The sequence below is a fragment of the Acipenser ruthenus genome, chromosome 10 (genome assembly GCF_902713425.1).
Source record: "Acipenser ruthenus chromosome 10, fAciRut3.2 maternal haplotype, whole genome shotgun sequence".
In the NCBI taxonomy this organism is placed as follows: domain Eukaryota; kingdom Metazoa; phylum Chordata; class Actinopteri; order Acipenseriformes; family Acipenseridae; genus Acipenser; species Acipenser ruthenus.
The window spans coordinates 11259845-11481118 of NC_081198.1; the positions used below are offsets into that span (position 1 = coordinate 11259845).

At 38.5% G+C, this 221274-nt stretch overlaps 6 protein-coding genes and 1 long non-coding RNA gene across 17 annotated transcripts; 4 read left to right on the forward strand and 3 right to left on the reverse strand.

Moving 5' to 3' along the window:
• Nucleotides 1-1169: 1169 nt before the first annotated feature.
• LOC117413155 (prostaglandin G/H synthase 2) lies at nt 1170-6791 on the reverse strand. Of its 2 annotated transcripts, none has more exons than XM_034021940.3 (10): nt 6643-6791; nt 5952-6068; nt 5689-5832; nt 5282-5425; nt 4717-4898; nt 4291-4374; nt 3676-3922; nt 3279-3565; nt 2905-3052; nt 1170-2303 (listed from the first exon to the last, which is right to left on the reverse strand). In XM_034021940.3, the coding sequence occupies exons 1-10, from the start codon at nt 6719-6721 to the stop codon at nt 1891-1893; spliced, it is 1845 nt and encodes a 614-aa protein (XP_033877831.2). In that variant the 5' UTR covers nt 6722-6791; the 3' UTR covers nt 1170-1890. The 2 variants fall into 2 exon arrangements, with proteins under 2 accessions (XP_033877831.2, XP_058887718.1); XM_059031735.1 differs by lacking the exon at nt 6643-6791 and adding an exon at nt 6386-6396.
• Nucleotides 6792-11547: 4756 nt separating this feature from the next.
• LOC117410163 (cytosolic phospholipase A2-like) lies at nt 11548-40933 on the forward strand. 4 transcript variants are annotated; one of them, XM_034016615.3, is made up of 19 exons: nt 11548-11656; nt 17183-17342; nt 20544-20582; nt 23765-23846; nt 25112-25260; nt 26020-26139; nt 26496-26533; nt 26930-27074; nt 27862-27998; nt 28845-29067; nt 30131-30245; nt 31997-32134; nt 32383-32475; nt 34582-34647; nt 35264-35503; nt 36804-36988; nt 37220-37409; nt 38279-38436; nt 38570-40933. In XM_034016615.3, the coding sequence occupies exons 2-19, from the start codon at nt 17310-17312 to the stop codon at nt 38699-38701; spliced, it is 2283 nt and encodes a 760-aa protein (XP_033872506.1). In that variant the 5' UTR covers nt 11548-11656; nt 17183-17309; the 3' UTR covers nt 38702-40933. The 4 variants fall into 4 exon arrangements, with proteins under 4 accessions (XP_033872506.1, XP_033872514.1, XP_033872522.1 ...); XM_034016623.3 differs by having other exon boundaries at nt 35267-35503; XM_034016631.3 differs by lacking the exon at nt 20544-20582.
• Nucleotides 40934-44648: 3715 nt separating this feature from the next.
• LOC117403270 (uncharacterized) lies at nt 44649-50194 on the forward strand. Its single transcript, XR_004544542.2, has 6 exons — nt 44649-44883; nt 45639-45798; nt 47753-47804; nt 48141-48207; nt 48442-48581; nt 48956-50194. It is a non-coding gene; the product is annotated as an uncharacterized LOC117403270 (long non-coding RNA).
• Nucleotides 50195-50864: 670 nt separating this feature from the next.
• Nucleotides 50865-54946, forward strand: LOC117401034 (actin-related protein 2/3 complex subunit 5-A). Its single transcript, XM_034001430.3, has 4 exons — nt 50865-51202; nt 52769-52841; nt 53081-53257; nt 53521-54946. The coding sequence occupies exons 1-4, from the start codon at nt 51063-51065 to the stop codon at nt 53581-53583; spliced, it is 453 nt and encodes a 150-aa protein (XP_033857321.1). The 5' UTR covers nt 50865-51062; the 3' UTR covers nt 53584-54946.
• Nucleotides 54942-147244, reverse strand: LOC117409579 (hemicentin-1). 2 transcript variants are annotated; one of them, XM_034015844.3, is made up of 107 exons: nt 146720-147244; nt 129080-129150; nt 127998-128156; nt 127754-127876; nt 124087-124258; nt 123415-123521; nt 117498-117618; nt 116853-117116; nt 115544-115688; nt 115142-115263; nt 111912-112187; nt 108194-108335; nt 107215-107342; nt 106712-106825; nt 106291-106449; nt 105946-106140; nt 105581-105676; nt 104070-104197; nt 103633-103777; nt 102654-102766; nt 100834-100993; nt 100555-100738; nt 99817-99944; nt 97515-97787; nt 96976-97071; nt 96544-96738; nt 96270-96400; nt 95946-96093; nt 95633-95759; nt 94928-95082; nt 94507-94785; nt 93574-93855; nt 92867-92975; nt 92504-92673; nt 91977-92131; nt 91765-91888; nt 91432-91533; nt 91105-91281; nt 90842-90993; nt 90615-90738; nt 89882-90057; nt 89505-89601; nt 86629-86751; nt 86313-86474; nt 85378-85659; nt 84987-85154; nt 83797-83910; nt 83573-83659; nt 83162-83353; nt 82871-83044; nt 82647-82760; nt 82373-82518; nt 81973-82123; nt 81430-81630; nt 81224-81337; nt 80599-80786; nt 80395-80491; nt 78702-78863; nt 78246-78359; nt 77734-77936; nt 77527-77608; nt 75865-75996; nt 75470-75619; nt 75150-75309; nt 74912-75036; nt 74513-74696; nt 74210-74307; nt 73824-74102; nt 73363-73559; nt 73099-73180; nt 72778-72914; nt 72371-72512; nt 71937-72081; nt 71643-71770; nt 71331-71487; nt 71027-71148; nt 70678-70842; nt 70386-70493; nt 70068-70205; nt 69828-69962; nt 69278-69547; nt 68890-69080; nt 68562-68775; nt 68336-68470; nt 68039-68229; nt 67816-67897; nt 67461-67730; nt 67106-67276; nt 66794-66964; nt 66479-66649; nt 65930-66100; nt 65231-65401; nt 64761-64931; nt 64240-64389; nt 63980-64117; nt 63611-63732; nt 63291-63528; nt 62888-62950; nt 62400-62519; nt 61987-62121; nt 61614-61727; nt 61341-61466; nt 60745-60873; nt 59095-59442; nt 58336-58455; nt 58032-58158; nt 54942-57715 (listed from the first exon to the last, which is right to left on the reverse strand). In XM_034015844.3, the coding sequence occupies exons 1-107, from the start codon at nt 146979-146981 to the stop codon at nt 57349-57351; spliced, it is 16920 nt and encodes a 5639-aa protein (XP_033871735.3). In that variant the 5' UTR covers nt 146982-147244; the 3' UTR covers nt 54942-57348. The 2 variants fall into 2 exon arrangements, with proteins under 2 accessions (XP_033871735.3, XP_058887719.1); XM_059031736.1 differs by lacking the exon at nt 59095-59442 and having other exon boundaries at nt 146720-147243.
• A 28989-nt stretch (nt 147245-176233) lies between these two features.
• On the forward strand, nt 176234-192188 carry LOC117409335 (influenza virus NS1A-binding protein homolog A). 4 transcript variants are annotated; one of them, XM_034015231.3, is made up of 15 exons: nt 176234-176371; nt 184132-184396; nt 184512-184642; nt 184840-185009; nt 185441-185516; nt 185798-185971; nt 186196-186321; nt 187984-188088; nt 188678-188804; nt 188911-189135; nt 189373-189494; nt 189769-189895; nt 190050-190181; nt 190622-190795; nt 191112-192188. In XM_034015231.3, the coding sequence occupies exons 3-15, from the start codon at nt 184532-184534 to the stop codon at nt 191366-191368; spliced, it is 1926 nt and encodes a 641-aa protein (XP_033871122.1). In that variant the 5' UTR covers nt 176234-176371; nt 184132-184396; nt 184512-184531; the 3' UTR covers nt 191369-192188. The 4 variants fall into 4 exon arrangements, with proteins under 4 accessions (XP_033871122.1, XP_033871152.1, XP_033871112.1 ...); XM_034015261.3 differs by having other exon boundaries at nt 176316-176335; XM_034015221.3 differs by lacking the exon at nt 176234-176371 and adding an exon at nt 177452-177686.
• A 3239-nt stretch (nt 192189-195427) lies between these two features.
• On the reverse strand, nt 195428-216742 carry swt1 (SWT1 RNA endoribonuclease homolog). Of its 3 annotated transcripts, none has more exons than XM_059031748.1 (18): nt 216620-216742; nt 215964-216060; nt 215718-215791; nt 214262-215276; nt 213771-213830; nt 212879-213008; nt 212205-212306; nt 211806-211994; nt 210172-210265; nt 209599-209747; nt 208880-209055; nt 208210-208348; nt 207550-207695; nt 207099-207295; nt 206713-206796; nt 201271-201337; nt 200672-200739; nt 195428-197522 (listed from the first exon to the last, which is right to left on the reverse strand). In XM_059031748.1, the coding sequence occupies exons 2-18, from the start codon at nt 216042-216044 to the stop codon at nt 197417-197419; spliced, it is 2877 nt and encodes a 958-aa protein (XP_058887731.1). In that variant the 5' UTR covers nt 216045-216060; nt 216620-216742; the 3' UTR covers nt 195428-197416. The 3 variants fall into 3 exon arrangements, with proteins under 3 accessions (XP_058887731.1, XP_034780283.2, XP_033872232.3); XM_034924392.2 differs by having other exon boundaries at nt 206713-206856; XM_034016341.3 differs by lacking the exon at nt 216620-216742 and adding an exon at nt 216316-216423 and having other exon boundaries at nt 206713-206856.
• Between the last annotated feature and the right edge of the window lie 4532 nt (nt 216743-221274).

Here is a 221274-nt window from a genome sequence, read left to right on the forward strand (position 1 = left end):
ATGTTTTTCTGTTTTATTTGTGTAAATAAACGTGTAAATAAAACTAATTATAAATAGAAAGAAGTTAAAATGTGATCATTGTTGTTGTTATTATTATTATTATTATTATTATTATTATTATTATTATTATTATTATTATTATGAACAGAACTCCTAATTATGCCAGATTTTTTCCCTTCTACAAATCAGATATCGGGAACTGTGTAACAATATTTGCAAGTTGCGTTTGCTGAACTGCAATGTTCCATTACTCTTAAGTTGTATCAAATGAAAGCCTTTATTTGAGAGAAAATGACCACTGAAAACACAACTTGGGAACTGAAATGTAACACACCGTTAACTGTTAACATTCCGTGGCGTTGCAGTTTAAAATTAACCCTCTAATGCTTCAGCATCAGTACCAACCCGTTTTTTTTTTATTTCTAATATTAGACTATAATGCCAACACAACATTATGTTTAAAACGGTTCATAATAGTACATAGTTTTGTCGACTTTAATGCCGCTCCACTACATCTCGTGGCATTAACTGACAAATTGATCATTAACTACCAGGAATGGACCGATTAACACTTATTTACTCGCCTATACTACCTATAAATAAAAAAAATGAAATCGATAAGGAGAATCTTCCTCACAATATTCTACACCGGCTCTGCTATCACTTTCTTTGCCATTTTTCAAAGTTTTTTTTGCCAGCGAACAAGTTAGTCACATGACTTTTTACATCACTTTCATTGGCTGATTAATTCTATGACACAATGTTCCGTCTACATAATCAACAGTCCTTTGTTACAGTTGCTTGCAACAAAGTAGCCTGAAACGTGTAGCTTGTACGTCTCTATCTGCAAAGAAAGTAGCCCTTAAAGCAAACGTGAAATTAGAATCTTGAAATTTGCTTTAAATGGCAACACAAATTTAAAGCAGCCTAAGGGATACAGACCAAAATATAACTTTTTTTTTTTTTTTTTTTTTTTTAAATGTATTCATACACACATACTTAAAAATATTAGTTTGGTTTAAAATAGCATTAATAGCCTCTGCAGCGGTCATTACCTGCACATAATTGACCTTGTCTTTCTTTAAGTACCCCTGCCTTTGGTACCTGGTTGGTAATGAGTGCTGTCAGACATCATTTCTTAAATACAATATTTATATTGAATTTATAAGTTAAAAAAATAAAATCATTTTTTATTATCCAGCATAAAGTACAAGACCATTAAAATCAAATTGATTAATCCAAAGAAATACCAAGCAAATATATATTTAAGAAAGTTTCTCAAATGTGTATATACTGAATTTGCATGTTCCTGAGAATGCAAATTATACATGATTCCATGTATTTTGCTGATTGTATAGTCAGATCATTATAGAGTGCACCACCTTTAAGTATTTAAAGGTGGGCAGAAAATTCAGGGTTGATTTTTCATTTAACAGTGCCATTGCTTTAACAGGCCTCTTTTTCTAGAACGATCACATACAGTGTACATATGCCACAGATTATGCCCCCCATTTGACTAGCAAGAATATGCAATGACATGTAACATCAATCCAGGTTATGTGCTCATCAGAAAGGAAAGGAACTAACCAGCTTGGAGGTTTTCACTAAAAATTAAGTAGTACAACTTGTAATAAATTACGTAAAAAAATAGAAATATTTATATGTACATTGTAGAAAATTTATAAATACCAAAAAAAAAAAAACACATTTGAAATGTAAAAGTGAGCAATTAGAAACATTTTAAAATACATTTACATAAATAGTATTAGAACATTTCAATAAATAAATAAATACAAATTTAAAAAGACACAGTATTCCAATAAATACTACATATTGATTTGATTTGAAATTACAAATAAAATAAATAAATAAATAAATAGCAGTATTTTCTTAAAGTTCAGAAGTCCGTTCTTTCAGTAGCAGAGTGGGGTTAACGTCACTTTTCCCTGAGTGAGCAGTGCTTGCATTGATGGTTGCAGAGCCTGTCTGATCCGGTTCAGGCACATGAAATGACGCCACTGGGCAAGGCCCTTTGACATTGTGGCAGACTAGTTTCTGCAGGGAGGCGTCCTTCACAATCTCAAAGCCCACTTTCCCACCAAAGGTGCTTGGCTTCCAATATTGCGGGGAACATATAGGATTGCCCATAAGGCCCTTGAGGGAAAAGGGGGCACCCATTTCCACCATGGTCTCCCCAAAGATGGCACCAGGTCTAGGCTTCTCCACGAGTAAACCGGGGTACAACTCCATCGCGTCAATATCTCCATATAGCTCCTGCAGTTCAGCTGCCATTTCTTTCTCGCCTGCAACACAAATACATTTGAAATGCACTTCATTAATCTGCTAGTGTTCTGTAATAATCCTGTAATGTACATATTTTAGTGGCACTGCAGTACACATCTCATCGTATGCAGGACAAAACCTCATATTGGGACTTTAAGCTACAGACTATACTGTACACTCTTATCTAGTCTTGGAGAAAACCAATTAAAGCAGTCAACAGGTATTGTAACCATGCTGACTAATATTATAAATACAATAATTATAGGAGAGAGTTTGGTCGGAACATGTTTTTCCAGATCCTTCTAGCCACAACCATGGAATAATTAAATATCTACACTTTAAAGTACAGTAATTACAGCAAAGCACCTACTTCTTAAATTCATTACATTTCACTTATTGACACAGAAGGCCGCATGAAAATCCCATTTACACGCCTTACTTCAAAAAGGTAGAAAACATTCAGCTTCAGAAAACGATTGCATAACCTATACCCTGTCACACCCATAATTAATTATAGAACCATGTCGTCAAGCCCACTGTTATTTTTAAACAAGCACCACTAAAGGTTCAAAATGATCGAGTTTACTTCCAAAGAAGCAATGTAAATATAGCAGTTCTTACCAGTGAGTTCCTCGAATGAGCGGTAAGGCTTCATGGTGAATTGTTTCCTGTACTCATTCATGGACCGGTACTTCATCTGTCTGCTCTGTTCGATGGAAGCCAGTGCTACCTTCAAGAGAGCTGGGGGCAGATTTCTGCCACCGGCGACCTGCAACGAGGGGTGATGGACAGTAAGCTACCTGGCTAGACAAAACATCCTCAAAATGCAGTACCAAGATTACCATTACAGGGATATTGTATTAGATATCATTAAAAGTTTACTCCAGAACAATATTAAAATTTCTGCCATCTGTTTACTTCAATATGGTCATTTGAATGAGTTACTGCAGTGTGGAGAATGCCCAAGCATGGGTTAAATGACAGAAGACTCTTACCCTGCCAGCAATTTGCTTGGTGAAAGACTCAGCCAGGTTGCTGATGCCATGCTCCTTCACCAGAGAGTTGTTGAAGAGGAACTGTTGGTAGCTGTACTCCTTATCTTGGATGAGGAAGGAATCAGGCATGAGAGGGTGCCAGTGGTAGAGGGTGTTGAACTCGGCTGCAATCCGATTCTGGTACTGGAATTGCTTGTTAAACAGCAGCTCAGGGTCGAACTTCAGCTTGAAGTGGTACCCGCTCAGATGCTGAACATAATCTTCAATCACGATTTTGATGGTCTCACCTATTAAAAGAAAGAAAATGTTTTTAGCAATTTATCTTGTGGTGAGATATGCAATAGTTATTTCATGTCTCCGACATTACTTTTGGAAAGTCCAGACAAGGCTAACTCACCAATCATGATAAGTCTGGTGGTTTGAAAGAGCTGTTCATCCTCCCACTCGGGGTGCTCCTGTTTCAAGATGTCACAGACGCGGTTGTGTTCTCTCAGCCAGATGGTGCCATACATCATAAGCCCAGGGACCAGGCCGAAGGCTTCATGACCTACAGCAAACCTGTGCTCCTCTGGAACATGGGGAGGGTAGTGCATGTCCACTTGAGCCTCCTTTACTGTGGGGGGGTACATCTCCCCATCAATCATCTGCAAGCATAACACACACCTTCATCAGCATAAAATAGACAACAATTTACTCTTATTTTGGCCTTTTTTATGATATTACAAATGCACAATGCAGTATTTCTGTTATTTGAAATTACTGGACACCTTTCCTTATTTAGAAATCAACAGAAATACTTTATTTCTTTCCTTGTAAGTATGTTATGGAAAGTCACACTCCAACTGCTCTTAACCTCTTAACTAATGAGTCTGAGATCAAAAGGACCATATCTTAAAGGCCTTTGATGTGCCTTTGTTAAATAATTACATTTTCATTCCGACCATGGGCTGCTATTGACTTACTGTGATATCAGTAAGTCAATATGTGCTTCAAGTGATAAAGTAATGCCTACCTGGTATTTCATTTTTCCATCTTTCTGGAGCCTGAGTTTGTGCTGCCTGTCAAGGGTCTGTCCATATATATGGGTTAAGTCAACCTAAAACACAGGGAACAGGCCTGTCAGTACACTTGTGATACGGTGCAGAGCGGCATTGTGAGATAGTGGGTTCCTTTCAGGACAAGACTGATCCAGGACAAAATGTAATTACAACTTGTCATTAAGTACTAGGATTACTCATACTTTTTTCAGGAAAACAGTAAGTGCTCTTAATACTTTTTGTATCCATCTAGCCTTGGGAAACGTTATTCTAATTAAGCAGACATGGAGTGCTTTATTTAAATATGAATGCATTTCATAACACTGTAACATTAGTTTATATATTTTAAAGATATCTATTCTATCAAGGTGCTTTCTTTCAGCTTCTAGATGTATACTTACACCATGTCCAGTTGCGCTTGTGAAGGCAGGGCCCTTTTTTTGATCTGTCTTGAAAAACTGATGGGTGAAGTGCTGAGCAAAGAACGCAAACATCAAGCTGGAACCTTGAGGATCCGGGATGAATCTTTTTCTCAGCAAGAATTTTTCCACAATTAATTTTGCATCGGGAAGTGTTTTCTTTCCTTTTAAATAAAAAGAAGGACACCATTAGGTTATGCTTTTCATCATGCATATATATTAAAAAGTTCCTGAATAAATCTAGGTAAATACTTAATAGCCATCATGTTTCAGAAGTAGTACACTGATGAGTGAATCACAGTACAACATGCAGATACTGAACGTGGGGTTTAAAATTCAGAATAAACTTGATCTGATGCACTTAGTCCTGTTCATCCTCAGTCTGTTGAAGCGTGTATATGCTTCAGTGAGTTAGTCATGGATCGGACTACCTACACGTGCACGTCCATTAAGATTTTTCTGTGTTACTTCAATGAGAGATTTTGCAGCGGCTGAGGACTGTTAATTTGACACTTAAGAAATCCATGGCGTTCTGCCAATAGCTCACCTGCCACTCCCATAGGTGTTGGGCATCCCTCCGGCACGGGAGGAAGGCTCCTGGTGTAGTAGGAGAGATTAGAAAAGGCTTCCCAGCTTTTGTATCCATAATCAAGATTATAGGTAGGAGGACTATCAATCAAGTGAGACCGGGCTGCAATAAATACAATAAATCACAATATTATTACATATTATTAGCACCAAGTACTGCAATTTCACAGCATATGCTCTATTATTAAGTTTAGACATGCTGTTAGTAATTAATATGGATATTCACAAAATAACATGTTAAGAAAATGATATCATCCAATTAAATTGAACATTCTTACAATAGAATCTTTCAGAATAATCACTTGTGGGAAAGTTATGTTCATATAGCTTGGTTTAAATGTCCTGTTTAAAATGTATTTTACTTACATGTTAATACATAACTCATTATAAAATCCCTTAGAAATGAAATGTTGTTAATAATGTTCCAAAACCCCTTGAAGTGTGTAAGAAAATAGTGCACTGCATTTGGGCTGGGCTTGATGGCTGCCTTTATCCTTGTAAAGAATTCAGCTGCAAGAAAAAAAAGAACAAAATTCAGTTTAACAGAAATCATAGACCAGATTGTAATTAAACAAAGTGCATTTAACAGGTCTAAGTGTTCATAAGCAAATTCTACTTTATATACTTACGGGTTGTACAGTTTTCTCCATAAAATCCAGTGCCTGTGCAATCACATTCGTACTGGCCAAACCCCCTTGTCATACACACTGCTCTGTTCTGACATGGTTGAGAGCAGCATGGGTTTGCTGTAATAGTAAAATGCAGTACGATGTTAGTTTGGCTTCACAGATCGGCAATTTTATATATATATATATATATATATATATATATATATATATATATATATATATATATATATATATATATATATATATATATATTCATTCAGGCTTAACGTTTACACATAGCCTACAAAAAACCGAAACTTTCAATAAACGGTCACGTTCACAACCAACCAACTACCATAATGAAAATCTATAATTGTTCACATTTGTAGACTAGTTCACGTATAGTACGTGCAGGAATAACTAGGAATACACGCATCCGTAATAAAATGTCTTACCTGCATCAGTGGCGATTATATATATATATATATATATATATATATATATATATATATATATATATATATATATATTCATTCAGGCTTAACGTTTACACATAGCCTACAAAAAACCGAAACTTTCAATAAACGGTCACGTTCACAACCAACCAACTACCATAATGAAAATCTATAATTGTTCACATTTGTAGACTAGTTCACGTATAGTACGTGCAGGAATAACTAGGAATACACGCATCCGTAATAAAATGTCTTACCTGCATCAGTGGCGATTGCTGCGGCAATAAGTAAAACAACTGATACGATTATGTTCATTCCAGTGCCTTGTAAGAACATGTATTCCAAGTATGAACCTTTATTAGACGGAGTGTATCAACGCTAACCTCGTAAAGTAAAATTGAACATTCATTGAACAGCAAACCATTTATAAGACTGGGCAAAGGGAGGCGTGACCGCGGAGTCTCGGAAGTGAGTAACAGATTAACCACTCTAAACACTTGAACTAGTAGGTTACTCAAGAGCAAAATTATAACGTGTAATTAACTGTGTAAATACTTGTAGTTAGTGTAACAGTATTTGGAATTGTATTCAACAATTCAAAATGCTAATCTAGAAAAATACACGATATCATTAAAAAGAGTTTAATTTAAATAATAAAGATAATAGGGTAATAAAAAATATAGTATACATCAGCAACGTATGACTGGAGAATAAATTAATTAATTAACAAATAAATCCATAAATACATTTTACCTACAGTTTAAGTTTAAGCTATATAAAATAAATTACAAATACAGGTGTTACAAACAAACAGCAATAGTGGCCTTCGGGATCAAGCATGTTTATTGTTATTATTATTATTATTATTATTATTATTATTTATTTCTTAGCAGACGCCCTTATCCAGGGCGACTTACAATTGTTACAAGATATCACATTATACATTATTTCACATTATTTTACATACAATTACCCATTTATACAGTTGGGTTTTTACTGGAGCAATCTAGGTAAAGTACCTTGCTCAAGGGTACAACAGCAGTGTCCCCCACTGGGGATTGAACCCACAACCCTCCGGTCAAGAGTCCAGAGCCCTAACCACTACTCCACACTGCTGCCTATATTATTAGTGTGTCAATAATAATAATAATAATAATAATAATAATAATAATAATAATAATAATAATAATAATAATAATAATAATAATAATAATAATAATAATAATAATAATAATAATAATAATAATAATAATAATAATAATAATAATAATAACAGGAGTAAATAACATTTGTTGTTATGTCCATACATTTTTTTTTTCTGCTTGGAATTTAAATCTTGGTTCTGATCGCCCTGGATAAGGGCGTCTGCTAAGAAATAAATAAAGTACTCAATCTCACACAGACCCTAAGGCAATGAACCTCATTAGGCCTATTGCGAATGATTGATTTAAAGGTTTACAAAAACAAAATAAATAATAATAAAAAAAACAAACAAAAAAAACGAATCAATCGTTCAACTTGAAATAACAATCTAACAATACAATGGGAGGCAGCCTCACCCATCTTAAGTACGCACTGCCGTCGACATAATTGAGCTCCCAATCAAGATGTTTTGTGAATAGATAAGAATGAGGAAGAGTACAATAGAGTTCACGGTGTATGTAAAGTAGCCTATTTAAAACGTTCTTCAACGTAAAGAAGCACTATTGCCACTGTTTCTTGTATATATGTAACCCAAGGCGGAGGTATAGACCTGCTTATGGGTTCAGGTGTTCAGGTGTATAATTTTTTTTTTAGAAAATCCTTACCTAAGTACTGTCCTACTTCCTGAAAAGTAAAGATTCTTATGTAATTTGGATAAATAAGTGTAAAAGTTCTCATTGATATACTGTAGCTGTTATCCCCTGCTATATTATTATTATTATTATTATTATTATTATTATTATTATTATTATTATTATTATTATTATTATTATTATTTTATTACAGCTATTATTTCGGATTAAAAAAATAATTTAATTACGAAAGTATTATAGGAGGGAATCAATGGGACATCGAGGAGTGATTCAGTACCATCTAGTGGGGACATTTATGCCTTTAAAAAAAGTTACAGCATGCACATATTTGGTATAGGGTGCTAGCAGACCCATATTTTAATGTACATTAGGTTTTTTTTTATAAACAAACATAATACCAAAGAAATTGAGTATGCTATATTATGTCACAAATACATATTATCACCATACACTGTCATATCCATAAAATAACTTTATTCTGCCATTGCTATAACACAACCGGATCATAAATAGAAAGCTCTACCGTTCTATTATCTAGAATTCGTGTTTTGTAAATGATTTTGAAAGTAAATGATTTGTATAGTTTCGTTTGCATTGTGGATTGTATAGTTCTTTACGGAGGTATCCAATTGTGATGTAACTTATCAAGTCACACTATGCTAACAATTTTGTGAAAACCTTGCATGGATACAGTTAAAAATAAAAATTAAACAAAAAAATAGTTTCCTCTTTTCATCTTTGTGAAGTGTCCAGCTGTTTTAATCTGTACTGATAATAACATTATTATTAGAGTCCAGCAGGACAGCTTTTATGATTGATTTTAACATCCTTCCAGGACATTTCATACTCAGAGTGTGTGTTGAGGTCACTCTGTCAGTAAGGTGGATCTGTTAACCAAATGCAATAACCAAAGATGCGTGGAAATGTATGTCTGGCTTTTGAGGTTTTTAGTCATACTGAATTTGAATTGACATTAATTGCTGTGTAATTTCCATTATTGCATTAGTGTAAATTATACAGCTGCATTGTAACCATTGTGTGTCATCATATGTCTTCATTGGACTGGTTTAAAATGGTTTAAAATAAATTTTTAAAAAAGTGGTTCTCGTTGAACCAGTTATTAAGTCTTTGGAACAGTAACAGACTAACGTTAACACCAAATAAACATTCATGATTAAAAACAACCATTTACTATAACACTTCTGAAAAGGTTTGAAATTCTTCATCTACAGCCGTTACCAAAAGTTTAGCATCACCTAGAATTTTAAGATTGAGGCCTAATTTCAAATGTCAATTTATTTTTCATTTTTTGTCAGTTTTTTGTTAAGTATATGGAAAACTAAAAACGGTATCTAATTCGATATATGAACGTAATTTAGCTTCAGAAAGTCAAGTTTCATTTGACTTTCTGAAGCTAAATTAGTTAAGGCTATATGGTGATACAAAACGTATGGCCACAGCTGGCTATATAGAGGATTTTATACCCTGAAACAAAATGAACTGTGTTCCACTATATGTTCTCCCCAGTGCAATCGCATTAAAACATTAACACCGTGGAAATTGTATAGAGTCTTATCAGGGTTTATGAAAATTCTGATGAAATGTAGTATTATCTGGCCCCTTTGACTTGCAATGTTTTTCCATTGTGTGGGAGTCTCGCAGCAATGAAACAATCTATATCTCTGTAAAATAATCTCATATCAGCCCCAAATTTCACACAAATTGAACACACACAGGTATTTTGTTTCCAAACATATGGTTCAAGTCTTAAACAACACCTCTGTTACTTTACATGCGTATAGTCAGGCAGATAATATACAGCGTTTATCAAGATGTCATTGCTTATCACATTTTCATCGTGAAGAGCACATAAAAAAGGATATTCTGCACTGAATTTGTGAATTGGAAGCATTCAGTCTTTCATGCAAACCCTAAGACAGAGAGCCTACGTTTCATGCAAAGTCTTTCATGCAAACCCTAAGACCCTACGTTTACTGTAGATAATATATATTTAGAGGCTAACAGACTAATTATAATAATGAATAACATAACAATTACTGAATTAATCCTTCTACTTGAGGAGATATATTTGTGTAGAAAGCAGCGTTATTTTGGTTTATCTGAAGTGTGATGTGTTGTCTTTAATGTTAATGTATATACTGTAGTAACGTTTATAGTGTTTTGCTGCAGCACCTTATTTATCTTCACAGTCGTTGTATACGGTAATGTATACAGAAATCCGACATTATACAATCCAAATACAGTGCAAAAGCCACAAAGACAGATTCACTAACAATGTACTTCAGCACAAAGTTTGCACAAAACTATTTGTAAAATGAAAAAAGAGATTGTTGATAAACATTACCTATACTGTTTTTTTTTTCCTTTAGAAAATAAAACTGCTTTTAAGTTGCGTACAATGCGTAACACTACTAATGTGTACTTTTACATTGTATCACAACATTAACGTTTTAAAAATTTGCTAGAAACGGAGCAACACTGTGGTTAACCAATTGTAAGATTTATATAATTGATCCTAAAGCACCCCCTGCTGGAAAGTCAACTTTCAATTTGGGTACTTCATGGCTAGTTCATATACAGGAAAAGCTGCCTTGCCCATTTTCTTCACTGGAGGGACTAAGGGGCGGGTGATATATTGTAATTGGAGCAATAACACTGTTCAGTGGGTCTAGACCGGACTCTCAATTGAACATATTAGAAAAACAAATGTTCAGTTGTTAACATTAGAAGCGATATTTGGAGTTACCCCTGCACTTGTGCAATAGATTATTATTATTATTATTATTATTATTATTATTATTATTATTATTATTATTATTGTTGTTGTTGTTGTTGTTGTTGTTGTTGTTATATATATATATGCATGCTTATCTTTTTGTGGACAACAACATATTTATTATTTAGTGATTTAGGATATGATTGGAGTGACTGGAATACGTTTTAATGGCTTGCTCATTAAAACGTATTCCAGTCCCTATCGATTGGTCTGTTAGAGAACAGAGTCATATAACTTTATAAACAATTTTATTGGATATTTACAGAACCAGCATTTACCTTGCCAACGTAAATGTGTATGTGTGTGTGCGTGTAGGTTTATTGCTAAATACTAGTCGTTTTAATTAGAACTTAAGAAACATTAATTAATCATAAGTAATCACCTTTTCTAACATTGCTGTCTACATGCAAAACATGCCCCTAAAAAATGAATTTGCGGTAAACCTGGTCTGGGATTTTATATACCTGCTGGGTTCCCAATTACGGTAATCTGGTCACTGGCTAATTTTTTGGGGGGGAACTGCTGCTTTAAGAGGGCGGCCTCTTTGACAGTCTACACCTCCTACTTGTGCGAAAAAAAAAATCGAGCAGAACTCGACTGAAGTTTCTGTTTCTAAACTCGTTTTGTGTGGATCGCATCTGACCTATTCTGGATTGATGGATTGATACGTTATTCAAGGTACAGTCACGTTGTTGTTTTTTTTTAACGGTAAGGGGATAGAGGTACAGAAGATATCATAGTCACTGCAAGACTGCAAGGGTGGCGAAATACACTTTCTAATTGTGAAAACGTTTCTGTCGCGTTGGGAAAAAAACGACCTCATCAGTGGAGAGAGAGAGAGAGAGAGAGAGAGAGAGAGAGAGAGAGAGAGAGAGAGAGAGAGAGAGAGAGAGAGAGAGAGAGAGAGAGAGAGGGGGGGGGACTGTTATACAACGAGGTATTAATGTAATACATTTGCAGTGCAGCAAAGCTAATGTTGAATTAATTTCAGGCACAGTGAGAGGAGTATCTGGAACTACAATTATTTAACATTCAATAAAAAATAATCATAATAATACAAAAAAACTTTGAAAGTTAGTTGAAGATAAATAATCATACATAATATATATATATAATATAATCATGACTGCAATGAAAAGCCACACCTGAGCCGATTTTCATATTTATATTGAAAACTGATTAAGTTGAGATAAAAGTGTATCTACTGTATTATGATGACCCTGATCAAACAAATTCTATTATTTAATAATAATAATAATAATAATAATACTAATAATAATAATAATAATAATAATAATAATAATAATAATAATAAGGAATTAATGAATTGTTATTATAATGCATACCCATGAGGGAAGGTTTATGCTTCGTTTTTCAATATGCAACCACTACTAATATATTATTAATAATTTGAGGTACACTCTTAATATTTTCAATGTTATGGAATCTGTGACCTCAAATATTGACCTAATGCGTTGAAATATTGGCTTGATAACTAAGGGCATGACAACTAATAGCCTTAAGCGAACCAGTAACGGAATTTGTGCATGTGAAATTCAAGGATTTTTTTGCTTATTATTATTATTATTATTATTATTATTATTATTATTATTATTATTATTATTATTTGGTTATTTGGCGAATTACAGGTGTAACAAGGCAATACAAGGTTACAGTGCAAAAACAATATTTAAATACAGTGTAGTTTACAGTAAGTGCAAATACTTCTAGAATACAATATGAGATAGCTAATAATTAAGACAATTTGTATCTACGATGACATTATTATTATTATTATTATTATTATTATTATTATTATTATTATTATTATTATTATTATTATTTATGAATTTGCCAGACATCTTTTACAAACGTGACTTACAGGTGGTACAGGGCAATACAAGGTTACAATGCAAAAAAAATATTTAAATACAGCGTAGTTTACAGTAAGTGCAAATTCTACTAGAATACAATATGAGATAACAACTTATGAGCAAGACAATTTGCATCTACGATGACATGATAGTAGTGCAGTCGCGCAAGGATAGTGCATCAGCTGAGCGTCCAGTAACATGGTAATTTCCCATGGCCTGCGGTTTCGTACATTTTTGCGCTTGGCGATCCAGGACTGCACGTAGGTGTGTCCAGCCCAAGTTGCTGTTGTCAGTGTAGACCATCCCACGCCAGGACACTATGGCTGGAGAGGCTTCTGACATGTCCTACAGCAGAGATACTTGCACTGGCATGGAATTACTTTATCAATTAAACAGCAGTCCCATTATTAATCTTGTAAACTTGTACAGCAGCTCAAATGTGTTCATATCTGTAGAATTCTGAAAGGGTCTATAAGTTTTCCTTAAAAAAACACAATTGTTGTTCTTTTAAATGTTGTGGTGGATGACGGTGCAGTGTCACTGCATGCTAGAGTCTTTCGTATCAGGGATGTGTTTATATTACAGAAGGTGTTTGTAAGGTCTTAAATCAGGGCAGGGCTGCTGCTGGCATTGAGATGCAGTTAATCCTGAGCTGGCACTGCAGTTCAGGATTCCTGGTAAACAATGTATAATAATACATGTCAGGTTTACTGGTCACTTTTGAGCTGGCCTCTCCTCTTGTGTTGAACACATTAACCCCTACATTTACAGTGGTGATAATCACACAAGAGTTTTCACAATTGCTCACTGGGGGTTTCTGAAGCTGTATCCAGCCTTTTTGTTGAAACATCAGCAATTCAATATGAATTTGCTATTAGCTACTGAAATGTAATTACAGCTGCTTAATTCGTTCTTTAAGGGGTAAATTAATACTGCTACCTGTACACAAATATTCTCTCTGTCAACCCACAGTGGAGAACTAATCAGAACTAATCAGTACTTTTGGCATGTGTGTACAGTAAAAATAGCTAGAAAAGTAGGGAAGTCTTACCAAAGTTGCATCACTTATTGCACAATGGCTGAAATAACCCATTCACAGATAAAACTCTCTGGACAGGAGATGTTCGCCCTAAGAACATCCTTTGAATCTGCCCTCAAAACCCAAAATAACAACTGTTGCCAGAAACCTCAGGGCAAAGTAGACTACCCTGAAGAACTTTTGCATTAGGCATGCTTAAAAGAATAGCTTACATGTTTTTGAAAATTCACTGTTGCAGCTTCTATGACTGGTCATATCTCATAACCCACTTGAGCTGCCAACTCCATATATTTTTAATGTTATGGGAACTCATTAGGTAAAATCTACCAGTACCCTTAACTTTGACCTTATACCACATTGTAGTTGTGTGATTCTTTGGCTTAGCTCTTTGCAATGTTGGCTTACTGTATGGTACATGTCTTTATTCTATTATTCTCATGTCGAATTCATGGGTATCATACAAGAAAAAAAAAAACTCTCTTGCGTCAATAATTTCCCAAAGCTTTCACTGATGCACATGTAATTACACACTTGTTCCATCAGTAGTTACCATGTAATAACATGAACAGGTAGTCACCCAGTTATTACCATACTCTAACCACCAAAGAGGCCGAGTAAAATGATCTTGATAAAGAGCTGACCCGATTGGTTGATCAGATGGTTTCCCATTTGAAAGGCTACATCAGTGCATTTTGGCTTTCTTTGGAGCTAGTCATTTGGATTGGAATAATACACATCAGACTCAAATCAGAAGGAATTGTTAGTTGTTGGTCTGGTTTAGCAATACTCTTAATCACTGTGTGCAGTTCTTTTGGCATCACAGCAACTTTAGTTGACAAATAGGCTTATGTGTCATCATAGAGATTCACCTAAATTAGTTAGGCAACATATGTCATTGGTCAGTCTGTTTATGAAATTTATAGAAATTTCCCTGATCGATGATTCACATATTTTCAGTTTTTGGCAATTTTGCTTATAAAAATAAAGAAAAAAAATCACCTTTTGCCCTTTAGACAATTTGTCATGATCTGCTGATCTGTGAGTTGATTACTTTATAAGGTGAAATATGACACCATTTAAAACAATGCTATTTTTTAATGTGGGGGTAGGTGGTATAACATGGTGCTGGATAAGTCATAGTAATTGAAATATACACCAGGTTTCCTCAGGTTGGTGTGGTTGTGCAGAGGCCAATTTGGGGTCAAAGGAAGAGTCTGCAGTAAAGAGAGAGTCAGAGTATCCACATTATATAACATTTTGAAATGCGGGAACTTCCTCACACAGAAGAATTAATTGTGAATGAAAAGTAACTGTGGAGTAACAGAGCAATTCATTTTTTTAGCCACTACATTATGTTTAAACCTTCTGCTTCCTGGTGGTGTGCATATTTAAGTTGTTTGCAGGAAGTACTGTACTGTATACTTCAAGCATATCACTTCTGGAGGCCTTGTTGGGAATCTGGCTCAGGTCACAAACAAAATGAGTTAACACTCAGTGGATATAAGTCATAATGATTAAAACAATCTGTCAATCTCTGTTGAGAGAGGCCTAAGACCAGGACGTCATACCGCATAGGGTATAATTGGGACATAACTTAATAATTGCCAAATGTATTATTAAATGGCATATTTAAGAAACTGTGCACACATAATTCTACCTACAGACACATATATACTAAAAAAGTTGTAAAACTTAAGAAAAAAAGTCTCATTCAAAATGACTGTACTACAGTATATGTGTTTAACAGTGCAAATATTAAAGGGTTTTATTCTCAGAAATGTTGTACAATCTTAGATCTCATCTAGTGATATACGGCTACTGAATCCCCCTGCATTGCTGTGTGGTTGATACTTTTGCCGCTGTTTTAACGCCTAGTGAGTCAAAGCATTCTGGGTCCCGTTTATCATGAACTGCCTACTAATTATTAGTATTTATTTCTCAGCAGACGCCCTTATCCAGGGCGACTTACAGTTGTTACAAGATATCACTTTATTTTTACATACAATTACATTATTTTTTGACACATTATTTTTTACATACAATTACCCATTTATACAGTTGGGTTTTTTACTGGAGCAATCTAGGTAAAGTACTTTGCTCAAGGGTACAACAGCAGTGTCCCCCACCTGGGATTGAACCCACGACCCTCCGGTCAAGAGTCCAGAGCCCTAACTACTTCTCCACACTGCTGGAATGCATTATATTTGTATAAGACATTAATCAGAAAGTGGCATGTGTCTTAATGTATATTTATTAAACATTTCCCCTTGCTTTTATTTACACAGTGAATTTCAAACCAGGAAACTCATTGACAGAAGGGTCCTTGGTGTGTAAACCACTATGTCAAATTAGAAACAAGCTTATTTTGATGACCAGAGTTGCATGTGGCTATCGAGTTAGCATTGGTGCCCAGGCAGATGCAGAGTACAGCATCAGGTTATTAGTTCCTACACACATCAATGAGAACACAGGTGGAACTGTCAGTGAGAAACAGCCACAAAAAAGGGGGTTGTGGTGCGTAAGACTCAAAGAGAGACCTCATTTAAAAGGGGTTTGTGGTGAGTGAGACTCTCAAAGAGAGACCTCATTGAAAAGGGGTTTAGTGGGGCAGACGCATGCACTTTAGTTGTGAAGCATTAGACAGTGAAAAACACACAAAATAGTTGGTGAAATGCCAGATTGTGGTTCTGCCTATACATCCTTCTTACTGTATAAATGTCTTGAATGTTTAGCCTGTAAATCAATTTGCATGCTAGGTTTTTTTTTTCATGAGTCATCTCCACCATCCATTTCATCGGTTTTAGCTATGTCCATCAAATTGAATAGATCAATTGAATAGACCTGATTATATTATTTGTTAAGTAGGTCTTTTTATAATGAAATATTAGACTGTTATAGTTTTCTCTTTGATATGAATGGTTTGCATGTCACATTTGCAGCATTGCCATGCATGCTTATCTGGTGTTTGTAGTGATAAGTTTCCGGCTATGCTTCTATATATAGAGAAACATTCAAATGAATTGTTAGAAACAAAGTTGAGGTACAAAGCTACTGGAAAATGAATCCAGAAAAGATGAGAAACAACTGAAGTGAAATTATTTGATTCTTGGAGTTTTAAAATCTATGTAATTCTTACTTAGAGTAAGTAAAATGTTGATGTTTTATGGATGTGTTTTTAATTGGTATGGATTAAGTGGCATTGCTGCATTAACATGTTTAAAAGAAAGGGCACAATATTGCATCTCAGAAGATTTGATCAGTTTTTTATGTTAAATGTTTGACATTTTTCAGGGTCAGTAAATGCAGTCCTTCACCGTCAGAGAATTTGTGTGTGCCTGAAGACAGGTCTGAAAGCGGGCTCATTAATCTTCACCCTGTAGCACCGGAATATTTTCTCAACGCCTCAAACTGAACGACAATGTCTTCTAAAGATCCCTACCAGTACATAATAGTAAGTATAAACCTTCACACCATCAAAATCCATCACGGGGGACAGGTTTTTGAAGGCTGATAGCAAACTGCCATATGTGTTTCTCCTTGCCAATGATGTGTACTGTTGCACCAAGGTCTAATGCAAACTTGAGTTTGGGTGTAAGCTTACAGCACTGGTCAGCTCTTTTTTTTTAATACTTTCAACCATGTTCTGTGCAAATCTCTTCTACTAACAACTACACTTAATATTTAAACTTAAGTTTTCACAAGGTGCATGTCAGCTGAGAAAAGCATGCCCTGAGGGACACAGATAGCCAGGAGTAGCACATGTGCATATTTTTTAAAACCTTTTTTCACAGAATGTGCAATGTATCTAATTTTTATTTTTTTTCCTTACCCATAGCATTCTAAGGTCATCAGTAATCTCTTGTAAAGGGAGAACTTTTGCAATAATAGTAAACATTTAAGTAGTATTCAGTATTATTAGCATTTCAGAAATGGAGATTTTTAAAGTGGTTTCTAACATGATTTTCAGCTTTAACATCACAAATTAACATTGATAATGAATTAAAGCAAAAACAGGTTCATAAATAACAGTTAGGGCACTATGAAATCTGTTTAATTATTATTTTCTGATTTCAGTTTTTACCATTTAAAAAAAATGTAATTAGGTTGATTTAAATTAACTTATGTACATTGCAGGCGCAGCGAACAACACAAAAGTGTAAATCTAGTACAGGCTTCTATTTTTTCCATTTGGTTTCAGTTCGTGTGCATTGGAGTAAGAGTCATTTTTATTGAATTGTATTGACAAAAATAGTATTGATAGCTTTAAAAACAGGTTGTATAAGTAAAAAAAAACACATACTTTATTTTTTTTCTTTTTCCACTCCAACAAAACTAATTATTGTATTTTGTTTCTCTGTATTAGGCATTACAGTAAATAAATAAATAAATAAATAAATACCTACAACAGGGAACTAACTGACTTAATTGCAACTTTAGTTAGTTTTTAATTTCTAAGCCTTTTAGCTGAGGATTTTCCAGTTGTAAAAGTCCTTTTTGACATTCTGAAAGGCTGTTACTGTATTAGTGAGGTAACTTTACTTACATTGGATAAGGGCGTCTGCTAAGAAATAAATAATAATAATAATAATAATTGGGAAAAAAAAACACACAGTACATTGCACCTCGTCTTAAGCCCTTACGGAACAAACATATATTTTTAATATATGGTAGAAAAGTATGATCCTTATATTTTTCATATATAGAAATTTGACCCTTTTTTATATATTTAAAATATGGAATATATTTAAAATATATTTTAGTCTGTAATCCATATATTTATTTTATATGGATTGCAGACAACTGAAATATATGGTGCACCATATATTTTCAACATATAAAATACATAACTATATAAAATATGTTTTTTTCCATAAGGGAGTTACCATAGCAACAACCAGCAATGTCTTTTTTTTATTTTTTAGCTGAGACTCCCTGCCCTATACTCTAGTATGCGTGACAATTAAAGTTTCATATTTCCCCTTCAAATATGTAAACTGCCAAATGAAATGATGTGTTCATATTAGCAATTTCATTTTTTGGTTATGGCTTCCCTTCAGATTTTATTTTGAGTTTTTCAGTATAATCTAGCGTGGCAAATGGAGTCTTAATCAGCCCATTCACAAAACAAGCACCAAAATAAAACAGTAACAACATATAGTGTGGTTCTTACCACTGATGCGATGCAAAATGAAACAAAGCAATTTCAATCCTCAGACCTACATTAACTACCAGGGTTGCCAGATTTCTGACAGAAAAATAGTGACCTCGTTCTTCAAAACAAGACCAAACAAGACCATAACAAGTGCAACCCTTGTTAGGGTATGAGCGTTTATGCAAATTCCAACCCACAACTCTCAAATTCCAACCACGATTCTCAAAAAAACAAGCCCAATCCCGCTTATTATAAGCGGACTTGGCAACTCTGTTAACTGCACATGATACAACTGATTACAGCAGCGCTTTAGAAGGGGGCAGGAGGATGTGGTTCTCTCCTCCAATTAAAACCTGTGCTCAGATCACCCGATCTACTAGTGGAAGTACCATGTTTCAGACAGACAGGAGTTCGTCATCGGAGGCAAAGCCTCCTCTGGTAAAAAGACCAAAAAAACAAACCTCTGGTCTCCTCCAATTAAAACCCGTGTTCAGATCACACCACCTGCCACTGCTAACAATCACTACGTTTACATGGTATGAAGTGATCGGATTTCTCTGTAGTCGGGTTCCACGGAATCGGATTTCGCAATCGGAATACAGATTCAATTTGTTACCTGATAGGGGTTAAATGCTACCGATGACGTTTTTAGAACCTGCAGAGGCAGAGCCACCAGTCAAGCCACCACAGATAAGCCTCCGAGGCTGCAGCTATTCTCCTCTCTTTATTTCACAACTTGTTTCCAGTCAGGATGCAGAGCGATTGCACATTTTTCCTGATGTGCATTTCAACAGTTATGATGTTGATGCACTTAAACATTAATACGAACCCTTGGAATGCTCCTGCTTTTCCGTTGTCAGTGTTTAGCTCTACAGCAAGACAGACAGGGCCATACTGACGATTACACACCAATTTTGTCACATACATCTGTTGCTTTCAGTGAGCCCAATCCTACTGTATGGGTCAAAGAAAGAGGTGACTAGCCGTGTCGTCTTTGGGAGCTTGAAATAAGTGAAGCCCTGTCTGGGCATATTTTGATAAAAAGGAAGACTGCAGACTGTGCTCTGCAGAGCTTAGTTACAGTGGCAGTGCGGGAACAAAGCATAAAGTATCCTCTACATACCGTGTCTGCATCTACTATTAGTGTTGGGTTTTATAAAAAGCTACTTGTTTAAAAGTAAGTAATAGCTCTTTTTCAAAATGTTTTCATTTTTATTTTATTTTAACGTTTAAACTATATATTAAATTAAAGGGAATCTAGCACCCTCTACTTGACACTTACTTTAAACAGCAACAACACCTTCCCTAGTAGGCAGGTAATGGCCATTGCATGAGCACTAACACAAGTATCACTTTCCTTTTCAATTGAAAGTCTCAGTGCTCTTGGGTTAACCATCTCTGCCTTTATACTCTTTTATGTTATGTAAGCACAAATTATGCATCAATTATCCTGGCAAATGTATTGAATTTCAAAATAAAATGTTTAATTTAACCCTACAGAAACACCAAACACCAGCAGGAGATGACAGAATGATACAGGTACTCAATCACATGTGCTTTAGGATTATAAAACACTGAAACCATTTGGGATTTATTATCAATGAAAGAAGGCAGTTTGCACATGTATACTTGTATGTACGAATTCACAGAATAGTGAACGACTTTACCTGCAGTATTCAGAAAAGACCACAGTAATTGTTATAATGACTAGAAATGTTTATGAATTTGTTTTCATAGTGTTGCCATTATTCTACCTGGTTGAAAATGGTTAAAACAGCAGTTTTATACAGAAAAGCAGACTACATGTGGATAAATTAACGTTGTCTTATAAAGTAATTACGTTTTTTTCTAATGCCTTAATTTCACACTTAATAACACTAAATCCTACTGTATAATCAGTTCTTAAAGTAATCAGTAAATATAGGTGGGTTATTCCTTATTCATAAACTAAAGTGAAGGGGGGCCCATTTTATGTGTATATACACAGAGACTATTGATTTAAGCTGCTAGGTGCTTATATTTGACTTTGTGATAGTGATAAATATTATGTTTACTGTACATTGGGTGCCAGGTGGAGCAGGGGGTGCGTCTAGTTTATGTCTGAATTACAAGGCAGTCATTTTGTATGTAATTCTGTTCTCTAAAAGCATGTTTGGTTTGAGATATTTTTACACACTATAAACATTTTGTCTATGGCTTCCACTATCTATAAATCAAAACAAAATACTTCTAATCCCAAATAAATAAGCAAGTAGAGTTATCAGGCATATTTATTTATTTTCGGGGGGTGGGGGGGGGGTGGGATTGCTATTTGGTTGCTATCATCAGTCCTGATGGGAGTCTATCCTTGTTTTTATGGATAGAATAGGCACCAAACTGATTACTATTTGTGGGAGTTTTAGGGATATAATTAAGATCTATAATAGAGTGCATTGTTGTCTTTTTAGATAATCATTCTTAACTATAATTATATATATTCTGTGTTGGGGAAAACTTTCTCTGAACTTGAATATCCAATATCAAGACTGATGAAATGTAATGCTTGGTGACATTGAATTACTTACAGTCAGTAACTTGAACTGGTGGTTGTGTTTATTTATAGTATGCAAATAATCATTAAATCAATTATGAATTGTGTATTTTAATCTGTGTGTATTAAACAAAACAAACAAACACTTGGGTAACTCTAACTTATAGGCAGTTGTATTTTTGTACATGTGTAACAGGGTAGAGGCTGGGCACTGATCAGTAACCACACACACTGCAAGCAAGCTTCTTAGCCCCTGCACAAAAGAGCCAGGCTTGCACAAATAATTACAGTTAATCTCAACTCACTAACAGGGGTCAAAATCCTTAGTGACAGTGTGTCATACATGCACAGCTCCAAGATCTTAATGAAGGTGCTCTGAGGTGGCTCTGACTGTGATGGGTGCAGGTTAAGTAGAATTTCCTTGTTGCCGTTGTTAAGGTATAGTGAAAAATTCGAAGTGCCCATGGCGCTTGTCAGTACCCACTCAACACTTCGGCCTTTGTGCAAATGACACTGTGTTGTATTTATCTTCTTATAGATGTCCAGATGCATCCCCAGCAGTGTAGAGAAAAGGTTAATGTATTTTATTATTGTTATTATTATTATTTGTTTATTTAGCAGACGCCCTTATACAAGGCGACTTACAGAGACTAGGGTGTGTGAACTATACATCAGCTGCAGAGTCACTTACAGCAACATCTCACCCGAAAGACAGAGCACAAGGAGGTTAAGTGACTTGCTCAGGGTCACACAATGAGTCAGTGAGTGAGCTGGGATTTAAACCGGGGACCTCCTGGTTCCAAGCCCTTTTTTTGGAGGGCAGAGCTGTCAGTATGTACACAGCTGCCATAAGTTTTGTGTCTGGTATGAAGCCTGCATTCTTTCAAGTTACCGATAAAAGGGGTTCCAGCATTCTTCTGCATGGGAATTTACAAAACAATAAATACAATGTCAACCTAAATTACAGCTACAAACAACTCACCAGTAAGAGGATGTAATTGTTACAAGACCGAAGGAATCCAATGATGTGTAATCACTTAGAAGAAGCTTTAAAAAGACAAATCTCATAGAGCCAAAGAAAGTTGCATTTGTTTTCGTATTATAAATATAAACTTTGTTTCTTACTATGGTCAGTTATCCAGGGTGAACACAGTTTGTTACTTTGAATGCACCCGTTAAAATCAGGGCATCATTTTATTTTCGAGTTTCATTAACTCTGTGAATTTGCTTTCTTGATTATAAAAATGTCCAACCTTTTAACCTGTGCCTAAAGAGTAAGTGGTTGGAGCAAATGAACTGCAAATTATTTACAGTGATAGTAAATGCAATAGAAAATGCATTTTACGTAGTACAACAGAGCGCTTGATTAAGAGACAGTGAAAGTGTTGACCTCTGCTTTCACAGTAATTTATCTGTGTAAAGTGGAAAATATAGAAAATTGTGAAAGATAATAATATAGACTATTTACTGAAATATAAAGAGGAAGTGTCTGCAAAAGGAAGTGACACATTTGGTCTGCTGTGTATCAGCCTGTGGTCCAAAAACTTGAAAATTAAGCATGTTTATTGGCAGACCAGATTATCTAAACTTGTCTGAACTGGATAGGAGTTTGAAAGGAAGGGAATGGTTCATATCTCTTCCCATCTTCTATATTTTTGTAGATCCTCAATTTAACTTCTCATCTGAACAATCAACATTGCTGTGTCCACCATCAGTTGGTACCAGTGGTTTAACAGTGTCAAGGGAGTTATAGTACAGGTTTATTAAAAACATGTTGTATTGGTTCAGGCATTTTTTAAATTCCATATTGAGCTCTGCCTCAGGGGTATCAAAACAACTAAAAAAATATGTGTGTGTGTGTGTGTGTGAATGTGTGTGTGTGTGCGTGCATGCGTGTGTGCGTGCGTGTGTATGTGTTTACTTAAAAATGTCCAGGTGAACTACAGATGTTTTGCTCTCATGATAGGTTTAATAGTCCACTGTCAAGCAATGACCTGAATAGGAACAGTATTTGTCAAGCACTATCCACTAGATTCAGTCTTGTCAGCCATAATTCTTTTCAATAGCTTTAATGAAATAAACATCTCTGATTCCCTAGAGGTCCTGTATGCTCTGGGGAGCCCAAGTGAATCTGTTACTTTTTAGGCTTTTCAGATATAAGTACTCTTTATTCTTGTTTTTTTTTTTTCAGGTGGAACACCAGTATTCTCATAAGTTCAAAGTGACTGTGTTACGAGCTGAACATGTCACTAAGGGAGCTATTGGTGACTTGCGTAAGTATTTAACTTGCATATCAGCTTTATCTGAGCAGCTCCTTGTGGTGTCAGGTACTGGTTGTTGGCACATGTTGCACTCCCACCATTATTCTGTCCATTAATCTTTCGGCCTGATTGTTTTCCTGCCCCTGCTCTGGCCCTCGTCTTATCCTTGCTTCACACAAATGGGCTCTGTATTAGGCCAGGAGAACCTGACTTCACTTCTGATCCATCTCAGGGGTTGAATTTGAGGATTCTGAGTTGTGTCTTAAAGGCACAGAACCTTAGCACAAATACATATAAGATTATGCTGGGCATTAATGCTGTAAATCTAGATTTCAGTATCAAACACATAGCATTACACCCTAATAGTGAATACTGTCTAAAATCCAAGTTAAATTGTGATTAGTCAAGCCTGTGTCATGGTCTGAAATAATGGAATGCATTGCAATACATACTGTAGCAACAGACAATACAAATAAAAACACACCTCACATAGATTTGACGGATATCTTGTGGACTGGCTGGTTGCTGATGCTAAGTGTGGTGGATTTAGTTTGAATATGTGCCTTCCTTATTATTCACAAAGTAAAGATGCTTTTTTTTCTTTCACGTTGAGTACAAATTCTTCCTTCATGATCATGATGTTGTTATTGACTTTCCCTGGATTTTATCAGCAGTGATTCAGTCATTTTGTATTATCCTGTCACTTTCTATTACAAGACTACACATATACCCAAAGACTTCTCATTGAAGAACATTAGTCGAACTCAATAACCTAGTTTCTTTTTATTACAACTATATCTTAAACATTACAGATAGTGTCTACATTTAGTATAAATATATGACTGACACAAGCTAACACTTGCAAATCTTGGCAGCTTCACCTGATGACAGCACAATCAGGTGATGTATCTGAACATCAGACTCGAGCCTGTCAGATAAATAAGCTATGAGTCCCTCAAAGGAGCAGATTCCATTGTGTTGCACTAAGAGCTGGTGTGAAGGATTAATCATTTTAATCGTAACTTTTCTGCTCTTGGGGTGCCTCCCTTTCAAATTGAAGTACCTAATCGACTCTTCAAATAATTTTCTTTTTTAAAAGCACAAGCAGTTTATTATGTAATTGAAAATTGCTTTTTAATGGCTTACGCTCGTCATAGAGATATGTGGAAAATTTAAATGAAATTAGAAATAAATAAAAAGAGTCCAAACAGTTTAGTAATGTCTGGCCTGATCGTTGTGAAAGTGATGTGCACTCTCTTTTTTCCCTTTCCCTCCAGTTGATACTCCTGACCCCTACATTGAGCTATTCATCTCCTCGGCTCCAGAAAGCAGGAGGAGGACAAGGCACATTAACAATGATGTCAATCCCAAGTGGAATGAGTCATATGAGTTCATACTGGATCCCAACCAGGAAAATATACTCGAGGTAAATCGGCATTAGTCAAGCCTGTATCAGGGTCTAAAATAATAGAATGCATATCAGTACATAGTAACATATGAAGAAAAAAAAAATGAATGTGTTTTTCCAGCTCCAGGTGTCACATTGTTGTGGTGTAAAGTGGTACTTTTTATGTGAGCTGAAGATGAAGACTTAAACCAGCCTTACCTTTTTTTAGCCATGGATTTAATATCAGAGTTGCATGTACTGTATAATACAAGAAAAAAAGCATGTGTAATGAGAATCTTGGTCCGGGTAGCGGGAGAGGGTCCATCACACTTGAGAGTGGGGTCCTTGAAGATAGTAGGCTGGCTAGAGAGCTAGACAGGGCGGTTAGTGGATGAATAACATCAGCTGGAGGCACAACTGCAGCAGCTTTGTTACTTATATTTGAGCGTAAAGGGTAAAGCAGATTCCTGTTTGAATAATACAGTATATTCTATCAGTGGTTAATTCACACATTGGAAAAGGCTCTCACTTCTCATGTCTTCTGTTACACCCCTAAGGGTTTAAGCGCTCTGTCTTCTGCTCATGCTCACTGCCAGACTGCATACAGTCATTCAAAAGGGCGGCACTGAAATACATAAACACTCATATAGAGGCCACATCCTGCTACCGCAGAATCACTGCACATGGTGAAAAAGAAGTTAAGCCTGAGAGATAAACATACTTTATGAATACAACCTAAAAGGGTCCTCTCCATACAGTTACACTCCCAGCTACAGTCTGTTGCCTGCCTCCTTCTAGATCACTCTAATGGATGCTAACTATGTTATGGATGAGACTCTGGGCAGCACAACGTTTCCCATCTCCTGCGAAACAATCCGAATTGGGCAAACAAAGGAGGTGCCATTCCTTATCGGCAAAGTAAGACTGGATTCATAGTGTAAATAAACATGAAAATATAAGGTAATTTGGGCAAATGATGTTTAAATTTGGGTACATTTTTCACTTTAATTTTGCAGTTCACCGTACTCTTCCCATTTATTGCACATTCCTCATGTTTTACCATATATATTTGTGCCTTAACATTCATGTATGTTCTTTACCATGCTTTCACTAGGAATAACAGCAGCTGTAACAGACCTAATCAAGTGGGCTCTATTGTTGAAATGACCAAGATCCCTGTCCACTCTGAATTCAGCAATCCTTTTTTGTATTTGACACACATTCTTGGTCATGACCAAGCAATTGCAATTAAAGATTACCTCTTTTTTTAACAGGTTACTAAAGTGTTTCTAGAGATGACCCTTGAGGTGTGGTATGTATCACACTCCACTATTTAACAATTATGCTTTGTTCATTTCATAGTTCAGTATATGACCTCCTGTGAGTTACGATGGAAGACTTTATCCATGACCTTCAACACTGATACCTAACATTTGAATAAAAACACACACACGCACAAATGGCTTATCAGCATTAACATGCACTGACATCATTAGACAGAACTCTCTTTCCCGTCTCTGTTTTCTCATTGTATTGCTGCAAGGCATAGGTAGATTACTATTTTAATTAATTTCACAGTGATTGACATCACCAGTTTGAGTTGCATTTAGACATCCGGATACAAACTCAAAAGCCCAACATTATCACTCCAGAAAGCACAGCACAGTTCCTGCCTTCACATTGACATTGCCATGCTCTCTGCTCCCAGCTCGTCCACGGACCTGCGCTTCAGCATGGCGCTGTGCGACAAAGAGAAGATGTTCCGGCAGAAGCGCAAGGAGCGAGTGATGTTGGGAATCAAGAACCTCCTGAGAATGGAGAAGGGTCGCTGTCTTCCATCATCACATCGGGATGTGAGTTAATAGGTTAATCCAGATCTGCTGCCTACTTCATCAGGCATGCACTGTACAGTGTGCAACTTATCTCATACACACTTTCATGTGAAACTGAGCTGAACAATGCATTATGAATCAGGGGCTTACATTCAAAGGGTGCCCCATTCATACAGCAGCTCTAACCACAAGGAAACTCTGTCATTACTCCCTAACAAACCCAGTTGCATTTGACTGGTTTTATAGTAGTATTTTTTGTCTTACTCATTTTGCCAAATATAGTTGCTATAAACAAAGACAAAATCAGCTCCCAAAACTGCTGTGCCTAAACCCTGTTTAATGCAGGGAACTGGCATGTAACGTGACAGCCTTCTCTCGGCGAACTCAAATTCAATTAATTAGCTCTCTAGATCCCCCTTGTTTGAAATTAATTTAGATCAAGGGAGGAATACTGTACAGTTCTCCACAGCTTAATCACACTGTACTGCTACCTGGTAGACTCGGAAGGACTGTGGTTCCACCACCGGCTAGAGTTATATGTAGATCTCATTCTAAAATAAGAAACAATTGACACGTTGTCCTGAAGTTACTGTGAGGGAACCCGGGTATAGTAGAAAATTGGGTGGTTATTCACATAGTTTAGAGACCCTGATTAGTACTGATCTTGGACTAAACAATGTTAATTTAGGTAAGGTAATTAAAGATTAGAGCAGAAGTCGTGCTTGGAAATTGAAGCATCTCCCTTGATGGGGTTGATGGTAACACCATGTAGTCATTCCAAGTGAAACTATGTGTTGTATGTGTGAAGGTGCCGGTGGTTGCTGTACTGGGTTCTGGAGGTGGATTTCGAGCCATGGTGGGGTTCTCTGGGGTGATGAAGGCTCTCTATGAATCTGGAGTTCTGGACTGTGTTACATATGTTGCGGGGCTCTCAGGATCCACATGGTAAGTGCTACTGGAATCTCCTTGAACTGACAATGGGGAGGTGAAACGCCTTATAAATATTCATATCAAACTATTGATGTGTTACAGAAAAGCATCTTTGTTTGTAATAAATGTTTTTTAAAGTTGAAGTTAAAATGTTATAGAATACTCTGCCAAATTTACAAGAAGCGCATTACGTTACCTTTGCTGTGTCCTGTGTTGTCCGTATCGCAGCATTATATTTTTAAACATGTTAATGTCTCTTTTGAAACAGATACATTTCTCAACATTAACTTGGAAGCGTACGCCAGCTAATGCACTATTCCACTACAATGCCTCTGTAGAACCGCGACCCTGTAAAGGAGTGAGCGGTTAATGATAATGGATGGATGGATGGATGCCTCTGTAGATATAACTGTTGTAATCCTAACTTGTTGCATGCTAGTTCATATTGTATTCTAGTAGTATTACTGAACTTATTGTAAACCACACTATATTTAAATATTAATCTTACATTGTAACCCTGCACTGCCCTTTAGCACCTGTAAGTCACCTTAGGTAAAGGCATCTGCCAAATAAATAAATAATGATAATCACGCTCACTCGTTTCCATCATACGGCACTCATTTCAATCAGAACACCAGCATTGTTGCAGGAGTGAGCGTGAACTGGATGTTTTAGAAGACAAATTTTCTTTTCTCCTGGTGAAAGTTGAAATAAATAAATTCCCTAATTTACCAATGGTGCGTGAATAAAAGTATATATATAAAAAACATGGACAACATGGGATACAGCACAGGTAAAGTAATGTGTTTCTTGTAAACACCTGAGGGGGTTCTGTAGCACTTAAACTTTTATTTGCTTTAGGTACATGTCAACGCTGTATTCTCACCCGGACTTCCCGACGAAAGGGCCACAAGAGATCAACCAGGAGCTGATGAAAAGCGTCAGCAGCAACCCGCTTTTCCTGCTCCGGCCGCAGAACATCAAACGCTACATCGAGGCTCTGTGGAAGAAGAAGGCCTGTGGACAGCCAGTCACCTTCACTGACATCTTCGGCATGCTCATTGGGGAGACCCTCATCCACGATGTAAGAGCAGCCTTCTTTAAAGTGTAATTGATTAAGTTGGAATTGCTGAGGTCTTTTGATTATAATACTCTTCATATGTGTAAAATGGGTTTAATTTGGGGGAGACACACAAATATACATAGCTTTTGTTTTAACTGTGGCTTTGATACACATCAAATTCTGGAAATGGTATATTCAGATTCACTTCTCTTTCTTTTTTTATATAAGGGTATCCTGCAAGATAATTCCTAGAAATATGCAAATGAACCTTGGCTTTTTACAGCTGCCTGGGTGACTGTATTCATATGGACTGGCTAGTTTGCATTGCACATTGTTGTATTGATATTGACTCTGGCCAGCACTCGAATGCTATGGTACACAGGCACAGCTTTGTTTAGTGCACCTTCATGCTGCTTCCCTATTCAAATCCAAGTCTGTGTGTTCACGACAGGGAGGGGTTGCTGCAGGAAGCATTGACTTTAAAAACTTCAAAGGCAAAACTACTCCCTCCACTACTAACTCTTTGACCCTGGCCTTAAACTTGTGATGTATTGTTAATACCAGACTCTGTTTAAGCAGAATTATAGACTGTAACAAGAGTAACACAAATTGTGGGAAAATTTTCTGTTCACGCACTAACCAAATACTGTAACAGATGTGTTTAATTTTATTGGATTTTTTTAAATTATTCTTGGCTTTCTTGGTGTAGGGCTGTTATAAACTAAAAACTATTTGCTTTACATTAGAACACAAAAACATACAAAATATGAGACCAATATGTGGGACCCTGAAATATTGAACGTTCAGTATTTTGAACCTCCATACCAGAGGGCTCTCAGTGGCTTGGTGGACAATTTCAAATGAAAAATGTTCTGAACAAAAGGACAAAAAAGGGCATATTTATATCCTATCAAAATATCATAACATCCTATATCACACACTATAACCCAAGTATACATATATAATGTACAAGCTGTATGTAACATGCAGGTGCATTTCATGCCGTTATCTGAAACGTACAGACATTCAACTGGGATCTCATCCTCTTCTGGCTTTTTAACTGAATGCTCACCTTGTCTTTCAGAGAATGAACTTCAAAATGAGCCACATGCAGGACAAGATCAATGAAGGACAGAGTCCCCTGCCATTATTCACCTGTCTGCATGTCAAGCCTGATGTCTCAGAGCTCATGTTTGCAGGTAATCCGAAATATTTTCTCTTTTAGATTATTATTTTTTTTTTTAAATTGAGCAAGCTGACGTTGAATGTAGTACAATTATATACTGTATAAACCAATTATGATGATATACTGTACTGCATTAACCAGCCATAGGTTCAGTTTCCAGGTTCACTATTCAACTTGTAGAGCTATTTATGGACCCCCTTCTATGTATTTTCTCAGCTCAGTTGTCCCTGTTATGTAAACACTGTTTCTTCTCCTGAATGAATTCTTATCCATGTACAGATGCAAAGTAGGGATTTTAATAAATAAGCATTGCGCTTGGTTACTATTTGTTCCCGCAGGCTCAAAGTATTTCCCTTATCATGATCTAGCATTTGCTATTTATATGTACATTTGCTTAATTTTGCATTAATAAAACAGAAAGCATGCAGATATGCAAATTGCAAAGAGGGATATTTTTAGGCACAAGTAAGGCATTTTTATGATAGGCAGTGTTCATTTAAAATACACAGTCCAGTGTTGGGTTACTAATCTAATGAGTAAGTTATGATCCAGTCTTGATTTGAACCCTTGCCCCTCAGCAGGCACCTCCATTTTGTTGGTCAATCCTTGCACCTCTTTATACTGGTTTCTTGTTTGCTCTGTTGCTCTTGAAATACAACATTTCAACAATGACTTCTAGTTGATCATGTCAGTGAAAATGGACAAGAGTCATAGGTTCAGTGCAAACACCTCAGCTACTGTACCTATGATCTGTGATGGATTAAAACTGATATGCTTATAGAGACAGAGGCTTGAAATAGTTTTTGAATTACAACCTTGTATGAAACTTACTCTGCCATATATGGTGCTTGGGACACAGAAACAAAAAGGTTATACTGGTGTGTTCAGCTTCTAAAATCTATAAAACCAAACTGCCCATACTGTATGTAGTGATCCTTTGTTCAAAGCACATTTTTAGATAAAAACAAAACTGAAATAGAGATTTGAGTTACCAGGTTCATAATGAATATGAATAATTAACATATATTTGATTTTAATACATTATTTAGATACTGTACTTGAATATGTATTCATAAATGTAATACACATTATAAATCCAAACTGGAATTCAGGCTTTGGGCTCTATAGATACATGGTTTTAGTTGTGTTGTGGTTAACCAGGGCTGTTTTAGGAATGAGGAAGACTTAAAAGGATCTGCTGACTTTCTCTTAGGCTGGGCTGCATCATCTTCGATTGGGAATTTCAGGGTACCGGTTTGAATCTAGTTGGGGTGAAACCTGCCTTACTCTTTAAGGTGGTAATGCAATGTACATGTAGTGTTTTAAGTTAGTATCGCTTCATAGCAGTACCGCCTTAAATTACCTTTCTGGCCAGTACACCTTCTCCTGGGCTCTTTGATGTCTGCAAACATGTGTAAATGCCAGTATGTCTATCTACACACCCATACACCACACACAAGTCTGTTACCCTCCTGATTAAATCTATTACCTTGAATCTGCAAAACTGAAACATCCATATCATGTCGCACGTAAGCAATAATCTTTTTTATTTTAAAATCTGAAATAAAGTAACAGCTTTCTGTCAGCATGGTAATGGGCTATTTCTTTAGTGTTTCTGTCATTGCTTGTCTTTTCTCTTTCCAAGACCTCTTGGAAATGAATGCTGTGAACACATACAGTACAGGTTCAATAAATACATTAATCTAAATTCAGTTGAAAGTCTATGCTGGTCTTTATTGTTTTTACCCTTATCCCGATTCACAGATTGGGTAGAGTTCAGCCCCTATGAGATTGGAATGGCTAAGTATGGGACATTCATGCCTCCTGATATGTTTGGAAGCAAATTCTTCATGGGAACGGTGGTGACAAAATACGAGGAGAACCCCCTGCACTTCCTTATGGGTAAGCAGCATTGCCAGGGGCACTCATGACTGACAGAGGATGAGGTTAAACTGTTTGGAACATGAGTAAATTACAGGTTTAAATGATTTACAATGCAGTATTTTGTACACAGACAGTGTACTTTGATCACTGAGGTAAGGTTAGACTGAGGCAGTATCAGATAACTCTGAGTCAGCTATGGCAAAGCCTTGTTTGTGTATTATATTGTTGCCCTTGTCAAATGTTGTTGGTGGTTTTCTCCATTGCAGGTATATGGGGCAGCGCTTTCTCCATTCTCTTCAACAGAGTGCTGGGTGTCTCTAGCTCAGACAACTCAGGATCCACCATGGAGGAGGAGCTTGGTAAGAACACCGCCTCTGCCTGAGTGCGCTAACCCACGCTTTCCAGTGCGTTAAACATTCTGATTTGTCAAGCTGTACTGGAAAAAATGACTTAAGAGACTTTACACAACATTTTAGTTTAAAAGAATTACGATCATAATTCAATTTTATTTATATAGCGCCTTTCATACCACAGTATCTCAAAGTGCTCTACATGTCGGTTAAAACAGAAAGAATTCTGCAATATCAACGCGTAGTAAAAATGGCAAAGTAACAATAAATAATAATACAGTAGTCCGTCGCGTATTGGACTGCGGTGGGACCAGAGTAAGGGTGGATATGTAAAAAGTTGGACACATGAATCCTGTTTTAAATAACATTATACACAGCTGTAACAATTACTATATTCACACAATTATTGTTTTGAGATTCAGCTTCTAATAGGGAGCTCCCCTAAATCCCTTGGTTAGAAAGATACAGGGTAACTCTGCAAGTAGGGTCCGTTTGCTCAAACAGTATAAAAAAAAATCCTTGAAAAGTATAAAACAGAAATAGAAGTTACAATAGAAATTAAATGCGCAGTACTTGCATTACTGTGTTGGAGAAAAGTATTGAATACGGTTTTGTTTAAATGTTTGCATTTTAGCTGCCATTGCTATCAAAGTTACCAAATGAAGAGAGTATTAAGACCCAACTGAGTTAGAGATTACTGGTTGGATGAGTGATTTCTGTTGTGCTGTAAAGAGAAGAAAAGAAACTACAATGAGGAAATGACCCCAAAATAGCCTCACCCTCTTCTTCTTCTTCTGTCCTTTTTTTATTTCTTCCTTTTCCTTCCTTAATGTTTTCCTTGTCAGTTTAAAATGTGTTAACAATCGCTTCCAGCAAAAGCAGTATGACTTCTTCAGCTGCTTCCCTTGGCATGAAAAATGTTGCCCAGAATGATTCACTCAATACTACAATTAGTCAGTTTAATACTAATACATCAAAATGAGCTTGCAATACGTAAAAGGCACTTGATGCATAATTATCAACTTGAGGGATGGCAGAGTGTGCAGTCCTCTTTCTTCTGGCCCAATAAATAAACACTATACAAGCCATTTCATACCCAGCCTGTGGTTACATCATTCTTTAACAATTCCTTCTTTTGTAACAGTTTTCCAGTATTATTATTATTATGTACGGTATTTCTTAGCAGACACTATTATCCAGGGCGACTTACAATTATTACAAGATACCACATTATTTTTTACATACAATTACATTATTTTATTTATTTTTTTTACTTACAATTACCCATTTATACAGTTTTTTTTTTTTTTTACTGGAGCAATCTAGGTAAAGTACCTTACCCAAGGGTATAGCAGCAGTTTCCCCCATCTGGGATTGAACCCACGACCTTCCAGTCAAGAGTCTAGAGCCCTAACCACTACTCCACACTGCTGTCCGGTATAGCTTGATGTCCTCACAATTCATGTTATAAATTGTCTCCATTACAGCTGTGGTATCCTCTTGGACCATCTAATAACAATTCATGTATTTGACACACACACACCCTGCTAATAAGATATATCACTACAAGAAATGACAACACACAAACATCCTCCATATATCATACCCAAAAAAGGAATGTCTTATCAATAACTTCCACAAGCTTGCCTTTACATTGAGAACTTACATAATTTGAATAGAAGGAAAAGAAAGTACACAGACAAAGAATAGCTACATATAAAATGGGAAAATATGACATCTTTAACAGTCGTCTCAGTGCACAGTAGAACCAGGGGACTTGATTTCAGCTGTTCTTTCAAAAAACTAGAAATAGAACATCCCCCTCCAGCAAAAATAGCTCTCAAAGTTTTTTTTTTAATGGTTAGTGCAGTTCAATTGAGTTTGAATTGAAATAAACTTGAGCACAAGAGATTCCGTATATCAGAAAATCTGAAAACCGTGTTCAGTTTTTGGCTTCACCTTTTTAAACAAATTGTCATTTTCTGTCTGCCAGATACTGTTTATATTACTGTGTTTTTTTTTTATCCAGATAAAGTTTTGTTTTGAAGTGGATTTTGTGTTAAAAACTGCAGTTTTGTGTGTGTGTGTGTGTGTGTGTGTGTGTGTGTTTTACAGAAAATATTAAGCCTCAGCACATCGTGGGAGATGACGGTCTGGATGGTGACGAAGAACCTCGCAAAGGTACGAGATTCATTTCACAGTGTCTAATTACGAAAAAAAAAGACAGCTGTCCCATTAATAGAGAGCTATCTTCTTTAAATCAAATAATGAGTGCTGCCAGTAAGGCTGTGTTAAACAATGCTGGTTGCATCCCCGTGTTCTCATTTAACTGGTACCATCTCCCCATCAGGAATGAATAGCAGTATCCAGATTGAAAACCTTCAAATCATATAACATTAAGTTTGTTTTGAAACCACTGAGAATCCTGAGACTCGTTCTCCATGATCATTAAACCCACAAGGACATTTTTTTGAATTTTTGAATGACTTTAGTTAACGGAAGAAGTTTGTGGAGGTGGTTCTCTTTGTTGTTTTTCACTCCTCACCCTACATGCTTTACATTAAATGATAAATCTCAATAACAAGGGTACCCTGTTTTTTTGTCATTCTTTGGTATTTTATTCTGTGTTTTGCAAGGGGATGAACACAGTCTTTCAAAAAAAATATTTTCTATTAACAGCAGGATTTTAGCAGAAGTTAATTCCACAAGGCTATGTTTTTTTAGATTAGTTCCATTGTCTGTCTTGCCAGAACTAATACAGCAAAATGACTCATTGCCTGTCTGCTGACTGTTTCAGCAGGAACAGAGAACCTGGAGGTGGAGGAGGAGTACCAGAAAAACGCACAGGCCAGCTGGGTTCAGCGCATGTTCACTGCCATGATCAGCGACTCCACTCTCTTCAACACTCGTGAGGGGAGGGCTGGCAAAGTGCACAACTTCATGCTGGGCCTCAACCTCAACACCGCCCTCCCCTACTCCCCCTTCAGAGACCTCATGTACCAGAACTCTGTGGAAGAGGAGGAATCCGTGGTAACAGGTAGGTAACTACTATATCAGCTTCAAAATTACTTTAGAACCAGCCTGTAATTGAACCTTTTCCTGCCTAAATAGAATGATCATATACAGGCATGAATATGACCACTTTGTGTTTTAGCGCATTTAGTTTGGCAACCTTAAATCAGAAATTAAAACCCAATATATCCACAGAAAGGTCTTCCGTAGCTGTTTCCAATGGTATAAAGTATTTTGTTATGGAATGTTTTTAAATGTTTTTCATATAAGCCGTGGCTCCACAACATTTATAATAATAAATAATATTTTTAAAAACTGCCAATTTCATCCCCTTTCTAAGTTACATATAGAAATCTTAGGACATTGCGAAATTGTATGAGGATTTCAAATAAAAAAATCTAGATTTCAAACATCTTCCATCATTGAGGAGCTACACAATTTTGTCCGAGCCATGGTCTGCATGACAAAATGGCCCTATTTACAGGCACTGTCGGCTGTTTTATGGAAGTAGTCCAGACTAAGCAAAATAACACAAAGCACATTGCCAAATTGTATGTAAAACCTTTTAATCTTAAAATATATGAACAAATACAAGTAATAAATGCAGTTGTTTTTATTAAATTATTCAATAATTTAGCATTATGGAGAGAAAAATCATAGTTATATACAAATATAATATAACCACACATAGCAAATCTTTTTTTTTTTTAAAGTCTGTAGTAAAATGAACTATAAAAACAACAAAAAGTATATAGAAAAACAAACACTATAAGTGGTGACTAAGAGAAGAGAAAGTTATAGAATTCAATATAACCACAAACAGCAAATCAACAATAACAACAACAAAAAAAGTCTATAGAAAAACAAACTATATGGTGGTCATAAAGCAGTAATCGTACAGATAATGGGGTGATGCAATAAACCAGTGCAAGCAAACAAACAAATACATACATAAATAAAAGTAATGTAGTGTGATGTACGTACTGTCAAGTACAAGCCTTCTGTCGATCTTGTCCTCTTTAACTTCAAAATACATGCTGGTAGACACGTTTCCTGTGTATGCGATTTTGAAGTGTATCATCAAAACTGGCATGTAGGGATACTTTTTTTTTGTTCTTAGTGCCTAGTCTTATTCAATGACAAAGCTCAGAAATATTGATTTGATTGACCCACAGTTTATCATTGCCGGGAGACAAGCTCCGAAATTAGAGTGGTCCAGCAGATAGGGGTTAAACAAATACATTTTGGTCATCCAGAAATATTCTGAAAACAAAAATAGATACCAAGCTGACGAATTCTTTGTGTTTGGACTGGTTGATCCTCAGATCCAGATGAGTTTGACCGGATCTACGAGCCACTGGATGTAAAAAGTAAGAAGATCCACGTGGTGGACAGCGGACTGACCTTTAACCTGCCGTACCCCCTGATCCTGCGACCCCAGCGAGGGGTCGATCTCATTATCTCCTTCGACTTCTCTGCTCGGCCCAGTGACTCCAGCCCGCCCTTCAAGGTGAGACGCTGACTCAAGAAGGAGGTGCTCATTCCACATACTTGGACGAATAGCATAGTAGTGAACCCTTCCTCCTATCCTCCTTTATTATTATTGAAAATATAAGATAAATATATTTAGGACATTATTTAGAATTTTTTTTTTTCAATATTAGGGGTTATTATTATTATAGTTGCTGTTAGTGTTCACTCTGAGCTTGTTTGACAGACAGACATTTGGTTTCCTCTCTAGGAGATTTTGCTGGCAGAAAAATGGGCCAAAATGAACAAACTGCCCTTCCCCAAGATCGACCCCAAAGTGTTTGACAGAGAAGGCCTGAAAGAATGCTACGTGTTCAAGCCCAAGAAAGGCTACAAAAACTGCCCGACAGTCATCCACTTTGTGCTAGCCAACATCAATTTCAGAAACTTTAAGGCTCCAGGTAGGTGAATGGTGACAAAGTGAAATGTGTGTGCTTTATTTTCACCAAACAATGGTGGACCATAGATTAAAATCTGTATTGGTGCTACATTTTCAGTGCACTTTAGGAACAGATAATCATGTTTCCACCAGGCAGTTCCCCTAATACAGCAATGGACAGATGCAGTATGGGTGAACTACCTGTATTCTGTTTGTGGTAGTCCCAAAATGAGTATTTCCTCTGACATTTTTGTAGTTGTCCCAATAACATTTTCCTTCTTGTTCTTCTTTAACAAGCTGAATGATGTCCTTGGGTATTATTTTATTTTATCAAGGCCTGTAATATTTACCCTTTAGTATCTTGGCCACAATCTGTCGTCGGCGTCTCCCACCTTTGAAAGCAGATGTGTATGTTCACTCTGACATTCCAAACTAGCTGCAGTAAAGTTTATTGCTTATTTTATTGGTCACAAATACATTGCTCCTGTTTTGTGTGGTGTACTGACACTCATTTTCAAACTATCTTAAAAATAACCATAAATTTAATACATGCCACACAAATGTCTGACATCAGTATGAACTTTTCTGAAATAACAACAGTTCTGCACTAAACTAATAAACACAAAATCTGCTCATTTAAGCCAGTCCTACGCACTTCCAAATAATAGACGTGTTCTCAGTGTGTCTCTTTTTTAATTACATTAATCTTTTCACCTTATTTCCAATGCTTATGTTAATCCTCCATTCTTCATTCAAATAGTATCTTAATAACGATAAGAACTAACTTACAAAATGTATTTTGAAGACAGAAATGTAATATTTTGGGTGATATCCCTGACCCATATTACTGACTTACAGCTCTGTATCCATCTGTGTATTGTTCAATTACAGGCGTTCCAAGAGAAACCCAGAAAGAGAAGGAATATGGTGAGTTTGATATCTTTGATGACCCTGAGTCGCCGTACTCCACCTTCAACTTCCGGTACTCCAACCAAGCGTTCAAACAGCTGCACGATCTGATGGAGTTCAACACGCTCAACAACATTGACGTGAGTCCACTGCTTTCTCTGCTCTTCTGATGTGTGCTGACATATCATAGCTAATAGATCAACTCACATACAGCTAAGAACCGTGGAAAAAACGTGCTGCCATCTAATGAAATATTATGCTTGTTAATTGCAGGTGATAAAAGAAGCTATCATTGATAGTATTAAATTCAGGAAGGAGAATCCATCCCGCTGCTCTGTGTCTCTCAACGATATTGAAGCCAGAAAGTATTTCAATAAAGATCCCCACAGCAAACTCCACACCTAACAAAGCCACTTCCATCGAGGAGGACTGTACCAGCTGTGATTGTCATTGCACCCCATCAGCATGTTATCAGACACATCTAAAACATGTGTTATAGAACCTGATTGTTAGCAGAAGAAGTGTCTAAAATACTTAAGTAGAGACGGATAATCTGTGGTTTGGTTGATCATGGTAACAAGCCTTCTTAAAACTGCTGGATTCATTCTGTGCAAGTCAATTGGCTGGTTCCGCAGACCCCGATTAGCACTAATCTTGGACTACCTAATGTTACCCTACTGCAGGTAAAGCGGTCTGTGAAGCCAGCTGATTTTAAGCATGGTACACGTAGTAGTAACTATATATGTAAACCCAAATCGGGCTGAACTGTGCATGGTCATTTGCATTACTAAACAGTTGAAGTTGTGATGTTATGACAGAAGTGCATAGATATATATTTTCTCTAGCTGAAATTTGGTGTGCTGGAATATAAATGTTTTGGTTTTTTTTTCCCAGTGTGTGTTTTATAAAGGCAGACCATTTTATTTTATTTTTTTCTAGGGAGAAAACATATGCAATAAAACAATCACAGTTATAACTAACTTATAAATAAGAAAAAGAAGAAAAAAGCAACAGTGCATTACAAAGAGACTGGACGGTTTATTTATGAATAGATTTGTAGATGGATTGCAGGACTGGACCTAAAAACAATTGTGATGTTACAACAAGCTACAAAACCTTCCTGGAAATGAAATGTATCTGAATTTCATATTCATCATCCCATGCAAAAAATAAAAATGAAATAACTGTTATTACATTCCTATTGGGATCATATGATTTGGACTTTATCTGCATTTACTACTAGTCTGTTTGTATTATTTTAACCCTGTGTAGTTTATGTGTACAACATGGTCATTTGCAAATGAGAGTTTGTATGTTCTAATCTGAAGTATGGTAGTGGTAAGTGTCAGATTATTTCACGATTTGTGATATTTTGTACTTGATGCTTGGTTGTTATAGTAATCCGTAGTTCATGATCTTATCTGTTAGTCTTACTGCCATGTCAGGGCATGCATTTTTGTTGCATGTCTTAACTTAAACAGGCCTATTATTTCATGCTTCGATGAAGATTCTCTCCAACAAGCACTTGAGATTGTTGGATTGGTTTGAATTTGAGTTTCTCATCTTCAATTTAGTTTTGACTAGCACAAAGTGGCCATGATATACCAGCTCGGGTAAATGTGGCATGAATTCGCACAGTACTCAGCATTTTAGGGTTAACATTAGGATAATTGTTTCTGGTGTGAACAGCATGTTTTTATATTCTTTCTTCCAGCATTTGTAGATAGTGTTTCTGGCTGTTTTTCTCCAAATGTGAACTTGAAGGTTTGGGTTCCTCTACTTTTTTCTGGATAAAGTGAATTTTTGCATCATAACACAGGTCCAGTAAAGTCTTTTAGTTTCCTACAAAGGATGAGGCTGAGGCTTATCAGAATGAGGGAGAATGCCCTGCATTATTGCTACCTACACTAAACTGTACCTGTCTTTAGAATGACTGAAACAAAACCGTGCTGCATTGAGACCACAGAGTGAGTTGAGACCACCAAATTTGCATTCTACAAATTCAAAATGTTGCTGTTTAGAGACACTGCCAGCCGCTTTGTTTTATTTTTAACTTTTAAAATGTGTGGGTGAAAAACAATCAGCCAGGAGTGCTCTGAGCATGGTCAGCTGTTTTGAAGTATAGTTGGGGTCCTCCTTAGTCTTTTCAAGTGGTTGAAAGGGTATCCTATCCAACTGTCTATGTCAGACAAAAGGCAGTATATGTCAGTAGTCTGAATCCCCTGTGGATCTTTATTTTACAGTCATCTTTCTTTTGAACAATGAAGACTGAATCTATATTTAAGTATAATTACTATAACCAGCAGAACAGATGTTCATGCCTTGTTAAATGTCATATAATTTCTCTTTGTTTTGGGCAACTGGCAAATACATTTTTTTTATTATATGTGTTTTATAAACTCTATCACTAAACCAAAATCAAAGTCCCAGTCCCAGTTCTTTTTTTGTATTTATAAACTATTAAGAATTGTTAATATACTATGACTGCCTTATTTATTGTTAAGTTAATATGACCAAGGCTTCATTTTTATTTATGTATGGAACAGTAATTCAATTGTTTATCCACTTTGTATTCATATGTAAAACATTTTTGCGTTGTTTTTATAATCTGTTCAATAAACAGCATTTTAAACCTCACAGATCGTGTCAGCCTTTCAAGCTCCCAGTAGAGTGGTCATTATCTGATGGGAGATCTACCAGAATTTAGAATCTTGAAACTCCCTTTAAACAGTGATATACATTTCCAGCTGTCCAGTCCAAATTAAAACCTAAGCACATTTTCTGCAATGCTCAATATTTATATAGTATTGTACAGCGTTGTGTGCCCTTCTCCTATGTAGCTTGGACACATCTAGGAATGGAAGCCTGTGACGGAGTGTCCCGCCCCTATTTATTATTATTTGTATTTTTGTTTGCGGCGCGGATAAAAGCGCCACGTCTTTTATTATTATATTTAAAAACCCAGTGAGGATGCATGGCTGATCAGATACTGAATTATTTAACTAGCTGACAGTCACGCATCCTTACCAAACGCGTGCAGACTCTGGCCAAGGGGTAATAAGATAATTAACAACTAGTTTAATCCCTCGGCCAGAGTATATAAACCTGCAGCTCTCTGCACTCAGGGAAGTGTAGAGAGGAGAGTACGGGAGAGCATGAGAGCATGAGAGCATGAGAGCATATAAAATTACAATTGCTATATTTAAAAAAACATACTTGTTTATATTTGTTTGGCCAGCGCGCCTTTTGTTTTGTGTTTTGTTTAAATCTTTTGTTTCTGTTTATTTACTTAATAAATCTACGCTGAGTGCAATAGCATTCAGCTTCACCCGCCCATCCACTGTTTTGGTTTGAGTTACTTCCTGGTCCGTGACGTCATCAACCTCACCACTGCGAGCCAGACTGTCACAAAGCCCCATACATTTCAGTGGTTTTTAAGCTACTTTTATTTGTTTTCCAAAGCTTGGGGTTTGGCTCATTCAACGACAGTCAAGTTTAACCCATTATTTTTAAACACTTCTACTAGGATTTCTAGTTCAATCTCCTTCGCCTCCAACAGGAAAATGTGCATATTATTATTATTATTTATTTCTTAGCAGACGCCCTTATCCAGGGCAACTTACAATCGTAAGCAAATACATTTCAAGTGTTACAGTACAAGTAATACAATAAGAGCAAGAATACAATAACTTTTGTTTAAGCAAGGTACAAGTGTGACAAACCACAATTCAATAATACAGCAGATAATAGTGATAGTTACATCAGGATATGATTAAATAGTGATAGTTACATCAGGATGTGATTAAATACAAAGTACTACAGGTTAAACACGTGGCAGATTACAGTATTCTGAAGTACAGGATTAAATGCAGTAAAAGGGGGGCAGATAAGAGCAAAATAAAGCACATTTACATGAAGGGTGATAGTGTCCCAGGATACAAACAGAGGAGTTCTACAGGTGCTCTTTGAAGAGGTGAGTCTTAAGGAGGCGCCGGAATGTGGTCAGGGACTGGGCATATTCAAAGAAGTGTCAGCCCTGACTTGTGTGGTATTCATAGTGGTGTGTTAGATGTTTATACAAAGTCAATCTTTTTATCATCATTGAGTATACACTGCTGATTAAAAGGGTATTCAAAAAGAAACATTGAAAAGGTTATTCAAACATCAAAATCTCAGACTTGGTTAAAACGAACCGAATTGCAAAGCCAAGGGATACAGTACAGTTCAGGTAGTTAACTTACAATTGATAACAATATTGCCAGTTCTTGATTTATGATTTATTAAAAACAACCACAACTAAATGAAACCAGTCACAACATGAAAACCATGGGTTTAGTGTTGTGTATAATTAATTCACGAGACAGGAGCCAAGCCTGCGTAAAGGGATACTAGAATAAAGACAAAGTGTTTGTGACTTTGGCAACAGAATAGGGGTTTCCCCTTGACTACTCGGAGAACCGCCCTTGCTGAGGTGAGGCTGAACCGATTGACCTCCAAGGCCGAGAAGCGAGGAACTTCCCCCAAGGGGAAACTAAGGAAGGATAGAGGATGAATCAAGGTCTCCCTGGCTTACTGAGACGTCTAATCGAGAGAGGTCAGACTCGACTGACGCTCCGAGGCCGCATGGAGAGCCTCGTGGTCTATGCAGGCAGAACAAAAGCGATGGAAAAGAGAATAAAGAAATAAACACATAAAGAGGGCCAGAGGTCCCCCCCCCCCCCCCCAAGCTGTAAGAGCCACCTTCGATAAGTTGAGTCCATGACTAGCTCGAAAGTTGGGGGAAAGCTTTCCTCTCCAAAGGGGGAGAATGATTTAAGTAGGAGAATGGAAAACGAAATTTAGTTCAAGTTTTTAGGCCTGGAGGTCCCTCTGACCAGCGGGAACCTTCCTCTTGGAGGGCGAGGTGATGTTGTCAGCCTCTAAGGTCGGGAAGTGAGCTTCACTTGTCCCCAGAAGGGACCGTTACAGAGGTGACACAGCAAAGTGGAGGAGGAAGGGAGGATGGAGGAAACTGAAAAGCAAGACAAGAATTAGAAAGCTGGCTACAGTCTAAATAGGGTGACTGACAGGTATTTTAGCGGGATGACACAAGGGAGGAGCCCCAGTTCCAGCCCCCCCGAAATACACAAAGGTTCTACTACAAAGTTTTACTTTGAACTTAATACAGTAAATTATACAAAAAATCAAACAATGTCTTAAGTGCCTCACATTTCACTTTCTTTTAATACATTTGTGTCAAAAAGAAGCACACATGCACACAAACTGAAATGTACCGATCAAGCAAATCCATACTGCAGTAGGAGGAATTAGCAAAGGGAGATATTTTTCAGTAGCAGAAGTTAAATTTGAACACTGAAGCAGAAAAAGAGCCACAGAATGTGTACCAAAGCCTTACCGGAAAAGGATATACAGTATTTCACAATACCATGCAAATACTATATTTTCTGGCTGTCTTCAGGAAAAATTCTACAATGCCCATAGAAAACATTAACATACATATTATTAATCATTTCCTTTTGCAACACAAATACAGGTCAGTCTTCTGTAAAGTCGTTTCTGTCTAATACCACTTTGTTTATCAGTGAATGGCATAAATTGGTAATTCTGAGTGTTTTTTTTTTTCATCTGCTAAATGTACATAACTTTCAGCTATTTACATAACAACTACGCTCCCATATACAGTTTTACCACAGTAAATGTGCTTGTACTATGATGTTACTGTGTTTCTCTATGTTTACCTGTGGTTTATAGGATGTTTTAACTATAATCACAGTACCACTTGCCGGCCTGTGCCCTTCCATGCTTTTGCTATGCTAATCTTTCTTTTCTGTACTTTGTTTTTTTCTGTGTTACTCCAGCTCCCTCTTGTGATCTCAATTAATAATCAAACAGTATGCTATCTGTAAAGTGGGTCCTATTTGATTGCAGCATACAGTGCTGGACATGTTATATTCCATCAAAAACCAGTACAAAAAAAAAACTTAAAAAAAAAAAAATAGAGACAGATGTAAATATTTTACCACTTATAGAATGTGTATATTCAGATAATTCATTTTATAATGGTAGTGTAGTTTGGATTATAGGAACCACTTGGTTCAGATGAGTGAATATGGACTGCTAATTGTATACAGGCTAGTTAAAAAGGATTACATACCATTGCCTTAACACACACACACACACACACACACACACACACACACACACACACACACACACACACACACACGCACACACAAGCACATGCACCATATATTTTGGAATGTCAACAGTTTATGGACTCATGGGTGCAGTTGGGAGTGCCATTAAGTCACCCACCTACATCCTGTTTTTCTGGGCTCGAGTAGTTCTGAGGTTGTGTAACATAATATGCGTTTAGTCTACAGAAAGTTCTAGAATAAATGGGGTTTAATTTATTAGAAACATAACCTGTAACATACCATAAACCAACAGAACTCAATCTATCTTTTTAGTGTAGTATTAGTATTTCATGTTCACCATATAAATCATCTGAATCTAGAAAAATAACACAACCGAATAAGAGAAAGGAAGATGGTGTTCTCATGCAAATTTGGTAGCTGGAAACATCAGTAAGTATTGACAACAATACATGTGTTTTCACTCGTGAAAAACTGCTCTTTGATTCATTTGTAGAAATTATTTCTGTGGTAATATCACATACTTTTATTACAGCTATGGCCACAAGCTTTGCATCACCCTTTATGTAGAATTTAAAGATCTAAATTATATTCATATAGTTTTTTTTTGTTAAATTATGTCTCAATCCTAAAATTCTAGGTGATGCAAAACTTTTGGCCATAGCTGTAGTAGTGAAATAACCTGCTTCCGTAACTTTAAACTGTTATTAAAGTTACTACAGGCTTTCACAAATAATGCAATACCCAAATAGCCAAAGAGAGAATCACTACCAAGAACCTGTGGATCTTTGTCGTCATGGTAATGTGTTGCGGGGGTTGTCACAAGGAAACTGTAGGTATGTATGGCTATAAGCCAGATTTATATACTATGAAATAAATATAAATATGAAATATGCAAGCCTGTGCGTCATTGTTGATTATCTAGTCCCCTTATTGATTACATATTGAATGTTTTTTTTTTTTGGCTCAGTAGGGGCAAAATGAGCTAAAATTCACATTACTTATTGTGAGAGGGAGGCAGGAAACTGGTGCGCCCCTGCATCCTAGTCAGAATGGCAGATTGTATACACAGCACTGAGATATGCAAGGCCACTATTGGCTAGAAACACAACTCTGCTGTATAGTCTACAGTAATACTGATTGTAGAGGAGAATTACTGTAATTTACGTCAGAGTACTTGCTTTCAGATCCAGTGGATATGAGCTATCGGCTGACAGAAAGCTCATGCCTGATGAATCCTGAGCAGTGAAGCCTTTGACCTGGAGTGTATGAGGCTAACTGGCAGTTATTGGCGACTCCACATTGTCACAACAGGGTTTATTACACTGAGATGCAACCCAGAATAATGTGAGTGTGTGTCTCTGTGTGTATGTATGCTCGATGCTGTAAGAGAAATTTCTGGAAGATTCCAGCTGCTTCACTTTCACAATATAGCCAGCTTGCGCAATTTTACACTTTATCTGGACGGTTAAATCGCTCTCTCATGACCTCTGCAATTCTTAGGCCTAAAGAAGTGGTAGAGATTGGATGTAGGTCAATACATTTTTAAAAAAACAAAACATATGCAATTGGATTTTGGGAATATCTCCAGAAGAATGCTGGAAATTGGTGTTTTGCCCTCTCCCACATTTCTAATCAGGCAGAGCATTGGGTAGCTGGGGCCACAATGTACTGTAAAATATTATCTGAAGATAAGGTTGGGTACAATTGTCTGTATATTGACATTAAAATCTTACAGCCTTGAAGTTGATTATGACCAAATGAGAAATAATTTTTAGGCTGACACAGTAGACTAAGCAGGAAAGACAGTATCGGTATACAACACAGTGCATTGTAACAAGCAAACTATTGTTACTAGGAAATGTACCTCAGCCTTGGTTTGCATAGAAGAATACAAAATAGAACTACAGACTATGAAATATAAAGTTACTTGTTCTTTGTAAATATTCACTGTGACACTGGTTCTATTTATATAGCTCATAATTGTGTACACACCCAGCTGGTCTTGTTCTAAGTTCAGTCTCTATTCTGTCACATCTGACATAGTGTTTGTTTAAAGTTGGAACTGAGGCCATAACACATCTGGATTTTAATCTGAAAATGTATTTTGAAAATATGCATGCCTATCCCACATTTGGGAGGGATGTTACCTCAGAGATAGGAAAGTTTAAACAGTGACGTCAAACAGCAAATCCACATTCAACTGTAGGTGGCAATGTGCCACCCACACTACTACAAATGTAATCAAAAGCCAAGTCCGTTACGCATAATGTTTGCAAAACATTGGTCATTTTGATAAGGTAGAATTCAGTTTAAACAAGTGATGCTATGACAAAGCAGTTTTAAATGAACATAAAAGTATATAGCAGAATAGACTGCTCCTATCATTAGGGTGGATTCTGAGATTAAGAGTCATCTGATCTATCTGCCCTTTAGATAAAAAAAAAGCATACCAGTGTTTCATTTCAGATAAGCACAGTCCAACACTGAGGAAACAAAGCCATCAACTAGTTGGCCCATGTTGCAGTGTTTTTGCTTAATCTCTTGACAACATGAAAGAGGTACAGTGATAAAGCCGTGATGATGGAAAATGATTGCTTACTTGTTTTCTTGTAGTGCAGAATGCCTTGAAGGATGTTGTTGTCTTAACACAAGACAATACAGTATAATATAGGTTAAAGGTTAGATTATGAAATTGTGCAATGCCCAAACCTTGTAGTGTTACATTAAGTTTATCTATTACAGTAAACTTCCTCTTCCAAAGACCTGCTCATGGCCATTAGGACCACTCTGTGGCAGGTTTTCAATTTACCATTATCTTCTATAAGCGACATGCACAATCCCTAATTCAGTCAGTCCTTCCTTTCAGGTTACAGTACCTTCTTTCTTTCCAGTCCCAGTTTCAAACAAACCAGTACATCGCACACTTGACCTTACAATCTCAGCAAAGTCCATCTACCAAAGTGTCCACAAAGAACAGGTAGCTTAGTTGAAAACAAGTAATGTTTGTTATTAGGCACTTGCTGCTTCTTTAGCCAAGACACCCAACTGAAATGAGGAAAAATGCATTCTGAGGCCATTGACCATCCCCCAGACTTCTTATTGGTCACAGAAGGGATATTGAGGAAACTCTGGTAGTTTTTCTGGTGGGAAAAAATATTAAAATGTAATCAAATACATTTCAGCAGAATTTGTGTAATAAAGGATATCTTTCAAAAACAGTCCTAAACAAAGGCTTTTTGTAATGTGTTTTAGAGCTGAAAAACATTTAATGTGTCTTTTTTTTAACCCTGTTCTACAGAACTTATTAAATGTTCAGACACAGGCAGACATTTTAAGGAACAGAGCTTCACGTGAGTATAAACAAATTATTATTGGATTTAATTGTTTGGCACCAGTACTGAGTACTTTTGCATCTGATGGAGCAGTTTCCTTCTAGCAGAACAAGAGGAGTAACTGAAAAATAGATACAGAATGTATATTGAGCATCCTCTAAATGTGTATTTCATTCCTTATCCAAGACTATCTATTTCCAAGTTCACAATGTAATCAGTTTTACTTGCTCTTTTGCACTTTACTTTTGCTATAGACTGTTGAAAGGGTCTTTATGGATTTGACTCAATCTCAAGAGGCTTTATCAAGGTGTTCCCTCTTCAGTAAGATTCAGCTCTCATATCCTTTGTGTTAAGTTTGCAGTGTCCAGCTGGCTGTGCAACAGAGAACTATTCAGTGTGGGGTTCAGACAGCTACACAGAGGTAATAAAATGTCAGGAACTATAAAGAGCTACTGTACACATTTGACACTTCAGCAGTATGGTATGCTGGCAGCAATCTGTGAAAACTTTCAGTGTTTTGTAAAAAACATAAATGCAGTCTGATAGTGTTGATTTAATGGTGAAAAAAAAAAAAGATTTTTGTCTGCGGCACAAAATCCTTGTATTTGCACCAGTACACTAAGCATGTCTCTTTACAAAGTGTCTCCTTTCTTAGGATTCCTCTGTTTGTGCAGCTGCCATCCACGTAGGTACAATCCCTCGTTCTGGTGGATCTGTGACTGTGGAAAAAAGAGCCAGCCAGGGCAGCTATACAGGAACAACAAGAAATGGAGTGACGATCCAAAGGTACAACTGGTACGCAACCTCTTATGTTTTCATGTCAGCCTGTAAGTTCACAATAATATTTTCACATATTCTCTGTTCCCCTTTGTAAAGCCAAAATGAACATGTGATGTTGTTTGTGTGTGTGTGTGTATGTGTACAGGAATGAGTCTGAAAGGAGTACAATGTTAGAATGGAGAAAGAGGATTTAAGTTTCCTATTGTAGAAGTCTAACAGGGGTCCAAGGGAATACATACTGCCGCAGCATGTAACCCCCAAAAGAGAAGCACATTCATTTAGTTTTGTAACGAGAGGAAGCACATTCATTTGAAAGCTTGTTTAGATCATTCATTAGTGTCGTGTTTATGTTCGCTAATTAGGTCTTCATATTTTTATGTGATTTATAGAGACCATTTCTTGCTCCCACCAAGCCCGAGCATTTGCTGAAAACCGATTTAAGTAAGTATTGCAACTCTCCTGCAATGCAACAGCAGTATGGTAAATTGGTAGGATTGTTACAGTCCACAGGCCTCAGATACAGTCATTTCAGTTTTTGTTGTACTTTTTTTCTCACTAGTAGAAAAGAGCCTCAAGCTAGCTCTTGCTCAGCATTTTTTGCACTCATTGACAGGGGCCTGTCTGTACAGGACTCTTCAGACAAAACACTCTGTATGCAGGCTGACTCGAGCTTCACAGATCCCATAATCTGCCTGTTAAAAGGCTTTGACAAGTATTGGAGTTTTTAAGGCTCTGCTTATTAAAATGTTATGTATCTGTTAATATTGAGTCAGCAACAGCTCTTGCAGTACTTCAGTTTATTCAGTTGTGTTCAAACTTCCTTCTCTTTTGGAAAAAGAAGCTGTATCTGCTGTGTTATTCAACCCGGCTTAAAAAAATACCAATTAATAAGTACAAAAGAGGACAACGTTTTCTATAAAAGACAGGAAAACATCTCCAAAATTGGATTTTTTTCTGGCAAGGCAAAACAGCCTCACTGGCTGAGATTACATTCCTTGATTTATGCTGGCACCTGCTGGAAAAAAATATAATTACACAGTATTACCATTTATACATGTGAAGCTCAATAGGTTGAGTTCTACCAAAAATATGTCTTTCTTTGTCCAGCACTAAAAGCATGTGCCTGAAGTGTGAAGAAAATGCATTTGAAATGAAAGTGTTGACTGCACTATGAAATGGGGAGCACTTAAACGAACAGCATCATTTAAACAGGGTGCAATAGTACATCTATTACCTGTTTCATACCCTATTATGTGAGTTTTTAGATGACTTAACATATTATAGTCACAACTGTGGACTCAAAAACGTTGCAAAAAAGTGAATGACTTACCTTCAAATATTACTGTGCATTTATCTTTATGAACAGAGTAGTTTCTTTTTAAATATAGTAATGTGGGTATATTTGGCAGTTACGGAACTGTATTATAAGGAAGCATGTTTGTGGATTATACTTTATTTTGTATGCTTCTTCACTTGTGTTTTTCACAAACTGTGCATCGCAGAGCAGCTCTGTGTGGGGAACAGATGTCTACACTGATGTAACAATTCAACCTTTGAACTCATAGAACAATAAGGATGAGATGGTGGTAAAGAGACATGTGCACAAAATAAATAAAGAATGGTAGTATTTTAAAAGGGTTTAACATATTGCTACAATATGTTTTGAAAGCTATTAAAGAATATAGCACACAGCTAAGACAGATGGTTACATTTACCAGTCATCTCTATGCTATCGGGTAGAGAGGTCCCGGAGGGCAATACATTCCAAATGAAGTACTTGCAAAATACAGACTAGAGCAGACATGAATTGTGAATACTTGAAGTATCAGTTTAAAGTGCACACTCAAAGACAGGCAACTCTGTTGATATCAGCTGCCCTAAAAGGTGTAGAAGTGTTTGTGATGCCAACACTGCCAGGAGTGTTCATGGCATTTCTATCACTCCATTACAAAGGACTCTTCTATCTGCCGCGCCGCCATTCATGGCCATCTGGCAGCTCTGGGAAATGCCAGAGGGGCCTGTGCGTTGGTGGGCCGGTGATCAAGACAAGACAATATATATATATATTTGTTTTGCTTTTGCTAATGTGTACGTGTGGATTAATCAAATAGAAAATACTTCAAATGACTTACTACGTTAAGAACTCACCTAACTGGAAAGTCGCTCTCTTTGGGGATGTGAATAAATAAATAAATACATATTTTATTTTATTTTTATTTTTTTAAGTTAAAGAAATTGGATATACCGGTAGGTGTAGCTGTTCTTTCCGTCACAAGCGGTGATGTAATACTACATGCAGCCAGCAAAAGGCACTGCACTCCAACTCATCATTGAAAGGAGGCGTTTCTCTCTGTGAGTTTGCGGAAATGATTACAGGCTGAGAGAGGAAGGAAGCGAGGCAACCGGGCGGATTCTTGCATACAGACATTCTGGCTCATTGAAAAATTATATATTTCTTTCCTTTTGGAATTTAAAATAAAAGATAAAGCAGCCAAGATGTCGAAGAACGTGTCCTCTGACCGCTTCAGGAAGGTGGATGTAGATGAGTACGACGAGAACAAGTTTGTGGACGAGGAAGAGGGAGGAGAAAACCAACAGGGTCCGGATGAAGGGGAAGTTGATTCATTAATCAGACAATATCCTTAAAACCTCGGTGCATTTCATTATTTTCATCATTTCAGCATGGTTTTCTATATTGATATATACATTAATAATACTTGACTTCAATTCGCTGTTAAACCTGCAGAGTCTAGAACGTAAATGCAGAATTGCATTTAGGGTGTGGTGCACTGCAAGTCAAACTCATGTGCAGTCGTCAGTTGTACATAATATTATTGCCAATTGACAGGAATGACCGGTTGCTTAGTGCAATTTTGAATGCTTGTAAAAATAGTAAGGGGTGAGTAGTAAACACTATTGTGTTACGCAAATGGAAAATAATAATATAACTGCATATATAACGGTGTTAAAAGAGAACACGTGTGTTCAGCGCCATAGCATTTCTAAAAGTGCATGGTTTTACTGTGTGGTACGTTTACTGTAAAACCTGAAACCAGTGATGTTTTTTGGTAGCATCTTTCGTTGGTTAGTAACTCAGCATTGACAAGTGCTCACCTGAGGTTTGTCAGATCTGCTATTATGTGCATATTCCTCATTTTAGGGTGGGGATAATGCTTGCAAAAATCATTCCAAAGGTGTATGTCTCGGTAACACGAGCCCACTGGGTGATTTACTACATTTTATTAACTTCTGCTTAAATTAGTGAGATATTAACCAGGCTCTTACCTGTTGTTTATTGTAGCGCAATGTGAAATTATATACACAAAGCATTAGAGCTAGGTGAACTTGAGCCCAGGGATTTCCTAGGACAAATGTTACATTATGGTTTGAGGTTTCAGGGGCAGCTATAGATGGATAAGATTTAAATGAGCACTTCCCATTGTTATTTGTGTACTCTTAAATGTTAATTTACCAGTGTGTGTTAAATCCTTTGTCAGCCGTTTCTGAATTGCTAGTCAATTCAATTAAAAATATTAACCAGCTGGCTGCCCTGTGCTTACTAACAATAGAAAAGAGTTGCTTTTGATATTTAGGCACTATGAAGACTGCTGTGATTGGTTATCATTAGTGCACTCTGGGATCTCAGATCAGCCCTGACTTGCTTGGTATGTTGCACACTGGAGTAATTGCAGGCATCCCTTCCCCAACACCATGTTATTGACATGTGCACCTAAAGCTGTTTTTCGTGTGGCGAGTTAATATCAGTAGATTTGTAGGTGGCTACACCACTCACACTAAGTTCAAAACAGATGGTCCAGCTCTGGAGACAAGTGACGTTGCTTCACCATTGGAAGTTCAATTAAATGTTAATTCCTTATATGTCGATAATGTAGTGGTTTCACTCTCAGAGAAGTTCCTGTTTGTGTGCACTTAAATATCGCAGTGCATAGTTTCGACAGAATATAGCTACCCTGTCAGAATAACCAAAGTTAAACATAAGTTTAATTAGTTTTACAAGGAAGTGGTAGACCTGGCACCAGCAAATAACTAATAATAAAAAGCAACTGCAGATGTTAATGGGTCACTATCTTTTGTCCCCCTGTTGAATAATAGAAACATTAGATCAAGTGAGTGAACCGAATTCGTGCTGTTTAAGTTTAAGTTTGTTTAAGTTCTGTATGCTCCTTAACATCGCTGTGCACAGGAAACGTGATGGGTGCTCTCCAGGCAGTCCTGAAAAATCCACCAATGAACACAAAGAACCAAGCACTGAAGGTGAGACATGGTTTTAATATGGCATACAGTGCATTGTATGTCCAATGTTGTGCTTAAGGCTTCTAAATTGAATACATACAGGCCCAGCTGTTGCTGTTGGACATGGAGAGGGTGTGATAGTGTGTGCTAGATGTACAGTGTATATATCTATCTTTTATGATTGTTAACTACCTACTGTAGCCCCCAGTGCAATGCCTTAGTGTTCAGTAAATCAGCCTGACTCCTTGTGTCTTGTGCAGGACCGGGCGGAGGGTCTTGTTCTGAAGGTCCTGAGCTCCTTTAAAAGCGCTGATATTGAGAAGGCTGTGCAGTCCCTGGACAAGAATGGCGTGGATCTCCTCATGAAGTACATCTACAAGGGGTTTGAGCAGCCCACAGAAAACAGCAGCGCAGTCTTACTGCAGTGGCATGAAAAGGTCAGTGAGTGTGTCTTTTTTTTTGTTTGTATTTTTTTCAATTTCCAAAGTCTGCAATTTGTCATTAGGCTCTTCTGATTGGATTACATACAGTTTGCTGACAGTATGGAACAATTTAAAAAATATATAAATCATTGGAGGGATCACAGACTGGATTCCACACTTTGTACTTAGAATCTAATTCTTTCTAAAACTGGGTGGATGAGCTAGTAAGAAATAAAAAAAAATTGAATTATTTTCATACTTCATTTTTTTTGTTCCAGGCTTTATCTGCTGGTGGCGTAGGATCCATTGTTCGAGTCTTAACTGCCAGAAAAACAGTTTAACACATTCCTGGAACTGCTCTGCATAGAGAGGGATTTGCTGGTACAAAAACTAAGAGTCATTCAAAGGGTCCTGTGCAGGACTCCATTCTTCCTGTGAACCCTTCTTTATCTCAGCTTGCTTTTATATCTTTTGTATTCTTTTTTCTTAAAACAAATTTGTTATCAAGACCATGGTGCAATGTTACAGTTAAATTTGTACTCTGTAGCGACTTTGTATCACAAGCATTTCAATTGGACTTTTTTTCTTTCTTTTTTTTTTTTTTTTTTTTTAAGTGAAAATGTATAAAAAAGACTGAGTTACAGTATATTGTGTATTTCACTTTTTTTATCCAGTAACCAATTTGTGGCTAAAAACATGGCAAGCCCCCAAATATGCCAGTGCAGTTTGCTGCAGTGTCCATTTGCTCAATGCCAATCTTTTACTTTACCATAGTTCTAACTAGAAGCAAGGAGAGTGGAGTTCAGTCATTTCCTCATTTCTTTTCTTTTTTTTTTTTTAAGGCTACAAAAGCAGGCGTGCGGCTCGTTGTGCATTAATTACCAGAATCCTCTCAGCAGGGTGTCTATATGCAACTGCTCTGCAAACAAGTAAATCACTGGCATGTTAAAAAGTATATATAAACTACACAATGTAGCCTGGTTAATCAAAGCTCTTATCAAGCATTCTATTTGCTCAGTGATTTTCAGTATTACTTCTTCAGATTAGCCAGATCTAGATGTTTTTGTGCCATATTTTGGACCAAAATATCAGTTTATTTGGACCATAATTCTTTCTTTTTTTTCGCTTTTGATTACATCATGTTTTATAATTAAATTGCCTCAACTAGAACAATTAAATACGCAGTGCAATAAAAGCTTGGTAAGTGTGATTGGAAAAATAATTCATACTGTAAGGGACACAGACTGAACTCTTTCCTAAATAAGTGTAATGGGGAAAGTGTTGATGATTTGGTACTGTTGTCAGTATGACTTCATCAGAATTGATAGGTAATTTAGTTGTAGCCAATGCACTTACCATAAATAAGGAAGCACAAAAATACAGACCAGACCTTGATGTACAGTACTACCTGTGTTGTGCGAGGTGTTCATGTAATGATTATAATTTGTTGGGCCCAAAAAAATGATGACCATAAAATAAATATTTTTTGCTACTTTGTGTTATGGGAAAATGTAATTCTAAATCGGCAGTGATAGAAATAAGCATTTACTAATGTTACTTAGTTAATTTGTAATTGGTTTGAGCAAATATACCTAACTGGTTTACAGACTGCCTTATCAAAATGGTCCTTTTTTATGTATGTGCTTTTGTAATGCGATACAGAAAAAAAAGCTTAAGCAAATAAGAATAAAACAATTAGTGTTGGGGGTTTAGTCCTTTATTGTGAATGCATTGAAACTGAGAATGTGACCATAATGACACATGCATCATACAGTATATAAAGTTCGTTCTTTTTTCAGATGTTTGGTTTCCACGGGTGAACTGCATTTCCTGTTGAGACAAGTTGTTTTGAAGTAGAGATATGCAAAGCTTGCTAAGTTTTACATTTGTACTGTTTGATCAAAAAGTAATTATTAATTAAAACACAGCACATGGTAATTTTGCACTAAAGGAAGCATTAAATTATGTATTTCTTTCATATCAAATTTAAATAACTTTGTCCTAGATATGTACAGTATGGAATCCTATTTAGGAACTGAATGTGTTTGCTTTTGTTATATTAGAATTGTAAATATATTGTGTATCTGTAAGCCAGATACAGCGACATCGGTAAAGATCTGCAAATAAGCAATCAAAATCAAAATACTCACCATCCAAACAGCCAATGTTTTAATATTTTAACAAACAACTGTTTATTCTTTCAGGTGGTATGGATAGATTGCTGATAAATAACAGACATAAATGAATAACTGAGAAAGTAAAAGGCAGATGTAAGGGGATATGGGGAAGTGCTAATGACCAATAAACCAATAAATAAAAAATCTAATTTTGGTTGTAATTTCCATTAAAAGGAGTAAAAATGTTACAAAACTTCTTGCATCTCTGTTCTGCTGCAAGATAACAAACAATGTCCCGGGAGCGAATATCTTTATTTATTTATTTTTTATCTCTGATGTTACACATCTCTTGGTTTCCCAGAAAGAACCTTTGGATATTGCGTAGAAAATTAATAAAAAAGAACAAAAAGCATATATACAAATCATAAAAATAGAATACATCTAGGTAATTGAGCTCAAAGCTTGTAAAATACAATCAAATCAGGGTTCTCCCCAGGCCTTTTCAGCTGGTGGGTCGCCTGGCTGAAAAAACCTGATCTGCCCGTCTTGCAGATGCTACTGTGCCTTTAACAATAAGTATTGATTGCGCTTCTAGCAAACTAGATCACTTGCGCGTTGCTGGGTGAAAAAAAACCAAAAAACATTGGGACCACATGACAGCTGTGTTACGTTGTGACACAACATTTAACTAATCAGAGAGTTAAAGGGGCGGGTTTTCTGTATTAAGCACTTTGAGAGGCTAAAACGTTAGACTGCTAAAAAACATAACCGATTATTTTCAAAGCAAAAATAGTGACAATGAATGAAGGGTTTTCAAAATAAACCGGCGATCGGCGCAATCCACCGCCTAATACTAGATTTGTGCGGGCTACTTTGTTAAAAAAAACATTAAGATTATTTTAGTATTAGTACATATTATTGTACTGTAAGGTGATATATAGTAGATAACAGCTATACATATTCACCAAAAAAATATACAAATGCTTAAGTGCTGGATTATTACACTCCTGTTTTATGCAATTATGATGATGACCAAACATGTGCGAGTACTGTTGTGTAAAATAAATGGTTAAAATGAACAGTTGCATTAAAAAAATGTAGAACAGCGAAAAACAAAAATTGACGTGCATTAACAAAATGCCCTGAAAACTTAACGTAAAGAAAACAATTTAAATGAAGCAATAAGCTAAAAAGGAAGTGAAAAAGTTTGGTTTTTTTTGTTTTTTGTTAACTCCAATAAACCTACGTTATCTTTCCCCAGTCAAATCATACAGTGCCTAAATAAGCACAGTCATTTACCATAATAAAAAACAGTAATGAAAAAGAAAAACTAGAACATAAAAAAGCGCAACCAGATATAGTCAACGAAAGACAACACATTAAAATTATTTGTCGTATTATATATTTAAGGTAAAAGGCAAGTTTATTTTTCTGTTTAAAGTGCTCCCGGCTATAATGTTCTGCCACCTGTCTACAGAATTCCTGGGGAGAACCCTGCAAAAGGTACACAAAATGGTAGTTGTGGATTGTAATAATCATGCATGCACCTAAAAGCAGTGCGGTCCCTGTTTAGCTGGGGCATACATTCAACACAAACACTGCTCTCAAAGAAGGCAAGTTCCCACTTAGAAAATACACAGGACCTGGGGAGTTCAAATGTTTATTTATCTCACCACAAGGGGTTGTTAAATGTCCATTTGCAGACACTGCAACTGGATTTATGTGATGATTTCTATAAAATCCACAATGATGGAACCAAGAAAGTGCTGCAACATTTACTGGATTTATGTGGTTGCACTAAGGTATGTGTTTCAGAAAGTTATTCGCTGCAGGGGCCTCATACAGGCAATTTTGTGAATGCATCAACTTAATACTCCCTAATTGGATTTCCCAGTTGGCGAAGGCTTGCAAGTGGCAATTGTTTGTTTTAGTGGTAGAGAATCCCGCTTGCTGTGGCAGTTAACATTGTCATGGCACCTCTGAAGTGCTCTAGTACGGATATGCAGACACTGCAATATACACAATAAAAGTGGTCTGGTACTCGATGCCTCCGTCCACGCTGTAAGACGAGGCTCGTACTTTCATTCTGTATGTGTGCGGCTCACGTAGTGGACGGATGGTAAATACAACACCCTTGAGGTTCTCTTCTCGGATGGCGAAGGGAATGGTGAGGTCCTCATCCACCACGAGGAAGGTGGTGCGGGGGTGCACAATGCCATCCTGCGTGTAGGCGACCAATCTGATGAGGTCCTGGTTAGCGGCGATTCCGAATGGAAGGGAGACAAGTTTGTACTCCAGGGCGTAGGGGCTGAGGGCACATTCCAGGTCGTTGGGTGGACAGTTCTTGAGGCAGAACCTACAAAAGAAAGTGTTCCTGGTTAATGGACTATTGTAAATCACACAGCAAAGATGTACTGCTAGTATTACCACCTGCAGATGACTATGCTTAAGAATTAGAGACCATTCTAGATACTGGCTTATTAAAATCATATTATTCTTTGAAGCAGCAGGCCATTTACAGCAACTCAGGCTGTGGCTGGTCTCGATCAACCCCAGGTATCTGCAGTTAGTGATGCTACATCTACAGTAGATTGAGGCATGATGAGGCACCAATAAACTGTTGATGAGGCAACTGTTTATTGGTGGTCTAAAGAAAAGTATTGGTGACTTACCCTGTGGCTGGGTCGCGCTGGTAGTTTGGTGGACACGGTGTGTCTATGCACTGATAACTGCCTCTCATATTGAAGCACATTCGGTTGGCTCCACACTGAATGTTCTGCTCAAGGCATTCATCAATATCTAGGGACAATTAAAAACAAGCCGCACTGTTGTAGTAAAGATTGCAAAAACAAAACAAAGGCACTTAAAAACCCAGATACATCATAATTCTTAAACCTGCATTATGTATGTGGGGTTTATTAGATGCTGTTTTTCATTATAACAAATGAAGCATCAAGAGAATGGTACAGTGCTCACCTTGGCATGTCTTTCCATTAGCCATGAGGCGATACCCTGCTGGACACAGGCACTTGTAACTCCCTTGGATGTTCATGCATTCATGCTGACAAGCGTCTTTGGTTTCACATTCATTGATATCTAGACAAGAAGTCAAGAAACCAAATGATTAGAAAGATCATGTTCACTGCGGTATACAGCACTGTCGCAAGGCCTCTTATCTAAAGCTCCACAATAGAAGCATGCACACCCTGTCTGGTACACAATGCTTTGCTTTGGTCTGTTCGCTGAGTGGTAATCTGAAATAAGACCACTTTTTTTTGCAAGATGATTTCCATGTATTCGTTTGCTCAGATTGGAGGTTAGGCTTGTATTACTATCTTTGCAGACCCCTTGACAGATCCTTCACCAGTACATTGTACAACATGCAAACTAGCAGGGGATCAAGCTATATCCTAACAAGGAGGCAGTTTCAAAATAGAGATTTACTGAAATTGTTCGGTTTACCATAACTATCTATTTACTGTTACTATTACATATTACTCCCTGTTGCAGTTGGATTGAAGTCATCATGTTCCAGAAGTTGGTGGGTTAATTGATTCAAGTCGGTATAATTATCCTACCATCTGGTCCAGCAGAGGCTATAAAATTCAAGGTGTGTATTAACGCTGGGGAGTTGGGTTGTGACCCTGGCCAATCTTAGTATGCTGTATGGAAAAAATATCAAGCCCACATTGCTTCATAAAGATATATAACTTCCTTCTCCTGGCTGATAATTACCTATGCATCGGCCAGCCCTTGCCTGAAAGCCTTCCGGGCAAGTCTCTCTAGTGTTCCTGTGTGATCTGGAGAAAGGTGCTCTAACGTTGCTATATCCAGAATTGGTATTATATGTCTGGGAAGCCAGGTTGTGATACTGCCGCTGGTAGTGGTTTCCAACAGGAGAGAACTGGGCTTGCCTATAGCCATCAGAATAGCTGCCATAGTTGGGCAACTTCTCCAGTCCGGCACAAGACTTCCCATCACCTAGTAATTGTCGCCCAGGAGGACAAAGGCACTTGAAGCTGCCAGGGGTGTTGAGGCACTGGTAGGCGCATGGTGTGGGCACCCTTTCACATTCATTAATATCTGCCCAAGCGACAAGTCCCAGCACACATGAAACGTTGCAAGGATTGGGGAGGGGGCGGGGGGAGACAAAACAAAGGAAGGTTCAGTCAGTGGAACACAGAGCAGAACCACCAACAGAGATGCACCCAAGTCGAGTATTTCAAGTCTAAGTCCAGGCTTGGGGATATTTTATATTTCATAATCGTCAATAGAATTGGACTTTAATTGTATTGACCAGTCTGGAATTAGAAATGAATCTGGAATGCCAGGCCTGAATGTATCTCTGCCTACCAACAACTGTGTAGACAAATCCAGTGCCAGAAAAATGCTTGAGAAAGATGCTACAGCATTAGAACACAAAAAAGGAATCCTTGGTAAAGGATTTTTAAAACAGAAGCCAGGAAATCTGATGATGGCAATTAAGCCTGGGAAAAGTTTCCCTGTCATTTTTTTTACTAAGGGGCTAGAGCCAAATTAAGTCCATGTAAAGGGAATATATGCTGTAAAATAAGACAAACTGAAGTTCATCAGAAAATGTAATGAGCAAATAGCATAGCGAGAAGGCCTTGGCATTGGTATAATGATTTTTATAATGAGGATTTATTACAAAGATCCAGATACTGTACTGTAAAAGGGAAATGTCTGTGTTGCATCTGCTAGAAAACTTGTGTAGGCAAAAAATCCTGAAAATCATACAATCCTCTGCAGGAACCTCTAGGCACTGAATTTTGTTGATGAGAAACAAAGTTACTGAAAGACAGAAAAAGAAATGCAGAAGATCTGGGAAGAGTTCTGGGAAATGTCGCTATGGAGGTCAGTTAGTTTCATGGAGCCTGTGGTTGCGTGTCTCAGAGTTCATTATCTTCTCTGCTTTTCTTTTGATATTATAACTTCTAGTAATACATTCTGAATTGCATCTGTTTAGCAAAAAAAAAAAAAAAAGGGTATAAGAAAGCAAGGTGTGATGAAAGGCAGTTCCATAGTTTCTTATTGCTGATCTGCTTGGTACTCATTCACCAAAAACTGTAACTTGTTAAGGATAATATACAGGTTAATTAACTTTATCCTGCAGCTTGTTGCAAGATCTTTGCTGCCAAATGCTGCTGAGGAAATACATTGGTTATGCATTGCAACATCAGACCTTAACAGTATATCTGAACATGCCCTGCTTAGAAGAACTAATCAGATAGCTTAGGAATTCTCCTCCACTGCAAAACCCTGGGATGGTCATTTGAAGTTAAATGCAATGAGACAATCAGGCACTTGCCAATAAAAAATGGAGCAGGGAAGCAGAAAGAAGCTGTGGTGATGCTGAGTACATACCGAGGCAGGGTCTGCCCACTCCCTGGGAGCGGTACCCGTGCGGGCAGGTGCAATGGTAGCTGCTGCGGGTGTTCTCACAGATCTGGTTATACCGACACTGGTGTGTGCCGTCTCTGCACTCGTCAATATCTGGAAGAAAAAGCAAAGTCAGACATTTAAAAAACTGAGATCTTATTTAGAATTACAAAACCAATATGTGGATATTGGAAAGTAAACATCTGATTTACCTTGCCATTGTTTTCTATGTCAGTTTCAGCAATAATTAAATCCATCAAAAACACATCCAGAAACAAACCAAAGCACTGAACATAGCAAATCAGACAGTTTCTATATAAGTCTAGATACAATATAGTTATTGATTGAGCTACAGTTATCTGGTATCCTGCTATTTCTATAGCCTGAATGCTAACACAGATTTTTTACTGAACTTATTGTTCTTGTAGCCAAGTTGTGTTAAGTAATTGTTAACTTGTGACACATTTGTGTCCTTTATTAAGATGTGCCTACAGCTTCTACAAGTTGTGCTCTGACAAAGGTCTTACAACCAAAACGTTTCTATTAGCCATAGTTATAATGTTTAGTCTAGTTACACTTACCAACACAGGAGCCGTTACCAGCTTTAGTCATGCCGCTGGGGCACAGGTCAATGCACTTGTATCCTCCTCGCGTGTTCTTACACTGCTGATCAGAACGGCACACGCTCTGTCTACATTCATTGATATCTGAGAGGGAAATGAGTAAACCAACCTCAGTAATAATAATAATAATAATAATAGTGAAATCTCGGTTATACGCTGACCTCTCCCCGAAACCTTTTTTAAGCAGCTAGCCTGGTATGCTGGCCGTCTGGCGGGTGTTCTGCTACCTACCGACACACCACCTGCTACTGAGCTGGAACCCTGGGTTGCAGGCGCAGCGGAAGCTGCCGATGCTGTTGAGACACCGCTGGTTGCACGGGTTGAGTTCCTGGCATTCGTTGATGTCTGAAAATTTTAATGGTTCATATATAAGCTTAAGTAAAAGAAATGAATGGAAATGACCCTGTATTACAATACAATACAATACAAATGTATTTTTATATAGCGCTCTTCACATATATATATATAGATATATATACATATATAGTCCAGTTACAACCAATTATAAAAATTTAGACTTAATGGTAACCGGAATAGAGTTCCACAACCAAGGCGAAAAACAGCAAAAAGCTCGACTCCAGCTGATTGAGTTAGTAACAGTCACCTTGGCAGATGATTCCGTCGGGCGTCCTGCGGAAACCCCGCCCACATTGCACCACGCAGCGGTAGGAGCCAATGGTGTTCTCACAGTCCTGGCCTGCGTGGCAGGTGTGCCCTCCAAGCCCGCACTCGTCAATATCTGCAGCCAAACACAGAGTACTGTCAATGCGTGCAATGCACTGATATACAAACCGTGTTTAAAACTGGTGGCAAGAACAGCAACAGGTTGTAGCATTCGGCTGGAGGGTATGACCACAGGACATTTGAATTACAATTAGTTCAAACAGTTTGCCGTTCTGCATGTTGAGTCAATATCATATTTTTATAGCAAGCCTTTGCAATTCAATCATACTTGTAGTCACTAGACTGGAGGTACTTGGGTATTGATTGATTGTGGCATTTTTCTTAGTGTCCTACCTTGACATGTCCTCCCATCGGCCGATATAGTGAGTCCACGGGGGCAGGAGCAGTAGTATGTTCCAATGGCATTGTGGCAGGTGTGGGAGCAGGGGTTACGGGCAGTGCATTCGTCCTCGTCTGTTTCAGGAGAACCGCAACAGAAACACTGAAGTTAGACCGCCATTTATAGTAATTCCAACATAAATAACTGAACAGAAAATCACTGTCGCTTAATTAAAGCGCTCAGAAAGAATCAATGCACTTTGCATTTTGTCCAACAATTTAGCTACCCAGGATGTTGAATTAAACACAGATATCAAACCCATTACAGAGTACATGCACATGCTTGTAAAACAAGTTCAACAGCCCCCTATTTTCTGATCTTATATATCAAATAAGGACAATAAAACTGCTTGCGCCCATTATATTGTGTTAAATATTATAAGGTCAATCAGATAAATCATTAAAACATCTTGTATGAAGCAAATACACTACAGTACAATTACCTGCACAGTAGGGTCCGGCAGAGTCTAATCGGAAACCATTTGGACACTGGTTACTTCGGTCACCTGCAAACACAAAGATGACACTTTTACTAACGTCTGCCAATAGGGATTCTTAGTGGTTATAAGGAGCTACTAATAATACATTGAAGAAAAGGACAAAACACATACTGCGACCTAAGCAAACCTTTTTATGATGTAACTGTCAAGTTATGATTTAGTGCTCCGTAACCATACATTTGCAATGTCCAGGTAAATCCAAAACCTAAACAACCCAAAAATTCTTCTCTGGTAATTTTTAATAAGGGACATGATGTATATAGTGCCAGTTTAAGTCTAGATTTTCAAAACTTAAGCTACCAAACTTTAAAAAAAAATCAGTCTGTAAGTGGAAACGGATTAGAACCTTTGGCGATGGTGGCATGAATCTTGTACTCTAGAGTCTCCTCCAGGGGGTGGTACTGTGCAGTGATTGAGGAGGCGTGGAGAGTCTCCACCAGGAAGGGCATGCGTCCGCGGGAGGTCTCGTACGTGATGGTATGATTCCAGGAGTAAGGCACGCTCACTTTATCAATGCTAAACATCCGCGTGGAGTATGCATACAGCTGGCCAGCACCTGTGTGGATATAGTCTTCTGTGTAGTCCTGAAAAAACAAACAAGCTTTGTTCTTTCTTCAGCAAGACGGTGATTCCATTTGATTGTAAAACAATTGCAAATAGCTGTACCTTGACACTGATCTCAGCAGAGGAAGGGAGCTGTAAGATATACCCGTTCACAACGATGTCCAGTAACAAAGCACCGTCTGAGTCCAGCCCACGTGCTATATGAGTCATTCTCAAGATCTCTCCTGAAGCACAAAAGTAAGAAGTCTGCTTAGCAAACCCCTTTTCATTTAGCATTCTCTTGTAATGATACTGCCATTAATAGTCACTGCAGTTGCATAAGCCCTCCATATCATTGTGTGATTACAGGAAACAATATACTGTAGCTCTTTTCCAGCTTTTTTTTTCAAATGCTATTAAGGAAATATAAGTTTTAACATATGCATGTTTATAAATTGTCAGTATATATCTTTCAGCCAAGATTTTACAAACCGGTTGCAAACTCCACTTGTGTCTCTCGTCGGAAGACTCCCCCTGTTAAGCTGAACCCATTCACTGCCTCCCCAATCTCCTTGGCTGTGGTCCAGTAGATTGGGTTCAGGATCGAGATGAGTTTTCTCATTGCAGGACCTGTGGTAGGAGAAAATTGGGATTAAAGATATTTCTAATGGCTCTGTTATCAAACTATCCTACATGCACCCTCCATCTGGATCTTTTTTGGTTTGCTATGGAAGAGAATCCATTGCACCTACCAAGGCTTCTGGGCACATTGGTGATGGTTGCCTGTATAATCCTGGCACCTGATTCCTCACTGTCGGTGACTGTGGCGTTCAGGATTGCAATTCCGAACTCAATGTCGTTGATGTTTCCTATAACACTTCCCCTTGCTTGCTGGGGTCCACCTGGATCAAAGGACGGTTTTAGTTAGAGATCTTGTGTATCTTGTATGCCATAAAAAATATCAGGGTATGATTTGCATGATCAACTTAGCGTATTTTTTCCAATACATTTTTTCCCACAAATCACTTTTGGAGATGAAGTATAGACACTAAATGCTCGAAGAACAGTTTTATAAAAATCACATAATTGGTTTCCAAAATATAACCTTCAATAGATCACATTATCATGCCAGAACTGTGAAGAAGCAGGTCTCTATGGATGAAAAGCCATAGTTTGTCCATGTTTAACTATGTTTTATTCCCATGATATAGCCTTACCTTAGTATGCACAGTATGTATTTCCACTATCTCCTATCTCCAGTTAGGTGACTTACCTGGGCATGCCTGAATGTTACACCTGGACACCTGGGAAGTGTCTCCCGGGCAGGACCGACCCTCATTGGTTGGCGGTGGATTGTTGCACAAGCGAATCCGAGTCCGTTCACCTGCACCACAGGAAACCGTGCACTCACTCCAGTCCTGCCAGGGACCCCAGTTACCATGCACTGTAGACCAAAACACGATAGAAGAAGGAAATCCAAAAATGTTCAAGTACAGCTAACAGGGGATTCTAATCTTGTCAGAATTTAGGAGCTACAAAGGGTTATCATTTGGACTGGGGAGCTCCTAGTGAGACCACTGCTGTAGAAAGGTGAAGAACATTTATCCTCAATGTTTGAGTAAGGAATTTGTTTAAATACATGTAAATAAATGGACAATTCCAACACCATTTTGCTAATTGGCTTTCAGAAAAACAAACTCAACATGGCAATGAAATATCTGGATGAGGCACTGTTAGGCTCACCTGGACAGGTGTCTGTGTTGCACCTCTGGATCTGTGTGTCAGCTCCAGCACAGGCTCGACCCCCATTGGCTGGTCGGGGATTGTCACATGTTCTATACCTGCGCATCTGACCTCCATTACACGTCCGGCTACAACTCCCCCAGCTGCTCCAGGGGCCCCAGTTACCATGGACTGGAAAGAAGACGTCATCACAAACATTAGGCTTTGCAGAATATACATGAGTTCAAACAGATTGTATATACAGTAAAACCTGTCCAGTCCAGCCCCTCTGCAAACCAGCATTCTGTGTAATTCAGCATCGTTTTTGAGTTCTGAGCAAATCCCTGTTGAAAATATTCTGGCATCCGGCAAGATTTGTAAAATGTGTTTGCCTAAAATCAATGTTAATCTCACTATAAACCTTGAATAACATGTTATACCTGCACACTACTTTTACTGTATGTATTGTAATTGTTTTTCAAAGTATAGCTTGCTTAAATTAGCTTGCCATTTATATTTCTTTATGTACAGTATAAGATTTTGCAATACCTCTGTAATCCAGCAAACTGTATAATCCGGCACAATTTTCCAGTCCCAAGTGATGCCGGATTAGACAGGTTTTACTGTAACAGCAGTTAGAGATGGAGGATTACACAAATTTTACTGTAACAGCAGTTAGAGATGGAGGATTACACAGGTTTGAGACTGGGCTGTACTCACAGGGACAGGGTTCGCTGTTACAGAAGTCGATGTGGACATCGTTGCCTTCACACTGGCGCCCCCCGTACTGTGGTAAGGGGCTGGCGCACGCTCGGGTTCTCTGACGTGTCCCTCCACCGCACGACACGCTGCAGGCTGCCCAGCTCACCCACGATGTCCACTTCCCGTCCACTAAGGAATGAGGACACAAACACTGTGTCTTAATATATTGAGGTACTTATTTTTCACTTGAAAATAATTGCATTAATTCAATTTAGCAGCTCACACTGCTTGCTCACTGGTTCATCCTCGAAAAACAACCTGTTTTTGTGAAATGCTTTAAATACGGCTTTGTGGAAGATATTCATGGAGACATTCACCAACTTCTATTCAAAACAGTCTTAACAAAACAAATATTTTTTAATATTTGGTGTTTTCTGTCTTTGGGGTTTAGAATGGACAACTACATTTTAAAAAGCATCTTCAGCTGCAGTAGGTGTTGTGGGACACAGTAATGTTACTTCTAAATTGCTGTGCTCTCCATGCTGGCTTGTGTTTGAAGCTCTTTACCTGGGCAGTGTCTCTCCTTGCACACTTGGGTCTGTGTGTCCTGTCCCTCGCAGTGCGGCCCGTCAAAAGAGGGTGGGGGATTGTTGCACAGCCTCAGTCGGGTCTGTGTGCCTTTGCCACAAGTTTCGCTGCATGGACCCCAAGGCAACCAGGCACCCCAATTACCAGCAACTGGACAAAAGAAAACAGAGGTGTTAGTTAGTGTGAATTATTACATTGAACATTGATAGTTAGTGTTATACCTACTCACACAGCCACTCATATCTTGGCCTGTATGCAGTACATTTTTAAACAACCAGAATGAATTACTCTTACCAGGACAGGGTCTGATGTTGCACATAATGGACTCCACGGCCTTCCCCTCACAGGGTCTGCCCCCATGCTGCGCGGGGGGGTTACTACAAGAGCGAATCCTGGTTCTGTTTCCCTGGCCACAGGTACGTGAGCACTCTTCCCAGGACCCCCAGTCCGACCAACTCCCATCCACTGCAGGACATACACAAACAAGCCAGCCATGTGAGACACAGTAGGATAACCTAATAGTTATGGGCTCTATGTAAATCATTGCATTATAGATTTAGTTTTTACTACAGAGATATCCCTCTCCTTCTTTAGTCCAGTACTGACCTGGGCAGGGCTTGCTCTGACAGCTGCGTGTCTCCATGTCGGCCCCGAGGCAGTGCTGGCCTCCGTTGGCTGGGAGAGGGTTATTACACTGTCGGAGCCTCTTCTGAACTCCCTGCCCACAGGTCACACTGCACGGGGCCCACTCCAGCCACTCAGAAAACCCACCATGCACTGCAACACAGGAACAGGCAAAACTGTCAATGATAGGACATTCTCTTGTGGACCTGTAATCAGATTGATAATGACATACATATACAGACATGTATTTTTTCCATTACACAAACTAATCCACTACCATGGTACCATGTAAATGGTTATATTCAATTTTAGTGAAATGTGTTCTGCAAGTACACACCCTGCACTGTCACGGGTACTCTTACAAGCACAGAGCCCAAGAGGTTCCTGGCCACACACTCATACTCCGAAGTGTCCTCTTTCTGAGCTCCGGTCAGGCGCAGTGAGTTGTTGGACAGAATAGTGATCCGGTCATCTCCCAAGAGGGGGCGCCCCTGACGGGACCACTCGATGGTGGGAGGGGGCTCCCCGTCCGCTTGGCAGTTCAGCACAACCGTAGTGCCAGCATCTACCACCGTCTCCACAGGCTCCACCGTGACGGTCGGGGAACCTGGAGAACAGAGACCATCAAACGCTACTAAACCTTTCCAAGGAGAATGTTAATTACACTTTCTTCTTACGGAATGTTATCTTACTTTGTAAGGTTAGTGTGACACTGCGTTCAACCATCCCAGCATCGTTGGTGGCGATACACATGTAGCTGCCACCATCTTCATTCTAAAAATACAAACATGTATCAGTAAAACCTCATAAAACACAGATGACAGCCACTGGCAATGCTACTACAAGTAACACAATCTTAGAGCAGGGAGAGTGGATAAAAAGGAAAGGAAAGCAGTGATCTGTATGTGTAAGTACCACAGTGCCGTAGATAGCGAGGGAGCCGTTGTCAAGCTGGCGGATGCGGTTGCTGATCTGAATGTTGACTCCTTTCTTACTCCACAGTATAGTAGGAGGAGGGTCTCCTCGGACCTCACAGTTCAGGATAGCGTTCCCTCCCAGCGGCTCAATCCGGTTTGAATGGAAATCTCCATCGATGATCGGAGGCTCTGATGCGGTGACAGCAATAGACTTGTTAATACTTTAAGATAGGCCTATATCAGCCATGGCTTCAAAGAAGTCCTTGAGGTAATAAGCAAAGGGAATTCAGCTTACCTTTGACATACACAAAGCCTATTGACTTGATGGAGCCCACGCTGTTTTCCGCTATGCAAGCATAAGTTCCTGAGTCATCCTTGCTCACCCTCTCAATAACAAGTTCGCTGTGACCATTCACATTGTCGAATTGTGCTGAGAAGGTATGAGATACAGTGTGCTGATAAGCTTTTAATCTTTGTAAAGCTGTGGTGTAATGTATAGATGTGGTGCAATGTATGCATACCTGGTACAATGTTGTTGTTGAAGGCCCATGTGATCCGGGGGGTGGGCACGCCGACAGCCCCACAGGAAAGCATCAGACGCTCCCCCTTGTTTAGGGAAGCATCCCCCAGCAGCTCAGTGAAGGCAGGGTGAACATGCACCGTCAGGCTCATTGTCTTGCTGTCTTGACCCACAACATTGCTTGCAATGCAAGTGAAACTTCCTGTGTCATCAGGCTGCCGGAAAAAGAGACAACAGTTTAAACAACTCCTATCAGGGTATCCTGCCCTAGTGAGGGCGCAGTCATGTGCATAATCCTCTGTATGTAGTCCTTCCTTTCTGTGACTTACTTGAGCATTATCTACGAGGAGCTCCCCTGACTGCATGACAGTGTATTTTCCTAATGTATCAGACAAGGGCACTCCTTCCTTCTGCCAGGAGATGAGTGGATGTGGAACCCCATCTGCAACGCAGGGCAGCACCATCTGGGAGCTCTCGATCACAGAGTACTCTGTCTCGGAGCTGCGGATAGTGGGTGGTACTGGAAAAAAAGACAATGAACAATTAGAATAGGCAAAGAAAAGAATAGCAAATATAATCCCTGTAGGCCCTGGGAATGACAAAATGATCTTAATAAATCACATACATGCATGAAAAGCAAATTAAAAAAGACATTCAGTTTATCCATATGAGATGAGCTCAGGTCTTTTTCATGTGCCTGTTATGAGGCTCACCTACCGTGCACAATGAGGCTCATCTCGATGTTGCTTGATCCGGCCACGTTGGCCACAGTACAGGTGTAGCGGCCAGTGTCACTGGGCTGGGCAAAGGTTATTTGTAGTGCTCCGGAGCTTAGAACTCGCAGCCGAACCGACTCTGTCACCAGATGACCATCTTTATGCCATATGACTTCAGGGGCAGGGTAGCCCTGAGCCTCACACAGCAGGGGGACTGATTTATCCAGAGCCACAGTGTAACTCTTTGGCTGAGACACAATGACAGGAGGGACTGCGGAAACATGATGAAAAAAAACAAGTGAAACAGTTGGATGTCTACTACCTCTCACCAACTTTAAGACAGGTACTGGTCATTTTGTGGTTTTTAAGAATCACTTTCTGTGGAGACACTGATGTAAGTCTGATCTAATACCATTATATATACAGTAGATTATTTTCAATGAAAAGATGAAAGCCTTCTTTTGTGTTACGGAACTAGTGCTAAAAAATATTAAGAATATTTTAAGCCACTAAGTGTAACAATATTCCTGATGAGATAGTTGTTTAAATACCTTGCACTCTCAGTTTAGTCTTTCCCAGGGCAGTCCCAGCAGGATTCTGTGCAACACATATGTATGTCCCAGCATCCTCCAGTTTGGCACGAGCTATCTGCAGTGCGCCATTGGGTAACAAAGTAAAACTACCTCCTGGATAGGAAAGAGGTTAGCAGTGTTAATCTCTCAAAACCACAAAGCTGCTCCAGCTGCACTGTTGTATATTATTAAAAGTCTATCCGCTTCGATGTAACTTACGTGTGGTGAGGATGTTGATGCCCTCTTTCTGCCAGGATATGGTTGGTCGAGGAGTTCCAGTGGCGTCACAGGGCAGGGTGATCGGGTTATTGAGAATGACGTCTATAGTGCTGGGATGCGCCTGGATCAACGGGGTCTCTGAAATGGGAGAGTGAGCATTTCCGCTAACAACAACAATCAATTTCAACAGCTGTGCAGTGGTGTTAATTTGAGTATATGCCTCTTTATTTGTAGTTCATTTTACTTCCATAGACCCAACTTTGCATGCAGGCTAGCTTGTATCCCCTATGTGCTCCACAGGTTTAAGATGAAGCCTACCCTGAACAGTGAGATGGACATGTCTGTGGGCAGATCCAGCAGCATTCCTCGCTACACAGGTGTATCTGCCAGTGTGGCTCAGCTGGGCAGTGCTGATCTCAACGGGTCCTGGAAAAGAAAACAAAAACAAAAACAATGGTGACTGACTGTCAGGTCTCAGTTCAGTCAATGAAGGCTATACAGCTTCTCACTGATCCATATAACTTGAGCCACATGCACCTCAGCAGCTGATGCAGCACTCCATCTTATACAGTTAGCCCTCTCTCCCCAGTCTTCATCATTGCAATGTTACCTGTGGGGAGGATCCGGTAGCCCTCTCCATGTGGCAGCAGTTTGACCCCGTCTTTGCTCCAGTGGATGGTGGGCTCAGGCACCCCAGACGCAGTGCAGCTGATCACTGCCGGGGACAGCTTGGTCACCAGCAGCTCTGTCGCCTCATCAGCAATGGAGGGAGGAACTGCAATACATTACAGCAAAGACACTGATGGCAAAAGCATTACAGTGCAGCCCGTGCCACTCTAATTTCTTAGGACCTCTCTAAATGCAATATTGTACATAATAGTGTAGCTGGCTAAATCTGATCTAGATTATCAAACTACCCTAAAAGAATGGTATGTGCCCCTCTCTGTCTCCACACTTACCCTGTACTGTGAGCTCAATGGATTTTTTATCTTCCCCAGCATCATTGGACACAATACATTCATAGACTGCAGTGTCATCCACTGTGGGGGCAATCACCACAAGAGATCCTGAAGACAGAAGCCTGGGTGCAAGAATGGCCAACAGTAAACATGTGAATATACAAATCATAGTGCTTCAAACCTTGTAATGCTCTAAGACAATCATCCAGGAGTTGGTTTCTTCCACTAACCACAGCACCCTTCATCTATGACTAGCTCCCCTTTACTGTGATTGTTAACACAATTAAGAGAAACCTTGAGTAACCTGTACATATTCTGGTTCTGGTCAGTGCTGAGGAGACGGCCGTTCTTCTTCCAGGACACATCAGGTTTGGGAATGCCGGTGGCCTCGCAGGACAGGGTGGTCTGGACATTGACAGTAACAGTGATGTTGGTGGGGCCCTGGGCAATGGACGGGGCCACTGGGGAAAGAGAAAAGAAGACACATTTACTGTGCATGTTGAGACGTGGTTAAGCTTTATTGATTCGATTATATTCTTGAATATTTACCAGGTGCCTTGTGCTTATTAACACTGATAAATGCAGATGTTACAGCCTTTATAGAAAGTATATTTACCAAAGACTTGCAGGTCAACCCTCTTTCTCTGGGTCCCAGCGGGGTTTGTGGCCATGCACAGGTAGCGCCCCGTGTCTGTAACCTGGGCTGAGTGAATGTGCAGAGACCCATCTTCTGAAAAGGAGTATCTAAGCAGACCAACGAGAAACAGAAGCACTTTATACATGAATTTATTTTGTAATTACCATATTCTAATACTTGAAACTGTAAAATTGGTATATATTCTTATGAATTAATTTACAAAACATTGATTTCTAGCTACAGCATGAACCATTAAATAAATGCAAAAATGACCTAGGATTGTTTCCTGCCAGTATGGCCCCATCTTTTCTCCAGGTGATCCTCGGCTTGGGGAATCCGCTGACAATGCATTCCAGCACAGCCGGCTTGTCGATGTGTGCAGCTACTGTCTGGGGGCCATCCTGTATAGCTGGAGCAACTGTGTGTAACAAAATACAAAGCACTCATAAGCACAGTTGGGATGGTAAACATGACATAAAAAGAAGAAGAATGTGTTATGTTTAATCGTGACACTTCTTTAAATACCTTTTACAGACCGCGAAATGCTGTGAAATAAGCCATGCATAAACCAAACTGCATCAACCTTGATATCAGATATGTCCTTCTCCAGCTGAGGTCTGGGTTACATTGGCTGAAGGAAACAAGGCTATATCTGGTAGGGTGAACAGAATCTACTGTACAGATGTAACATGTAGCAGGTTGTATACCGTGGACAGCTAAGATAAACTCTCTGGTTGTCGTCCCAGCAATGTTACTGGCAACACAGGTGTACTGTGCCCCATCCCCAAGCTCAGCGTTGTTGATTTGCAGGTATCGACCGTTTGATAGGATGCGGACACGAGGAGTGGCCTAGAAAGAAGAAACAAATAGAAGCGATGCATTAAGATCCAATTAACTTAATTAAATAAGAAATATGAGGTTGAGATGCTTTTTTTCTCATCTCATATAACCCCAATATGTGTATTGCTGTATAATGATTTCCAAATACGGATGTAAAACTTGATGTAGTTGGTGTAAAAGGAAAGTTTGTCTTTATTAATCTGCATAGCAGGTCAACCTGCTTGAGTCCTCAGATCTCCTATTCTGTTCCTGCTGCTCGGTAATTCAGCAGTACCTGTAGTGGCTCTCCATCCTTGAGCCAGGTAAGGGTTGGGGGTGGGACTGCGTCCGACTTGCACTCCAGGATCACCTGTCTGTTCTGGAGCACTGAGAGGTCCTGGGGAGCGCTCGTACCAGCGATGTTGGGAGGAACTACAAATTAAAATCCATGTGTTATTTAGAAAGACTAATTAAATCTAATTATAAACAGGCACTTCCAAAAAAAAAAACTAAATGTAATATACACTGCTAATGCATAAACATTTTTCATAAATTATCTTGAATAAAGAAAAGGAAAGTCAAGTTTCTTTTCAAATTCAAAAGCAGCTTGACTTACCATGTACTCGTACTAGAAACTCTTTGTCATCATCTCCTGCAGGACTGGATGCCAGACATGTGTATCTTCCTGTGTCCTCCACCTGTAAAATAGGAGCAGTCACAGGCACTCTGCATTAGTTTGCCCACCCCTTACTTTGAGGGGTCATCAGATACAGCCTTCCCCTCATGTGCCCGACTATAGCAAGTACCATTATGCCTGTCATTTGTCATTTTAAAAAATGCACAAGACAAACCTGTTGCTGTAATGAAGACACATTAGTACCTGAGCGCTTGCTATACGGAGCACCTCTCCACCTCGCAGAACCCGAATGCCGTCAGTTTGAGGGAGGGGTCGGCCGTCCTTCATCCAGGTGAGTTTGGGGGCTGGGATCCCAGTGGAAATGCACAGCAGCTCCAGGGCATAGTTCACAATGACTGACACCTCCTCCGGAAAATCAGAACCATTGATACGGGGTGGGTCTGGGGAAGCATAAAACAATGATACATAAAACATGTGAAAACAGGAAGACGTCGGTACTGCACAGTCAGTGTGTACATTTTACCATTGTTTCACTGTTCTCTGAGTAAGTTTCAAGAACCTGTAAGCGTTAAATTCTACAGGAAACAGACTACGTCTATGCTGAATAGTTTACTGTTGAATGTATGCAGTACTCTGTACTGGGTGAATTCTAATTATGTTGACCACCAAACCAGCAGCTGTTGGAGTCAGATGCTTTGACTTACCCAGCACCTGGAGATTAAAGTGTTTGCTGTCCTCTCCTGCTTCGTTGCTGGCTATGCAGGTGTACCTGCCAGTATCCTCCACCCCTGTCTGGGTGATTTGCAGTGCCATGCCCTGGTTCAGCACAGTGGTTTGGGTGCTGAGCTGCAGGGGTAGGCCATCTTTCAGCCAGGCCAGGGTGGGTGTGGGAGTGCCGTCAGAGATACACAGCAATGCGGTGGGGTTCCCTCGGACCACAGTCACGTCCTCCACCCCCCTGGTGTTGTCTAGGCTGGGAGGAACTGATAGGGAAAAACAGAGTCAGAAAGAAAACAGCAACGTGCAGCTCTACGAATTGAGCTTTCACACTTTCATTTACTGTGCAATCCCACTGTGAGCTAAAACTCACCGTAAACCTGCAGGTTGTAATGCTTGTTGTCGACCCCTGCCCGATTTGAAGCTACGCAGGTGTAGGTACCTGTGTCTGATACCTGTGCTCTTACAATTCTGAAAAACAAAGTAAAACCAAAAAGTTATTAGCAGTGAACCAAAATGTTTTGGCTGTCTGTTGTGAATCTGGATTTATAATCGGGAAAAGAAAGTTTTTTTTTTTTTAATAGTACGTCATATCTGTATGCCTTTGACATTGTAGAGTCCTTGACTTTGTAGAGTGGCTCTGAGCATTGAGCCTGTGAATGGAAATGTAACACACCTGAGGACCTGCCCGGCGGAGAGCAGTCTGATCTGGGAGGAGATGGGCAGAGGGAGGCCGTTCTTCAGCCAGTTGAGCTGTGGTGGGGGAGAGCCTGTAGCTACACACTCAATGTTGATGGAGCTGTCCAGTATGGCAGTCAGCTCATCTGGGATTTTCCCATTACTCTGGATCGATGGAGGGACTGCAAATGAAAGGAAGATTGAAGCAGAATCAATCAGAATGCATTACAGTTTCACAGGATTTCCATCTCTTACAGTTTCACAGGCTTTCTATCTCTTACAGTTTCACAGGATTTCCATCAGTCTAAGGTGATTTGTCTACCTCCATTTTTTGAGAACCTTCACTTCATCAGCAACACAAATTTGCTAGCTTGTTCTCATAAAGACCATTGCTCACCATATACGTTGAGATTAAATATCCTGTCCTCTTCTCCAGCCAAGTTAGTGGCCACACAGGTGTACTTCCCTATGTCTGCAGTCTGCGCTCCTATAATACTCAGCATGCTGCCATCTGGGGAAACTCTGAAAGGACAAAGCAGCATTGGTCTACAGACTAACTATACATTGGCACAGGATCTACATGCCAAACACATCTTTACCATTCGTGTAACTCCATGAAACAAAGTCTTTATCACCTTATCCTTCTTGCTTCAGTCACATTCAGTTTCTTCCCATCTTTCAGCCACTTGATTGTGGGTCTGGGGATCCCTTCAGCACTGCAGACCAGCTTAACAGTTTCGTTTACCAGCACACTAACCTCACTGGACATCTCTGAACCAGTGATGTTTGGGGGGACTTGAAATAATAATACAAAAAACAAATTACAAGCACAAACACATCCAGATGATGTTTGTTTTTATGAAAACCACAGTTCTAAATGTATTCTTGCAAATAGACCAAATCTAACCACTTCCTCATTTTATGCACCTATCTTAGTTTTTAAAAAGTGTTGTACCTTGGATAGTTAGGAAGTAGTTTTTGTGTGCTTTTCCCTCCACATTTGATGCCACGCAGGTGTAGGTGCCGCTATCTGAAAGCTGAGAGCGGGCAATCTGCAGCTTACTGCCACCCGACAGAATGTGCATCTCCAGGGACTCGGAGTTTCCTAAAGGAAAAGCAAACGAAGATCTGAAGGAATTCCTAATTATTAACATTAAAGCATTAACTGTAAATAACAGCCATTTTACATTCTACTTGATATCAGTATTGAATTATAATAGTGCACAGAGGTCTGTTTCAAATTTAAGAAAGTGTTCTAGCAGGTGCTTGGCTTCTTTAACAAAGTGTAATGAATACCAACCTTTTATCCAGCAAAGCACTCTAAAATACTCTAAAAGAGAGCACACTGACCTATTGGTCTGCCATTTTTGAGCCAGGTCAGTGTGGGAGGTGGGATCCCCGTGGCGTCACAGGAGAAGGTCACTGGGTTACTGATGGTCTCCAGCACCTTCACATCTTTAGGGCCATCAATGCTGGGGGGGACTGGGACAAACAACACAGACAGCACTCAGGATATGCTTAGAAACCTGGATGTAGTGTTTAAAACAAAATCACTGCTTTATCAATACAGTACTGATCCAAATGAAATGTTGTATACCAGCTGTCCAGCAATGGAATAGCAATACTATATCATTTACAATTCTGTGATTTATTAGTTATTACGCTAACTTTAACCCTAATTAAGAAGTGATTGAAATCTTATGCTCTGAATTCAAATTCTCTCAGCTTGACTCGTCTTTCGGAACCTTTGCCACATAGTGTTTATATACAGACGTGCTCAAATTTGTTGGTACCCAAAAAACGAAGAATGCACAATTTTCTCTGAAATAACTTGAAACTGACAAAAGTAATTGGCATCCACCATTGTTTATTCCATATTTCATAGAAATCAGACTTTGCTTTTGATTTTTTATTCAACATAATATTGTAAATAATAAAACAAATGAAAATGGCATGGACAAAAATGATGGGACCGCTAACCTAATATTTTGTTGCACAACCTTTAGAGGCAATCACTGCAATCAAACGTTTCACTGTAGGTATGGTGTTCTTTTCTTTGAAAGCTTCATTTTCTCGTCTGTGAACATAGAGCTGATGTGACTTGCCAAAAAGCTCCAGTTTTGACTCATCTGTCTAAAGGACATTCTCCCAGAAGGATTGTGGCTTGTCAATATGCATTTTAGCAAATTCCAGTCTGGCTTTTTTATATTTTTCTTTCAAAAGTGGAGTCCTCCTGGGTCTTCTTCCATGGAGCCCACTTTCGCTCAAAAAGCGACGGATGGTGCGATCACAAACTGACGTACCTTCACCTTGGAGTTCAGCTTGTATCTCTTTGGCAGTTATCCTTGGTTCTTTTTCTACCATTCGCACTATCCTTCTGTTCAATCTGGGGTCGATTTTCCTCTTGCGGCCGCGCCCAGGGAGGTTGGCTACAGTTCCATGGACCTTAAACTTCTTAATAATATTTGCAACTGTTGTCACAGGAACATCAAGCTGCTTGGAGATGGTCTTGTAGCCTTTACCTTTACCATGCTCGTCTATTATTTTCTTTCTGATCTCCTCAGACAACTCTCTCCTTTGCTTTCTCTGGTCCATGTTCAGTGTGGTGCACACAATGATACCAAACAGCACAGTGACTACTTTTCTCCATTTAAATAGGCTGAATGACTGATTACAAGATTGGAGACATGTGTGATACTAATTAAAGAAACTAATTAGTTTGAAATATCACTATAATCCAATTATTTATTATCTTTTCTAAGGGGTACCAACAAATGTGTCCAGGCCATTTTAGAATATCTTTGTAGAATAAGCAATAATTCATCTATTTTCACAGCTTCTTTGCTTTATTCTATGACATACCAAAGGCATGCAAGTATACATGATAAAATAGCTTTTAATTTCATCACTTTTCAGGAGGAATGAAGCATTATTTCAATGAGCTGTAAGGGTACCAACAAATTTGAGCACGTCTGTATAACATTACATAAAGATTTTTAGAAATGAGCTTACCATAAACATTGAGGTGGAAATTCTTGTCGACCTGTCCTGCAATGTTGGCTGCTTTACACACATATTGTCCCGTATCTGATACCTGTAGAATAAAGGAAACATTTAGTAAAGGGCCAGGGTGTGTTCACAAGTAGAGGTTTATGCTTTTTTAAACCTAAAACACTGCATAACCTGAACTGCTCATTCTATGAGAGTGTCCCACTATACCTCAGCCCCTTTGATTTTCAGCATCTGTCCATCTGCCAGGACCTTGACGTTGGCAGACTCAGTGATTATTCGTCCATTCTTGTACCAGGTGATGCTGGGAGGGGGCACAGCGTTTGACTCGCACTCCAGTGTCACCGAGTTTCCAACTCGCACGCTCACAACAGCAGGGTTGTCCCCACTGTGGTCTCTTATACTGGGGGGAACTGGAATAACACAAGGGTCAGAATGCCAGTACACACAGAGGACCTGCATTACAGTTTGAAACAGCTGTGTGTTCTAAAGGCCCCCTCTGGATTCTAGTACAGGTTACAAACATTCTGTTTCAGCAATCCTAATAAACTTTTACATAACAACCCATAAAAGCAGCTAAACATATTTTCAGTTATGTTATCATGAATGACTGTATGTATCCAAAGAAAGACACTGGCTTGTGTGAGTGAGTGAGTGAGTGAGTGAGTGAGTGAGTGAGTGAGTGAGTGAGTGAGTGAAGCGGTAAATAAACAAACACCAACCAAACACAGTGAGGAAGATGAACTTCTCGTTCTCCCCGGCCTGGTTCATTGCTACACAGCTGTACTTCCCTCCATCTGACAGCTTCGCTCGCAGGATCTGCAAGGTACGTCCTCCTGATGCCCAACAAAGCTATGATTAGCACTCAGAGTCATTACACAAGAGACAAGGGACTGCATAACAGTACAGTACCTCCATTCCAGTCAGTTTTAAGGTCATAAATGAGGTGGGGGGGAGCTGTGAATTGGAAACGGGCCTCTGTGTACTGACAGGAAACATAAAGGTTAATAACAAACTGAAGTTATTCTTAGAGCAGCTTTATGGCTCTGCGTTTATCTAGTTTGTTTTCATATTGTACACACACACAAACAATGCTGTAGGATATGCAAGGTAGACAAGAATGCACATACTGAGAGTATTTCGCAGAGTCTAAACAGTAAAGATAAAGATTCACTGACCAGGCATTATAAGCGCGTTACTGTTCAGCTGCACTGGCTTCCCATCTTTCAGCCAGCTAAGGGTGGGAGGAGGGAAGCCTGTAGCCTCACAGGTCAAAGAGATGAAGTTATTCACCACCACCGTCACATTCTCAGGGTTCCTACCCATAACAGTGGGGGGCACTGCGAAGAGTAAAACAGTCACTCACAAACCGCACTGCAGGGTATTAAACAAGGCACATTCTACTGCTGATGGGAGCAAAGCCAAGTGGTCCTATTGAGATTCAGATCTCAGAGCCGCTCAGAGCGCTCCTGAACATTTTTCATCAGTGATCAGAGCGAGCAGATGGAATGGCCACCTGCAGGAAACAAATGGAGATGACAGGCAGGATTGACAAATACTTTTGTCAAGAACGATGAACTGGTTTCGACTTATGAAGTTATGTATTAATTGGTTAAATAAGATGGTAAATATTTTTGTTTTCTAATTTGTATCATTTAATTTCATTTTTTTAAAATGTAGAGCTGTTTTATAGTTATGAATGTATTATTATTAGTAGGTTTGTAGTATTAATATTATTCATAATTTTCATTATTAACGTCGATATTGTCGGTATTAAACACAGACAGATATGAGGTTCAGTCCAAACAGAGCGCCGAACTTAGCGAGGTACAGCAGGGGACAGTAACTTCACACGGGCCATTTTATCTACCATCACCTCAGAAACACAAACAAGCAAATAATTATTATTCGCCATTTTTAAAAGTTGCTCAGTGCTCTCGTGGAGCAGAGCGTTAAGTCATTTAAATCTGCACAGTGTGCTTTCTGAGCGTTCTCACTCTGAGCGGCTCACTTACTTAACGCGCCCACTGTTTACTAATTGTCTCATGCTTGGAATGTGCTAGAATTTGAAATTTCTCAAAGTTCTATGACAGTTAATTCAACAGTGGGAAGTAGCCTACTGAAAGAAGTTGATGCGGTTACTAAAACAGCTGTACCTCTTGATTGGTAGATGCCATTCCTGTTTTGATTTCATATTTGAATAGCTGAGAAGTAAAGGAAGGTATCATTTGCTCTAAGTATTTGTCTAACTTGTTGGGGAAGTGGACGGCAGTTATTTCTAAAAGGTCACAGAAAATAGTTGGTGCGGTTATTAAAACAGGTGTACCTCTTGATTGGTAAAAGTTATTTCTGTTTTGATTTCATATTTGAATAGCAGAGAAGTAGATGGAGATGTCATATGCTCTAACTTTTTGTCTTACTTGTTGGGAAAGTGGTCAAAGTAGCTGATTTGTGTCAAAAGTTACATCGTTTACAGTAAATAGAACGTTGGAGGTCTGAGAGTTTTTAAATAATGGGGAGCCTTAGAATGTTGAAAAATGTCCCATTAAAGTGAATGAAGATGGACAAAAGAAGGACAAAAAGCTTAATAGTTTAAAAAGTATAAAATATATCAAAAAGTTGTATACAAGCACACTATTCCAGACCGGTCTACACGTTTTAAAGTTTGAACAGCGTTTCTAGCTTAAACGGTGTAAGAGGAGTAGCGTGCCAAAGAAGAAGAAGAAGAAGAAGAAGTATGTCGAAGATTTAAAGTGGGGACTCTTGCTTCTCAAGCCCCACTAATTAAAGCTTTGCCTGCAAAGATTTGTTTGTCAGAATAGAACAAAGACTTCCAAAATGCACCTGGTACACTAGTTGAGAATCACTTACCGTGTACATTGAGGTTGAAATACTTCTCGGCACTCCCTGCCACATTCTCTGCCACACATACGTATCGCCCTGTATCTGTTACCTGAGCATTCCCCACCTAACATGAGCCAAGAACAATGCTATTAACACACAGCAGTAAATACACAATCTGGCATCACTTAATGAAGTATATGAAAGGCATTGACAGTAGAGTAGGCTGCTCACCTGCAGTGTTCTTCCATTGAGCAGCAGCTTCTGTGTTTTGCTCTCAGTCAGGGGCTGACCGTCCTTCAACCAGGAGATTTTCGGGGTGGGATTGCCATTGACCAGGCACTCCAGCATAGCGGTCTTGTTTACCAACACAGTGACCTCGTCTGGCAGGTCTCCATCTGCACCCCTGATGGAAGGTGGAACTGCAGACACATGCAAACCCTTTGTTAAATCCTCTGTGGTAAAATATTTTGAAGTTATGGTTCTGCTTTTTGGGTAAGGACAGGTGACAGCAAGTTAGGGTTTAGGTTAACTGTCATGGTCTTTGAAAAAAATACTAAATAATAACTTAAAGCTCCTACTAATGTAAAAAGGGCAATGTACAGTACCTAGAAGCCCTACATTTTTGGTGCCAAGAAATCAAATCTGGCAATCTCTTTAAGCCAAACTAGGACCTAAGTTACTCAGCAATCAGCTATATTTCTGAATTATACTCCATAACAAGTAATCTAGGCAGCAAATATACTATAAAGTAGCTGTAGTTTTATCATGGGTGTTCGTAGGCGGTCCTTTCAAAACCCCAAACGTACACTACTCAACAAATGACAGCCAACAATATTCTGTCCCTGATTTTACTCACAGAGAACTCTGATGTCATACTGAATGGAGTCCTCTCCCGCTTCATTCGTGGCCACACAGGTATACCTCCCAGCATCCTCTGCCTGAGCCCTGGGGATCTGCAACACCCGACCTCCTTACAGGAAGAAACAACAGGGAAGCAATATTACAAATGGGAGGTGTTTGCCATTCAAGGACAAAAACGTGAGCTTGGCTCTCATCCTTTACCTGGCAGTATCAGCACTTTGTCACTAGAGGTCACGGGTTTGCCATCCTTGTACCAGGTCAGAGTGGGTGGGGGGACGGCGTTGGTCTCACAGTAAAGGGAGATGGGGTTGTTAATGACAACGTCCTTGATATCAATGCCACTGATGCTGTCCACAGAAGCTGTGTCTTTGATTCCTGTGGGTTTCTGGAAACTTGGGGGGACTGCAGGTCAAAAAGAATATGTTTATTTGTCATTAACAGTTCTACCAGCTAGTCAGAAAACAACGCGATTAGTGGAGCCTACCCAGTGACCCCAATAAAATCCCAAAAGCCAGCAGCACGAAACTGAAACTTAAGTGGTTTTAGTTATCATAATATAATGTTAAAACACACACACGCTCCCAAGGAACACTGTTCCAGTTAACCGATCTAATTACCAAATGGTTACACCCAGAGACCACGAGAGGGAGCTCACTCAATTCAAACAGAAAAAATGGCAATATCTGTTTCAGCAGCAGAGTTGAGTGCTTTAAAGTAGCACTTCATATAATTAACACATTTTACCTTGTATATTTACATCAAAGTCCTTTTCGTCCTCCCCAGCAATGTTCGAAGCCACACAGGTATAGCGACCGGTATCTGACACCTGGGCTTTCCGGATCTGGAGAATACGTCCATTTGCTGTGATTGTAACATGGTCATCTGCTCTCAAGGGCTGTGAGATCAAAACAAACAGATTTTACATCTCTATTCATATTTCAGACTACACCAAATAAAATAATTGTCATTAAACTACAACAATAATAATACTACTACTACTACTACTACTACTACTACTACTACTACTAATAATAATAATAATAATAATAATAATAATAATAATAATAATACACATTTTGTTCCAAAACTGTTCAAGTGATAGCATTGCTGGTTATGTGTAAATCCATTAACTGTTTGATTTTACCTGTCCATCTTTATACCAGTTCAGGGTGGCAGTGGGGATGCCCTGAGCCTCGCACTCCAGAGTCAGGCTGTTGTTCACTTTAATCTTCACTTCCTTTGGAGAGAGGCCAATACCTGGGAGGTCATCTTTGCTTATCATAGGGGGGACTGGGAAAATAAACAGATAGTCAAACAACTATGATTTGTGTTTCATAACAAACACGTTGCTATTGGGTCCTCATAACAGATTGTACATAGAATCTGCACAACAGGAATTACCAGGGTGAGGTACTTACTGTAAACTTTGACTTCGTAATTCTTGATGGTCTCCCCGGCTTCGTTGGTGGCCACGCAGGTATACCTCCCAGCGTCCTCCTCTTGGGCATTCAGAATCTGTAGGGTGCGCCCACCTTTTTAGTGAACACATTGGGCTTATTAGTGTGGATGCTGATGAGACCCTGTCTTAGCCTATAACAGAAACCCTGTTTTAATGAAGCATTGCTGTGAATACGTTCCTCACCGGGTAGAACCCTGATGTTTCTGTTGGATTCGAATTGAACTCCGTCCTTGAGCCAGGTGATGGTGGCAGGTGGGTAGGACTGAGCCTCACACACCAGGGAGGTGGGGCTGTTCAGAGTCACCGTCACATCTTCAGGGGTCCCCTGCACGTCCACTCCAGCTATTGTGGGAGAAACTGCCAAGAAATAACATAAATCATGCTATGAGAGGATTCTAGTACTGTTTAAAGGGTACTGGGAAGGGTGTGTCATTCTTCTAGAGTGTTAAAGGGCCACATCTTTTGAAACCCTACCCAGCACGTTGAGGTTGAAATTCTTGCTCTTGTACCCGGCGGTATTGGATGCCACACAGGTGTATCTCCCCGTGTCTGCCACCTGGGCGTAAGAGATCTGCAGGAAGCGTCCGTGAGACAGGACCTGGTGCTGCTCATCCTCAACCAGGGGCTGCCCGTCCTTCTGCCAGCTGATCTGCGGCACAGGGTTACCTGCAGGTTGAGCACACAGCAAGATGTAAAGGGAGTTAGTGCAGCCGGAGAACAATGTAGATGTTGAGAAATTCATTATTAAATACAGTATGTACAGTATGATGCATGCAATATGAGATATCCTTAAATTTTGTTTAGCGACTAAACTTTTGATTACTGTAGCAAGCCTGCAATATCTGGTCTGGTTGTACTGCAAGCTAAACAAAGTCTAGAACTTACCTGTAACCTCACACGTCAATGTCACGCTTTGCTTCTCTTTCACTTTCACATCTTCCAGCTTCTCTTCATTACCAATGCTTGGTGGAACTATTTGGGGGACAAAAGATCATTTCAAAATCTTTACAAATCATGTCACACTGAATTCTACAGCGAAGAGCATTCTTTTTTTAACTGTTCTCTATTGGTTTATGCTTTCAGATGAGTGGCTCTGGTTGGACACATACCCAGGATATCAAGGTCAAAGTTCTTCCTCTCTTCACCAGCGGTGTTGGACACCACACACGTGTACCTCCCAGCATCCTCCACGGCAGCATGCATCAGTCGCAGCAGCCGACCACCTGCCCAAAACCGTGAAGTCTGGATCATTGTGAGGGCTAAAACAATACTGTACTGTGTGTAGCAGCAACTACATGGAATTCATATGTTTGTATCTGCTTGCTAATGTTTTAAACAGGCCCAAATGCAAATGAGTGCTGAGATTGATTAACTATGACCTGTGCTTAGCAGGTGACTCTAATCTTGACTCCAGTCTGGATCAATGAAGAAAACCAAAAAATCCTAATTTCCCTTAAAATAAAGCAAGATAAGTCACTGCATAAAAAACAAGCAAGAACTTGGTTATTCCAACCAAGCAGCAGTTTAAACAGAAAATCACAGGCATCTCACTTCTCAGTCCACTAGACTACAGTTAATGTGGAGCAGTGGAGTGGAGTGTAGAGTAGTGGTTAGGGCTCTGGACTCCTGACCAGAGGGTCGTGGGTTCAATCCCCGGTGAGGGACACTGCTGTTGTACCCTTGAGCAAGGTACTTTACCTCCAGTAAAAACCCAACTGTTTAAATGGGTAATTGTATATAAAAATAATGTGATCTCTGTATAATGTGAAATAATGTGATATCTTGTAACAACTGTAAGTCACCCTGGATAAGGGTGTTTGCTAAGAAATAAATAATAATAATAATAATAATAATAATAATAAGTAATAATTAATGTGCTTCAACACGCAGCTGACTGCACCTGAGGAAATACAACATGTGGGTAGAATAGTGTCATTTAAACTAGACAATTGCAGCAGATTCTATAGAGGCTACCAGTACAGGTAGGTGCCATTGCCCTGAGGTCCTAAGCTGAATGACCTGTCCTGAAACAGCTGATACCATATCCTACAACAACAGCACCATCATACAGCAGACAGAGTAGGTTTACCAGCGTCTATAAGAAGTCCTGCTGGATTGCTATGAATTTGAATATGCTCACCCGTGCACAATTATTTGGGGAAAACGTCTACTGCACTTTCAGTGGTACTGTATGTTTCTTTTCATATTATAATTATGTTTATGGGGCATATTCAGTAGATTGCATGAACAATCAAAATTCTCTGAGCCTGTTGTTTGTGAGGTTGAGTTGTGGACATACCAGAGAGAATCCTGATGGAGTTGGACAGGCTGATGGGGCGCCCGTCCTTGAGCCAGGTAATGGCGGGCAGTGGGATGCCAGAGGCCTCGCAAGACAAGGCAACAGGGTTTTTCACCACCACACTGATGTTTTCCGGGGACTTCAAATCTCCACTGATACTAGGAGGCACTGACAGGCACAAACAGGGGAGCAAGTTGTTCTCATTAACATCACACTCATCTTTTATTTAATATACATGATTTATGTTGGGTTTCAACACTGAATCTAACCAACTTTAGAATTCAGATATAAAAAATGAAACAAAAGGTAAAGTTTTTCAAAGGCACAACTAATTACATTAAACAGTGGTGAAAATGAAACTTTGTTTTTTTTTACTTTGTAATGTACTCACCGTGGACATTGACATCGTATTTCCTGTCAGCTTGTCCAGCCACGTTCACAGCCACGCACATGTAGCGGCCTGTGTCAGACACCTGGGAGTTCTTGATCTGCAGCAGGCGGCCCTCGTTCAGAATCAGCACCCCTCTGCCATTTACCAGGGGCCGGCCGTCCTTCAGCCAAGTCACTGCGGGCCGCGGGATCCCCTGCGCCTCACACTCCAGCGTGACGTCATTCCTGCGCGTCACTGTCACGTTACTCGGGCGGCTCCCGCTGTTCAAGATCGTAGGCCGGACTGAAGTATGTATACAAAAGTTCTACAATTTAGACATGTAAGCAACACTTCTGAATAGTATCATTCTCTAACAGGGTTGTCCCATCACAGTCCTGGAGGGTCAATGAGACAATTAACTACTTCAGCGTCTGGATGGAGGTTTCATTGGTTAATTAAGCAATTAGAAAAGGGTTGGAAGTAAGACCAAGAGTGAAAGGGACACCCCTACTCTAACTTAAGCTGAGAGGGAAGTGCGCTCCTAAATGTATGATCTACAGCACCTGGTGTTTCCTAGAGTTTAATGCAAGTAATTACCAACCCCAACTCTTTCAAGTGCCACCTGTTTTTCTGGTTTTATAGAAAAAAATGCACCAAAAAGTTCTTACTTGCAAACACCTGGCACCACATAAATCGTGTTTTCCATTTGTTCTGCATTATTATAAGACATAAATGATACTATTAATAATAAATACCAGCACATTTAATAACGTGTGGACGGGAATTTTCTCTCAAATCCTTCAAAAACATATATGCTATTACTGTGATAAGCATAGTAAGTCTTGGAGCAAAGTTCAGAAGGTAGCTGGTTCCATGCCATGAATGCAATGATTCCTCCCCAGTCAGTGTAATTTGGAATAGTGCATCATTTTAAGTAACTGCACAGTCTTCCATACCATAAACCTGCAGGTTGTATTCCTTCATGGTGTCCCCAGCCATATTGGAAGCCACACAGGAGTAAGAGGCAGTATCAGACTTCTCAGCACTGGAGATCTGTAGCTGTCTTCCTCCGGACAGCACTCTCACCCTGCCTCGGGAATCCGCTTTCAACACAGCACCTGCACACAATCAGTCAGGAAAGTCTCTTCTATTGGAGGGTAATTCATCCAAACAATCCAAGCAATACCATTTTGATTAATACATTGTATTTGCCTGGTGCCTTTTGTAATTCACATACTAGGTTTAGTAGAAATGCATCCAGGTGTTGCTTACCATTCTTTTTCCAGGTGAGGCTGGGCGGAGGGATACCGCTGGACTCACAAACTAAAGTTATGAGGCTGCCTTCAGTCACAGTGAGCTGAGAGACTTCATCGGAGTCCCGGATACTTGGGGGAACTGAGAATAGAAAGGATATCTTGTTTGTTTATATTCAACAAGTGGTGTGGAGAATTAAATGCAGACAATGCAGTCTTCGCACTGTATATGATTATACTGGGGAACAGTGACATTTAATATAAGTAAATGAGTCTATTTATTGATAATTAATCTTTTCTTTTGAACTGCTCCAAATGTAGCCGCATCAAAAAATATCAACCATTTCATCAGCATAGCTCAATTCAATGTGTAAATGTTGAATTGTCTAAATGCAGCCTGTTGTCACAATTGAACATTACCTGTCTTTACTGTGCATGTTTTTGCACATGATGTTTGCTTTCAAAACCTGAAACTGCATGCAGCCTTAGACTAGAGTGCTGGCAACCAGCAGCCTGAACAAGATCCAGACAGTAAATCCCTCACCTGTTTAAAAACCACAAAAATACACTTTCTAAACATGTGATCATGTTTCCCACCAATATGCCAGAAAAAGCGCTCTGTCTTTCCCGTCCCTTGAGTAACAAAAACTTCCCTCAATAAAAACTGGCTTGCAGTCCCTCTGCTCATTCTGTTCCCTGGACCTATCAGCTGTCTGTTTCTGTAGCCGGCAGAAGACTTGGGTCAGCAATGGAGAGCAAGATAAATAGGGTTGCTGATGGAGAGACAAGGAGTCTGGACTCAGATCAGAGGAATGGTAAACTGTGGTACATCACAGGTAGCTGTAATCCCTGAGGATGGATCTCTACTTGAAGTGAAAAGTGAATGTGGGAAACCTTCCCTTGTCTCTCCTGATTCACAAAACAGACTGCCATCTAATCCTTGCTAACAGCTCTCTCTGCTCAATTCACTCATCGTGTAACGTTCTGAATTTTTATACAAAGCACAGTAAGCCTTTGCTCTGAGAGTCAAGGGCTAAAGTGGTGGGCAGACATCACAGGCACCTGCACTTATAAACCAGTCCTGAGGCCATCTTCGAGGAATGTAAAAACATTTGGCTGACATGTTTGTCTATGTGCTTCTTTATATTATTTAGTTTTTGAACCCTTATTTAAAAAATATCAGCATTCAACAGTCATGACAAAAACGCTATACTGTTATTTACAATATTATACAATATATAATTCTTTCGTAACCTACAGTGTGTTGCCCTCTACTATAGAATACTAAATAATATTTTTGTTTGAAGTTATGGATTACATACATACATGTACCAATGCAGAACATAGCACCACTGACTTGTTGGACTTGTGGTCATCTTACTAAATAGCATACCACTGATGAAGGTAATAGATCTGTGACAGGGGGGATTCAGTTAAAGCAATATGAAATATCTTCCTGATCGTCACTAACTTAGTCACTTGGATTCCTCTTAGGTGGTATCTTTTTGAAGTATTTTAAACACTGAGGCTTTTAAAACACAGCTCCAGTGTTTAGTAACGTTCCATAGCTCTAAGATTTGAATAACTCTCTAGGCTGGTACAAGATCATAGCGCAGTGATACAAATCTAGAAATCTTAGCTTAGGTGTTCTTGGTCAATAATATTAATAATAATTATTCTTTTGGAAAACGGGAGAACGTTAAAATGTGCTGCCTTTCTTTGTCAGAATTTTCAGCAGCTGCCAGACTCTGTCAGTTGCTTTCAAATGTTGTCTGCAGTGTAACAATGCAAAATGATTGTAAGTTTTTTAGAAACTGGCTAGTTAACCTGGGAGAAACTATCAAACATGTGTTTCAGTTCCCAGAATTTGACGGTCAGCGTCAAACAAACAGAACCTCCATCAGGTTACAGTTAAATGAGTTATGGAAGCAGAACTTCAGCAGAGCCTCTGCCAAATGAGCCCTTAGTGAGATGTCAATGCTTGGAAAAATGAATGTTAAATCATTACAGCGCCACAGTTGACTGGAATTATCTCATCAAACTGCAATGACACAGCAACATAATAGTGACATCATTTGAAAAATCCCAAAGCCCGCCCGCTTGAAGAACATCTGCATCCAGTAAAAGGTCTCAGTGATTCACTATTCACTAATATATCAGCACTCTATGCAGCATGTTCTGTGGTATTGTGGTCAGTAAAGAAAATATTGCTCTGCCTGTTGGTACAGACTGAGATTACCATATATACGCTATACTATACCACGGGGGTGCAAGCCGCATGGAACACTGACATCTATAAGACATTTTTCAAAGAAAATTTTTCAAGAACTTTTTTCTACAAAGAGAGAGTTTTAATATACAGTACAAGAAGAAACTCTAAATACCAATAATCCAGTACAGTTCAATGCTTACTTGAATTAATAAATGAAAATAGATTTGAAAAGTTAAAATAAGAGTGGGTTAATGTTTTATGAACAGGGTTTATAGTGACATATAGTTTTATCATTATGAGTAATCTAATCCTGAAGTCCCTGAAGTGGAGAAATAAACTTTGGTGTCAATCGTAATGTTTGGAGCCAAAGCTCTAGCTCCAGCTCTGGTTGTCTTTGCCCAGCCAACCATAGACTGTTCACACTTGTCCACAGTTTTCTATTCCAGTTATCATGATTGTACTTGATCAACCACTGGATCTCTCTCTCTCTCTCTCTCTCTCTCTCTCTCTCTCTCTCTCTCTCTCTCTCTCTCTCTCTCTCTCTCTCTCTCTCTCTCTCTCTCTCTCTCTCTCTCTCTCAAAGATCTTACAGATCTTACCCTTGCGACAGACCTGGAAATACACCTGTGCTGAATTCAATTACAACTCAGTCCTCTCAGTTTTCATGTTAGAAGCACACTCACCCCACACATTCAGGTTATAGTTCTTCTCTGTTTTTCCAGCAACATTTGTAGCTTCACATGTGTACCGGCCCATATCCTGGACTTGAGCTCCATCAATCTGGGAAATAAATAAATTCATAAATAAGATATTATGTATTCTTGCAGAAAGATTATTAAAGTTAACCAGCCCCTGCACGTCCACATTACTTGACTGCTATAAGTTCTCATTCTTAAATCCAAACCCAGATATTATCACACTAACATTTTTGGAAAATCTATTGTGCTGTAATGACTTGGTAATTCCATGTCTCAGTCGTCAAGTTAAAATGATTTTCATTGTGTTGTGTTTTCAGTATTTTGCTGAAGAAGTTGAAGGCACAGTTATTGCTGAAAGTTACCTTAAGGGTGCTTCCATCTCCTGACACGGTGAGACCAGGTTTCCTAAAGAGCGGTCGTCCGTCCTTGAGCCAGTGGAGAGTGGGCGGAGGGATAGCATTGCTCTGACACTGCAGCACTACCATCTGGTTGATGACAACAGAAACGTTCTGCTCCTCCCCCATGATATTTGGTGGTACTGCAAGAAACGCCCCCCAAAAAAAGACTTGTCTTTCCATACATAAATAAAAGCTATGTAATACATTTTACATTGGTACACTTTGCTTTGGCCTCCTGTGATGCACATTCTCTTCTAAAGATAATAATAATAATAATAATAATAATAATAATAATAATAATAATAATAATAATAATAATACTCACTTGTCACTCAAATTCTGAATGTGAATATTTACTTTCATCAAACACAAATCATTTAATGAAAAATGCTTTAGTGTGGTGCAAAATACAATTTCTAACAGTCTATGGTTAATGTTAATTATAGATGCTATATTATGTTTTCAGTGTTGCATTCAATCAAAGTTATTTAGAAAAAAAAGATAATAAACTGTAACTCATCTGTAATCCTTGGTTTAAAACCAGCCAAGCCCAAATTCGAACACCAAAAAGTCTACTTTTAGCACACAAGTTAAAATTGGACTGTAGGGTAAGGGTTAGGGTTAGAGTTAGGGTTAGGGTTGTAATTGTACTGTACACACTGAATTTCCAATACTGATTCTCTAAGCACACACTCACCATAGACCCGAAGGTCAATGTCTCTTTGCTCCTCTCCGGCTGCATTCACAGCCACGCAGGTGTACTTCCCTGTGTCACTGATCTGAGCGCTTGTGATGGCCAGCACTCGGCCTCCGTAGAGAACCTGGGAAACATTGAGTGGAAAATAACAGTACCATCAATGATGAAGTCAGTACCATCATGATGAAGTCAATGAATTAATAGGTAAATACAATAAGACTTTTTACCTGTACTCCATCAGAGAAGCTAGAAACAGGACTGCCATCCTTGAGCCAGGTGAGGCTGGGGGCCGGAATGCCTCTTGTCTCACACTCCAGCCTCACAGGGTTGTTCACAATCACTGACACCATGTCACTGCTGCCTGAGATTGAGGGGGGTACTGCAGGAGAGACACAACCATGAGTCAGACAGCCATGAAAAACATACACTCACAAATCAAATACATGTACCGAAAATAAATGGCTTTTATGCTGCTGTCTTAGTTACTCACCATACACTTGGAGGCTGTAGACGAGCTCAGTAGTGCCTGCAGCATTGATGGCAGCACATTTATAAATCCCTGTATCTGACATCTGGGCATTGTCTATCTGGAGTATCTGACCACGGTTCAGTAACGTCACCCCAGCAGCACTGGTGATGGGACGGCTGTCCTTGTACCAGGTGATAGCTGACAAGGGAACAATAAACAGAGATGTAACACTTTATAACTGCTATAATGACACACACTGCTGCTGGCTTCACTGAAACATATGGCGAGACAAATTGTTATTTTTTCTCCCTTAGGTACACTGAGTCCAGCACAGCACATTCCTCTTACCTGGTAAAGGATTTCCGAATGCTTTGCACTCCAGCTGGATCATATTGTTAATGATGATAGTCTCATTCAGAGTCTCTCCTCCGTTTTCTATAGTGGGGGGCTCTTGTGAATGGGGGAAAATGACACGTTAGTTGTAATGTGTAAAGCAAGTAACAGTTTTATTTATTGTATACGATTACCCTCTACTAATTATGCATCCCCTACATGTAATGCTCACATAATCTGACTGACATTACATGATTTATAAGAACAATCTGAAGAACTTTTAAAGCCAACCCACATTTAGACAGCTTGTGATCACTTAATAAAAACACAGCAGTAAAGGGTTCTTACCTTGCACGTTGAGCCGGATGTGCTGTTGTGCCTCCCCAGCAGCATTTGTTGCCACACAGGTGTATCTGCCTGCATCCTCCAACTGAGAATTCACTATCTGAAGCACTCTTCCTGCCGACTCTAACTAGAGAACACAACCAAAGAGAGAGGATTAGAAATATTTCATCCTTGCCATCTAACTGTTAGAATTTAACAGTTAGGATCCTACTTACCTTTATGTTTCCACTGGCAGTATTGACTGGGCGTCCATCCTTTAACCAGGTGATTGCTGGATTGGGAATGCCACTGGCTGCACACTGCAGAGTTATGGGTTTGTGTACCACCACAGAGCGCTCCGAAGAGCCTGTCGATTGGATTGTAGGAGGAACTGCATCCATGTACAAAGAAAAACAAACAGTTATTTATTTGATAATCATTCGTCAGGATAAGATAAGCTCTCTGTAAGAATGCACTCCCTGTAACTTCAGGCTTTATATGAGTTTATTACCACAACTAGAAAGCCCTTAATCACTTATTAATATATAGTTAGAAATGTAAAACTGTACACAACTATTGCATAATTATGTGTAATTATGATATGCAAATTACTAGTCCTTAACTGTGCATGTCAAAAAGCAGTGTTTGTGAAAAAAAAGAAAATGATTTATTGTTAGAAATAGTTTAGAAACCAGACACAAAATGAATGTTGCTATCTATTGTGTCTCAACATAAATATAACAAGTTAATTGATTTGTCATACCAAGAACAGAAACATCAAACTCCCTCATATGGTCCCCGGCTTCATTGGTGGCCACACACTGATAGCGCCCAGTGTCCGAGACTTGGGCACGAGCGATCAACAGCTTGCTCCCATTAGACACAATCTTCACCCCTTGCTTCTGTCTAACTGGTTGACCATCCTTCAGCCACCTACAGCGATGGAACCAAGAACAACCATCAAGAAAAAACAGGAAGACAAGAAGACAGACTTATAAAATATATGTAAAGCTATATCATTCCACTGTTCTATGTACTGAATGATGCATTGCTTGGCAGGTCCATACTAGAGATATCTTGTCACAATATAAGTTAAAAAAACTGAAGCATAAAAAGGATGGCTCACGTGATGTGAGGTGGGGGTGTTCCTCTTGCACGGCACTCCAGTTCCAGTGGGCTGTTGAGGATGACAGTAGTATCTGTGGTCTCATCCCCCCCTTCTACAGATGGTGGAACTAAATAAAGCAAAGAGAAATAAAGAAGACACCCATCAAGCTAAGCAAGTTTATCTGAAGACAAACCAAGCCTGCATCATAGTCATTGAGACAGAAATGTTTTAACTGGTGTGAAAGTTAAACAATTAATTTCCATTCATAAATAAAAGCTGTGTAGTTTTTTAAAAAACTAATGGAATTAAAATATATTGCATTCGTATGAAAATGAAAACCTAAGTAAACAGTACAGTTAATGGATAGGGTCCCACACAGACAACCCATATCCATGTGGTGACCTGAAATGGCTTTCTGTTAGCAGCTATTGTTTCACATACACGCCAACAGGAAAGTCAAGGCGTTGTTAAAATAATGTACTGTATTAGGTCATGTCATTGTTATTCATGAGAACTGAATGAACATTATCCATGGCAAGAAAAAAAAAAAAAATTAATAAAGTACAGTCTGAGACAAAATCTTGATCCAAATCTTCATCTTTCGTAGGCTTGGATAAGGATCTGCTTGAACTTGAACCTTTAGATGTACCAGACTTAAGAGTGTCTGTTTTAATCTTTGTTATCACTGTTTTATCACCATCAAAGATTCTAAAGACATAACTTGCCTAAAACATTGACGTTATATTTTATCTCCTTTTCACCAGCAACACTGGTTGCCACACACACGTAACTCCCGGAGTCTGACACAGCTGCGTTCAGGATCTCAATTTTCTTTCCCCGCTTGAGTATTCGGACGTTGCCGCTGGTCTTGACCGGTGCTCCATCTTTCAGCCAGGTCAGCGTGGGTGGCGGGTGTCCCCCTGCTTCACACTCTAGTGTCACCGAGTTACTGACTAAGACCTTCTTCTCTTTGGGGGCGTCCGAGTCTCCTTCAATTGTGGGGGGAACTGCAGAACAACAGGAGACACTGCTGTATAACACACCTTACCAATTAAGAAATCTTTCCTTTTAAACAGACCATGTGCTGATTTCTCACACTCCAAATGGCAAAACTTTCACTAGGTGAGCCACTGGGAACAAATAGACATCTTGTGGCAGGGCAGAAGGCCTGCTGCTATAAATAGTGTGTGTGTGAGTATGTAAGGTTGGCAGAGATGGGGTTAAATCTGCCCCTGGCAGCAATCACAGGTGTGGCCATTCCCTGATAGGTCATTGAGTGCTAATTGGAGAGTGGCCACATGTAGTTAAGGGAAGGGAAATCCTTTGTCTGGGAGAGGCAGTTAGGTGTGTGTAACCTGTGTGTTAAACTGGTTTGTTTTTAGTAACTGTTCAGTGAAAGTGAATGTCCAGCCTGACAGGAGTGTTTACGGTATTGTTTTGTTTGAATCTCTATTTTTGCCCTTGTGCCAATTTGTTTGCTCCTGTGTTTGTTTTTGTGTTTAATAAATGTGCGCTTTAGCATTTGAACTGCAGCTTTTGTTTCTGGATCTCTTTCCTGCTGGTAACAGCCTGCTCCATGATGCTACCCTGTCACACATCTATATTAGCATTAACTTTTATTAACACTGCATATGAATTTCGTTCCAGTGGATAGTTACCATATACATCCAGTTCATAGGGCTTCTCAGCATTCCCAGCAACACTAGTCACACGGCAGGTGTAGCGGCCATCGTCAGACACCTGCACCTGAGGGATCTGCAGGAACTGCCCCCTGTCGACGTACAGAGCCTGGGGACTGGAGGTGAGGGGGCGGCCGTCTTTGAACCAGGTGATGGCAGGCAGGGGGACCCCTCGGGCCTCACACTCTAGTGTCACTGGGGTGTTGAGGAGGGCCGACAGCTCAGTGGTCACATTACCCCCTTTAATACTGGGGGGCACTAAGAGAGAAATGAAGATCAGAGATACATCCGAAAATGATTGTTCAAACTTACTACTTAATGTTTTTACAACCATGTGGCTTACAAAGCTTGTGTTGGTCAGGATGCTGGAGGACTATAATTGAAGACAGCTATAACTTACCGTAGACGTTCAGTTTGAAGTCCTTGGTCTGTTTCCCGGCAGTGTTGGCCACACTGCACTGGTACCGGCCCTGGTCACCCAGACGAGCGCTCTTGATCTTTAGCACCTGCCCTTTGTTCAACACCTCAACGTTGGGGTCTCCCAGGAACAATAGTCTGAACAAAAACATTTCCTAATTATTTCACATTTCTTAATTTCTCATCTATTGAAACATCAGACTTGTCTGACTGGCCAAGGTAACCTTTGAAATCTAAGAACCAAACTGTGAAATGCTGACTACTGATTGGTTCAGAACTTTTTAAATCTGTTTGAAGGTCAGGTTATTTAAAATAGCTTTAGTATTTCAAATGCCTTTTTTTAAATGTTGGCTTTAATGTAATTAACTATAGAAGTGTTTACATTCCAGCATTGTGAGGGCTCAGGCAGTGGGGGCCTAGAAGCAATAGGAAATGTGGGATTCTTCAAACAGAAATACAGTAAAGATTTGCAGAAACACAACAGATTTCTGATGCAAAGTTTAACATGGTAACTATGGAAAATGCATAGATTGATCATGGGAGAAGCATGGAAAAACTGGATATTTACTGGAGTGAGCTTTTATAGGGGTTAAAAGGAACCTATCCCTATCAGAACACTTTCACAATGCTATTTGACTGCAGTAGTTACATAAAGGGATTCATGTCAAACTCAGAAGAAGATACACACTTGTTGTCCTTGTACCACTGAATGGTGGGGAACGGGACTCCTTTGACCTTACATTCCAGGCTGGCTTCATGGTTCAGGATCACAGAGACCTCACTGGTAGAGGCAGAATCAGTTATACTGGGTGGAACTGAGTAAAGGAGAGAAACACAGTCTATTAGCACCAATATGATTAAATATCTAGCAGAAATTGTTGTTTTAGATTTGTCTGGTGATTCTGATGATGTAATGCACTGCTTTGCATTGTTTGTGGACGACATCAAAGAAAGAGAAAAGACAGCTGAATATTCCAACTGAGAACTTCAAGTACACTTACCCAGTACGTCCAGGTTAAACTGCTTCTCAGAGCTTCCGGCAATGTTGATGGCCTTACAGCTGTATCGGCCTGTGTCTCTCGTTGTTGCCTTCAGCAGTCTCAGGGTTTTACCTTCATGGAGGATTTGAACAGCACTGCTTCCAACAACCTGCAAATAATATACTGACCTTCAGTATGTCAAATCCCTGAATATTGATTTGATTATCAATATATTGATTGATTAATACTGTAAATTATATATATATATATATATATATATATATATATATATATATATATATATATATATATATATATATATCAAAACAGAAGACTACCACATACAGGCACACCATCTTTGAACCAGGTGATAACGGGAGAAGGCGTTCCTGTCACGTCGCAGAAAAGACTGCTGGGCTGGTTCACCACCACTGACACATTGTCTGGCTTCTCATTATCACGCACATCTGGGGGAACTGCAGTGAGTCAAAATAGAGGGTTAGCAAAGAGCTCTGTCACTGAGTGCACCTAAAAGATGCTGATTGGGTAAACAGAAGCATTCTGCAATTTACATTTGGAAAAGTGTAAAAGTATTAGCTGTCACATGCAGCAAGCTCACCGTGCACTTTGAGCTGGTACTTCCTCTCGGTGGTGCCAGCGTCATTGATGGCCACACAGACATACTCGCCGTTGTCATGTGGAGACACTGAGGCAATGATCAGCAGTGTGTCGTCATCCTGGATCGACACACCTGGCTCGTTGCCAGTCAACTCCTGCCCATTGCGAAGCCACTTAATGGTGGGCTTTGGGGTACCTAAAATGGAGTAACCAAGTTACAAGGAATGTCACAGCCAAGGCTTGTATAACATGAGACTTAACTTTTTTCTCAGTTATTCTCAGATTTTAACAAAAAAAAAATGGGTTAGTTCCTTCATCATGGTTTCATCAGTATAAAGGCTCCAAAGCCTACCTGTTACAAGTAGTTTTGTAAGTGGTTTAGCTTGTAGCTGTCATACATATACAAGTCTCATCTGCTCAAGGTCCTACTTACCTTTAGCCGGACAGGGGAATGCAATGCGCTGGTTAGCTACCCTCTCCTGGAATGGGGTGTTGTATGGGGGTTCCAGGTCTTCAACAACTGGAGGAACTATAGTACAAGAGTACAGAAACAGTACCTTAATTCTGTCATTTTTCAACCTGCTATTGAAGACTAATCCCTCTGTTTGTTCACCCTGTTAAAGGCAGTTACTTTATGATATCTATGTATGTAACTAGCTTATAAAGAAACTGTGATGCAAAAATTTCGTTTTGATGTTTTTTAACTCAAACAAGGTCCCCAGGAACCAAATGTGAAGTTTCACAACTTTCCACTTTATCAGTACTACCTGCTTATGAAACTGTCTTACATTCAGTTCACTATTTCCATTGTGCCAATTGCTATGGATGGTGAAACATCAACATTCCAAATGGTTTAATTTAATTAAACTAAAAATGCTTGGTTGAGCAAACACTATGCATAGTTTGCAATGTGGAAATCCACTAAACTACACTTTTTTCATTTGAAACAGAAATGTAAATAAAGAAGCCCACCTTGAACCTGCAGCTCGATCTCTGCCTCATCCCGGCCAGCTGTGTTGCTGGCAATGCACTTATAGAACCCGGCATCAGAGAGGGTGACCCCCGAGATGGTCAGGGTGCCTTCAGGGGTATTGCTGAACTGTGATCCATCCAACAGCAGGGCGAGGCCATCCTTCAACCAGCTGACTACTGGAGGAGGAACTCCTTGGGTAATGCAGGGGATGTCAATGGTGTGCCCAACTTGGACTTTGATCACACGAGGGCCAGCTTGGATCTTTGGAGGCACTGAATGTTGAAAAGAAATCAAAGCTTTAGGCGCTAACATTTTTTTTCCTAAAATGAATCCATGCTGAGTAATGTACTGTGGCTGAATTAATCCTTGAAGCCATGTAACAGTAACGCATTTGGAAACAAGACAACATGGTGTTGTCACAGTTCTGGTATTTTTAGCGGCCCCATGAATCTATTTTTCAAGTTTATAGGGGTCTGCAGTAACAATATGTTCAAAGACCATGATATTGCATTAAAATACTTGGTTCGGTAGACATAAGGTAATTTATATCAAACAGGTTTTTTCAGCTTTTAAACAGATGCTTAACTTTCTTAATACAATCAATACACAACAGTATAACAATGGTGGGGCATAAATCATTTTAAATGGATGGAGCACCACACATAACCTAAAGTCAAACTTGGAGAGAAATGTGGGAAATAATCCAAGCCTTACTCTCACCACTAAACTAAACTTCACTATTCACAAAGCAATTAACTTCAAAAGAGAAACACGCAAATTCATGCTACAAAACTAGAAATTAACTTTAGAATGTATAGGAGCATTTGGATTAATTTCCTGGGTAGATCATTTCAAGAAAAATGGTGCGATAGTTATTTTTTCAGAACACTTATTCATAGTACAAGATACATTGGTAACGTTTTATTTTGAGTGTCTTAAATAAGCATTTAATTAATATGCAATTAACCATTTGCTGAAGTGTAGTTACATGTTAATAAACAGTCAATAGATATGCCATGTATGTGTGTATCTATCATTAGATTGCCATTTTAGCTCATATTTAATATGTATGTTGAGTATGTTTTTTGAGACTTGGTTTCCTGCTTCAATACAAAAAAAAAAAGATATACAAAGACTAGTATGTAGCATTAACAATATTATTCGATAAGTTACCCACACATTTAAAAGCACTTGACGTTTTCAAACTGTGATTGTGATCGCGTGAATAGGGTATTAGTAGCTTTACATACCAGTCTTTGTGCACTGACTGGCTTATGAGCAGATACATTTTGGAGGTACTCATGGTCCCCAGCAGAATAAGTTGAAAGGAGATTAGCAGCAAGTATTTAGCAATGCACGTTCTCTTCCCTCATCCACGTTTCAATTTTTTTTTAAAATCACCACTGGCCTTTTAACAGGAAACTAAAGGAAATTGGCCACATGATAAGCACAATCTGGCAGCTTTACACACACACACACACACACACACACACACACACTCACCAGACAAAAACCTGGTGCCAGGCCAGCTAACAAAGTGCTACTATTAGGCAGCCCAAGCTAACAAAATTGTCTATTGGAAGCAGTTTGTCCAGAGTTAATTGTTCCAGTACAGAGGCATCAATCCTGGGAGCCCCCTCTGTCCCATTACCCAACACTATGTTGACGCCCTGTTGGGTTCCCCTTATACTGGACTCAGATAGCTATGTCGTTTGGTACAATGGCAAACTGATATATAATACAAATAGGACCAACACTAATAATTGTAGTGATCTGTAATGTTCCATACTTTTGTTTTAAACTTCTTTAGTGTCATCTAACTCTTTGCATGTGCTGTTTGAAACCCAGTTGAGTTTTTAACTCTTGTAAATCAATGCTTCTGTAGGTGACACTGCTTTGAAAACGAGACTGAACTGATGCTTTAGAAGGAAAAGCTTGATTTGAATACATGTGTGGTCCAGTGGTTAAAGAAAAAGGGCTTGTAACCAGGAGGTCCCCGGTTCAAATCCCACCTCAACCACTGACTCATTGTGTGACCTTGAGCAAGTCACTTAACCTCCTTGTGCTCCGTCTTTAAGGTGAGACGTAATTGTAAGTGACTCTGCAGCTGATGCATAGTTCGCACACCCTAGTCTCTATAAGTCGCCTTTGATAAAGGCGTCTGCTAAATAAACAAATAATAATAATAATTAAAAAGAAACAGTGAAAAGGGCTGTTATGCAGAACAAGTTTTTGTAGGCTATGAAGTTCAGAGGATAACAAGAAAAAAACATGGGAGTATTTAAAAACAAAAACCCTTACCATTTACATTGAGTTTCACTGCCTGAGTAATGTTGCCAGCTATGTTTGTGGCAACACACAAATACATCCCGCTGTCTGACACTCGCGTCTCAATAATCTTCATCGACCCAGAAGGGAGCAGGGTGTGCCTGCAAGAAAAAATATATACATACTGTAGATACTTAATTTAGACATTTAGAATGAAGGGCATTTAAAATTAACTGGTTAGCAATTAAAGCTTTACTGTTCATGTCTACTGTCAGTGGAAAAACAAGGTATATTTCACTTTAAATTAGATTCACAGTTCTTACAACTGCAACCATATGTTCAATAGCAGATGCAGTCTGTTCTGACTAAACACAGAATGAAACAGCAACCCACTGCAGTACTATTTTTGTCTTCAGAGTGTATTTATTTGTTCTATGTTGTCTATTCTCAAATAGCTATTTCTTCAATGGTAATTTTTGCCATTTTACTTTTCAATTAAGACAATGCAAACGACCAATCCAATGACAAAAGACCTTCCAATGCCAAACCAACCACTATGACAGTGGGCTGTTCAAATACATTTTGGAAAGCTACATCAGGTCTGATTCCAGACTGACCTCCATTCAAACATATGGACTTGATTTGGCAAATAATTTCAAAATCTGTACTTGGAAAGCCTGGTGACAAAGTAAGAGTTGCCAAATGTCGATTCATCACAAAAATGGTTTCAGCAGTTTTTTCAGTGTGCTGTCTATTATGTTGGGTACTTGCCTAGGTGAGAAAGGGGAGATGAGTTGCAGGTCCTTGGCCCAGGTGATTATGGGTGGAGGGATGCTCTGGACCTCACAGGGCAGAGTGATGTCCTCCCCTGCTGTGACCGAGATCTCCACCATGCCTCCTCCTGACCTTCCTCCCCCCTGACCTTCCCTGCCAGGGCCAGAGACCCTCGGTTTCACTACAATACAAGAAACAAAGAGTGGGTGTATACAGATTTCAAAAATGACCATAACCCGGTCTAAAGCTCTCTGTATGTAAGAAGTATTCACTTACCATAAACAGTTAACTGTACTTTTCTGGATGTGTAGCCAGCGGCATTGGTAGCTGTGCACAGAAATTCACCCGTTTCTTCCCCAGTGGGTGAGGCAATGTGAAGACTACCATCAGGGACCAGTGAGAAGGAACTGCCGCTGAGGTCTATTAGCTGACCCTTCTAGAGAACAACACATAATGGCAGAGTGCGGTACATGGATGAATCTGATGACTACTTTGGTAAATGTCTACTGGTAACCAGGGGTCCCTATGCAGGTTTAAACAATGACAGGTGAGCATCGTAGTCATTGCTGAGGTATTTATTTGCTTTCATTTAGATTATTTTAACTTTGGCTGGCATTTTATCCAGAAGTCTCTTTGTCACAAAATAAAATACATACCACTCCCATTCAAGATGTTTCTTCACCCAATAAGACATTACGAGCAGCAGTGTGGAGTAGTGGTTAGGGCTCTGGACTCTTGACCGGAGGGTTGTGGGTTCAATCCCCAGTGGGGGACACTGCTGTTGTACCCTTGAGCAAGGTACTTTATCTAGATTGCTCCAATAAAAACCCAACTGTATAAATGGGTAATTGTATGTAAAATAATGTGATATCTGTATAATGTGAAATAATGTGATATCTTGTAACAATTGTAAGTCGCCCTGGATAAGGGCGTCTGCTAAGAAATAAATAATAATAATACAGATATGTTTCAAATAAAGAAATACAAGTCTGAAATCTCACAAGCATCTTGGCTATTCCTTATTTATAATGAAACATACAGTAGAAGCCTGGGCTGCATGCTGCATTCAATATTAAATGTTTAATAAGTTAAATATGATATCTGGATACCCACTTGATCAAGAATGATTGTTACATGTTTTACATAAATAAAGGAATCGCAGATAAAAAAAAGGGAGGGTTGGAATTCTGGTGGTAGAATAAACAGCCAAATCAGTGTTCAAAGATAAATAGTGCCAAATTAAGCTCCATAGCTATCCACCAGCTGTTGCTGAACTTAAAGTCTTAGATTTAATTTGCCTCAGATGTCCCGTTCAGTTTAATAGTGTGAATTTGTAAAAGTAACAGTTACAAAGGTTTAGCATGAAAGAAAAAAGAAACAAGTCTTACTGAGTCTAACAGATTTACTGCACCAGGGTTTTTTTTATTGGACTTTCATTGTATGAAGGATTAATGCCTATTAAAGGACATATTAGGTAATGTAGGGATTTTCCATTCATTGGACAGGATAGCACTAAAATTATACCCTGGCCTGTCTGACCCAGCAACTCAGGCACTGCTCCCAACAATTAGAGAGATGTCAGTCCCTGAAACTCTTTGATATCCCAGAGCTGTTTCTGACAGTAATACATTTGCACACAGCAATGACTGGGTGTGCTCTGTAATCTCGTGTCGCTTCTCAAGTCACTCCTATATCATTAGACCTTGAAATAATTTTTATGAAAGGCTTTGTGGTGAAAATTCAAGTCTTGAGGGGGGTTTCTTTCACATTTTTTTTTAGTTGCAGGGGGCTCAGACTATGAGTAAGAGCTCTGGTATGTGGATGGTGCTCAACAGCATTGCTTGTTAAACAGTATACATTTGCAATTCAACCTATAATTTAGTTCAGTAGGCCAGCTGAGCCCACCTTTATAACTAGGTGTGGAGTGAGAGGATACAACTGATGTAATCAAAATATTGTGTAATAAAAGTCTTAGGTTTGTGGCAGATCTGAATGCTGCTATGCACCAGTATATTAGGTGTTATTCTTATACCAGAAAGTTTACTATTACAGTTATCATGTGACTGTATATTTATTGTATTTTAATTAGCTTTTACCTTGGACCAGGTAATGTCAGGTTTGGGCACTCCACTTGCTCTGCAGGGTAATGTTATTGGGACCCCTTCGATGGTGCTGAATACCTGGGGGCCATGCTGCATTGTTGGAAGAACTAAAATATGAAAACATACAACAAATGAGAAATCTAAAAATATATTGAAAGAATTTACAAAAATCTTCCCATTCGTTTGAGACTGCAGAAGAAGTGTTCTTTGGTCACGAATATTTCCGTTCTGAGTGCTTTAAGAATCTGCTAAATTTCACTTTTATTAGGACATGGTGGTTTTGTTTGAAAACGCACTCCCAATTCATTTCATCTCACGTTCAGCATGTTTATGTGGCTCTTAAATAGCTGAGACAGCACTTGGCTCTCATTCCACTTCATCCCCCCGCCCTCCCTCTCACTCTCCCATCTCTGTATCTATGTTTTACTAATAATCATACAGTAATCTGCAGAAGCCATTAGTGCTGGAGAACTTGGGAGTTATTTTTAAGAATAGAGTTTTAACTGTGCTTCAACTTTATACACACTGCATGGTTGGGAAAGTTCACCGTCCTTATTTTTGACTTGTTTACATCTGAATTTAGATCCAAGCTGACCTGCAACAGTCACTTAACCTGTGCCAGAATAAATGAGTGAACTGGAGCTGGCTTGCACAGTAAATATCAGGCAAAAGTTAATCACTCTTGACCTGCGCATCCTTTGAGCGCCACTGTATTATTCTTTAGCTCTTTGTTGAGCATGAAATATCAGCTTGGGCCAATACAGCACATGTTAGGCAGCTAAGTATATGCAATGCAATTTATATCTACAGCAACTGTTCATATAAGTAGTAATGACAAGGAAAAATCCTTTAGCTGGTTGAATTTGAATGAAATACCTGACATACACCTCAAAAAACAAAATTCTACTTCTTGAAAACAGCCAACCCTTCTGCTTTCCATTGGGGATCAGTTGAGTAAGCCAGTGGGACGTACCAAAGATCTTGACGCTGGTGGTCCGGTTACTGGTTCCTGCCACATTGCGGGCCACGCAGGTGTACTCCCCCCCATCCTGCAGCCTGACCCGCTCTATGTGCAAACTCCCGTCTCGGCGGATTGTCAGGTAGGGGCTGGGGCTCAGCTGGAGAGAGAGGAGTCCCAAACATGGTTGGGTGGAGGATCGTTTAGAATATCAAATAACCCTTTCGAAATAAAACCCTCACAGAATTAACTTCATGAAATTAATCATTCAATCAGTCCATGGAATAAAATAATAATAATAATAATAATAATAAAAACAACAATAATAATAATAATAATAATAATAATAATAATAATAATAATAATAATAATAATAACTGTATTTTATTATAATATTTCGTTAAAATATGTGAATTTCATACAAGTTTCTTATTAATATCCTCTCTCCTTACCACCCCATCGTTCCTGAGCCACCGTCTCTCTGGCAGTGGTTTTCCAGACAACAGCACACAGGGCAGGGTGACCTGCTGTCCCTCAATGACGTTCACCACCGCTGGGCTGATTCCAATCACAGGGGTCACTGTGGACACACCACACAGACTAGACTTTATACCTCACATTCAGCTAATCTGTAGAAAGGTTCACCCCACATTACTTTAGGTCACCAGTGGAATGGACATAACATAATGAGAAAGCCACACATAGAGCAATTAAAATAGATTAAATGGGACCCCCTTATTCTGTCCTTCTAACGTGAGTGGTTTTCCAAGCACAACAGAGATGCATTCAAGACAACACTGGAATTCTAAACACTGAAGTCCATGTAGTTTACAGCTTTAACTTGAAATTAACTTTTGGCTACTTTAGATCTGGACATGGACTTGAAAGCCCTTGACTTTGTAAGCAAGGTCAGTTAACGACATATGGAAATTCAAAAAGTACACATTTTAGAGAACAAATAACACGTACAACATGCTCCTCTCTGTCAGCAGTTTAACTTGATAGCAGATTTACTGGAATAGGCGTGTGTGGACAGGGGGGTCAATGGAAGGTCATTGCCTTTACTTCAATTTAAATAGCACCTCCACCCCCCATAGCCTGGTGTCTCCCTGGTTGCTGGAGTTGAAATACGGCGGGATAACATGCCCCCTCACTCCCACGCGTTCTTTCTCGATCTCCCTGCCTGTGGATCACTCCCTCAGGGTTTGTTTTCCAGCACTGTGTTTTATGACGCTGTTTGGAGCTCCATCTGGTTTCCACATCCTTCACAATGACAAGTTCCGATTAGGAACATCCCCTCACCTGGGGGAGGCTGCTTGCCAAACACATCTTTGTCTAGGGTTCTTTGAAATGTCCCTGATCAGTTATATGTTTAGAGTTAGTATAGACTTGTAAACAAAAGACAAAAATCTATTTAAAAAATATATACAAATCAGCAAATTTCTACATTAAACGCATACGACTAATGCAATATTATAAATTAAATATATTGAATCTAAATTGGTTCAGACAAAGAAATAACAATCTGAAACCTCAAGCACATCTGTCTGGGAAGATCTTTCATTTCTGCCTGTGCCTTTGATTTTTCCCTTTACATCATTCTGACATTCTCTCTACGCTCATACAGTGCCAGGGAATTCAAACCTGAATCTTTTTCAGTATCATGATTCAATGCATTTGCTGCATGATTCAGACATCGAGTCAATGCATTGTATTTTTTCTATCATTTCTACCGTATACAACTTAGACTGCAGCCCATGTTACTAAGAATTTTTTCTATTTGGTGAGTAACCAAATAGCTGGGAGGGCAGATTTAGCTACATAGATAGAGCTGTAGCCAATGCTATCAGTGTGTCAAATAGAGCAGAAAAGATCTAAGTGATCAGACAGGTGAAGCATTGCATATTTTTAAGCTGATAAGATGGTGTGATTTCTAGTTCATATGGCCAGGAAGGATTCTTACCAAGTCCAGTGACTGTAACTGTGGCCTGTTTTTGGATCCTCCCAAACTGGTTCTCAGCTTCGCAGATGTATGTAGTCTCGTCATCTATCCAAAGGTCTATGATAAATTAAAGCATAAACCTCAGTGTTATAGTGAGAGCAAAAGAACAACTGATAAAATAGAACATTGCTGGATGAATCCACAGCTGGAGTCGGCAGAGCCTGTCTTGGCGGACTGGACAGATGCCCCTGTCATGATGAGCAGACTCATGCTGATATCCTCTTATATAGTTGGCTTATTGTTTCTCCAGGTAAAACCGCAAACTATAAAAGCAACATAAACCATGTAACACATTTACAACACAACAACTTTCAGTGAAGACATACTGTTAATGACCAGGCTCCCTGTCCTCTTCTGGCTGACTGAACTGACAGCCAAGGGCCTGGAGAAGAGGGAAGCATTGTCCAGCCGTCTCCACTTGATCCTGGGTTGAGGGTATCCCTGGGCCTGGCACTTCAGGCTTATGTTGGAGCCAATGTCAGCAGAGACGTCTACTGGTTCCTGTGTAAATTCTGGGGCAGCTGAGAAGGAGAAGGTAAATCCATTAATGCTTGTCTATTTATCTAGCAGATACATTTCAAAATACAGTCTCTATTGAAAGCCATTTGTAAAGTAGACCACCTGTCTGTCATTGTAATTAAAACACACACAACTTTAACTCCTTAACTTACAGCCAACATCTAAGGTGACTTTTCCTCTAGCCCTCCCGGCATCATTGATGGCCACACAGGTATAGTCTCCCGCATCCACATCCTGTGTTTCTTTGATCCTCAAGATTCCGTGCAGACTGTCGATGCTCACAAATTCTGAGGGCCTCAGCTGTAGGTCTCCTACGAAACAAAAACTTGCTGTTTAATCTTAAACACTACCAATAAAGCAGAATAATTGAAAATATATGTTTTTACTCAAGCTGGACAGCTTATGTAAGAATAAACTGATTTAAATGGCATATGAATAGACCTAACAATTTCTCCTAAAGTAATTCGTAGGTGATTCTTCTTAAGCAAACTAATCCACCGAGTAGAAAACATGATGCAATACTTATGAACAAAAGTGATAATGCCCCAGTTGAGCTGAATGAAACATTCTTACCTTTATACCATTGTACTTCAGGATCCGGGATCCCGGTGGCTTTGCACTCCATGACAGTGGTGTCCCCCAGTCCAATCAGAATTTCCTTCTGGACTACAGTAACCTTTGGGGCTTCTGACATTGAATTAAAAAAGAAAGGGAATTTAATTGAATGCTGCCGTTACACCACAGGGTCGACTGCTCATTTGCACTTTTTTTTAAATCATCTTTAGTTTAAGGAAGAGCAGGACATGTTTCTCTTGTCATTTTTTGTCAGATATTGTTTTATGTGTACTAGACAACACTTATGGAAAAATAAGATGTACATAATCATAATTTTTAAGGTGGAGGTTCCTTCATTCTGTCACGGTGTACCGTCTAGACACAGTAGTTCACAGATATATTTAAACATCCATATAATGAATCATCCCATTAGAACCCTGACTGAATGCACATCACTGGAGCACAGAGGCAGCACACTCTTGTGTGAAATTCTAATGCACATTTGCCTCTTCCATACTCACCAATGTAAGTGAGAATGGAGGTCTGTCTGTCTGTGCCAGCAGGATTACTAGCCAGACAGCTGTAGACCCCTGAATGTCTCTGAACCGTGTCACCGATGATCAGGGTGCCATCTGGGATCAGCCGGTGCCTTAAAAAAAAAATTCAATACTTTTGCAGCAAAAGATGTGATTTACAAGTATTTATATTGTAAATACTTGTAAATATATTGTTTGTTTGTTTTTTTTTTAATTTAGTCATTGCCAATTATTTTTATTATTTTCTCCCAATTTGGAATGGCCAATTATTGTTAGGCTCAGCTCACTGCTACCACCCCTGCGCTGACTTGGGAGGGCGAAGACAAACACACGCTGTCCTCTGAAGCGTGTGCCATCAGCCGACCGCTTTTTTTCACACTGCGGACTCACCATGCAGCCACCCAAGAGCTACAGCGTCGGAGGACAATGCAGTTCTCGGGCAGCTTACAGGAAAGCCCGCAGACGCCCGGCCAGACTATAGGGGTCGCTGGTGTAAGCCGAGGACACCCTGGCCGACCTAAACCCCTTCCCCCCGGGCGACGCTCGGTCAATTGTGCGCCGCCCCCTGGGAGCTTCTGTCCACGGTGGGCTGTGGAATAGCTTGGACTCGAACCGGCGACGTCCAGGCTATAGAGCGCAACCTGCACTCCATGCAGAGCGCCTTTACCGGATGCATCACTCGAGAGCCCCTATATTGTAACAATATTTAACTTAGATTCAGTATCCCATACTAAGTGGGTTTCTGCTTGATACTCATTAACAAGTGGTTGTCCCAGGATCACACGGCAATATAACCTGGCGAAATAGTCGAAAGTTATAAGGCAGATGATAAAATAGTTAAAGTTATGCCTGAGCACTGGTGGAAGTGCAGCTGTGTTTAGCTGAATAATTACACAGTGGGACCTGATTAAGTAAGTAATGTAAAGGAATGAGCAAACGCTGCACTTTTGGCATTGAGAATTACCTGATGGAACCCATGATAAACATGTCGTTGTGTGTCCACACGATCTGCGGTGTTGGGTAGCCTCTCGCAGAGCAGCGAATCTGAACCTCCTGCCCGGCAATGAAAGTCTGATTCCTGGGTTCCACGCTAACTTGTGGGGGTTCTGCAGTGAAACACCAAGACGGCATTGTTGTATTTCAGTCAGGCTCAAACCAGTTCTATACAATAAAATTCAATTTGTGCAATAATGCGCCCAGTCTTTGAATGTACCTCCCAGGCTCTGCGTTGTTCTGGAATGGCAGCAATTGTTGAAAACCACCACAGGAAAACCCAACTCCAGTTTTCAAGAAGTTCATGATGTATCAAGTCTTAAGACGTGTGCAAAGTTGACAAGCAATGGATGTGTAATATATGCTCAAATCATAGAAATCTTCAACAAAAACCGTGCATCTTGAGCTTTGTATTATTGGCTAGTTAGGTCCTTCTCTATTTTCTAGGCCATTCAGTGTAGATTCTAAATTGTACAAGCAATGATGCAATGGAGAAACCAACTTGTTTCACAGCGTGAAAGCATGGTATTGAGGTAATGACTTGTGCCTAAAACGTTAGAATTACTCCAAATAGGCTATTTGTCTGGTATACTTACATAAATGATTGCTAAATAAAGTAAGATAATCTCCTGTAACCTTCCCATTTATGTTCTATTTTTTGGAATCTCTATTTGCATCTGGTCACACTTTGCAATTTTTCTAAATATGGCTGTGATTAGTCTGACACTGTGTAAAAACAGATTAGCAATAAATTGGGTTACATAGAAGCTATTTTATAACTATGTTTATTTTTACTCTGTATTGCTTAAAACAGGCATTATTGATTCCTGATAGTCTGCAGCTGGGGAATCCAAAGTGATTGTGAATTGATTCAGGATGTGAAACGCATCCTGGGTGCATTCATTTTGCTTTGAAGCCTGCCAAAACACAGCTCTGTTTCAACTATTCTGAAATATGCACACAGCTTTTGTGATCCTTGAGATCTCATTTATACAAAGGAAATATATGAGTCTTATGTTCCAACACAGCAGCTGTGGAGTGATTTTATATGGCAGAGCTGTTTAAAGGACCTTTGTAGAAGTTCTACATTAAAACTTGGTACATGAAACACAGCTGTGCAGAGACCGTAGGTGATATAAAGAATGTATAGTTTTCACTATTTTTTTTATTGAGCGTGTTAATAGTACCCATATTCAACACACTTAAGGGCCATCCACGGTATGATGGTTTTAAAATCATGTTTTAAAATCCAGGACTGGGTACAGTGGTTGTGATGTCTCAGTCGAAACCAAGTCTAGTTCATGGGAGCTGGAGGACCTCTGAACAGTACTAGACCCCCTCTGGTTAATGCTCTGTCAAGAATCCCTTATGATCCAATCAGCACCCACTCAGGGCCTGTGTGTGAAATACGAAGGTCTTCTTCACTGTTTAAAAGGATGATAGGTCCCTTCGGGACTGTTCTGTTTCTGCTTTAAATGCAGAGGTGCTCCCCATGTTTTGTTAGTTCTTTATGGATTAGAACAGCACCTTTGAAAAACCTTGCTTTAAATGTATTTAAAATGATGACTTGTGCCAATGTATTTCTGATGCAGAAGAGACTGTGTACCAGTTTTTAAAGAATGCTATGCTTGTAAAGCGCATACTTGTTTAAATTAATGCACTTTTACCCAGTAAATATAGTTCATTCCAATGTGCTGTTCATGGTGTCTCTCTTCTTTTTAGTTACACTTACTTAATCGGGTCTACACAATTTACTTTAATAAATAAGTAAAAAGGCCTACATTTCACAGTGCATACACAGCACGTGATGGAATTTCTAAAAAACACCAAGGTCCTAAAGTTGAAAAGCTATCCCACTTGGACCCTGTTAAACTTTACTAATGATCTGATTGATGTACAGTATCCACCATCCACACCGTCCAGGGTTATTGCGGGCAGTCGTTTATATCGGACAAATAGCGTTTGCCATTCCCATTGATTTCAATAACAAATGCATTGTTTATGCCATGTTAAGCACACGTATATTTCGGCAAACTCAGTGGATTGGATCACGTCATGTGCATTCACATCAATTCAAATAACAAATGCACTGCTTTACTGTAATAATCGCTCTTACTAATCCACCAATCTGCTGTTTTCACCTTGTTACCTTGCCATTCACATAGAGTTCAATACAAAAGGCAGCACTTTACTCTAGTGAAAGTTTGACAGATCGACCAATTAGCTGTTTGCACATCGTTACTGAGAGATTACCACTGTACTGTACCTTGGCTATTTAATCCCTGTACGCAGTGTCGGGTTTACAGCTTGAAAAAACAGCACTGACTGCATCAGACATACTTGCAAAAAAAGACCGTCCTGATGAGTATCACAGAGTTCTTTGCTGGAAACAATTTGCAGTAATGTAGCCTCTCTGTACTGTACATTTCTGCACTTGCATTACTTTTTATTACATTCATAGGTTTTAATAAAAACAAAAAATATTATGTCTTAATAAAGATTTTTAACCGCATACACATGTATTTGTTTTGTTTACTGTACTAGTGATTGGGGGACATTTTGAGTGTCAGGTTATTGTGTGGGAGTTTATACTGTCCATCGCTTACTGCGGGTGAATCACGTTAACACAAACGCGCCCGTTCTAAGTGGTGGCGACAGTATTTGATTATATTAAACTTTGCAGAGCTACTTTGACAAGGCAGGAAAGCCAATGTATTACAATGAAAGTCAGATTCTTCCTTATCTCTGCTTGTTGGCTTGTTTGGAAAACTCCTTTGTGTAAGAGTGTACAGCTCGCCCTGCTGTGTGACAAACCTGGCCTCACTGCAATAGAGATTAAGAGCTGGCTTGCAGTTGGAGTACCTGACTGCGGAGGTGAGCTTGGGGCTCTGTTACACACGCTGCTGCCAGAGGGGACCTGGCGGGCCAGACCAGGGTCCATTATGGGGGCACACTTACTGTAAACTAGCAGTGTGGGCAGCAGTGTGGAGAAGTTGCTAGGGCTCTGGACTCTTGACAGGAGGGTCATGGGTTCAATCCCCGGTGGGGACACTGCTGCTGTACCCTTGAGCAAGGTACTTTACCTAGATTGCTCCAGTAAAAACCCAACTGTATAAATGGGTAATTGTATGTAGAAAATAATGTGATATCTTGTAACAATTGTAAGTCGCCCTGGATAAGGTCGTCTGCTAAGAAATAAAAAATAATAATAATAAACTACACTGTATTTAAATATGAAGCTTGCATTGTAACCCTGTACTGCCCTGGAACACCTGTAAGTCGCCTTGGATAAAGGGGTCTGCCATATAAAAAATTAAGGGGATGCACCCATCCCCTGCTCCCACCGTCCATCCTTGTTCCTGTGTCAGCAGTCCAACATCAAAAGGCAACTTAATGACTAGGAACTCACTCACTGCAGGTGCTAATTAGGTGTCTTCAGGCTATTGTGACAGCTGTTTGCATGGCCGAGGATCTCTCCTGTTAGAGGTATTGATGTTAGCCTAAAACATTAGCTGGAAGATAAAGGTTTTATGATGAACAGTAATGTATTGCCTTGTCTGTAACTTCTATATGCTAGCTGGCATTATAGCTGGCACTAGAAGACAGAGTAGGCAGCGCATGTGACAAAGATGACAACACCATGTCACCTTGATTGACAAGGACTAGGCAGACTTCATGACCCTTCTCACCTTGAACTGTGAGGTATACCCTAGCGACAGTCGCCCCCCCTTCGTTGGCAGCGATGCAGCTGTACTCTCCAACATCGGAGGGCTTGACGTTGCGGATCTCCAGGGACAGGTTGCTCATGATGCGGACCCGCGAAGGCTCATTCACCCCGGCATCTGCACTGTTCCGTTGCCAGGTCAGGTTGTATCGCACCGTGCTGGAGGTAAGGCAGGTCAGCACTGCTCTGTCACCAGGGGTCACTGTCACATTGCTGGCCACCTTAATAGTAGGGGGAGGCTCTGAAAGAGAAATCAAAAGTTTTTCATCCATGTCCTTTCTAAACCATTACCATTCGTCCTAATTTGGGGTTGGCAGTAGCTCTTTACCTGCACAGCTAGTACAGTAACAAACCAGCATCTCTTTAAGCACAGTTTCTGAAAAAATAAAGAATTGAAACATAAAACATGAAAAGACACTTCCAGCTGACCTCTGTTTTAATAAGACATGTCAAAGTTTTCATAAACTATGTGTCTCTCCTAGGTCTGCAATATAGTGCTGATTTGCTGCCCTCAGAATTATTTATATAAACTGAAATGGAGAACAAATCAAAAGTATGTGTGTTTAAACACTACAGGGGACACTACTGTGTCAAGTTCTGTTTCAGCATAACCCTAAATATTTGGAGGCATTTTAATTGAGTGCATGCCAAAGATCGGAACAGAATGTAATATATTTCAGTTATCTATTTTTACATTTTAGTTTTAGTTTTTTTTGTTTTTGCCTTTAAAGAAGAAGCCATTTTTCACAAAGTGAAAATGCAGACAGAACTTGTGACCATGGTCCTTCACAATCTCTGTGCTTTTTCCTTTCACAACGACCAACCAGAAGCTCCCAAGCCAATGCAGGGCCTTTGTTAGTGGAAATGAACAAGACAAAATGAACCAAGAATGCCATTACTGACATATTTGTAAGACACATTGTAGAGAAATAGACACTAAAAAAAGAGTTATTGAACAGGTAAAAATTAAAGATTAAAAACATATATTTAAAACTGAACTATATTTAAATCTCCATAATATCCCAGCTCCTTAAAGGAGAAATGTATAGCTACAGTTAACATTTTTTAGACAAGAGCTACAATGACATTTAAAACAATGAACCTGCTGATTTGTGGGAAGAAATCAAACCAGTCTCATTTCTCCTCTTAATATTGCCCTCAGGCATTTTTCATATTGTTACCAAGCAAAACTGACTTTTCTGACCATCATACTAAAAAATGAGGGTGTTTTATTTATGAATTGATACATATACAGAATCAAATGTACATTTAGATATATAATTTTTTATAAATCTAAAATATGTTCCTATTTTTGTAACTGATCTTTATTATTTTTATTTTATGGTATCGCGTAAATAACAGCCTGGAATTTCCCAGGAGAAACATTACAGCATTCCCAGGAAGTAACCACTGCCTAAGAAAGCTCTGAACATCATTGGACCTGAGATTCTGAGATTGCAGTTGATTAGTCATGAAAGTGAGAGAGTGTTTTGTTTTTTTTTAAATGAGTTTTGGTTGGTTAAGTTAATCTAGGGTGTGTTGCCTTGGTCAGAGGGACCAGTTTTGCATGTATAACTGAACTTTGATTTTGAATAAGTTATACTCAAAATACCTTTAAATGTGGCCTTTAAATATACTGTATTTTCCCTTTTTTCCCGAACATTTGCTATATCTTAAAATGCTGTCTTTTTGTGTTACAGTCAGTTCACAACGCTTCGATACAGATTAATATTTTAAACTGGCTATGGAGCTACATTTACGTTTCATTTAGCATAATGCACGTGTGGGTTTTAAATGGGGCTTGCTAGATTTCACCACAGGCATTCACTGGTATGTTTCGATTGGGCTGCAGTGGGTACAGCATGGAACCACACTGCTAACTCTGGCTCCTTTCCATCAGTAACAGAGCTCAATGCTGGTCCTGCTCCAAAGAAAACCAAGCTGTATCCACATTATCAAATGTACAGCGTTTACATTAATTTACCTGATGTTAATCAGTTATTTTCTTCTAAAAAGACCAACAGAAATGGTCACATCAATCTCAATTGCTTCAACACAACCTACATGTTCCACTAAAACTTACTGCAGTGTTTATTTGCAGGGCTCAATAGGATTTCATCATCTCGAAACTATATTCTAATCTGTTTGCAGATGGTGTGTCTGTAAATGAAGGCCATTTGTGCTAAATGTGATTTATAGGATATTTTGAGGAAAGTGAAATTACATTTTGAATGCTATTTGGCATGTGTTGTTTTTCGGTATCAGGGGACAGTGTATTAATGCCTTGCTGATAAGTACTGTGCCAGATTCCAATTTAATTTCAAGGCGGAGAAAGTCATGGTACCAGAATCCTTCTGTCCGGTGTGGTTCAGTGATTTAAAACACCACTTAAAAAACAATCAGCTCGCTGAACTCTGTAAATTCAAGCACTGGAAAGGGAGAACACAACCGGTTACTCTGTGATTAAGTGTGGTAGGCTTAAAAATGTTCACTGAAGCTAAAACAATACAACAAACTAACATATGTATTAATAGTAGTCATCAAATAGTGCCATAAACAAAATCCAGTTTAAGAAATGGTCAAATCTGGCAAATTTGGAAAGCCCAATCGCTTTTTCCCTCACCGCAACAATGCCCCACATGGCTCAGGAGACCCAAAGGTTCTCTTTACACCCAGAAACTCAAGCTACCGACCTCTGGAGGACAAAGGCCAGCCCTGCAGGTGTTCGCCTTTGAGCTCACTGGGCGGCTGGCCAGCAGGCTCTGCTGTAGCGTGATGAGGAGAAACAGTCCTCCCTAACCCACATGAACACCAGAGCTAATGCGATGCTCCCTTCGGAGTCCCCAGCGAAGACCAGCCTACTTTGCATAGCCAGGACGCAAACCCGCGCTGTATGACTCAACCTGTGCACCAGACAGCTGAGCTTCTACCACGTGACCCACTCGGGGACCCCACAAATGCTTATTTTTTAGCCATGCATGAGAGTAACCCATTAATTAAGGAAATAAAACTCATAGTAAGATGGTGTATATATATTCTGTTACAGTGACATTCCTAGCAGTAGATAAGTATGCTGCTGATGATAGTTCCATTAATGGTGGTGAGGTGTTTGTGCCACCTTTAGGAAAGGATGATAAAGATAATAATGACATATTGTTATATTAACCCTTGATGACGGTTAGTGACTGCCCTTACCTGAGACATCCAGATAGGTCTGGGCACGGCCAGTGCCCACACTGTTGATGGCTATACATTCATAGTACCCTTCATCTTCCACAGTGACCTGAGCAATCTCCCAGGAGACATCTGCAGACTCCCTGTAATGAACAAATTTGATCATCAATAATCTAGCAGAAAATAACAGCTGTGCTAAGATTAGATACTGTGCCATGGTGTTGTCTTACAATGATTACAAGCATTGATATAAATGAAACCTTAATTGTGCAATTATCACAGATCATTAAAAATAGAATTGCAATTCTAATATTCATCAGACTGCAAAGTTCACTTTCCCGTTCCTCCACTATGGTCAGTTCAGTAATCTTTGCTGTCTAGTAGGAGACAGGGAGGAGAAGGCGTGACGCTCTCCAGTCCTACCTGAAGAACTGATCCATTCCAAGTTTAGTCCCGCCTCTGCTGAAGCGTAATGTGAAGGGGATCAGACTTTCTACTGAGCAGGAGAGAGCTCCACCCTGTAAGTAGTAACCAGGAGTCCGTGCAGGCATAGTCACCTTCGGGGCCTCTGTGAGTCAAAATAAAAACACTGCCAACATGACATAGGAACACTGAATATCAAAATGGAAGAAGCACCTTTTCACAATTGGGAACACAAACAGGTTATTAAACTTAAGGTGCACGTCACTACCATGCATTTAAAGTGCATGTAACCACCTTTTTTGTAATTGGGTAAGCAAGTAAAACTAAGTTTGTCAATTGTAACAAACTAAACATAGCATGCTAACTGCGAATGATCCAGTGGTTTGTAAGAACAGTACTAATGATAGTCGGCAGGATAGTTTCAATTGCAACAAATTGCCTCCAGAAAGACTAAAACTAGGTTTTAAGATGTTCTCAGATGCAACTAACACAATGTATCAGTCCCCTGCCCCGTAGAGCAGGGCTTCCCATCCCTGGTCCTGGGAACCCCCTGCATCTTCTGGTTTTTATTCCAACTGAGCTCTCAATTACTTAACTAGACCCTTAAATTAACTAATAATTTGCTGAATTAGACCTTTTTAATTGTTCTCAGCTCCTAAAAAGTTGCAGATTTTAAGTTACTTAAATATGTTATAGCTAACTTGAAATCTGCAACTGTTTAAGAGCTGAAAACAAGTAAAAAGGTTGAATTAAGCAAATTATTAGTTCAATTAGGGTTAAGTAATTGAGACCTCAGTTGGAATGAAAACCAAAAGACACAGGGGGTCCCCAGGACCAGCGTTGGAAACCACTGCCCTAGAGGATTGTAAAACGAGGTATTTAGTCCAGAGATTTTTTAAGTGCTGTTCTAACTTGTAACTCATTTGAATAGAACCTTTTGACGAGTATTTTCAACTTATTAAACAAAGCGGTTATTGTAAGAAAATACTTAAAACAATAAACTTTTGTTGAAATATACACAAAGACAAAATGATCAGGTTAACCCTGAGCTCTGTATTAAAGCTGGGTAGCAGCTGATGTGTCTTGTATCCATATAGTTGTAATTGACAAAAGTGTAAAAATAAATAAATACACACATAAATAAATATGGGGTGATTTGGTTGACTGAAAGTAAATTAGGACACAGCTATTCTCTCCCCAGAATCAGAAATCAGGAATCAGGGAGAATGCTGGTTTTTTTTTGGTTTTTTTACAGGACATCCAGGCATTTAAATGAATCTAGCATTAATGTAAAATGAGCAATACTGACCTGGGGTAATGCTGTAGAATGAGACACTGGAGACTCTCTGGAAGAGGAAATCGTCTTTGTCATAGCCAGTCACCTTCATGAAGAAGGCCTCGTTGGGAGGGATGAACTCGGTGATGTTCAAGATGCCGTAAGGGTGGCGTTCAGGGTATAAGCGGATGGGGATGGTCTTGAGGACTGCGCCCGAGATGCTGAGGAGCTCCAGACGGTCAGCTCTTCCAGGGGGGGTGATTCCAGTGGTGTTTAGGAGGACAAAGGTGGGGATTCCTACACAGGGAGAGGGAGGCTGTGATCAATACAGACAGTGCATTCCACAGAGACACTTGGGGAGCATGTTTTATTTTACAATATAAATGAATGTTTAAACTGATCAAATGGCGTTTAGATTCAAGAAAAGATTTGCCTAAATTAGACAACATTTTTTTTAATGTAATTGCAATTCAAGATGCAAACCAACCAAGTTCAAAAGTCCAGTTGTATTCGGATTGTAGCATGTGTACGAAGTGTTAAAATTAATAATGTCAAATTCAAATTAAGCTAATTTAAAGATACGTGTACACAGATGTGTGCATGGAAGAGGTAAAAATGTTTACAGTGTTTGGAAAAGGCTACATTGTGGTATATCCAGTATTGAAGGAATGATCTAACCTTGCACAGGCCTGCTAAGGGTCTTTTTGAAGTCCAGTGTAGGCTTCCTTGCAAACCCAGCTCTGAAGTCGATGGTGCTGAGGCCTGAAATACGAACTGAATGTCTTCCACTGCTGGATGTCTGAGGAGAGAAAATATCAGCATATACTCTTGGATCAACAGCAAAGGCACAGTGGGGTCTTATTTTCATGATGTAAACAGTGGTGGATCTACATGCAGTCTACCTTCAACCCCTTGTGTTGAATATGCAGGTCACTTTGACTTACATTCACAGCAGCACTGGCATATAGGACTTGAGTCTGACCACTGGCAACCATTTTTATTGGATGTTACCAATAATCAAACTACAGGGAATGTTTACAGGGGATGCTTAATGAAAAAAGTCTTTATAAGTCAGTTTGTTTTTTATACACATGTGTAAGCTGACAGAACCAGTAGGGTTCTAGTGTTGCTATCCAAGATGCATCCTTAATGCCATCTGTATCTTTAAGTGGTGTAAGATGCTAAGATGTCTGTTCATTTGACTAATGTATGTCCAGACTCAGATATGCAACATATGCAAATATGTAACACTGCCCATTCACACCACCCAGTGCACGTTTATCACAAAGGCACGGTGTTAGAATCACTATTGGGTGACATGAAACTCCACAGAAGCTACGTCCTGTTTGTTTAGTTTGAAGCAAGATACACAGTCATTCCATCATCGATTTACAGTGGGTTGCGCATGATATAACAACACTCCTCTAACACTGACTATCATTGTTAAAAACATTTAGAAAAGAGCCAGTATAAACCTGAAACAATGTTGTTGTTTTTTTAAATACTGTTATAGACCACTGTCCTGCAAATGTATATTAGACTTCCTTTCATCCAGGATAGCTCATCTAGAAGAGGTCCCACGTGTACACTACAAGTAACTGCCAAAGCAGGCATAAGGCAGCTGAAATGTAAGAGTGCAGCAATAGCACTCACAGAGGTTTTAAAAAAAAAAAAGAACCTTTTAACAAAAAAGAGGTTTCTCAATGCAGATGAATTTGACTTGAGATTGTTTGTGTCATTCATTCTAGTGGAAAGAACCTAAACCCTAATTTCTCTATAAAACCACAGCCATTTGGGGTTATTTGAAGTGGGAAGGGTTGAAAATTGAAAAGGGTTGGAAATTCCTTTTGAGGCGATGCTAACATAGAATCCTTGTTATGTCTCATTTAAATCAACCCTCCTGGCTGTTGTTTTTCTCAGAATATGCACCTTATTTTGGTGACCCTAAGAAAGCCCCAGCACTGCTCGTGAAAGGACAATGGCTTCCGGGAAACCCCAACACTTGCAGAAACATCAGCAGAGCCCGCAGATGGACTTCTGGGCTTCCCTATGGAGATGTAGGTAACATCTCATAGCAGGGAGCCCTGATAGGCATCCTTCAGTACAGTCAGAGAGTTCTTTCTCTCTGTAAACAAGCAAGCTTAATGCTTTCCAGGAAAACATATCTTAAAATATGCACGTCATGCAGCCACAGGACCCCACAGAGTCAGTCCCTGTGATTGTTCTCTACTGCTTGCTGAGGCGCTTCTTTTTCAAGGCAAAAGTATCTGATATAGAAGTACATCAGCTCAAATGCTTTCTTCAAAAAAATGCAGCATTCTTCCAAAGAGAGTCATATTCTTTAGACAATCATAACCTAATTTTGTCTTTTCGATGGTCTACAGTAGTTGTTATTATTATTATTATTATTATTATTATTATTATTATTATTATTATTATTATTATTATTATTATTATTATTATTTATTTCTTAGCAGGCGCCCTTATCCAGGGCGACTTACAATTGTTACAAGATATCACATTATTTTTACATACAATTACATTTTTTTTTTTTTTTTTACACATTATTTTTACATACAATTACCCATTTATACAGCTGGGTTTTTACTGGAGCAATCTAGGTAAAGTACCTTGCTCAAGGGTACAGCAGCAGTGTCCCCCACCTGGGATTGAACCCACAACCCCCTGGTCAAGAGTCCAGAGCCCTAACCACTACTCCACACTGCTGCCCCAAAACAAAGCTCCACACTGCTGTTGTGAAAAACAAAGCTGTTTCTGTTGGTTTGCAACATTTTTAAAGTTACCGCAATGTTTGCCATGGGAATCTCATTGTGTTGGGATGTTGATGTCAATGCATCAAAATAACCGTATTTGTTTTTTACATAATTGCATTATCAATATTATTGAACATCTTATTTTCAGCGGAGGAAAAAGATAAAGATCCCCCCTCCCTTTCTCCTGCACCTAGACCCATCTCTATCGGAAATATGTCCATAGAGGGATTTATTTAAAGACTTTCCGTTCCTCTCTTCTGTTTTTATGACAGGCCTAAAAAGCACATGGCTTGAAGTCAGAATCCAATTCCTTGGGGTTGTTTCCATACTGTTTGGATTACAGGCTTCTTAAACTATTACCATGGGTCATAAAATATAATGAACTTTGAAGCCAAAACCAGTGGGGTCAAAAGAAATTCCGGAATGCAGAAAATGTTGGCGGATTCTGCGGAAGTGCAAAGAGGAGTTGGGGTCTTGTCTAATGTTCCCATTTCATAGATCATTCTCTGAGCATGCCCTGTCCTACGCCATATTAAAGACAAGTGGAATAAACACAAAATGATAGACAATGCTATCTCCCATTGTACTAGATTAAAACTGTTTCACACAGTGATGAAGCATATGAAAAATCAAAACAAATGTAAGTGAATTGTACACACCATTTAGCATAAATCCCGCAGCAATCATAACATGAAAACTCAGTGATTCAAGAGTAATATGCAAAATGGTTGATACAAAGGGGTAGATGTACTAAGATGGGCCAGTAGCAGCACAAACATACCACAGTTTGCATTTCTGGTGCAACAATTCACAAAGTAAACAGTTTTTTGTATGTAATAAGAGAAAGTATGTTAACAAAGAGACATGAGGGGCTCCCGAGTGGAGCATCCAGTAAAGGCACTCCACATAGAGTGCAGGATGCGCCCTATAGCCTGGAGATCGCAGGTTCGAATCCAGGCTATGTCATTGCCGACCGTGACTGGGAGTTCCCAGGGGGCAGCACACAATGGCCGAGCACCGCCCGGGTAAGGAGGGCTTAGGTCGGCAGGTTCACCACGCACCTGTGGTTGATAGGTTGCCTGTGGGTCTGCAGTGGAGCCATTCAGATCTGTGTTGTCCTCTGGCACTATAGGTCTGATGGCTTCACTGTGGATCCGCAGTGCGATAAAAGACGGTTTGGCAGGGACACGTTTCGGAGGACACATATGTCATCCGCCGTTTCCCGAGTTGCCAGGGGGTTGCAGCGGTGAACCTGGATTAATAATAACACAATTGACGATTCCAAATTGGGGAGAAAAATTGGGTACAAATTTTTAATATTTGTTGCGTCATCTAGCATTGCGAGAGTCGTACGACATTTTTTCAAATAAAAAATGAAAAGCAGTTTAATCCCATCAGATTCTACAGTGGGGCCCCCATCTTCACCCCCAAATAAAAAATGCGTTTCTATCAAAAAGCTTTTCGTAATCATACAGTACCCCTCGCTAAACTGGATATGTTTGTCTGACATTAGGCGTCAGGTTTAAAAAAATACAGTAAAATCGCACACACATACATTTATAGTGTTCAATGTATTTTTAAATGTATAAATTATTGCGCTGAAATAAGACTAATGTGTTTTGGGTAGGCTACAAATTACATTATGAAAAAAATAGAAATCTGTACAGTACAGTAGTAAAATCAAATGAATACCTAGTGCACTTTCTTTTTACTTTAGCCTATAGGCTACCGGTAACACAAAATAAATCATGCTGCTGCATTGTACACATTGGTCAAACTAAATGATCTGAGCGTTTTGTTTTTTTATTATTATTATTATTATTATTATTATTATTATTATTATTATTATTATTATTATTATTATTAACTTGGCATACTTAGTAGCCTAGACAATTAACACAAAATAATAATAATAATAATAATAATAATAAACTTTATTTTGTATAGCGCCCTTAAAAGCAATCATCTCAGAGCGCTTCACAATTAATAGTACAGCAATAAATAAAAAGATTATACATAAAAAGCACAAGGAAATAAAACAATCATAAAAATCATAAAAACGCCTTTCTAAAAAAGTAAGTCTTTAAATTAGCTTTAAAAACACTCAAAGAAGCTGAGTCCCTGATCTCTAGTGGAACAGGATTCCAGAATTTGGGGGCATAACAACAGAAGGCCCTGTCGCCCATGGAGCGCAGGCGAACAGGCGGGACACACAGCAGTCTGAGATCAGCAGAGCGGAGGTTGCGAGTAGGAGTGTAAAAAGATAAAAGATCTGACAGATAAGTCGAAGCTAGCCCATGAAGAGCCTTATATGTCAGCATTAAAATTTTAAAATCAATTCTGAATCTGATAAGCTGCCAGTGCAAGGCCTCCAAGACAGGAGTAATGTGATCTCTTGAGCAGGACTGAGACAAAATTCTGGCTGCAGAGTTTTGGACAAACTGAATTTTAGTGAGGATGCTATTAGACACCCCAGCAAGCAGGGCGTTACAGTAATCGATCCTGGAGAAAACAAAAATGGACCATGATACCGCATTAATACATATTTCAAGGGACCAGCAACACATTTTGCATTATACCAAATGTGGTGGATTGTCAAGATTTAATAGACAGACAGAGACGTTACACAATTCCTTTAGTAATCAAGACCCAAGGGATGTTTTGCACTTTCCTTAAGTGTGTTGTTTCAGAATGACAAAAAAACACACTTAAATACAAAAACAGAACTGTAACACTGCAACACTTTTAAGATATTTTAAATGTATTACACACTTCTCCACTGCATAGAGTTCTTTCTTTTAACTGTAAACGAGTTATTTGATTTATTTCTGCAATTAAAAAAAAAAAAAACATAATATTATTCTTACATGATCCATTCCAACTGGCAGTAATTGACACACCAGTCTCGTTACACAGAGGAAACAGTGAGGAAAGGTAAAGATTTAAATAAAAAATGGTACCATAAACGAGAACAGGATATGCCTCAGGGTGATGTATTTCAGTGGCCTGTTGCTACGGTTACAGGGAAAACACAATGTTGTAGAATCCTCAGAGCTACATAAGTGATCAAAATATGGTAAGAACAGCCCCTAATTTTGGATGTTATAATTATTCAGTTAAAATACACATGCTTTTTGCACAGGGGGATATTTTGGGTTGGTTGGGTAAAATGGATTGATTTATAATGGCTTCCAAAGTAGCAATTCAAGGTCTAGTCTCTGGAGATGCTTGAGACTCATGTGCCCCTCAGTCTATCAACCAGGAATGTGAATTATTTCCTTAACAGCAGCTTCAACTGGAGTCCACTCTGTACCCACATGAAGGAATTTACCCTCCCCTAACACAGCGACCCACGGAAATAAAATCCTTGAAAAGATAAACATAGGTGTGGCAGTGTCAGAATATGTTCCACCAAAACTCACAAAGTAGTCTTGAATTCATAGTTCTGTGCTCGAATGCAACACAAGGGTAGTCTAGTTTACCCTTTGCATCTCCACTTTAGAGATTGTCAATGCAAAACTGTAACAGCCAACTTTACAGTTTTTAACATCTGGCAGCTCTATGAAGCAACAAATGCCATGGACCGTCAGTGCAGCCCCCAGTTCATTTTCTAAAGAGACTGCTGTTTTTTGGGAGATGGTCTATCAGAGTATGCATTTATTTGTTTGTGAGTTCAACTCTTAAAACAACAGTTTAAATGTGCATCCATGCCTCTTGTGTATATGTATGAACAATCACCTAATCTGAAAACAGTAAATAAAGGTAAGTCGAGGAGACGTTTCAGTTCTACTGTACGGTATTTGAGTAAAACAGGGATTCACCTTTATGGACCACATCCCAGGGTCTGGGTCCTTGATGTTCACTACTTTGGCAGAGTTTGGGATATGCAGCAACTCATTCAGGCCAGTGCCTTTCATTATCAATTTTCCTGCAGAAAACACAAAATAATGAATTGTAATCTCATTCTTCACCAATTCTACACATTCCAAGTGGACCTCTTCTGTCATATACTGTGGGCCCCAATTCATTAAATTGTAAGGACTGTTTTAAGGAATATTGGGTTCTATTCACAAAGCTTTAACTCACAAGTGTTTCTTCATAGTCTTTTATTTATGAATAAAATAAAGATTTATATTTATGAAACTTCTTTACTGTTGCTAATGAAATTATTAACAGCACAGAACAGTTCTACAGTTCAGAAATATCTTACTTGATTTTGTTAATTAAACAGAATTTTAATTTAAAAAATGTTTTCTTATATGTAGTTAAAGTTTTGTAAATAGAACGTTTGCAGTTCATAAAACCATTTTAAACTGTTTAATAGAAGGTTACAAATTAATTCTCGTTTTTTGTTTTCAAAGCCCTGATTAACCTAAAATGATGTTTATAATTATGTTTTAAAACAGCCCTTAGAGTTTGGTCAAAAGGGTCCATAATGTTGTTAATAAACAATCAGACAATCAAATCAAATTCCTTTTTGCCCTGAACCATACCCAGTGGGTCTCGGATTTCAATCACTGGGGCTTGGCCACTCAGTGCAACAGTGACCTCCTTCAGGCTGGGGTCAAAGGGGATCTGCCAGGTGTTTGTCACCCCTGTGGTGTGATCAGTGGACAGCAGATGGACTTTGGAGGCCTGAACTGCTTCTTCAACCCATTTGAGTACCTGAAAGAGAACAATACAAATAAAGCATTCCTAGAAGACACCCCCTGTGATAAACTGGCTTGTGAAGTAAAACGGAGGGGGAAAAAAGATTAGTGATTGTGAAGTGTAATAAGTATATATGTGTTTATTGTTAAATTACCATTGATATGACTAGAAGTTAAAACCTTTTCATATGCAAGAGAACACAAGTTTACAAAAGACATTGCGCTGTACAGTATGTATACAGGTTTTTCACATCATGGGGTTTGGGGATGAAATCGTAACACTGTTATTTTGTTTTTAACGTATATGTAAGGAATACTAAACAGCAATATGGACATTCATCATACACCAGTTTGCTGTATTAGCATGTATTTCATGAGGTCAAATTGAGGTAGGTGATCAACACGTGACCATTTTCGTATGGAAATACAGCTTAACTTCCAAGTTTGTATTGTTTTACTATGAGTTTTCAAATGTAATTTCAGTTTAAATGCAGCACTAACATTTTTTTTTTTCAAAGAATCTGGATGGAATATCTGTATGGTGGTGATTTTATGTGCCTCCATATAACACAAATTAACAGGCATTGCTTTGTTAGCTCACCTCTGAGGATGAAGTGCTCCAGCTGTGTTAGTTCTCCTTTTACAACACCTGCTATAGGGTTTTGAGGTTTACAAACCCACTACTAAGCAATATCTAAACCACTGCTTGGGCAGGTCTCCACATGCAACATGGCCCTTTGAAGAACTGTAATAAGATGAGGCAAGATACTGTATGAATGTATTACTGCTGCCCAAATATTTTACAGGGTAGACTGCTTAGTGGGCAATTTTGTGGCGCAGGGAAAGTATGTCCGTAGAGTCTAAACAGAACGTCACAATTGGGGGTGGGGGCTCATAATCCACAAAACCCTTTGAATGGTTGTGTGTTGCAATGCTCTGTGTGTGGTACAGTGTATATAACTCAATGATGCCCCTAATAGCAACGGATTTCATTGTATCTCAGTCAGCACACCTTGGTAACCTGACCTTGCTACTGTATGTTTCAAACCTGACTCTCCAACTGCCCTTTAATTATCGCTAATGATCTGAATGACATCACAGCACCTATCAATGAGGCCTCGATCTGCAATCAGTCTCAGCTCATATGGGTGCAATGAATTGACTGCAGTTTAGTAGTCCAGAAACCAGAAAGGATTTTACATTTTAGTGAAACATATATATTTTTAAGAGACAATCAACTAGCAAAGATCATATAACACCTTATTCACATAACCTAAACAATGCTTTATCACGTTCAAAACAGGATTGTGAATGCCTGTGCTGGGGCCACAGTTCTTCCCTAGTCGGTGTGTGGATGTGCTGGAAAACTGAAGGCGTCTGCCTCGGCACTCACGTTATAGCCCCCTGCCTGCAGGGTCATCCAAGGAATGCACACAGAAACCTGGAAAATACATAGGGCCCAGACTTCTATTCCCATTTGTTTTGCCTGGGTCACAGGAAGGTCTATCACGTAACCTGAAACTGCCATCCTCCCCTCAACCCCAAGCATGTGCCATGGAAGTTAACAGTTTAATGGCTGTAGGCCTCCATTAAAACCAGTCTTAACTGTCTTGACACTTTAACAGATAGGAAGTTAACATTTGGAACATTAGCTATGGATGTTTGGAGTGTGAGCCATGCATGACAAATGTCAATCTCTTTATTAAGAAATGCTGTACATACTCTCTTTATTGGTGAACAAAAGAAAAGCCACCTGCAGGCTAATACTATATACTGTAGTGTGCTTATGTGGTTTTCTACATGTGAGTATACCCCTTGTGCCAACAACATACAATCTTCACATCAGGCATAACGATACATTAGTATATGAACAGAGACAATTATATTATAGCTTTTCCAAAACTAAGTGAACGGTTTCTATTTTTTACAATGGGATGCCCAACTACCATTGGCTAATTCATAAAACAACATTGGTATTTTTTTTTTTTTTAAATTTAGTCGTCGCCAATTATTTTTACCCCGGTTTTCACCCCAATTTAGCATGCCCAATTATTATCTGTATCCCCGGCTCACCGCTCGCAACCCCCCCGCCGACTCAGGAAACGGAGGCTGAAACACGCGTCCTCCGAAACGTGCTCCTTCCAAGCCGTCATTTTTCGCACTGCAGATCCACAGCAATGCTACCAGACCTATAGTGCCGGAGGACAACACAGATCTGGCGGCTCCGCTGCAGAGCCACAGGCGCCCTATCGGCCACAGGGGTCGCTGATGCGCGGTGAGCCGTGGATTCCCCTGCCGACCTAAGCCCTCCCTACCCGGGCAGCGCTCAGCCAATTGTGCGCCGCCCCCTAGGAACTCTCGGTCATGGTCAGCTGTGACATAGCCTGGATTCGAACCAGCGATCTCCAGGCTATAGGGCACATCCTGCGAGGAGCGCCTTTACTGGATGCGCCACTCGGGAGCCCCACAACATTGGTATTATTTGCATTAATGCACATGTGTTGGTCAAAGCATACATCAGGTATATAACCACTATTAAATTCCAATCCAACCAAGATTAAAGTTCAGCTATATTCAGTCTAAGGTTGTTGGGTAAACATACAGAAGTCTCTAATTATGAATCTAAAGCAGGTGTGGAGCAGGGGGACAGAAACTGGACTGCAATGAGCATTCCAGAAATGAAAACTAGGCATCTGAACCAGGGATCTGCATACAAGTAAACACTGTAAATTGGTGGTAACTGGCAAATTAATTGTTAAACAAGTGATTTTTCGGTGAGGGGGTAAATAACAGTACCTTCTGCAAATGATGCAGTATTACATTCATTTTCACAGCAAAACAAAAACTAAATACAAACTAACAGAACCCAAACCACAAGAGGGCAAACAGAGATTTTATAAACAACAGCAGCTTGGACAAGCTTGTCCTTTAACTTGGATGATGCATTTCTCTACAACTCAACTAAATAAATAACATAGGTTGCCCAATACTGTCTCTTTCTAGATCAAACCAGATCATTTGTTCTGGTCAGGAAAAGTTAACTTTGAATTGTATAACTGTGAACAAAAACAAATAGTTCCCATTCGAAACTCTATGACTTAGTATGCTATTCTTGTTTTCCTCAAAAGTACGTTACTTATTTTGTACCAAATGAAACCACAAACGTTCCAAGGATTAGTTTTTCTCGTAGCTTTACAAAACAGCAGTCATCATCTCCAAAACCCTTTGAACAGCTGAGAGGAGGTATAGGGATATCTCAAAGTTTTCAACAATCGAGAAAGGTTGGCGGTATTCTAATAACTCCTAAGTAAAATGTTTTGTGAATATGGCCCAGTGTAACAGCTTTTCTGACTAGTCCCTGCCTTTGCCAGATTGGGGATATGCATTACTGTGACAACCTGTGTACAGTAAGTGTGGATCTGTGCAGATATGCTCTATGTAAAGTTGTGTTTTCTAACATACACTGTAGAGTATATTATGATCAAATATACACAAACAGAAGCAGACCTACCTCATTGACTTGCTTCTTGTCCAAATGAAAGACCTGCCCTGAGCTGGTCGAGGCAATCTCCTCATAGGCTTTGTAACCAATGTGGCCTCGGTCATCACAGTCTCCAGTAAGCACAAACACAACCTGTACAGCACAGAGAGAAATAAAGAGGGAGATGTGATCAAACTCACTCACTACTTCCTGTAAGAGATAGAAAACACATGTCAGATGCTTAAGCATGCAAGCTCTTCTGTTTCTCTTTCACCTGAGACTGCTTTTGCTGGATGAGCTGCAAGACTTCGTGGGTGAGTTTGTAGTCTTTGGACCGGGCATCTGTGAAGACATAGATAAAAGATCCAGGCAGAGAGATTTCCAGAGCAATCTTGATAGCGCCAATGCTCATCTCTGGACAATCTCCACCTCCCTGTCAACAGAAATGTAAAATAAAGAAAATACTTGATGAATGCTCTTGATGAATGAATGAATTATAGTTTTTTTTAGTTAACAATCAGCTGCAATAATAACCATCACATTTTCTCCACCAAGCTTATATGCAAGGGTCAAGTGAAAAGTTCTTAGACTCATACAACACAAGTTTGTCATGCTTTTCCATGGCAGAGTGTTTCCCACATAGCACAGATACAACAGCAACATCTTATTTGAACTATATTGGTTCACACTGTAAAAGACATTCATTTTCACGTTTATGAGGATCCTCCAATTAAGAAAAAGGATATGTTTTCTCTGTTCTCTGGAAGCAAGCTATCCACAGTCCTTTAATATATTCAATGGTATTGATTTGTTTGGTTTATTATTCTTAGAACCAAAAAGATCTAATGAACTCTACCCCCTGGGATAAGGCTGTAGTGAGTTGTATTAAAAGAAAGGAGCCCTGAAAAGAAGCTGCTTTCAGACTTGCAGGGTAACACATGACAGAGATTGCTCCTTGGCATGGCTTGTGTCTCCCGGGAAAGCAAATTCATTTTTTCCTCCAGTTGAATCAATTTTTATTTTTTAAATAAAAACTGTACTTAGCCAACGCTCACACACACGCACAGATGAAATATAAATATGTACACACTGCATGAATACGCAATCAGCCCTGCCAATGTTCTTCAGCCCTGTCCAGTCTCCACAGCCATGCAATTCTATGAATCTCTCATCTCTCTACTTCCACAAAGTGTGCCAGTTATTGGCAATTTTGATGTGGACACTTTTCTGTTATTCATATAGGCCCCAGGAGAGCAATTATATGTACATTCCTTTTAATCACCACTGCCCTGGGACCTGGATCATGTTGCTAAGGTGCTAAATCTCCTGGTATTTCCATGCTTGTTCAGCACTTACCTGTACATAAAGCTCCCTGAGTTCATACTGGAACTTCTTTGGATCTGTGGTAATAGTGACTGGTCCAATCTCTGAAAGGAAATATTTTAGCAGTATTCACTATTATTGTTTCATTAATTTATTTCTCCAACCATTTCATTTATTTTAAATGTTCCTGACATAAACAGGCACATAAAGTGGCCACTGTTTTTACTATTAAACATGTGAAAGCCTTCCTAATTAATCCTATTTTTTGGGCCGTTTGGCCCAGGCAGACTGTGAATGGCTATGATTTGCTGACTGGCTGACATGATGGTCCCTGGTGGTCCAGAGTTCCAATTTTGACAATAAGCCCTCAGGCTATGGTGCTGTAATCCAACACTTGCATTTTGCAACGAGGAAGACTGGTACGAGAGATCCCCTATCGCCACACCATATCTTTTTGAATAAGAAACTCCAGGACTCTGCACACAGGGCATGCCAATTTTGTGAATAGATTGCTTTCCAAAGCCACTTTGACAGCTACAGGGCTCAGAAGCATTAGCATTCCAGCACTGTGCCGGTGCTGTCTTGTCATTAATCACCCAGTTGATAAGCAAACTAGTTTTTTCCACCTTGCCTGTCACAGTGACTCAAGGCTTATAGGGCTGCTCTGCAGGCTACTTTCAAAACAACTCAGTCTGGTGATGGAGGACTCAGTGTTAGCTCAGACAGACCACATTGTAAAGGTAAGCTGGGGAAACCGGCCATAAGTTAGTATTAACTTTTATACCAGAATGCTTGTTCTACTAAATACAACAAGAACATTCGCAAGAACTTTACTCTTTTCCCTGCACCCCCTACATACATTTTTTTGGTAAATGCCAGACTGAATTGTAAACTTAGAGGTGGCTTAAGCACAACATTAGAGTTTCAGACCCAGCCGTCCCAACAAAAGCTTAACCAATCTTGTCAAGAGTATGAGCATGACATGGCTGCTGAAGCCCCATTTCTGAGGACCCTTACAACACAGTTAAAAGTGTACCACTGGGACACCATCTTGACTTAATACAAGTTTATTACCATGAAGAAACCCTGGCAGAGTCATAAGCAGACCACTGCAATGGATTACCATTATTTCATTATGATACCATTGATATTCTACCAATAGCTTATACCGTTAGCGACCATTTTGTTACCTTTGCCCTTTGGTAAAGAGATATTGCATTTCCATTGTAGTGTCGCTGCATTGCTATTGAATATCAATTAGTAATGGTCAGATGACAGAGGACTATTTTAGTTGCTTGTGTTAATTTGCTTTCTTACAATAGTCTTGACTGTGTTAAGTTGGATCCAAATCTAAATTATTATTATTATTATTATTATTTGTTTATTTGGCAGACGCCTTTATCCAAGGCGACTTACAGAGACTAGGGTGTGTGAACTATGCATCAGCTGCAGAGTCACTTACAATTACATCTCACCCGAAAGACGGAGCACAAGGAGGTTAAGTGACTTGCTCAGGGTCACACAACGAGTCAGTGGCTGAGGTGGGATTTGAACCGGGAACCTCCTGGTTACAAGCCCTTTTCTTTAACCACTGGACCACACAGCCTCCTAACTAGCCATAATAGGTTCAGCCAGCAGTGTAATGCTCAATAAAAAAAAGAAAGAGGCACAGCAAGGCATCTACACCAACCAGTATCAGGGGAATATAAACTTAACATCCATGTTTAGGAAGGTTACATCACTGCGTTACAAATATACATGGAATGGAGTCATTTTCAACGTTCTCAGTCCCCTGAGAACTCATATAAAATGTAGTTCTGCAGTAGTAGAACAATGTGTGGGGAAAATAATAAGTTATGTCACACTCTATTAAGAAAAATACTTAATAAAATGCCCTTAACTGCACACCCTGCTGACAGTAATTGACAATGGCTCCTTCTGGGTCTTATAATGAATGTCGTCATTTTCGTTATCATACAGCTTATTTTAAATAACCTGCTTATCTCCTGTTCGCTTGGACTACAAACTGACACACAGCATGCTTCATATTGGGTCTGTTTAAAATAATAATAATTTAATGGTTAAACACAACACAGTCTTATTTTATTAGCATTTGTTACCCTTTATATTCATTTTATCTGCCCAATCCCCAAACTTTAAAATAACTTGCTTGTAAAATCTAAATGAAAAAGTTGTTTGTATTACTGGTATGTGTAATAATCCTTAACCAGCATTCTCTGAATTTGTAAATTTGGCAGCAGAGGCTGGAACTTAGGGAACATTTATTTCCTCAATTAAAACCCATTTCAAACTTACAGGGTAGTTTATCTGGCTGCTCTTAATGGAATCAAATTCACAAATGAAACCATTGCAATACATGAATGGAAAAGTTAATACCCCTTTTTTGTCTCATGATTACCCAGTGTGGTTTGTATCTCTGGCTCCTGGACTGATCTCTCTCTCCTATCCCACAGGCCTGAGGTAAGAATAAATCCAATGCACACACAGAAAGAAGGCACTCGCAATTGTGCAATAAAAAAGTAATTTGTATAAAATCTAGGTTTATGTGGTTATAGGCAAATGCAATCTGTCAAATGAAGGCTTGGAGTTTATCAGTGCAAAATCAAGACAGTTATAGTGTTCACCATGTAGAGTGTGACGGACAGACAGATGGATGGACGGACGCAATCAGCACATAAGGACCCCAATAGAAGAGAGCCCTAATCAGAATACAGCCAGTCAGGCGTAATGACGTTAGATTTACTATCAGCTTTGTGGAAGGATTCAGATGCCCATGTGTGACTGGGTACACCCCGCCCCTGTGTTTATTATATTATTTGTTGTATTATTATTTAAAATGTATGGTTTGGTGTGGTAAAAACTGTTTTATTGTTATTATTGTTTGACAGCCTGGATAGGGTTAAAATGCCCCATCGAGATAAAATCGTGAGAATGCGCAGTCAACAGCGAGTGATAAACTAGGTAATTGATAGCCAGTTAATCCCTCGGCCACAATATAAAAAACGCACAGCTTTGGCTGAACTTGGTTGGTGTGTTCAGAGGTGGAACGAGATTCAGGAGGTGTAGTAAAACTAAAACAAATTACAATTGCTATACTTGTGTGTTCCGTGTCTGTTTGTCTGTCTGTTTTGGCCATTGTGCTGTTTTCTTTTGTGTGCAGTGTTTTGTTTTGTTAAATCTTTTTATTTATAATTAAACTGGCGCATCAGCGCTTCACTCACAGTATTGTTGTCTGTCTACTTCCTGGCCTGACGTCACCACAGAGCTATGCGTGACACCATGCCATACATGACTCTTTTTGGAATAAAGAAATATAAACACACTGGCTTATAAATACAGTAATGTAAAATCAATGGCCGGAAAAATTATTATCAGTCCCGTATCAGCATTCTTTGGAATAAAGAAATATAAGCAGACTGGGTCATAATATAAAATCAAATGGGTGGAAATGCAGGGATTGTAATCAGTCCATCTAGGGTTTCTGTGACCGAAGGTCGAGTAATTTATAAACTGTCACAGAAACCTGAGATGGAATTGTTTTCCTGTAACTCACTCTCACTGAAGAGGCCCATCTATTATTTTTTATAATACATGGATACCCTTGTGATGCTAATATTAAAGAAGACGAGGTTCAGCAGTACAGTTGGGTTTTTTTAAACGTAGCGTTTCAATGCTGTACAGACGTTCTATGTCATTATCCGTTAGTGCTTCAGCTTTATTTGGATGATTGCCTTTTTGACGTCATTACTGTGGTATTATGCCTTTTTATTTCGGATGGCTCAGGATGCAAATATAGCCTTCATCCATGTATTTTATATATATATATATACAGTGCTCACCCTTTTTAACGCTATAATGGGGAGCCATAGTTACAAGACTGTGCTATTTGTGTTCCGCTTTATAACGAGTCTTTGCTTTTACTCATATTTCATAAATGTGAGTCTCCAAATCCTGGAAAATGCATTGCTCAGCATTGGCAGCAGGCCCTTATCTTTCAGTAGGGGTCACTGTGGAGCCAAGCTCATCGTTATAATGTATTCATTTGTTGCAATATAATAACACACTTGTTTCGGAACACTGAAAGTTATTGTATTTTAAAAAGAAAAGCAAACAAAAAATCTGCTTAACACTGGCTTCCACCCAAGGCTTCCTAAAACGTGCAGTTGAAATGAATGTTACATATCCCGACTTCATGAGTGATAGCTGGCAAGTCTAAAACACAGAGTCTCAGGGCTGTTTTATGATATAAAGTTTACAGACTGTCCCTTAGGAAAAGGAAACCAGACTACAATTTGTAAGCAGTAACTTGAACCCTTTTTATCTTAATGAGGCAGGCACCAGGAGACAGTCGTTTAATTACATTTATTTTTAGGATCATTATGCAAAACCTTTTCTTCTTTGTTGAAAATTTGTATAGTTTAGTTTCTGTGACTTCATCAACCACTAATAACTGTGGCTTTTTTATAAAAGAAAAACACCATAAAAATAACAACCAGTGCTAAATATTGCTAGTCTCAGAATCTCACTGTCTTCTTTGTCTTTCTGTTTCTGGTTGTGCTGATTTCTTGAACCCTTCGGCAATCTGCTGCAAGCATTAAGTGTAGACGAGTCTTTTTAAAAGAAATCCAAGAGCTTATTAACAAACGTTTGCCAGTTTTCCAGTAACTGCTGTGAAAATGTATAATAGCTATATTATTTTCAACCAAACAGTTATTGGAAAGTGAAGTGAGATCTAAACACACACTCTGGATTTGAAGAGGGTCAAGGTTTTCTTTAAAATCAGATCCAGATACAAAAGATGTTTGGGTTTAACAGAAATTAAAGAATAGGAGCTGTGATTTAATACGGTCTTGTCTCGTAGCAAATCAGTTTTTAGAATGAAAGATATGGCATAAGGTGTCAGACCCTCATGCTGTGAATATGTGCCACCCAGTTTGCGTCTCCATTCCAGTCTAACAATCCCCAGTTTGCCTAACTGTTTCACTTTCTTCTATATTTTTTGTTGCTGTTTTCTGATGCATTTGTTCTTTTCTTTTTTTTTTCACAGCCACATAACCCACCCAGTCTGAATGTCTTGGCCTCAGCATTGCTTTGGGTCTTTACAATGGATTTACCAGACTTGCACTCAGATGTTCTGCATAGTTACAGATACCAAAGAACTCATGGATGGGAAGGTAAAAGCCTGTAAAAATGACATATATGAAAATGCCTCCTTGTACCAGTAATCAAGTGAGTTCTTGTAAATTAGGATACATACATTTTTCCCATAATAATCATGAATGTTATCAAAGTTTGTGGAAAATTGTCAGCATGGATCAGTCAAAAAGCTGTTGATAAAAAGCCAAATTCTGCACTGATTAACAAAAAGAGATTTGATGTTATCTAATATCGGATACTTTCCTGTCAAAGCCTAACTAATTTAGACCAAATGGCTTTTAACACTTATCTATTGCAATAGTATTAACCTAATTTTTTATACCCCCCCTTGCCCAATTTCAACTGAAATCCAATGCCTGTGACTTTGACTAGAGCCGATCCCGTAGTTATTAAAGAGACCATTGCGCAGTATTAGAACATTAGAGATTCTTGGTGCAGGGGAACAACTGGAGGAAATAGACAAGTCTAGGTAAAGGGGTCAGTAAACATAGACAACTAAGACAGCAGAACAGCAGCTTGACAGTTAAACATCCCTTCTCATACACAGAAGTAGACTGCGAGCTGCAACTGACAAGTAGAGATTAGGGGGAAGGTTTCCACTCAGCCAGGATATGCCTGAGGGTCAGTCTCTTCCACAGTCTGTTTCCACTTTTGCTCAAAGGATCCGTCTGGCAAAGACTGGTGGAGAGAGCCTTCAATAGAGAGGTTCTGCTGTGACTCTCTGTCAGCAACATCAATCTCCATTCAGCCAAAGCCAGGCTGAGGGCAGTGTTTGGAACGCCAAACAATCATGGAGAAGGAACTCCTGGGCTTAATTACTCTGATCTTTATGGCTAGGTGGTCGGAAAAGTTGGTAATGTTTTTGTGACTAATGTTAAACACCTACGTTTAAAAATGAAAGACGTAGTGTTTCCTTAGTTCCTAGTATTATACAGTAAAATTATTTGTGAATTAACTGTAGTCTGATTTGTAGTTGAAAGTTTTTAACTTAGTAGAGCCAAGCACTTAAAGAAAAGATTTCCAGAGCAGTCTCATGACCACATTCCCATTTTGTATCTCATAGGTGGTTTTGCAATAAATGTACCGCTTGGATGTATCACATACCTAAGCCGTGATATATTACACAAGAAGACTTTTTTTGGTTAATAAACAAATGCAGATGTTGGCAAAATATAGCTTGATGCTTAGATCATATTGACTATCCAATGCAGATGTCTGTAAAACAATTTAATTCAATAAGTATTACCAAGGTTCTAACAAGCTAAGCTTTTATGACACAGTTACACTGATAGAAAGTAAAGACATCACTCTTAAGCCCCTTTTTGTATCAGGAGCATACCTTTAACTATGAATGAACAAAAACATATTTTTGCATTGTAACCTTGTATTGCTCTGTAACAGCTGTAAGTCGCCTTGGATAAAGGCGTCTGCCAAATAAATAAATAATAATAACACCGTGTAACAAATTTTTTTTTTTTTTTTGGTTCTTGGGTAGTAGTGTTATTTCCTAATTGCTTATGCCTCAAAAGTATAGAAAATGGCTATTATTCCCCACAAACTTTGCTTTTGTGACCAGGACAGTGATATTTTGAAATTTACTAAATATCACTCCTGGTCACTCCTGGTCACAAAAGCAAAGTTTGTGGGGAAAAATAGCCATTTTCTATACTTTTGAGGCATAAGCAATTAGGAAATAACACTTACTACCCAGGAACAAAAATTGTGTTACATTTATATTTTGAAGCCTTTATTGAATTTATGAGCAAATAAGTACTTTCTTAATGTGTGGCAGTGGCAGTAAAAAGAGACAAAGAATATAGGTGCAATTAGGTCTAAATCAAACTAGTGGCAGGTTAAGCATGTGTTGAGTAGACATGCTCAGTGTGCAAATAGACATTCTCTAATTTGCCATCCAACAGTCTCCAAGCAGGCAGCATACATATGGTTCATATTAAGTTGAAAAGCTGGTTAAAAGAAAGTCCTGGACTAGAATGGACTGGATGGGCCACAGGTTGGGCACCTTTGGTTAAGATCATTTAAACAGACCCTAAGTATATAGCTGTTAAACATGCTGACAGGTGGCACTTGAACTGGTCATCACCACAGCTGTCAGTGTTTGACTGAATTGTTAGCATCCCTATTAATAAAGACAACAACAAAGACAAAACTTTCAAGACATAATATTGTGTCATCATGGGGTCGCCACAATTATCTCTCCCCTACATGGAAAACGGTCCATGTCAGCCTTTGAATACAGCGTTGGTGGCTGGATAGCAAATAAGGGCCATCTTTACTTTAATGAACAAAGCACAAAGCCAATTACTGAGCAGCCTGAAGCTTCTGTGCATCTTAAAAGCCTGGTTGATTACTGTAATAAGCTACTTTAACCCACCCATTAATGCAGAACTGTTCTATCTGTGGCTCCCTAGTTATCTCTGGAAGTGCTTTGCAATGAATAATTTAGAATTCACTCAGCTAAGAGGGAGTTAATCTAGCGAATAGCATAAAGAAAACTGACTATAGATATAGCCGGAAAATTTGCACTGGGCATAATCCATAGTATTCTCATATTCACCTCATAGTCTGTTAAATTCATAAATAAAAAAAATATGCTGAAAAGACTACAATATTGATGGACAGTGTTCAATATTCCTCTTGCTGCAGGGTAGCTGTGATATACCAAACTGTGCCTCATACACAGCTACAGTTTATCCACCAACACTCAGGGTCATGCTAAGCAGGCTGTTTCCAGTTGCCTTATCCCAGTGGAGAATATTCACTTCATTATCAATGAGAGACATCAAGATGCAGACACTAGCCAGCAAGTGTTTTCAGATTGCAATTTCATTGACCAGACTGAAATATGAACAGGGGTGCTCAAGGCCAACACACTGAGATCCTGTAATAAACACACCATGAGAGTGTCCACAGTACAGCAGTGTGGAGTAGTGGTTAGGGCTCTGGACTCTTGACCGGAGGGTTGTGGGTTCAATCCCCAGTGGGGGACACTGCTGTTGTACCCTTGAGCAAGGTACTTTACCTAGATTTCTCCAATAAAAACCCAACTGTATTAATGGGTATGTAAAATAATGTGATATCTGTATAATGTGAAATAATGTATAATGTGATATCTTGTAACAATTGTAAGTCGCCCTGGATAAGGGCGTCTGCTAAGAAATAAATAATAATACAGTGTTGTAGGTAAGTCAATCTCCTCTTAATACAGTTGGTGCTTTGTGTTCTGTTGATGTCAATCCTCCTGTTTTTAAAATCTCCCAAAGGTTTTACTCTTTTTACAAAAAAAATAATTCTGTTAAAACATATTTATGTTTACAATTGTGGCTGAGCAAGAGCTCTGCCTATAAATAGTGTACTGTTTTGTGGTGTTTTGGTGGTGGTTGGCAGGGATGGGGTTAATTCCTGTCCCTGCCAAAAACATGTGAGAATGTGGCTGCTCCTAACTGAACAATTGGTGCTAATTGGGAGCAGCCACATCCTATAAATGGAGAGCCCAGAGGTACATTAGGTAGGGTTACCATATAGCTCCAGATTAACCGGACGCTTTGAGACAGACCGGAATTTCAAAATTCCCCCTAAATTGAAAGTAATTCACGTATAAATGAGCTCCACCTTTGCTGAGATTAATCCTGCTGTGGTGGAATTGCTTGGGCGCAGCAAACAATTCACACTGATCAGCTGCTTCTGATCAGATCTTAATGAACGAATGGCTAATTTATCGATAGAGCAACGAGATGATGATGGAATTGTATTTGCAGAATAATATTGGCTTTTGAATTTTAACAAACAGAAAAAATAGCGACTGGCTGCAATTCATTCCTGGTATAATACAATTATTTGACGCGCATGCAGGTATTTAAGCATCATTCTTAATTGTAGCTAAGGATGGTTAATTTACACATTCATTTATTTCAATTTAGGGGCAAGTTTGAAATCCCGTTCTGTCTCATAGCGTCCGGTTAATCTGGAGCCACATGGTAACCCTACATTAGGAAGAGGGGTTTGGTGAGTGAATCTATGTTTGCTGTAGTTTTTCTATTTGTAAAGTTTAGTGAAGGCTCTGAAAAGTGTCTGCATTTTGTAAGTAGTGAAGGTGAATGCCCAGCCTATGTTTGTGTTTGTTTAAACTTTTATTTTGTCCCTTGTGCCTTTCTGTTTTGTATTTTGTGTTATTTTTGTTCATTGGCACTTTGTACTGCAGTTTCCTGGCTTCTGAGTCTGTCTCACTGCTAACCTGCCATAACAATATATTCCTTTGTCAGTATCAAACTTTCTGTGGCCCACAAGCTATCCAAGATTTAATCGTAACATAATTCAATTGAGATGTAATTTAGACCTCTTGCTCGCTTAATTACCCATTCTGACCAAGCATTTCAAAAATGCGAAAGGATGCATAACATTTCCAATGCAATAAATTCTAGACTCCCGTCCCTAAAAAAAAGGACTGTTAACAAAGCCATGTTTCAGAAATAACTGTATCACTGCCTATGTATTTTGATGACCTGTGCCTCTGTCCTCTACATCCACAAACACAAAGCCTCCACTGTCCTTAAAACAAAAACAGGCTCAGACATGCCAATGAACTGGCTTTAGAGTGTTCAGGAAATGTTTCAGCAATATGCAGGCTCCCATGAGACCCCATACCCCAGTTCAAGAAAACACTTGTGTCTGAGCCATGGAAATTACAATGGTATCCTCTGGGACACTGTGTTAATTTAAACAATATGCTGGGATTCCAGTGAGTGAGTCTCCGCCTCAGGAGAGCTGCAGTCTCTCTTCCCACTCTGAAAACCTACAGTGTAAGTTGGGTAAGGGTAAGGACACCTGTCTGTCAGAGTTACACCAGTATGGTCCCAAACTTGATAGTGTCAACAAAACAACTTACAACTAAAATTTCCTTGCAGCACAAAGGCAGGTTTGTATTGAGACTAGTATCCAGTTCTTCCCATCTGAAGCCATTGTGTTCTTTCCAAAATAAAAATAACAGCGAACAGTCTGGGTTTCCCTGTGACAATCCTCAGGCTGAGGTTAAAATCTGTCAATGAATTAATAAAGAATTCATAACTTGTGGATAAAATAACTATTGAATGAATCTTTGTCCCCGCATTAATGACCCTCAGTGACGATGTTAAAATTTGCTGACGGCCTCATTCAACATCTGCATTTTAGGGTCAATGACTGGTTCTACAGGACAGAATCCTTCAATAACTATTTAATGAACTGTGAAATCCATTCAAGTCTCAACCTTGGACAAGGAGTGCTATGAAGTGTGAAGTAATGTTCTTGTTTCCTTATTATTTCCTTGTTAGCAGTAGTAGTATAAAACAGATGAAGGCATGCACATTTTTTTCAATGTATAAAAGTCATACATACATTATTTGTCCGGTCCTGTATTGTACAATGTGTTGTGCATCCAAATAAAAAAGTTAAACTACTATTATACACTCATTCAAAAAAAAATATATTTTTTGTCCAACATCTGTACATGACAACTACTTTAAAAACAGGAAATGAAAACCTTTTTTAAAAAAAATACACTGCATGTGTGTCTTAATTGTAAATGAGCCTTTGAGACTACAGGTCCAGTTAAATTATATTTATGAAATCTCCCTCTTAAATAATATTAACGTAATGTTATTAGGTATTCCTTCAAATATGTGACAGATGTTTAAAAAAAAAAAACTTATACAACCCTGTGGAAAACTTATAAGAAGACAGAAGAAAAACGACATCTTGAGGCCAAAATAAATTATAAAGCAGTCGAATTTAAATAATTTTTGCAATAAGACATTGGAAATGCCTCTGGATTTCTTGACCTATTGTTTCTGTTCAATTTGTTCCTCATGAATATAGTGTGGTATGTTAACATTGTGCAGGTACTTTGAAGCTTAAGAAACCCAGTACAACAAAACATAGCATGATGACCACCATTTTCCTTCTCCAGTATGGTCATACTAGAAAGGAGATAGAGAACTAATATATATATATATATATATATATATATATATATATATATATATATATATATATATATTAGACGATTTGGATGGTTCTTGGGGATTCTTGGGGTTTGAGACCCTGAAGACCAATAGAAGAATAGATTATTGCTCGTTCTTGACAAATAAATAAAAAATGGGTTTTAATAGATGTGTGCTTTACTGCTTTAATAGTTGTTTCATGTAACAGATAACGCCTCAACTATTTTCATTACTATCAAATGAAACCATAAGCTATTTAGATCTGTGCGCCATATGCCAAATTAATCTGAAGTCTGTCATTTTAACACTTTGCCTTCCCCACAGTTTCACTTAACCTAATAATATAGCAAGGCCTCTAATCAAATCAGGGCAGTTCCCAAGACTAATGATTAATGTAACAGCTGATTTCTACTTCTAGCGGTTTTGGCAAGTTTCACTTTGTAACTACAGTTACACTGAATTACTCCTATAAGTGGTGTGTACCATGGGACAGAGACTAGGGCTTAGGAGCAGATCTGCTAATGAAGTCAGAATGTTTTTTTTATTTTTATTTTTTATCTCTGGCTCACATTCTTTTTGGTTCACTTTCTAGTGCAGTGTTACTCAGCATGTGGGCCAGGAAAGGTTTACTGTTTTAATATTACTGTATCATCCCAGAAGAAAGGCAATGCTACTTTAGTAAACAGGATAGAAAATAAACCCTACTAGAGCCCTTATTCTTTCGTCTCATATTTAAATACTCCATTCCTACTGGTCCCCTTCTTGTTATAAACTCAACCTTTTGTGCTCTACATCACTTCACTCCTACCTTGCTTTTTTCTTTTTCCTTTTATTATTATGTTCCACCTTCTCCTGTTGCCTTTTCCCACCTTGACATGCATGATCCACACATGCACAAACACATTCCCTGTACAACAGAAATCCAGTGACTACACTTATTACCCCAATGAAAGCGTGAGCCGAAACGTTTGCCTGCCTGCTTGACTTCACCTTCACTCTGTCAGAGAAACAATTCTCTCAAAACCAGCCCCCTCGATATATACCAGTCAGAAGAATGCTCACTGTTCTTCAGATAACGGGACGCAGCCACAGCTGGTATCCACGCAACAGGCTTCACTCATATCTTTAGATTTCCCTGTAGGATAGGAAGGCAGGCCCACAGGACTCTGAAGTTTGATATTTTCTTTCTTTAAAAACATCATAACAGAGAGCCAGAGGTAAATCTTGTAACAATGCAGCCACTATTGGGGCTGTTTAATAAGGCAGCCTATCAATTACATTGACTCCAGTATCAGACCATACTAAGAGAACACTTTTCCAGCCATGTTCTGCTGCTTGTGCATTCAGATTAAATGTCTGTTATTTTGCCTTTACATACACTAACAACTATTTTTTTGTGCTTTTGTTTTTGGCTTTCAATATTTTTTTTTTCAGTTCACTATGTTTTTCTCATCCAGAGGCTATTCCTCTCTGGTACAACACGATATTGAGGAATGTTTATAAACAACCCACGATAAACAAAATTTTTAATTAACTTCTAACCCTCTCTGATACAGCATGTTACTTTCAGTGGTTTAATTACTCGACAAAACCAGCCATGACTTCCCCTTAAACAGCTTACACTATTCACATTCAAAAAAAGGCTCAGATTTAGAAGACAAGCTTAAACAAATAAAAGCTACACCTAATCCAAAGATGTGTTAATGATGTCTTCTAAAATGCATATTTCTTGTATATGGTGTAAATAGTTAGCTGTACCATCTGTATATGTCTTTGTTCAGCCTGCAAGGAAAGTGTGACAGATGTTGTGTAGTGCTTCCTTTGGGGGCATGTCAAGTACACTTATTAGAACTCATCCTTATCTCTGTGAAGAATGGAAATAAACAAGACAAGGAATGTTTTTGTGTATCTTTTAACATCTGTTACTTTGTTTTAAAAAAGCAAATATACACTTTTTCTTCAGTAGTGTGTTTTCTATATTTAAAGGACTGTGTTAAATCAAAATTCATGAAATTCCTAGATAGGAATTTCTACAATGTACAATATTTCCATCCTTAACCCTAACACTCATCACAAAGTCATTATGTTGGGTTCTGTGGTGAATGTTACTGTTGGATGCAAATTGTTGTCTGATTCTGTGTTTAGATTTATTATGAACACTGTAGAAGTGTCTATCTGAGTCAAGATCCAACTACTCTGGATAAGTCTGAAATACGACACTTTCTAAGTGCAGCCTACAATGGACCTAGCTATTATATAGTACTAACCACCTTCAGTTAAAGCTGCACAATATGTCAGTCTCGGTAGGTAATGTTAGTTAACTCCACCATGTCAAACTAGCTGTTTGATGTTGGGCCCTGGAAGCTCAAGAACCTCTTAATCACTCCAAATCCAAATTCTCACAGTTGTTTAATCCAAATTAGGTTTCATTCATTCCATTAAGGTTTAGCTATAGACTGCTATTCGTAATATGTGCCGACAGATCCAGGTACTAATTGTTGATAGGCAACACTGTCATGTTACCTTGCAATATAAACACTGTCACAACAGCTCAAAGAGCTGTGAAAAGGATGTTCCTTTTGAGTAGTGTGTAGGGAATAAGATTGACAGAGGATTCTATAAGATAGGAGTTTCATTCGACATCTTTACTTCTCTGTTTACACACATTTGTTGTTGACAAAGCATTTCCTTATTACACCTTTCCTTTGTCACTTAAGCCAAGTCCCTGGTTTGGTTAATTGGTAATCCCCTTCCCCCTCTCTCTATCTGCTAAGCTAAGGCTTGTTCTTTGCCGGTGCAAACAGTGTGCTCTTCTGTTTTAAAGAATGACAAGAGGGCATATCAAATGAGTAGTAATTTAGGTCCAGCTAACCATAGTCTTTTTATTCATGTTGGTAATTCTTGAAGAAAGTAATATAAAGCTTTGCATGGGGTACAGCCTATACCTTTGCTCCTTTAGATAACAGTGAATCATGTGATACAACATCTTTATAATTTCCCATTTAAACTCAATAAATATCTATGGATAAAGTTAGACGAAATCTAGTGAACAGAAGCTGGAGACTTCCCCCAAAGCATGCCCAAACTGAAAGCCTGTATGGCATCCATTTACCCAGTGGCTACCTGATGTATTATTGAGATGAAAGATATATCTCACAGTCATGTTTGCTCGATTCTTTTTCACTATCATGATCCATCATAGAAGCTGCATGTGAATACTGGTATATATTATCATCATTCACTTTGATTAATTAAACAAGGTCAGGTATTCATTACACCTTTCTTGTCTGTTTCTAGAGACAATCGTGATTAGAATATCAGTGTGATTAAACAATCAATCATTCTAAATGTCATCAAATAGAATCATTGCCTCAGCCTTTACTTTAATATCCCCAGTACCTGGAAAACTGAGTGGGATGGGACTGTGCTGTCCTCTGATTGGCTGTGCTATCATATTGCTAAGTGTTCTGTCAGGGTAAAGGGCAACCCTGTTCACATGCCTGTCTAGCTGAACTGACTGTTGAGATCCGTTAAATTATTCCCATAATCCTTACCAAAATTATTTGGTATTATTGTATACATCTTGTATTCCACCCAGATATTTATAAAATACACTTTCTGTCAAGTACAGTGCTTTTAAGTGCAGCAATAGGACAAGGCAAGATAAAGCTAACATAAATCAACAGAATAGCTACAGTGCATGACAGTAGAAAACATAATTTACTGTAAGCTCTGTGTATGCCAATTAATGTCCCACAGAACCATGCTAACAGGAAGTAACAGTGTGCTTACATGCTTAGATGATAAACAGCTCCACTGTAATTATGTAAGGCTTTTGCTCTGAACATGCAGGCAGCCACTGCAAATGGTTTACTTCAAGTGAACTCACACTAAAACAAGTGATGATATTAAACAGCAAGTCACGTTCTCACATCGAAAACACCGAAAGCAGATTCCAGTTCAATGTAATTGCTGTTTTACTATCTTGCATTTGGTTAATTTAAAAATAAATTCAAAACATTACAGATGCAAGATGTGAACTTATCAAAGTGTGAATAAACTGTATATTTCTTAAAGAAGATAATGGTATTACTGTGCAAAACAACCCTGTAGTTGCTGTTATATAAAACGAATGAAGTTCTTAATAAATAAAAAAATACAGTACTTTGTCATCTGATTTTTTTGTTTTATTTTTATTGTGATGTATTACATGATACACTGCCATCAATTTGCCCTGTGCAGAAAACATGTTATAAGATGATCTAAGGGGTTTGAAAGATCAAATCAACTGCCAATCTATTCCCATATTCACACAGATAACACCGTGTAACAATTTTTCTATTATGACTAGTAATATTAGCACTGTTTCTTGTGTTGGAGATCCTATACTACTTAGCTTGTTTTTTCTACTTTAATTCAGGCCACACAGAGCTATAGATGAAAACATGCTGCTCCCTGGTCCTAATAATTTTATGTGTGGTGGTTCCAACTCACTTCAATGGTTTCATTGAAATCAGACCATGGAACAATACAGATAAAAGAAAAAACAGCATCAAATGTAATTAATGAATCCCTTTTTATGATGTTTGCTGAACTGATTGCTCCAATTACTGGACGGGCTGAGATGGGCCGAATGGCCTCTTCTCCTTCGTAAATGTTCTTATGTTCTTAATATTGAGTTATTATCATGTTCTTTCTTTATATGGCTCTGTGCTTTCTTGGAGCTTCAATGAGAATCTTAATTGCTGGCACCGAACAGGCTTCCTCGTTCGTTTGTATAACACCGTGTAACAACTTTTTTTTTTTTTTTGGTTCCTGGGTAGTAAGTTTTATTTCCTAATTGCTTATGCCTCAAAAGTATAGAAAATGGCTATTATTCCCCACAAACTTTGCTTTTGTGACCAGGACAGTGATATTTTGAAATGTACCTATTTTCCAGAACATTCCAGATAGATTCAGTGCTGAGTAAACTTGGAGTAACTTCTAGAACTTTCCAGTAATATAAATAGTAGTATTAATACAGGGGCCTTAAGCCCACTAGTTCAGTTTAGTTCCAGCTGCCTAAGTGGATACATATCTGCATTTTTCTGAGATGGCATCAAGGTCATAGGAGACTTCAAAATGGTGGCATTCCTGATGGGTCTCCAAGGCGGTTTTACCAAGTTTCCCTGCTATCTTTGCCTTTGGGACAGCAGGGACACCAAGGCACACTACCACAGGCGGGACTGGCCACAGCGGACCGAGTTCTCTGTGGGGAGGAACAACGCCAAGTGGGAGCCACTGGTGGACCCCCGGAAGGTGCTGATGCCAACCCTGCACATCAAATTGGGCCTTATGAAACAATTTGTCAGAGCTCTAGATAAGGAGTCGGCAGCATTCAAGTACCTTCAAGACTTCTTCCCTAAGCTGTCTGAGGCAAAGGTCAAAGCCGGTGTCTTCATCGGACCACAGATAAAGAAGATCCTGGAGTGCAATGAATTCCCCAAGAAGCTCACTAGCAAGGAGAAAGCGGCTTGGAACAGCTTTGTCGCAGTGGTTCGGGGATTCCTGGGCAATCACAAGGCCGAAAACTATGTGGAGCTGGTTGAGACTCTGGTGAAGAACTACGGCACAATGGGCTGTAGGATGTCCCTCAAAGTCCATATCCTTGACGCTCATCTTGATAAATTCAAGGAGAACATGGGAGCGTACTCGGAGGAGCAAGGCGAGCGCTTCCACCAGGATATACTGGACTTTGAACGCCGCTACCAAGGACAGTATAACGAGAACATGAAGGGAGACTACATTTGGGGGCTGATTCGTGAAAGTGATTTACAGTATAATCGTAAATCTCGAAAAACTACTCACTTCTAAATCTTTTGTAGCCATTTTTGTATTACTTTAGTATAAATACATGTTAATTTGGATTCATATGTTGTTTTTTTCTGACTTTATGTGAACGAAAAGACACAAATTCGCCCGTTTTCTCATTGGAAAAAGGTAAATTTCAAAATATCACTGTCCTGGTCACAAAAGCAAAGTTTGTGGGGAATAATAGCCATTTTCTATACTTTTGAGGCATAAGCAATTAGGAAATAACACTTACTACCCAGGAACAAAAATTGTGTTACATAGTGTAATGCACTCGTAAAACATTAGCTATATCAATTTGGTTTAAAAAACAGATACAGTAGTGCTTTTATAGGGCTTGTACTGCATGAAAAACACACACACACACATTTAGAAACACTGCAATAAGAAAGACTGTAGATATCCGTGTCTACATATTTTTACATTCAAAATATAACTTGTAGTTTTCCAAGGCATGTTTTTAATAACATATTTTATATAAAATATAACACTATAGTCTTTTGAATTCAATTTTCTTTTCACTCCAGCAATATGATGGTACATCTATAATTGAATGACCTAACGGTATTTAAAACAACCGGTGTGTGTAAATTTAAAACATGCATGAAAGCAGAATTTGGGAACTAGTTCAAGAGGTTTGATCTCTTACCTGGATCATGGAAAGGTACCAAAGCAAAGTTATACAAAGTTTTCTGTGGTCTGTTCAGGGAAGTTTCCAAAATCTTGGAGGCTCCTTCAATAACCTGCACCAAGTCGTCATACATAGAACCCGTCACATCGAAAACGAACGCCAAGGTTGAAGCACCCTCTGGAATGTCTTGATCTGTCCCGTTGATGCTGGCATCCTGTGCACAGGACAGAGACAGAACGAACGCTAGCACTGTGCACAACCGTGCTACACTCCTACCCATTATAAAACTGCAGGTCTGCAGGAAAAAAAATGTGTAAATGGTCCTCTAAAGACTTAAAGGGATATCAGGAACGTCATTGTCAAATGAAAGCCAATATAGTAATAATCATGATTAAAAATAACCAAATTCCAAAACCTTGTTCTTGTTTGCAAGAAAAGAAAAAATATATGTTTTCGGCGTTCTTGGGTATATGTTGCTTAAACCTTGCTCTGTAAACTTCTTCGGTGAATGTCCTCGGTTTGGGGACTTCTGATGCCCCAAACACACTCCCAGTTCTCAGAAACTCCTACAGAATGTCAACCACTGCAACACTCAGTTCAGCCGCTGAAGGCGGCAAGCGGTTACCTTATACAGAGCAGCTGCGCTCTGATTGGACACACTCGTTTTGGGGTTTCAAGGGGCCCTTGTCTGGACGATTGTTAGGTTTCTTTTCAGTATACAGAGCTCTGAATTCTAGAAGAATTATGGCTCCTTATCCATACATTCACATAAGCACAGGTATGTAAACTATGCACCTCAACCTCAGCCCTTCAAAACTAACAGAAGCAAACATATATAATGTATTATTTAATGGTATAAATACCATGCATAAAACACGTACACAAAACACATACATACATAAATGCATAAATGTATATGCTAACTGTGTTTTTATTGTATATTGTTTTAATTTGTTATGGTAATGTACCAACCTGCTACAAATGAATGATACCTACAAATAAATACAAAGTATGTATCCGGTCTTTTTTTTTTTTTTTTTTTTTTTTTTGTCAAGTTTAAAATTTTGGTGGGTTGAATCCTGCAACTGTTCTTCAGTTTAACTTCTGTTCGTTGCACGAATACATGTTTGAATGTTTGAATCCCCTTGGGTCTATCCCAGACCGGAAAACTTCAAACTAAACAAAGGGATAATCTAATCTGAAAAATACCCAATGTTGATATCTATGTTTATATCTATGTTGGTTTAAGACGTTTTTGCATCCTACATTCTTTAAGCATTACTTACTCCTTAGCATGGTCTCCAGGAAAAAGTGGCGGATAAACTGGTCCCCTTACAAATATTTCTGCATTGCACACAGTGGCTCTGTAACACTAACAGCGCGGATGCTGGGCACTAACACGCATCCCTTTCTAGCACACGTGAGCGTCTTAATAATTATGCAGAAGATCTGGGATTGTCTACATTCGTAACATTTATCACACTAAACAGCACGTTGTTTTTACATTATGTCGTTTTTTTCAGTATTTAATACCACCCTGTGCCAACTGTTCGACATACAGTAAGGGCCTTAAAGGTAAAGTCTTACCGGTAGTTTCTATCTGTGAGTAATACATTTCATTCAGTCTTCCCGCATCATTTGTGCTATTTTCTGTTTTGATGTGAATATATTTATTAAACCGTCTTTATTAATTAACTCTTGTTAATACAGTTTTATAGAGTTGGGCTCTGTTGATTCAGAATAGATCCTCCTAAGTTATTGACACGGTTTTCTTTATCATTTATTAACACTCCCAAGATGTAATGTCTTACAAAACTGTACTGTATATAAACTGAACACACGCCATAGTGTTGCATCATGGGACTGAGAAACCGTGTGACAAAGCGATTTTAAATACTTTAATAGTGATTTAAGAGATGTTTTTTTGTTGGTGTAAGAAAAAAAAAAAAGTTCTATAGTAATATTATAAAGACCATTTATCTGTGTTGCTGTAAGCCTGTGTTATTTTTTTAGACCAGATGCTACAGACATAGAATTTGCAATGTGCATGCAAAAGATGTCAGGCACAACAAATTATCAGATTTCCAGGAAAAAAAAACATAGGATTTGTGTACCTACAGTAACTGTGTGATTCTAGAAAACAGAATCAAACTGGACTATCTGCAGGTGTAAAAGGTTTGGTGAACTAATCATTTCAGTGCAGAAAAAAAGCCAGCTGATGTAGGGTCCCTAGTGTCTTATCTAGTAACAGCACTCCCACTTTGAGTGCAGAGGGAGTCCTGTGAGCAGGATTCGAACTACAAAGAAAGTCACCCATTGACTGTCCTCCAGATTGTGAAGTGTGTTGCAGTGGTTGACGTTTAAAAAGTAGGGCATTTGTAATTGGGTTTGAAAAAAGGGAGTCAAAATTGATCAAGAATTAATTTTCTTAAAAAAGGAGAATTCAACTATTTGGCATCAATTGGTTTTTTTTTCCCCATTCCCTAAAAGTTATAGATGGGAAACTCTCATACTGTATTTTAATGACTAATACTGCAACATCTCCAGATACAGTCACTGCTGCCATCTACTGGCTGTCTGCACAGCGTCTCGCTTCTCATACTCAAACGTTTCCACTGATCTTGGCTAAAATGTAGTACTCTGTGATTTTTCTTATGAAAAGCCCCCATAATTACAGCGCATTCCATTAAAAAAGAAACTATTCCTACAATTCTTAACATGCCTTGCCAGGTCAGACCATAAAGAGACAGAACAAAAAGTTTTTTTTTTATTCATTTGAAAGGTATTTAACATTTTAGCAACTGTTTTTTCAGTCCCCGGTTATGTGTCATAAGGAAGTCTGAAATTGGTGTTAACATGGGTCTGTAAAAACTAGATGAAAGTGTCCTAAAATAGGCCAGAATTTGGTGAGGGTGGTTGAATTACTGTGCATCTAGTGCTTGTTGTGTCATTGTAATTCCAGCAGAGGTCAGCACCTTTTAATAAAGAAGACTGGATTTGGAAATATGTGGATAAAACTACATTGAATGATTTTGGGCAAAACATTGTTCAGGGTGATGAAAGCCAAAATGTGACCTTACAAGGCACATGATAGTGGGTGTCTAGTAACGCATTGGCTGAACTGACCAACGTGTCCATCAATACATGGCCCACTATAAAGGCCATTCTCTAATTGTTTGTCAGTCAGTGTACATTGTATTAAAAAAGGATATACTTTGTAATACACATCCAGTGTTGTGTATACAGTATTGGAAATAATTCTGTCTGCCAATAAAACTACACAGGAAGCTTAAAAGGAAATAACCTTGGGGGCTGCAAGACATTTCTTAATGAAGTTTGAACAGAACTCTAGCTAGTTCTATCTTGTTCAATGCAATAAAAGGAGACTATTAAGTATAAATATCACGTTACCCACAATGGGGTTCTGTAAATAAAGCAAAGTGCATTTTATTTATTTATTTTTGCATTAGACTTGTTAAAGTGATTGAATCTAATAAAACTAGTAATATAGCAAAGAGAGATAAAACCGTAATGGTAAAAGTATAGCGAAAGCACCACAGATAAGTACAGTACGGTGAAATGGTTAATTGATCTAAACAGGGGCAGGTGTACATACTTCAAATCTGTGTTATGAAAATGTAATCTCTGGTGCATTTTTGAAGATATGTAAACCGCTAGGGAGGGTCCAGTTTAGTGATTTAAAAGAAGGAAGTGTTTAGATGCGCCACAGATGAGACCCAGTAAATACAGTGCAATACATGCATAGTATAAGCATAGGAAAAGCATGGTAACAATGTACAAGCATAGATGAGGTATATTCATACACCAGTTTTCACACAAATATACACAGTGCAAAGCAGTTCTTAGTGAATGAGCCAACAATAAGTGACGTATGCCTCTAATTCATAAAATAGACACACTTTCTGTGTAAAACCACAAGGTGGAGCTGTGTCTTAACACATTTAGATACTGGTACAATTTGGCTACCTCAGATTAATATTGTGTGTCGGTTATCTGGAATCACGTGGGTCTGCACAGTAGGCTAAATTATAGAACAATTTAGTAAAGAGACACAAATAAATTGCTAAATTTCATAATGAAAATAAAAAACGTCAACCCTGGTTCAAAAATATTCCACAGAAAGTCGAGTTAAATGTTTACTATTGTACCTAAAAATTCAGTTTTGCTACTGATGGACTGAAATAGTGTGGACCAAGGAAGCAGCCTTAAAGGGCACAAGCTTATACATCATGAGAGCAAGATTCAGTTACAAGCCAGAACAAATTGGTTTCTCATTGTATGGTTAAAAATAGCAGGTTAATACTGCCTGCCAATTCTGACTGGCCAGCTAAGGCTACTTGAGGCCTTTGGCTTCCCGGTGACCTGGGGTTACCCATCTAATCATTGAATGCTGCCACCCTGATTGAATGGGAAAGAGGCATGTCAGTGGTTTGTAAAAATTAATTAATGCATTTATTTATTTTAATTTTGCAAAAAAAGTTTTCTAAATTATATGTCAAGAACACTCGCAGGGGCTTTATCATTATTGTCATTTTTAGATCATTTTGCTCAGGGATCAGGTGGGTTGTTGGTTAAAACTACTGAGGCAGTTTTAGAATTATCCAAAAATCCAGTCATTATGGGACACACACATAATAGCAGTGCTGTTACACAACACTGTTATTCAATACCCCAAATCCAGGATTAAAAACCTACCTAATCTTCCTAAATCCATCTTTTGTAGTAGTTTACAGCAGCACATCAACCCATTCAAATACATGTCCACAGCACCCGCTTTTTATGTGGAAAATCTTATATTCACAACCCCCTGTTACTCAACCTGGCAGTTCTATTCATGGAAGCCATTGACTGTGACACCTCGCCGCTCTCTCAAAGGACAGACGCGGAATCCTAAAATAAACAGAGGGGATGGGAGCCAACATTTCCCTGGGCATTGTTTTCCACTAAATAACTAACCGCACATCCCCACTGCTAGCACCAAGTAACTGATGACAGCAGCATTCCCATTGTACCCCAGCTCTGTGCACAACAGGGATTGTTTGTAAATAATGAAAATGGAATAGAATAGAGAAAAGCTAATAGCTTCTATCCTGGCTTAATACAGTGAACAAAAATGTTGGGCGATCGCAAAACGAAATTACTGTGGAATTATTACAGAACTTTAACTGGCTTTGTGTTGTACCATTGTGTGCAGACTGAAAATGTCAATGCAGCAACAGAAAATTGGCTTACAGAGCTTTTTACATCCAAGCAATCAGATCTGCCATGTCAGTATAGCAATTGAAAGTTGTTTCCATTTAGTAGGTGATGATGGGCCTGTGTTTTGGTCATTTTCTAGCCCAGTTTCTAGTGAACTGTTGTTCACAGTGCAAAAAATATCATCATATTTGCACCTTTTAGTCAAACTATTATGGCTGAAATTATAGTTAAGGGAAGTCATGTAATTACAGACCACCAGCAATTGGAATATGTATCAGCAAGCATTGTCAATATTGTACCTTGCAAGAGTGCTGTATTTCAGAGTATTGCTGTCTGCATTTCAAACAAGCCATCTATATTTTACTTGAGGTAAAATATCCCTTGAGCTATATAGTAAAACCTGTCTAATCCAAACCAGCATACTGTATAATGCAGCATATTTTTGGGGTCCTGACCAAATCCCTATAGAAACTAATGGTCTAATGGTGTGATACCCTTTACAATGCAGAACCTGTCCAGTCTGGAATCCAGCATGATATGTAAGTCTAGTCTGTCTAAAACCAATTTAAATCTGACTGTGCGGTCTGGCAACAAGTCATATTTTTTCTTATCTAAGTTTATAATCAAGTATGTTTTGTAAATCCACACACGTCCCGTTGGTATGGTACAGTAAAATACAATAATTTGTCATTCTTTTTTTAGGTATTACAGTACCTCTGTAAACCAGCACTTTGGTCCCAAGCAATGTTGGATTAGACAGGTTTTACTGTGTTATGACTGGACATTATTATGTAAGCAGATATCTGCTATTAACAGTTTACAGTTATGCAGGTGAAAATCTAACTATGGAGATGTTAATCAGAACTGACAGGCTAGTCAAACATAAAGATGAGCAGTTACATAAGCCCATTAAATTGTTGCAGACCATTGCATCTAGCAAAGCAGGAATAACACACATTCCTCTAGCAAAGCAGGAATAACACACATTAATACACACACTTGCCTCCAACAAGTGTCACACAGTGTTAATTGTATGGTATAAAAAAGTATCATATTTGCAATTGTATTTTTGTGCATTTAAATTAAACCTTGTACAGAGGCTTGTTTGCTATCATGTGGTCATTGATTTATCTTTCATAGTGGTCCACCTTAACAAAACGCTTTACAGAGATAGGCTGTCATCATATCATATTTGCAATTGTATTTTTGTGCATTGAAATTAAACCTTGTACAGAGGCTTGTTTGCTATCATGTGGTCATTAATATATCTTTCATAGTGGTCCACCTTAACAAAACGCTTTACAGAGATAGGCTGTGAACTGTGCAGAGTCACTTACAATAGGACATTGATTTAACATTTCATCTGCAGGATGGAGCACAAGGAGGTTAAGTGACTTGCTCAGGGTCACAGAGTGAGTTAGTCAGTGGCAGAGGTGGGATTTGAACCAGTGACCTTCTGGTTACAAGCCCTGGACTTTAACCACTGGACCACACTGACGCCTATATCAATGGTCTAGAGGTCAATGAAACTGAACAGCAGCTGGATGTTTTTACTTTTTTTAAACAAAACATTTATACTATATTTGTATGTGTTTGTAGAATGTATGTGTCTGTTAGGGTCAATTAAACAGTTGTCTTGGCCAGGAGTATATTTCATTAATAAATTGAAGGTTAATAAATACAAATAAGGAACTGTGTTGTAAATTGTCTGGCCACTATGGTTGCAATATTATAAAAGTGATTTGTGCAGTAAATGAACAGTAAGAGACAACAGGGCTAATATGTTTTCCAAGACCAGCAGAGAACGGAACAGCCACTTCTTATGAAGAGTATTGTGTCTGGAGTTGGCAGTGTCTGTGAATGGAATGCTAAACAGGAAATGCTTGTTCTGTGGGAATGTTATTCAGATCCAGAACCCAGGACACAATGAAGCTTTAATTAAAATAGCCACTGCAGATAGTCATATATGGAACAATTTGTTAAACAAAAAATTCATATTTAGCTTTCTGTTATAAGCAGAAATACAGTATAAATTCACCTTTATCTAAAGACTATAACATAGCAAACATCATATACAGTATATACTTCTACTACTCTCCTTTAAGGAAATATTTGAACAGCTGATAAGGAGCTAAGAGTATTCTGGAACAAAAGCAAAGTAGAGGTGTGTGCTGATGAAACCCATTCTCTAAAAAATATCTGTGCACCTGATTATGTCAATAAAACAGGGTGTGACTGCCAATAGCAGTGCATCAACTCCAGACAGATCAGGGAGCTATATTCTCATAGTCTCTTCTAGCTCACAATGTCGGTGTTTGGCTAACTTATTTTCCAGGGAGACAAATTGGGGTTGTAAATGTAGGATTAGGTCTGGGGTTAGGGTTGGTCCTAGGGTTGGAGCTGGGATAAGGGCTGGGGTAAGGGATAGGTTTAGGTATATTCAGGTTGAATGGCCTCAATGTTAACGGTTGTAAACAGTCTACCATAAAACTATTCCAACTTGGCAGTGCAGGACCTGACTTTTAAATCCTTTTTAACAGCCTAACTCACTGGAATGCAGAGTGTCCAAGTCACGCTGTTCCTCTCTTCTCCTGTTTACTTTCCACTAAGTGAGAGAGATGAGGTGACTGCCAGAAATCACAGCTGGAGGCACGCAGAACCAGTAACCAGTAAAACAAAAAAAAAAAGGTACATTTATTAAGACCAAGGACAAAGATTACAGTCAGGGGACAAAGCTAATTATTTACTTGCTAGGAGTGCTGTTGATAGCAACTATGTCACAGCATCTGCTCCTACAGCTGCATGTGTTTCTGCAGAAGTGAAGTATACGTGACTTACTGTATGTCTGTACTGTGTGAAGGGTGTGTGTGGAGAGGGGGGTTGCCACTTTTCAGTTATGCATACTTTTTGAAACAACTTTCTATAAAGGAGCTAAATGTTGATTCAGACCAATCAAACCATGCAGTTACCCCTTTCCTATTGCAGCCAATTGAACGGAGTAATGTTTCCTCGACCTGTATATAGGTGTGCAGTGTTGAAATAGTTCAGATCAATATATAGATGTCCATCAACTGGGTATTGATTACAAAGGATAGGGTTGTTGTGCAGAATTGTGTACACCAAAGGTACATATTTTGTTGTGATTTTGTCATGTTACAAAAAAAAAGAAGAGTAAATCTTTCTCATAGACAGTTGTAAAAAGCATGACCTTCATAAAACTTGGCCAGCTTCTCGTTTGTATAGCTGCGTGCATTTAACCTTGAGAGTATTTGGAATGCAAGGAAACAGGGAAAGTGTTGCATCATCTAGGATGGCTGTCCCATTTACAGCATTAAAATATGAGAAATGGTGTTTTGAACTGGAATTTGAATGCAGTGAACAAGGTTAACAGATGTGCTCTTGTCAGAGTTTGGCTGTAATGAGGGATTTAGATGCACAGAGTGACCTACTCCCAGACAGGGAGCATGTTTTGTCTCTGCGCATGATTCCACAAGGTACAATGTGTATGACAGATTTATACGATGCAAATGACACAGCAGAAATGTCAGTGCAGGTACTGTTAATCACCATCAGAAACCGCAGCAGAAACACGTTGCTCTGATTACCCAAATTATACTGTTTTTTTATTATTATTATTATTATTATTATTATTATTATTATTATTATTATTATTATTATTAATAATAATAATAATAATAATAATAATAATAATAATAATAATAATAATAATAATATTTCCCTGTCCTCTTGTGACACAGTAAAACACAGAAATAATTTAGATAATAAAGAGCTGCACAGTACACTTTGGTAAGTTTATCCACGACTAAACCTACTTCCAAAACATGTTCCAAAATAATCCTTCTTTTGGGGGGGAAGTGAGTCTCACTCCCCCGACCGACCGACTCCTGCCCAAGTCCCTGCCGTCCCTGGTGGTTCCTCGTCGGTCAGAGGGAACCGCCGACCACATCTATACTTTTGCAGCTTATGCACTAGCCTCATGCAAGGCCTGCCAAGTCAGGCCCTGCACAGGGGGGGAGGGGGAGGGGGGGGGTGTCTCTTCCTTTGTCTCTCCTATACGGACCTGAGACAATTTTCCCTAACTCTCCACGCCACCCAGCTGCCAGCCGAAGCTGCCTGAGTAGTGATGGGATCTATACTTTTGTCTTCTATCTCTCATTCTCCTTGTCACCCAGCAGTCATAGGATGCTGCCTTTGAGTACAGGGATCTGCCCAGCTGTTCTGTGTCTAACAACATTGTCACACAAGCGCTCACACGCTCCCAAGCTCGCTGTCCCTCATGCCCTCCTTTACTCTCAAGCCCTCGTAGGCGCCCAGTAAAATGTCTTTTAATCTGGAAATGTAGTATACGCTCAATATTTAACAGCAGGCGATAAATTCTGATTGAATAAACGGTTTTCAGTATACCACGACTGTGAGAAATCCTGTCTGCTGTTGCTTCTAAATCAAAATTATACCAGAACTGAAAAAGATCATCAATGTAGGTGTTAAGCCGCAAATGCAATTGATTCTCCACATCAGTGATGCCTTTATTTAATATGCAAGTCATTAACATTTTTAGAAGCAGTTTCAAAGTTTAAGTATTTTTCCTGCCAACCTCCAAACACTCCCTTTGAACATAGAATATATTTAAGTACTATATATATATATATATATATATATATATATATATATATATATATATATATATATAAAATAATAATTAATCTGTGTACCTTACCCAACACTGGCACAAAATATCAGCTTTTTTTTTTTTTTTTAATAAGGATAGACTCTTATTTTTTGTTTTTCTTTGAAGGATACTTAAAGTAACTAACGTACAGTATCTGTATTTTTTGGCCATCTCACATGACAGTTTCCCACATTGATAGCTGTTCTCTGGAATACCTTTTTCTATTCTCAAAGTGTGTGTGTCAGCTTTGATAGGACAAAGTGCGTGCGGAAGCATGGGTTTTGTACAACCTGTACAGATTCAATGAGAAGAATACTGACGCTGGCTTCTTTTCAAAAGGTGAATTTAAATCAAATATTATAGCACATCTGTGCTAATCTGGGTAATTTGTTCCTCACTGTGAGAGACCTTTCACTTCGTGTTCTCTTCTGGGAAGGTTTAATTTCCACAATTGGATAATCCATATGAAGCAAATAGCTTTCCCTGTGTATATCGTTTAATAGGCATTGCTATTATATATATATATATAAACCCCTGACTGAATAAAAGTCTGTGATCTCAGCCTGGCAAAAAGGAAGCATGGATCTCTACTCTATTTTTCCATTCATGTGTAGAAAACACATCACTTTTTCCTAGAAGATACAGTATTACAGCCTCCTTGCTTATTTTGCCAGAAAACTATTTTCAATGGCTATCGGAAAAACAAAGTAAAATAAACTACTTTTTAAGTGCTGAAACTGAGCCAAAATGAAACTGCAGGCAACAATTGTGTTCCTTAGTGTGGAAACTCATTTGAGGGAGGAAGTTTGAATATGCCCAGGAAACAAACAAGCATAAGGCTTAAAGTATAGTTTGAAAAAATATGACTTAGATGTAAGTATTCAGGAAGTCAGTATTATGCAAGTGGTGGCTATGTAATTGTGAAATGTTTTAAATAAAGGAACAGAAAACTACCAAGAGAACTTTAGTACCAGTGCTGCTAGGTCATTCAGTTCAACGTGTAATTTATCTTGCCATAGAATTTCCTATTCCATCATATAGGGTATGAATAGAAAAATCTTACCTAAGCGGATCGTTAAGCGTGCAGTGTTGAGCCGTTCATTTAATAGCTGCTGTTTTATATAATGCATCTGCTCATTATTTGCAACTATTAACCACTGTGTGGATCTCTCCTTTAGAGTAATGCACTGATTTATTGTTAATGTTATGAAACTCCATGGTCCAATTTACAATACAGTTTGCAATTAAGTATCCCACACAGTTCTTGAAGAAGAGCAGGCCCACTGGATAAATCTATACTAATCTGGAAACTATAACAACTATCAAGATGTTCATTAGCAAGTCATGCCAGCGCTGTAACTCAGAAAAAACCATTGTAATCATTTTCTATAATATCATTCTGTGCGCAGATTAACAGTAAGTATGTGACTCAAATTCTAGATGGATTGTTTCTATCTGTAAGAGGACCATTGAAAGAACGCTCCCTGTTATCTCCTTGTGTACTCAATGCCCCCTGCAGTTATCACTTAAGTATATGATAATGTCCAACATAAACTCAGAGAGTCAGCTATTATTAATAAAGCTTATTATGCGTTGATAACCTTCTGACATTGCTTCTTACATGCAGGTGTTCTCTTAAGTGTTTCATATGTGCCCTGGCACATACCATGATGTGATCTGAATAGTTCTTTGTGCTGCCACTTAACTGTGATTAACACTCTTTATGACAGCAGACTTCTGGAATGAGTAAAGTCCTTTGAAGCACTGGAAAAGTTCAGCTGTCCTAGATCAAGAGCGGATGAGAGTTATTACAACATTAGGTGCAGGAATTAGATCCACATGACTTTTCACAGTTTATTAATAAAGAAACAAACAATTAAGTACTTTGAATGTCAAAAAGCTTCTAGGACAGCACTGTTAAAGGGGACTGATTAAACAGCCTGAGGCTTGCTAGATATCACATGAAATAGTACCTTTGCCATTCAGATTTCAACGATGCACAGCAGGGATTCTTCATAACTGAAGTTTATATTGTATCAGGATTGCAAACTGGAGAGGTAACTCTATCTGCCTAGCCATGTCTGCTTACTGAATTACTGCAGTTATAATTTTATTACAATGTAACTATGAAACAGGGACTCACATCCAGGGCCACTTGGAATCTAGGATGCTGGACTAACCTGATTAAAAACACAACGGGTATTCTGTCAGCAGCAGCCTGTAAAAACAGACACATGTAGCTGAATTGGTTTCATACGTTTCAGCCTAAATAATTCCATTGGTCCCTGTGGCAAAGTGCCCCGCCCCTGTGTGCATTTGTGTGTTCTGTGTATGTATGTTGCGTGCATATGTTAATGTTGGTGTATAGATTGGTACACGGGATATAAACGGGTCTGTGTTTCACGTGTATTTAAAGTGTAGATTTGTATTTAGGCACGAGGAGAGCACAAATCACTTCACGTGCTGGTTAAATGTAATATGTGAGCACAGGGTTGCACAGAATTAATTCACGTGCTGGGATTCAAGTGAATAATTAATTAGTAATTGAATCCCAGCACAACAGTATATATAGATGCACATTTTCACTCAGTCGTGGTTAGGTGTTCGGTGAGTGGAGAACGGGAGAGAGAGAAGGAGAAACGTAAAATAAGAACGTAAATATATTAGTGTTATCTGCTCACCGTGTTTTGTTCGTCTGTCTGTGCACTGTCTAGTCCGTTTTGTTCGTCTGTTTATTTTGGCTACAAGTGCCGTGTCCTGTGTTTTGTTGTTTCAAACCTTTTATTTTCTGTCTGTTATTAAATGCTGAGCCCAATCACGCGCTCAGCTTTACCAAAACCCCATCTCTCTGTTTATTTACTTCCTGCTTCTGGTCTGACGCCACCCACTCCGGCCGTCTTTGTGACAGTCCCTCATTGGTGTTTACAGTAGTGCTGTTCAATGCTATCCCCTTAATTCTATCACAGATGACAAACTGTAATTTTTTTAAATATATTTAGAGCAGCTCTCAAGGGAAAGCATATTGTTTTCCCCTAACTGGCAAATTACCAGCACATTATTATTATTATTATTATTATTATTATTATTATTATTATTATTGTTGTTGTTATTTATTTCTTAGCAGACAACCTTATCCAGGACGACTTACAATTGTTACAAGATATCACATTATTTTTTACACATAATTTTTACATACCCATTTATACAGTTGGGTTTTTACTGGAGCAATCTAGGTAAAGTAGCTTGCTCAAGGGTACAGCAGCAGTGTCCCCACCTGGGATTGAACCCACGCCCCTCCGGTCAAGAGTCCAGAGCCCTAACCACTACTCCACACATGGGAGAAAACATCTCCAAAGATGTGCACTGCGATGACTACAGCTATCAATGAGCGAGTATTATTTCAAACAGGGCTCCTCTGCTTCAGAATGTTGTTGCAGGAGTGAATTGCAATACAGCACATTTGTGATGGATGCCATCACCTTTCTCTCCGCTTAATAAATGTTATTTTTATTAGTCTGCCTACACTGCCAATGACATGCACTGTAACACTGACCCAAAGGGTTCACCCTCACAGTTTACTTAGAAATTCAATATGTGACTGTTCTAATAGACTTCATTTTAGAGATGTCCAGGGATAGGAACACCCAACTACATTGTAATAAAAATGATCCACTTATCCACTGTTAATTTAGGTAAAATGTCGCTATCCAGTCATTTAATTGAGCTGACATGAATTTAATATCCATTAGGTGGCAGAGGTGTATATACTTATGATGTATTTCTCTTCCGTTCTGGTTGGGGTTGAGTTCTGTAGTTCTGTAATGGCTTCACGGCGGGCTTACAGTGCGAAAAAAACCAGATGGCTGGCACACGTTTTGGAGGACGCGAGTGCTCGTATTCATTTCTCCCGAGTTAGTGCGGGGGTTTACAGAGGTGAGCCGGGTTGAATAATTGGGTATGCCAAAGTGGGAGAAAATCGGGGGTAAAATAATAATTGGCGATTCCAAATTTAAAAAAAGAAATAAATAAAGTTTGGACGGTCCTGTATAAATGTAGCTTGTGACATCACTAGTTAATTCCCTCTTGCGATTGTAGTAACCTCCCTCTGAGGTTCTTTAGTTCCTCCACAATGTTTGACCATGAAGGGTACTGAATAATGTGTTTCATGGTTTCTGTTTTGGGCTGCATTTTACTTAGTGAAGCATAGAAGCATTTTCATGTCATTCGTACTATAGCGTGAAACCTCAAATGTGTTTCAGTGGGGAGAGGCTTTATGGTGCAATGCAGTTTCTGTGGATCTCTCAGCTTCTGTTGTTGAAGGTTCAGTTATATTAACTATTCAGAGTGGCTGCATTCTCTGTGGTGTCTGCTGATTTCATCGAAGATGAATTGGTTTATTTATTATTATTTATGGAGCTCAATATTAATTTAACATGCAAAGGGCAATGATGCTAGTCCTAAAAGAGAGCTTAATCTTGTCACGTTTTCACTTTTCACGTTCTCTTTTATTATATTATTCGCTCTGCACACACTCTTAACTCAGGGGAGACGTTAAGGAGGACAGAGATGTTTAAAACTCCTAGTGGTTTATGTTCGAGCACTGGACGAGCGGTGTGTCCTTAAAACCTTTTTATTTAATCAAGAAAATCACTCAGACTCATTTATTCAAAGTTTTACGAATCAGAGCAACATCAGCGCTCCTTCGTTTTATTAAAATGCCTTTAATATTGGTTTAGTAGTTTGCGCATACTACCAAAACTCGAAAACATGTAACAATAATTAGCAATCCTAAGTTTATTACAAGCTTCAGCATTTAGTATTTCAATAACATAATACAATTATATGTATTCAGTGCAGCCCTCAGGCTGGCTAAGCACAAAGCCTACAAGCACCCACTGCTATGTTTTAGCACATTCAATATAACACTCTTAATACTAAAACATAGTTTCAAAACCTCATAGCAATATAACCAATAAATGCGAGATACAATAATACCATTAATATGCTTACCTCCTATTATAAGGAAGAGTAGCGTGAACAAAAGAGAAGGACTGTTCTGTAGAGATCTGCAAAGGATGGACCACATAGCTCTGCCAAGCTTGATTGTGGTGGTCTCAGTGTGATCGGCCCAGGGTTTTTATACAATTTTCGTCCCATTGAAAGCAATGGGAAGCCCCAATTAGACCCAGTCATCAATCTATATTGACAGTCCTTATCTCTTGGCAAACAGTAATCTCTAAAGAATTCAACCAACTCCTCAGACTCAATTAAAGTCATATGCCAACAAATCAACACTAGCCCATGTTCTCATCCACTCATTCTTGGCCCCTCTCCTTCATCTGAAAAGTTAGGTGAAGCAGAGTTCACAAAATCCCTGCTACCTTGATTCACTACTTAATATGGGTGCATTATAAAAAGGAGTGGTATTTAAATATATGAAGCACCAATATTTGTGTGTATTATAAAAAGAGTGGTGTTTGAATATATGCAACACCAATAGTTATATCATAATATAGCAGTTATAGTTATAATGATTATAATTGATTACATGAACTTGGCTTTCAAAAATATATTCCCTCATGTCATCTCACTCTCAGATTAGTTTCCTTCTTTCCTTACAGGTGTGTGTTTAGCAGGTATTATAGGGAACTTCCATCTTATATCTTTTTAGTGTAGAGTTTTCTCCTTATGGAAAACCTAACTATTTTACTGAGCTGTAAAGCTGTAATGCCTTTCTCTCCTATTGGCCCCAATTGCCTGAACTCAATTGACACTCAGATGACCCTGTATGTTTCAGCTATATTCATACTGGCTAAATCCAGTTTGTTAAAGACATCTCCTTCCTTGCCAAGTTTGGTAGTGATGGATGTTTCTATAAACCTATACCTATATCTCGTATGCCTCCTTTGCCCTTCGACTAGTTATTTTAGGTGTTGAGACCATCCAATCTAACTCCCTACAGGTGCAGTCAGGCCCCCGGTACTATAAACCTTTTGATAAGAAAATTCCGGCTTCTTCCCACCAAAGAGGCCTTCCAGCAGCTAATATTAATTTCTCCAAGGGCAGGCTGATAGAGAGTTCAAGAAGACAGGTCACATAAAGTTTACTCTCCTAAAACCTCCTGCTTTTATTCTTCATTATTTATTCAATCCTTTTATTTTGTATGTTTACCACAATTTCTTTTTATGCTGCGTCTTTTAACTTGAGTCAAACTAGTATGTTACTTCTTATAGCGTATGGCTGCTAACCTTATTTCTTTCTGCTAGCAGCAGTATATCAGCAATTTTACAATAGGTTCTTATTCAATTTCCCTACTCTCTATTTGTGGTGTATCTTCTGACAATGCTTATTTTCTTAAGTTAGAGTCTGCTTTTACTCTAGGTTGTTCTTACTCACCTACTTATTTTAAAACTGAATTACAAGCAGAAACCTACTCAAAGCGAGGTCTTTTAATCCTTTTCTGTTTTTCTCTTTCCCTTAAGAATACTTCTAACTCCTTTTCCCTTTATATTCAGAAGTTATAATTCTTGAATGTAAGCACACAGTAATTATTTTCATTGAATTAGGACTCAGTTTTTAACTATGCTCATCTTGATAGAAAACAGTTTCAGGTATGCTATCATATTAAGCAAAGTGAATCATATGATCTTATACATAAAAATTGTTCATAGTATTTCATATTAACAATAATTATCACTACCTATGATTATATGTTACCACAACAATCTATACCATTTAAAACAAGCATATTAACATACATCTATTAGTACAGAATTATTCTGTAGTCAAGCTGAAAAGTCTTAACCGAGATTTCAGCACTAAATTCTGGGAATCGTGCCAATTTTAATAAGAGACTGCTCAAGGCCGGCCAGTGTATCAAGTTGTACCAGATTCTGTTATACGGTCTTACAGAGAGAGCACTTTACAGTATTTGTTACAGACTAAAGATTATTCAAACATTACAAATGGTTACAGCACATATCATCTCATTAATACATTTCATTTTTAAATCATCCAGTCCATGTCCAATGTTTCAGCTCGTTCCCAGCAGGACTCCACTTCTGTCTTGGGTTCAGCTCGGGTCGGCTCTGCAAACACCACAATACCTATTTTGCTCTACATTATTAGAGGGCAGACTTAATACAACTGAATCTGAATCAATCGAGGAGCCGTGAACTCTAGCCACTGAAATTCTCCATGCAAAGGAATCCAATTTCTTACTACACATAATAACTGGTTCGGGGTCACCCATGACAATCTATTTCATGATGGAGTGTTGTGGAATGAAAAACAGAATTCATAATTATATCTAGCTTGAGTCTAAACTAGATCAAGAGGGGAGAGGTTATTTATCATAGGAGTGGAATGAATAAGGCAGCTATAATGAAACACATGCAAATCAGATACTGTAGAAACATGATATAATCACTGACTGCTTCCTCTCAATGCTAGAGAACCAGATTTTACTTTTTTTTTTTTTTTTTTTTTTTTTAAATTTAGTCGTCGCCAATTATTTTTACCCCGGTTTTCACCCCAATTTAGCATGCCCAATTATTATCTGTATCCCCGGCTCACCGCTCGCAACCCCCCCGCCGACTCAGGAAACGGAGGCTGAAACACGCGTCCTCCGAAACGTGCTCCTTCCAAGCCGTCATTTTTCGGACTGCAGATCCACAGCAATGCTACCAGACCTATAGTGCCGGAGGACAACACAGATCTGTCGGCTCCGCTGCAGAGCCACAGGCGCCCTATCGGCCACAGGGGGCGCTGATGCGCGGTGAGCCGAGGATTCCCCTGCCGACCTAAGCCCTCCCTACCCGGGCAGCGCTCAGCCAATTGTGCGCCGCCCCCTAGGAACTCTCGGTCACGGTCAGCTGTGACATAGCCTGGATTCGAACCAGCGATCTCCAGGCTATAGGGCACATCCTGCGAGGAGCGCCTTTACTGGATGCGCCACTCGGGAGCCCCTGAGAACCAGATTTTAAATGATGGGATTATAGATAACAGCAAGACATAAGATATATTCACCGCTTTACCTTTTGAAACAGATTGCGACAACTGCAACAGAAACATCTGTATCTGAATTCAGGGCAAATGCTCGTTTATGACTTCATAGTCCTTTTATTAGTAAACATCGCTATATAGACATATACCTCTACAGAAATTAACCTGTATAACACAAATCTGTTTATTTGACTCAACATAAACACAATTGTTGTGTACAGTGTCTACAGCAGTATTAATTATCATGATGCGAAGGCAGTATTTATAGACTAATGTTTACATGCTGGTCTGCTATGACCTTGTTACACAGTACAAAATAAACTAAATAACTTTTGTGCCATCATTTTCAGTACATATACACAAGCCAACCTGTTCCAAAAACCAAAAACTAGAGAATAAAATGAACCATCACATACTCACTGCATTTAGACTATCTCACTGTATCCTGATGTTGATTTTTCTTTGATATTGTGTGTGTGACTTTAAATGCAGGCTTTCTCACACTAAACCACAAACTGAATTATTATTATTATTATTTGTTTATTTAGCAGACGCCTTTATCCAAGGCGACTTACACAGACTAGGGTGTGTGAGCTATGCATCAGCTGCAGAGTCACTTACAATTACGTCTTCACCCGAAAGACGGAGCACAAGGAGGTTAAGTGACTTGCTCAGGGTCACACAATGAGGCAGTGGCTGAGGTAGGATTTGAACCGGGGACCTCCTGGTTCCAAGCCCCTTTCTTTAACCACTGAACCACACAGCCTCCTGAATGGATGTACTATACACTGTGGGGGGGGGGGGGGGGAACATAACAAGTGACAGCAAGCAACCCAAGTAGAGTGCCTTAGCAATTGTATTATAAATTAATTTATTATTATATGGATCTGCTTCAGTGACAGTTGAGTTCTCAGTCATAAACACACAGGGATTGAGTCAAAACCTAAGAAACATTTTAAGGCCAAGCAACTGTGTAATACCAGCATTGACAATCTAAGCACAAAAGCATGTGGAGAATGAAATGTGATTTTAAAAGTGACTTATCTTGTGCAGGTAAAGGAGAGATAGACAGCCTGCTCGAACTGGAGGCAGTTTTTAGTAGCCTGGTGTAACACTGTTATTCAAAGCAGGTGAAGATAAAGAAATTCAACTTGCATCAGGCTGCATTTGGCATTCATGACTGTGACCTCAGTGTTTATGTATGTGTATGTCAGGGGAGAGAAACAACAACAATTATTTAAACCCAAAAAATAGGAAGGCTATTGATAAATCTTTCATCAAGACAAAGAAATCAATAGCATGGTATTTCTATGGGTTGATCTATTAAGCAGGTAATTTACAGTGATTTGAGAATACCCCAGTAGACACATTCAGGCCCATTTATTCAGCAAGAGGTTTTAATGCATTTCATTAAATCAGATAAGATTGTATTAAATGGAACAGGTACCAGTAGGCAGTACTTCCATGTTTTTCACAGCATGCTACCTTTATTATTATTATTAGTTTATTTAGCAGACACCTTTATCCAAGGCAACTTACAGAGACTAGGGTGTGTGAACTATGCATCAGCTGCAGTCACTTACAACTACATCTCACCCGAAAGACGGAGCACAAGGAGGTTAAGTGACTTGCTCAGGGTCACACAATGAGTCATTGGCTGAGATGGGATTTGAACCAGGGACCTCCTAGTTACAAGCCCTTTTCTTTAACCACTGGACCACACAGCCTCCTATATGTGCCACTTGTATTGAATGCAATACTAGCTACAGTGTATTTGGACATTATTTTCCTTACCTAATATTTGTTGAGTGATTACTGAATTAATACTGAACTGTTTATATTTTCATTATCTGGGCTAATATAACGGTATTCAGAATTGTTTTCTATGTGATGCGTCACTTGATTTTACTTCTCTTTTAAGCTTAGGATGGTAAATCAATTATAAAATAAAACCATAGCAAAATTCCCATGCATTTCAAGATAGTTCTAGCAAGTTTTATTCTGTTCCAATTCAATAATGCATTTAGCTGTCATTAGCATTCAAATTTTCAGATCCTTTACAAATACGTTATGGGGATCACATAATCTGTGATTCTCCCCGTGAAAAAATCGGTAGGGTTCCTGTAACGTTTTATTTTCGCTCTGGGTTCAAGTGAAGCAGTGAAAGTAGGTCAGATTGTTGTAAGTTCTGTCCGTATTACTCGAGATACATTTTCAGCAAAACAAGATTCTCTGAGGCAGAGACCAGTGTACACACAGATGTCACACTAGAAAATCTTAATACACCTAAGGATCTTATTGTTCATATCAGCTATATTCATGCTGCTGTACAAAAAATATTAGGAAGATTTAGAACCAGTAGTTATTATCGGACTAGTCAAAATATATGGAACATCTGACACAAAGAAAGATGCCAGAATCTAAAAGCAATGCAAATCATTTGACTATTCATAGACTGAAGATAAGATGTAAGAAATAAAGGCAAGTAGATAATGCATTTTCATCAGTCTAATGGCATATTAGCTGGAATGTTTATCTAACAAAGTTTTACTTCAGTTTATATTAAGTGTTAAAGGGTTTCACCTTCAGAACTGTCTACCAATGTTTAAAATATCTTATGTTAATATTTTGTAACATGTTTATAAACTTTTATATTGTTAAATAGATTTGATAATCTGTTTAATAAGTATATTTATTGTAGTTTCTAGTACTTTAAATACTGTATGTTTGCTGTTAGTGGTCGTGAGAAAATCCCCAAACACAAAGTGGGCCTCCACCATGTGAAGATGTTTTAAGTTTAAACAAATCTCTGTTTATTGTTTATTTTACCCAGGAGCTGTGGGACTGATATATTTACTGTATGTTTCTAGCTTGTGAAAAGACTGTGAGTGGTGCTTGTAAAGGCGAACCACAATGCTATGGAAAACACTGTTTACATTTTTTTATCAAGTACAGTATTCTTCTCACTTCTACAACTGGTGATTATAACATGAGAAAATACAGTACATTGTTTCCACAAATACTTAAATGCATAAACAATCTAGTCTCTCTCTTTGTATTTCTCACTGGGATTCAATTCAAGACACACCAAGTCATTTTGTATTGAAGGTATTATACTTTAGATCTTGTCTCGTGATAATTGACTTTAAAAAAGCATATATGTTTTCCATCACAGAATGCTGCTACCCTGGCAAAAATTAAAACTGCCAAAGGGATTAGTTAGCAAAATTTAGAATATTCACTAACTTCCTTGTGCCTCAGTAACAAAAAGTGGAAAGAAGCAAAAGACCATTGAAAACACACTAACTACAAGCCCTTTAAAATGTGGATACAAACAGACTCCTCAAAATTAGGGCCCAGTCAGTTCTAAAACCTTAAAATAACACTGGCTGTCTTGAATATTTTTTCAATCAACATTTGTATTCAATAAATAGCCTGCTTGTATTTTGATGGTCTGCATGCGTTTCCATTTTTAAATCTGGCTCGGGTTGATGAAAACTACAGAATGTTCTCCACGGAGGATAACATACTGTGTGATGTGATTAAATATGTAGATATTCAACATTCTCTCTGAAGAGCTTGTTTCCAAATGTTTCAGTGGGTGAAATTAACTTTTCCCAAGGGAATTTGTTGAATATGGTGGAGGTATTTAAAAACATCTGATGTCACAGGTGTACTGTCCTTGCCAGTTATCCTCCTCTTCTTGGGCTGATCTCTGACAATTTTAACTGCACGTTACCTGGAGACGGAAACATTGCTGTTTTGGGTGTGCTGTTTTGATCTTGGGTTGGGGCCGGGTTTCCGATCTTGGTTAGGGGCCTGCAGGAGGCACTGCACTAACATTTGCTCCTGCATGGGTTATCTGCCTCACCGCACCATAGCAGCTCTTACTAGATCAAATAAGCAAGCTCTGAGTGAGTGTGAGTTTCAAAACATACCTTATTCTTTTATTCCCTTATGAATGATCAATCACTGCTAGGAACAGCAACTTGTTTTATTACTTTGTGTGTTTTAATATTTTAAATACATGAATCCCTGACATGTAGTTTATGTGGTTGGGAATATAGAAAAAAGAGCATTGAACAGCAGAATAATTACAAGGGCTATGAACCTTATGACGAGTTCAGTGACATCTTTTAACTTTATAATGCGATAGGAAATGCTGTGGAGTCCGTGGCCCCACTGGAAAGACACTGATGTAATGTGGGCAGCAGTGTGGAGTAGTGGTTAGGGCTATGGACTCTTGACCGGAGGGTTGTGGGTTCAATCCCCAGTTTGGACACTGCTGCTGTACCCTTGAGCAAGGTACTTTACCTAGATTGCTCCAGTAAAAACCCAACTATAAAATGGGTAAATGTATGTAAAAATAACGTGATATCTTGTAACAATTGTAAGTCGCCCTGGATAAGGGCGTCTGCTAAGAAATAAATAATAATAATAATAATAATAATGTGATAAAGCACAGCTCTGATTAACCAGGTAGAAGAAAGGACACTATAAATGGTTTATTAAAGCAGGACTCAACTGGAAAACAGTTTGTTATGCAAATCGGTTCACTACACAAAAAAGATTATTTGTTCATTCTCAAATAGAACAAACTGTCAATAAATACATATTGTGTTTTTATTCCATTAATGTGCAATAGCCACATAAAACATTATCAAACAAACTTCCATAAACAAACTGAAAACCTAAAAGATGACAATCACAATAAGACAACAATAAGGGCACCGTGATAGCGAAAGAATATATATAAACTGGAGTGCTGTACGGTGCAGTGACATCTAGTTAACCTTTCTGCAAGTACAGTACTTATTAAATCATGTGTCGAATAGCAGCACCAATTGAAGCAAGCGATGAAAACTGATTATGGAAATGAATAGACTTTTATGCAGCTGCAGCATATTATATCTTTATAATATCTTTATACACTGGTATGGTGAAAGATTAAGGTTCTGTCAATACCACCAATGATTTTTGCACACAGTGCAAACATAAATGATTTACTTTATTTGCTGAACTGAAATTACTTAAACAAGGCTGTCCAGTTTAACATGTGCAAGAAATTCAAATTAAATAAAATATTATAAGCAATTAGTGCACAAGCTCAGGTCCATTGTGACATAAAAAACAATCTAGAGAAATTCTGTGACTCATGAATGAATCTAGGCTGCTGTTGGCCCCTGTAACAGCAGTCTAGAACAGTTAATAATTTTGATTAATAAAAAAACTATTTTGAAAAATATCTTTAAATAATATCTTTAATTAATAAGTAAAGTTAAAGCTTTGTGAAAAGAGCCCATACAGTCGCATAATCTTCCCATATTCTTCTCATTAAAATTCAACGCAGGTTTTATTTAAACAACCCACACAGCAGCACCAGGTGACCTCTACCAATATACCAGCTAAGTGCTCTACAATCTCTACTGATATTTGGTAACATTAAAATCTTACTGTTGCACAGTTCATGTTTGTTTATACAAATATACATAAAACAAAGTCAAAACTAAATTGGAAGGTGTAATACATGAAAATGTGTCATGGGATAAAAGGGTCATTTAATTTACAGCAAGCTGATGTATTTTTCGTTTGGTTGGTTATAAAATAAAATATCACTTAGGCTAAACTGAATAATTCATATTTTCTAAATATAGTTTCCTTTGTTGTAACCCAACATCAGCTCAAATCAGCTTCACCGCCTCTATTACAGTGGTGAGCATCAGCAGCTTGAGAAGACTTGCCATGAAATTGGAATTGGAAAGGGATGGTTATTAATCTACAGATATGATGAAATACTAAGGATAATGATTCTTGCATACTGATCGCTCAATTCACATTTGTAATTGGGAAGTAAATGGAGCATGTTCACACAGTTTACATGTGTTGTTGGTTTTTTTAAATGGTTTCACAGACCCAGATCAGCACTTGGTAAGACTGGTTAAATGACTTTGTAGGGAAAAATATGCAGCTGTAGCATAACAAGACTACCTTGCCTATATTAACATTGGGTAGTCCAATCTAATCTGCATCTGTGAAACCAGCCATTTGGAGTGTGAACATTTGCAATGATATTGGGATGTATCTGCAACATGGGTCTGAGGTTTCATTAAAAAACTCATACAAAAAAGATTTAAATGCTTAAACAGTTGATTTACTTTCAAGTTTAACATGAGCACTACAATTCCCAACTGTTTAAATATAAAATATATATACCAGTAATGTCATAACAAATGACTGTTGTATAATAGTTTGTTCTAAGATGGAGGAAACATGAACGCACTCCTGCAGTACTTCATGCAAAACACATGTGACAAAGGCTTTAAGGAGTACTTTGTTATTTAGATTACTGTTCCATTATCTACAGACTCCACAGAAAAAATGTAGTTAGTCCCAATTGAATTCAAATGCAGAATTAAAAATAAAACTTGGCCAACAGTATTTAATCTGGGAGAGAGATTCGCTTTGAACAGTGAAGCATTTAGTTTAAGGTGCTTGATCAGACAACACTGCTTGGTTAGAAAATGGGGATCAGAATTACTCAATCAATACCTGAGAATAAGGAAAGCAGCTTTGCAAGCATAAACTGTAACTCCACTGCTGTGTACGCTTAACAAGCAGGAGAGCATGCATGTACTGAAATAGGGAATATGCTGCAGTATGTCTGCGGCAAAATTTGCAGATACAGCAAGATGATCTGACGTGAAAATAAACAAATTGCTTACTCTTACTTGTACGTGACATTAAGGTCAGTTTGAAAATGTGCCAATCACATTTACTGATTTGTACCAACTAGTGGCTGCGTGTTTTCAGAAAAAAAAAAAAACTGTGAGTGGCATGCACAGGAAATGCCATGATCTTGGATGGAAAATGTAAAATAAAGTCATTTTATTAGGTTTTCTCACTCACCATGGTGGGTGTTACATTCATGAATAGCCAAATTTTAAGTGCTGACTACAAGTGTTTTATGACATGATTATCTTCACATGCGCACACTACATTTATTTTTAAAAAGCTCACACAGGCTGCATCTGCACGGAGGATCAAGCTGAGAAGCAGAAAGCATGTGATTCTCCTGGTAAAAGGAGGAGAGCCTGATCAAATCTAGGATCATGATACGGGATACACAGCATACAAACTAAACTAGCTTGTTGCACATTTTACTCGTGGCAGACAGATTTATTACTACCTGGTCCACCGTGAACAGCAGTTATAGCGATAGAAAATCATCAATGTGGGACTGCTATAGCTCATTTAGAAACCTTGTAGCTTTTTGCACGATGACTCATCACAACAGTTTTCTCAGAAACTCAGTTAAAGTAACAGAGAAGATAATGCTCAATCCATTTTTTTTTTAAATAGTCTTTTGTAATTATTTTAAAGAGCACTTACTACTATTGTATTATTTAATATGTTCCTTGTGTTGAAGCCCTAAATTCATTATAGGTAGGCTCACACTGAGTGAGTTACGAAGACATACACTATGTTCAATTACTGTACATCATAGCATAGCACTGAAAAATAGCATCACACACAACGTTGAAGATATTTTTGGATATTTATACACCCAGTGCAGGGCAGATAACTCACCCAAAAGCTTAATAGTCTGCTTATAAAATGGACACAAGCAGCCAAGCATTTTTTATGTGTCAGTAAAGTGCATGCTAATTTGATTGCTTCTGGTCATATCATAAGGTAGAGCAGCCTGCATGCAAGTGTCTGTATTCAACACCTTCTGAGCCACAGCCCAGAGGCACAGGATCAGTTAACTCTGCTCAGCATATGTGATTTGATATTGGTGTTGATGTAAGTGTAAAGCCTTCCTATAATTATTTTGCTTATGTAGGGAAATAGTTTTTCCATCCTACTATAATAAAGCTGAGCATGATTAAAACTTAAAATTGTAATTATTGTTTGTGTAAAATATATGTGATTTGTAATGTGTTCAATAAAGCTTTTTAAATTATGGTTTCTCTACAAAGGCATTGTTTACTACTGTTCCTATCGCTGTTCTCATCCACAGCCATGCTAAAATGTATGCTAAAATAGACATTATTGGTGTGGACTATGTTTTCTGTTCTGTATCCTTCTGTGCACTCAGAGTTCTTTTGTTTACAGCCCAGCTGCTATGTCTTTGTAATGGATAGATATAAATTACAGTATGTGTTCAAGTTTTAAATATCAAGTCACCTTGCATGGAACCTTGCTTATTAAATCAACAGTAATTACCTGTAAAATATTTAAAAGGAAGTGTTTTTTTTAAATAGCTATTTAATAAATGATCAGTGCTAAAATGGCTGGGGCACTGGCACTTTGCTGCTTTATGAAGTTGATTAAATTGCAGGTTACAGAACATTAAAGGGTACATAAGGACCTTTTTATTTTATTGTGTTACATATTCCCATGTGTTACTACAACTGTTTACGTGTGTGTATATTGTTTTTAATTTTTTTTTTTTTACATTTTGACTTTTTTAAACTTTTAAATTGCATTCCCTGCCTCAAGATGGTCAAAATGTAAAAAAACCCAAAAAACAAAAAACAAAAAAAATTAAAAGAATACACACACATGGGAACATGTAACACAATAAAATAAAAATGTCCTTATGTACCCTTCAACACAAAAATAAAAGCTGAAACATCCTAATGATGTAGTTTTGCAACATGTTTGTTACAAAATATAAATTCCCATTTTAGGCTGATGGGTGTTTGAAATCTTTTGATGAGTGATTAAAAAACAGAAATAAACAACAAAGCTTTCAAATATAAGCCTTTGATGTTTTGCATTTCTAAAAACAAAATGTATTTAACTTTAATAAACACCAAACTTATACACACCTTGAAAAGCATTAACAGGAAGAGAAGCTTCTCATCGAAATGACCGGTTACTTCATGCCTTCATACCAGAGGCTGTTTTAAAATAGCTACTTAACATGCAGGGGAATTCACCGGCAGGAAAAAGGTCTTTCCGGTATCTCGCTATTTCAACCTTGAGAGACTGTGACTGGAATGGAGGAAACCAGCACCATGATTGGTTGGCCAGTGAACTCTTGTTAAATTAAGTAATTAGCTGACCGATTCCCCTGTGAGGCAGGTAATTATAAAAGGCTACAGTCAGGGGTGCCAGAGGAAGTGCTGACACACGTGAGGCGTTTCTAGGTGCCTGCGTGTCAAGGTACTGTGTGCTGTAGTTAAATGACCTTTGTGTTAAGTTTGTATTTTGTTAAACCCTTTGTTTGTATGTAAATAAAGTGCACAAATATGCTCAGATCTATCTCTTGTTTTCCGGTGTTTTCCTGTACTTACCTGTTTGACCATTGGCTGACCTGTCTCAGCAGGTTATTATTTGTTTATTTAGCTGACACCTTTATCCAAGGCGACTTATAAAGACTCGGTATTCGTTGTGAAATCTGCCTTTCAATTTGCATGCCATGTTAAACTATGTTATTGACTAGATCACACTAAAATTCAAAGCAACAATAGTTTGCTTTTACCGTCAAACGCTTAATAAAATATACAGTAGATGAAAATATGATGCAGAAGTCTATGTGATCGGTCACATATCTTCATTCCAGATGCAGTAGTTTTTGGCCACATTGCATACAAACTCCCAGCTAAAACATACTTTAAAAACTGTGTGTGCTTATTAAGGTACAATTCACAGTTAATAGATCATCAGATTACATCCTGACCGGAAGTCATTTTAATATCAAAGGGGTGGTTGTGTTGAGTCATCATTCTAGAGTGGTGTCAAGCAGTTGTGTCATTTATTGTGGTGCAGACTCTTCAACATGCAGCATCATCAATCACAGCAGTTAGAGAGATACAAAACAAAAGTGTTACTTTATTTGACGGAGCTCACACTGAAGTGCTACTCATTGTAAAAGGCAGTTTGTTGTTGTTGTCTGACTGAGGTGCCAGGGTTTCCTTGGTAAACAACATACATGAATAACACATCTAGGTTTAAAAGGCATGTTAAAAAACAAAGAACTTTTAAGCTTCCCTACATACTCTGCAGATAGATCTCAAATAGCCGATGAAAAAGTTCCTGGCATGCTCAGTCCTTTTTCTTACTGCCAAAAAAAGATTAGCCTGAAAACAGCTCTAAATAACTATTTTCTTTTCCGTAGCCAACATGTCAGTAAAATAATTTGTTGCCAGTATCTGAATTGAAGAAGATGGTTTCTGAGATAGATGTTCAAGTGTGTTGGCTAGCAAATGATTTAATAACACGTACCAGAAGAAATGAGTAGCTATTCTACTGCTTGACTTAGGATATACAATGGATATACAAAAAAAAACTAACAATCAACATGGCCACAGAGGAACCCGCCTATTGTTTAAAACAAAAAAAATGTCTCTGCACTTATAAACGAATCATGTTTCCCTCTTATCTTGTGCGTTGTTGAAGATTGGCATAGCAATGTGTCAGCTGAATGAAATAATGAGGTAAAAGAAATAAATAAAGAGTCAGACACAGAACAGAACTTGCAGAAACCAGGTTTGGAATGCTCAGATACATAGATAAATACACCTTCTATGAGCACTGAATCAAATTCTTAAAGTCAGTTACACTGGTCTTGGATGGAATTAATCCCAACATCCAAAATATAGAAAGCTGCATAAAACCACAAAGAAGGAATACATGATAAAGGTCTGTTGTTGGTTTTTGATTTTAAATGCTGACAGATGGTGCTCTCTTAATATTGGATTGCATTGCTGACCTTCATGCTGTATTAATAATGCATTGAAAGGGAAATCAGTGTCTGTTGAAATAAACATTTCACAAGTTCTTAACATTCATACCGTTTAAGAAAAAAACAAACAAAAAAACATGCTTTCATGCATGTCATAGCCAGAAGTTAATGTCCTGATAACAAAACAAAATTGTTTTTTTGTTTGTTTGTTTGTTTTCTTGGCTAAACAAATGAAGATGGTCTACTCATTTTCCATTTTCCTAATTTGTATTAAACAGAAGGGAGGCCACTGATGTCAAATGGGTACTGTCATAACGCATTTTGCTGATTTGCAAGGAAAATAGTCTTAGCAAGCGTACAGTATGTCACTTTGTTATTCCACACTGCCGAAGAATCACCAAAGCTTCCAAATTTCTCCTTATGCAAAGCCTGCTAGGGTAAGGAATACAATCTGCAGCCACCCTACGTGGCTCAAATTACTATTGTTTGAATTATTATGGGAAAAAAACATATAGAATATATTTCTTCCAATAACATTTTGCCTTTTAATAAGACACATATAAAAATGTATTTAGAATTGCTTTTAATTAAACCATCGTGATTATTGTTTGTTGACAATCCCTGTTGCTTAGCAGACTGTTAGAAATCCTCTGTACACCATTGCATTATTCTGTAACCCTAGTTACTACAATTGCCTTGTCACTGCGTTCTACAGGGTGCTCATTATAAGCAGTCAATAGCACCCTCTGCAAAGCTCATGTTGCAGTTTTGATCCATTAATCCTATTACTGTTAACACTGTTTGACTGTAAGCCTTACCTGTTCTGCAAAGAGTCTTACCCCCTTGGAGCTTACGTCAGTTATAACTACGACACACCCTGCTTTGCCACAGAAGGTACTTATAAGAGATCTAGAGCACTACGGTAGGCCATCATCGTCATCGGACAAGGTGTTCATCTCTAATTTTCTGAACTTTCCAAGAGGTTACTAGACATTTTAACAGAGGCGCGGCATGGCCCTTCAAGCTGGTATTTGCATTTTTAGACCAAGATTCTGAAAGAAAGGTAAAAACAAGCATTGTTTAACCTGAATATGGGATTCAAAGCTATTCAATTATTGTCATCTGAAACACTGTACTCATAAAACAGTGAATTCAAAATATTACCACATTTGAAGAAAGGCAGCAAACCTTGTTTTGCCCTAAATAGGTATCTTTCGGCTTTAATAAACGTTGTAACAGGTGTCTCAGAAAACCTTAAAGGGGATAAGAAAACAAGGGACAACCAATGTTACTCATAACATGCTTGTTTTTAAATGTATTTAATACACAGAGAGTTTATAGAAATGCTTTTGATAATATTTTAATGGACAGGTACTGTTTTAGAACACATGACAAAAATGAATTTATATTCATTAAACACCTTTGTGAGCAAGCAATATTGTTTGCTCTAAATCTATATAGTGTTATTTATATTAAATTTGACTACCTTACTCAGATCAAAAATCATAATTTATTCTGAATGGATCACTTTCAAATGTATATGCAAGTACCCTAGGCCTAGAAGAGTATTACTGTAAGCCAATGGTGAATACAAATAGCTATTTACTTACAATGTTTGTCTTATTAAAAAATATCCTATGGTAAAGACTTTTTAAAAAAATTATTATTAGGAACGGCTTTGTGCCCCAGTAGCTAAAAAGACTAAGCCAACTGGAATAAAATTAAGCCATGTCTGCCGATGGAAGTAATTCAGATACTAAAAATGAAAGTTTAGTTAAAAAATGCTTTTTAAAATGGATGCAAACATCAATACATCATAACAAAATATGGATAACTTTTGTAAATCGGTATGACAACTTAAACATTGACCGGGATTGAAATGTAGTACTGTGGTATTCTGGTGTAACGTTGTTTTACAGCGTGTGCAGGAGTTGTTAATTAGAAAGCGTATTTATTTAAACTAAAAAGAAGCAACTACTCGACTTGGGTAACTTGTTCTGCTACTAATAAGATCATTGCTCGATTCTTTCTGTTTATAATGTTTCCATGATACAAACAAATAACCACAAAACTCTAACCCATCACACTACACTCAAGAAAAAAAAACGACCAAAAAACGTGAAGCTTTAAAAGCTGACCCCGCCCCACACGATATGGGTGAGGTCAGACGTCACTTTCCGAGCGATGGTCTCGTGGCTGTGTTAAGGGCAGGAGCGCGCCTATGCAGTTCAGTTCTTTGTGTAGAACAAGCGCTGTTTTGTATCTACAGTTTAGAATCCTCCCTGCTGCAGGAAAAACCGGAGTAGTATCTACACCGTTATCACAGTGCCGAATTTGCTTTAAATATGAGTACCGTTGTCTACTCTCATAGAAACCAGGTAAGAAAATGTACTTACTATCTATCTATCTATCTATATATATATATATATATATATATATATATATATATATGCATCTATGCATCTATGCATCGTTTACGTGGGTAGGGTGGCTGTAATTCTAGTTTTCTGGGCATGCTTTTACAAATGGATTATCTGCTAGTTAGTTAAATCCAAGTCTTGATTGATGTACTGATGTGATAGCATGACTGTGTGCCACGTGAAGGCGTTCTATCCTGGTTGTATTCAATTTAAATTTGTAAACCCTTCATTGAGGATTATTTTGCGTTTTGGCCTAGTCGCTAAACAGTAAGACTTAACCCGCAGTTGCGTCAGAAGATGCTTCTGAATATAATTAAGACACGTTGCGTTACTTTGTGTAGCCTTAGATTAGGTGCTGTAAAAACGACCCCTCGCTGTTGTAACTTAACATACAGATCAGTGTTGTGATTTGTATGCATTTTTTTAGTCAACCCCCCGAGAAGTGTTTTAATAATTGGCTAAGTTTCTGTTCAGTCGGTTGTGTGATTCCGTTACTTGCAGCTATGGATAACGAAAGCATGTGTGTATACATAGGCCTATGTTGCGCTCTAAGTCCCGACTCCGATTGTCTACGATTTATTTAAAAAAAAAATCTGATTGCAGAGTTTTAAAATTGATCGGTTCTTCCGTGTTAAATGAACATTTTTAAAACGCTTTTGTTTGTTTGTTTTTTTGAAGATTTGGATACCGTCTTTTGTACGCCTGCCTTGGTATTGCAGGCTGGAAGTGGGGGGTGGGGCGGTGGTACAACTAGTACAACGTGGGATGCAAATTTATTGGCGCATCATACTTTCGAACACATTTAACTTCCCTCATAACTAGAACTCAATAATGCTACACAACTTTTCTGGAAATACCGTGCAATGCTGATCTGGGTGTTTCTAGAGTATAGACAATGGGCTATTTCCTCATACTGTGATTTACAGCACGACGATATTGTGACACCTCTCCTTCACATGTCTGTCAACTGTTAAAATGTGGGTTTTATTTTACTGCAAAACAGTTTTCAGCAACCCTGGTTTAGTCATTGCTCTTGCAAGGTCATTCTGTGAATACAGTAAGGTGATTTTTGTACAATGCTAGTATTTTGTGGGACAACTCCCATCCAGGTTATGTATTCGTTTACAATTCTTTAAGTAAATCTATGTATTACTGTAGTTATAGATGCAGGCTAACAGTGAATATTAAAATGGGCATTGTATATTAGTTTCCTGTGGAAGGATAGGCCACACGAAACCTTATCTTGTAAGCGGCAGTACAGCTTGGAGTGATTGTCACATCGTATGCGTAACCGGCGGACGTGATGTTTCAGAAGAACATTCTTATGATTTGCTTCCTGTGCGGTGCACAGTACACCTTGTTCTATGCGTCGTTCTGTTTCATTTCTGTGTGGTTTGCGTATTTTCCATGAGTCTGGTTTATATGTAACTACAGTATAGAAGTCTTGTGTGAAACTACTAGTTACGGTGGCTTGTATACTTTTAATGAAATGACTAAGGTGAATTAACTGTGTGGAACTATATTTATTTTGGTTACTTCAGTAACGATTTGAATAAATTCTGGTTGGGCAAGGTTTTGTTACTCTTATGTAGTCAGAAGTGCATTCAATTTCTCTATTCACAAAAAAAACATCTCTAGGGAAATGTATGTGCTTGCTTATGTGCACCCTGGGTTGTATAGACTTTCCTTGGCAGGCATTTCAGTCAGAAAAAAGCAGGGTAATGGTTACCTGTAAAACAAGCCATTGAATCATGTACTGACCCAAATTACACAGTGGAATAGATTTTTAATAAGCTAAATCATTTTTTTTTTAAATTTTGGAAACTAACTTGCTCTGTGAATTTAGTGTAGTAGTCTTGGTACAATGTACCTAGATGGCATTTAACAGAGAAAGAAACGTGGTTAGAATCTGATCAGGAGGGGGCTGTCGGGTCCATCTCTTTTGACAGTGTACATTTTAATCTATTTCTCATGATACTCTCTTATATCCTGTGTTTAGACTTTGCAGGGAATGTATGTTACTAACATGCATTATATATCACAACCATGGCATTAATTGCCCAAAGTCCCACTTTTCTTATAAAGGAGGTACAGTATCTTAAACTTTCATCTTTGTTAATTCGACTATTGAATGCATACAATGGAAAAAGTAAAACAAACCCGTCTGACAACTAAACTGTCTTCAGCTGTTAAAACGTCCAGCAGTTGCGTAACTTGTAAAAGCAAAGCCAACAAACTACCATAGTGCTAGTGTTCTCCCACAACCCAACACTGAATCATACACTCTACCAGGACAAGGAGGCACTTATCTTGCTTCTAATCTGGCTTGAGGATAGGTCTACACAAGATGGTATTTCTTGAGATCCCTCTGTCTATATAAAGTTTACTAGGACCCTGTTCACCCTACTGTGCTGGCCCAGGGCTGCATGTTTAGATCTGCAACCCCGTTCACATTTGCAGTTTAAGGCACCTTTGCATGTTCACATATGTGACTGAAAAGCAGGCCTAAAATGTGTTGAATTGCAAAAAAAACATTGACTATTTTGAATTAATGTTAGTGTGTAACAGGGTGATGGTCAGAGCTTACCCACAATCACGTTATTCTCTCAAGAACACTGAGGTATTTAGAACGCAAGAAACAGCAACTTGCTAGTGCTCACAGGTATAAATGTTTATTTTCGTAATGGATACTTCACGTAGATTTCAAATGACAAACAGGTTGTACATACAATGACTGACATTCACAAGACAAGCTCACGACTGACCACCTAATACTGCTGCTCCCTCCTTAGGAAAGACACGGCATTAAATAGTAAATTATTCAATAACCGGTTACACCTGGAATCCCATTTAATACAAAAATAAACTAACACATTTACAATAAACATTCATATAATTTACATTACACACATTTCTTCTGTTATACGTGTTTGTTTAACCTGCATGAATACCGTCTTTGTTTACAAACCGATTGTTAAACTATTCTGTTTACTCTTTATCATTGTCATTATTATTCTCTAGTCGCTAACCATTACAAGTAAAGACTGAACATCAGCATTACCCCTTCTCTTGGAAGAGTACTGAATATATGGCTATATAAAAAAATAAAAAAAAACCCTTGTTCCACATGTAGCTACTGCAACTTCATTAAGGGAAGCGCCCTAATCTAAATATAGCAATACAGTTATATATCAAATGCACTTTGCTGAACAACATGCACAACTAATGCTCTATCGCCAGTAGAATAACACTAGCAATAATAATCACAATAACAGGCATTGAAATATTAGTAAATATACAAATTGTTACACTTCCAAATTGTAAACAAGTTACAAGCTTACCAGAGCCATTAAACAATAAATCTTTTTTTATTACTTCTAATAGTCCCATGTTGTAATATAATAATATATAAAATGAGTTTAACTCTGAGTTAGTCTTCGTCATCCAGATGGCTATTGTAAAATAGAGCTGCAGCATTCTCCAGCCAGAATGTCGTGACACGCTGGCGTTGAGCACAGAAAATAATCCCAAGTTTGCTGTTTACGTTTCCTTTCATTCAGTGTTAATTTTAGCGCTTCCAGTGTGTTCTACAATGGTCTGCCTACAAGTGTAATCTACAGCCTTGCTGCATGAAGCACAAAACAGCACATTACTATCGATGTGAAATTCGTCCTTGCCAAACTCGCTGATCTGATCTTTAGGGGTGATTTGTTATTGTATTTGGCATTTTGAACAGCTATATCAGTTGAGACACAGCATTCTCAGCTAAGGTATTAACTACTGCTGCTGGCAACTGTCAATTTCACTAATCCTGGAGGATTTTCTATTCAATCACACGTCAAATGTCACATAGTGAATTACCCCTTTGTACATGAATAGGTATAGAGAAACAAATATCCTCTCCCCAGGTTAACATTTACGTTCTTGACCAGTGATCCAGAAGGTGAAGATTTAAGCTTCCACGTAATGCAAAATGAGCCAAGTCTCTTTCCTGCACAGTTTGGAAAGTGTCTTGTTTATCAACTGATCACAATATCCAAGTACTGTAAAAACATTGAATAAGTCGATTCTGTAGGCATTTTTGCGGGGCACTTAGTCGCTCCCCCCTTTTAATACACCGGTGTGTCTATTTAAACTACTGTATCGGCGCCACAATAGGATTACTACAGCCACGGTTATGGCTCACACATACTTAACTGTCAACAATCCCATTTATTTGTTCAGGATCTACAGCATTCAGGTAGTGTTGCTAGGTAGAAACACAAAACCACTGTTCTAATTTAAGTTTTAATTTCTTACTCTCAATACCCTTAGTCGTTCTGAATGTTAAATGCAAGATTTCAGACTCTTGACTGACCTCCTGTCAAACGTCACAGCTAAACTGCTTCACTGTCAGGTCTATGAATTTTCTTATTCCCACCCTCCCAAGCTCTTGATTTGTCAACATTCAAACTGAACCCGCCCCTGGGATCTGTACAAAACAGCTATTGGTTAGAAACACGAGTAGTAAACGTTAAGTCTCCCGTTCATTGCCACTGCGATGCTATAATAATGCAGGTGACCTTGAGACTGGATAAAGTAGGACAGTAAGAAAGAAAATGCTACTCAACGAGTTTGAGATTGCAAGTTGTTGAATTTGCTGAAATGCATGTTAATCACAATGCTGAAAAAACAGTACGTGACTAGAGACAAAACAAGGACACAAACTTAAAATGGCTGAAGAAAAAATTAGCTGGAGGAGGAAAGTGTATGGCCCAATGTAGAAAAAGTTTTGTTTGAATGGAGTACTTTGAATGCCTAATGCATACTGTAACTTGTTCTATATGTCAGTGCAACACAGTGGTACACTTGTAAAGTATGTGCGTGGTTATGTTTCTGATTAACAAAATGAATGTGTTTCTACAGCTGGAAATTGAATGCAATTGTACTGCACTGTATGCTACACTCGTTTTGTTAACTGGTTATAAATGGTGCACTGTTAATTTTTTTTGTTTGTTTTTTAATTTGATGAAGCAGCACTGTTTTAATACTTTTACATTGGAATTTAATACAACAAATTTGTAAAAGCCCATGCAGTGGGAACTATTGTCTATGGTTTGGAAAGAAATGTTCTTGAACTTGTTTGGGTACTTCATAAGCTAAAATAAAATACTGGTAATTATTATTATTTGTTTATTTAGCAGACGCCTTTATCCAAGGCGACTTACAGAGACTAGGGTGTGTGAACTATGCATCAGCTGCAGAGTCACTTAGAATTACGTCTCGCCCGAAAGAGGAAGGAGGTTAGTGACTTGCTCAGGTTCACACGATGAGTCAGTGGCTGAGGTGGGATTTGAACTGGGGTCCTCCTGGTTACAAGCCCTTTTCTTTAACCACTGGACCACACAGCCTCCTGTAATACAGATACTGTTATGTATAACTTGATTTTATGCTCTTAATTATTACTTTTTAAATTTTGAAAAACAAATAGTTTCTAGCTGTTTAACAAAAAACACTAAAATTATTAATTGAATAAAATTTTGCAAATAAGGGTTATTTCTCAGCTAAACCTGTGTATCTTTCTTATCGGTGTTGAGAATGTAGGAAAAATGTGTTATAAAAAAAGTATTTAACACAAAGGAAATTCCTAAAATTGAAGTCTCCAAAGAGGGGAGCAACTTTTACGCCAGTGAAACGATTTTTACGGTACATATCTTGCCTCTTCAAGTCTCCACTCATGCTAAAATGGAACTGGGTAGACCATATAATACATTATTTAATTATATTGAATTAATATTTTGTTGCTGTATTTAGCAATTTAAAGTATTTCTATACATAAAAGTATGTATTTCTAGTTGAAAAGAAAGTAGATAGTTTAAACTTTTTTTTTAGTGGATTTGATTGAAGTGTAAATCTTATTGATCAGAAAAAGGCTGATTTCCATGAAATGGCAGACCCTAGTGTTGCCCTTTTATTAGCAGCTGTTGATGCAACCAGTTCAGATTTGATTTATCCCTTTTGACTGGCACAGCGTTCAGAAGTTAAGCATTTGACATTTGACGCATGTGATCTCAAAACACTTGGACAGACTACCACCATTGTGACTCCTGGTTTTAGGTGCAGGGATGGGGGGGGGGGGGGGGGGGCTGTTTCATTTTACAAGCAGGCAGGGTGTCCTGAACCACCCAGCAGGCGTAGCATTTATTTGTTAATTAGAAAGCAAGGTGGTAAAGACAGCAAGTGAGCACTCGGGCAGTGAGTCTGGTCTCATTGTATGGTATCTTCACTCTGCTACAGGGCACTTTGAAGGTGACATAAGATATTTTGGTAGGGAATGTAAAATTTGAAGTCCTAGATAAATGTTTAGACAAAGTCTAGTGGGTTTTTTGTGCCTTGTAATGTGTGTGTTTTTTGTTTTTTTCAGGTTATAATGCGGGATTATCACAGAAGAACCACTTTTCTATAGCCACTGTGCTCCTAAAGACTTGATTACATCAGCTTTAAGCCTGATAGTTTGTATTGGAACCACCGCTGCCTGATCTAGGGGACACATTGTCGGACAGCATTTCTTCTCACTCCCTTCTCTAAAAAAGATTCAGGATCCTGGTCTAATTTTCCGGTGCCTTGGATTTTTCTTGGCTTTTCTCCACCTGTCGCCAAACTTGTGTTGTCATTACATCCTTTTTTAGGTAAGTCAATAAATTATATAAATGCAGTACTTTAGACATCTTATTTTTTGCATTTATCAACTTGTAAATACCAATGTCCCAGAAATAATTTCTTTTTTTTTTTTTTTCATCCAAGGTTTTTAAAAAGGTAACAAAATGATTCCCAACGGATATTTAATTTTTGAAGATGAAAGTTTCCTTGATTCGACAGTTGCCAAAATGAACGCTCTCCGCAAGAGTGGACAGTTCTGTGATGTCAGACTTCAAGTGGGTACCATATATGGTCTAGTTTGTTCTTTTAAAGTTAATAAAATTGATTTGTACTTTGAGTAAGTACCTTTAAAAAAAAATTTGTATAAAACTCTCCTCTGCTTGATATAATCAGTAAATCAGTTTTTCTGGGAGAGTAGGTGGGTTGTCTTGACATGAAACCTATTGTGAATGTGACTTTATTCTGTTCCCAGGTCTGTGGGCATGAACTCATGGCTCACCGTGCTGTCCTCGCTTGCTGCAGCCCCTACCTTTTTGAAATCTTCAACAGCAACCCTGACTCCCAAGGGGCCTTCCATGTGAAGTTAGATGACCTGAACCCTGAGGCAGTTGAAATATTGCTGAACTATGCCTACACTGCGCAGTAAGCTTTGTATATCAAAATGTTACAGCGGTGCCATACACCTTCCTTGTTTACTAACAGGGTTTATTAGTACAAATATCTTCATGTACGGCTTTTCTTTTGGTTAGGGATGGCCATCCGTCCAGAATGATGTGTAATGAAATTTGATTACTTTAAGCTGTTGCGTTCTGGTTTGTCTGCTGGCTATACACCCCCCCCCCCCCCACCCCACCCCCCACTGAATATTGTGTATAGTCATTTTCTGTGGGTCTTTCTCACTATTGCATTTTAACCCACACAGGTCAGCCTGTCAATGCAAAGTCCATTGTTCTGTTTGGAGACAACAGTTTTTCAGTTACTGGATACTTATTCTCTTGGGGTAGGTGGCCTAACAGAGTGGTGAACAGTATGTTGGACACATGGAGGCTGACTTTACTTTTTGTCATTAACAGACTGAAAGCTGATAAGGAACTGGTTAAGGATGTATACTCGGCATCAAAGAAGCTAAAGATGGACAGAGTAAAACAGGTATGTTCTTGGATTTCACTGTTGCTTTCCATTTAAAATTCCTGACCTGCACAATAAAATTAAGAGCACTTATAGTTTCTGTGTTAAATTGTTTGTTTTGGGTTAACCTAATGTTTACATAATCAAATACATTCTTTACATAAAAAAAACACTAAGCTACTGTTGAAATAAATATTTTATTTATGAATCGTTTTTTGTGGGTAGGGTGGCTAATTTTAGTTTTCTGGGCATAGTTTTACATATAGGTTGTCTGCTAGTGTTTTTTTTTCTTTCTTGCCTAGATATGTGGTGATTATTTATTGTCAAAGATGGACTGCCAGAGTTGCATCACTTACCGTAACTTTGCAAGTTGCATGAGAGATGGACGCCTCTTGGAAAAGATTGATTCATACATCCAGGAACACCTGTTGGAAGTTTCTGAGCAGGATGACTTTCTCAAACTCCCCCGACTGAAGGTTTGTTTTCTGGATACATAACACATTCATGCAATGGTCTTTTCTTATGTGGTTTGTGGTATGGCTCGTGTAAAACTGTTTCATCTCCTCACTGGTTTTGCAATAGGTGGCTTGACCTTTTTAAAATGATGAAGCTCAGTTTTAAATTTTCTATACAACTCTGATATAGGTACCATTTTATTTTGGGTTACACTCAGTCTATAAATGTTCCTCTTTCATTGCAGTTGGAGGTAATGCTTGAAGACAATGCCAGTCTGCCTAGCAATGGTAAACTGTACTCCAAGGTAATCGGCTGGGTGCAGCGCAGCATCTGGGAGAACGGAGAACATCTGGAGAGCCTGATGGAGGAGGTCAGTATAATATACTGTGTGTCAGGTCATGCCATTTAACAACTTTCTTTTTTAATGTTTGAGGGTTGGTTCTGTTTTGGCACTGTTTTTGTTTTGTTTGTTTCTTTAAGCATTGGCCCTAAAGAAATTTTAATTTTGCAGTAGGTGTCCCTAAACTGAAAATCTGTGGGGTTTTCCAGGTGAGCAGAATAAACCTGTTCAGTCTGTGGCTAATTTTGTTTGTCTTGACTTTACTTGCTTCTTCACAACATGTTTCAATTTTAATGTTTCTTTGCATAAGTAGTTGATGCAATAGCAACACCAGAGGGAAAGGTTAATATTCCTAACGTTGCGTTCTTCACAGGTACAATTTTTGAATTTTATTCCCCAAAAGTAGGTACAATTCTAATGGCTATTCCTCCGCATTGATTTATCTTTCCCTAGGTTTAGTAACCAAACCACTGCAGGATTTGCAAGACCTGAAGAAAGCAAGAAAGAGTCCTCCGGGGTAATGGGTCATAAAGAAGCAGCTTCAGTCCTGCCACAACATAAACAACGCAGCAGGCCCATGTGTTGCCAGAAAAAGATGAAACTAATTGTATTTACTCCTTACAGCATTAGTAGGAGGCTACTAAAATATCTGCTGCTGGAAAATCTTGCCTTTCACCTGCCATGTATGCATCTTTTAAAACATGGCACAAATATTGTAAAACTGGCACTTGCGACAATGAGCATTGCAACAGTATTTTAGTTAAGGTTTGGTAGTCCTTAAACTAGTGTTCTATTGCACCTCACCCACACACACAAATCAAACCTTGATTAAGCTGCATTGTTCGTTCTTGTGCTTAGTTTCGTGCTTTTTATTTGATACTCTTGGTGAAAAATGAGGATGTTTGCAGGAAGTGTTTCTCTTGAAATTAGAAGCAGTGTATCTTTATTTGGAGTATCACTAGATAAAACAAACATTTAGCAAATTAGTCTCAGCTTTTTTTTTATTATTTAGCTGTCGGCGTGACTTGCATTAAATACTTTTTTTGAGGGTTATTTGAGGGCAAAATTGCTATTTTACATAAATGCAGCACAGTGCATCTTTATATTAGCATGAAACTAAACAATCTTTCCAGTGTTCACACATTGACCATATTGTCTTATAAATGCATCTGTCTTGGAATATTTTTGTAATTCCGGATTTCTGAAATATGTATGTAGAATATATGTCTGTTATCCAAAGCTTAACTGCAAAATTTCTCCAAATAATTTTGCCTTATTTAAAAAAAAAAAACTATGTATTTAAATGTTGGGTAAGCCTCTTTATGAACAGTGGCGTCTACGTACCAACCACTGATGTGCAGTTCTGTTGTGCAATATCTATTCATAATTCAATGTGTGTGGTGGGGGGAGGAGAGGGGATGGTCTGCTATTTTTGTACATTATGGCAATGTTTGTCAATTGATTCTCAACAGCAGAGGTGGTTACTAATGCATTAGATGGATCTTAATGAAATTGTCTGAAGCACCATTTTGTTGTGGTTCAGTATTCTTTCTTTTTTTTTTTAAAGACCCCTTTCTCCATCAGCTTTTGCCCACGCCTGCACTTCCAGAGCTGTGTAGAACACTGCGTTTGTTCCTCTGGTTTCTGTTGTTATGGAGACAGCCACATGGGTCTTCTGTTGCTGTTTTGCAGGTTCAAACGCTGTACTACTCAGCTGATCACAAACTGCTTGATGGGAATCTGCTTGACGGACAGACTGAGGTGTTTGGCAATGATGACCACATCCAGTTTGTTCAGGTACAGAACCCACACAATCTGGACGGAGGTTAAAGTGGCCTTTTATAGTACACCTAAAGTCTGGCTTCAAGCTATAATTCTTTCAGAGAGCTTGATTTGGGTATTATATAAGTGTTTAACCGCCCTAACGAGAAGGATAACTCGGAGTAACCCATTGACTACAGACATTGGATTTATAATGAGGGGGCTAGTTGGATGAGAGGTTTTGCTTTTTCTTCCTACATGGTAAATCTAAGTTATTTGGTATTGATGGGAAGAGGGAGTAAACATTTTGTTTATGGGATAGCAACCTAGAATTTCTATCCAGTGTTAACCTTGCTGTCGGATTTCAGCCATAAAACATTGCACAAATCCCCTTCAAGTGCTTAAGAGCTCAAATTTAAGAAAAGAAAGGTACATTTATCAAGCCAATTTTGCAGCTTTCATCTTGGAAGAAGCCTAGGTGTGCTAGAACAGGCAAACTGCGCTGTGTGAGGTTTGTGGGTAGATGTCTCGCTTGGGTCTACAGCTGGCATGTAGTCTCCTGGAGAAGGTGTATTAGGGATGCTGTCACTAGCTAGGTTTCTGTAGCTCCCCTTTGGTTTTGCAGAAGAAGCCTCTTCGTGAGAATGACCACAGGCAGATGAGCAACAGCTCCTCTGGAAGTCTTTCTCCAAGTGCTGCGATGCAGCTGTGCAAGCACGAGTGGAAATACATTGCCTCAGAGAAGACAACAAGTAAGTTTTGTAATAATTTGAAGGTAGAACTTTTGTCTACCCCCTTAGTTCGGGAAATAATTTAAATATTCCACCCCCCCCCCCCCCCCCCCCCCCGCCCCACCAGACAACACCTACCTGTGCCTGGCTGTCCTGAACGGAGTGCTGTCTGTGATCTTCCTGCATGGCCGCAACAGCCCCCAGAGCTCCCCGTCCAGCACCCCTTGCCTGCTGAAGAGCATGAGCTTCGAGGTGCAGCTCGAGGAGCTGGAGGAGAAGTTGTTGTCGCCCATGCAATATGCTCGCTCAGGGCTCGGGACTTCAGAGCTCAATGGCAAGCTGATTGCAGCAGGTAACCTCTTGCTAATCCTTCGATTCCACTTCATCAGGTTTATGTAGCGTTCAAGGACAGAGTTTTTAACTCTGCCTCCCCTCACCCCATAAAAAAAAAAAAAAAACACCTGCATGGAGAGTTTTTGGGTTTAACCTAACTGGCAGTGGCTCAGGAGTAGAAACAATGGCTAAATTAGGGTGCAATATCAAAGATGCATTTTGCCGTCAGCCCTAACCTGCTTCCTTTTCTTCCCAGGAGGTTACAACCGTGAGGAGTGCCTTCGCACAGTGGAATGCTATGATCCCAAGAAAGACTGCTGGACTTTCATTGCTCCGATGAGGACACCCAGAGCGCGCTTCCAGATGGCGGTGTTAATGGTATGTTTCTACAACCATCAACAAGCACAGGCTCTGTCATGGATAAAATGTAAAATCTGCTACTTGTTCTTATGAGGAATATGCGGTAGGAGATCACATACTTCAGCATGTGTCTGCTGTTGTTGGCAAGGCTTAGCCATGTCTCCTTTCTGGTGGCTTTTAATATTGACTTTCTGTGAGCCTTTTAGTGTCTCTGAAAATGACATCTGATTTTACAGCAGCGTTTTTGTAGGGCTCCATTTCCAAATGTAAGTAATCCCTCCTTTTCATGCAGGGTCAGCTGTATGTGATGGGTGGTTCAAACGGACACTCCGATGAACTGAGCTGTGGAGAGACATATGATCCAAATGCTGATGACTGGATTCAGGTGCCAGAGCTACGTACAAACCGCTGCAATGCAGGTATGTTTGAATTTTCACCACAGTAGGTCAAGTTGCTTGCCTTCCCTCCTGTGGATCGCCAATAAGCATACAAACAAAATACTTGCAGTTGTAAATGAGATTCTACCAACCGCATGTACTCCCTATCTCATGAGACCTTATGTTTGCTTTCTAGGTGTTTGCTCGTTAAACAATAAATTGTACATTGTGGGTGGATCAGATCCATATGGACAGAAAGGCCTGAAAAACTGTGATGCATTTGACCCAGTTGCTAAATCCTGGACAAACTGTGCTCCTCTTAACATACGTAAGTAATGGAAATGAAATTAAAAAAAATAAATAAAAAAAAAAAATGGTACATGCTTTTAAAAGTAGCCTGTCTTGGTTACGGGCGGCAGTGTGGAGTAGTGGTTAGGGCTCTGGACTCTTGACCGGAGGGTCGTGGGTTCAATCCCAGGTGGGGGACACTGTTGCTGTACCCTTGAGCAAGGTACTTTACCTAGATTCCTCCAGTAAAAACCCAACGGTATAAATGGGGAATTGTATGTAAAAATAATGTGATATCTTGTAACAATCGTAAGTCGCCCTGGATAAGGGCGTCTGCTAAGAAATAAAATAAATAAATACTTATTCAAGGCTGTTTTAATTGTTAAATACAATGATGGGACATGTTTTAGTTGTAGAGGACTTATTGGCACCCTGTTTTCCCCCCATTTAGTGTTTATAAAAATAATTGTTTCAATGCAGGGAGACACCAGGCAGCAGTGTGTGAGCTTAATAACTTCATGTACGCCATCGGAGGCGCAGAGTCCTGGAACTGTCTTAACACGGTGGAACGTTACAACCCTGAGAACAACACTTGGACGCTCATCACTCCCATGAATGTGGCTCGCCGTGGAGCAGGAGTTGCCATCTACGAGGGTGAGTTTTGACTTTGACCAAAAAAAACAATCTGACTAAAAACTAAGCTGTTTATTTTTAAATTGTTTTGATTGGCTGTGCAGATAGTGAGCCAATTGGATGGCAGAGACACTACATGCTAGAATGAGTGGCACTATAAAAGATAAAAAAAAAAGCTTTATGAATCCAGCCCCATGTCTCTAATGGAGAAGTACTGTTAACATTTAGGCTTATGCAGGCTTAATCATCATTCAGTCATTAGATGACAGAATTTAAACTTGTACCTAGGAAACCTACTTGATCTGGTTTAAACTAGTGTGTGATGTTTTGTTTGCAGGGAAGTTGTTTGTGGTTGGTGGGTTTGATGGCTCTCGTGCCTTGAGTTGTGTGGAGATGTACGACCCGGCGAACAATGAGTGGAAGATGCTGGGCAGCATGACTTCAGCTCGGAGCAACGCTGGTGTGGCTGTGCTGGGGAGGCTTATCTTGGCAGTGGGAGGCTTTGATGGCAATGAGTTCCTGAACACCATTGAAGTGTATAACCCTGAGACCAATAAGTGGAGTCCTTTTGCCAAAACTTTCAACTTCAATTGAATGTTTGCAGAACCTATTTCAAACTAACAGGCTTAGTGATGTAATTGTGTTTTAGTGGAGCTGTACATGTGAGCTGGGTTGAGAGGGGAGTTAGAATCTGCGGGCGGGGGGGGTTGGGTTGCTGATGGCAACATAAAGCCTTTGCATATTGCATAAAATATTTTTTGCTGTAATATAGTGTTTTTTTTTTATATAATTCTGAAACATTAGGTCACACACTTCTTGCAGGTTTGCACAATGGTTTGTTATTAGAAAATGTAATAAATATTGAGTTGAGGGGAAGGCCGGGAGAACTTAAGTAGAGCTATTTGGAGGGGGGAGGGGGGAGGGGGGAGGGGGGAGGGGGGGGGCAAGAAGAAGCCTTATTCAAAGAAATTATATATAAATATGGTTTAATGTCATTTTTAAAGTAAAGGCTCAAATGCTTGCCAATACACTGGTATCTTTTGATGGCCTTTTACATATCATTTTTTTTTTTTTTTTTTTTTTTTTTTTTCACAGCAATTTACCAATAGATTTGAAACAAGTGGCAGGTGCAAATGTTTTGAAGCATTTAAATGAAATGGTAAGAAGGAAGTGGCATTCGCTTGCACTCCTGATCTTTTGCTTCTGCTGCTTCAAAGAGAAGTACTTTTAGTACTGACATTACGCAGATTCTTCATTTTGGTTTCAATTGATTTTCTGAATGTTGAAAATGTACTTATGATTCAGTATTTTAAAAGATTTCTTTCTCTCGTTTTGAATTTCTAGAATAAATTTAGATGTGAATTGTTACAAGCTGATAACATTTGTAAAACTAATAAACAAATTTCAACCCAAATGTGGGAGTGTTCAGTTTCTTTTTTTTTTTTTTTTTATATAATAATTTTTTTTACCTAGTTTCCAAAGTGCTATAAAGTCGTCTTGCATGTCCTGTGTGGTGTGTGTTTTTTTTTTTTTTTTTTTTTTTTTTTTTTTAATATATAAAATTTCTGAAACCTAAAGGAAAAATGTTTTGCATATAGATGAATTAGTAATATTATGGACAATCACATTTGATGTGGGTATTATGACCAACACACACTATTTTAATTCAAGCAGTAGTTTGGATGATTGTAAGTGAAGATGGGGTACAACCTTGTAGTTCATACCGCAGCCTTCTGGAAGTTTCCTGCACAGCTGAAGGACTGTATTTTTAGTTCCCATAAATTCTTCATCACGTCTAGTAAACTAGAAAAGTGCTGCTCCTTGCACAAGGCCAAATTGCTCCATAATTTAATTTAGAAACCCAGTTACTTTATGAAGCTTAAAAACCTAGTTTAAATGTCACATATTCCTGTATTTTATTACTGTAACTAGGAATGTAGAGGGTATTGCAATTATCACTTTTAGTATCTACAGTAAGTAAAAGTGACTTGTTGACAGTTGGGTTGCTGGAATTTCCTTAGTTGTAATAAAGGAATTTTGATGGGGCTTATTTCATCAATTTGTAAATTGTAAGAAATTAATATAATCAATCTCTTGAGACTTGGTATGAATGAGAAAAAAAAATCTACAGGAGAGGCAGCATTTAGAAAACACTAGCTACAAAACAAATGTTTCATTGACTGAAAGATCATTTATTTTAGTTTAACCTACATCAGGGACAAGGGTGAATGATCTTTAGAATTACTGGTTTTTTTTTTTTTCATGTAGGTGCATCTAATAGGCACTAAACAGACTGGATTTGACTTGGATAAAAAAATAGAAAATACAAATCCTTGAAGCTCATATGGTAATTGAAATTGACACTTTGCCATTCCCTTGCCTTCTACAAGACAAAGGAAATCCCTTATATTAGCGTGACAGAGTTACTGTTGGAGATCACTGCCCTAGAACTCAAAATCCAAAGACTACAGGGGAATTATTAATAAGATTATGAGTTTAGGAGATGAATAAATCACTTTTGGTAAATACTAATTTACTAAAACTGAATTGTCAGTCTGGAGTTACATGTTACCAGTTAACATTACCGTAAATGAAGACAAAAAATCACGTTGATCAGACATTATACTTTTGCTCTTTGTTAATTAAATTTCTTGAGCTGCTACATTAATGCGATTGTCTTAATGTTTTGTGAACAGGTTTGTGCATTGGTGACTGGTTTCCTGACTGTAATACAGTACTTAAATATGCAAACTGCTAGTATTTTTATGGCGTTCTTTTTCTGTGGGAGAAAGTGAAAAAGCAGTGTGCATATTTTATTGGCTCAAGCATTTATTTTTTTCCCAGCACAGATTTTCTCTTGATGGAAAAGTACTAGACAGGAGACTAATCTGTTTGCTGGAGTATGTTAATGGTTTGACTTGCAAATGTGAAACGACCTTAGCAGAACTGTGGCATGTGACTGTGACAACAATTTACACAATAAAGAAAGAGCAAAAGTATTCCAAGTGTGCAAATAAGCCGATTGCTGAATACAAATACAGTTTTATATATATAGTTCAGCATGTAACAATCAGAACAAACAGCCCCATACTGTCCCCAGAGAGAGAAAACACCACATATGCTCAGCATTCCCTTATTTAGTGTATCAAGCTGCCTATCCTGGTGCACTGCAGCCAATAAATAAAATATATTAAAAAAATAAAACCCCTGCTGCGTCATGATGTTAAACAGCCAGCTCCTTGCCTGTGTTTGCAATGTCACATTGGTTATACACACCTCGGACAGAAGGGATTGTAACATGACAAACCCCTTCCACAAGTACTCAGCGCTGTAATACCTCCTGTGTTTCATTAAAGGCTACTTTTCACATCAGCATCTTCATCGGACTTTTATCATGCACTCCAAGCTTCTTATAGACATATTGGATTTAATTTGGCTATATCCAGTAAACTTAATTTATACAAATACTTTTTACCTGTCCGGTTAATTACGCGATATACGACGGACCCACTATTTGGATGTGTTTTTAATTCCCACTTAATTACAGTCAGCTTTTTAATTGGTGTGTGTTAGTCTCTTAGAGGTTTCTGGATCTTGTCCAGTTACCAGCCATCTGATAGTACCATAAATGTGAAATACAGGAGGCTTGGTTTATTTTCCTGTTAACTGATGCTTCTAGAATTAAATTAATTGAGCATTACTTAAAGTAAATGTATTTTACATAGCGCAGCACATAAATAATACCACTGCACTATGTCAACAGCGTTTGGAAGATGCCTGCTGACAATACATAATCCTGTACATCAATATGAAAAGCCATTAGGCTCAGACATGCTCATGCATTGATAGTGGTTTGATGTATTTGTGACAGATGTATTACAAACAAGCACTTTTAAAATAGATCAGGCTGCATTTTAAAACCAAACACACGCATATACAGCATGTAATTACAGAACAATACATACCGGTATTGCATTGTTTAGTCATCTGTTGGACCACAACTCCTCTTGGCAGTTCTTTTCTTTCTTTTAAATTTAGAAAGAATCATTCATATCTGCTGGTTTTCCATTTCCTTACTGCTTATGCTGTATGTGCGGTACGTTCATAAGGCTGTTTGCCATTTTGTCAAAACACAGTAAAATCTTCTTGAGTAAATGACCCAAAACCTGTCAGGAAATCAATCACCTTCCACAAACTTTGAATATCTCTGGATGGTAAATACTGCTCTGTGGTTTGGATCATCTTCAAGGTAATAATGGGGCTTGTGCTAAAACATTAAACATTTGAGGTCAATCTGAACTAATAATTGTTTGCCAGCATGTGTCTAATCTGTCCATATCATTGTGCTTTGTTTGAGACCATGTTTTAGGGTCTTTCTTTACTGCATGATTGTAAAATTAAGCAATCATGTACATAATTTACGTTTGTTGGCACTATGTCTCAGAAATGTCTCTTATAAGTACTTGTGTGTGCATGGATTTGTATATGACCATAAGGATGCATTTTGGAAAAATCAAGAGGGTTGAGTAAATGTGTCTGGTGAACCAAACATGTAAGCAGCACAGAGCTGCTGAATGATGTCATTATAAAACCTTAATGTACATTAAACTATCATGTACAAAACTATTTGTTGTAATAAAAAGTCACAACACATTTTGAAAAACATTGTAATATATTTCAATACAACTGTTTCATAGGGTAAACAGATACATTGTATGGCTTATACAACAGTGTGAATATTTCTTTAAAACATATTGCTCTAAACAATAAACTGACATACTTTGAGCAAATTAACTGTACTGTTTTCATTCTTTAGAATTTACTACAATTTTAAAACATTCTTTAAATTAACACTACAAGGAAACCTCACAATAACCATGTGTTTGTTCTGTTGATCCTGTGTTTAGAGTTCACTTGACACACTTGATCTAAATACTGCATCTATTAAATAATTCAAACAGAGCGCTCTCTGGTGTTGTACATACTTTTGAAGATACAAGTAAACTAAAAAGGTTTTAGTTTCAAAACTGTTTTAGATGTTGCATTGCACAACCCTACACAAGACAGTATTTTAAATATCTAAACAGACAGGATTTAGATTTAAAAAGCCTAAAACGTGGTCTTAGTGATGAGTTTTCTAATGAAAATGCCCATAGCTTGTTTGCAAAAATGAATTTATATATATATATATATATATATATATATATATATATATATGAAAACATGTCTGCAAAGGTTATAACTCACCAGATGATAAAACCATTCAATTCACTTACACCATTAAATCTGATCAAGAAACAGTGCGACATTCTTCCTGTTCTGAACTGCATTTTAATTGCACACAGATAATGAAAAATACTGTAAATGCTTAAAAAAGGGTTGAAATCTTTCATGGCTGTTATATGGAGATGAGCCAAATGATAACATTCCTTTTATAACATCCCTCTTGTGTAAATTGATATCACCTCCTCCAATGCAGAAGATGGCTTCTTGGAAAAATAACACCCACCAGGGTGGAACACAGGTTAATGAAGCTGATCAATATTGTCCTTGGGCAGGACCAAATATAACTCAGGTTGAATGATCGGTAGTTATATGAAGACGGATTACTTATTCCTTGGCTTTCCCTCGTTTGTGCAGAATAAATATATAGTATACAATAAACCAAAACAAACATTAACTGCATGTTAGAAAAAAATAAACCTGAGACTTTTCAATATGTTTTCAAGCCCTATGGAAAGTTAACTAACACCTGAAAGGAAGTTCTGTATGCAACTTTAAACTCCAAAGGAGGTGTGTCAAAACACACTGTATGATTTTGGGTAGCCAACCACATACATAAAAGTAGATATCCCTGGTGAAAATACACGTCCTTCACTTGTGTTTTCTATGAGGATTTGCATTGTGTTTATGCTGAACCCTCTCCTCCAGTAATGCTGACAAATGTCTATTAGTTATGCGCATCCAAAATGTGTGGAACCGCATATAAAAACCTACCTCCATCCAGCACCCTGTAGTACTTTCTAACAAAAAATGATATTTATTGTTTACTAATTCCCATTCAACTGAAATAAAATGTAATTTGAATATTTAGACTGCGTTTTTTCTATTTCATATTTAATGAGATCTGCAGGTTTTCTATGCTTCAAAAGTCACGACAAGGGACATAAGGCAAATGTTGGTAAAAATGTTAATGGATTTATTATTGGACAGTTATGTGATTTAAGGTCAGGCACATTAATTGGTTGTAGATATTTTCTCATGACAAAGAGGTTTTCATACCGTATTTGGAGTCACTTGTAGGATGGTAGTCTTCTAGAGTACTACAGCTTCATAAGGTGCAGTCTTTCCTGCTTTTTACGGAATCGCTAAACTCGAAAACAAAAACTGAAGCTGCACTGCGAGTTAATTCCTTACTTTAAAATAAAACAGTGAGGTATTAAAGCCTTCGAGATTTTCTGAAATTATAAAATCAATAAAAAGGAAACTTTTTTTTAAAAAAAAACTGCGTCACTATTGTTATGTTCTGTTATTTCCCATCCTCAAGAACCATGAGGAATGTGTGTACACGAAGATCAAAATCAGGAAAGTGAGTTCCAAGAGAGTGGAAAGGTACAGTCTTGTGGTTGCAGCTTGGTGGGGTCACATCCAGCCCCTGACCCTGGCCTCCATGCAGACAGCTGTGTTGCACTGCTCCAGATTAAAGTTCAACTCTGCCAATTGATTCCAGCCCATGCTCAGCTTTTCTCTAGAGGAAAAAAAAAAAGAGCCAAATAACTCGGCCGTTGCCACAGATATACACCAAGGCCATAGACGGAGTATCAGATGAAGCTACATTTCAGTAGCTGGAGGTGGCTGGCATCAACGTATTATCCTGTCCAGTGATCAACAACCCACAAATTATACTCGGTCTGGTGGCTGTTGGAGCAGATTACATAACGTCCTTCAAAAGATCTCCCTTTGCCTTTATTGGCAACTTTTAGACAAAGAGAGTCTATCAGAAACTGTACTGTAGTGTGGTACAGCCACAAATCGAAAATAGTAGAATGGAGTCCATAAATGACCCACTGTGTTCAAGCTGCCAGGATAATAATAAAAAAAAGCACAATGCAATCTTTATGTCAAGCCAGTGCATATGCACCAAATCTAAAGTTTAAAAGAGTTGGGTAGGAAAGTGTTGACTTGCTGGAACAAAATTCCAGGAAATAATGTTCTCTAGCAATGTGATTTAGCCAGCATAGATATGCAAACTATGTAATGCATTTCCTTGTACATGTAAATTGTACAGAAATACACTGTAACTCTGAAATGTATTGTCATAAATTAAGACATATTTTTTACTTAGGTATTGATGGAAATGTGGGTCTGTGGTGCACTGGGACTTAAACAAGAACACTGTAAACCTAGGAACCTTACAGTTACCCATTCATTGGCCTTGCATTAGCAGACTGCACTGGATTCCTGCACAAACAATGATTTACCATGGCATGTTTCCAGTATTCAATGGTTTATTAACTCACAACTAAGCGCTGTCATGGAATATGGAACGGGGGCAGGGGTCTACACAAGGAGCACAGGGTGGCCGAGACCCCCGTAGTCCTGGTTGAGGGGGTGACATTTGGAAATACTGAGAATGACTGGATTTTAGCGGGGGGGTGTTCAGGGGGCAAATAGACTGCAATGATTTAAAAATAAATACTAGTATTCAGCATTCAATCCAGCAGTGCTCAGTATATTCTTATGCCAACAAAGTCTTTTTTGTCTCAGATTACTTTTTTCAGAAAAAAATATGTTAAACCAAATAAATATCTGAGCAGTATTGTATTACAATAGGTTTTATTGCTGATGGTGGTTTAATGTGGTATTATATTAACACAATTCTCTATTTAGATTGTTATTAGAAGAGGTTATTGCACTTCAATGAACTCTTAAATCTTTGCTGCTTGCTGGTAGATTTTACCTTTCGCCTATTTCAACCTTTTGGTAAACAGTTATTGATAATTTATTGTGCTAGCATCAAAAGGTGTTTTTTTTTTTTTTTGTTTTTTTTTTAGTCACTGGCACTGACATTCAAATACCAGAAGTCATGAAACTGCATGATGTGTGTAGAGATGCAAAGACTAAAATAAAATAATCTTTGTTTTTGCAAATGAGCATCAAGAGAAGAGCAGGCGGTGTGCAAATTTATGCAAATGTTACCATGGAAACCATTTTGTGTGGCCTTGCTGCTCAAGCCATCTCTCTCTCTCTCTCTCCCTTAAAGGCAATCTGTGATTACAGTACCTCTTACTTATCTTTTACTCCATGTTCTGGAAAGTATCCCTTTAATGGAGTCCCTTCCCACAAATCTAAAACATGTACTACAACATTTGTTCTTGTAGAATTGTTAAATATTTTAGATAGGTTAGACTGCAGAAACATAAAGCACAGCTCTGTCCATTTTGTTAGATTTAAAAAAAAAACAGCCAGTGGTGTTATTAAACAAAACAGCAAAGGGCAGATGTCTTCTCTAAGAAACATTCTCTCCTTGTGTAGCAAGGATCTCAATCATCATTCAGGCTCACAAATACTGGTATGGTATCTCACTTAGTGTGATATAATGTGCTGATGAAGCATCAATGACCTAACCCAAGCACTAAGCATAAACCAGAGAAAGCATATTTGCATTCTACATTCTATGTAGCTGAAACTGGACTCTGCAGACAAACAATGGCAGCATTCCAGATTCTCTTGAACAGCACGTAAAGTAACTCCAGTCTGACAGCAGTATCACCTATTCATATTGCAGGAGTTCATATTTCAGTAGAGAATGAACAAGATTAGTGCATACAATGCCCTCAGGTATTGAGACACACTGAAACAAACACAAAAGTCACCTGTAGGTACAGCCTTGAAAATAATACCTCCACCTCTACACTGTACCTTCACTGCTTTGATCTAGTAAGTCCACATATAAACCATTACACAAGCACTACTAAAGACAGAGCAAGAGTTACTGCAGAGTACAATCTTGGCTTACAACATTGTTTTCCAGAAGCAAGCCATCTTTATCTAAATCATAAACTGAATTTCAGAAGGCACAAGTTACTATAACAGTGCGGCATGGTAGATAAATGAAAACTTTCTGGCTAAACCAGTTGCAAAACAAAAGCTGTACAAATAAAAGTTGTTAGTTATTTGCCAAAACCCAGCATGTCATTTGGCATGGAAGTATATTTGCTTTCAGAGACCGTTATGCACTCACCACATAGATTAAACCCAATTTAAGAATGCAACTCAATATCCTTTGTGGCTGGGCTTGAGATAATACCGTGTCCCAACCAAACCCTGGCAGCTTTACCACACTGCTGCCAATACAGAGAAACCAAGATTTCTGAAATAAAGCAAGATCCTTTATAAAGAGTTCAAATCTACTTAAAATCCCATGCTTCTCAGTTTCTATAAATGCTGTTTGTATCAGATTGCCAGTAGTCTTCTTAAGCATTTACCGTGCTGGACAGGAGGATGCACCAGGAGGAATGGGGGACTTGTCACACTTCCTCCTAAATACAGCAACATGACAGAATGCCTGGCAGCAGTCCTAAGGTGGTTTTGCCCAGTATTGAGCTTTAATTTGGCCACAAGGACATTATATGATTTATTATGTTAAATGGAATCCCCCACAATTAGTTTTGGGTACCGTTAACTCTTAGATTAGCTCTAAAGATGTTAACTCTTAGACCACAGAATTGTGCCCACTGTATTGAAATTGTCCATGAAGACAAAGTGTCTTTGGATATCAGAGTAAAGATAGTTCAATATAAATGTCTTGAATAAAACAATGAGATTTATTGCCTCCCTATCCTGTGGAATCGCCTCTCAAAAGAAACGTAATCACAGAGATGATCACTAACCTACCTGTACTCCTGCTGCGACAAGCACTCATACAGCTCCTGCGCAGTGAACCTTTGACCCATAGTGGTAATCTGCAACAAAGAATAATACAGCTTTCTTTTGAACCAGAAACAATAATGGGATCAAAGTCATTATATAATATAAATTGCAAGCAGCATGGAGTCTGATGGCGATGTGTCTGTGGTTGTTATTTTGTGCATACAACTCAGTGTGATACAGACTGCAGACTGGTGCTTTTATTAGGATAAGTCACTTATTTTCTTTAATTCTCCAGCTTCACTAACGGCATTATTGCACAAGGCAATAGGCACACCATGTATCTCTTTGTACAGCAATAAATAAATAAACAGATGGTAAAAAAAACACAAAAAAATACCAGTACCCTTTAAATAGGTTAGCCACACAGCACAATTTTCTAATTTGTGTTAACCTGGAGTCTGGAATGCAGTGTAAACAGCTTCTCTTGCAGATATCTCATCAGTCAAGTCAGATTCACAGATATGGGATGATATACTGTATTTACTACTACACATGTAACCATACTACTTTTTTTTTTTTTTTGGAAGCACACAGCTCTCTTACACGAGATCAACTCTCCTCACCTCACTGCTGGCGATGAAGGTGGAAAGGTTCTGCACATCTTTAAAGCAGCTGTTTTGTGCCAACACCCTAAAGGGAAACAGAACATATAGTTCACCTGGAACAGAACGTGTACAAACTGTCTGTCCATTCTGCACATTAACGTGTGCCTGCAGTATATACGATGGCTTTGCAGTGGTTAATAGAGAGAACAAGTTATTAATATAGACAAAACAAGAGGCTAAAAATGACATTTATACAGCTGTTCAGAAAGTCTTAAAATACCCTAAATATTTAAGTACTGTATTTTTTTTTTTTTTGTATTTCAACACTATTTGTGATGGTGGTTTTAAAACTGGACTGAGACCAGCCAAAGCCTCTATTACAGCATGGGTAAAATATTTAATAAAAAAAAAAATGGTGGGTTCAGGCTGAAAAGGCAGTCTGTCTTAACATTTCTCACATACTATGCTTCAGCTTGCAGCGAATGTGAAATCATGTGGCCAAGGATGAGTCACACTGCCTGTCACGCACTGAGCTTATACTGTGTTCTGTTTCCTAGGTAACCCAAGGGGAACCATTAAACCTGCCCTGCATTAAAAAACAGACACAACCCAACACCACTACATGCATCACCCTTTATAACAAATAAAACAGCAGCGCAAGGGTAAAAAAATGTATTGTAGTCGATCTCTTATAATTTTTTGCATAATATATTGAAATATATATTGTGTTAAATTCACTATATCAAAATATTATGTTTTTTGTGAGATCGGGTCAGGTGCTTTGAATGCAGGAAATCCTGATTTGACTTACAAAATTGCTTCCCAGAGATTCCAGTTTCCAGCAGTGTGAGCAATTCCATGCAGACCTGCTCCAGGCTGAACATGACGGTGCAGGAGAAAGCACACTGCCAAGTGGAGCAGCGGACTTCTTTACACACTAACACACATTTCCAGTTGACCTTGTTTTTTCAATTAATCTAATTTACTGAGCTTTATAAAAGCAGTTTTAAGATGCAAAAGATGCAGATACAAATGTACATTTCTTGACAGACTGAAAGAGACCTAAATAATACACTGTACATTAACAAACAATTAGTTCATTAGAAATATTTCCTTACAAAAACAGACCAGCCAAATATAATAAAAAATCTATATATACACAGACAGACTGGGACAGACACAGTGAGATATAAATAGTAAAATGAAGACACTAGAATATATTGGAACATATAATTCTCCATAAAGTGGTGTGAAATAGAGAGAAGTAATAGCCAGAGAGACAAGAGACTGAGGGGTAGATGTACTATAGTGTTGTGGCTGTCGCAGTAGTCACAAATCAGTTGCAAATGAGTTGGAGGTCTAGGGTGAAATGTACTAAACAAGTGCAATGCTATTAGCGACATTTTAGGGAATGCTTTGCAGCAGCATTTTTGCTTTGCGATTCAGCCTTAGATGAATATGTAGTTATGAGTGTTCCTGCATAGATTTGTAAAAATGGGGTGGAGATGAGGGTTCTCAAATATTGTATGTTTGCACTGCGACTGGCCCATCTTAGTACATCTACCCCTAAGTCCCTTGAGCTCACAGTTACATCAGGTGGCTGCATCAATATAAATGACTTACTCCATTTGAGCAGGAAACGACATCACCCATCTTAGTATAGTCTCTCCACTGCTGCGTGTCTAACAGGGAGCAATACAACACCAGTAGGTCCCACAACGTCACAACCCTGTCTATCTAGGTAGTGGCGCCCTGCCTGGAAGTGCTGGCACACTTTGCACACAGTAATATCAGGGGCTGAAAGCCATCCCTATTAGGCATAGTCTGGGTTGTGAACATGAAGCACTTTATATTGCTCCAGGAATTCTAAAAACAGAAATAAAACAAAATACACCTGCACACACTTTTTTTTCTTCAAGTGTAACAGTCATTTTTGCTCTGAATCTATGAAATCTACGAAGAAAACGAATATAACTGTACCACATTTTCAGTAATTGTGTTCATGAGTGTGGAAATCTTCATGTGGACATTCTTCACATTATTCCCTACTTCCCTCTCAACTGAGAACACTTCTGTTCTTCTGTAGCAAACAATGGTTCCTTGTAAATGACTAAATCACACATATTGTTGTACTGTTAACATTCCCAAGTATTAACTGCAACTCTGAAAATTACGGCTTATTTTAATGCTACAGCTCACCACTCTAAATTGTATTTATGATGTATAATGTAAACTTCACAAGACACAAACTGCATACGTTAATTATTAGTTAACATTACTAATGCAAGTAATACACAACTGTGTAAAAGTCTGTTTCATAAAAAAAAAAAATATTTTCAATCTTCACAGTTCTGTAAAGCAGGATATGAATGTGTATTCCAACAGCAGCACACAGGCTGACCAAGGGCTTTGCATTTTTATTATTAAATCTGTCAATATTCTTGAAAGGACATCTGTTGATTCCATTCCATGTCTACTAGGAACATCTGCAAATGTAACACTAACAACCTTTGTCACTTTCTTGTGAACCACTTCATTTCGTAATTTCACTGCCCTATTTACACAGCAAGGAAACTGTGTGAAGCAAGATATGGTATCTGCGTCATAAACCATGATGAGCTGAGACATTCTGTGCCAGGCATCTGTCAGCTTATTGACAGGTTGTGCAATGGGAAATGGATTCTTTCATCAACAATGAGGTCAGGTTTGAACAGGTATGGGAACACCTGTGAAACAGGACAAAGTTAAAGTGTTTGAAAAGTCAAACGAGAAAATAAATGTGGATCTACTACGATTATATAAGGGATTGTTTCAATATGGTAATTAAGTACTGTACAGTATAGATGCAGTATTATTTATCCTTTGTGTATAAGACTGCTCCAAGGTAGCACAGCAGCACAGAATACCACTTTTCTAAGTGGATTTGCTGACTATTTATTGTGCCTATCATACACTTTTGTATCTAGCTCTGGAAGGTAGAACAAGTGATTAGATAAGCTTTGTAGTCCTGCAGATATTCTTTGGTTTCCTTGTTCTCAGGATGACCTTGCACTAAGAAATATTTGTTGGTGGATGAATCTTTGCTACAGAGTGGAGGACCCATAACCTCTTTTACGACCCTGCTTTAAAGTACAGTAATCCATCGTGTATACCGCCCGTCACATATCCTCCCTAACCATTTATCCGCCACGATCAACCTCTTCAGCTACGTTAGTTTATTATTGAACAGAAATTAGTTCAGAGACTGTAGATTATACCAAAGTTTTTCGTACACTGTGTTGTATGTGCTCCGTGCGCAACCATTGCTGTGGTAGTGTCACGTGAGCAGTGCAGTGTGTCGATATGTCAATAAATCCTGTTCACCTGCAGGGCGTATCAACTTCAACCTCCGTCTCAATCGCCTGCCTGTCACTCAGCAGCGAATGCACGCACCCACACGGCAGTTGGCTACTCTGTCACAAGCACTAATACCCTGTATCTTTCTAAACAAGGGATTTAGGGGAGCTCGCTAATAAAAGCTTGATTCTCAAAACAATAACGGTGTGAATATAGTCATTGTTACAGCTGTGTATAATGGTATCCGACTTTTTACATATCTGCCCTTACTCTGGTCCCACCGCATTCGGATACGTGAAGGACTACTGTATTGCAGGGACATGCAACCACATGCAGTGTGTTAATTCCATTTCACTTATGAATATATCGTAAATATTTTTTTTAACTTGTTGACGTGCTTTTTCTAATTTTTTGCATAAAAAGCAGCACAACATTTTAATTCGTGCTGCGGAGGGTAATTGCGTCTCATTAGCTTGTCTCCATCTAATTTTATGAGTCTTCCTCTCCTTTCTTAAATGCACAAACCTGCTGCATTGAAAGAACCCATTCCCAAAATAGGAGGCTGTTGCTAGGGAAGTGATGTCACTGCCCTGTGACTTTTGCTACATTGTTGCCTGCTACAACTGAGCAACTCCTCTGCTAAAATAAAAACCACTTCAGCTTTGTATTATGCGTGTGTATATGGTATAACAGTAACGTTACGATAGTAATGCTTTGTTTTTGATTGTTTTGTATATTTTTGTTTGTGATGTGTATCGCGCAGTACAAAGTAAAATTAACAGCAATCCTAAGGGAGATATATGTGTGAGTGTGTGTGTGTATTGCAGCTAAGGGTTAAACTCGAATTATTCTTTAGCAATGTGTGGCCCGCTATACACATTAGGTTAAACTAGTTATGCGTCCCGTGATAACAATTTGGTTGCGCACCTTTGCTGTATTGCATTTGCAAAAAATAGGTGCATTTAGCACAGCATGTAAAACATGTACTGGATTCAATCATATTTGCATTGGTTCAGTCAGACAGGAAAATCTCCACAGCACAGCAGCAATTTGAAATCCAAATCACATACTTATCGAGAAATCCAGCTAGCTCTGCAGCACATGCTTTGCAGCCAGTGACATGATTTGACCTCAACAGCACTGCTGAGGTGAAATGACCCTAAGATGTGAAACAGTAACAGAATAGCAAGGCATTTTCTGAACTTTCCTCAATCCAGTATGGTACAAGACAAAGATTTAAAAGACTGCAAAAACAAAAACTTTTGACTGTGAAGATAAAAAAAAACAACATGTACTGTTAGTGCAGAACTGTATCCTAAATTTACATAGCCAGCTCTTTTTTTTAAAGATGGCGGGAAATGCCAAAGCTCACTGTTTAGGCATCTGCGAAGGGTTGATTGTTTTCAAACACAGGAATAGGGGAATGCATACCCATATGGCGAAGTAAATAAGATTTCTAAATACAGTAAAATGAAACACAATGGAAATACAACACATACAAATAAGGGGTGTTTAATTTGACTGCTCGTTACATCTTGCTTGTTACAAGTATCTACAGCTTTGCTCTGAAAATCCTGCTTTTGGAATACCTCTCTGAAGTAGTATTTATTATTTCACAAAACCTTGTATTCCAAAGAACTTTTTTCTGAGACAAACAACCTTTAATGCTGATGACAAATAGGAGTAAATGACTTTCTGAATTTGCCTCAAAGCTTTAATGGCAAACATCTGCTTATTAAAATGTGTGTTCAAATTAAAACAGGCTTCATGTTCAATCTAAAGGTCTTTTTTTCTGATCTATCAGCACAGCAGACTGCCACATCAGTACTGTTCTAGTCTTCACTTTATTTCATTCATACATTTAAAAACACTTAATAATAGCTTATAAGGTAATATTTCACATGTTTGTTATTAAGGCAGTTTCAGGTATTATATTGGCATTGATCTCTGAAAATTACTTTCAAAGAGCAACTATAGTTCACTTAAAACCTTTACCATACCACTTATTATTTGCATCACGATCATTGATTTTCAAGTATAGAATTTGCTAGTGCATATTGAACAGATGAATGACAAGAGCACACATTTTCTGACTGAAAGATCCAAGGTACTTGCTATCCTCACCTCTGGAAACAGGCCAGGAGCTCCTTGACAGCAGCCAACAGTTTCTGCAGACAGGCATAGGCTTCCTCAGGAGGTGGCAGCTTTCTATCAGGCAGCAGAGCCCCCGGGGCGTAAGGGTAGTTAAAGGTTGCAAAAACTGCAGAACTGAATTACAAGGGAAATTTTTTTTTAAAAACTACATTGCCAATTTGAAGGGCAGTCGTTTAATGGACAAACCATCAATTTGAATACAGACTATATATTTTAACACAGGTTATATATTGTATGTGAATCCCTTAAAATGTCAACACTAATGATGGAGACATTTGTAACCTTGTACATGAACCAACATTAAACTGCAAAAACACATTAATCTTCTGCTACATGGTTCCCATTCAGCTCTGTACCTGTACTGGCACACAGTGCTCCAGATGTTCTCGAATATGGCCCAGACTTCTCGGTGTGATGGACAGGGTTCCAGGGAGTTCTGCTCGTCTGACATGAGAGTCTCGTCATCGGAGGGCAGTGGGGACACCCTCCCCCTAGGCAGTGCAGTGCCCGAGCCTGCATCTAGGGGGCTCTGTTCTTGAGTCTTGCAGTCTGACTGGAAACATAAAAGACAAGGTCTTTTAATCTATCAAAGCGAAATACTGTTGCTGTTTAGATCATTAAAATAGGTCCCTTTGCATATCAAGGTTCTGAAAACCAACATTTCTGTAACAGTGCACTTTGATGCTTAGGTTTGCATATTTTGTATAAAAAAATACCTCAATAGTTTTAACATACAATGTTCCCAATATGGCCTCAATGGTAAACAACCACACCACCAAAACCCTGATTATACTGACTCAGCCTTACCTGAGAGCCATCCTGCAACAGCCCACTGACCACTGCAAATGCCTGTGAGAGAACACCATCATAGTCCGACCTGGATTTGAAGGCCTGTAAGATCTGGTGGGCTTCCTGCAATACCAGCTTGATGATGGTGCTGTCAATCGTCCTGCCTGGGAATTAAGGACAGGAACGGGTCTATCTGTGTCCTTATGTGTGAATGTTCTTACTTCAAATCTGTGTTATGAATACCTAGGTTAAATGCACACCTATGGTATTTGCTTTCAATTCTATGTGCAAACAGAAGGTCAAGCAGATACAACTGGATTTTTCTGACATTGAGTAGTTAACACTTGAAATTCCAAGGTCCCCAACATGAGGAATTGTATCTAGCCATATCACAGTAGAACTGACTCATCAACAAGCTGATGATTTATGATTAGTAATGCATCCGAGGAGTCACACATACAATCTGAACTTTTAGGAAATTATTATACCAAAAAAAAAAAAATCATAAATAAAATATCTAATGAAGATATATTATATTAATGGATTTAGAAAAAAAAAAAAGAGAGACTTGCTGTTTTATACGTGCACGTTACATTCTGAATTTTTGTTTGAATATTTTGAAACAAAGCAACCACACCCATCAAGATGCTAAAATTTGAATCTTTTTACAAATTTTACCTTTGTAAAGGTTGTCATACAAGACATCAATGGAACTGAGTAGATCCCTGCGCACAATTTGTCCAAATACAGCAATCCAGTGTTTCTTAAAACACTGCAGTAAGTCTGGCAGGGTCCAAGGAGGCTTCAAATATACTATCTACAGGAATTACAGGGATGTGCATCATAATAGATTCAAGCACGTACACATATGTATGCATTAAAAGAGATTAATAATAATAATAATAATAATAATAATAATAATAATAATAATCTTTATATAGCGCCATTCATGTGCACATCTCAAGGCGCTTCACAAGAATAAAAATGTAACTTTAAAAATGTACTATAAATAAAATAATGTCCAATAAAACAAGAAAAACAGTAACTACATACAGCAACACATAACAGGTCAGACAATAAAAGCCAAAGTATAAAAGTGGGTTTTCAGTTTAGATTTAAAAATACCAACAGTATCACTGTCCCTTATGACCTTCAGAAGATCACTCCTGTGTGACCTTTGGAAGGCTTCTGGGAGGATGCAACTCTTGAAGCCACCAGCTAGGCAGTAACATTAGTCTGAAAAGCATCTGAATCTGAATCAGAAGTGGTATTGCAAACAAACTGTCCGCAAGCCAAAATAAATTGAATTTCTAAATGAGCTTGCACTACCACTATATTTCTGTTTTACCTCCATCCAAAGATCATCAAAGGCAATTTTCATTTCCTTCTCAAGCACAGCAGACAGCACCTTCCCCAGACACTCCTCCAGAATCGAGACAAGGCTGGCAACCTTGGGGCCTAAGGCTGAGGCAGCTGCCTCTCTTCTCTCTGCTTCATTGTCGTTCCTGTCATGCTCTGACTCCTCTTGAATTAGAATACAACACCATCACATTAAAAAGCAAAAGAATAACTGACCTTGCATTGATTTGGGTTTGTCTATTGATTTTTCTTTTTTTTAGCCAGTGTTCCAGTGCTGTTATGACGGGAAACATAACACACACAAGCATTTTTAAAATCGAGCCAGCATGTAAATGCATAGGTAATGCAAGACCCTTGGGATTTAGCTTGAAAAATCGTATTACAATTCTAGTCTTTTTTTATTATATATATATATATATATATATATATATATATATATATATATATATATATATATATATATATATTATATATATATATATATATATATATACACACAGTATATGGCGAGAGAGAGAGATACAATCTATTAGTATATGCAAAGGTTTTTACTTATAAATCTCTATCAGCTGATATAAATGTTAGACAATGCTGACTTTGATAGAAACAGCTTCACAGTATATTCCTGATGAGCTACAGACAACTCTACAGCGTTTTCCTGTGCTGAAGCTCTCATATTCCTGCCCACTGCTGAAATGAAAACTCAACCGGATTTTGGGTGCCAAGTGACTTGGAGAGCCTGATGCCTGTGTGTGTCAGCCACGGATTTCAGGTTTTCTAATTCTGAAACGAGGTCCACCTTGCTTACAGCCTTCACGCCACTCAGCAGTGCTTTGCTGCACAGGTTCTTGTCATTACTGCAAATGGAAGGGGAGAATTCAGTGAAACTAGTGCGTCACCGCTACAACTGAAAAAACTAAATATAATATGAGAGGTGGTAGAAAAAGTTACTGGGAATTTGTGAATAGAAATGTTACTATACATCAGAAGTGCATATTGCTGATCATTTATTAATGAATTATTAGTGTTTACTTAGCAAGTTTCAACGACAAGGGATTACAAAAGGGAAACTGAAGACAACAACACTCTATTCTTCTACTTCATTTTAGAAGGCAGGCCAGCTATTTAAAGTACCAGTGATTAAAATGTACTAAAGCTCAGCAAAGATGGCACACTTTGCTTTCTCAAAGCCTTGGATTCATTCAGCCACGCAAGAGTGATACCCTATAGCCTCAGCGGAGGTCCTTTCAGGGAGACACACTATTAACAAGTGGCACTCACGTGCACAGAATGATAGTCAAGTTCGGGTACAAGCTCTGGTACTGCAGGCTACACTGCAGCACACGGTCGTCATTGTTTTCTCCACTCAGGCCATCTGGAAAGAAGCACAAAAGGGGTGACAAGTTTCCTTTTATTATTAAAATTACATTTACTGTACAGTACATGTGACAAATAAACAGCATTTTTACTTTGTCCAGCTTCTGATGTGCAATGAAACTTGCTTATTGGCTATCACTGTGAAAGAGAATGCATGATCCTGGTAGACAGGTGGCTATTGTTTTAATTTTACTGTCCTTGAGTGGGCCCTTATGGCAAGATGCAAGACTGAGCAGCACAGATTCTTGTTGGTAACGTAACACTAGTTATTGTTTCAGCACTAAAGTCATAAAGAAAGGACAGTCCTGTATTTTAAAGCCTTTAACGGTTGAAGACAATTAGAGAAGCAATTAAAACAAAAGCAAAAAACAATAAAATTGAAGGTTAAAAAAAACATGAAAATGGGAAACATCATTAGAAAATGAACAAAGTAAATACTGATATTATATCAATATAAAAATATGCAGGGGGAGGGACGGGGGCAACTCAAAGGATAATTCAACCAAGTAGTAACAAGCCATCTAAGGCATTCTGTTCTTTTGAATAGATTGGGCAAGTTGCTAATAGAAAGCTAGGCTAAATCCAGTAGTTCCTTTCTCAAGCTGACAATGTAGAAAGAAAGATTTCCACCTCCATTTCCAGTGAGTTACACAAAACTGTAATTAATTCTGGATACTCCTAGACAGACAACATCATATGACTTCCTATTCAAAGAGTTTTCTATTTGAGGGTAAATGCCTTGTTCCAACCTAACTCCTGACAAACCAGGCATGTTTAATTTAATTTGCTTTATCTTGGGAGCTGTCAATGAGATTCTACATAACTGCACTGTGTCTTAACTGATCTTTGACTGTCAAAAAGTTCACACTGCAAACTAACAGTGAATAGCGCCATTATCTGTAGCACAGTCCTATTTACTTAATGCTTCTTAATGCTTTATAAAAATAAAAAAAACCTTGCATACTTATAGAACTACAGTAGTTGCATATTACTTTTAAAAGGCTGTTTCCATAACTAATGAAATGAGACACAATCCCTATTAACCTGATTTAAAAATGTAAACATGTGGAGTATTCTTAAAAGTTTAAACAGCATTCAGGGAACACAGCGCACAACTGTTACATCAAATAGTTCTCGAGAAGACTGTATTTAATGTCCTGTTAGCACCATCTGCTGGAACACAACAGGATTACCAGTAATACCTACTTACTGAACTCTCAATAAAAGACAATGTTCTATAGTTATTTTTCTGAGATTTTCAGACAGAATTCAAAAATTGGGTATTTTTTTGTATATATATATATATATATATATATATATATATATATATATATATATATATATATATATATATATATCACTATCATTTAAGTTGACATTGAATTTTAACTTAACACTGATCCCACAGCTACAAAATATACAGGTATTTATGTTTTAAATTCACCTTTATATATTATTGCCTACGCCAGTAAGTAACATACAATTAAAAAAAAACAAAAAAAAACAAACAATAAAAGTATCAATTGCAGGAGCCTTACATAGACTCTGAGAAGCCTGCTGCATGGACTGCCCCCATAACTGCGGGTCCTGGTTTTTCAGGCAGGTGTAGATGAAGTTAACTGCAGGGATGGCTTTTTTCACCACATGCATGGACAGCTTTCCATTTTTTAGTGAGTCCAGTTCCTGAAGCACCACCCAGGGAATAATGATGGCAGGGAAACCTATACCTAGAACACATTGCCCATTCAGATTATAGTCCAGGAGAGAGAGCAAAAAAAATGCAAAAGAAACAGCATTAATAATGCCTGGTATAAATGCAGCCTGTAAAACTAAAATGGTTCTTCTGGTTCTATAGTGGCTTTATACATCCTGCTCTGAAACAGTTATATATACACAGTTACCATTCCAAAGGCTATTACTGTCTGTAAATCACATACCTGGTAGTCCATGTGCCTTTATTGTCCTGACAAACTCAAGGTGACTAAGGAGAATGTTGGTATCCAAAACAATGAGAAGATCCTGACGTGAGCTCCCTTTAACTTTAAATGTGCAGAGACAAAACACTTCAGTTGGTGTGGGTAAGAACAGACTGACAGCATTTTAGAAAACTGTGCATGCAAGATTGCTGGGACAGTCGGAAAAGCAGCTCATCTGCTTCTATTGTTTGTAAATGCAAACCATGTAAAGATGGTGAAGAACACCTGTATCTGTATTAAGTTAAGTATGCTTAACAGACAGCCCCATATTAATCTGAAACTATTTTTGTATTTACATAAACGTATGTATGAAATGTAGTCATGGATTTTATTGGTATGATATATTTTCAAGTGATTGAGAGAGACACATTTTTGGGTGAAAATCTGTAAATACCAGCCCATAGCTAATGTTGTTGGAATAAAGGGCCTTGAAGATAATAAACAGTATGTTTAAGAGTAGTTTAAATTCTTTATTCCACTTAACTATTTGACCAGACTATATCAATGGAGGATATATATTTTTTATTGTGCATACTGCATCCCATTAACTTTTATCACAGCACTCTTCCCAGTAACAATCACATTCTTGGGATAATTTAAGGGATAGAGCTGAAGCAGGGTGCAAGACTTCTTACTGTGGGCACAATTCGTTTTTTCTTCAGGAAGATCAATGTCCATGCAGGTCAACTCTCCATAGCTCTGCACCATGTTCACCTCCAGCAGCTTCTCAGAACGAGCTGTGTGTAGCTCCACCACCAGCTGCATCTGTGAAAAAGGTAGAGACCCTTAAAGAGTTAGTAGCGGGGTCCTGAAAAAGTAATCCCACATGTTGCTACAACTGTTTAAATAATGTAACTCTAATTTCTCTTTTCATTGTTAACATCCTGACAATTTTTTACACTTATAAATTTAAAGTGTTTTAAACCTATTTTCAAAATGGCTGCTCTAGTGCACTGGGGTTTGAGATCTGTCCTCTAAATCACTGCAGGAAGAGTGATTTAAAAATAAAAAAACATAAGTGCTCTGGCTTTTCTGTTCCATACCACATGATGTATCGTTACTGCTGTGCTACCTGTTGAAAACAGCTTTGAAACAGATGTTAAAGTTATAATAGTAAAATGTTGTCAGGATGTTAACAATGAAAAGAAAAATTACAGGTACGTTATTTAAACAGTTGTAGCACCACATGGTGACGTGTAACGTTATATTTTTCAGAACCCCGCTACTTACTCTTTAACACAAGAGAACTGCTAAAAGTCAAGGATATGGTTTTCAAATTATTGTTATTATTATTATTTTAATTATGCTAAATAAAACGTTATAATGGACAGCCAGATTTCCCAGACTTGAACACCATGGGCAAAGGAGTTAAGAAGGATTTAGGGGATACCAGAGACTATCAAAGACTAAAAGGCTTGTTGAATCAGTAAAAGACCATGCATTCAAGGTGGGAAAGTGAGGCCACCTAAGCAATAAACACTGCTTCCAAATGAAACTGAACCTAACATTTCTATCCACTCTCTGTACCTCTTGATCGGTGTCATGACTGTTCGGCATTTCAGATGACACGCTTGGAATTTCAGAATCCTGTTGTGAAAAGAAGTCAGATTATTGTTTTTGAAGCACGGTGCTACCTCTAAACTGCTCAGTAGTCATATCTTTGTTCTCGAGCTATAGTTCTTGGTGTGTGTGTGCATGATTTTTTGCAATTGGTTTTCTTTTGCACCTGATACTGCATTGTCCTTTTAAGTATGGCTCTTCTTAAGACATACACAAATAATCTTCTCCAATTAAATTACTTATTATGAATTAAAAGAATAACTTGAACACTAAAGGTTAATTTTTCAATGGTTCAGATATCTCAAATGGCAGGTCACTGGGCCAGTTAGGTCCAATAGACTCTCTATGCGATCACATAGCATGACATACTTTGTGGATTAACCCAGATGTCATGTATTATTAACTATGACTGACTTATTTGTAACAAATCTAGACTCTTATGTGGGCATACTATTCACCTCTTCATATAAAATCAACTTCTTGTTGTAAGCAACGACTGACTTTTCCTTTTCCTTGTGCACATGCAGAGGCCTCTTCTTTCTGGTGCCGTCTCCTGTCATCCTGGATAACTGGGATTCAGTAGGGGTATCTACATCACTCTCCTGAGAAGTAGCTTTTGTGCTGGAACTGGTACGCTGAACATCTCCAGCTGTGAGTTGCTTGCTAACTGTACTACTTTTAAGTTTCTCTGAACTTCTTGAAGGAGACAGAGAGCTAACCTTAATGTCAGACCCAGATTGATCTTGACATCGCTGCGATAATGTTTTTTTGTCACAAATCGATAAAAAAGATTTGCTCTTGGTGTCACTAACGGCATTTTCAAAAGGTTTAGATTTTTTTGGTATTCTGAAACTTATAGTCCTTCCAAACATAGCAGGCTTGGAAGAGGGCTTTTCTCTCAAAGCACTTGAATGTTCCTTTGGTCTTTCATTACGCCTGTATTGCTCCTTCAAGCTGTGTTCAGGGCTGTTGCTGGCAACAGCCTTTTTAAAAGCAACAAGTGGCTCATCTTTGGATTGTCCAACAGAGCAGACTGCCCTTCCCAGAGTGTGATAGGTATCTAATCCCTGTGCCTCAGTTCTTGAGTGAGTGACCCCCTCTTTGGAAGACTTAGAGCTGTTCCTCACGAGCTTCCCTTGCTCTTCCTGATGTTCTCTAGGAAGAGTCTTTTCGACAGGCCTTCCTTCTGATTCCGGCCTCAGTAGCCGCATTTCAAACAGACTGGCCTTCCAGTTTGTCGGCCGCTTGTATGCAATTGTGTCAGTCTGAAGTTTGTCACTGCAGGATTTTGAGACAGTTTCCTGCTTCCCCTGAAGACTTGAAGATTTTTTATCAGGAGCCTTGGCAATTCCCTGTTTGCAGACAGCCTTTCTGTACTCCTTTTCTCGTGATCTGCTGCTATGGGTGACGTGCTTTGCTGGTTCGGGATCACTAAACCGGCGCCTCTTTTTCTCATTGTCCTTGCCTTCAGAGCTATGAACATTAATAAGAACAAAAACAAAAAATGTACACAACTGATAGGACCACAATTACAGAACATGGAAATTATTATACCCTTACTAAAGGACTTAATAAGTGAGCTTTGTGTTTGTGGCTCTTTAATTGTAGCTATAGAGGTAAGCTCTAGTTTAACCTTTATGTGTCTGATGCGTAAATGTTTTTATTAGCCATATCCTCTATCAATTTGCCTGATATGCATTGTATCCAAAGGAGTTAAACGCACTTTATTGTGCTCTTTAGTGAACTAAGCACAAGGTTTTGCAGGGAGTTTGAGTTACTGTACCTGTTATTTTTAAATCAACTAGAGACTGTATTCGAAACCAGTTACGTTTCTTAACCAATATTTTTTACATGATACTAATCTAATAAATAATATGGTTGTATCAAATGGCATCAAGACATAGGCTCACTTACCGGGAACGAGCACGGTGGTGTTGTTTGGCCTCTGAGCTCTTTCGTTCTCTAGTATGTTCTGTCTTGTCACAGGTCTACAAATAGTCAAAAAAGAGGGTTGGTATGTGTTAATTTGATCCGAATCAAAGCCTTTAAATAGGAATCAAAAACGCATTTCATATCTAATGACAAAAATTAATTTATTTTACTTGATATTTGTAAATACAGCCAAGTTGAGGTCTGGCTCTGAAAGAACTTTATCCTCACCTCATCATCATCGCTGGATGACGAATACCTCTTTCTCTTTCTCTCCTTCTTGTGCTTCTTCTTTGACTTTTTCTTCGACATCTTTCACAGATCAAACCTGACATGATTAAACATATAGATACAACTATAAATGGCCCACAAGTGCAAATAACAGATACATGCTTTGTGTGTTTGCCTGTAGTTTTATATCATGCAGACGCTTAACTCTGTGAGTTGGACTGATGCAATTGACCACTTCCACTGACCTATGTTAACATCTTTGTTTTCACACTGCTTTCACATGTATCGAAACCGAAATACAATAATGTTATTTATTTATTTATTTATTTTAATGTAAGAGAAATTATCTTACTTTTAGTGTTGGTTGGGGAACTTTATTAATTTGCTTGAAAACACATGGTTAATTTCTGTACAAACAAAACCCGATATACAGTTAGGAATAGAAAGGACAGTCAGAATACGTTCAACTACAACTGTAAACAAAAGCTTAAAACACCTTCTGTTGCTCAAATAAAACACAATTCACACATCCTTCAGTTATTTTTTTATTGTTTTTGTATAATTAAATATCGTTATATTATGATTACACAAGATATCTGAAACTAATAATATTTATAGATTCCTACACTTTTCTCCACTTACGGACTGATACTGACCTGAAATAACGCCCAACTTCCGTCCATACCGGATATGACTGTCAAGCCAGAAACATAGGATTCTGTGATTTGTAGTCATAATAAAACAATTACAGTGCGGGTGCGTTTTAAAGTTGCATTGGAGGTATGACACAGGCCCGGTTTTTGGGATGGAACCGCATAACAGTCTCGCGTTTTGATTGGTCCATGTCTGTCACATGAATACGTCGTCACACGAGTGGAAAAGCGTGCAGGCATTTTTAACATTGTGATCAGATAGAGAGAGTGATCTGCTTTCCACAACCTAACCATTAAAATATAATGTGGTATTACACTGTATTGATATTACAAACTATGAGGAATTACTTTATATAAATTATCATGTTATGCACGAATGTAAGAATTGGCTTTCTGTGGTGGTGTACTTTTTTCTTTCAAGTAGCATATATCTATAATCGTTTTTGCGATATATTTTAATATAAAACATATACGCTATTGCAGTTTTGTTACAGGATACATTAGTTTACCTCTAATGTAATCACAGTTTTACATATAGACTGCCCCTGTTTTCATTTACATCGCAAATTCTGGGCCGCTTTACTTTTCAGATAATGTCCCAAATTCTGGGCCGATTTGGTTTGCAGATAACATCCCAAATTCTGGGCCGCTTTGGTTTTTAGATAACGTCCCAAATTCTGGGCCGCTTTGGTTTTTAGATAACGTCCCAAATTCTGGGCCGCTTTGGTAACGTCCCAAATTCTGGGCCGCTTTGATAACATCCCAATTTCTGGGCTGCTCTGGTTTTCAGATAACGTTCCGAATTCTGCATTTTCAAATTCAGGCCAGTTTTTGAGATATTCTGCTTAGCTGACAGGCGAGTTTCTAAGTCATGCATGCACAGTTTACCATAAACTGGACCGTTAATTCATTTAAGAGTACATGAATCAAAGTTAATGTATTTTTTACTCTCCTCAGAAAACATTTAGGAACATGGTATATCAAAAAAAAAAGGTCATCTAATTTGCTTATGTAATGTCCATCAATATATAGTGAGGCATAGGGGTTTATCAGAACTTCTGGGTTTAAGAGACCAGTGCCCTTCAACAACTTCAAATAAATCCTATTGTATTGTATTAGTCAGCATTTCCCTTATCTATTCCTGATCATTTATACTGTAGGTCAGGGGTTTTCAACCTTTTTTTGAAACTGTACCCCTTCTATCTGGAGGTTTCAGCTCGAGTACCCCGTTACAATTTTTGCTCAACTGAACGGTACCTCAGTTACAATAAAATGGAGAATAATCTGATGACCACCCCCTCGTTTAATTAATAAATCTGGGTGACAAACTGCTGGTTTAGGACAGAACAACAAACAGTAAGCTTAATTCTTTAATCAGTTAGGCACTACCAGTCTGATACTACAGGCCTTTAAATTGCAGTACCAATTTGCAAGTTGCTAAGTGGTTGCGTTCCTCAAATTTGCACTGCAAAGTGATATCTTAAAGAATAGGGTATATAGTGCTTTTTTTCGCCTCCCCTCGCTTTTGGTGCAAAACTGTGCTCCGATACACTCAGGCTGATACTGTGATCACAAAACACTTGGAATGGACTTAAATTGGTGCTTCTGTACTCTTTTTAGATGCACAACAATCTTAGCTAAAGAAAATGGGTTCCTTCGAGTTCGTAAGACCCACGACCGCCATTAGCTGAGCCTTACCCCGATGGTGTTTTTATAATGGGATTTGCCATAGGGAAGGGGGTGGTCTCTTATCGTACCCGTATCTCCACGACCCCTGGGCCAACAAACTCAGGACATTCTTTGCGTGCACAAGAGTCTTAGCTAAAGCAAGACATCAGCCACGGGTTCAAATGCCACCCCACCGCCAGATGGTGGGCGTTGCCCCAAAGGGGTTTTATAATGGGATTTCCCATAGACATTTTTCAGGGTGCTGTATCTCGGGTTCCGGGGGTCCCCAAGACTTGAAAATCGGTATGGAGGTCCACCTCGGGGCCCCTGTCGATCCCTCCAAGTGACGTGTCCCCAGCTAGAAAGGACACCAGTTTAGACTTTTTTTGCCAACCTGGAGCTCAAAAGCTATTGGAAATGCAACCTTGACATGCCATCATGCTGAAAATGTGAAAATTTGTTGAAAATGTAGCATTTGAAAACGGGTGGCTCCCTGTGAAAGAGGGCCCCCAGACATGACCATAGGAAGTTCAACCCGGTTTCTAGGCCCCGGGGTCATGGAGATATGACCCCGAAAAGGGTAGTTTTTGGACATTTTTGACAGGGCGTATCTCGGGTTCTGTGGGGGTTAGGAACTTGATTTTTTTTTTGCAGTGGGGCCCCATGGGGCCCCGCACAAGGAGTCACCATTTTCATGGTTCAAATGCCAGGACGGCTTGGCAAAGTGAATTTTTTCGTCACGACATGAGTTTTTGGGTGAACCACCACACCTTTTTAGGGGGTGGTTTGGGGTGCTCCCCTGAGTCTATATCACTTTGAATGGTGGTTCTGCGTGCTCGGGTTCGAGAGATATGCATGAAAATGTGTTTTATAACACTGCCATAGACATGAATGGGGCTGAATACCCGAAAATATATTTTGCAAAGAATTGCTACGGTGGGTGTGTGCGTGCAGGGTTTGCATGGTGGGTGTATGCGTGCAGGGGTTGCATGGTGGGTGTATGCGTGCAGGGGTTGCATGGTGGTGTGTGCGTGCCAGGGTTGCATGGTGGTACACGTGTGTGGAGGGGAATTGGAGTTCAGGTTTTGCGCACAAGAGGGGCGGGGAAAAGACTGGGAAGGGTAGGGTAAAAGAAAAATTACTACAATCATTTATTTTCACTTTTGACTCCCAGTCTCCTTTCCCTCACTTTATGATTTTATTTTGTGATTAATTATTGTCAAAATAAACGGCCTTCATCTACTCACAGTTGCAGTCTCATTTCTGTCCAAAAAGAACCTGAAACACTACAATATATTGATGGACGTTACATAAGAAAACGAGATGTCCTTTTTTCGAAATACCATGTTCCTTCCCAAAAATGTGTTTTAATATTAGCCTTTAATAAAGGAAAACGACTGCTTAAATTAATTTTCATGTATCTATTTCAGTGCAATGTAGTTTCTTCATGTAATAAGAAATACGTTTAACATTTACATTTTTGTTTTTTTCATTAAAAAAAAAAAAAAAGATTTCTGCGGAGAGTAAAAAATACATGAACTTTGATTAATGTACTAAGGGTTACTCTCAAATGAATTCACGATCCAGTTTATGGTAAACTGTGCATGCATGACTTAGAAACTCGGCTGTCAGCTGATTCCCCAAAACTGGGCTGAATTCGGAAATGCAAAGCGGCCCATAATTTGGGATGTTATCTAAAAACCAAGGCTGCCCAGAATTTGGGACGTTATCTAAAAACCAAAGCGCCCAGAATTTGGGACGTTATGTAAAAACCAAAGCGGCCCAGAATTTGGGACGTTATCTAAAAACCAAAGCGGCCCAGAATTTGGGACGTTATCTAAAAACCAAAGCGGCCCAGAATTTGGGACATTATCTGAAAAGCAAAGCGGCCCAGAATTTGGGACGTAAATGAAAACAGGGGCAGTCTATATGTAAAATTGTGATTACATTAGAGATAAACTAATGTATCCTGTAACAAAACTGCAATAGCGTATATGTTTTATATTAAAATATATCGCAAAAACGATTATAGATATATGCTACTTGAAAGAAAAAAGTACACCACCACAGAAAGCCAATTCTTACATTCGTGCATAACATGATAATTTATATAAAGTAATTCCTCATAGTTTGTTATATCAGTACAGTGTAATACCACATTATATTTTAATGGAAAGGTTGTGGAAAGCAGATCACTCTCTCTGTCTGATCACAATGTTAAAAATGCCTGCACGCTTTTCCACTCGTGTGACGACGTATTCAGGTGACAGACATGGACCAATCAAAACGCGAGACTGTTATGCGGTTCCATCCCAAAAACCGGGCCTGTGTCATACCTCTTGCATTGCATCGATGAGTCGGAAGTGACATCACTTGGTGCTCATCGGGGAATTTTGGTGAATCAACAGAGCTAATAATAATAATAATAATAATAATAATAATAATAATAATAATAATAATAATAATAATAATAATAGAAAGGTTGCTGCTGCGGCACGCAAGGCTGTGGTTGACCTGTGCGAGCTGAAAGCTTATTGGGACGAAGGTTTAGTTATCTTTAACCGACTAATTAGGAGCTAGCTTGTTGTTACATTATAATGTAGAAAGCAGCTAGCCTGCAACTGTAAATATTTATAAATATGAATATATTAATGGACACACTTTCAAATACAGTTCGCCCACTTTTCGCAACTTTGAAACATATGTGTTTGAAGTATAAAAGGACAAATAACATACACGATAAATAATAATAATAATAATAATAATAATAATAATAATCATCATCATCATCTCATATCGAATTGTTGTACGTCACCAGCTCAGCTGGCTACTCTGGATAAATTGGCAAATGTGATATTATTTATCAATATGTTTATTAGCGCTATTATATATTTATTAAAAATACACAACTCCATACCCATTTTCAAAAATGTTGGCGTCTCTGAATCTACAATTACATTGATAATAGTATCTACGTACAAGACAAACTT

Bases quoted from the DNA above. Each gene is read 5' to 3' on its own strand.
- LOC117413155 (XM_034021940.3), bottom strand. From the start codon at position 6,721: ATGTTCTTACAAGGCACTGGAATGAACATAATCGTATCAGTTGTTTTA. The intron at 5,833-5,951 runs GTAAGTATATAA...TTTTTCTTGCAG, and splicing joins TGGAGAAAACTGTACAACCC to CTGAATTCTTTACAAGGATA. The intron at 4,899-5,281 runs GTGAGCTATTGG...TTTATTTAAAAG, and splicing joins AACACCTATGGGAGTGGCAG to GAAAGAAAACACTTCCCGAT.
- LOC117410163 (XM_034016615.3), top strand. From the start codon at position 17,310: ATGTCTTCTAAAGATCCCTACCAGTACATAATA. The intron at 32,476-34,581 runs GTAAGAACACCG...TGTGTTTTACAG, and splicing joins CACCATGGAGGAGGAGCTTG to AAAATATTAAGCCTCAGCAC. The intron at 36,989-37,219 runs GTGAGACGCTGA...TTTCCTCTCTAG, and splicing joins ACTCCAGCCCGCCCTTCAAG to GAGATTTTGCTGGCAGAAAA.
- LOC117401034 (XM_034001430.3), top strand. From the start codon at position 51,063: ATGTCGAAGAACGTGTCCTCTGACCGCTTCAGGAAGGTGGATGTAGAT. The intron at 51,203-52,768 runs ATATCCTTAAAA...ATCGCTGTGCAC, and splicing joins GTTGATTCATTAATCAGACA to AGGAAACGTGATGGGTGCTC. The intron at 53,258-53,520 runs GTCAGTGAGTGT...TTTTTGTTCCAG, and splicing joins TACTGCAGTGGCATGAAAAG to GCTTTATCTGCTGGTGGCGT.
- LOC117409579 (XM_034015844.3), bottom strand. From the start codon at position 146,981: ATGGGTAGGAGTGTAGCACGGTTGTGCACAGTGCTAGCGTTCGTTCTG. The intron at 78,360-78,701 runs GTCAGTGAATCT...GTTGGGCATCAG, and splicing joins TAACGCGCTTATAATGCCTG to GAGGACGTACCTTGCAGATC. The intron at 72,513-72,777 runs GTACTGCTGAAT...TCTTCTTTCTAG, and splicing joins AGGATGGAGAGCCACTACAG to GCCACTCCTCGTGTCCGCAT.
- LOC117409335 (XM_034015231.3), top strand. From the start codon at position 184,532: ATGATTCCCAACGGATATTTAATTTTTGAAGATGAAAGTTTCCTTGAT. The intron at 188,805-188,910 runs GTAAGTTTTGTA...CCGCCCCACCAG, and splicing joins TGCCTCAGAGAAGACAACAA to ACAACACCTACCTGTGCCTG. The intron at 189,136-189,372 runs GTAACCTCTTGC...TTTTCTTCCCAG, and splicing joins TGGCAAGCTGATTGCAGCAG to GAGGTTACAACCGTGAGGAG.
- swt1 (XM_034924392.2), bottom strand. From the start codon at position 216,044: ATGTCGAAGAAAAAGTCAAAGAAGAAGCACAAGAAGGAGAGAAAGAGA. The intron at 207,696-208,209 runs GTAAAATTTGTA...CTTAATTCCCAG, and splicing joins GTATGACAACCTTTACAAAG to GCAGGACGATTGACAGCACC. The intron at 201,338-206,712 runs GTGAGGATAGCA...GTTTCCCTTTAG, and splicing joins CTCCTGGCCTGTTTCCAGAG to GGTGTTGGCACAAAACAGCT.